Raw genomic sequence first — 288358 nt, forward strand, 5'->3', positions numbered from 1 at the left:
TGTGCTGGACATGGCCCACCTTGATTATCATACACATTGTAAGGAGAGTGATCACTTTAGATAAGTTATTACCAGCAGGAGAGTGGGGTGGCGGGAGAGAAAACCTTTTGTAGTGATAAACACCCATTTTTTCATGGTCTGTGTTTATAAAAACATCTGTATTTTCCACAGTATGCATCTGATGAAGTGAGCTGTAGCTCACGAAAGCTTATGCTCAAATAAATTGGTTAGTCTCTAAGTTGCCACAAGTACTTCTTTTCTTTTTCCTGATAATAATGGCTTCCTTTAATCACTGCTGCAAAGTTCTGATGTGCTGTTAAAAGCTGTTTCCTGACAATGTGGTTAGTAGCCAGTCAGTTTAACTGCTTCATTTGCCCAACAGGTTTTACCTGAATGACATAAGTATCTCTGCATCCAGGTTTGGCTAGAACGATGCATGTCTGATATTCTTAGGGCCCAATTCTTCACCCATTTCCTTGGATGTCATGCCCCTTCACTTCAATGGGTAACTGAAGGCACAACCAGAATTTAGGCTTTTTACGACACAATTTGCTCCTCAGCACTGTGGGCGTTCCCATTGGTCTAATTTGGTAAAATATTTTGTTTAAATTCAGCTTTCACGATTAAATTTTATACATACATGTGGTAATTATGCCATATTAGATGTACTTGACAGTGCAGATTTCATAACATGCCACAGACAGGGGGCCATTAAATCCCTTTATTGAAACCAGAAACACTGCATAATTACAGATCTGATGAGGAAACTGCAAACGATATAGACTGCTTCTATTGCCAGCAAAATACAGTTATAACAGGAAGTTTAGACATACAAATATAAAGTGTTTCTTTCATGCCAGATGGTTTGTGTATAACAATGCCATGAGGAGTGTTTAATTGTGCTTCTACGAAACCTTTAAAGAAGGATGAGGTAGAGTTTCCTTTACCCAATATTTTCCCCCCACACATCTGTTCCCTTAATACTTTTATATGCTTGGCTCTTGGTAAAATATCCTGTTAACTTGAACATTTATGAAAGCAGAGACTCTTCAGAGGGGTTTATTTCTCCCTGTTTAAGTTGACAATTTCTCCAACTTAAAACGCCAGAATTCCACCTATTTCTATCGTACATTAATAACCAATTCAGAAACTGATTTGACTGAGGCATTCATCGACCCAAACTTACCACGCTAATGAAAATGCTTTAACATAGCTTCATATAAAACCCCTATTACTGCTCATCATGATAAAGACCCTTCAATATCCAGTCAATTTATACGGCAGCAGCCCAGGCAATCCCACTAGGATGTGAAAGCTGGAGAGGAAAGAGATTAATTTCTTGGCACCATCTTAAATTAAGGGATGACCATAGTTAACAATTATCTAATTCTCCCCTTATCATGAGCCCTCGCCAGCTGCTGGCATGTTAGATAACAGAAAGGTTTTGTGGGCGTGGGATTTGAAAAAGATATGGAACCTTTCCTCTTCGAGGGTTGGCTTGACTCTAGCACCTGACTCTGTTTGGTGGCCTATATGAAGTGAGTTGCTGGTCTCAGTTAAGGTGTCAGGCTCTGATTCAGGAAAGCATGTGCATACCTTTGAGCACTTCAGCTTGTGATCAGCACTTTCCCAAATAGCGGGTCACATCGTAAATCATCACTCCAACATTTGGCACTAATTGACAGTCTTGTTCTCAGAGCCGAATGGGCCTAGAAATACTATGCGGACCCCAGAACAAGACTGACGTACTGCGGTGGAGCACTGCAGGAGAAGGTTATTCTGTCACTGCCCTTGCTGTACCTGTCCTGGGGACAGAAGGCTTTACCCTGGCACCTCCCGCTAGCACTTAGTATTGACTGAAAATCATTGGAAGCCAAACACAATAGGAGCTACATTCGTATTCTAAATAAACTCGAGGATGTGACGGCAACATGGGGTGACACCAAAGACTAGAACCACCGGGGGTTGTCTTGTCTCAGGAGGGCAAAGACCAACTTTGAGGTATAAGAGAAAGGAAAAAGGACCCCTATGTTATCCACGTCACTGAGGAACACCCTTGGTGGAGGGGAAGGCGGGGGTGTGTGATTCATGAATGTTTTGGATCCTGGCTTGACTGAAACCAGCAACTCTGCAGAAAAAGCTGAGGTGAGAGACTATTTTAGACTACAGTTAAGTTTTAATCTAGCAGACGTGTGTTATACTTTTATTTGTAACCTTTGGCTCTTATTACCGTTCCTCGCTATCTCTTAAATCTCTACCTTTATTAATAAATTTATATTTGTTTTGAGTATTAATAGATTACAGTGCTGTGCTCTTGGATTGGAGCTTGTACTCAGTTGAATCAAACAAGCTGGTACTTGTGTTCTATTCCCTTGGGAGTTGCAATCCTCGTAATTACAGAGTGTCCCGTGACAGGGGCTGGACACTATCAGGAGGATGCTTTTGGAGTGGCTCAGGGACTGGGATGTACCTATTGTTAACCTGCAAGGCAAAGTAAGGGCCAGCAGAGCCCAGAGGAGAGTGTTTGAATGGCTGAAGGGCTGGCAGTGACAGGGAGCTGAGAGCCAGCTACCATAAGAAAGACTTCCTCATGCTGGATGCAGCAGGGTAACAATGTGACTCAGAGTCCTGGGTACCCTAAGAAAGTGTCACAGCCATTGCTTGCTTTTCTTCTGGAAACTTCTTAAAGATTATGGGTGGGTTTGGGGTTGCTGGGGAATTTAAAAAAAAAATTAAACCAAATTATTTTAAAATCCATGTATATTTTAAAAAGAAAACCAAAAGTTTGTAAATATTCCTGTACAGAAAGTTATCAGAGGCTCCTCTTTTCTTATCTCAATCACTTTTACAGTTACGCCAGATGTACTAGATCTGACGACGCCTTCAGTGTGTCTGATCCTGCTGGATGGCAAGTATCTCCGATAGCTGCTGAGCACCATCAGCTCCCACTTAAGTCCACTGCTAAGCACCTGGCAGGATCAAGTTCTAAAACAGACTTAAATGTACCAAGAGGACTAACTATTGTATGGATGGAAAGAGAACATATTTTACTTAATATTTTTCCAAAGACATAGTTGGTCATTAACATAAGTGATTCCCCATGGGGGTTATTACAAAGAATTGTACAGGCATTTGTAAATCATGGTTACTTTCTTCTTCAAAGTCTTAGTCTCTTTTCTTACAATAACCTCACCCAGCCAGCAATTCTAAACATTTAGGCAACATAACTTCCAAAACCTAAAGTTAGACTCCTGAATCTTTATCTGGACTCCTGAAAAAATGGCCAAATTTTCATAAGTGCTTAGCACCCAGCAGCTCCCATTGACTGTTAGGGCCCAATTTTAATATCTTGGCCTTAATAATTCAGGTAAAAAATGACTGATAGTGTCTGGTTTTTAAAATCACAATTTTTTAAATGAGCAAACCCAGAATAAATATATCCCCCAAAACATTGATTCTTTCTATTCTTTCTTTTTTTGGTGGGGGGATTTATTTTGTGTATTTCAACACAGGTCTTCCTTCAGATTAAAGGAGAGTCACATGGGTCTATCCACACTGGCACCAGCAGAGTGTTTCAACATGATTGGTGCTAGTAAGGTACTAGCATGGTTCTCTAGCCCATGGGGGCAGAGGGTTTTCTGGGTTTTTTTGTGTCTGAGAAATGACTTTTGCAATTGTGCCACAGACCAAAAAGCATGACCTGTCTGATTTGGTAGCATTTTTCCACCTACTTTGCACTGGTGTAAATGACTGCACAAGGACAATGGACAATCAAGTCCCCATCTGTGCAATTGGGGACACCTATAGCATGGTTTGGCTAATACAGTTGTCAGATTTTTCCATCCTGGTCAGGGAAAATATATTGGAACCTAGGCTAATAAACACCATGTTTAATAAAGGAATAGGTAGGACGATTCTAATACTCATGTTCCTTTATGAATGCAGTTACGGGATAACCTTCCTATATGAGGAAATGTCTTCCTAGCTCCCAGCTTCTGTGCTCATAACAAGGCAGACTTTTTAAGATTTCTCCCATGCCCCCCAAGCCAAAAATATGAGATCACACCACCAATCAGTTAGGTTGCACTATTTCCATTTTGCAGGTGGGCAAGTGGAGTCAAAAAGAGGCTAGATGACTTGCCCATGATTGCAGACTTAATGTCAGAGCCAGAACTGAAACTCTGGAGTATGTGGCTCCTCAGCCTTTGCTCAGACTCCCATCCTTTCTAATATGTGGCCCATTTTGCAAATGGAATCAAAGAACTCAGGGTAAAAAGTTTTTGGCTAGGGTTTTGTGTTATGCTCCAGGTATTAATAGCCTACTCAGCTTTCAGTTATAATTTGGTTAAATACATGGAAAGAAATCAGAATTCAGAGGTATATTTTGCATTTCATGAAGGCCATGAGAGCCCAGACTTACACTTTAGACTAAAGATGTTTTTGTTCATTATATTTAATAGAATTTGAATTAATGGAATGCCCTGCATGTTCTTGTCTAGAGGCTGACCATTTGTAAGGAAATAGAGGTTTAAAAGTTTTCATAAAAGTATTTTGGAAGAAGAGGTTTCCAGACTGGGATGAGTAAAACACCTGCAATAAAATGTATTGTGCAGATAAAAGCCCATCACCTTTTTCCTCATTCTGCTGCTCTTTAATGACTTCCACACTCTTTGACCAGAAATCTGTTTCAGCGCGAAAGAAATTGCCTTTCCAGCACCATAGGGAATTAACTGCAAAGGCCCCATTAATATGAGTTACTGACTGTGCTAAAATTTAGCCCCACGGAGTACCCATGGAAAAATATTAGCAGATGCTTAACACTCACCAGCAGCCAGTTCTTCCCTCCCCCCAGTGCCTCCCACCCACTGGCAGCCCTGCCGATTAACTTCTCCTCCTCCCTTCAGAATCTCCCACCTGCAGGCAGCTCCGCCAATCTACTCCTCCCCCTCCCTCACAGCGCCTCCTGTGAGCAGCTGTTCTGCGGCATGCAGGAAGCGCAGGGGGGAGAGGAGCAGGGACTGGGCAGAGGTGTGGGGGAAGGGGTGGAGTGGGGGTAGGGCCTGTGCCCTAAGCAGGGGTTGAGCACCCCAGGGAAAGGAAAAAGCTGGCACCTACCTGTACCAACATTACTTGCAAAATAGGTGAGGGGGAGAAAGACCCAGGCGATGACTGAAAGCACAGACACTGACTGCCCAGGGGAGCTATAAATACAAACTTCTTACAAATAGATTTTTAAGGCCAAAAAGAACCGTTATGATCATCTAGTCTGACCTCCTACACAGCATAGGCTGTAGCTCATCCAGTAAACTCTGCATCAAGTCCATAACCTCTGGCAGAGCTACAGCATATTTTCTAGAAAGACACCTCCAATCTTGAGTTAAAGATTCCAAGTGATGGAGAACCCACCCCATCTCTGGGTAAGTCTTCAGTATTAGCCCTGCTTTAGGTATCTGGAATGCCGGTGTGCCTACACTGCAATAAAAGACCCACAGCAACAAGTCTCAGAGCCTGGGTCAGCTGACTTCGGCTCATGGGGCTTGCGTTTTCAGCTAAAAACAGCAGTATAGAAGTTTGGGTTTGGGCTAGAGCTTGGGCTCTGTAACCTGGTGACAGGGGAGGGTCCCAGGCTCCAGTCCAATCATCTGCACTGCTATTTTTAGCCCTGGAGCACATGCCCAAGTCAGTTGGCCCCAGCTCTGAGACTTGCTGTAGTTTTTTTATTGCAGCATAGACCTACACTGTGATACAAGTACACACACCTGCATGCTGCTTTTCTCTCATTATTGGGCCTGTCTCCTCTGTGCACTATATGCAGGGTCATGAAGAGGTGAAAGGAGTCTGAGCGAGGCCTGGAAGATCAATCACTGTGTCATGCTCTGACAGGGCATTGCAACATTTGCTCTAGGACGTTGCATTGTTACATACTGAAGCAAAGGAAAGGGGCTAAGTGATCTGAGGAGATTACATAGGTTGCTCTATAGATAACACTGGACAAGAGTCCCTCCTCTCCTTCCCCACTGGTGATGGGTCTGTGAAATAGCTCTCAACTGCCCCTTCTGCCTTGCCCACTACCAGTCGCTTGGACACGAGGGATGGTTCACATATCGGTATGTCTGCACATCAAGCTGAAGGTGCGACTCGCAGCTCAATGAGACATACCCACACTAATTCTGACTGAGCTAGCATGCTAAAAACAGAAGCGCAGCTGTAGTAGTTTAAGGAGCTAGCTTCCCTGTGTACAATCCCTTCTAAGACCCTGGGCCTCTGTTCGGATGGCTAGCCCCTCCTGCTGCTCCCACCATCGCGGCTTACACTCTGTTTTTAGCATGCTAGCTCTATCAGTGCTAGCATGGGTATGTCTCCTCAATCTGGGAATTGCACCTCTAACTTGAAGTGTGGACACACCCTATTGTGTGTCCATTCCCACCAGCACATGCTGAACCCTTACCTTTCAAATGCCCTATTTTTCAGATTGCCATTCTCCAGGTGTAATATAGAATAAGGACAAGAGAATCACCAGCACTTAGGCAGGGAAGGTTCAATTATATCTCCCTGCACTCCAGTGGTGATTCATCCAGAAAAAGGGCAGGTGGTATTGCCACTGCGGTCCCTCAGGGATTTCTGCTCGGGGATGTGGGCAGACTTAGCTTATGGCTGGGGTTTTCTGGGAATCCTTCTCATGGACGCTGTTGAAGATTATATTGAGTGAGAACATCCAATGGCCATGTCCCCCTGGCCAACATCTCCCATTTTTTGGTCCTTGCTGCCCTCCTAACTCCCCGGGCAAGGAAATTACTTTTGCTTTGTGCTGCCACAACCTCCTCTGGATGGACTTTCTACCCTGAGGATCCTTTGCCAGAGTTCTCACCAGAATAAATAATTGTTACCCCTGGGTGTATTTACCCTGAACTGCTATTACGAATATGGCAATGCAGTGACAGCTGCTAATTCCACAACTCCTGCATCATCAAGGTTTGTATAAAACACTAGTTTTTGTGGACCTCTGAAATGGGATCTCATTTTTAGGACTTTTTTCCCGACAGAAGAATAGCTGAAACTAAACTGAAAATTAGGAACATGCTCAAGGCTGAAAATAATAATCAAAGAATGAAGTGGGGGAAAGAAAGAACTTGCAAAAATTATAGTTCATCATTATCATTTTAAAGTACCACTGTTTGTAAAGCATACACATGTGAGAGGCTGAATCGCATTTGATCAACCCAATTAAACATTAAATAATTGCAGCCAATTATGCAAATATCACACAATTATTAATTTGTTGATCTTTTCTGAACAGCCTCAAATGTTCCTAATGTTAGACTATCTTATTTCTTAAATGATCAATTAGTGTAACCATAACTAAGTGATGAAGAATGGATAATTGCCTAGTTATGATGTACCATAGCCTTTCTATGTTAATCTGCTACAATTAAACAAATAGCGCTCATGGAAAAGAGATGTGCAGATGTTCTTTTACAATCTATCAGCTCAGGGAATAGCATGGTTCCTTCCTAAACTTTATGGGCTAAAATAAGGAGAACACAGTATCTCTCAAGTGCTCACTGTTATTTACAAATGTTATTTCTTGGAATTTTATGATAAAAGGATAAAATAATACAGATGCAGAACACAGGCTATGTATTTCCACACAGGATTGTCATGCAAGATCAAAATACTCTGCTGGTTTATTTAGTATATAATGTTTAAAACCTGGAACCTATTCACCCAGAGCCTGAATGAAAATAATCAAGGCTGTTTGAATTCATTAAGAGGGAGCAAAAGTATTCACAGAGGTGACACCAGCTGACTGGGAGCGCTCCACATGGTTTCACTTTTTCTCTAGGAAATAGCTCAGATTTTTGTGGACCTTCCAATTTTGTCCTCTGTTAGCCCTTGCACTTTTGAGGTCTCCAGCAGTATAAGAGGTGAAGAGGTAAGACAGGAGGTCTAACTCAGGTCTCCCCAAAAGTCAGTGTAGACCACCCCAAGTACAGGCCAATGTCGAGCCCCACTTAAAATTATTGTAGTCTGATTTAAGAACAGTTTCACTCACCTCTTTAAGGAGTCAACCACTCTAAATCAATCATTGTAACTGGTCTTCATTTCTTCACTCTGACTTGTGAGTAGATTACTGTCAGCACTGTCCATGGGGAATTTGATTTGCAACTTCTTTTAATACTATTGATATCTCAAGTATGGGAGTAGCACATCCAATTCCCCAGGCATCTCGTTAAACCGAACCACCTAGACTTTTGCTATCAAAGACAATTATCTAAGCTAAACGTGAGGGAACAGGTTACAGTCCAGCAATAGGAAGCCATTTAGTCTCACTCATGATGTAACCTTGTATGAGTTCTGTGACACACACTCTAGTCAAAGGCACTCCAGTTGTGGTACTTGCCTTGTTGGAAAAACGCTTTTACCCCACATCATATCTCAATGTGTCCCCCATGTTAATTTTTCCAGTAGATGAATAACAAACCAACAAAAACCAACAAACTAACAGTGGCCTATGATACATCGCAAGAAACTGAACAGAGAACAGAGAGCAGAGTACTACTGCTACCATAAATGAAATAGCATTTTGTGCTTGTAGGTATAGTCTAAATAGAACACTGTCCAACAACTCACTCTGAACAATTGTCACTGGTAACCTTCAACTGTTCTTCAATAAGGTATCAGAAGAGACTACAGAAAGATGTGTCTAACTCACCACTCATGGGACCAGCAGAAAATGATGGCCTAGTAGAGACTGAGGGTTAATGTTTGACCAAATATTGTACAAGAAACCCCTGTGGATAATTTTAAGTGGTGGCTTAAAACAGGGGGCTGCCCATTAGAGATGATGCTTAGTATATTTTACATTGTGTTAGCAATTGCTAGTTAGAGGTGGGGTCTGTTAGAAAGTGTGGGAGAGAAACTCTTCCCCCCTTATTAAAAAAATACTAGTTAGTTCCCAAAATACTGCTGTATGGCTAGTGTAAAATGTAGGATTTGATTTTATGCAGGTGTAACTCCATTGACAGCTATGAAGTTACATCAGTTATATGCCAGAGTAACAGAAGAAGCAGGCCCCTAGCATTTTGGAGTATTGCTACAGAATACTGTAGTTCCTTTTTGGCAAGAGACATCTTAAAACTAGTTGAGAAAAGTGTGCGCATAGATGAGAAAGCTTATATGGATGGTGGCATATTTAAGGATTAAAGAAAAGGTGCAGAAGTTATTAATTTTCCTAATTGCGAGCTAACAGCTCTGTATCTGCTTCCAAATAGCAACAAGAGAGTGTATCTTGAGTCAAGTGGTGTATGAAGAGGTAAGGGAACATGGTAGTGCAGAATGACAAAGGGTGAACGAAATCCCTCTGTTCTCCTGCACTGAGCACTTTCCACTGGCAAGCAGGGGAAGATGTAGGAGAACCCATACTGGAAAGCCATGGCCTCTTCAGAAAAATAGAAAGATCATATTAAGAAACGAGTGGGCCAGCCAGGCCAGGGAGCACTGTAAAGCCTTGGGTGGGGAAAGATCACTACTAGCTCTTGTAAGCTGATTTAGGAGTGCTGTTGCTGGGCTCTGAAGGGATTTCCCCCAATTCATCATCATTCTAAAGGAGCGGTTGCTCTGACTTGGGGCCTAAAAGGTGAGGGTATGATGTTGGCAGAATAAAAAACAGGGGCTCCTCAGGGCTCTGGGAATGCAGCGAGGAACCTCCCACACAAGTGGAGTAACAGAGAAAAACAATCCATTGCCTGAGGATGCAAATGAAATAGGACTAAAGGATAGTAACTGTTCTCCTAAGTAATGGGCAACTTTTTTTATATGGCAGTCTGCTCCGGTAGTGGTGGCAGTTGAAAAAACACCGTGGCTTACACTGAAGAGCAGTTGAAGAGTATTTGACAAGTTTTTGGACTGTACATAAGACACAAGGAGGCACAAAGAAAACAGTTGGGACAGTTCTATTGCTTACATCTAGCACCTCTAACAAGAAGATAGGCTTCTATTAGCAAGACTATGGTATCAATCATAATGATTGTGTTCACATTCCCTGGTATGTGGAAACAATCACCCTGGGGAGGAAAGGGAGAACACTGACTACCCTACGCACAGCTCTAAACAGGCAGCTACAGAAAATCGGCGATTGTTCTGGTGTAATGGTTTGGCCTGTCGGGTAGAGTACAGAAGGTCTGATCCCCGCCACTCTGCATTCATGACACCAGGAGTGTCCATTCGCTGTCTTCTCTTCCATACTGAAACAAAAACAAAGAACATATTTCAGGAAATAAAGGTAACTCTGCACCAACAAAATTTTCCCAGGACCTGATTCTTGTTCACTCTAAGGCCCTTTTCCACCACTCTGGCAGGGTAAAGGGACCTGTAGGGAGGAGTAATTATAACTTACACCCACTTCAAAGCTCCTTTCCACTGCCATAGCTGCCCCCCATAAAACAGATTATTTGTGGTTTTATTCCTTAGCTTCAGTCTGTGTTTTAAACAAAGCTGAAGGCAGTTTGACACTTTATCCATCTCTACGTGAGTAGGCTGTGAAGGGGTGAAGATACTCTCCTGTGAGATGATATAAAGCAGACCAGTCCTGCTTTGATGGAGGTGTCTATGCATTTAATACAACCTGTGTTAAAAGTTCCGCAACTATTCTCTGTGGCCATTTTACTAATCTGCTCACATGTGCAGCCCCTGCTCAGGCCCCAGTATGCAATTGCGTCTATTTTCCCTTTTTTTAAAAAGTAGCTTTTTATTACATCTTTTTTTATTAAACCTGAAATAAATCTAACCACAAATACCACAGAGTAAAATTAGAGAAGATGTTACACCAACATAGTAAACCAAATAAAACAGATCTACTGTGGATGAAGAATGAGTCTGCTCTCACTGTGTAATAAACAGGGTTACAGAAGGCAGGGATGAAAAAGCCCTACCATCTGTCTCTTCAAGACAGTCCCAGGGCAGAGGACAGTTAGCTATTACACTGACACTGCATTTGATCTTAAACTGAAGGTAAACAGTTCTAAGGCTCTCGGTCACAAACCCTGTAATCAGACACAGCTCATTCATTTAGGTAAATTATATGTGGACACAGGTTAGTAGTAGATGGAGCACTGGATCCTCCTGAGAGAGGGCATGGAAACTCTCTGCAACAATGGGACAAGGAATTGTTCAGAGTCCAGAGTGGGCTGGAAGGGCCATTTGTGACTGTCTGGCCACAGAGGGTGGAAGGAAGTTACCTTTCAACTTCTACATAAACACTGAGGGAGACCATGGCGGACCTGGGTGGAGAAAGGACTATTGCTATACAAATTAGCCCTGGGAAGGGCCAAGAAAAAGACTATTCGAGCCCAGGAGGGCTGAACATTGTTTTGGGTTTGGACTTTTGTTTATCTTTGGAAGGTGAGGACTTTGGCTTTTAACTAGCGAGTCACGTGTACCACGAAGGTGAAGGTAAAGCCCTGTTACAGTGAGAGAAACAGCGGTAAGAGTAGAGAGATGGCAAATCAGTAAATGATGTGGGATTGTGGTTAAGGGGCAGGTGGAGGTAAAGTCTAATCTCAAATATCGGTCATGTCTACTCAATTATTACTTATATTACAATAGCACCTAAAAGCCCTGACATCAAGTCCCACTGTGCTAGGTGCTGTACGTATACATAGTATGAGACAGTCCTTGCCGTGAGGAGTCTACAATCGAAACAGACAGACAAACGAGGGAATTAGTATCCTTGCTTTACAGATAAAAGAGGCAGCATAGTAATGAAATAATTTGCCCAAAGTCATACAGGGAACTGTGGCAGACCCAGGAATGGAACCCAGATCTCCTGACTCAAAAGCACTGGACTGGGATTCAGATTATCTCTAGACTTCACCTGTGGGTCAGACTAAGATGACAGAGAGCTGAGGGCAGCGGCATACGGAAAGCACTGTAGTCTATACATCTTTAGTAGCCCAGTATACTCACTGAAATGGAGTGTGGAAGCATGGAGACCATATGAGAAAAACCTTAGGGCAGAAGAGCAATCTAAAAGATGAATTCCCAAGAAGAGGAAAAGCTCTTGGCTTGTTACTGTGTTCACTTGAAGAAACAGCATTTGGGAGGGCTGCCTTTGAAGGCTAGTGGCTGAACAGCTGTCTGTACAACACAACACCACAATGTCTTCTAACAGTCCTTGGGGATATTTCCTCTCCTTGTTGCTAATTCTGCTATCACTGGACAGAGATTTGCAGTGCAGCTCACAGAATGTGTTACACCATGCTCGAAAAGCAGGGTTCCATTCATGACATTTACAGGCCAGTTCCTTTTCCCTACCATGGGTGCTTCATGCTTCCCTGGCATTGCAAAGCAACCAAATGCCAGTTTAACCAAACAGTGCAAGATTCCCCCAGCATGGGCTAATCCCTGAGTAGAAAAGAGACGCTGTAATGTAGAAACTGGAGAAAAGGGAGTTGGCTCTAACCCTAGTGATCCTTTACTATTGGAACAGCCCCTTGGGGGTCCTAGGCAGTTGGTATAAGTCACAGCAGCTGTGAGGCTCCTCTGATTCACACTAGAAATTGGCCTGGCTCAAGCACTGGGCAATGAGGCACCATAAAAGCTCCTGTCTCCCTTCACATCCACCCAAGCTGTACTGAGCAGAGGCTGCATCAGCAGTTTCCATTAAAAGAGGTGAGTTCTTTATGCTGACGTTTACTCTGCTAATTAGGATAACTACTGCTATTAATTCACCTGTCAAGTAACTGAGTGAAACTCAAAAAACTTGGGAATTTATCTGAACCTCCAGAAACTGCAAAAATGGGCAGGATATCTCATGAAAACAAGCTCTCTTGTGAGACTTCCAGTACCTCCTGCTTCTTTTTGTAAGATCAGACTTCAGTGTCTCACCCTGTTCAGAACCAAGAAATGCAGAGGTGCATAAAACTGAAATCACAATCCAGACTCCCATAAATTCCCTGAAAGGGTCAGTATGGATTCATTTTTTTTGCCAAAGGTTTGTGTTCATTCTCAGATTTTAGAAAGGAAGGATGGTTGTGCAGTTAAGACACTATATTGGGACTAAGTAGATGAGATTCTATTTCTGGATTGGCCACAGACTTCCTGTGTAACCTGGGCAAATCACTCAATCTCTGCTCCTCAGGTTCTGATCTGTAAAATGGGGATAACAATACTTACGTCTCTAGCCAACCCTCTCTACCACTATTTTCTCAGGCTTGCCTATTTAGAGTAGCAGGACTGTCTCTTATTATTATATATTTGTACAGTGCCTAGCAAAATGGGGCCCTGATATTGATCATGTCCTTTAAATTCTACCCTAATACAAATAATAATTTCACCTGAAACTGTTCACCTATCCCACCCAAATTGCTTTCCGATCTACACTTTAAAAATAAACAAGCTTTCACTGCATCCTCCTTAAAAATACAAATCATCATGAAGAAAGCCATAAATAATCTACAATATTTAGGACCACTGGCCATATTAGCCAAAACATTCAGGGCTTTTTATTTAGGGAAGGAGATTGCCAGCATTGATTGGCATTTCAGAGGCAGTGCAATTCCCAGAGAGAACCTCATCTTTAAATCCTCTAACTCAAGCTGTTAAAGAACACAGTATTCTGTGATTGATGCATTCATAACCACACCAGTACTATACACAGAGTAAATTATTTCATCTAAAATCTCTATGGATCTTTAGTGATCACAATTTCCGTTCAGTGACACAAGTGTAAACACATATTGCAGTGTTCCCGTCTCTTGCTACTGCCGTGAGAAATGTAATCAGTTCTGCCCACAGAGTTCTAATTAGTCATTCTAGTGCTACTTCTCACTGAACAGCTGTTCAAATCCAAGTAAATCCTGTTGCACATGGAGGATTGTGGATTACAAAAAACAGTAAATGGCAGGAAAACAGATCTGGGTGCAAAATAATCAAAGAAATCTGAAAATGTTGAACTAGCATGTATTGCACACAAGGGAACTGGATGCCAGCGGTGATTAGTAATTGGATACGGAGCGATTCACCTCTAGGTTACTGGTTCAAATGCAGCACTCACCGTTGGAACTGAAAGTGCCTATCATCTAATCACTGTCAGTTGGCATACACAAAATGAATTAGTAGTCTCAGTCCAGCTCCTCATATAGAGACCACTATGACAAATGGGCCTAATTCATACAGCATCTTTATGCAGAAGAACACACAAGCCCTTTACATGCTAAATACAAATATATGGGAATCATTTCCTCTAACACAGAAATGCTCCACACCTCCATGGTGGAATGTGGAAGCTGCTTAGCAGAGCACAGCAAACAGTACTGTATTCCACTGAAATTAAATGGGGAGATTTGAGGGGGAATCAGAATGTAAATGATCCCCGTGAAATGGGAGCTGCCTGTGATAGTTTATCAGCATTATGTGTTCCATCTGCCACTTTGATTATTATTGTGTTGTTTGCTATATGATTATTAAGGGTTATTTTTAGCATGGGTTAGTTTGCAGGTAAACAGGAAAATGGAGAAGCCCACCTGATAGCCACCAATACTTCAAGGGACAAAGCAGGTGTTACTGCCTCTGAAGTTTATCTCAGACCATGCTGGGTTCGACACCCTTGCCTTGGCAGAGGAGAGGGGAAACCCAGGCAAAAAATAAACAAAATTTTGTAGTGGATAAAAACCTGAGTCCCTGAAGCTCAGGTGACAGGGATGCAGAGACTGCAGGTGTGCAAACTGTCTCCCCACCCCAGTGGTGGGGTGTCCGGATAAGCGAGGCCTACCTAAGCTTTAGGTAAGACAGGCGTGCATATAGGCTGTTTGTTGTGTTGAAAACCCTTTTTGCCTTCTTATGCTCCTGTTGTGATCAAACAATACTTTGTTTCGAAAAGGTGTAGAGACTACCCTGGGTGGTGTCCATGAGGGAACTGGAGACAAGCCTAGGACCCACAATGGTGGATCTGTGCCATCTGAGATTTCTGTCACAGAGGGGGAATCCAGCAGGGCACAGATTCAACAACTTTCTAGCCGCTTTGTGTCAGCAGGGTGGTGAAAAGCAGCTGGGACAGAATCTATATGATAGTATGCATGTGTGAAACCTGCAATAAATAGAAGAACAAGAACCCAAAAGAACTACTGAAACTACCAAAGTTGCCCGACTGTCCCTAGTCCAAGGCTGGTGCACACTACCTGATTTAAAAAATGAAGGGTTAGTGGAATGCTAATCATTTTATTTTATTTTTAACTACTCTATTGTACAACACATTGAATATCACATTGTAAATCTCAGTATGTTAGCCAGGGGATTCCAGGTGAGTCAATAGCAGACAATGGGCCACAATTAATGAATGACTCAATCTGACAATTTTTTGATGGCTGTATCAGTTCATGCACACCAGGTGAAGCCCTTACTAAAGATTTGCAGAAGAGTAATTAAAAATTTAATATAAAAGCCCTGATAGATTCAAGGGATCCATATTTAGTATAGATATTGCAACACATCTCACAATGTTTTATTAGGATCACCAGTTCAGCAGCTCACCGGCGGGAGGATAAAAACCTTAGTGGCAACATCTAATGTGCTTCTTAAGCCACAGACCATTAACTCTGGGACAGTTATGAAATAACTATAGCAACCCAGATCAGAAGAAATACTATGAGAAGAATGCCAAAGAGTTACTGCCATAGTAAGCAGGAGAGAATGTTAGCTCTCAAACGAAGTGACTTGCAACCTGTCAAGGTAACAGCTATTCTATCCATGCAGAGGTCATATATCATTCACCACCCCCTACAGGAGAAAGAGAAGACATCTAAATAAATCAAGGAGGACACTGGTGCTCAGCTTCTTGAGGATGTCCAGAATGCTACTGACAGTCTTTGTGCACTGACAGATGTAAAACATGCCTCTCTAGATATTGAGAGCAAATAAAAGTGCCAAATGGTAGATCCCTCTTAACATACAACAAGCCACTAGAGGAGGAACTGCTTTGGGAACAAGTAGTGGCTTCATGATCAGAAAGACATTGAGCCTACAAGATAGCAGTTACTGGCCAATATCTAATACCATTTCCACCATCCAAGACATCATTTTGTGGGATTTTTAAAAATTGATTGGCTGTACTATTTTGTGGAAGTCAGTTTTAGTTGATATTAGATTTTATCTGACTGTGTATTTTTTTTTAAGGGAAGATGAAACAGCTGCCACTGGAGTTTCTGGATAATGATCGGGTATAACTTTTTATAATCCTAGCCCATGTCATGAGACAAGTACATAAACATCAGTCTTTTACAAGCACTCCTGTATTTCACACCTGTATTAAAATCACTGTTTCAAGATGAAAGAGGAAGGGCAAGTTTTGAGGAGGAAAATAGCATCCCTCAGTGATATGTAGGGTAAATATCTTCCTGTACCATCCCTTACCATTGATAATCTACCAAGGTTTCAGTGCCAGGGGAGGTGGGAGAAAGTCTATATTTTGGTTCCTGGAGCCTGTAACAGAAAAACTATTCAATCTATTTCACCCTTTCATTATGTTATCATACCAAAGAAGAGAACCCCTTACTTGGATATCAGTCAGCTGATTCAGGAAGCGGGTTGCTAACTGAGGTCCATTCTCCATAGTTGGAATGTGCAAATTCTAGGATGGAATTAAAATGAGAATAATTCCTAGGTCATCATGTACAGTCAGATAACAGCCGCAGCAAGTACATACATATAAAAATGCCTTTTAAATCTGAGGATCTCAAAGCATTTCACAAACATTAATTAAACCTCACACCACTCCCATCAGGCGAGTAAGGATCATTAATACTCATTTTATAGGAGACACAGGAAGCTCAAGGGTCAGCTGCCATTCACGTCAACTGCACTACTTCTATTGACTGTAACGAGAGTTGGTTTAGGCCCCCCTCAGTGACTTGGCCAAAGGAGTGGCAGTAGAGCCAGGAATAGAACCCAGCTGCTACTGGAGTCCAAGCAAGGACTAATCATGACACCACACTTACCTTCTTGCTCAATCAGTAAGACTTGAGGAGGAGGGCAGTCAACTCAAAGAAGCACCTTTCTGTTTACTACCTACACTGTATATGGTGTTAAAACAACTACATTTACAATAATTTTCAACATCTTAATGTTTCCCATTCATATCTCAAAAGCCTGATTGTATTAATAGATATAGTCCATCTGTCAGAAACATCATTTTCTACACTGTTATTTTATTTGTTCTTTTGGCTATCTTCCCAAAGAAACATATCAATATACCTTGGGCTGGATTCATTGGTCTGCTAGGTTCATTTTATGCAATGTAAGCAGTGCAAAGTGAACTTAAACAGGACAGAGAAATGCTCTACAGAATTCCCCCTGTTCAGGAGGAATTTCCCAGCTGGTGTATAGTAGACAGAAACAGTTATGCCATCTCCTGTACCAGCTCTGCCATCTGTGTCCTCTCCAACAGAGCTGTGCTGCCTGGTATAAGGGGAAGGATTAAGTCAGGCATGGGATGGGGTTAGGAAGGAGACTATTAGGGGATGGAAGGGGAGTGGTCATGGTGGAGCAAAGCCATGTTCTCTGTATGCTGATGGAAGAATTTAAAATCTCCTCCTCTGCCATTTTAATTTACACCAGGGATGGGCAGAACAGAATTGAGGAACTGTGACTGGCTGACAGCCTCCCCATTAAAGGAAGATTTGACTGCAAATCACATCACGTAGCTGGCTGAAATGCTTCTAATTGCAAAATTTGGATTAAATTTCAAATTTTGATTTTTTTTGTATGAATGAATTTTTTGACTTAAATTTAAAATAAATTTCTCCCCACCCCCACCCCCTTTTCAACCAACTATAGAGCTGGTAAAAAAAAATGAAATTCTGAAATTTCAAATTAAACACAAAAAAGAGGGAGGGGGAATTTTGAAAAAAAAAATCAGTTTTCCCCAACTTGAGAGGAAGTTGGGAAGAAGATAGGAGGCAATATACTGATAAGATACTTCCTGCATGAGCCTCAGACAATGCCAAGCTGTAATTATCTGGGGAAGAAAAAAATAAACACAAATACTTTCCTTACCTTGCCTTTGTATAATATTTTAGAAATAGGGCATACGACACAAGCTGTCCCAGCACCAAACATCTCCTTCACTCTGTTTTCCTCCAAGGCAGCTGTCAGATCACTCATGGTGATGTACCGCTCAGACACTTTAAATTCTCCCTGCGCCAGAGATCAGAAAGACAGAACCAGAGCATATGTTCTTAAAGGTCGTAATTCTTTCCTTACATTAGACACCCGTAATTGTATCACAGAGGTGATATTTTTAATGAACTCAGTTGCAGCCAGTCAATTTTCAGTTCTCATAAGGCTAAGCAAGGCCTGGTCAGTAGTTAGATGAATGACCTCCAAGAAAAACCCAAGATCTGTAAGATGTGATGATGGCAATTCACTAGGTGGCACTTTCCCCTCAAATTTGGAACTGAACCTCAACACGGTGTTCAGGAACACTGTGCAGCCGCAGCAGAACTTTTGGATGAGATATAAAACAGAGGACCTGTATGCCTTTGATCATTGCTGAGCTTACAGTACTTTGTGCATGAGAACTTGTATGCAAGTACAGATTTGGAATCTGAAAGAATACAGGTGCTAGTGCATTATATCTATGGCTGGACTTAAGGCTGCACCTTGGTTGCTCAGAATGAAGGTGGAGACACATGGGCTATAGGTGGTGGAACAAGGAGCTGATGAGTAGAATGTAGATGGGGTGATGAATGACAATTGCTTATTTCCTTACTTTAAGCCAATTGTATTAACGGGATATGGGGTCTGGCAACTCTCACACAAAGTTAATGAAGATTTTTGTGTGGGAATGCTAATTGGGAACTAGTTAAACAGACTGCATGTGGCTCTGTGGAACAAAGGCTAGTGTTTGGGTGGTTTGGCCAAGACTTTTTAATTTTAACATGCTTCCCCAGTTCATATTTGGTTTAAAGGATCAGGTGGAACTGTGAGCCATTACTTGAATGCAATAAATGAGTTATTTTCATAACAGTGTATCTCACGGTTGTTAAAATTGCTACTATTGAGGGACAAGGCAAACACCCACCCACTTGCGTGCCAGCTCCAAGATGCTCTGCCTCGTCACTCCAGGAAGAATGATGCCATCTAACGGTGGGGTTGCCAGTTCCTCTTCTGTTGAACCAAAAATACAAACAAAATAAAATATTTAAATGAGATCAGAAATATCAGATACCAACATGCAATATCCGATATCATAAGATACAAACATTGGTTAGAATTTCAGATGCAGTTTCTAAATTGCACAAACTCAGTTGGATGCCACCCGTTTTGAATCTATGCATATATCTGAGGGCAGGTCTACACTTCAGCCTACGCTGATACAACTTACATAGCTTAGGGGTGTGAAAAAGCCCCCTCGAGTAACGCAAGTTTCGCGCTACTTCACCAACTTTGGAATCATCAAATTTGATCATGTCTGAATGTACATACTCCTCTTATTAGTGAAAAGAAGAAATAATATGGGCCTCAATATGGAACCCTGTGACACACTTGATACTGTTCCGTCTTCAGAGGCTTTACCATGAATGGTGGAGCGGGATGTGTATAAGATCCAAAATATACTTTGGTTGCTGTGAATTATTTTGAAAGCTTGCCAGGCCAGCTGCCAAACAGCATGGAGTTGATAGAATATGAGAACCTGCAAAATGTTTTAAACTGCCAGCTTTACATAATTTTGTCAAGTCTGCATATTATGTCTACCAGCCTGGGGTCACCTAGAGGAGCATCTGCCTCCCTTGTTGCATGTCATCATCTCCGTCTGGTACCATGTGTGTACCAAATGTGGCTCCATACGCATTCAGCTTGCCCATCTCTGGGAACTCGGACTATGAGCTCACAAACCCCATTTGTCTTTTCATGGGAGAGACATTTTGATAAGCTGTAAACTCCTGGATTTATATTAGCACATAGGAAAAACAGCCCTGTGTGGGAAAACTTCCTCTTCGTCTGCTTTTATTGATTTTTATATATATTTATTTGTATTGCGGTAACTTTCCAGAGTCCCCCATGATTTATGGAGACAAATGCTTTAACTTAGTAGACGAACATCACATAAAGACCATGGTTTTGCTCCCAGCACTTTTCCTGACGCTGACAGGCTGTGAAGATCACATTTACAGTGCCCTGTCCAGATCCAGGCATGATGGTTCCCACAAGATAGGTGTTAAGTCAATTCCGTATGACCAGTGCAATAATTTCCCCAGCAACAGAGAGAAGGGAAATGCCCTAGTAATTATCAGAGTTTGCCCATTCACCCTTATGTTTATAGAGGTGGACAACGGGGGCGCCCTTGAAATTCTGTGGCACTGCCTCTTGCTCGATTTTTTGTTCATCTTTGGAAAGTTTCTTTCTGTTATTCCATCCTTCCATGAAGGGATGATGGCCAGAGTGGTGGGAAATGGGGAGATATCAGACCCCTTTCTGGTCACCAGTGGCACAAAACACTGTTGTCTGTGCTGGCTGCCACAGTCTTTTCCATCCTTCTATTGGCTATGCTTATGGATGCATTTCATGACACTGACAGAGGAGTATTTACCCAGCTCTGCAGTGTTATAAGGTGTTTAATTTTCAACGCTTCTGTTCTTGCATGAAAGTGGCAGATTTACACATTAAGGAGCTTTAATTTGCTGATTACTGTGCACCGGTTGCTCACTCGATTGATGATGTTCAATTAATAACTGATCACTTTACTTGTACAGTGAATCACTTTGGCTTCACAATCAATCTAAAGAAAACTGAAGTACTGTACTGTAACAGGATCCATGACCCACCCCTCTTCCTGGGACCTGCTTGCTGCCCCAATAAGGCTCAGAGAGGCTTCAGGATTGTGCAACACCCATGTCTTTATTTACTTACAGTTATCCCACCACCAGTGTCTATCTATTTACAAGCCTTGCAGGATTACTCAACCTCTTTTACAGACAGAGTCAGCCTTCAGTTAGGAGGCCTCTAGTTAGTTAGTTAGTTAGTTAGTTAGTTAGTTCCTTCCTTCCTTCCTTCCTTCCTTGACTGACTGCTCCCTGGCTGCCCCTCAGCCTTCTCTTCTGGCTCCCTCCCAGCCTTTATAGCCCTTGGCTTGTCAGGCCAGCAGGTGTTGCCAATCCTAAGGCCAGCATCAGGCCTTTTCCATTAGCCCCAATCTGCTTCCCTTGCTTGGAGCTGACTTGGCAGGGGCTAATTAGGTGCTTTTGCACCAGCACCTTGCTACATGTACCAACACATGTCAGGGGATGCAGTTGTCTACCCAATTATTAAGATAAAGGATGGTCTTCTCCAGTCCATGGAGAAGTTCTGCTACCTAAGGAGTATGTTGTCACAGAATGCCACAACTGATGAGAAGATTACCGATTGCATAGCCAAGGCCAGCTCTGCATTTGGAATGCTGTCACACCACTTATGGAATTACAGGGGTGTTAAGATAAGCACTAAGCTAAACGTCTATTAGGCAGTCATGCTGGACAACATATTGCTGCTATATTAGGAAACTCGATCAGTTCCATATGCACGACCTTCGGTCTGTTTGCAGGGTCAATTGGTGAGACAAGAAATACTCAATTATTGTCAGAGGGCTGACATTCAAAGCATGCTCAAAAAAAGCTCAGCTATGCATTGGTCTTGGCATCTCGTTTGTATGGCAGACTCAAGAATACCCAAGGCCATATTTTCTGGTCAGCTACAGGAAGGCACCGGCTCTCATGGTGGCCAGTACAAACAATATAGACACACTGAAGTCATGCATGAAAGCATATCAGCCAATCCCAGTCACTGGGAAACAACAGCCCACAACAGAGCAAGGTGGCAGCAGACTTGTCATGTTGCTGTTAACTGCTTTGAAGCAAGGTGCATCATCAACACCCGAGGTGAAAAACATGAACAGCGCAAAGCAAGGCCACAACAGCCTGCAATGGTCATGGACACTCTTGTCTGTCCTCCATGTAACCAGGCTTGCAATTCTCACGTTGGTCTGAACTCACATATACGTGTTCATTTATAGTGTTTGCTGAATGCTCATATGTTGACACTGATGTGAGACTCCATTGTCATTACTGCAGTAGCACTGAGAGGCCAGGGCCCCGTTGTGCGAGGCACTGAACAAACATGTACCAAAGAGACCATCCCAGATCTGGGGAGCTTAACATTGAAGTGATTTTAAAATTGCATTTTCATGAACAACATAAGCTTCAAGTCTTTCATGCAAGTTGTCAAGGCTGAATCCCCACTCTGGCACTTCGAGTGCAGAAGATGGGGGCCAGCAAGGATTTTAAAAATTAATACTGGCCAATTGTATTAAACTCCCAAGGTTACAGCTTTTCTCTGACCTTTGCTTGGTAAACGCTGCCACCACCCAAATGCAAAAAACCCTAGGAAGGAGCACTTGGGAATTCCTCCCTCAAGCCCATTCATCCCCCTCCCCCCAGGGAAGAACTGAGAAAGAAAACAAAGGAAATTAGCTGTTGCTACCAGCTAATCAAACAACATGCACAAACCTCTTAGGACACCAAAAATCCAATCCTGTTTTTTAAAAAAGGTAAATGTTATTAAAAACCAAAAGGAAGAATATACACCTGGAACTTAGGCTTTTCCTAGATTTTAAAAGAGCAATTCTAAAAATTAAGCACCCAAAATAGCTTTCTTGGAGGTTACAAGCATACAAAAACATCTGGGGTTAGTACAGAGGAGTCCACAAGCCAAAATAAAGAAATAAACCTGATCGTGTCTATCTAAACATTCCTAATTTACTTACATATTTGGGGGATTTCAAATAAGTAATTCTAGGTATGATCTGATGATTTCTCATACCTGGCTTAAAGCTTTACACAGCGTTCCTGCTGCCCTCTGTTCCCCTCTTTCCTGGAGAGACACAACAGACATAAAGGGAAAGCTTCTTTCCCAATTTTAAAAAGTTCTAGCTCTTTTGGTCAGGTGCCCACTCCTTTTCTTTTACCTGTGGGCTTGTTAACCCTTTACAGGTAAAGCAAGCAGAGAACAGACACCAAGAGGGATTTTATAGCTAACTGGCTGGCTGGGTGTCCATAAAAGGGAGCTACACCCCCTTCATTTATCACACAAGTATTTATGAACATGCACTGATTGATGCATATTGGATGAATTTAGGGCTAGGTAAATTACTATAACACTGAGAAAAACACCAAAATGTTTGCAGGGGTGGGGCCACCAAGAGAACTTCTGGGTCACATAGGCCTCAGGAAGCTCTGGGGTCCATACCCTATTATAATCCTCTTCTCCCCTTCCCTCTGTGTCGCTCTGTCACGGAGTCCCTGGGCGATGCTCTGGAACTGCTCCCCATGAAGCCAGTCAGAACTCTGGGGCAGTCGCCTCTCTGTGAGCAGCCTGTCTTCAGGACACGCAGCTCACTCAGCTTCCACCTTCCTGGGTCTGACCTCGGAGCATTCAGCATCCTCTGCCCCTCCGTGCACTTCCCACAGCGAGTCCGTTCAGGCGGGGCTCCTGGGGAAGCCAGAGGGTCCTGCACCCCAACTTCGCAGTCAGACGTGACTCTCAGCCAGCCAGTAAAACAGAAGGTTTATTAGACGACAGGAACATGGTCTAAACCAAAGCTTGCAGGTGCAGAGAACGGGACCCCTCAGCTGGGTCCATTTTGGGGGGCAGTGAGCCAGACAACCACGTCTGCACTTCACTCCATGTCCCAGCCAGCCCCAAACTGAAAACCCCCTCCAGCCCCTCCTCCTCTGGGCTTTGTTCCTTTCCCGGGCCAGGTGGTCACCTGGTTCCTTTGTTCTCCAACCCTTCAGCTCTCACCTTGCAGGGGGGGAAGGGCCCAGGCCATCAGTTGCCAGGAAACAGGGTGTCGGCCATTCTCTGTGTCCAGACTCCTGCACACACCTGCCCTCTAGGGCTCTGCAATGATCATACACCCTTACTCCACCCCCTAGATACTTAAGAACTGCCTAGGGGAAACTGAGGCACCCCCACACTATTCAGAGGAAACATTAAGAACAGTCCCACTTCGTCACACGCTCTCTCCTTCATTTTTTTCTCTTTTCCTCACACTTTCCTTTCTCACCCCAGGTCTCCATTCCATTTTTCCCTCCCTGTTCCAAATTGCTACTTGCTGCCAGGCCCTCTGCCCCTCTCTTTTTTCCCCTTTTTCTGTCTGTCATCCCATAAATTTGTCAATCTCTCTGTCACTCTCTACAAAAAGAATCCATCCCTTTAGGATCACTGTGCATCTAACAGCCCACACTGTGTCACCAGCAAACTTCAAGCTCCACCACCACATGGCACTTTCTGCAGCACAAACAATGACCATTTTAACAAGCATCAAACTCTATTTTTCACACATATAAGAGCATTACTTTGAACTTCTATGAGTCTTTTCATCTGAGGCAGGGCTGGATCGAGGGGCAGGCGACCACCTGGGGTGCCGGCCTGGAGGAGCACCGGGCTCGGGGTGCTATTTTTGTTGTTAGTGAGAAACGGGAAAATAGAATGTTTGAAGTAAAATGTTTCAGGTATTCTGTATGTGGATTCATTTTTCACTAACCATCTAGAATGTTCTGGACCTTCATAGAATCTCATGGAACCTTCCAGACTTTCTGAGAGGTACATTTTCCTCGAACCTCCTAGAATGTTGTCAGCTATGCCCTTGTAGGTATATAAGGGGCGGGGCATTGCCAGTCAGTCAATGAGATATAAGAACGAAGATTTACAGATCCTTGTGTGCAAATTTATATCTAATATAACAGGGATAAATCATGCATGCAAATCGTGCATCAAAGTGGTGAAATGGGCTATAAATGCAATAAAAAAGAAGATATTCAAAACTTTAATGGAGGGGGGAGCTGAAGATGCACCTCGCCTGAGGCGCCATGTGGTCTAGGGCCGGCCCTGATCTGAGGATTCCAAAGAACTTTTAAGGAATTAAGCATCCCATCACTCCTATGAAGTAGGTATTATTCTTCCCATTTTATTGATGGGATAACTGAGGCACAGAGCTAAATAATTTGCCCAAGATCACATAGTGGCTTAATGGTTCAGCCAGAAATAGAACCCAGGTGTCCTGACTCTTTGCACCAACCATTCTCAACACTGCCTCTGTATACTGGAAAATATAAACAGATTCCATGGTGTACAGCCCCCATTTGGTGTATTCCCTAGACTGTACACTTGTTTTGATTTTAAAGGTCTTCATCTCTGCCAAGCTAAGCCCCTTGATAGGAGAAACAGACATTTCATTTAACATGCTTTCCACTCCTGTCACCCTTTGTCTCTCAACGTTATGTGCCATCAAAAGGTAGGCCTGGAGGATCACATGGTGATCAAGCTTTACATTTGGTAAACATGGAAACCATCCTAGGTATATGTCACTCTCCAAATATGCCACTGATGAAAGCAGTATTTCATGAATGGAAACTACTGAGCTCAGTTATTCCTGGAATAACAGTGATCCAGATTTAGCTACATTCAGCCAGAGCAATGCTAAATGTACAGGATCAGCATAATGTGTGTCATGCAAATTTACCAGAGGCTATTGGGCAATTTCCCCCTCCCCCTACCACCATTATGAATGAGACATTTTCTAGGATCCGCCCAAGACTGGAATGTTAGACACCTCTTTTGTCCAATACCAGGGATAAATTGATCTAGAAACGGCTTGCAGTAAAAATGGACCCTCTTTTGAAGCACTGTTGAAATCAGTCCCCATCTAGTGCATTCATGAGGGAACACAAAAAACATAGCACATACGCACAGAGTTTACATTACTCCCTGCACACACAATGAGGTGTATGTTCCTGATGCTTAAACCGTACCCATGATTTCTAGTTCCAAATCTCACTATTTCTATGTTTAATCCCCCCCCCCCACTGCAATATATTCACAATGAAACAAACAAAACAAGGACCCCCTAAGTAGCATTTAGGGTGACCAGATGTCCCGATTTTACAGGGACAGACCCTATATTTGGGGCTTAGCCTTATATAGGTGCCTATTACCTCCTATCCCCTGTTCCGATTTTTCACCCTTGCTATCTGGTCACCCTAGTACCAGTAGCATTCCTTATGAAGAGACAGAGCCAACAGCAGTCACTTTTTGCCACGATGCATGCGGGTAGGCAGTTATGAACTGGCACGCATTTTCTTGGTGGCAACATTTTTATGGGGCCCTAAGTTGTAGGTGTTTTAGGTCTTACCCAGGCTTCTTAGTAATACATTGCTAAATAGCTAATTGCCCGTTCAGTGCAAGTGATCATAGCATGTGTAATGGCAGGTCTGTTTTGGAATAGGGTTGGCATATATTTAGGCTGGATGGCATGAACTACAGATTGTTTGTTCCACCCATGTCACAATGATACTATTCAGTAGTGGACTGGTAACACACTGGTATTGCAGCTGGATAATTTCTGCTTATTCCTGGTCGAAAAATAGAACACTGAATGCTAACCAACTTCTTGTTCACGCTGTCCAAATGGGCCAAATTCCTTGCTGGTGTAACTCCAGTGAAGGTGCACGTGAGGAGTGAATTTGGCCCAATGGCTACAATATCTAATCCACTGTGATGAAATATTAAATAATAAAATTCACGTACATAGCATCATTCACTTGATCTCAGCAAGTTTTTTAGAGCTAGGTAAATATTATCCCTATTTTACAGCTGTATAAACTGAGACACAGAGACATTTAAGGGATTTGCCCAAGAATCAGCAGTCAAACTGGAAATAGAACCCAGGTATCTTGACTCACAAACTCTTATGCAAAATAAAGCACAATGCTGTTTCCATTGTGAGACATTACTAACCACCACTATAGCACTGGCAGAAAAATGGCAATGAAATGGCATTTTACAAGAGTGTGCATTGCATTATCATAAAAAGGATCAGAGCTTGAATACCGATTTCTTGTTCTTTTGTTTCTGAGACTGGCAGATGGTGGAACAACACTTTGCCTTTATTTAGGATCTGAGCCAAAGCCCTGGGAAGTTAATGGGAGTCTATCAACTTTTATGGGCTTTGGATCAGGCCCATAGTCCTTCAAACCAGGTTACCTTTCTGTACTAGCAACCAGCTGGGGGAGGGATAGCTCAGTGGTTTGAGCATTGGCCTGCTAAACCTAGGGTTGTGAGTTCAATCCTTGAGGGAGCCACTTAGGGATCTGGGGCAAAGCTTGGGGATTGGTCCTGCTTTGAGCAGGGGGTTGGACTAGATGACCTCCTGAGGTCCCTTCCAACCTTGATATTCTATTCTATCAACTGCAGGCACAATTTTGTAGACACAAATAATTGCATGCACAAGTGAAGGTACGCAAGTGTCTAAATACCTGGTTGCACACAGTAATTAGACAGTCAGTTGTCTAAGTGGCATAATTTCCAAGCTCGAGCCCAGCTTTAAAAATCTGGTCCTACATCTTCAACGTAATTTACCAGGATTAAAGATGTAGAAGGATGATTGATGCGACACTTTATCTTCTAAGAGAGGGCCACTGGGAGAAAGGAGAAGCTGCTACAGTGACAATATGAACCTATCTTGCTGAGCAGGAAAGTCATGATTCAAAAGGAAGGTCAGATTGCTTTGTGGACACAGTTCATGGTTCAGGAATGGATGGGGATGCCCCTGCTAGAGGCAATGACAGAAGCCACACAAGGCGGAAGCAGAAGAGATAAAGGTGGCAGTTGCAGCCTGTCACAGAACTGCAAGGTCAGAGTCTCTGATCACCTGCCTTCTCTGCAGAGGGAAGGTCCCAAACCCCATTTCTTTGGAAGGGCCCTGCTGGAAGGAATTCTGAAGTAGTTGTGGGGGCTAGTGGGGATTGACTGAGGGGTGACTTCCCTCCTTCTACTAAAACAGAAAAGGAAGGCAATGCAGGCCACCATTCTTTGGGCCAGAACTACAAACCCCAAGAAGCATCATCCATACAACACTGACACCGGTCCTGAGATCACAACTGGCTCCCAGGCCTGAGGACTGCAACAAGCAGAGGTTTAGTGCCACATACTACTATACCTCCATCTTCATTTTCCCAGTACAGGAAAAGATTCATTGTTCCGACTTCGGTGATTTGATGATCCTCTCCATACAGCCACAGAACCTGCTGACACCCTAATTCCATAGCTTCACGCTGGGCATAGATGGAAGAACCATAATTCCTTTCAGGAACAAATGAAAAAGAGACAGATATCACTAGCTAGCTGGGTATCTTCCTGCTATAAAACTTCCTAATTCTTCTACTTCTAAAAACAGCTTACATTACTTTCAGTGCCAGATTGCAAAATCCGCCTCACGATTAATGCTCTGCAGAGTAATTTCCTGCCCCTGACATGATTCCATTGGCAGCATTTAAATGAATGAACTACAAGTCACTTTGCTGCTGCAAAATAAAACTTTGAAGGGCTCAGCCAGAGTCAAGGGTGTTCCCCCTACCTAGCAGCACCATACTGCTCCACAGGGTCTGTGGACTACCTGGATAAAGCTAAAGGGAGTTTTGGTGGGCCGCCAGGGAGCTCCACTGGATCCTGGGATATAAAGGTAACCCCTGCCCCAACTGACTCATGAAAGTGTCACGTTTGTACAAGCAAAGTGGCTAACAGATTATGCAGTGAAGGCCGCAGCACTTCAAGTTTATACACATGGAAGTGGCTTAAAGCTAGTTTATTTGTAGAAGCAGAAAACCTGAAGCAGTTCAATAGGAGTCAGTTCAATAGGAAGCAGGGGATTCCCTTAGCCATACAGGCTCCCTCCCTCCCCTTAGCTCTCACTGCCTGTTGCTGCCGTCTGATGTGTAACTCTTTACCCAGTAAAAAGAAAAGGAGGACTTGTGGCTAAGACTAAGGAGGACTAGAGACTAAGGTACCACAAGTCCTCCTTTTCTTTTTGCGAATACAGACTAACATGGCTGTTACTCTGAAACCTGTCTTTACCCAGTGGATTTGCTGACAGAAATCTAGTCAGAAGAGATTTAAACTTAGATTTTTAACTCTGGTTTTCTTTATAACTGCATATTTCAGACATGCTCACACAAATTTGCAAGATTTTAGGAAAAACAAGATGCATACTTTGATAAAAGGAGGCAGAAAATCATGAGGCACTGTGTGAACACTTTAAACTGGGATTAATTTTAACTTCAACATTTACCGACAATTACCACACTTGGGAAACTATCTGGTAACTCTAGGTAGTTGTTGACTTTCAACGGTGACTAAGGTAGATCAAACTTCCATATACTTTTTTCCCCCAAAAATAAGACCGGACAGAAGTTTCTCTTAGTCCCTTCCTCTTTGCAATTGCCCTTATTCCAAACTTTTGCCCTCATTCTCAAAACTTTTCATAATGTGACAACTTAACACAGAAATTGTCTTATGGACACCTTCTGTTCCATTTTCTGACAGAACAGCAGCAACTGCTTACATAGAGAAACAACATTAGGAAAGATTTCAGAGTAGCAGCCGTGTTAGTCTGTAGTCGCAAAAAGAAAAGGAGTACTAGTGGCACCTTAGAGACTAACCAATTTATTTGAGCATAAGCTTTCGTGAGCTACAGCTCACTTCATCGGCTCACGAAAGCTTATGCTCAAATAAATTGGTTAGTCTCTAAGGTGCCACTAGTACTCCTTTTCTTTTTGCGAACATTAGGAAAGCATTTGACTTGTCTTTATTTTAGCAGCTGGAATCATGAAGAGACAGCTCCACAGTCTCATGCAGCTCATTATGGACTACCAGGGGTCCACAAACTATAGTTTAACAACCTTAGCCTTAGTCTATCTATGCAGGGTGAACAGATCGGCAGTCTGCCATTTTGTAGCCCATTTTGACTGGAGGTGAGATACCTCTTTTCTGGAAATGCCTTTGTTACAATTTCTGATTTGCAACATTTAATAATACAGCATCATAGCCAGGATTTTACTGAAAGGAAAAATAATCCAACAGTTAAACTATGTAATTAATGCATAATCAGGCTCTCTTACCCTCCCAATTTGCAGTCCCCTGTTCCTCCTTTCCAGGCTCTTACATATTTGGGATCTGCCCATAAGGATATTGGATTAAAGCTTCCACTTGCAAAGTATGGGCCCACAGGACTCAGTATAACATACAGCAGGGCTTTAGTTGGCTTCTTGACTCCAAGAGAAGGCTGCACAGTAAAAGAAACACACATAGTTTTTGCTTTGTTTTCTTCATGTCACAGTTTAGATTTTCTGAGTTATCACTTTCAAAGCACCTGCCGCAGGTGGGTGCTCCATCACCAGTCAAAGGGCACAATGCATCTGCAAAGATGCTGCTTCAAAAAACCAACCTAAGCCAGTGGTTCTCAACCAGGGGTCTGGGGTCCCCTGGGGGGTCGTGAGCAGGTTTCAGGAGGTTCACCAAGCATGGCCAGCGTTAGGCCCAGGGCAGAAAGCCGAAGTCCCGCTACATAGGACTGCAGCCCAGGGCACCAGGCCCTACCACCCGGGCTGAAGCCAAAGCCTGAGCAATTTAGCTTCATGGTGCGGGCCGGGCCCCAGGCAATTCCTCTGCTTGCTACCCTCTAACGCAGGGCTTGGCTTTTATATGCAGAAAAATAATTGTGGCACAGTTGGGTGGGGACTCAGAAAGAAAAAGGCTGAGAACCGCTGGCCTAAGTAACCCTTATTTTACACATGGCTTTCGTTTGACATCATAAAAAAAATGGTTCCTAACCTTTCCGTAACTGTTGTTCTTCCAGATGAGTTGCTTATGTTCATTCCACTTTAGGTATGTGTGCACCAAGTGCACCGTTGCCAGAGATTTTTCCCTCAGTGGGGTATCTGTTGGGCTGGCTCTCGTGCCCTCTGGAGCCACATGCTCATCCGCTGGTATAAGGGGAGCCGCCGGCCTCGCACCCTCTCAGTTCCTTCTTACTGTTAACGTTGACAGAGGGGTAGGAGGGTGGGTTGTGGAATGGACAGGAGCAACACATCTCAAAGAACAACAGTTACAAAAGGTAGTAACCGTTTTTCTTCTCCGAGTGCTTGCTCATGTCCGTTCCATGTTAGGTGACTCACAAGCAGTATCCCTGGAGACAGGCTCGGAGTTCATGCACATGCTGACAGCAACACTGCTCTCCTGAAAGTGGCATCATCCCAGCCCTGTTGGGTGATGGCATAGTGATATGCAAGGGTATGTACTGATGACCAGGTTGCAGCCCTGCAAATGTCCTGTGTTGGGACCTATGAGAGGGACGCTGCTGACAAAAGCTTGGGCTATTGTGGAGTGAACAGTTAAGATGACTCATAGCAAGCCCGAATACAGGCAGCTATCCAGGATGAGATCCTCTGGGCTGACACAGGTAGGTCATCCTCTCATCTTTTCCACTATTGCTATAAGGAGTTTAATCCTCTCAATATAAGAGGCGAGGTCCCGCATAATGTCCAATGAGTGAAGCTGCTGTTCCTCAGAGGTCTTGGGAGGCTTTGGGAAGAAAACTGACAGGAAAATGGCCTGGCTGCTATGGAATTGTGACACCACCTTAGGCAGGGTGGAGAGTGCAGCTGGACCTTGTCCTTGAAGGACACAGTGTAAGGTGGTTCTGATGTAATGGTCTTGATTTCAGAGACCCTTTTGGCCAAGGCAAACGCCACCAAGGAGGCAACCTTCCAAGACAGAAGCAGCAGGGGGAATGATGCTGGCGGCTCAAAGGGGAGGACCCATGAGTCTCAATAGAACCACATTTAAGTCCCACTGCGGGATCAGCTTGTGAACCTGAGGACAGAGCCTCTCCAGCCCCTTGAGAAACTGTACCATAATCTCGTGGGAGAACACTGACCTGCCATTCACCAGTGGGCAGAAGGCTGCTAAGCACTTGACAGACATGAGGGCTAGGCCCTGCTGCTTTATGTGGAGCAAGTAGTCCAAGATAGATTGAAGGGAAGATCGGGATGTAGAGAGAGCTCGTTGAGACGTCTATGTCAAGAAGCATTTCCACTTATCCAGGTAGGTAGTCCTGGTGGACGGCTTTCTACTACCTTTCTACTACCTACCTACCTACCTGCCAGATCTGTTCTGAGAAAGCCTGTTCCTCTGGGATCAGCCATGCAACATCCATATAGTTAGGTGCAGGGACGTGAGGTTCAGTTCAGGTGAAGCAACCGGCCACGGTCTTGTGAGATTTGATCCAGACTGAGTGGCAGCAAGAGTGGAGCTGCTACTGGGAGATTCAGGAGCGTACCAAACCAGTGGCTATCAGAATAACTCTCACCTTGTCTTGTTTGACTTTTAGGAGGACCTTGCGAACCAAGGGGATTGGGGGAAAGGCATAGCATAGGAGATCTGTGAGGAAAGCATCGGAGAGGGAGCCCAGGACGTGATCATGCAATGAGCAAAACTGATGACATTTCCTGTTTTGTCTGGTAGCGAACAGGTCCATCTGGGGAGGCCCCCACCTTTGGAAGATGAACCTGGTGACCCCTGGGTGAAGGGACCACTCATGGTAAGAGGAAAAGGATCTGCTGAGGTGATCCACCGGTACTTTCCGGATTCCTGGGAGATGTGACATCTTGAGATGAATGAAGTGCTTCGTGAAGAAGTCCCATACACAGATGACTTCCTGACACAGGGCCGAAGATCAGGCCCCTCCCTGCTTGTTGATATAGCAGGTATGGCCGCACTATTGTCTGTCAGGACTTGCACCACCTTGCCTGAGATCTGGGGAAGAAACACTTGACAAGCTAAGTATACTGCTCTGAGCTCCCTGACATTTATGGGCAGGGAGAGTTCTTCTTGGGACCAGAGGCCTGAGGCTGGTGAGGTGGCCTCCCTGCCCTAGGTCTGACGTGTCCAAGATTAAAAGCTACCAGTGGGTTGAGACATAACAAAGGGCATACCCATCATTACTGATCTTGGGTCTTTCCACCATTCCAGGGAGGTGAAGGACTAGGGGAGGAACTGTTGGCACGGAGTCCAAGAGGTGTCTGCTCCAGGAATATACTGACACTAGCCACATCTGAAGGTCCCTAAGGTGCAGTCTTGCATGTTGAACCACTTAAGTACATGTCGCCATGTGCCCCTGTAGCTTCAGGCAAACCCAAGCTGTTGTAATTGGGTAGACCATGACACTGAATATCAGGTATGACATAGTCTGGACTCAGGCCTCTGGCAGGAAGGCACTGGCTTGGAATGAGTTGAGCACTGTCCCAATAAATTCTATACTCTGAGCCAGGACAAGAGTTGACTTCTGTTCGTTTATCAGCAAGCCCTGTGCTCAGAAGGTGGTTTGGACCATGCTGATGTTATTCTGAACTCGACCCTCTGACCAACTTTTGATTATTCAGTTGTCAAGATACTACCACCAGACAGGTTTCAGAGTAGCAGTCGTGTTAGTCTGTATCCGCAAAAAGAACAGAAATACTTGTGGCACCTTAGAGACTAACAAATTTATTTGAGCAAAAGCTTTCCTGGGCTATAGCCCACTTCATCTGATGCATAGAATGGAACATATAGTAAGAAGATATGTACATACATACATACACACACACATATTCTCTCTCTCTCTCTCTCTCTCTCTATATATATATATATATACACACACACACACACACAGTGGTTAACCCAGAACAAACAGCTACAAAAGGGGGGTAGTAATTAGTCCCAGGGGATTAAAAGGCCCCTCCCTATCCACTGAGGAGAGAGAACCACAGGGCAATAAGGTTCAGCTGGAAAAGGGGTTGCTAGGGACCCAATTAGGTTCAGCTGACTCCAACTACTTGGGACCGTTTTAAACCCTCCCCTGGGTGGTAGGAGAGGGAGGGTAAGGGAGTGAGAGGATCAGGGAAGTTGCCAGTAGGCTGTTTGCAGCAAGACACCAGGCCTTCCCAGTAGGAGGGCTGCACTCGCTCCCCAGAAGGGAAGGAAAACAAGCACAAGGGACTGATTGAGGAGAGGAGTAGCAGGACCCTGTGCCACCTATAAGGATTTGCCTTGCCCCAAACCTGAGTCTCCAAGGCTAAAAAGGACTGAGCCTACTGAGGCGAACAAGGTATTTTGCCACAATACAGAGAACATGAAAAGGTCTTAATTAATTAGCCTCTTACTCCACCTTTTCATATATATAGATAGAGATATCTATATCTATCTCTTCTTACTATATGTTCCATTCTATGCATCCGATGAAGTGGGCTTTAGCCCACGAAAGCTTATGCTCAAATAAATTTGTTAGTCTCTAAGGTGCCACAAATCCTCCTGTTCTTCTTACCACCAGACACTTAGTGAAACCCCCCAGGGGGCTGCCGATAGGCCAAAGGCAAGAGTGGTGAATTGGTACTGGTGCTGACCCACGACAAACCTGGGAAATCTTCTGTGGCCATGGAAGATAGAAATGTGAAAATATGTGTCCTTTGAGTTGAGGGCAGCGTTCCAGTCTCCTGGATCCAGGAAGGGAATGCAGAGGCAAGGGAGACCATGCAGAACCTCAATTTCTTGAGATAACTGTTGAGGCGACGCAGGTCCAGAATAGACCAGAGATTCCGTTTGGCCTTTGGAATTAGGAAAATAATCCCAAAGTGAAGTAAAACCCCTTTCCTCTTCCGTCTTGCGAAACCTTCTCCACAGCCCCCACTCATAGGATGGATTGCACCCCTTGAAGGAGGAGTTGCTTGTGAGATTTTGGGTCCCTGAAGAGAGATGCGGAAGGTGGGTGGGATTGACAGAGGGATAAAAACTGAAGAGTATAGCCGACTGTCACTGTATTTAGAACAGTCCAATGTTATGTATGACCACGCTGGGCTGAAGTGGGACAGACATTCAAAAAATAAAAGGGGAGATGACTCTGAAGCAGTGACAGGTATAATGCCCTTAGGCATACCTTCGAAAGGCCTGCTTGGGCCCTCCAGAGTACCTCTGAGATCCCAGCTGGGAGGCTGGGGTGGACAGGAGTGGCTGCTGGTGCCACTTATAACATCTCCCTTTTCTTTTGTTGGGTTCTTACCTTGGACATGCTGAGAAACAAGGAGGCTGCTGGGACCTGAAGTGCTTCCTGGAAGCTAACGGAGCATAAAGGCCTAAGGATCGTAGGGTGGCAATTGAGTCTTCAGGCCATGAAGTCTTGTGTCTGTCTGCTCTGAGACTAGAAAGGAGCCTTCGAAGGGGAGGTCCTGGATGAACTGTTGGAAGCCCCAAGGACTGGAGCCAAGAACTATGCCTCATGGTGACAGCGGAAGCCTTTGTCCTGGCTGTTGATTCGGCTGCATCCAGAGCTGCCTGGAGAGAAGTCCTGACCGCATTCTTTCCTTCTTCCAAGAGGATAGTGAACTCCTGCCTTGAATATTGGTGCTGGGAGTCTTTAAATTTAGCCAGGGAGTCCCAAAGACAATCAAAACTTGCTGGTTAGAGATAGTAGTTGAAGGCTACCCATTGAATAAACCTTTCTTCCAGTTTCTTGGTGTCTTTTTGTTTAGGGGTAGCGCTCAACTGGCCCTGCCTGCCTGTAATTTTGTAATGTTAGTAAGTTTAAAGTACTGATAGAAGCCACATCATAACCTACTTGCAAGAATTCAGAAGTTTATTCAAGGGACATATTAATGGCTGTCATATGTATATGAAGAACCAATCCTCTGTGAATTTATTAGAGTATCTATACAATCGCTTTACAGGCTCCTTCCTCCTTGAGAGCTTGCCTCTCGTGCATGGAGCCATCATCACCGGGGTGAAGAGTTTGCTCCCAGGCAAAGTCTAAAATCTGTTGAAAGTGCCATTGCTTGTCCACATGGTATTTGACAGACCACTAGTCTGGATTGAGTGAACCATGCTCAAACTAGCTGTGTGGAAGCACTAACTATGACATTAGTCCCATTTCTTTGGACCTCTGTATGTAACAGGAAGACAGATAGAAACTTGCCTAACAGTAAGAAAATACAGTACTTCCATTTAAATCTTGTTAGGAGTCTTGTCATGGTGAAGAGGTCATTGTTGGGAGCTGGTGAAATGAACTCTTCTGTTGTTTACCTTTTGCAAGTCAGAGCAATTTTTCTGCTTGATATGGGTAAAGGCCCAATCGGTGTGGAGTAACCTGAAACAATTAGAGCACTTTACTTGCCTAATGAAGCCCCACATTGAAGAATCACTTCATATTAATACTGTGCACTTACTTCAGGGAGATAATTTCATTGATGGTCTGCAAGTGCTTTACAAACATTAAGTTAACAAAGTCCCAACACCTTTGTAAGGCAGCTAAGTATTACAAAGACTATTTACAGATGGGGAAATTGAAATGAAATGACTTGCCCAAGGACAGACAGGAAATCAGTGGCAGAATTGGGAACAGGAATCACACCCTGATTCCTAGTCCTATAATCCAGTAAGCCTTAAAGTTTTCCCTCCTATGAAAACTTACAAGAAACTAAAGTGTTCATAAGAATCAACTCCCTGTATCCAAATTGTTTTACCGACATTGTAGACTTGCTTCAATCACAGGAGCAAACAATTTGTGAATATGCAAACAGAGGAGCTGCAATGCAGGTGAAGTTCATCCATGAATGAGGAAAAATTCATCTATGAGAGAGTAGCACTTGGGACTCCTCCAGAGGGGAACAACTTTAAATTACCTTTTGGTCTTTAAATTACCTTGCCAGTGGGAGACCATGACATTCAGTCATTGAATTACCATGCATATCTCCCATAGCCTTTTCTCTAAATTACTTTTCAAAATTTCAATGCATACATTGCTGTGTAACTAGCTGGTCTCCTTTTCCTACAAAACCTCAACTGAAATATTCTACATAGAAAAAAATTTACAATCATTCACACAGACCAAGTGAAAAATTGTCTTACACCTAATGATCTGAACAAATATGTCCACTAGATGGTGCTGTGCTCAATGTAAATGAGCTGTAGTAAAATGAGGCTCCACAGAGTGGAGCATTTTCTAGGTAAATCAATGTGCTAATGGCAAAGAGAATTTAACAGTCACAGGTAGGCAATCATTGGAAAAATGTTTTGGACAACACACTGTTAAAGATTTTTCCCATCACTGAAATTAGCTTATATGTTCTGCTAGCTGTATAATTCTCACTTGAATTTATAAAGATAACACTATTCTCACTGGTTTCAGAGGAACAGCCGTGTTAGTCTGTATTCGCAAAAAGAAAAGGAGTACTTGTGGCACCTTAGAGACTAACCAATTTATTTGAGCATGAGCTTTCGTGAGCTATATATACATCTGATGAAGTGAGCTGTAGCTCACGAAAGCTCATGCTCAAATAAATTGGTTAGTCTCTAAGGTGCCACAAGTACTCCTTTTCTTTTTACTATTCTCACTGGCAGCCAAACAGACAGTCTGCTTTACTGTTTCTGCTACAATTATAATACAGTTTATCACACTTTGGCCAGCCTATCACTTGGCAGCAACCCGTGGGGAACCCACAAAAGAGACTATGATTTGTTATCAAACTTCTGACTCCTCTTTGAATTGGTGAAACCTGGATGCATTTATGCTTTAGCAGCAGGAGTGAGTGCAAACCTACCAGCCAATCTGTAGTAGAAAAGCAGGACATGGAAGGAATACTGTGATTAGTGAGTATTCAGAGGTATGACGGGGAAGGGTGGTATATGAATGGAACTCTTGGAATGATGAGTATGTATACAAACACAAAAAAGGTACATGCAAATATGTCAGAGAGATTATACTGTGACATTGCTTTAAATGTGCCAGACTAAAAGCTGCCACAGGGTCCCACACTGAATGAACAAAAAAATCCAACCACACCAGTGCTTCCAAATTGGTGGCCAAAAGGTCTTTGGTTTAATATATATAATATAAAATACAAACATACAACAAACACGTGTATGAGACTATAGTACAGATATTGCCAAGGGCATAGCAACTTCTCAAATTGTTCTTAAAAAGCAAAAAAGGTTAGGTTTTTCCTTGATTATCCAGATAGTCAAGTTATATTATCTCTTCTGTTGGCAGACTAAGAAAAAGAGGCTGATGATTGAATGGGTGATGAAGACTGAACTGTCTCGTCCCCCTGAGAGATCTTCACTCCAAGATGTGGGTGAGGCATACAAGCTTGTGCTGATGCTGTCCATATTACATATGTTCGATGTATAAATAAAGGACATCTGTCCAGGCCAGGCCAGCATCTTTCATGACCACTAAATTAACTTTAAATGAATTTAGGAAGAAAAAAGAACAGATGCCATTTGATTTGTATTGGGGGGAGTTAAGCAATAAGATTCCATTGAAGCCAAATGTGGTTAATCTATTTTCTAACATGCTACTTTTGAAAGCAATCATTTACATACCAGAGACAGGGAGAAAAAGTAAAATATAGTTAACCAAGCAAGGCCTGCCATTCATAAAACTCGTGGCACTACATTCACTAGTGCATTATGGGTACTTTGCACTCTGCTGGCAATGCAAAGGTGCCATAAACCAACTTTGATTGGCCTGTTAAACCAAATGTATAGAAACTGTACATGGCCAGAGAGACACAAATCAGTCATAGAATACTGGTGAATATATCCCAATGCTTCAAAATAAAAAGATCTGTATAGAATGTTTATTATGAGTTGTATTACAGCAGGGTCTACAGGCCTCAACTGAGATCAGGGCCCCATTGTGATGGGCACTGTACAAACATAAGGGACAGTCTCTGCCCTGACAAGCTTACAATCACTGCTCTAGCCTAAGTGCCAAAATATGGTTGCCACTCCAGCTGTAGAAAGAGAATTAAATACTTTAGTCTCCTTGCCATGGTCAATTACACAGCATGGATTTCAAGAGGTTAAGATAAGACAAAGCAATGAAAATGTATATAAAACTCAGAAGAAAACATTTTTTTTCCACACCTCTGTTCCAATTAAAGTAGGGCGGATATACAGGCTTGCAGATGTAGAGTGCGGGACCCACTCTTTTTCCACTTCCACAAGCTTCCGGATGCACTCTAAGAGCTCCTCCTTGTCAAAACACTGAAAGAAAGAAAGAAAGAAAGAAAGAAAGAAAGAAAGAAAGAAAGAAAGAAAGAAAGAGTTATGCAAACATTCTAATAGGAACTTTTAATCATGATGAAGAAGTGTTTGCAGACTATAGAAGTCCACGTGATTCTAACATCACCCTTGGTGTGTAATAAGATACAAGGGAAAAGGCCACGTGATTTTAAGTGCCAAAAAATGAGTGGTCTTAAGATCCTTCATGATATTGTGAAATATATTTCACAAACACAAATAAAGAACCAGTGGGATTACTCAACTCCAATTCTGTTGTACAAAGCACACTGTAAAGAACTCAGTGTGTGCAAAGAACTCAGTGTGTGTATGGGCAATCCCCTAAATTTTCAGGGTCACACAGAGTTTAAAGCCAGAAGGGACCACCAGATCACCTAGTCCGACCTCCTGTATAATACAGGCCACTAAACCCACACAGTTCCCTCTGCACTGAGCCCAGTAATCTGGATTAGACTAAAATATTACAGCCCACAGGAGACAACACTATTGTGTGCCATAGGCAGAAAAAAGGAGGCATCAAGGTGTACCAATGCCCAACGCCCCTCAGTGGCAGGGTATTGATTAAGTGAGATATACCTGGATGATCCTAGCAGTTTGTTCCCAGAGCTTGGACCGGAATTTAAGGCCTGTGAATTTTCAGAGCATTGTGGATAATGATGAACATTTCACTATAGAATTCCTATATACAATATCACCATAACAAGCATGACAAGGAACACACAGGCCAGGGTGCAGCTATTAGGAGCACATAACTTGCCCTGCTAAAGCTCATCAGCATGGTGATAAACTTGGGGCACCAAGGGGCTACAGGACTTGACTAAGGTCACAAAGCAAGTCAGCAGCAGAGCCAAAAAATAAAACTCTTACCTTGAAGACAGCCACTGAAAACAATGGGTTAAATTCTACTTGTGCAAGCCTATGGACTTCCATAACTGTAAAAGAGGGTACCATTTGGCCCACTGTCTGTATATAAATGTTTAGAAGGATGTGTGTATTGCCTTCAGCTTCTAAAGGATTGATTAATCCCCCGAACTTTAATTTCCATCAGTGGGGAAGAAGGGCAGCAAGGAAAGATGGAGAAAATGAACCTCCATCTTTGTGCCAATGATCTAGCACAGGGGTTCTCAAACTATTTTTTGCCAGGCCCCCCTTTGAAAATATTTCAGGATGTGATGACACTTCCCCCTGCCCACATGCCACCCTTACTTCTGCGCTGCTGCTGGTCAGCCGCCCAGCTCCGAAGGCAGCGCAGAAGTAAGGGTGGCAATACTGTAACCACTCTACAATAGCCTTGTGACCCATTTTTGGGTCGGGACCCCCAGTTTGAGAAACACTGATCTAGCAGAAGAGTTCATTTCACTGGCTCCCTACAATGAGCTCTTCACCATGACAAGACTCCTAACAAGATTTAAATGGAAGTACTGTATTTTCTTTGTAGTCAGCAAAGGTTTATAGCTCCTGCGCACTTCAAAGCCTCACACCCTAAAAATAAAAATGTTTTTCTAACCCAAGGAAAGAATGAGCTTCAGTTACATACTGGCAGTGTTGCTCGCGCCGCTGACCGCAGCATCCTGTCCATGTTGAGCGTTGGGCGGAACAGGCGGATTTTACCATCCACTCCTCGATAAGCCTTCATCCCTTCAAACAGCTACCAACCCAAAAGGAGAAAGGACCCAAATGAAAATTGTGCTGGGTTATCTCATGACCACCAATACAAAAATAAAACATGCCCTTTGGAAGTAACAGAGCTTAGCACTTCCATAAACACTTTACATCTTCAAAGTTCTGTATGAATTCTAACTAATTAATCTTTGCGGCACCCCTGTGAGGTAGATAAGTATTATTACTCCCATGTTACTACCTGTTAGAGTAGTTGTCTACTCTAATCTGTCCCTGGGGACTTTGGTGATAATGTCATTATCCTGAGCTGGTTCCAACAGTTAAAATCTGTTGCATGGGTGAGACTTTATGATACCCTCATACCCTGACTAATGCCTAGGACCGATCCCAAATAGCATCTTCCCCTATGGAAAAGTCCTACAGAATTTAACAAAGTATGATAAATTTCCTTTAGGGCTCCACCTGATGTGTGCCTATGCTGAAGGAAAATTAAGGAAGCCCTTAAAATCCCTTTATCCTGTTTCAGCTGGCCCTTGCTCCATCTGTCTCCCAACATACCCCTATGTGGGGAGAGAGGGTGGAACGGGCGGAGGACACAGGTGGCACAGAAATCAGCTCCTTCAGCTTTATGCCGGAAGAAGAATTCAAGAATTCTTATGGTCAGAATCTAGCTACTTTGAACCATGAGAACAGACTGGGGAAATCTAGCCCATAGTTTTTTGGACCATCCTATAGAATGTAATAGAAAACTATATCCCTGTGACCGAATAGTTCTAAAAACATACTGAAACAATACAATTCTTTAAGTTCTATGAGTTGTTTTTTAGAGTAGTTTCTATAGAACCTAAATGGTTTCATCACTATTACATTCCACAGCACTTTTCCATAGGGTTAGTACAGTAGAGGACTATCAAAGGCTTTAATGCAGCTTCCAGGACACAGTGAGGTCTTGTCCACACCACAAATTTTAGTTGTGTCATAACTGGGTCACAGGACAACCCAGTGTAGTATAAACAGAGCCTCAGTAATTTTCCCGAGGCCGTACACCAATTAAGTGGCAGAGCCACCATTAGAACTTAGGGCATCTTGCTTCTCAACACCATTCTCAGTGCTGTGGACCACGCCAGCTTCCACTTCATTCAAACTTCTTGCACAAATTTAAAAGGCCACCATCCCACAACAAAATTTGACACTGTAGCCAGAGAACAAAATGTACCTTTAATAAACCACGGCATAGCTGATAGAGGAACTTTAACAGGATTTTTTACTGGACTAGCAATCAGCTAATACTGTAATTTTCTTATTGTGCCAAATTGTGGTTATTACAAAACAGCTGTTTTCCCCAATATGCATTTACAGAATGTTTTATGAGAGAAAGAGGAAGGAATGTTAGTCTAAGATATGATCAGTGGTTTCAGAGAAGCAAGAGTCACATCATTATTGCAACATAAAGATTGCTCAAGCTTTTAAATCTTTTTCTCCATGGATGGATGCTTGTCACTTTTCAGAGCACAGAAAACCTTTTCACTTGTTAAAGAAAGAGTACCTGCGGTGTGTTCTGGGAATGCCCAGCTTTAATAAAAGCAACTGCTGTAATTGCTTGCTGGTTTTTATACAATTTGCTGCTGCAAACTGTTGCAGGGCTGCAAATGCGTGCACACTATATCATCTGGCATCTGTAAGTCACAGGAGCTGGATCCAGAGGCTAGCAGATCCAGGATATCACAGTGTATCATGGAGGGCAAGGAGAAGGGAGGGAGGGAATGCCAAATTCATCATTTTTAATATACCCACTGTGTATTCATTGAGCCACACCATTGGGACCAGATTCTCCTCTGTCTCTCCTCTTGGCTAGAGGAAACGTGATGCAACAAAAGTAAAAAATAAAAAATGGAAAAAAATAAGAGCATATTCATATTAGCAATGATTTCAGACTGGGCCACAGGCCTAGCACTAAAGCAATATGCTACTATGAGTGAAACATAAATTTGGGACTCCAGCGTGGTTTCTTGCTCCCTGGGCCAATCAAGAGCCATATTTAGCCCTCCTCAGCCACAGGGACTTGTAACCATAACACAGATCCTCGAAGGTTAGTTGACTGAATGGAAAAAATGGGGTAGGCCAGAGCCTTGCGGCTCAGAGGAGTTTCCCAGGCAAAAAAAGAAAAAGCCATGAGCCTGTTTCTCTTCTCTTTTACACCAGCGTAACTCCACTGAGTTCAGTGGAGTCACTCCTGATTTATGCTGAAGTGGAAGGAGAATCAGGCCAATGTTCTCACTGTATTTCCTAGATAGCTCAATGTGCCCCTACTGATGCTCTGACACAGACAAGAGTTTAGCACAAGCCGCTCCAATGACACAGAAAAGGCAGCTTTAGACACTGACAGCTAAGCATTTTTGAAAACTATTAACCACGCTGGCTTCCGGTTGTTAACATTTCACTTCCTTATGGGCAGCTCCTTGTTGCTATTTGGTCTCTGCTCTAATACATTTATTTTTAATCTTATAAGATTGCCTGAGAACTAGTCAACAAGTGGGAATTAAAAACAAGAATCTGTCTAGTGTGTCCTGCAATCCAAGCTATGGATCTTTAATGCCTTCTATCAGTTTTTCAGTATGCATGCCCAGTCCCCAAATTAATACCATCAACTTTCCTAGAGTCTCATACAGACCATCTCAGTGTCACACTAGAGTACGAAGCAGGGTGAACTGGAAACCGTGAGCCAGATTTTGCCCTCAGTTAATCAAATGTAAACCAAAACTAACTCCACCAAAGCCAATGGAGTTACTCTGGAGTGACACTAGTGTTAACTCAGCACATTAGGTCAGTACTAACTAACGAAGACAGTAACGGTACTTAGAACATATTACGATATAATGTTTTCAAAAGCTAGTAAAAAAAGGTAATTGCCTAATCCATTTGGTACTCACTTCCACAGCATAGTGGAGAGATGATGAGGCTGGATGTAATGAAAGGTTCTCAAGAGGCCTAATATGAGGTTTCTCCCATCCTGAAGTCAAAGACCATTCGACTATCAGCATGTTGTCTGTGAAAACAGTTCCAAACACCAAACCACTGGGGTTTGGTTTTTCCTTGAAAGTGGTAGCTGGGTTAATAATTAAGTCTGCAGCCTGGAAGAAACATAAAACAAAGATGTATGAGTATTTAAAAATAAAATAATTCAAAAGTAGATTAAAAGTGCTTGTGCATCAGTCACCACAGAACTATAAATAGGCAAGGGAGAATGCAATGTTTTGTTTTACAATTTTGACAGATAACAAGGCTTAACTTTAACACTTTTTCTATTTTTATCTATTTGCGTTTTAACAGTTGTGGGAAATTATGGGGGCGGGGGAAGTCAGACAGTAATTATTTAATGACAGAAACTGAGATTCAAAAATCTTCCTGCAAGATCATGTTTCCAGGATACAAAGACTTCTTCATATAAAGGAAGATTGTGACTTGACATAGGGAAGTAAGGTGCATTTTTGTTCCCAGCATCATGGTGGAGGGAGGGGGAGAGTAGAGCAGGCTCTGAGGGGCCGCTAGTCCCCTTGCATACACAGATGGGCAAGAGTGGCTGGAGCAGAGCAGGACTAGGGCACAGCCTTCTCTCTATTCTCCCCCCGCCCGACCTTCTCATAACATGCTGACCAGCACAGCTCAGCTGGCTCAGAGGGGAAAGTAATCTGTCAGAAAAGGATTGTCGCTCTGAGTCATACTGCCTCCCTGGCACAGCTATGCACTGCCCTTTACTCATGGCTCCAAGTAAAGTGTCACTCTTTTATTTGATACTTAAAAATACAGTGCAATTAAATCACAGATGCATGAAGGTAGAAATGGTTCAGCACCAGCCATCGCAGATTCTGCAGAGGAGTGTTTCAGACTTAGAAACACACATTTTCCAAAGCAAGAGGAATTTGGTCTTAGTCTTTTGAAAAAGTCTCTCTTTAAACAATCTGATTTTCAGGAAGCCTTTACTAAACAATGGCCTGTTTTTATTCTTTTTACATAATGTATTAGATGTAAAATGAATGGTGAGCCAAAGCACATGAAGAGCCAGAAGTTTTTTCAATCCTGATAAGACTTATCTAGGTATTACAATGCATTAGTTTGACAACAACAATTACAGTTCTCTTTGTAGGAACTTTTAGCCTGCCAACTGTGAACTCTCTAAAGGGAATAGCTCTGCTTAATGATTTCATGAAACCAAGAAAGGATTCTACTGAAAACCTATTATCAACCAACCATGAAAAAGATATCACCAAAAGCTGTATGTCAAAATAAAAACCAATATTTTGAAACCTGGGTGCCTAAAACTAGCCATCTAATATAGTCCCCAAGAAAACACTTAAACACAACCTTAACTTTAGGAATTTGGCTAACCGTTGATGTCACTGGGACTTATCACGTACTCAAAGCCAAGCATGTATTTGAGTACTCTTTGCTTTTCTGAATCAGAGCCTTACGTATCCCAAATTAAATGATTTTCAAAGGTGCTGAGCACCTGCAGCTGCCACCGAAATCAACAGTAACTCAGTATCTCTAAAAGTGAGGCCTTTTTTATTTAGGTAGCTAAATTTAGATTTGTGCACTTCATTTTAAGCTCCTGAATTTCAAAAATTTTAGCCAGAGCGTTTAGAGAGGATAAATACTTTTTTTTTCATATGGGAGCTTATTGTACTTGAATAATATATCTTATTTTAAAAGATGTTATGCCAAAAGGTGCTAATAGCTACCATTGGGATGGGGAGGGGAACAAGGGACAGGGAGGGTTCTTGATCCAACACCATCACAGGTCTCGTTAAAGCCAACAGCTGTGCCAAGTGTTCTCTTTAAGGCTCTGTCATAAATATAAAGGGAAGGGTAAACCCCTTTGAAATCCCTCCTGGCCAGGGGAAAGCTCCTCTCACCTGTAAAGGGTTAAGAAGCTAAAGGTAACCTCGCTGGCACCTGACCAAAATGACCAATGAGGAGACAAGATACTTTCAAAAGCTGGGAGGAGGGAGAGAAACAAAGGGTCTGTGTCTGTCTGTATGCTGGGTCTTGGCCGGGGATAGACCAGGAATGGAGTCTTAGAACTTTTAGTAAGTAATCTAGCTAGGTATGTGTTAGATTATGATTTCTTTAAATGGCTGAGAAAAGCATTGTGCTGAATAGAATAACTATTTCTGTCTGTGTATCTTTTTTGTAACTTAAGGTTTTGCCTAGAGGGGTTCTCTATGTTTTTGAATCTAATCACCCTGTAAGATATCTACCATCCTGATTTTACAGGGGGGATTTCTTCATTTCTATTTACTTCTATTTTTATTAAAAGTCTTCTTGTAAGAAACTGAATGCTTTTTCATTGTTCTCAGATCCAAGGGTTTGGGTCTGTGGTCACCTATGCAAATTGGTGAGGCTTTTTATCCAACATTTCCCAGGAAAAGGGGGGTGCAAGTGTTGGGAGGATTGTTCATTGTTCTTAAGATCCAAGGGTCTGGGTCTGTAGTCACCTAGGCAAATTGGTGAGGCTTTTACCAAACCTTGTCCAGGAAGTGGGGTGCAAGGTTTTGGGAAGTATTTTGGGGGGAAAGACGCGTCCAAACAGCTCTTCCCCAGTAACCAGTATTAGTTTGGTGGTGGTAGCGGCCAGTCCAAGGACAACGGGGGGAATATTTTGTACCTTGGGGAAGTTTTGACCTAAGCTGGTAAAGATAAGCTTAGGAGGTTTTTTTCATGCAGGTCCCCACATCTGTACCCTAGAGTTCAGAGTGGGGGAGGAACCTTGACAGGCTCAAGAGAAGGAGCAAATCAAACCCCTTTTTGTAGTAAAGACAGCTGCAAAAAATTGGAGGATATCATCCAAAGCATTAGGGTGAGAACTAAACTGTGTGGGACTGAGGGGTTTCTCTGGTTGCAAATCCTGGGGCTACCAGACTGGGCTGCAGGCTGTGTGTATTGGAGGCAAAGAGTCTGTAGAAGGAATTGTGAAGGTGGTCCTGAAAGGAAGCAAAGACAGAGCTTCTTTGGGCACAGAGCATGCTGAAGTAGCAGATCTCTGAGCAGGGTAACTGCCTGCTGCTGTTTGTTTTTATTATGTTCAGGGAAAAAGGCCCTTGTGTAGAATTTTTGTAAATAAAACTATAAACTACACTAAGATACCCGACTCCTCACGGATTCCTCATCCTAACAGAAACAATCCTGCAAGGCCCCAAATATTGGCTAACTGCTCAGGCCAAAGTGTCAACAATAATTTAGAGGCCCTCAATCTCTGATGTGAAAACTTACATGGGATAAATTAAAATATATATAGTTTGACCTCTACTGTTGTATGTCCTTTTCTTAACAGGGCTGGCCTTACCATGAGGCAAACTGAGACGGCAGCTTCAGGTGCCAGACTGGGGCGGGCATTGAGGGTGTCACTAGGACCCAGAGTATAGAAAATTGTGTCTGTGGCTGATGCATATGTATTCTCTCTGCTCTAGATGCACAGAGATGGTGGAGTGCTGTGCTGGAGGAAGGAGGGCACGAGAGACATAACAGGCAGGCAGGAGAAAAGGTGAGAGGCAGTAACAGAAAGCAGCAGGAGCTGCAGGGAGAGAGAGGAGGAGGAGCCTCTTATGTACTTCTCTAGCACCCCCAGGAGCCTGGACTGATTAACACCAGCTTCTCAGGGAGCTTCCTGTTTCCTGCCACTTCTCTGAACCCACTTGAGGAGAACAGGCAGTCAACTGAAGTAGTAGGAGCCAGTTAGGCCCTTAAGACGCTGATATCTTCCCTCACTCAGGGCCTGCTACCAGTCTGGTTATTTGTCCCCTTCAATTGAGTGTTGAGAGCCACTATAGCTGGCACAGAACAGCAGTCACGAGTGAAAGAAGAAAATGCCTCTGAGGCAGCATTCAGAAAAAGAAAGAAAGGAAGCTTTTCTATTTAAGCGGGAAGGAGCTCTCCTGAGATACATAGACACAAATGTTCACGGTGAGCCTTCTGGCCCCAGTGAGGATGTGAGGAGATGCCTGATCTTCCAGTTAGTCAGAGTGCAGGTGACCTGGAAGCTACTGCAGCATGCATATCTGCATCTCAAATGGATGTAACCATGCACATTCCTGAAGAAAAGTGTAGATCAGAGAAGAGTGTGGTGGAGGCGCAAGAAACAGCTGCTGCCGAGTTTAGTTCCTTAAATCTAGATGATCCAGGACTGTGGACCCACTTGAGCAGTATCCCGAAGGACTTCCTTGTACTGCATGGGCCACAACAAGCAAAAAACTTCATATTCCCCAAAGACAATGAAAATAGAAGTTTCCATCCAACACATTACTGGAGTGAAAGCCCCAATGGTGACAAAGTGGAGAGGCCATGGCTTATGTGCTCAAAAACCCAGAATGCTGCATACTGTTTTTGTTGCAAACTCTTCAAGTCTAATGTTCCAGCCACATTGGGTTCTACCGGAACAAAGGACTGGAAAAATCTAGCTAAAAATCTGGCATGCCATGAAAAGGCAGCAAATCACCAGAGAGCATTCCATAGGTGGAAAGAGCTTGAGATGAGACTAAGGTTAAAGTCCACCATAGATAATCAGCATCAAGAGAAGATTACATCACAGTCTCTTTACTGGCAAAATGTTCTGAAAAGGCTCATTGCCATTGTGAAATGCTTGCTACCCAAAACCTCGCACTGCATGGCACTTCAGATCAGCTGTATGTGTCAAACAATGGAAACTTCCTTAAAATTGTGGAGCTGATGGCTGAGTTTGATGCTGGACTCCAGGAGCATCTAAGAAGAGTTACCACTCAACAAATGTACACACACCGCTACCTTGGAAAAACAATTCAAAATGAGATCATACAGTTACTGGCAACAAAAGTCAAACAGAAGATTGTGTCAGCAAGATATTACTCTTTTCAGAGTAGCAGCCATGTTAGTCTGCATTCGCAAAAAGAAAAGGAGGACTTGTGGCACCTTAGAGACTAACAAATTTATTTGAGCATAAGCTTTCGTGAGCTACAGCTCACTTCATCAGATGCATTCAGTGGAAAATACCGTGGGGAGATTTATATACATAGAGAACATGAAACAATGGGTGTTACCATACACACTGTAACGAGAGCGATCACTTAAGGTGAGCTATTACCAGCAGGAGAGCGGGAGGGGGAGCGGGGGAACCTTTTGTAGTGATGATCAAGGTGGGCCATTTCCAGCAGTTGACAAGAACGTCTGAGGAACAGTGCGGGGTGGGCAAGGGAATAAACATGGGGAAATAGTTTTACTTTGTGTAATGACCCATCCACTCCCAGTCTTTATTCAAGCCTAAATTCATTGTATCCAGTTTGCAAACTAATTCCAATTCAGCAGTCTCTCGTTGGAGTCTGTTCTTGAAGTTTTTTTGTTGAAGAAGAAACTGGGGCAACTTTTAGGTCTGTAATCGAGTGACCAAAGAGATTTAAGTGTTCTCCGACTGGTTTTTGAAGGTTATAATTCTTGATGTCTGATTTGTGTCCATTTATTCTTTTACGTAGAGACTGTCCAGTTTGACCAATGTACATGGCAGAGGGGCATTGCTGGCATATGTCACATTGGTAGATGTGCAGGTGAATGAGCCTCTGATAGTGTGGCTGATGTGATTAGGCCCTATGATGGTGTCCCCTGAATAAATATGTGGGCACAGTTGGCAACGGGTTTTGTTGCAAGGATAGGTTCCTGGGTTAGTGGTTCTGTTGTGTGGTGTGTGGTTGCTGGTGAGTATTTGCTTCAGGTTGGGGGGCTGTCTGTAAGCAAGGACTGGCCTGTCTCCCAAGATCTGTGAGAGTGATGGCAAATTTTGAAGCAACATCTGGGAACATCCTCTGTGACACTGAAACCACTGAGTGCCACACTGGGTAAGTTGAGTGGAGGCGATAAAGCCTATCAAACACCAAATTGGGAAGACAGATGATGCCATAGTTGCCATTATGGAGGATAATGCCATGACAGGAACTGTTCGTGGGAGAACAGTGGCAGAGGAAATGGAATCACCAGAAACATACATAACTTCAAATTTCTGTGTCGCTTGACATACTGTTTGAAATACATGTTGTAAGCAAGAGACTCCAAGGTGTTGACCTTGATATATCTGGAGCAATGGACCAACTGGACAAAGCAAAGTCATATCTACAGTCTTACCGGTCAGATGAGGCATTTCAAAACATTCTGAAGAGTGCACAGAAGTTGGCAGAGGAACTTCACACTGAAGCTATTTTCCTACCCATTCAAGAATACAATAGTCACCAGAGAATATGACATTTGGATTACGAGGCACGGGATAATCCCATAAGAGACTCCAAACAACAATTCAAAGTTGAATTCTTTAACCAACTTTGTGCAATACAGTCAGTTGAAGAATGTTTCATGCAGCTCAAGGAACACAGCAGTATATTTGGGATGTTGTATGATATTCCAAAACTCCTCACTATAACTGAAGAAGACCTACACCAGCAATGCAAGGCACTAGAGACAGTGTTGATACATGATGAAATGCGCAATATTGATGTGAGTGATTTAGGTGATGAACTGAAAGCCCTTTCAAGATACATTTCAGCAGGATCAACTCCAAAGGCTGTTCTGGAATATATGTGCACAAATAAGATGACCACCCTCTTTCCAAATGCTTTTGTTGCTCTGCGCATACTTCTAACACTTCCTATAACAGTTGCCAGTGGAGAAAGCAGCTTCTCCAAGCTGAAGTTAATAAAAACACATCTACGCTCCACAACGACACAGGAGAGGCAGGTCAGCCTTGCAACCATCTCAATAGAGCATGAGCTCGCCCAGACTGTGGACCTTCAGGAAGCAGTTCAAATCTTTGCAACCAAGAAGGTTCAGAAAGCACCATTTTGATTATTCAAACAGATAAAAATGCCAGTGTTTACTACTCAAACAAGAAAAGTTATATTTGCTGTTCAGGTGTTTGAAAGGTAAGAGTTGTTCAGACATTTTAAGTAAGGCATTTTAAGTTGTTAGTTCTCCTTTATTGGGGTATGTAGCAGAGCAGTACCATGAGAGGAGTAGAACAGGAAGAACTGAGAACTGACACCTTTCAAAGTTTTGGCCCAAGTGAGGGGGCATGAGGGCGTCATTTGAACTCCCTGCCTGAGGTGCTAAAATGTTGGGGGCTGGCCCTGTTCCTTAAGTATCTCTCTCGCCTCACCACCTTCTGTTAATTTCTCTTCCTTTTTCCTCTTTGTTTTTACTGTGCTGGACACCAAACTACTGTGGTGATACCTAGATACCACACTGATTGGATTGAACACACACAAGAAAAACTGTGAAAGATGCCACATTGACAACACTGCAAATTGCAGTCTCCTGTTTGCCCACAGAAGAGGCACAACACATGCAAGCGCAGAGCAAGTTTCCCCACACCCTTCAATGTGCCTCAGCCCTGAAATGGAGAGACCAGCATAAGGGGTGGGAAAAGCAAACTTTAGTGTCTATCCTTGGCCCCTCTATTCAGACTGCCAATATGTGTGGCAGTTACAATGGTAGTTTGTGTTAATTAATGCTCTCACACAATTCTCAACACTTCTGCCTGCCACATCCACCAAAGTAGGAGCATTGCTGGGAAAGTCACAGAAGAGGTAAATAAATTTATTTTTTATTACTTGTATTGTGGTAACACTCTAAAAATCTAGATCGGGGCCACACGATACAAACATTAGCATGAAACTAGATATGTTGGATTCCACCCTCATCTGATCCGAGTATCTCCCACTGACTTCAACAGAATTTATTTCCATCGAGCAGTGGAAGAATATTGCCTCAGGAGTCTTGACTCTCAGTTCCATCCTCTAACCCCCAGATTCAACCACGGCAGCATGATCTAGGGGACTGGAAGCCACGACACATGGGTTCTGTTCCTGGTTCTGCCATTGGCCTGCTGGGCAAGCGAGGTCACCTCTATGCTTCTGTTTCCCTTCCCATCCTATTGTGTATTTAGAAGAGATCACAAGCTCTCTGGCAGAGACTGTCATTAGGTGTTTGGAGAGTGCCTTGTACCATAGGGTTCTAATCTCAATGGGGGCCTCTAGAATAATGCAAATATTAAGCATAAACAAAGTGTGGAAAGTCAAAACAGATCTGTCAGTTGTGACTCAATAAATAGGTAGAAACTCATTGCCAGCCTGTGTTCAATGGATAACTAATGGTATATGCACCACTGATATCTTTTCAAATGTCATAAAGCCTCCCTTACGATCTCTTTACTTTCATTCCCATTTTGATTCAAAACAAAGCCTGAGGCTCGAGAATGGAGGGTGAGTCACGAGGCAATGAGGCTGAAGTAAGAAGAAAATGAGGTGCTCTTACTTGAAAAAGGAAAGCATCTCCTAAGTCGTGCCAGAAAAAAACCTACAAAAACCTCAGCTTAGCTTGCAGACAGGATTTCTGAACGTCCGCTAGCACACACACCTGGTGCTACAGCTTGCTCCATTTTGTCTGACAGGATAGGAATCTGAGCTGAATATACTCTGGGTAATAATAATAAATAAAATAACAAATGATAGAACAGAGGGGACTTAAACCTATGGATCCACTTGGAACCACAGGTGGAGAAGAGGGGAGTGGCAGCTCTGGGGCTTACTTGCCTCTTCTCCCAGATCCTGTGGAAGCTCCACTGCAATCAAGCTATGCTTGGAGATGGGGCTGGAGAGATGGGCAGGGCTAAAGGAGGGAGAAAGAACTTCTGTCTACAGGTTTTGCTTCCTCATTCACCCTCTAGGCAGCAGATAACAATAACTCAGGCTCCAAGCCTCTCAGTGGAAGGAGGCACCAGAGCAGCTGTGCAGAGAGGTGGGCCCACAACATGACTGGAGGCTCCCTTTCCTGTGGATCTTGGTAACGAGTGGTGTTGGGGAACCATACCCATGCCTGCCCAAACTTCTCCTGCTTGTGGACAAGATTCCAAGGAAACTTCCCAATTTTTCAGAGCATTTAAGCACAAGCCTAACTTTAAGCATGTAAGTAGTCTCACTAACTTCATTGGGACATTCTTAAAGTTAATCATGTGCATAAGTATTTTGATGGATCAGGGCCTGATTCAAAGCCCACAAAGTCAATGTGACTCATTCCCTTGACTTCAGTGAGCTTTGGATTCGGTCCTAAAGGAGGCAAAAGCGAGTGGAATTGACAGGCTCTTCAAAGCTCCACCCTGGAGTTCCTCTTCAGGAGGGTACAGGTTGGACCAATTACCCTTGCAATTTGGCCCTGAATCATTATCCTTTTGCTCTTCCACTAGTAGACTTGCAGTGAATTTTTCTTCAGATAAGAAAGAGGAAAAAATTATTTTTTCTGGCTCTTACAGAAAAATTTCTAGCTGAGGATTAATGGAGCAAGTCTTCCCTTCAACAGGTAGCAGCATCTGAGATTTAACAGAGCCAGACTCCCCTTCAACAGCTAGCAGCGTTTTCTTATATAGCACAAAATCACAGCAAGCTAATCTCTTATTTATCAATCAGGTGTTAGATGGGCTCTTTGAAGCATTACTTACATCTCAAAAATTTTAAAAAAACCCCAATCACAGCAAAAATGATGGGGGGAGAGGGGGTTTCAAAATAATACACCTTAATTAGCAGAACAAATTTCTGACCAGAAACTGTGAAGAACAATGCAGTGACACTTCTGGTCGTTTTAACTACTTGCAAGTGTATCTAGCCACTTCATGTATATTAAGAAGCACCCAACACCTTAGAATGCTAGGCAATCACGTAAACCACTCACATTCTGTAGCATCCCCAACCACTCGTAATGTAAGTCTGCTCAGTGACTACCCATATGCAAACAAGCATCAGAGGGGTAGCCGTGTTAGTCTGGATCTGTAAAAGCAGCAAAGAGTCCTGTGGCACCTTATAGACTAACAGACATATTGGAGCATAAGCTTTCGTGGGTGAATACCCACTTCGTCGGATGCAAACAAATGCTTGGGCAAAACTCTTATGCTCTGCAATATGCTCTGAAAAGAAATAAACTCTACTTCTAGCAGATCTGAAAAATAGAAAATTATCCTCAAGTATCATGACTTTTTAAAAAAGTATTATACGTTCTGCAAGTGCAATGGGTTAAATTCAGCCCTCTGTTACACCCTCGGTGGGACCAAGCTTGGCCCAATATCATGTGACTGTATTACATTTAAATCTCTTTAGATAGCCATATTTTAAAGGATTCTTTTCATAATGGAACATTTTATTAAACTAATTACACAATATGATTAACAATTAGTATCAAATGCCTGTTTTAAAAAACTTATCTGCCAGCTGGACTGATTGATTAACGTAATTTCTAATGCTGTGCTGTCCTTTGCCTTACAATTGCTGTGTTGCTGCACTGAAGCATAAATACCATGTTCCATTTTTAGAAAGTGCCTGGAAGAAGGTTTGATTCTAACACAAACTGAGGGCGCACGTTGGCCTGTGACACAGAACTGGAATACAAAGAAATCTGTAATACTTCAGTGCTGGGATCTCATTGTACAGTAATATAATATTTGGGATTTATATAGCATCATTCACCTGAGGACTTCCAACACTTTAAAATTGACTAATTTCTTGATAAAGTCTCTACGATTTGCAAGGCAACTTGTTACTATAGGTACTGTATTTCACACATATGAAAACTGAGGCACAAAGGATTTTGTGTAAAAAATTTCTAACATGTCTAAAGTTAGACATTTATAGCCATAAAGTTAGCCACTTAAAGCAGCAGTTGCCTGATTTTCAGAAGAGCTGATTTCATCAGGAGCTGGAAGTGCTTAACACCTATGAAAATAAGGTCACTTATTCAGGTGCCTACCTTCAGGCAAACGAGTTTGACATTTTTGGCCCAAGTGACTTGGCCAAAGTCACACATTACCAACATTGTAAAGCCAGGAATAGCATCCAGATCCCCTGTCTCCAAGTCCTGAGCATTAACCACTCGTTCATCCTGCCATCCTTCCAATGAACCATTGGATTTGGGCAAATAGTGTCTGACAAGAGTGCAACTCGAGTTCATTACTATCAACAGTATTTCATTGAAGTCTCCTGTGAATATATAATTATGAATTATGTATGGTAGAGTCCATTATTATTATAGGAACAGAAGTGTGGGGATTATAGTTTTAATCAGCTAGTTGATCAGCTCTTATTTTTTACAAAGTTAAAATATAACAAACAACTCAGTTGGCAAGTTATGTCCTATATCTAGTGTACATAAGCAAGGCATTACAAACTACCAAACGCCCTGTTGCCAGATTATGTACTAGTGCCTTCCCTGGGACACAGAGGGATAAGAATGCTTCCTTATGTGTGGGATTAGACAAAAGGTAAGTTCTCCAGATATCTATATTGCTAGAATATGAAGTTCAAGACATATGGGAAGTTTTACAGACAAGTAAAAAAGCTGGAGTAAAACAACAGGTCAGCCAAGTTTTATGAAAGATGGCTGAATCCCTTTCCAACATTGTATTTCCTATTGCCATGATGCTAAAATAAAAAGCCGTAACATTGTATTGGGGGACTCAATACCAGAACTACCAGAGGATAACATAAGACGGTTAGAGTAGCAATTGCTGGATGAATGAAATAACTACAAGGATGTAAGCTTCTTGGGGAAGGTATCCTTTTTCTTTGTGAAACAGTTAACAATGCATTGTTGGTGCTAAGCAAGTAACCTTAAAAACAATTATTCACATTGAAAAAAATCCACAAAGAGATGGAAAACAAAAGGGTTTTTCCAAAAAATCTCAGCCTCTTTGCTGCATGATGCTCACCCTTTCTTAAAGGTCAAGTTCCCAGGTAAAATAAACTAAAACAAAGGATCACTCTCCTTCTCCGATAGATTAACCCAAGAAAAACCTCTTTCCTGGTTGTTTTTCCAGCTTCTTCCACTTACCTTGGCTCAGATCTGTTATTTGTTGGAGACAATTAGTCTTTTGCCTTTTACCTTTTCACCTCCTCCACTTGAAAATCCACAGAATTTTAGATAATGGGCACATATACACTATCAATGGCTCCACTGCAGTTAGAGAAGTCCATTTGCTGAAAGCCTGCAATTATTTCAGGGACATCATCCAACTTCACCACCAGTGGATCAACCACAGCAAAAATTGCATTGTAGAACCAACAGTTGTCTTGTCAACACTGAACTGACCAGCCACAGATCTGTAACAATCTGGGGTAGCTGGCTTCCAGAGGGCAATAGCAACCCACTTCTGGACTGTTATGGCCCTTCTCATCCCTGTAGCCTGGTGCTGAAAGGCCGTAGTGAGCTTCTCACAGAGCTTCTGGAAACTGGCCTTTTTCATATGGAATTTGTGGGCTACTGTTGGTCATCCCATGTTTGCATGACGTAGTCCCACCTCTCTGTGCTTGTGGGTCTGATCCAGAATCACAGGGCAGCACAGAGGGCCTCATCAGCCATTAAAAACTGCATCAGCACTCCTCCACCCCTGCTTGTGCACTCCCCTTAAGAAAGCTCACTGCGCTTTCTCCTGGCACCAAGCTACTGACAAAATGTGCACCTCCATTTCTTCCCCCCTTGCCAAAATAAGAGTTGCATGAGTGCCAATCTGGTACAGGTCACTGCTCCAAGTTGGATCCATGCCTTGCCACCAGTTGGAATGAAGGCAGTGGTTACAGATCTGGAGAATGCCAAGCTGGATGTGGTTTACTTTAATGAAGTGCTGGGTTCATACTACTTCCATGCAGGATCCCCAGAAGGGATAGAGAAGTTCTCACACAATACATGTCAGGAGCTTAGCTGCAGAGAGGGGGTTGAGGCCAAAAGACACAGTCTCCGCTGGTGTCATGCTGAAGGGTCAGGGTCAGAGTCAGTGAGCCATCCTGACTCAGAAGCTCAATGGATTTGCTGAGACTGGGATAGTGGAGCAGGGGCAGCACAAGGGGCTAGGAGCACGACATAGGGACCTGGAATTCAAAGCCAGGAGTGAGGGGAGGGATCAGGAAATACAACAGGGTTACTCCTGGGGGAATTCTGTGCCAAAAAATTCTATGCATAATATTTTAAAATTGTGCATATTTTAATTGTCAAAACACCACAATATAATCACACCAGTTTCAATTATTTTGGTAATTTATTTAAAAATACCTGTCAGCACATATGTCTGTAACAATACACACAACAAAAAAGATTCAGGAAATGATTTCTGGCAAATAGATTCCTTACCAGGCATAATAATACAGAACTCTGAGTAATAATTCATTTAAACTACAATACAGAAATGTATTTTCTGCACCCGCGGAAGCAGTGCAATGGTTTGGGGGAGTCAGGCGTAATGGAGGAGCTGAGGGAGAGGGAAGTAATTGCTGAGAAGGCGCCTGGGAGTGAATCAGGTGGGTTGTTGGGTATGGGTGGGAGAAGTACAGAACAGGATTTTTGTCAGGGGAGGAACTGTTAGGGAGGTGGGAAGCCTTCCTCATGCAGACCCTGGCTGACCCCTGGCCTCTCCCGTTCAGTCAGGCACATCTGCCCCCGTGTCCCTGCACCCCCACTCAGTCACCCTGCCCCACTTACCCATGTGTACCTGCACCCTGTGACGGGTTGGGTCACAGAAATCCCCTTGGGAACTGCCCCTGATGTGCTGGGACTACCTCTGAGCCCATTTTCCCTAGCAGCTTGGGACTTCAGTACTTTGCCTTGTTTGATCCTGACACACTTGCCTGCTACAAACACAGATTCAGATCTGAACCACGTCCCCACAAGCCGCAGGCTTAACTGAAAACAGCTTAAGAAGTACGCCTGTCTCCAACTCTCAGATACCCAGCTCCCAATGGGGTCCAAACCCCAAATAAATCCATTCTACCCTGTATAAAGCTTATACAGGGTAAACTCATGAATTGTCCACCCTCTATAACACTGACAGAGAGATATGCACAGTCGTTTGCCCCCCCAGATATTCATACTTACTCTGGGTTAAATAATAAGTAAAAAAGTGCTCTTATTAAATACAAAAGGTAGGATTTAAGTGGTTCCAAGTAATGACAGACAAAGTAAATTACCAAACAAAATAAAACAAAACACGCAAGTCTAAGCCTAATACAGTAGGAAACTAAATGCAGGTAAATCTCACCCTCAGAGATGTTCCAATAAGCTTCTTTGACAGACTAGCCTCCTTCTAGTCTGAATCCAGCAATTACTCACACCCCTGTAGTTACTGGCCTTTGTTTCAGTTTCTTTCAGACATCCTTTGGGGTGAAGAGGCTATCTCTTGAGCCAGCTGAAGACAAAATGCAGGGGTTTCCTAGGGGCTTATATAGCCTTCCTCTTGTGGGTGGAAACCCCTCTCTCCCCCTGTGTAGAATTACAACTACAAGATGGAGTTTTGGAGTCACATGGGCAAGTCACATGTCCATGAATGACTCAGTTCTTTACAGGCCGACATCATGTTTGCCTGAACGTCCTCAGGAAAGCTCAGACGTGGATTGGCGTCAATAAAGGTCCATTGTTGGCCAAGTACTCCCAATTACTTGAATAACCCCTTCACATTATGTTGACCAAATCTGCCTTAGGTGCTTTCTACAGGAAACACTTTAAATACAAGTTTAGAGCCAATGCTCATAACTTCAGATATAAAAATGATATATGTATACGAATAGGATGAATACATTCAGTAGAACATAACCTTTGCAAAGATATGTTATATGGCATATGTAGCATAAAGCATATTCCAGTTATGTCATATTTACATTCATAAACATATTCTATAAAGTATTATGGGGTGCAATGTCACCCCCCACACTATCCCTCCTCATGTGTCCCTGTACCCCAATTCAGCCACCCCTCTTCCTACCCCCTGCCCCATGTGTTCCTGAATCCCCACTCCCATTCAGCCCCTGGCCCAATGCTGTCACCCCACTAGCTCCTGTGCCCCCACCAGCCCTTCTGAACCCCAGTCTGTGTGACACCCTACGAGTTCCATGTGCCCTGCTCTGTCCGTCCCACCACTTGGCCCCACAGGCAGGGTGCTGTGAGAAAAGCAGCCTCTCCTCCTCCCTATCCACGGCTGGCTGCCCTCTGTTCTGACACTATAGCAGCCCCTAGTGGCCGAAGGGTGTAATTGCAGGGCCTCTTTGGCAGAATTTATTGTCTGCAGAGAAAAAAGAAATTCTGCAGGGGACATGTATTCTGCGTGTGTGCAGTGGCACAGAATTCCCCCAGGAGTATAGCGTCCATTTGCAGCAGTCTGTGGTTCATAGAGCAGTGCAGTTTCCTGAAGTGCTACATAATCATGGGACGTGCCGCCAGAAGTCTTAGTGCCACATACAATTGAGTGCAGCATCAGAGTGGATGTAGAACATTACATCAACCCCACTCAGCACTTGACTGGTATTGTGTACTGTGGCCACCCTCCCTCATGATAGACTAATACGAGGGAAGCTACTTAAGGGTAGATCATACAAACTAATTCTGTAACACAGATGTGCTCTTAGTTTACGAGAAGGTAAAAGGATGTCTCTTTTAATATAGTCACTATATTAGAAGAAATGCACTGAAAAAAAGACAGTGCAAGTGTTAGGGAAAATCCCAAATCTAATGCTTTGAGTACAAGACGAGGAGTCAGGAAACATGGGTTCTGCTCTTGACTCACCAACAGATGCACTGTAAGACACAGGGCAAATTATTTAACATCTCTACAATGAAAAGTTAAATTGATAACTTCAGCTTCTCCATCTGTAAAGACATTGATTAGTACTGTAAAGGGCAGTACTAATCAACCTCTCTTACAGTGCTTGGAGATCCTCAGATGGAACATGCTACCTAAGGACAAAGTACTATTATTCCATCAACATCAGAACTGGCTTCTGACCTAGTATCTTGAGTCTAATAGTGGCCAATGCTAGATATTTCAGAAGGTAATGTAACCCCCTTCCCCCCCAAATGCTATCAGTGGGTAATATTATATACCTCTAACTGGTCAGCTTGTGTCCTGAAGCAAGAGAAAACAGTATGTAAAAGCACCTGTCTGGGATACATGAATTCTTGCAGTTAATGCTCATTTCACACAATCAAAAGATTAGGAAAACAGGATGAGAAAATGTGGATTCATTTCCTTTATGCAACTTTTCTCCTAAAGGAAAATTTATAGCTGAACACCCAAAATTTATCATGAGGACTAATATAAGCCATTAAAGTGGAATTATTAAATAAGGAACTAACACCAGTAGAGTGTGGCCTCTTTAAACCAGATAAGAGAAAACCAATCTCTCCAACACAACACATGGCCCTAGAGAGCAATAATACAGTACAAGAACAGGTATTTTATGATCAAGTGGGCAAATGAGCTACGGATGCCAATAAATGCTGATAAATTGAGAGCAAAGATACTAAAATCTTCAAATAGAGGATAATATCTGAAGACATGTTGTGACAGGGTGCTGGCTAGGAAACCCTGAGCCAGACATCTGTCATGCCAGTTCCAATCAGGAAAAGGGAATTGGAGCTGGCTAAGTAAGTCCAGGGCTAAATGGCAAATGGGGAACAGCTGCCAACCTCATTAGCCAGTGGCTACATAAAGGCTGGCAGGAAGGCAGGCAGGGGGGAGAGGAAAGGGAGGAGCCAGGGAGTTAAAGGCTACTCTCCCCTGCTGGCTGCAAGCCTGACACTGTCTGTAGCTACAAGGGTGTGGGAACATCCACTGTAAATAAAGAGCATGGGTGATAGCACTAGAGCAGAGATCTCTGGCTGGTTTGTGGGTGCAGAAGTGGCTTGAGACAGAGGGGCCCGCCTGTACTCTGTTACATGTGGGGGCTTGTCTGGGACCTGAGCCAATGGATGTGGTTGGCAGCCCGGAGACGGAGGAGACCCTGCAGTGGCTCGTCAAACAGCAGGAGCAGATGCAGAAGGCCTTGCAAGGCTTCCAGCAGTCCCACCAGGCCGAGAGACAGACCTTGCTAACCTGGCAGGCAGAATACCAGAAAAGCCTACAGAATTTTATAAGAGAGCAGACCAGTGTGCAGCAGCAACCCCTGCAATGAATGGTGAGCCCCACGGTAGGGGATGTCACCCAGCCGCCAGGCTTGGGACTCTGTAAAATGGGCCTGGCCGATGACCCGGATGCCTTCCTCAGTACATTTGAGCGGGTAGCCATGGGCACTGAATGGGATAGGGCAACCTAAGCCCTACAGCTGGCTCCCTACCTGCGGGGAGAAGCTCAAGCGGCCTACACAACCTAGAGCGAGGAACAGGCCCAGAACTATGAGACTGTGAGGGTGACCACCCTAGACCGGGTGGGCCTGTCGGCCGAGAAATACTACCAAAAGGTCTATGCAGCCTGATGGACAGGGGCTGTGTGGCCGTGGGCATTTACCCAGGGACTGATGGACTGGGCCGCCCGTTGCTGAGGCCTGAGACACACATGGTGGGGGAGATAATGGATGTCCTCATCCTAGAACAATTGCTACAGGGCCTCCCCAAGAATATCTGAGTCTGGGTCAGGCAACATCAGCCAAGTATGGTTGATGTGGCAGTCAAGCTGACTGATGAATACACGAAGGCAGACGTTCCCTGAAGGGAGAGCTGACCCTATAAAGACAGAGTTGGGAAGAAGCTGGAGGGAACCTCTTCCTGGGAAAGGTCCTGAGAGGAAGGAGGAACCCCAAGGAGCCAGCGTGATTGTTTGCTAGCAGTGTGGGTGGCCAGGACATATCTCGGCATTCCCCCTTTTATGGAATGTGGGTGGACTGAATTTTGTGGCTGGACTAATGCTGGAGGGCGGACAAGGGGGCAGAGGCTATTCACCATCCCGGTAAGGGTGGGGAGGAAACCCCATAGGGGCCTGGTTGATATAGCTTCAGCCTTCTTGCTCATCCAGAGGGGGCTGATAAAACCACCCTGGATAATTCCAGGTGCACAGATGGTCCTGGAGTGTATCCACGGAGACAGGAGATACTGCCCGGTGGCCCAGGTGCCCCTAGAAGTGCGCGGCAGCTTTAAATGGGAGCGGGTCAGTGTAGTAGAGGGGTTACCATACCCCGTTGCGTTGGGCACGGACTAGGGCCCTCTCCCCAAAGGGAAAAGGAAAGGTTCTCCCAAAGAAGGGGGCAGGAACCCCTAGACTGAGAAGCCCCAAGAAGGAAGAGGAGCAAGATCCTCAGGATAATGAACATGAGAACCCCAGACAACAAAGCCCGGATAGGGTAGACAAAGGGGAAGGACGTGCGGGGGACATGGCCAGCCCAAGCCCCTTCGAGGGAGAAAAGGGGCAACTGGGGCTCCTCAGACCGCAGCTCCCAGGAGAAGAAACGGGCCCCCGCTTGGTGGCTTGGGAGAACCTGAGACCCAGGGTGTCCAGCAGGAGGTCAGGATTGGCCTCGACCCCCTACTGGAAAAAAAGGGGATAAAGGAGAAGGGATGCCCGCAGGAGTGTGACGGGTGTGAGGATCTGTGGGTGATGGCAAAACTATAGGGACATCCACCCCCCCAACCCCAACCAGTGTGGGTTGGAGATGAAGGAACCTCCAGGAGATGATGCTGGTGATCACCCAAAAGAGGGGGAGAGGCTTTCCTGGGCTAACCCCACCAGACAGGGACGGAGAGGCCGAGGAAGGACTAACCTGGCAGTTCATAAGGGGGGAGGTGTGTGACAGGGTGCTGGCTAGGAAACCCTGAGCCAGACCTCTGTCATGCCAGCTCCAATCAGGAAAGGGGAATTGGAGCTGGCTGAATAAGCCCAGGCTTAAGTGGCAACCAGGGAATAGCTGCCGGCCCCGTTAGCCAGGGGCTACATAAAGGCAGGCAGTAAGAAAGCCGGGGGAGAGGACAGGGAGGAGCCAGGGTGTTAGAGGCCGCTCTCCTCTGCTGGCTGCAAGCCTGACGTTGTCTGTAGCTACAAGGTGGTGGGACTTTCAACTGTAAATAAAGCGCATGGGTGATTGCACCATAGCAGATGGTTTGTGGGTGCAGAAGTGGCAGAAGAAAGAGGGGCTTGCCTGCACCCTGTTACAATGTCTAATTGCTTTAAATCTGTTCAGCTCATATTCAGAGTGTCACCAAGCTATGTAAGAACCCCACCCCAAACACATAGCAATGTTACGTAACTTCCTCTGACTCATGTTCTGAGCATGTTTGAAAATTGACCTGAGTTAAGAGTTCAAAAAATAAATAAAAGGCAAAATGCTTTACACTCTTAAGACTTTTTATGGGTTTGATTCATTGCATCACTCCAGTTTTATGCCAGTGAATTTCTACTGGTTAGTTCATGATTTTAGTACACTGCTTGAAAAGATAAAGTACTACATATTTTAATTATTTTTAAACCTGGCTGGGGGAGGGGAAAAAGTGAATTTTTGTGAGAAATTTCCTCTCTGCCCCCCCTCCCCCGTTTTTTTTTTTTTTTTTGTAAAGGAAAAAAACTTATCACCTCTACAGACGATTCACTTTACAAGGAAAGAGTTGCAAACAGAAAAATGATTCTTTAAAGAAAAAGTAAACATTTTTAGAAAATGTTTACTATCTCAAATCAAATACTGGATGGGTCAGATCCTTGCCTCAGACAGACACAGACAGTTGTTACTGACTTCACTGAGAATTGCACCCACCTTAGAATTACACTGGTGTAAAAATGGAATAATGCACTAATGCATCAGGCTCTACATTTGGAGACTGTTTTGCAAATGGAGACACCATTTTCCAGAAGAAGCTAGGGCACTATTTAATGCTTTCTGGATGTATTCTTACTGTAGCAAATCCTGCTGCACAGAGTAACAACATCTAATTTGCCTTGCAACTCACTTGCATTTGTTTCCTCATGAGCCAAATCCCAATATGCGTTCTCTGGTCTGCTTATTTATGCTCACACACATTTAGAAACTAGCAGCCAGTTAAACCACACACCTCCACGGCTCTTCACCTCCAACCACAATGCATTCAGCTTTTAATCTCTGCTACCCTAGCTGCCAGAAAATGGAGAAATACAGACCACCACTCCAATGACGCGGAGAGACGAATGGCACCTGGACAAAAAGCACAAACCATGCAGCTCACCAAAATATGACTATCAAGAGTTACTTGATTTGGGGATCCATACGCTGAGCACATTAAAACACAGAGCTAAGACTCCTAGCATAAGGAACAGTGACAGCTGTCTAAGACCTGCAAAAACAAAAACCAAAATGTGCAGGAAATGTTACAGCAACCTCTCAACATGGACCATAAACACGTGCACTTCTTTTGTAGTGTATTTTTAGTTGCTTTACACTTCATCAGACTGTGGAACAAATTATTGTTTGGAGCTACTGTGACATAGTTGTTTCTCTTTAACAACTGTTTTTGAGGGGAACTATGGGTGTATACAGAGAATATTATATTACTCAACTATATAGATTCATGGGGGGCCTTCAAAGTTCAGAATCTGCACTCTCCCCTCCCTCCTTTCACCCAGTGTCTGTATCACTAACACCATTAAGTGCTCTCTAAACCACTAAGTCAATTGTAACCATAGTGCCCTCTAAATCACTAAGTCAACTGTAAATTAAGGGCAAGATTATGTAAACTGAGGAAGCCTTGAATTTCTTGTTTAGTGTTCATGTATGAACTTTTTTCTTTTTTTAAAAAAGTTAAGGAAATTCCATGACAAAAAACTATGTTAAGATATAGTTAAGGTTCAGAGTACGTAGCAGTAATTTAAGGGTAAAAAAAACATTATGCAGCTATTGTAATTATCCCAGGAGCAAACATTACAAACCCAGGAAATTCAGAGCTATGGTTATATTTAAATATGAAATTCAAATATGATAAAGTATAGAAATGAATAGTTTACACCCAAGCAACATTAATTTACCGTTGGCGTAAGCGTGAAGGTGACCAACCACCCTAATGTGATTTAAAAAGTAACTTTAATCTAATCTGGAACCACAAACACTCAAATGCCTTAATCATAATCACATTCACTGCATGTTAACTCACTACCTGGCAGAGTTAGAGACTATATCTGTTCTGCTGTGAAGATTTTGCACTTGTGTAAACTTTCCTGTATGTACATCAACCTCAGAAATATTTTCTGCAATGCATGGTATGAGCACAATTTCATTGATCAGTTTCTTGTGTTTTCATGTACTGCACTCTTTTGAATACAAACTAGAAGTTAGATGCAGAAGACATCTAAAAAGCTAAACACGCCTTGTTAATCACTGACAGTCATTTGAAAAGTACAGAAAAAGATTAGTTTTGAAAAGTGATATTAATGCTGGTGAAAGGTGCTGGGCCGACATCCCTGGAGACTGAAATCCTTTGTACATAAAATTGATACAATACAGGTAGCAGCAGTGTAATCATTGCTCCCATTCATGTGCCTCATCCCTAACTTAATTAATGGTGCTGTATCAGTTGTAAATGTGAGAGTGATTCTTCAGGAAGCCTAGACTTTGAATACAATAAGGGTTAGCTTTCTGACAGCTGGAGAAATTAAAAAAGTATTTTAGTGATAATTCATGTGCTGGAGATGCAGAATCTAGTCTACTGACTTCAGAGTAGTCAATGAGAGTTGAGAGCAATGAAAAGCTAGTAGCAGAGTTTGGTACTTACCACACCCATAAGAAATACTTCCTGCCAGTCTGCAATGAGATGAGCCTGCAGTCTTTTGTCAGATAAAAGTCCCACTGACTTTCACAGGAGTTTAACCTGTCTAAAGACTGCAAGCTAGGGTCTAAGAAAAAATGTGGTCTCAGGAGGAGGAATCTGGCATTCAAGAATGGGCATTACACAATTTACACAATACATTTTACTTAACACCATTGAATTATACCCTCTTTTCTGTACTTCCATTCCTAACATCTTGGATCATCAGGTTATTGGTGCATAAATAGCAACTTTCTCCAGCGTAATCAGCCTCCTATTGAGTTTGATGCCCTTAGCAATATCATTATCTGTTGTTTCTGAAGTCACAGCTTTGCAATTTGCTTCCATTGAAGTGGTTGTGAAGTGCACTGGATTGGTTTGGGGTTTTATTTTTCCCCGCTATTTCCCCGCCCCTCCTCCATTTATGCAGTGTTTTAAATTTGGTTGTAAAGTTCAAAGCAAGTATAAATTATTATTTCATACAGTGTGACCAGCAGGATCCCCAGGCGGCCCTCTCAAACACACAGAAAATATAGTATTTTCTAAAAACTCATCTCTGTCAGGGGTCTGCACTTAATCTTACCTCAAGTAACAGAGCCATAAGGCAAAAATGGACTTCCAAATTAGACCTTATCCTGAGCTGGCTGTTTTTTAGGGTTTCTCCATTCAGGACCCTCTGTCCCTCCTGCTAGCGCCTTCTTGCCTTAGAGAGACTCTCAGTCATGATGCTCCATTCTGGCTGAGATGTGGGAATGGAGGGGAGCAGAAGGAGGGAGAAAGGAAAGTGCCTCCCAGTATTCTCAACCTTCTGGGGACCTACCTGACTGAGTGTAATTTAGCACAGCTGCAGGGCTGCTCTAATCTATGCTCAGTCTGCCCATGGCCCCAAAACAGTCAGAGCACATTGGCACTCTGGTCCTGTCTTTCCTCCCTTTGGCATATACCGGAGGTTTCAAGTGGGGGAGGAGAAAGCACATAGGGCAGTTCTGTCAGCCCTTACAGCAGGATTCTTTTGGGTTTTGTTTGTGTTTTGTTTTTTTACACAGAGGAGTGCCACGGGCTTTAAGGCCTCTGTATATCCCATCAAGTATAAAGGGATCAAAGGATAACAGTGGAACTAATGAAAACTACCTAAGCCGTCTGCCAAGGGGAGTCAACAGAACAGCTCTAGACTTCCATACATACTGGGCCCCTACAGCTTGACAACTAGTTACATACAATATAAATATTTTTTAAAACTGACATTCTCCAAAACAGAACTTCTAGTGGAAGAGTCATCCTAAACCATTACCCACAGGCAGAACTGTGGTGCCCCACTACTAAATGGCTGATATTAGGTTTTGCCTTACTGGCATCCCTCTTTATGTGCAGAGGGAGGCAAGCACAACAAGAAAAGTGGCGGCCTGTTGCCATGAGACCAAATCTTGCTACCAATGAAGTCAGTGGCAAAACCTTCGTGAATGTCAAATGAAGGCCAAGATCAGAATGGCCTTATCAAGACTGATTATAACCTTTGGTAGCATTTATTTTTCATTTCTGATTTAAGCCAGGGAAGCTAAAAGGGAAATAACTACTTAAGCGTAAAACAGAATTGTGCACTGGGCTGGCACAGCAAGCAAAGAATCAGGAAGGGCAGGCTGATTACCAGGGTTATCACCACAATTTCATTACAAATACTACAGTAGTCAACAGTAACACACAAGGAAATGCTGAAAAAGCACATGACAGTTCACCTGGGTTTTTTTTTAAACCCATATTTTTTAAACAGTTGCAAAAGTCTGATGGGGCTTTTTAAAGGACATGAATGTAAAGTAAGAAGAGAGAGAGAGAAATACACAGATGAGAAAAAAGGAAGAAAGGCAAAACTTGTACAGACAAAACAAAGAGGATAAGTAGGAATAAGGAGGACAGAAGGAAGAAGCAAAGGCAAAAAAATAGCATAGAAGATTAAGTGGGAGAGGAGGGTTTCTGGGGTGCTCCTGCTAAGCTCCAATTTCCCAGCAGAAATGTGAAGTTGACATCTGTATGCACACACTGCTTAAAATCACCAATACATTTTGTGGAAGTGGGGAGAGGAGGAAAGAGAGAAGAGCAAGATTTTAATTGTTTAAGTTCTAAACAGAAGAGAAAAAGCAGGGCATTGCTTTGTAGCAGCTTCTGGCAGCTCATCAGCATTAATAAGTATTGTCTGGTTGTTAAGCACTGACGGTGTGCCTGAGCTGAGGTGCTAGGCTTTGGAGTGGCTGCTCAGACCCTTGACTCCGCAACTTTGAAGCGGGCTAGAAATGACTTATTTTTGAACATTGCCAAAGCTTAATAAATAGGAATAATAAATGTATACGATACAGTCTTTGTTGAGAGGAATTTTCAATCTCTGAATCAATACTGGATGATATTGTTTTACATATGGGACTGGCAGTACTGTATGTTGTAAGTGTTAAGGTACACAGATAAATGCCATTTTTATTTAATTTAAAGACCAATATCCAGCAACATTTTAGCAGGCAGCTGATGCATTAAGATTAGGTTAGTTCTCATGCAGTTTTGGACAGTACATAAGCCACCAAATGCATTATGCACCTCCATGATGTTCTGCCCTGGTTCAAATCGGGCATGTTATGTAGTAGGATGCCTATGAAGGTTAGGTGTCTGCTGACACCGACCAGCCATCATGTTTTAGATCTTCAGGGGGAGCGGAGTCTTTTTCTTCCTGCTTTCACTGGGTCAGAGTTTCAGATGATTCTTGCAGGGAAGTTGGTAGGCATTCGGAGAAGCTGACCATACCATCTTAAAAAGAACAGGAGTACTTGTGGCACCTTAGAGACTAACCAATTTATTTGAGCATAAGCTTTCGTGAGCTACAGCTCACTTCATCGGATGCATACTGTGGAAAGTATAGAAGATCTTTTTATACACACAAAGCATGAAAAAATGGGTGTTTACCACTTAGGCTTGAATAGAGACTGGGAGTGGCTAAGTCATTATGCAAGGTAACCTATTTCCCCTTGTTTTTTCCTACCCTCCCCACCCCCCCAGGCGTTCTTGTTAAACCCTGGATTTGTGCTGGAAATGGCCCACCTTGATTATCATACACATATGTAAGGAGAGTGATCACTTTAGATAAGCTATTACCAGCAAGAGAGTGGGGTGGGGGGAGAGAAAACCTTTTGTAGTGGTAAACACCCATTTTTTCATGCTTTGTGGGTATAAAAAGATCTTCTATACTTTCCACAGTATGCATCCGATGAAGTGAGCTGTAGCTCACGAAAGCTTATGCTCAAATAAATTGGTTAGTCTCTAAGGTGCCACAAGTACTCCTTTTCTTTTTGCGAATACAGACTAAGACGGCTGTTACTCTGAAACCTGTCATACCACCTTAGTGAGAGTTGGGCAACTGTTTGAAACTGTGGGACCTGTCTAGTTAGGAAGCAAATCACCTCATTTGACTTGAATTTGATGTTTTCAATCATTCAGAGATGCTTCATCTGAATGGTGTCCAACTTCTTTTCACACTTGACAGTAAGGTGCCATGTTTCAGTCCCATAGCATTATATATCCTCATCTTCATCTTTCTACTTATCAGGGTGCTCCATTTGTGAAAGACATTTTTGATGGGGCTATTATTGACTATGCTTTTTTCATTCTGGGCTTCAAGTTCTTTCTTGATGCCGCCCGTCAGGGCCGTCCCTACCCATATGCAAAGTACGCAGCTGCGTAGGGCACCAGGAAATTTGGGGTCCCTACCCATACGCAAAGTACGCAGCAGCATGCTGCTCCAGCCCCTGCTCCGCCCCTTCCCCAAAGCCCCCGCCCCTGCTCCGCCCCCACCCTGCTTCTTCCCACCCACAAGTCCTGCCCCCACTCCCCTGAGGACTGCAGCAGGGGGTGGGCCTGCACTCACCGGTGCAGCAGCGGGTAAGTGCAGTGACCCGGCCCCAGCCGCACCACCAGTGAGTGCCGGGGGCCGGTTCCCCCTGCCTCCCAAGGCTGGGAGTCAGGGGAGCACAGCAGAGTGGGCTGGGGCTGGGTTGCTCCACTTTCCGCTGCCTCGTAAGTGCAGGGTCAGGCCCGACCCCACACTCACGGGGTGGCGGGAAGTGGAGCGACCCGACCCTAACCCACTCCGCTCCACCGGCTTGTGCTGGGGGGCGGTTTCTCCCCAGCCCCCCAAGCCTGCTCCTTCCCCCTGCAGAGGCCTGGGCTCCCCCATGGCTAGGGATGGCCCTGCCGCCTGTGTTATTGATAACGGAGCCGAGGTAGGTAAAATCACAGATAATCTCAACTGGTTGATCACCCACTAAGATGCAAGAGCCTGCAGCTTATTTAAAATGGCCTAATGGTAAAAATTTGGTTTTACTGAAATTAATTTTCAGGCTGACTTTTCCCACTGAGCTTCCCAGGGTTTAGATTCAACAACTAACAATATGTCATCAGCAAAATTGATGTCAATGAGGTTTTTATCATCGTGTGGTATACCTAAAATGCATTTATTTAGTGTCCATTCAAGAACATAGTCTATGAAAGCATGGAAGCGTTCTGGGGCAGCAACGCATCCTTGTTGAAAGTCCAACCTAATTTGGAAGAAAACAATCCTTTCCCATTTACAAGAAAGCAGCTTGAGGAGTCATCTTACCTTAGAGACAGAAAATTCTGCAAAGCTTGTCAGGAATGGCTATGAGTTTTAGCTAAAGAGATTCCCTGTTAATGGAGTCAAATGCAGGCTTGATATCCATGAATACAATTTGAATTCTCTTGCCTTCTTGACAAGCTATAGACTGTGACGATTTGCTCCACAGCGGAATAGCCGGCTTGTTGTGGTCTTCTCTTGCTCCTTAAGATATCAGTGGCTTGGGCCAACAAGACAGAAGCAAAAAAACTTTCCCTGGTATGGTGTCACGGGGCGACGACTCACCGGTGCGGTGCTTCCTGCTGGTCGTCCAGGGAATTAGCTCTTCACCAGCACTGGAGCGCCCTCTGCAGGCTGGTATCTCATCTGCCACTGTTCCCCGTGTCCCTCCGCCTCTTTATCTCAGGGTTCTGCCCCAGCAGTACCCCCTCGCTCTAAACCCACCTTGTCTCAGTGGCTACTGCCAGTCATCAGCTAGCCCCCGTTTACTGAGGCAGACTGCAGTGTAATGGCCACTCATCAATGGCAAGGGGTTAGGACTAGCTGCCTCTGCCTATTCCTCAGGCTGCCCTTCTGCAGCCCCAGTGCCTCTATAGGCCTTCACCAAGGCCTGCAGCCTGGGGGTTTACCAGGCTGGAGCTCCCCAGCTCCCTTTGCCCTTCCCCAGCGCTGCTCTGCTCAGGCACCCTGTTCCCAGGCAGCTAGCCCTTCCCACTCCAGGGCTAGAGTGGGACTCCCTCAGCTTCTGGCCCACAGCCCTCTTCAGGGCCGGCTCTAGGTTTTTTGCTGCCCCAAGCAAAAAAATTTTGGGCTCCCCCCTTCTCCCCTATTGCCCCAGCCCTGGGCTCTTCCCCCCCGACCCCGCACCGCCTGCCGCCCCAGCCCTGGGTCACTGGTAACTCGCTCCCAGGGCAGGTCATCAGCATCCCGCTTATGACACTAGCAGGGGCGGAGGCTGCATCCACCCGATTCCTTCCTAGCACCCAGGGGGGCCCTGACTCCACCCGCTCCCCCTTCGCCTCCAGCTGGTCCGGCACTAGCAGGGTTGGGATAAGCAGTGGGGCTCCCGGGTTACGCCTCAGCCCAGGGTTCCACCAGCCGGGGTCAGGGGGGGAATCAGGAGGGCAGACCCAGGGGGACCGTGCCAGCAGGGCGCTGAGGAGCTGGGGCAGGGCAGCCACAGAGGGAGCGGCCAGTGGGGAGCGGAGCCCCAGAGAGTGGGACGTGGGCCCCGCACAGCAGCGCTCTGGTCACCGTTCCCCTCTATGGCCCTGCTGCTGCTCCTGGCTGCCCGCCACAGCCCCTGGGTGGCTCGGGGAGCAGGGAGCCCTGCGACACTTGCAGGCGGCTCCTCTGAGCACCCCACGGGCGGCCCCCAGCCCGAGTGTCCCGTGCTCCATGTGTCGGAGCCCACCGGTGGTGCGAACCAGAGAGGCCCCAGGGCACTGCTGCTGCTGGACCCCAGTCCCAGGGCCAGCTTGGCTACCCGCTGCGGCTCTTCCATCTGGACTTCGGCAGCAGCTTGGGGGCCAGGACAGGGTCTATCTAGGTGAGCGCCTGTAGGGCCCGCCCCGAAGCGGGGGGGAAAAAAGGATAGCCTGAATGCCGCCCCTACAAATGTGCCACCCCAAGCACCTGCTTGCTTTGCTGGTGCCTAAAGCTGGCCCTGGCCCTCTTATAAGGGACAGCTGGGCCCTAATTGAGCCGGCCACAGCTGTGGCTGCTTTCCCACAGCTTCCCCCAGCTGTTCTCACTCCATTTCCCAGCCACAGCCCTCTCCAGGGCTGCTTTTAACCCCCCTTCTGTGGGAGTGGGGCAGCTGCCCCACTACATATGAACAGAAGAGTAATGCCACAATAGTTACAGGAGACGCGTTTGCTGCCTTTACATTTCCGAAGTAATAAAACAATGCTTCTTTGCCAGTGGGACAGGACTGACTCTCCACATGATGCTGAACAGCATCGCATTCACGAAAACATAGTTGGTCCAGCACTTTTTAAGAGTTTTGCAGGAATTCCACAGATTCCAGGTGCCTTATTTCCCTTAGCTTTCTTTACATCTCTGTGGATGTCATCAGCAGTGAATTTGCCAGGATCATTTTGTGCAGAATGAGTCAACTCAGCAGTGGCCTTAATGTCAGGGTTCAAAGAAATTGGGGGTGCAATTCAGAGCTGGCTGAAACGTTCACTCCAGCATGCCATTTACTCTGCTTCTGTATCAATTAGCTGACCTGAAATGGAGTAGGTCATTCACTTGGTACAGGTTTCAGAGTAGCAGCTGTGTTAGTCTGTATTCGCAAAAAGAAAAGGAGTACTAGTGGCACCTTAGAGATGAACAAATTTATTTGAGCCCAAGCTTTCGTGAGCTACAGCTTACTTCATCGGATGCATTGGATGCTGTAGCTCACGAAAGCTTATGCTCAAATAAATTTGTTAGTCTCTAAGGTGCCACAAGTACTCCTTTTCTTTTTTCACGTGGTACAGTCTTTCTTGTCAGTGAGGTCACACAAGTGTTTATAAAAGGAGGCAAAATCATTCCTGGCAGAAGCTTTCTCAAGTGCGATGGCTGGAGTAACTGGTACAGTAACAATTTCCATACTCCACTAGAACTCTCAACAATAGCTTTAAAGTCACCAAGGAGAGTGACGATGTTGTGATTCAAGATAGGTGAAAGAAGAAAAGAGAGTTAAATATAGAACTCTGTCTTGCCTTCATCAGAAGCTTCACTAGTTGGAGTGTAGCTGAGAATAATTGTCCATCTCCCATACTTATGCTGGACCTTAGCTGTAAGCGGGCAACTGAAAATTGGTTCAAATAATCAGATTGATTTCACAGATTTCAAGGCCAGAAAGGACCATTGTGATCAGCTAGTCTGAAGTCCTGTATAATACAGGCCATAGAACTTCCACAAAATAATTCCTAGAATTATCCTTTAGAAAAGCACTCTCTCGAGTTAAAAATCGTCAGTGAAGACTCTACCATGACCATTGGTAAAGGTTAATTACACTCACTGTTAAAATTTACACCTAATTTCTCGTCTGAATTTGCCTAGCTTCAACTTCCAGCCATTCAAATGTGTTATACCATTCTCTGTTAGACCAGTGGTTTTCAAACTGCAGGTCATGACCCAGTACTGGGTCGCCGAATGTAAGGCACGGGGTTGCAGTGACTCTGGTCAGCACTGCCGACTGGCCGTTAAACGTCGCTACCTGTTCCGACACCGTGCTGCACCGTGGAAGCAGCCAGCAGCAGGTCCGGCTCCTAGGAGGGGCCACAGGGCTCCGTGCGCTGCCCCCAACCTGAGCACCGGCTCTGCACTCCCACTGACTAGTTCCTGGCCAAAGGGAGCTGGTGGGGGGGGGGGATGGTGCCATGCCTGCGGGTGAGAGCCGAACAGAAGCGCTTGCGCACCTCCACCTAGGAACCAGACCTGCTGCTGGCCACTTCCGGAGTGCAGTGCGGTCCACAGTGCCAGGAGAGACAGGAAGCCTGCCTTAGCATCACTGCTGACCAGGAGCCGCCCGAGGTAAGCCTGTGCCCCAATCTCCTGCCCCAGCCCTGCGCCCGCCCTCAAACCTCTCATCCCTGGCCCCGCCCCAGAGCCCTGACCCCCTCCCATACCCCAACCCTCTGCCCCAGCCCAGAGCCCCTTCTCACCCCCTGAACCCCTCATTCCTGGCCGCAGCCCTCACCCCTGCACCCCAACCCTCTGCCCCTCCCAACCCCAAACCCTTCATCCCCAGCTCCGTTATGTCGTGGGCATCAACAATTTTCTTCAACTGGATCACCAGGAAAAAAAAAGTTTGAAAACCATTGTGCTAGACTGAAGAGCCCATTATCAAATATTTATTTCTCATATAGACACCTACAGACTGCAATCAAGTCACCCCTTACACTTCTCTTTGTTAAGCTAAATAGATTGAGCTCTTTAAGTCTATCACTATAAAGCATATTTTCTAATCCTTTAATCATTCTTGTTGCTCTTCTATGAACCCTCTCCAGTTTGTCAACATCCTTCTTGAATTGTGAGCATCAGAACTGGATACAGTATTCCAGCAGTGGTTGCACCAGTGTCAAATATAGCGGAAAAATAACCTCTCTACTCCTGCTCAAGATCCTCCTGTTTATGCATGCCTGAATCGCATTAGCTCTTTTGGCCACAGTGTCACACTCGGAGTTCATGTTCAGCTGATTATCCATTCTGACCCCCAAATACTTTTCAAAGTCACTACTTCCCAGGACAAAGTTCCCCATCCTGTAAGTATGGCCTACATTCTTTGTTCCCAGATGTATAAATTTACACTTACCTGTATTAAAACTCATATTGTTTGTTTGCATCCAGTTTAGTGAGCAACCTAGATTGCTCTGAATCAGCGACCTGTCCTCTTCATTATTTACCAACTGCAAACTTTATTAGTGGTGATTTTATGTTTTTTTCCAGGTTACTGATAAACATGTTAAATAGTGTACGGCAAAGAACCGTGTGGGACCCCACTGGACACAGACCCATTCAATGAAAATTGCTGGTTACAGTTATATTTTAAGACCTAGTTAGCCAGTTTTTCACCCTATTAATGTGTGCCATGTTAACTTTACATTGTTCTAATTTTGTTATAAAAGTGTTGTGTGGTACCAAGTCAAACGCCTGACAGAAGTCTAAGTATATTATCAAAAAGAAAAGGAGTACTTGTGGCACCTTAGAGACTAAGCAATTTATTTGAGCATAAGCTTTCGTGAGCTACAGCTCACTTCATAGGATGCATGTAGCTGTAGCTCACGAAAGCTTATGCTCAAATAAATTGGTTAGTCTCTAAGGTGCCACAAGTACTCCTTTTCTTTTTGCGAATACAGACTAACACGGCTGCTACTCTGAAACCTAAGTATATTATGTCAACACTGTTACCTTTATCAATCAAATTTATAATCTCATAAAAAACCCCATCAAAGTTAGGATCTATTTTTCCATAGCCCCATGTTGATTTGTATTAATTACATTGCCCTCTTTTAGTTCTTTATTAATTGAGTGATGTATCAGCCACTCCTTTATCTTGCATGAGATCAAGGTCAGGCTGACAGACCTATAATTACCTGGGTCATCCCCGTTTACCCTTTTTGAAAATTGGCATGACATTAGCTTATTGAAAATCAACATTAATGGTCCAGTTAAATCCATTTGGCCAAATCCTCAGTTTTGTGAACATGATATTTAACAGGCATCCAACTTCTTCCTTCCTCATATCCCAAGCAGCTGATCACATAATATAGCAGTTGCTTATTCTTTCCTCACTGCAGTAAGAAACAAATGTAGGGTGGTTTTTTTTTGAATGCTCTAATTTCTACAGGGGTTAAATGCATTATCTCCAAATGATATCAGCATAAAACACTTATGTCCAGCATTATGATGATCAAACATGTCCATAAATCCAGCATTATGCACAATGATCATAAATAGCTCCAGAGCACTTTCTCTCACTGTGTCTGAAATGTTTCAGGCACCAACCTTTTTGCAAACAACTTACCTTGAAAGATTCAGTTGCTTGCTTTGTGGCTCCCCCTGTACATCCTCCAGCTGGGCACTCATTCTGACAGCCCTGCAAGAAATAAAAAGCAGGAGATACCAAATCAAATGCATGTTGCAAAGAGACAGATACCTAGTCAATTAATATTTTGCATGATAGAAATCAAAAAGTATCAATCAGCCTTCATCATCACTTGATCAGAATAAGAATATTAGTCACTGTATTTTCCACCATCCTCCTGTTTTGGTTTGTTTTTTGTTTTTGTTTCAATTGAGTTATTTAACACAACTGCATTTCTGGGCTTTAGCAAGACTGGTTAAATCCCACATTAGCCTTATATGTCTCAGGGTCACAGTCCGAGAACAAAAGTGCAATTGTTTCACTTAAAGCTGAATAAATACTCTGGGATTTTACACAATTATATCAGGTCACTGAATCCCCTTTAGAGGCAGACACCTCAGCCTTCTGGTTTCCTCTGTGCCTTTATTCAGTGAAAATGACTTGGCAGGGGAGGGGACGGTAGAGAGGGAGGAAACATCTTCTCCAAACCATACTTCCTTAATTGAATGAGATAAGCGGTAACGAACGTACATCCACAAAAACAAAATTAGTCATGAATATATACGCTATTTCTCTTATAGCCATTGTGTGTCTTTTAAGGACTCCACAAATGAGTGGGATATTAGCCAGCTATTGAAGGAAAGGGGAGCGATGGTGCAAATTGGAAGAGTAAGCCGACAGGTGCATGACCTGTGAAAGCAAATCATCGAGCAGAAGCATCCCATGTCCTCAAAGCAGCTTCCATGTTGCTTTCTTAGCATCCTCTCCCTGCCAGTTCTACAGCATTCTGGTCGCAGACATGAAACACACATTACAAACAGCGGCACCGAGGTAAAGAGGAGGGGGGGAATCTGACATGCCTTTCTGGCTTTGCTCATTTGAGCTAATCAGGACTTTCCAAGACAGTGCTGGAAAGATTAAAGGATGCAGGAAGGCTTTGTGGGCAGGGATCACAAGGGTGGAATATTTGGGGGATGGGCACTCGGAAGGCTCTGGTGCTGAATATACAGGAGGGCGGTTGAGGGAATATCAGTAAAATGCACAGGAAGATGAACAGGAGGGAACGGGCATTAAGAGGCTTGAGTGCTAGAATGAACGTGGTATGGGGAGGAGGGGGTTAAATGACAGAACAATTAGGTGAAAAGGGGTTTTGTGCTAGGATCATCTGGGGGAGGGGGATACCAATGCTGGAACGTTTAAGGGCCGGGAGGAGGGGAAGTTAACCTCTCTCTCTCGGATCAGACGCGTTCTCCCTGTTTCTCTCTTGCGCCCAAAAATAAACGAAGAAAGCCATGCAAAGTGGGAAATACCTGGCAAGAGAAGGCATCGGCTGCTCCCTGCTCAGCTGTCAGTGTGCTTGCCATGCTGCCGGGTGAGCGTGTACAGTGCACCACTGAGGCACTCTCTGCTACCCAGCTGAGGATCAGGAGCAGCAGTAGAGCTACACCACGGCTGAAGACCAAGCCCCTAATCATGCCAATGCGCTGCAAGTAACTACCTGACGTAAGATTTAAACTGCAACACTGTGTTGTCGGAGAGGCCAGCTCAGTGCCTGGAGGGCAAGGGGGTCACTCGTGTATGCTGGTAAAATATAAACTAGCCCCACAATGTTCTCTCATTAAAATATCCACATACTCCCACATAACGCTCTGCTCAGAAGACAACAATGATGTACCTGTAACTACTCATCCCAGTTATTAAACCAAGAGACAGGTACTGTTGTGTCAGGAGTTATGGCAATTTGCATAAATAAGACATTAAGGAGGGAGGGGATGATGTAGGAAAATTTAAGCCCCTGGTAGAAACCAGGTGCCAGCAAAATCCTTCATCATCAGATTGAAAGAGCCTTAAAATTAATCCCCACTTGTGAGAGAGTCTCCCCTACCCCAGATTTGTGAGATTTGGCAGAGCTGTTTATAACCTGTAGACCATGCTCTGTGACACAAGAGCCTCAGTTGTGATAGGACATTAATTTCCATCATAAGTCTGGTTCTGAGTGGTGTGTAATTCAGAACTGCATGTGTAGGGCCCGATCCTGCTCCCTTGTAGCTATGGGAATTTTGCCACTGCCATCAGTAGTAGCAGGATAAGGTATGGTCTAGCCTTTATAACTTATACAGACACAGGAGAGGGGACCAGGTGAAGGACTATGTTAATCATTTCAATGTAGCTTAATATGTAGCTTAAACTCCTTCAACCAAAGAGTACTGAACTCGAAGAACAGCACACTGTGTGTCTCTGAAGCACAGAAGTTGAAGGAGAGTTTAGTAGTGGAGAGACTAATACAGTGTTCTTTCACTTTTGCAGGCCTGTGGTTTGTTTATGGGTTAGAATAGATCACAAATGAATAGGAATGTGGTGGTCTCCAGTAAACCCTTAGTGGATGACAGTCTGCAACAAAGCCATCCCCACGGGGTTCAGGAAGCTTGCACCTCCATCTGCCCCAGTAACCGTATACAATACTTTGCCCCTTATGCTCATCCTCTTGCTTGTCCTCATCCTTAACCTCAATTCTCTCCTCTGCTTCCTTCCCCTCTGTCACACCACAGCTCTGCCATGGAATTACATGGGTCACACAGTCATTTAAGATCAGTAAGAGGAGGATTGCAGATACTTTCCAAGGAAGAACCCACAATGGGAGAAAAATGGCACATCACCAACACCAGTACTAGCTCTTCCTCTGCCTGCACCTGCGCTGGCCCTGGCCAGACTGACAATCTGACCCTGGAGGCTTCTACTGAGGTCCAGGTCTTGACTTCCTGGGAATGCAGCCTGCATGTCCCTGAAGAAGAAAGTGAGGCAGGGAGAACCACCTCATGTGAGAGGTGTCTGTTGCTGGCATCCCTCAGGAAGCAGGTAAGAGAGCTGCAGGAGGATGTGGCTCATCTGCATAGCATCCAGGACCATGAGGACTTCATCGACAGGATGTACATGGAGTCATCCGGGACAGACGATACAGGCTGACTACAGAAGCACCAGAGAAGAAAGGAGAACCGACTGCTGTGCAAGAAGGAGATTGGCTGCATTGCCACCTTGTGCAACAGACAGTGCTTCACCCTCCACCCCACCCCAGGTCCCCTGTTCATTGCAGTCAAGAACCACTATGCTGTACTGGCAACAGGAGGAGAGGAGCAGACCCCAATGATTGAGGAGGAGCCACCTGCCCCCATGTCTGGGAGGCTCATGGCCACTGCATCCAACAGGAGGAGCCATAGGGTTCTGGTGGTTGGGGACTCCATTCTGAGGGGGCACGGAGGCATCCATCTGCTGACCTGAAATCCTGGGAGGTGTACTGCCTGCCTGCAGTCTACATCCAAGACATCACAGAAAGGTTACTGTGGCTCATCCACCCCTCTGACCACTACCTCATGCTGCTCATCCACATAGGCACTAATGATAGTACCAAGTATGACATCTGCCCCTGAGCAGATCAGACCATCAAATCAAGAGGCGATGGTGGAGGAAGCATTTCTACAACAGACAACAGAAATATCCAAAACACAAGACCTGGTATCAATGGGGAAATTTAACTACCCAGACACAGCAAAACACAAAACGTTCAATAAATTCTTGGAATATATTAGGGACAACTTTCTGTTTCAGAAGATGGAGGGAGTAACCAGGCGGACAGACATGTGAGTCTTGATTCTAACTAATAGGGTGGAATTGGTTGCGAGTCTGAAAGTTGAAGGCAACTTGGGTGAAAGTGATCATGAAATGATAAAAACAAAACAAAAACAAAACAAAAAACAGGAGGAGTCCTGGTTGTTTTTGCTGATACAGACTAACATGGCTACCACTCTGAAACCTGTCGTGAAATGATAGAAATTATTCTAAGGAAAGGAAGGAGCGAGAGCAGCAAGATAAGGACAATGAACTTCAAGAAAGCATACTTTAACAAACTCAGAGAACTGATGGGTAAAGTTTCCTGAGAAGAAAATATAAGGGGAAAAAGTAGTTTAGGAGCGCTGGCAACTTCTCAAAGGGACAATATTAGAGGCAAATAGCAAACTATTCTAATATGAAGAAAAGATAGTAAGAGTATATGCCTCTACCAGGAGCTTTTCATAGACCTTAAATCAAAAAGGAAATTTACAAAAAAATTTGAAAACCATGGACAAATTGCTAAGCAGGAGTACAACAGAACAGCACAATCACATTGGGGCAAAAATCAGAAAGAAGAAAAGTGAAGATTTACTTAGTGGGGAAGGAGAGCTAATTGATTACGTCAAGAAGGCTGAGGTGTTTAATGCCTATCTTGCTTCAGTCTTCACTAAAAAGGTTAATTGTGACCAGCGGCTTGATTAATATTAACAACAAGCCGGAAGGAATGGAAACTAAAATAGTGAAAGAACAGATTAAAGAATATTTAGGTAAGTTAGACGTACTCAAGTCAGCAGGGCCTGATGAAATCCATCCTAAGGTACTTAAGGAATTAGCTATAGCAATTTTGGAACCATTAGCGATTATTTTCGAGAACTCCTGGAGGACAGGGCAAATACAGTACCTGTCTCTAAGAAAGTGAATGAAGAGGACCCAAGGAATTATAGACCAGTCAACCTAACTTCAATTCTTGGAAAGATACTGGAACAAATTATTAAACAATCAATTTGTAAGCGCCTAGTCAATGACAGGGTTATAAGGAATAGCCAACATGGATTTGTCAAGAACAAATCATGCCAAACCAACTTATTTCCTTCTTTAACAGGAGTACTGGCTTAGTGAATGGTGGGAGCAGTAGATGCGCTATATCTTGATTTCAGTAAGGCTTTTTAAACAGTTCCACATGACATGCTCATAAGCAAACTAGGGAAATGTGGTCTAGAGGAAATTACCGTAAGTAGGTGCAAAAATAATTGAAAGATCATACTCAAAGAGTTGTCATCAATGGTTCACTGTCAAACTCCACACAAACTTCCTCATCGCTGGACTTTACGAAAACTAGACAAGCCATTTACAACACACACTTTGCTTCTCTACAAAAGAAAAAGGACACTAAACTTTCTAAACTACTACATGCCACAAGGGGCCACAGCAATGGTTCCCTGAACCCACCCAGCAATATTGTTAACCTATCCAACTATACTCTTAGCCCAGCAGAAGCAGCTGTCTTACCTCGGGGCCTCTCCTTCTGCCCCTCCACCCCCACGAACATGATACAGTTCTGTGGTGACCTAGAATCCTATTTTCGACATCTCCGACTCAAGGAATATTTCCAACACACCTCTGAACAACATACTAATCCACAGAGACCTCCCTACCAACACTACAAAAAGAAGGATTCTAGGTGGACTCCTCCTGAAGGTCGAGACAGCAGACTGGACTTCTACATAGAGTGCTTCCGCTGACGTGCACGGGCTGAAATTGTGGAAAAGCAGCATCATTTGCCCACAACCTCAGCCGTGCAGAACACAATGCCATCCACAGCCTCAGAAACAACACTGACATCATAATCAAAAAGGCTGACAAAGGAGGTTCTGTTCTCATCATGAATAGGTCGGAATATGAACAAGAGGCTGCTCGGCAGCTCTCCAAAACCACTTTCTACAAGCCATTACCCTCTGATCCCACTGAGAGTTACCAAAAGAAACTACAGCATTTGCTCAAGAAATTCCCTGAAAAAGCACAAGATCAAATCCGCACAGACACACCCCTGGAACCCCGACCTGGGATATTCTATCTACTACCCAAGATTCATAAACCTGGAAATCCTGGGCGCCCCATCATCTCAGGCATTGGCACCCTGACAGCAGGATTGTCTGGCTATGTAGACTCCCTCCTCAGGCCCTATGCTACCAGCACTCCCAGCTACCTTCGAGACACCACTGACTTCCTGAGGAAACTACAATCCATCGGTGATCTTCCTGATAACACCATCCTGGCCACTATGGATGTAGAAGCCCTCTACACCAACATTCCACACAAAGATGGGACTACAAGCCGTCAAGAACACTATCCCCGATAATGTAACGGCTAACCTGGTGGCTGAACTTTGTGACTTTGTCCTTACCCATAACTATTTTACATTTGGGGACAATGTATACCTTCAAATCAGCGGCACTGCTATGGGTACCCGCATGGCCCCACAGTATGCCAACATTTTTATGGCTGACTTAGAACAAGGCTTCTTCAGCTCTCGTCCCCTAACGCCCCTACTCTACTTGTGCTATATTGATGACATCTTCATCATCATCGGGACACATGGAAAAGAAGCCCTCGAGGAATTCCACCATGATTTCAACAATTTCCATCCCACCATCAACCTCAGCCTGGTCCAGTCCACACAAGAGATCCACTTTGTGGACACTACAGTGCTAATAAACGATGGTCACATAAACACCACCCTATACCGGAAACCTACTGTCAGTTATTCCTACCTACATGCCTCCAGCTTTCACCCTGACCACACCACACGATCCATTGTCTGCAGCCAAGCTCTGCGATACAACCGCATTTGCTCCAACCCCTCAGACAGAGACAAACACCTACAAGATCACTATCAAGCATTCTTACAACTACAATACCCACCTGCAGAAGTGAAGAAACAGATTGATAGAGCCAGAAGAGTTCCCAGAAGTCACCTACTACAGGACAGGCCTAACAAAGAAAATAACAGAACGCCACTAGCCGTCACCTTCAGCCCCCAGCTAAAACCCCTCCAACGCATTATCAAGGATCTACAACCTATCCTGAAGGATGACCCTACGCTCTTACAAATCTTGGGAGACAGGCCAGTCCTTGCCTACAGACAGCCCCCCAACCTGAAGCAAATACTCACCAGCAACCACATACCACACAACAGAACCACTAACCCAGGAACCTATCCTTGCAACAAAGCCCGTTGCCAACTGTGCCCACATATCTATTCAGGGGACACCATCACAGGGCCTAATAACATCAGCCACCCTATCAGAGGCTCGTTCACCTGCACATCCACCAATGTGATATATGCCATCATGTGCCAGCAATGCCATGTACATTGGTCAAACTGGACAGTCTCTACGTAAAAGAATAAACGGACACAAATCAGATGTCAAGAATTATAACATCCATAAACCAGTCGGAGAACACTTCAATCTCTCTGGTCATGCGATTACAGACATGAAAGTTGCGATATTACAACAAAAAAACTTCAAAACCAGACTCCAGCAAGAGACTGTTGAATTGGAATTCATTTGCAAATTGGATACAATTAACTTAGGCTTGAATAGAGACTGGGAGTGGCTAAGTCATTATGCAAGATAACCTATTTCCCCTTGTTTTTTCCTACCCCACCACCCTCCTCAGACGTTATTGTTAAACCCTGGATTTATGCTGGAAATGGCCCACCTTGATTATCATACACAGTGTAAGGAGAGTGATCACTTTAGATAAGCTATTACCAGCAGGAGAGTGGGTGGGGGGAGAGAGAACCTTTTGTAGTGATAAACACCCATTTTTTCATGGTCTGTGTGTATAAAAACATCTTCTGTATTTTCCACAGTATGCACCCGATGAAGTGAGCCGTAGCTCACGAAAGCTTATGCTCAAATAGATTGGTTAGTCTCTAAGGTGCCACAAGTATTCCTTTTCTTTATGTCTAGTCTAGTCACCTATCTGTGTGAGGGAGCTGTGCAAGTTATTCCCTTTGACACTAATGGAGGAAATACTGGACAATATTTTGTGTTTATATAGAACCTTTCATGCCAAAGAATGAGAAAATGATTCACAAATTATATACCAAGAGAACCACAGAAATAAAGCTGCACATGGAGTGGAGAGTGACAGACAAATGGCATAGAGCACAACAGTAGAGGGAAGAAATTTTGACTAAGAATTTTGAGGCAAATTCCTAACTAACTAAGAATATAAATGCATAGTAAATAGGAGCAAGGACACAATCACCTTGACATTTAGTCAAATTAAAACATTAGTTTAAACTAGTTTCAGGTATTATACCTCCTTCGCTATCCACCCTCCAAGTTTTGTTTGTTTTACAATCACATTTTCCTATTTTAAATTCCCTCACCTGATCCTGTATGAAGGATACACACAGACAAAAGGGGAAATAGTGACCGTAATGGCTGTCAAATGTGAAAGCTTAAAAAAAAATCAATTTAAGAAAGTCCACAACAAAAATATTTTTCTAATCTCTGTTAATTACTATAATCCTAGATGTTATTTGCAACAAAAATATGTGAAACATTTCCAGACAGAGTGAGATTTTAAAGTTCACAGTGTCCCTTTATGGCCTCAGTCGAGAGACCTCACACTGTAATCTGTACCGTTCTTGGTCTACTGACCCGACAGCTTGAAAACTCCACTTACTTGCTCATCACTGAGGACCAGAAGTGGAGAATTTGGGGAAGGGGGAGGAAGGAGATACGAATGCATTGCAAGCAACTTATGCAGAAGCCAAGCTTTCATTTAAGAAACATTAATGGCCAGCTTTTGAAAATAGCTGTACTTCTAGTAGCTCCTGGGAACAGCAGCAGAAATATTTGAGTGGGGAACATGTATGTGTGCACGCACTAATCTACATATTCTCCAGCCTCCTTTCTGGGGCCTCCTCTCTATTGAATAGCTGCAGTGCCTACCCCTGCCACCACTCATAGCTTTCCGAAGCACCATCCTGGGAGTTGCTAGGTGCTGAGCACTTATGAAACCAAGTGGTCAGATTTTAGGTGCCCAAACAAGAGCAGAGCTCTCTTGAAAATCTGTCCCTAAGTGTCTAGTCTTTATGGCTGTGAAAATAGCCTTTCAAACATTAACTGAGTGTAAACTGATGCAGTGAGGTCTTACATGAGTCTGAACAGAGACCGTTCCGGTGTCTCTACTGCTACTCACAGTGTCCATGAAAACAGAGTGAAAACTGATCAGAGTTTTGCTGGTTTTCACTTCAGCTATTTAAAAATAGGTGGGCAGCATTGAGCAAGTCAATTTCACTCTGCGACCACTTGGGAAAGCTAGGATTAGTCGCAGAGGCAGGCAACGCAGAGCTATTCACTGGGAAGGAGGACCCAAAGAAGCAGCTAGTAGGGTTGCCAACTTTCTAATCACACAAAACTGAACATCCTTGCCCATCCCCTTCCCATCCCCTTCCCCAAGGCCCTGCCCCGCCCCTTCTCCATAGCCCCATCCCCCACTCACTCCACCCCCAGCCCCAATCGCTCGCTCTCCCCCACCCTCACTCACCTGCTCATTTTCACCAGGCTGGGGCAAGGGATTGGGGGGCAGAAGAGGGGGAGGGCTCCAGGGTGGGGCCAGAAATGAGGGGTTCAGGGTGCAGGAGGGGGCTCCAGACTGGGGTAGAGGGTTGGGAGGGGGTAAGGGCTTCGGGCTCTGGGGTGGGGCCGGGGATGAGGGATTTGGAGTACAGGAGGGAGCGCCGGGCTGGGGGATGGGGCCAAGGGTTTTGGAGTGTGGAGGGACTGGGGTGTGGGAGAGAGTACAGGATCTAGCTGGGAGTGCGGGCTCCAGGGTGAGGCCAGATATGAGGGGTTAAGGGTGTATGAGATGGCTCCAGGCTGGGGGCGAGTGGTTCGGAGTGCAGGAGGGGGCTCAGGGCTGGGGCAGGGGTGCGGGCTTTGGGGAGAGTTTGGATGTGGTAGGGGGCTCAGGGCTGGGGCTGGGGGGTTGGGGTGCAGAAGGGGGTGAGGGCTCTGGGTGATGTTTACTTCAGGGGGCTCCCAGAAGCAGCCAGCATGTCTCTCCAGCTCCTAGGCAGAGGCACAGCCAGACGGCGCTGCACACTACCCCTCGCCCACAGGCATCGCCCCCGCAGCTCCCATTGGCTGCAGTTCCTGACCAGTAGGAGCTGCGGAGCCGGCACTCAGGGCAGGGGCAGCGCACAGAGCCCCCACGGCTGCCCCTACACCTAGGAGCCAGAGGGACATGCCAGCCACTTCCCGGGAGCCACAAGGAGCCGGGTAAGGGGCCTGCAAGTCCCATGCCAACTGGACTTTTAACAGCCTGGTCAGCAGTGCTGACCAGAGCCGGCAGGGTTCTTTTCAACTGGGTGTTCGAGTCGAAAACGGGACACCTGGCAACCCTAACCTACAGTGGAGGAGGTGCAGTGGAAACATCTTCTTACAGCACTTCTATTACCTACAGCTGCCACCAGGTTGCAGATGGGGTAGAGTAGCTCAAACTCACCCCCGTTGAAGCAGCCCTCAGGCTCCAGCAGAGAGAATAAATGAATGTTCCTCCTCCCTTCAGGACCAGAGGAGGTTCTTCAGATTTATCAGACACCTAATAGCCAGAGGCTATATGAAAAATGGCGCCTCCAATGAGGCTCCAGGGAGAGCACCCTTCCTGGCAAATTTACGAAGGCCTTGTCCATGGAGAGTGAGCTACTCTCCTCTTCCATATTTGTCAGACACTTACTAGCCAGAGGCAAATATTTCAAGATCTAATCTCCCTTATCAAGATAGGAATTCCAGCTTCTGTTATATGTGATTCCAGGTAATCTAGTGGCTCAGGCTCAGATCCTTCAATACCTTTGGGGAGCTGGGCCTCAATGACTTCATTATTATTGTTAAACATTTATACTGTAGTATTGCCTACAGGCCAACCAGGTCAGGGCCCTATTGTGCTAGGTGCTATACAGTCATATAGCCCTGGTCTACACTAGGACTTTAGGTCGAATTTAGCAGCGTTAAATCGATGTAAACCTGCACCCGTCCACACAATGAAGCCCTTTATTTCGACTTAAAGGGCTCTTAAAATCGATTTCCTTACTCCACCCCTGACAAGTGGATTAGCGCTTAAATCGACGTTGCCGGCTCGAATTTGGGGTACTGTGGACACAATTCGATGGTATTGGCCTCCGGGAGCTATCCCAGAGTGCTCCATTATGACCGCTCTGGACAGCACTCTCAACTCAGATGCACTGGCCAGGTAGATAGGAAAAGAACCGCGAACTTTTGAATCTCATTTCCTCTTTGGCCAGCGTGGCAAGCTGCAGGTGACCATGCAGAGCTCATCAGCACAGGTGACCATGATGGAGTCCCAGAATCGCAAAAGAGCTCCAGCATGGACCGAACGGGAGGTACGGGATCTGATCGCTGTTTGGGGAGAGGAATCCGTGCTATCAGAACTCCGTTCCAGTTTTCGAAATGCCAAAACCTTTGTCAAAATCTCCCAGGGCATGAAGGACAGAGGCCATAACAGGGACCCGAAGCAGTGCCGCGTGAAACTGAAGGAGCTGAGGCAAGCCTACCAGAAAACCAGAGAGGCGAATGGCCGCTCTGGGTCAGAGCCCCAAACATGCCGCTTCTATGATGAGCTGCATGCCATTTTAGGGGGTTCAGCCACCACTACCCCAGCCGTGTTGTTTGACTCCTTCAATGGAGATGGAGGCAATACGGAAGCAGGTTTTGGGGACAAAGAAGATGATGATGAGGAGGAGGTTGTAGATAGCTCACAGCAAGCAAGCGGAGAAACCGGTTTTCCCGACAGCCAGGAACTGTTTCTCACCCTAGACCTGGAGCCAGTACCCCCCGAACCCACCCAAGGCTGCCTCCTGGACCCAGCAGGCGGAGAAGGGACCTCCGGTGAGTGTACCTTTTAAAATACTATACATGGTTTAAAAGCAAGCATGTGAAAGGATTACTTTGCCCTGGCATTTGCGGTTCTCCTAGATGTAGTCCTAAAGCCTTTGCAAAAGGTTTCTGGGGAGGGCAGCCTTATTGCGTCCTTCATGGTAGGACACTTTACCACTCCAGGCCAGTAACACGTACTCGGGAATCATTGTACAACAAAGCATTGCAGTGTATGTTTGCTGGCATTCAAACAACATCCGTTCTTTATCTCTCTGTGTTATCCTCAGGAGAGTGAGATATAATTCATGGTCACCTGGTTGAAATAGAGTGCTTTTCTTCAGGGGACACTCAGAGGAGCCCATTCCTGCTGGGCTGTTTGTCTGTGGCTAAACAGAAATGTTCCCAGCTGTTAGCCACAGGGAGGGGGGAAGGTTGAGGGGGTAGTCACGCGGTGGGAGGAGGCAAAATGCGACCTTGTAACGAAAGCACATGTGCTATGTATGTAATGTTAACAGCAAGGTTTACCCTGAAAGAGTGTAGCCACTGTTTTATAAAATGTGTCTTTTTAAATACCGCTGTCCCTTTTTTTTTCTCCACCAGCTGCATGTGTTTCAATGATCACAGGATCTTCTCCTTCCCAGAGGCTAGTGAAGCTTAGAAAGAAAAAAAAACGCACTTGTGATGAAATGTTCTCCGAGCTCATGCTGTCCTCCCACACTGACAGAGCACAGACGAATGCGTGGAGGCAAATAATGTCAGAGTGCAGGAAAGCACAAAATGACTGGGAGGAGAGGTGGCGGGCTGAAGAGAGTAAGTGGCGGGCTGAAGAGAGTAAGTGGCGGGCTGAAGACAGGGCTCAAGCTCAAATGTGGCGGCAGCGTGATGAGAGGAGGCAGGATTCAATGCTGAGGCTGCTGCAGGACCAAACCAGTATGCTCCAGTGTATGGTTGAGCTGCAGCAAAGGCAGCTCGAGCACAGACTGCCACTGCTGCCCCTCTGTAACCAACCGCCCTCCTCCCCAAGTTCCATAGCCTCCACACCCAGACGCCCAAGAACGCGGTGGGGGGGCCTCCGGCCAACCAGCCACTCCACCACAGAGGATTGCCCCCAAAAAAGAAGGCTGTCATTCAATAAATTTTAAAGTTGTAAACTTTTAAAGTGCTGTGCTTAAAGTGCTGTGTGGCATTTTCCTTCCCTCCTCCACCACCCCTCCTGGGCTACCTTGGTAGTCATCCCCCTATTTGTGTGATGAATGAATAAAGAATGCATGAATGTGAAGCAACAATGACTTTATTGCCTCTGCAAGCGGTGATTGAAGGGAGGAGGGGCGGGTGGTTAGCTTAAAGGGAAGTAGAGTGAACCAAGGGGCGGGGGGTTTCATCAAGGAGAAACAAACAGAACTTTCACACCGTAGCCTGGCCAGTCATGAAACTGGTTTTCAAAGCTTCTCTGATGCGTACCGCGCCCTCCTGTGCTCTTCTAACCGCCCTGGTGTCTGGCTGCGCGTAACCAGCAGCCAGGCGATTTGCCTCAACCTCCCACCCCTCCATAAACGTCTCCCCCTTACTATCACAGATATTGTGGAGCACGCAACAAGCAGTAATAACAGTGGGAATATTGGTTTCGCTGAGGTCTAAGCGAGTCAGTAAACTGCGCCAGCGCGCCTTTAAATGTCCAAATGCACATTCTACCACCATTCTGCACTTGCTCAGCCTGTAGTTGAACAGCTCCTGACTACTGTCCAGGCTGCCTGTGTACGGCTTCATGAGCCATGGCATTAAGGGGTAGGCTGGGTCCCCAAAGATACATATAGGCATTTCAACATCCCCAACAGTTATTTTCTGGTCTGGGAATAAAGTCCCTTCCTGCAGCTTTTGAAACAGACCAGAGTTCCTGAAGATGCGAGCATCATGCACCTTTCCCGGCCATCCCACGTTGATGTTGGTGAAACGTCCCTTGTGATCCACCAGAGCTTGCAGCACTATCGAAAAGTACCCCTTGCGGTTTATGTACTCGGCGGCTTGGTGCTCCGGTGCCAATATAGGAATATGGGTTCCGTATATAGCCCCACCACAGTTAGGGAATCCCATTGCAGCAAAGCCATCCACTATGACCTGCACATTTCCCAGGGTCACTACCCTTGATATCAGCAGATCTTTGATTGCGTGGGCTACTTGCATCACAGCAGCCCCCACAGTAGGTTTGCCCACTCCAAATTGATTCCCAACTGACCGGTAGCTGTCTGGCGTTGCAAGCTTCCACAGGGCTATCGCCACTCGCTTCTCAACTGAGAGGGCTGCTCTCATCTTGGTATTCATGCACCTCAGGGCAGGGGAAAGCAAGTCACAAAGTTCCATGAAAGTGCCCTTACGCATGCGAAAGTTTCGCAGCCACTGGGAATCGTCCCAGACCTGCAACACTATGCGGTCCCACCAGTCTGTGCTTGTTTCCCGAGCCCAGAATCGGCATTCCACAGCATGAACCTGCCCCATTAGCACCATGATGCATGCATTGGCAGGGCCCATGCTTTCAGAGAAATCTGTGTCCATGTCCTGATCACTCACGTGACCGCGCTGACGTCACCTCCTCGCCCGGTATCGCTTTGCCAGGTTCTGGTGCTGCATATACTGCTGGATAATGCGTGTGGTGTTTAATGTGCTCCTAATTGCCAAAGTGAGCTGAGCGGCCTCCATGCTTGCCTTGGTATGGCGTCCGCGCAGAAAAAAGGCGCGGAACGATTGTCTGCCGTTGCTCTGATGGAGGGAGGGGCGACTGACGACACGGCTTACAGGGTTGGCTTCAGGGAGCTAAAATCAACAAAGGGGGTGCCTGTACATCAAGGAGTATTTCAGGCAGGACTGCACGGAGGGTTCCAATAAGAAATGGTGCACCTAAGTTATCGTTCTTATTGGAACAAGGAGGTTAGCCTGGCCTCTGATTGATACATGGCTAGATTTACCTCGCTGCACCTTCTCTGTGAGTGACTGCAGTGTGATCTAGAGGAATGAGTCCCCTAGACAGGGGAGGAGGCAAATGAGTACAAAACAAATCTGGTCTATTTCTTGTTCTGAGCCACTCCATCTATCTTTTACATCTTTGGCTGGCAGCAGACAGTGCAGAAGGACTGCATGCCATCCACATCTCATGGCTGCTCGGCAGAAGATGGTACAGTACGACTGCTAGCCATCTTCATCTCTTGCCTGCCTGGCAGAAGATGGTACAATACGACTGCTAGCAATCCTCATCTCTTGCCTGCCTGGCAGAAGATGGTACAGTACGACTGCTAGCAGTCCGTATCGCCTGCCCGCTCACCATAAGACGGTTCAATAGGACTGACTGCAGGACTAAAGAGAATGACCTGGTCAAGTCACTCCAAATTTAGTCCCTGCACCCATGTCTGCCCAGGCGCTCCCAGCCGACGTGGCCAGGAGCACCTCGGACACGACGAGGACGACTACCAGTCATATTGCACCGTCTGCTGCCAGAAGGCAATGGGTTGCTGCTACTGTGCAGCAAAGCCGTACCGTGTCTGCCAGCACCCAGGAGACATAGGGTGACGGTTACCTGAGCGGGCTCCATGCTTGCCGTGGTATGGCGTCTGCACAGGTAACTCAGGAAAAAAGGCGCGAAATGATTGTCTGCCCTTGCTTTCACGGAGGGAGGGAGGGAACGGGGGCCTGACGATATGTACCCAGAACCACCCGCGACAATGTTTTAGCCCCATCAGGCATTGGGATCTCAACCCAGAATTCCAATGGGCAGCGGAGACTGCGGGAACTGTGGGATAGCTACCCACAGTGCAACGCTCCGGAAGTCGACTCTAGCCTCGGTACTGTGGAAGCGCTCCGCCGAGTTAATGCACTTAGAGCATTTTCTGTGGGGACACACACACTCGAATATATAAAACCGATTTCTAAAAAACCGACTTCTATAAATTCGACCTTATTCCGTAGTGTAGACATACCCTAAGTAAATAGAGTTGCACCCATGGGCCTGAGGTGTTGCAAATGATGTTTGCTCTACTGAGCCACTTATAATTTTGCCTTTGTCTAAGCACCAGGAGAAAACGCTTAAGACAAAAAGTTACCCTTCTGATACTGTGTGACTAGAGTGTCAGACAAAACATCCCTGTGGTTTTTAAAAAAGCTAACAGTAATTAAAGACCAAATTAGAACAATGCAGAAAGATGATTCTCTTTTGTGGCTTTCCAGGGAATTCTAGTACTACTTGGCAGCCACACAACATTAAAAAAATCTACAGAAAAAGTTGCACTTAAAATTGTAATGGTGCTTGTGTTTAAAAAAGGTCCACAAAGTCTGTCAGATGGAGTGAGAGATTGTGCATGTTGCTGTGGGGCTGAATCATAGAATACTATTTATAACATCAACTGAAAAAACCATTAGCTCATAATGACCTCTACAAGGGGCCTCTAGACCTTGGACACTCATTCATGGTATCACAGAGCCAGACACAGAAGCTTTCAGTTTAAAACTCTGCTGAATTAACCTATACTATGTTAAGCAAGTGGTTGCCCAGTACAAAAAGTAATGAAAAGAAAATATCTGCTGAGCGAGCTCATTTATATGCGAGTAAAGACTGGACACCTTTTACTGTAACAGAATGGGTATATCTCACCCATATTTTACACAAATACTTCTCTTCACGCCTTCTTCCTCAGGTGAGATTGAACCAAGAGGAATGATTGGTTGGCTGCTACTCAAATTGTGGTTCCAACCACTAATCAAGCCCCATGCAGGCAGCCCTTGAAATGTTTTGAGTTTTTTGGGCTCTGGTAGGTACCAGCTTGACAGACTTTTAAGATACAGAAGTCCTCCATTTATTCACAGGAGATATACAGCACAAGCAGCAATAGTGCATGTCCCCAAACAGACCCACGGGAGTGCCTCAATCCCCATCTGCGGAGACCACCTCAAAGAGGACAATTCAGCCTTAGGCTCTTTCAGTGCTTAGCCTCTCTTCCACCAAGGAGAATTACAGTTATGGTTGTTTCTGATCTCTGAGATGTTTGCCTCAGAGAAGGTTTTCAAACTTTGGTTTGGGATACAGAGTGGAAAACAAGATTGATGGGATTCAATAAAGAAAAGGAAAATTTAGGCGATCAGGAAAAACTTCACAATGATGTAATTAGTTTTCTGATTAATCTCTCAAGGAAACAAGAAGCTCCAAAGCTTGGCACGTGCAACAGTTTGTTTACATGAGAAAGTTCACTGGCATAAGTGATGGCTGAATTTAAAACCAATATAGTTAAAACAGTGCAAAAGGCTGCGTAGTCACTCTTATTTTGGTTTAAGAATGGCTTGTTTTGGTTTACCTTAAATCCATTAAGTGAAACTGAAATATTCTGCTCTTAAATCACAATAAGTGTCCATCCAGGGGTCTTCAATGGTTTAACTAAATTGATGTAAAAGCCCACTCAAGTTATACTGGTACAACTTTCTTGGTTATACAAGTCCTAACACTACACTGAACAAAGTAGAAGAACATTTACTACAGATGGGACACATCAATTAATTTTATGTTTATATAGACAAGGGTTAATGTCAAGACAGTTCCGTATTGTTATATCTATGCTGTATCTTTAAAAGCAGACTGAGCTAGTTTCAATGGGCAACTGCAGCCAAGATGAATAAGTTGCCAAAGTAGGGTCATCAAAGCCAGCAGTAAAGTTAGACAGTCTTGGAGGAGGGGATATTTACTTGGGGTGGAAAGATAAAAAGGAGGAACAAAAATATAGGAGATGAAACTTTTTAGCCACAACACTTGAATAACATTTTGAATTTGGCTTTCTAGTGTGATAAGACGCTAGGATCAGCAAAGACGCCTGATATCTCCTTTATCTCCTGCTATATGTAATATATATAAAGAGGTATAGGATAAAGCACACCTGAAACCCAAAAAGAGTGTGTGTCTGACAGGCTGGGTTACTGAGACAGCTGGAGGAGAGAAAACACTCTTTAGAAATGTAAAGTATTTTTATTCACTGTAGCAAGCCCTAAGGGGAACCTGTCTAAAGAGCTATGCAATCTGACAGGATAAGTCTTCACTAGCAACATTGAAGAGCTGCCAGGGCACCAGTGTAGTGGCAGCACCAGGGCTGGGAGAGAGCCACCCCCACAAGGGGAGTAGCTCCCAGCGCTGGGAGCCAGGCTGGTGCACTGTCTACGCTGCCACTTTACAGCGCTGAAACTTGCAGTGCTCAGAAGGGTGGTTTTTTTACACCCCTGAGCGGGAAAGTTGCAGCGCTGTAAAATGGCAGTATAGACAAGGCCTCAACCTAGGCACTTCAGCTGCCTTACACCATGTACAGTCATTGATTTACATCTATGCAGTGTGGGTCTAAAATGTTACCATTCTGACTGGCTAGTGTTCTAAACCCAGCGAGTGCCAGCGTTCATTATGACATCAGGTGCGAGACAGCTTGAATCGCCCCCACTTATGTATTTTTGCTGCTTTTCTCTCACCCGTTACTACCGCCTTGAAGAGATTAAAACAGACAAACAATTCTACTTTCTATTTTTTGTCATTAGTCCAGTGCTTAGAGATATAATGACCTTATAGAAGTTTCCTTCCCAAGTGACCTCCTAATGTTCTGTCTCCTTCCTTTTGTTTTCTAAGCCTATTTCCCCTAATGTTCTTCCTTTTGTTTTCTTCTCTATGCAACTTTTGTTATCTCATTCAATACTATTTCCTCTCTTCACCCGTTTGCTTAGTTCAACAGCTTCTTCCTTTGTCACTGTAGGAAACAATCTTGCACTGGTAGACAGAAAGACTAGATTTCCTAATGATTTTCTTCCATCTCTAACCCCTACGAACACTGCCTCAAAGTGTCTTTTTGTTGGCTTGTCAGCTCTCGCATTAATTAGTTTGTTTAAAAAGGGCATTGTTTGCTGGAATGACACAAAGAAAAACACATTAAAGCAGTCAGTTGTGTTCAGTTGACTTATTAATGCATAAGCATCTTTCTTAAACAGACACAATTCATGGCTGTGTGTCATGGTTATTGCTAAAAACAAAAAAATAATTTTTCAAAGTGTATATAAAACCACATGAGGGCCTTGTTCTGTTTGGCCTGATTTTCTTTAGACTAAGGTTTCAGAGGGGTAGCTGTGTTAGTCTGTATGAGCAAAAACAATGAGGAATCCTTGTGGCACCTTAGAGACTAATAATTTTATTTGGGCATGCAGATGGAGTGGGTTTTAGTCCATGAAAGCTTATGCCCAAATAAAACTTTATACTAAGTCCCCTTTACATCACTCCTACAGTGTGACGGGGACATAAACATAATTTATATCCCCTTTAAAGGCACCTTTATATTCCCAGATGTGATAGACCCAGGCCAGTTGGGTACAGCAGAGTAGCCTTATTGGGATCCAGGAAGTGGGCGGGCTCCTCAAAGGCGTCAAGGGAGTCAGTGGACGCCGCCCAGAGGAACTCTGCCCGGAGGCGTGAACGGACAGAGGATCGAAAATAGGCCCCACAGCAGAGTATCCCTTATTGGGATCCAGGAAGTGGGCGGGCGAAGCTCGCCCTCTGCTAAAGGATCCCCCCTCAGCCTAAGGGGGAGATCCACAGGACCTGGGAAACCAAATTACGGGGGACAACTAATGAACAACAGGGACGGGAGTGCGGTCAAAGGGTCAAACGAAGGGAACCGGACAGGGACACCAAGCAGAGAACTCCGGACAGCACCCACCGCTCCTCAAAGGCGTCAAGGGAGTCAGTGGACGCCGCCCAGAGGAACTTTGCCCGGAGGCGTGAACGGACAGAGGGGTACTTTTGCTGGGCTAGTTTATTTTGCTCACTGAATGGGTATAAGCTATATTGGCAAAAGCACTTTTTTGCTTGTACACATACAGCTATACCAGCTAACCTTGTCTACTGTAAAAACCAGACTTAAAAATGCAATAACATTTAAGTGTTTTATTTGTGACATTCCTAGTTGGTGGAAATCATACACAGATCTTTAAGTTTCTGAACAAATCTTTAGCACAAGATAATGTGAATAATACTCAAATGTATACATACCAGAGACAAATAAAATAATTGTCTGAGGAATTATTGAACTTTTAGAACCAGGTAACAATTTCATGGGGGATTATACTCTGCCTGGCTTGCAAATGAGCCATTAAAATTTAGGGTTGCCAACCTTCCAGGATTGCCCTGGAATCTACAGGAATTAAAGATTAATCTTTAATTAAAGACTGTTATGTGATGAAACCTCCAGGAATACATCCAACCAAAATTGGCAACCCTATTAAAACTTCTAGGAAAAAAAACTAAACTAACTGACTCATAGACTTTACGGCCAGAAGTGATCATCATGATGCTCATCTACTCTGATCTCTTGCACACTGCAGGCCACAGAACCTCACCCTTCCCTTCCTGTAATAGACCCATAACCTCTGGCTGAGTTGCTGAAGTCCTCAAAGCAGGTTTAAAGACTCCAAGTTACAGAGAATCCACCATTTAGTCCAGTTTAAACCTGCAAGTGACCCAGGCACCATGCTGCAGAGGATGGTGGAAACTCTGCCAGTCTGACTCAGGGAAAACTCCTTCCTGACCCCAAATAGGGCAATCAGTTAGATCCTGACCATGTGGACAAGATCCAGCAGCCAGACATCGGGGAAAGAATTCTCTGTAGTAACTCAGCACCTCCTCATCTTAGTGTCCCATCACCAGCTGTTGGAGATATTTGCTGCTAACTGTTGCAGATCGGCTACATGCCATTGCAGGCAGTCTCACCCATATCATATCACCCAGTCTCATCATATCACCCCTTCCATAAACTTATCAAGCTCCGTTTTTAAGCCAGTTGGGTTTTTTGCCCCCACTGTTTCCCTGGGAGGCTGTTCCAAAACTTCATTCCTCTGATGGTTAAAAACCTTCACCTGATTTCAAGCCTAAAACTTTTTGATGACTAGTTTATATCCATTTGTTCTTGTGTCCACATTGGCACTTAACTTAAATAACTCCTCTCCCTCCCTAGTATTTATCTCTCTGATCTAGTTATAGAGAGCAATCCTATCTCCCTTCAGCCTTTTTTTGGTTAGGCTAAACAACCCAAGCTTCTTAAGTCTCCTCTCATAAGGTAGGTTTTCCATTCCTCGGATCATCCTAGAAGCCCTTCTTTGCACCTCTTTGTTTGAGTTTATCTTTCTTAAACATGGGAGACCAGAACTGCACCCAGTATTCCAGATATGGTCTCACCAGGGCCTTGTATAATGGTACTAACACTTCCATCTCTCCTGGAAATGCCTCACCTGATGCATCCTCAGACTCCATTAGCCTTTTTCATGGCCTCATCACATTGGATGACTATGAGGTGCCAGTGATCAACGAATACACCTAGATCTTTTCACTTCCAACTGGCATGTCCCCAGCATATAGCAAACATTCTTGTTGTTGGTCCCTAAATGCAGGACTTTGAACTGTTTGTTTTCATCCCATTTCTATTACTTCAATTTTCAATGTCATCCAGATCTTCTTGTATGATAGTCTGGTCCTCTTTTGTACTGGCAATCCCGACTTTGTGTGATCAGCAAATTTTATTAGCACACTCAGACTTCTTTTGCCAAGTTCAAATAAGATTGGTCCCAAGCAGTGTTCCCTCTAATTTTTCCCCACCCATGTGTGGAATGAATTTTGTTATGTGCACCAATATGGAGGTGATATGTGACACATCACCTTCATATTTGTGCAAAAAACACAATTCATGTGGCAGGGGTGGGGCTGAGGGATTTGGAGTGTGGGAGGGGGCTCAGGGCTGGGGCAGAGAGTTGGGGTGCAGGGGGGTATGGCCTCTGGGGTGGGGCCGGGGATGAGGGGCTCAGGCTGGGGCAGAGAGTTGGGGTGTGAGGGCTTTGGCTTGGGGTTCGGGCTCTGGGGTGGGGATGAGGGGTTTGGGGTGCAGTTGGGCTCCCTAGGGCTATGGATAGGAAAGAGGACTCTCCCCACAGCAGCACCTGGGATGGGTGGGGGGTGAGAGGCGCCTTTCCCTGCTGTGGCAGGTCCAGGCTGTCCTGGGTGGGGGCTGGAAGAGGGGCGCCTGTCCTCTGGCCACAGCAGGTCCAGGACTGGGCTGGGTTCATGGCGCCTGTCCTGCAGCTGCGGCAGGTCAGGGGCCAGGCTAGGTTCAGGCTAGGGGAGGGGTGCCTGTCCCCCAGCTGCAGTAGCTCCAGGTTGGGCTGGGTATGGGGTGCCTGTCCCCCAGCTGCGACTGGTTCAGTGCTGGGCTGGGTGGGGGCCGGGGCACTTCTCCCCCGGCCACAGCAGCTTCCACACTGGCCTGGGCTGGGGGAGAGGCACCATGGCAGGTCCAGAACTTGGGGAGAGGTATCTCTCCCCGCCACATCCCTGAGTGCCTGCGCGGTGCTTAATGGGCAGCTGCATGGCCATACGCCTGCGCAGCTTAGAGGGAATTTAGGTCCCAAGACTGATCCCTAAGAAAATCCACTAGTAACCTCCCTCCAGCCTGAGGGTTCATCTTTCAATATGACCCATTGTAGTCTCCCCTTTAACCAGTTCCTTATGCACCTTTCAATTCTCATATTAATCCCCATTTTCTCCAATTTACCTAATAATTTCCCATGTGGAATTGTATCAATGCCTTACTGAAATCCAGGCAGAACACATCTACTGCATTTCCCTTGTCTAAAAAAATCAGTTATCTTCTCAAAGAAGGAGATCAGGTTGGTCTGGCCCGATCTACCTTTCGTAAAACAGCGTTGTATTTTATCCCAGTTCCTGTTAACCTCTCTATGTCTTTAACTACTTTCTCTTTCAAAATTTGTTCCAAAACCTTGCATACAACATAGGTGAAACCAAAAGGCCTGTAGTTTTCTGGAACACTTTTTGTTCCCTTTCTTAAACAGGACCTATATTAGCAATTCTCCAGTCACAGGGTACAACCCCTGAGTTTACTGACTCATTAAACATCCTTGCAATTGGACTTGCAATTTCATGTGCCAGTTCCTTTAATATTCTTGGATGGAGATTAGCCGGGACCCCCAGTTTAGGTCCATTATGATGTCTGACTTTGACTTACATCTTGGATGTGATAATTTCTACCTCCATATCCTCATTGCCATTAGTCACCCTGCCACTACCCCTAAGCTCTTCATTAGTCTCATTAAAAACAGAGGCAAAGTATTTATTTAGGTGTTGGGCCATGCCTAGATTATCTTTAATCTCCACCCTATCCTCAGTGCTTACTGGTCCCACTTCTTTCCTTGTTTTCTTCTTATTTACATGGTTCTAGTACCTTTTGCTATTGGTTTTAATTCCCTTTGCAAGGTCCAACTGTGCTTGGCTTTTGGCAGTTCTCACTTTGTCTCTACACTTTCTGACCTCCAAGATGTAGCTTTCCTTGCTGATCCATCCCATCTTCCATTCCTTGTATACTTAATCACCTGTTTGAGATGTTTGCTCAGCCAGCTTGGTCTGCAACCCTTCCCTATGAATTTTTTTCTCCCTTGGTTGGGATGGAGGCTTCAGATAATTTCAGAAACTTTGACTTAAAGTAATTCCTCCACATTCAGATCCTTGAGTTCTTTAGTCCAGTCCCCTTCCCTAACTAATTCCCTTAATTTTTTTTAAGTTGGCCCTTTTGAAATCAAGGTCCCTAGCTGCAGACTTATTTTTGTTTATTCTTCTATTTAAACTGAATTAGCTCATTATCACTTAAACCCAGCTTGTCCTCTACAACCAGTTCTTCTACAAGGTCCTCACTACTCACCAATACCAAATCTAAAATGGCAATTTGGTGAAGAAATCTGTCAGCTATCACATTCAGGAAAATCAGGGCCGTACTATTATTAGCAACACTTTTCCTCCAAACTATATCTGAGAAATTAGTCTCCCATAATCATACAATTCCCAGTAGTATTTATTTCATTAAAAATACTTTCCAAAATGAGAACTGCTTAAAGAGAGCAAATATGAGGAAAAAATTACATTTAAGGACCTGATCTTTTATTTCTTGCAGAGTGGATACAATTGGATTATTTTATTTTAAATAAAAAATTGGATTTTTTAAATTTAAATTAAATACATGGTGGTTTTTATATAACCCTATTTAAAATTAAATTGGAAACTGAAACTTATGTTAAGGCCTAAACTTATTAAAATCATTTAAATGAAATACAGAAGATAATATGAAGTACATATTTGCTGCCAAGTTTTAAAGAAAGTCAAACCACTGAACTGGTAGAAGTCACTGGCTAGGCACCTGGAACCAGAGACTGCTGAAGTGCTGAGCCAGCTTTCGACAGCAGTAGTCTCTTCTGTAAGTGAAGAGACACTTTTCTTCTTTTCAGTTTATTCAACTAGTTCAGTTCAATGACCAGTTCATTCAAAGTTTAGAAACCAGTTGGGAGTTAGGAAAACTTGTTTTCCTCTTCCAATATAGGAAATAAAAATGAGGTGTGAGAGCATGAGATCTACTACTTCTAAAATCCAGAAGGAAGTGGTGACCAGAGGAAAAATCAGTCAAATTCATTCTCTACAGATAATACTTCCTTTGTTTAATAAATCTGTTCATTTTCAGTGCAAAACATATTGTGGTAAACTGACTTTTTTTTTCTTCCCCCTTTTGTATTCATTAGCACACTTAAGGTACTTTTATTTAACAAATAAAACTTTGAAAATGCTTGTTTTTGTGCATTTGTAATTGAATTCCAATTTCTATCCAAATGCAATGTGATACAAATCATGAGTAAAAAAATAACGATTATCTAGTAATTAAGAAGTGTTATTCGCTATCTTTTAACATAATAAAGAATGTAAAAATTAAGAATCTGAATAAATGTAAGTTAAGCTATATAATTGCACAAATGAATATGTATAGCTATTGTGTATCCTCCAGGTTAGCAAAACCAGCACCTAATTTAGTGTAAAGGCTATATTTAGTTGCCAGTCAACATGTTTTAATGGTTAGCAACCAATGAGAATCAACCTTTTTTGGGAAAATATCTGAAAAGTACAAATGCAAAACACAATTAAAATGAGTTAAATCAAAGTTTCCTGCTTGCTGATTTAAATCATGATTTAAAAAAACCCAGCAATTTAAATTGCTTTGATTTAAAACAATCCACCCTGATTTCTTGAACATCCAATTCCTACAAATTTCAGTGGGAGTTCTGGACATGGAAGGAACATACAATCAAACCCTAATGACCTGATTTACTGTTGCCCTGCACCTTGTGTAGCCAGTTATAACCATGCAAAGTGAATGCAATACTTCCAAATCAGAATAGTAACTTTTAGGCCCACTTTGGCCTGTGGTACAGGGCAATAGTGAATCAGACCCTACATGTGCACAAAAAACAAATGCTCTGGAATTCTTCTGGGAGACAAGGAGGACTCCTTTTTGTCCCGCAAGCCAAGCTTACACGCCCACTGGAGCTAGTCAAATAATAACTTGCTGGCTCTGCCAGACACCAACAACAATGCTAAGAATCAAAATGTTCTGTGACTGTGCATGTGACTGCAGGCTGGTAAGAGGCAGACATACACTGGTCTGAAGCTGGATTCAGCCTTAGCAACTTGTACAGACAACTTAATTTATTATTGAGCTGTAAATGCCACTGATGCATGGAGACACAAGGAGCCTGAGTTTCTGGATTGAGTAGATCTGCCAGTGCAGTTGCCTATACCCTAATTCCAAGAAGTTTATTACACTGTTAGGAAGAGATGGTCATAAAATGAAGCGGATAAGTTATACCAACAATACTCTGTCATAGGATCTGAATGGGTTAGTTACTGCAGCTGGACCCAGCCAACCATCAGAAGGATATTTACAGAGTTAGGCTGTTACATTTTGTGTGTGTTAAAGGCAGTGGTTATTTTCAAAGGTAGTGGGTTGGTATGGATGCTTGTCTGGATGCAGAATCCTTGACAGCTACATGTGGCTTTTGGATGAACATCTGGCCACCTGTCTGAAGAGTGAGTGTGAATGGCACCGCTAGAGCAAAAGATGGATCAAGAGACCCAGAGGTTGACCTGAGCTGTGAAAGGGTGGTTACAAAGCAGAACAAACCAAGACAGACAGCAGCTTCTGGCTAAGTGGTGGCTAGAATTGCGTGCTTTATCTTGACTCTGGAGGGCACAATGGTCTCTGTGATGCTTGTAGTTATTTTGCCACCTTTGTTCAAGGTGAAGAGGAACTGTGTCCATATTTTTATAGGCTTTTCAAAGGCACTTATCACTGTAGTAGCTAAAGGTCTCTGGTGTGATTACAGGTTTATCCTTACAACACCTGTGAGGTAGGGAAAATATTATTAGGCCCATTCACAGATGGGGAATGGAAGCTTAGAGTTGGTGGCGGGGGGGGGGGTTGCCTAAGAGTCTTCACACTAGAGACAGGAATAGACACCATACCCCCCGAGTTCTAACTGAACATCTTAATCACAAGACCATCTTCTCTCACACTAGAGCACATCTAGCCTTCTCTTCTGCGGCTGTGGAGGCTTCCCAGGCAGAAGAACTAGTGTGGTTTCACCGCAAATGGGAAGTTGAGGGCTGTGCAGTGGTCGTATCTCATCTGCACAAAGCCATGCTCTATGCATGTTCTCTTCCTGCACAACAGCGTACAGGTGCTTGCTGCTCAAAACTTGTCTACACTGCTGCCCCAGGATGTTTTAAAACTGGTGTAGTTGGTTTGAATTTAGAGAGAGAATTTCCTCAGTTTTGATGAAGCCTGAGTTTGATGAAACCTGATGCATCCTCTTGGTGCATCTCATGGTGTATACAAGGGTAGCTTTAAATTGTGTCCAGTTAGCTCCTACCTTGAAGGATAAGAGGAGTTGAAGCCCCTATTCTGAGGCAAAGGGTATTGAGGACAGAGACATACTACAGGGAAAACGCCAAGGACTCAAGCCATGCTTGTGGACAGTGCTTATGCTGTTTGTTTCCTTGTTTAAGTTAATAAAGGCAAGCTCCAGGAAGAGGGCAAGTTTGGACTGTATACAGTGTGTGTGTGTGTTACTTAGCACAGAGTAGGCTATTCACTTGCTTATGCCTTCTCATTGCACCCAAAAGAGACAAACAGCCCAGCAGACTCCCCTATTACTTACAGAAAGAGCCCCCCCCAGCATCAGAAACCTTCTTTCTTCTGTCTCCTGAATTCCCGTTTTGGTTACCAAGCACGGTTAAACATGTTGAAGCCAGTGTCAAAGTAAAGATTCTCTCCACAACTGTAACTCTAGACCCCGTGCACCTACAAATATGCAATTGGTTTATCTACCCACAGCAATCTAAGCCCTGGTCTACACTAGGACTTTAGGTTGAATTTAGCAGCATTAAATCAATGTAAACCTGCACCCGTCCACACGATGAAGCCCTTTATTTCGACTTAAAGGGCTCTTAAAATCGATTTCCTTACTCCACCCCTGACAAGTGGATTAGCGCTTAAATCGACGTTGCCGGCTCGAATTTGGGGTACTGTGGACACAATTTGACGGTATTGGCCTCTGGGAGCTATCCCAGAGTGCTCCATTATGACCGCTCTGGACAGCACTCTCAACTCAGATGCACTGGCCAGGTAGACAGGAAAAGAACCACGAACTTTTGAATCTCATTTCCTGTTTGGCCAGCGTCGCAAGCTGCAGGTGACCATGATGGAGTCCCAGAATCGCAAAAGAGCTCCAGCATGGACCGAACGGGAGGTACGGGATCTGATCGCTGTTTGGGGAGAGGAATCCATGCTATCAGAACTCCGTTCCAGTTTTCGAAATGCCAAAACCTTTGTCAAAATCTCCCAGGGCATGAAGGACAGAGGCCATAACAGTGCCGCGTGAAACTGAAGGAGCTGAGGCAAGCCTACCAGAAAACCAGAGAGGCGAATGGCCGCTCCAGGTCAGAGCCCCAAACATGCCGCTTCTATGATGAGCTGCATGCCATTTTAGGGGGTTCAGCCACCACTACCCCAGCCGTGTTGTTTGACTCCTTCAATGGAGATGGAGGCAATACGGAAGCAGGTTTTGGGGACGAAGAAGATGATGATGATGATGAGGTTGTAGATAGCTCACAGCAAGCAAGCGGAGAAACCGGTTTTCCCGACAGCCAGGAACTGTTTCTCACCCTGGACCTGGAGCCAGTACCCCCCGAACCCACCCAAGGCTGCCTCCTGGACCCAGCAGGCGGAGAAGGGACCTCCGGTGAGTGTACCTTTTAAATTACTATACATGGTTTAAAAGCAAGCATGTGAAAGGATTACTTTGCCCTGGCATTCGCGGCTCTCCTGGATGTACTCCCAAAGCCTTTGCAAAAGGTTTCTGGGGAGGGCAGCCTTATTGCGTCCTTCATGGTAGGACACTTTACCACTCCAGGCCAGTAACATGTACTCGGGAATCATTGTAGAACAAAGCATTGCAGTGTATGTTTGCTGGCATTCAAACAACATCCGTTCTTTATCCCTCTGTGTTATCCTCAGGAGAGTGAGATATAATTCATGGTCACCTGGTTGAAATAGAGTGCTTTTCTTCAGGGGACACTCAGAGGAGCCCATTCCTGCTGGGCTGTTTGTCTGTGGCTAAACAGAAATGTTCCCCGCTGTTAGCCACAGGGAGGGGGAAGGGTTGAGGGGGTAGCAACGCGGTGGGGGGAGGCAAAATGTGACCTTGTAACGAAAGCACATGTGCTATGTATGTAATGTTAACAACAAGGTTTACCCTGAAAGAGTGTAGCCACTGTTTTATAAAATGTGTCTTTTTAAATACCGCTGTCCCTTTTTTTTTCTCCACCAGCTGCATGTGTTTCAATGATCACAGGATCTTCTCCTTCCCAGAGGCTAGTGAAGCTTAGAAAGAAAAAAAAACGCACTCGTGATGAAATGTTCTCCGAGCTCATGCTGTCCTCCCACACTGACAGAGCACAGACGAATGCGTGGAGGCAAATAATGTCAGGGTGCAGGAAAGCACAAAATGACTGGGAGGAGAGGTGGCGGGCTGAAGAGAGTAAGTGGCGGGCTGAAGAGAGTAAGTGGCGGGCTGAAGACAGGGCTCAAGCTCAAATGTGGCGGCAGTGTGATGAGAGGAGGCAGGATTCAATGCTGAGGCTGCTGCAGGACCAATCCAGTGTATGGTTGAGCTGCAGCAAAGGCAGCTGGAGCACAGACTGCCACTGCAGCCCCTCTGTAACCAACCACCCTCCTCCCCAAGTTCCATAGCCTCCACACCCAGACGCCCAAGAACGCAGTGGGGGGGGGGCCACCGGCCAACCAGCCACTCTGCCACAGAGGACTGTGCAAAAAAAAGAAGGCTGTCATTCAATAAATTTTAAAGTTGTAAACTTTTAAAGTGCTGTGTGGCATTTTCCTTCCCTCCTCCACCACCCCTCCTGGGCTACCTTGGTAGTCATCCCCCTATTTGTGTGATGAATGAACAAAGAATGCATGAATGTGAAGCAACAATGACTTTATTGCCTCTGCAAGGGGTGATTGAAGGGAGGAGGGGCGGGTGGTTAGCTTACAGGGAAGTAGAGTGAACCAAGGGGCGGGGGGTTTCATCAAGGAGAAACAAACAGAACTTTCACACCGTAGCCTGGCCAGTCATGAAACTGGTTTTCAAAGCTTCTCTGATGCGTACCGCGCCCTCCTGTGCTCTTCTAACCGCCCTGGTGTCTGGCTGCGCGTAACCAGCAGCCAGGCGATTTGCCTCAACCTCCCACCCCGCCATAAACGTCTCCCCCTTACTATCACAGATATTTTGGAGCACGGAACAAGCAGTAATAACAGTGGGAATATTGGTTTCGCTGAGGTCTAAGCGAGTCAGTAAACTGCGCCAGCGCGCCTTTAAACATCCAAATGCACATTCTACCACCATTCTGCACTTGCTCAGCCTGTAGTTGAACAGCTCCTGACTACTGTCCAGGCTGCCTGTGTACGGCTTCATGAGCCATGGCATTAAGGGGTAGGCTGGGTCCCCAAGGATACATATAGGCATTTCAACATCCCCAACAGTTATTTTCTGATCTGGGAATAAAGTCCCTTCCTGCAGCTTTTGAAACGGACCAGAGTTCCTGAAGATGCGAGCGTCATGTACCTTTCCCGGCCATCCCACGTTGATGTTGGTGAAACGTCCCTTGTGATCCACCAGAGCTTGCAGCACTATCGAAAAGTACCCCTTGCGGTTTATGTACTCGCTGCCTTTGTGCTCCGGTGCCAAGATAGGGATATGGGTTCCGTCTATAGCCCCACCACAGTTAGGGAATCCCATTGCAGCAAAGCCATCCACTATGACCTGCACATTTCCCAGGGTCACTACCCTTGATATCAGCAGATCTTTGATTGCGTGGGCTACTTGCATCACAGCAGCCCCAACAGTAGATTTGCCCACTCCAAATTGATTCCCAACTGACCGGTAGCTGTCTGGCGTTGCAAGCTTCCACAGGGCTATCGCCACTCGCTTCTCAACTGTGAGGGCTGCTCTCATCTTGGTATTCATGCGCCTCAGGGCAGGGGAAAGCAAGTCACAAAGTTCCATGAAAGTGCCTTTACGCATGCGAAAGTTTCGCAGCCACTGGGAATCGTCCCAGACCTGCAACACTATGCGGTCCCACCAGTCTGTGCTTGTTTCCCGAGCCCAGAATCGGCATTCCACAGCATGAACCTGCCCCATTAGCACCATGATGCATGCATTGGAAGGGCCCATGCTTTCAAAGAAATCTGTGTCCATGTCCTGATCACTCATGTGACCGCGCTGATGTCGCCTCCTCGCCCGGTATCGCTTTTCCAGGTTCTGGTGCTGCATATACTGCTGGATAATGCATGTGGTGTTTAATGTGCTCCTAATTGCCAAAGTGAGCTGAGCGGCCTCCATGCTTGCCTTGGTATGGCGTCCGCACAGAAAAAAGGCACAGAACGATTGTCTGCCGTTGCTCTGACGGTGGGAGGGGCGACTGACGACACGGCTTACAGGGTTGGCTTCAGGGAGCTAAAATCAACAAAGGGGGTGTCTTTACATCAAGGAGTATTTCAGGCAGGACTTCACAGAGGGTTCCAATAAGAAATGGTGCACCTAAGTTATTGTTCTTATTGGAACAAGAAGGTTAGCCAGGCCTCTGATTGATACATGGCTAGATTTACCTCGCCGCACCTTCTCTGTGAGTGACTGCAGTGTGACCTAGAGGAATGAGTCCCCTAGACAGGGGAGGGGGGGAAGCAAATGAGTACAAAACAAATCTGGTCTATTTCTTGTTTTGATCCACTCCATCTATCTTTTACATCTTTGGCTGGCAGCAGACGGTGCAGAAGGACTGCATGCCATCCACATCTCATGGCTGCTCGGCAGAAGATGGTACAGCCATCCTCATCTCTTGCCTGCCCGGCAGAAGATGGTACAGTACGACTGCTAGCAATCCGTATCGCCTGCCTGCTCACCATAAGACGGTTCAATAGGACTGACTGCAGGACTAAAGAGAATGACCTGGTCAAGTCACTCCAAATTTAGTCCCTGCGCCCATGTCTGCCCAGGCGCTCCCAGCCGACGTGGCCAGGAGCACCTCGGATACGACGAGGACGACTACCAGTCGTATTGCACCGTCTGCTGCCAGAAGACAATGGGTTGCTGCTACTGTGCAGCAAAGCCGTACCGTGTCTGCCAGCACCCAGGAGACATAGGGTGACGGTTACCTGAGCAGGCTCCATGCTTGCCGTGGTATGGCGTCTGCACAGGTAACTCAGGAAAAAAGGCGCAAAATGATTGTCTGCCCTTGCTTTCACGGAGGAAGGGAGGGAACGGGGGCCTGACGATATGTACCCAGAACTACCCGCGACAATGTTTTAGCCCCATCAGGCATTGGGATCTCAACCCAGAATTCCAATGGGCAGCGGAGACTGCGGAAACTGTGGGATAGCTACCCACAGTGCAACGCTCCGGAAGTCGACTCTAGCCTCGGTACTGTGGAAGCACTCCGCCGAGTTAATGCACTTAATGCACTTAGAGCATTTTCTGTGGGGACACACACACTTGAATATATAAAACCGATTTCTAAAAAACCGACTTCTATAAATTCAACCTTATTCCGTAGTGTAGACATACCCATATTCATCATGATACATGTGGGATTTCCCATTCAAAGTACAAGGCATACCACAAATACCACACTAAGGATAAATGCTTTTTATATATATTTGTAGGAGTTACAAAGGAACAAGACTGGGAGCCAGGACTTAGGAGCTGATGACTTCTAGTCCTGGCTCTAAGATTGACTCCCTCTGTGATCTTGGACAAGCCATCTAGGGTAAAGTTTTCAAAAAACACCTAAGTGATTTAGGAACCAAACTCCCATTTTCAAAAGTGATTAGGCACTTGGGGCCACATTTACCAAGGTATTATAGAAAGAGATTCCCAGTAGAATTTACAAAAGTGCCTGCATATTTGGACACCTAAAGATCTTCATAAATCTGGCTGTTAAGAGCTTAAGGCTACGACTACACTACACATGTAACAGGGGTTCTCAGGACAAAATTTCTGGTGGCCTCAGGAGTGCAGCCACCAACTCTTGCTGGTGGCCACTCTCACACTTTTTCCTAAAAAACTTTATTTGGTTTTCCAAAGCTAATTAATATGCACATATACATGTCCAAATCATTGTAATTTATTTATTGCTAGCTAGTAAGTCTGTTGTGAAAAGTGATATTAACAAACATACAAATATCACTTTTTACAGCAGACTTACTCTGCCCTGGCAAGCCTGGGGATAAATTAAGCCCTGGATGGAGGGTCGGGGGAGGCAGTGAGGGCCAGGGGCGATGAGCGTGAAAGGGGCCGAAGGAGGCAGTGGAGTGCTGGAGCCTGAAGCCCCGTGGTCAGAACCCAAAGCCAGAGAGGACAGGGCCCAGTGACGGAGCGCGAAGTCCCATGGCCAGAGCCTGCTGTCCTGCCACCCCTGGGCTAAACCCCAAAGCCTGAGTCCCACCGCCCCTGGGAAGGTGGGGAACAAACCAGCTGCCAGCTCCTCTTGCATTGTGCCCCAGGTGTCTCCAGAGGTGGGCAGGGCTCAACCCCTGCTGGCGGCCCCAGCAACCAACACCAAGGCAGTGCATCCAACTGCACCAGGGAAGGGGAGGGGCCGCTACTTTGGTTCCTCCCTCTCCCCTCCCAGAAGTCACAGCCCAGGTGGCTGTGGGCGCAAGAAAAGCCCCTGGTGGCTGCATTTGGCCACAGTGGTAGCATTTGAAAAATGCTGTACTATGCTATACACTATGTCTAGACGCTTGCTACAGCAGCGGAAGAATTTCAGCAGCATCCCTTTGACTTTCAAGGAACTTTATCACTGTTACAAATGGGATTTAGGAGCCTACATCACTTAGGCCTGGCCTACACCTAAAACAGATCAACATAGCTACATCACTCAGGGATATGAAAAATTCACACTCCTAAGAGATGTAGTTAAGCTGACGTAAGGCCCAGTGTAGACACTGCTAAGTTGATGGAAGAATTCTTCTGCTGAAATTGCTACAGTCTCTTGAGGGGGTGGATTTCCTACTGAGACAGAAAAAAGAAAAATCCCTTCGGTCACTATAGGTAGTGTCTATACTACAGCACTCCAGTGGCATAGCTACAACTGTGCTGCTTCCGTGATGTAGTGTAGCCATAGCTTTAGGTGCCTTTGAAAATTTTCCCTATTCCTGGATCCTACACTCATTAAAGTCAATAACAAAACTCCCACTGACTGGACTGGTGCAGGATCCTCTCTGCCCATTTTCCTACTGGGAAAATGGGGATACTACCACCTACCTCACACAGACGGCAGGAGATAAATTAAAGAATTAGTTTACAAAGCACTTTACAAATGAAGAGTATTGCCATTTCTTATTTTGTGCCTTATAATTATAAAGTTTTCTTGACTGGCAAATCATTCAGAGAAGCAAAAGCACAGATTACTGGGGATGTCACTATTGATTTTACATGGAAGGTGCTCAGACACTATGGTGATGGGCAGCCGCAAAAGGGATGGGGAGGGAAATTAACTCACATAGCAGTGGAGCCGGTAAAACCACACTTTGAAAGCTTAAATCCGACTTGATTTCCTATTCTTCACACATCTAGAATGAGACAGAGCCATCTTTACCAAGGATCACACCTTGACAAGCCACACTATCTCTGTGCACAAGGAAACATGTGCTAAGGCCATGACCCTGCAGATGCTGCCATCACAGGAAGGAGATTTTCAAAGACACAAAGGTACCCAGCTCCTATAGACTTTAAAAGCACCCAGCCATCTTTTGTGCCTCTGAAAACTTCTCCCGGTCAATGGGATTAACCCACAGAAATAAGCAGCATGTCCAAGAACGAGTGTTTCCTAGCTCAGACGCTAACGTTGCTTACAGCACAGGCTTAAACCCTGAAGATTGAGGATCTGGAGCCCTTCCAATTTTTTTAATTTTATTTTTTTAGAATTTCCTATAACATCTCTGGACAATCTTGTTAGACACATCCCTCTTTGAACCTTGTTAAATTCTTCTGTATGCCTTGGTCAGGTCCCCTCTCTTTCCCCTCTTCTGTGAGGCAAACAATCACCATCCTTTCAATCTCTCTTCACATGAAAGTATTTGCATGCCTCTAATCACTCTCATTGCCAATCTCAGAATCCCCTTAATTTCTACTAGACCCTTTTTCAGATAGGGTGGCCATCACAGAACACACAGTATCCCCAGAGAAGCTGAACCACTGTTTTATATAATGGTATTATCACATTTTCAGTATTACCCTCAAGCCCATTCTTTAAATTGTTTGCTTTTTTTGATCCCATAGACCTTCATCTCCCCCATGACATTCTGGCCCTCACATCCTCTGTGAGTTTTTTGTTTCCCTCCTCCTTTTCCAAATACCTCGGAGAATTCTCCAGTGGGGTGGATGGGTGTGTGATGTTCCTTGGTGCCAGTGGTGGTCAGAATGGGATGAGGAGAAGATAGCCAGCTGGGAGAGAGTAGACTCTACGGCTGCCAGATCAGAGGAGGAGGCAGTAGCTCGGCTGCCCCATGCCAGGGGGAGGCAGGAAATGCAGCGTTTAAATCCCTTCTCATTGCTGCTTGTCTGGCAGAGGCTCTGGGAATGAGTGGAGAAGGCACTGTCCCCTGGCATAGCTTCGGAATACTGATGAGTCTCGCTATGGGATTTAAGGAGTTAATTATATGATTCAGCTCATAAAAAGCAATTGGGTGTCAACAAAATGACTAGAATTCTCTTTAGAATTCTCACGAAGACTTCATGTCTCAGAAGATGTCATATCTATTCAGTACCTTTAGGTAGCTTTCTCAAGAAACCACCTACCTACATTACAGGGTTGATTTAACTACTAACGTTTGCAAAGCTCTTCAAGTTCCTCAGGATGGAAGTATTACTTATGGCTTTGTACAGCAGTTCTCCAACTTGTGCAGTCCATCAGCACCTTCCACACAGAAGTCACTGTCTTGTGTGCTCATCTTAAGGACAACAATGAGCAAGACCATCAGCAGTTTGAACACAAGAGAACCTCTGCCCAAGCAAACACCAATCTGTATTATTGTGTGCAAGACACAGGCTCAGAAAAAGAAACCTTGGACCTCTAGCTCGTCATCTGGGAGTCTTGTTTTCAGGCTCCAGGATGAATAGCACACCATGTTCTATTGCACTCCGCTAGCTGATTGTGGAGCAGGGCTGCACTCTGGAAGGCTGCCCACCTTCCCAGCTGCAGAAGGAGTATAGTAATCATGGCTGCTACAAGGAACTTAAATGAAATAGTATTAAGAGCAACTCACCAAAATTAGATAATGTGAAACCATTAAGATTCTGGCTCGCAGAAAGGGTAAATGCACTGTTTGGGGAGGTAAGAGACACCCTGAAGACTGGGTTTTCTGGGTCTAAGCAGGAGAAAACAAAGGGACTGGTCCCGCACTGCTAAACTCTCATGGACTTAGTGACCTTGAGGAGGCATAGTAGAGTCTGCTGCTGATCCTGCAAGCTTCTCTATGTCTGTCCCGGCTCGTTGCCGCCTCCTCCTCTTTCCCTTCTGACCACTTCTGGCACCAAGAAGCATCAACAAAATCAATATTCTAGTCTTACAATCAGCATGATCATTGTTGTTAAATTCATGAAACATTCAGGTCGGTAAATTGTACTAGTATTAGCTATGCACATAGTTAAGTATTCATATATATAGTTCTTTTACTCCATTTTATATATATGTCCTAAAAATGTAACTTGGGCATGAATGGTGAACTTCAAAAGGGAAGGTAAGTAAATGAATAACTCTGGTCCGTAAAACAATAACAACCCATGTACCAAGATGGGCGTGTCATGGAAGACAGATGGGTTAAAGCTTTTGATTACTTTTAACAACAGTTGTAATTGGAACTTCATGTTATTTTATTTGGCTCTTATGGTTTGCACAAGAGAAGGAATCGCTGGACCTTTAGAAAAGCAAACAACTGGATTTTCATAGTCAGTAACATATGGTAATATTTGCTAGACTCCTAGTGGACCAGAGTTAATCTCACCTCTTGTATAATAAAGGTTTATGATGACAGGTGCTCTGTTTTATGAGGTAATAATCTGGTTCCTTAAAGTATAAACTATGAGGCAACGGAACCATTTCCAAGGCAAGTGGGGCCACGCATCCCTGTAGTTGTAAGGTAAAGTAATCAAGTTACCAGAATGGGTGACTGTATGACAAGTTATGGACATATACTCCCTCAACATGTGCTCAAGCTGTCATGGAAGTTTATGCTTTCAGTGCTGAGGCCAGGTGTTCAATCTCCACATTACAGACACCAAAGCTCTCAGTCACTAGCTACACTTTGTTACAGACTAGTACCCTGGACAGGACTTGAACTTCTCTGGGTCTCAAAGCCTTTGACTAGCTTTTCTAACAAGGTGGAAGACATAACTCATTTGGTATAGTGAATATGATCATATCATCCCTGCTGGTTGGGGCTAGCAAGAATAAAGTCCCCTGTTTTCTCACAGCAAAGAGACCTCATAATTTTTTTGCTAAAAATCCTGGTTTTGATGCCTACTAATGACAATGGTGTTTTTATTTATGTAGCCACAGTTATTTACAGATACTAACATTGTCATTTTATTTGTATGGGAGCAACTATGCTAATGCATATGCTGAATCTTTAGCCCGCCTAGCGTGGATGCATTATTTCAAAAGGCCTGAATAGGGGGTCTAGCTTGAGTGCTCATGTCATTAATAAAATGTGATGTGTCTCCTCTCCTGACAATCCTGACCCCTGAATATTTACTGATCACTGTATTTCTAAGGAGAAATTCATCCTTGGTGCAACTCCAGGGGAATAATTCCATGGAGTTATACCAGGGATGAATATGGCCCATGGCTGGTTTTGAAAAATGTAAGCTGTGTGCAAGCTAACCTCTTTTTTGTTCCTTCTGTTTCTCCTATGACTCTATAACACTGATCTGGGCAGTCGGCCTCAGTGCCAGGGAAATCAGACCGCCCACATCCTCACAAGATGATGTAAGCGCTAGGCCTGTCAGCTGAAATCAGTTGCCACAGGGGGACAAGGCAGAACTAGAGAAACCAGAGGTAAATTCAGTTCTGACACATAATATTTCTGTAAAGAGGGCTCAGAGACAGGAAGGGAATTAGAAGAGGACTGAGGGAGAATGTGTCTTTATTGGAGTAGCAGGGATTTAAAGCAGGAAATAGTGAAGAGGGGAAACTTCAAGGGACAGGGAAGTGTAATGACCTCATTACTGATAGATACCTTCATAGTTTTATTTTTACTACAGTTATGCCTAGAGGCCCAAACTGTGATTGGGATCCCATTGTGATGAGCACTATGACTGTACAAACACACAGTGACAGTCCCTGTCCTCAAGAGTTTACAGTCTAAACAGATAAAACAAATGAAGGGCAAAAGGGAAAACAAAGGCACAGAGAAGTGAAGTGACTTCTCCAAAGTTACACAGTAGGCCAGTGGCAGAATGTACAACCCAGATCTCCTGTCTCCTAGATCAGAGTACCATTATATCATTCCCGTTTGTTCTGTCCAGCAGAGTGATCCTTTTGCTTAGAAATAGTGTAATTTCATTGTCAAGCTCACTGTTGTCATGATCAGTGCTATGGATCAAATTTTACTTCCTTCTTTTTTGTTTGTGCATGGTTAGTATTGCTGTAAGGTGATGGATAACAGTCCTGCAGATTGAAGTCCACTGCTCTGGTCAGTCATGCAGCTGGTACAGCCAGAATAGTGGCAATGCAAGATTGTAACCTGCTCCCCAGTGTGCCTACATCCCTAGCCCACAGCATGCGGAACCGGAGAAGCCACTAAGTGGGCTACTAGGAGCATTTTCAGAACTTCTCCCATCACTGGTCTAGCCCTGTCTCAGCTGCATTGATGCTAGCAGTTGTGGGAATGCTCATATAGATGGAGCACAGGTGTGGTGGGGTGGTGATAAAACACTGATTTACTAGTGTTCCCATTATTGACAGCATCTGTGCAGCTGCACCATTGCTAAGGCAACAGCGAGGGAATTTCAGAAAATGTTCAATGTAGACAAGATCCAAGGGTGAGAAAAGGGCAACACAACAATCGGCAGGGGAGAGCAGCATGAGTGCAGCCCACTGATGTTTCCCCTTCCACCCCTGGGTGGAATAAGCTCTCATCTCATCTAGCAGAATCATTTAAGTGGAGCAACTATGCACAAGCCCAAGTGCAAATTCAGGACAAACAATATGTCAGTTCAAAGCCAGCTTTGTACAGAACCTTCTTCAAGACCCCAGACCTTCGCATGGTGCAGCTGTTTCGTGCAGTGTAAAGTTACCAGCTGAGAAGAAAAAGCAGCAACAGCACGAAGCCCTTTTGGAAGAACAAGACGTCTCTCCCCACATCTCAGGGGGCAGCATAAAAAAAGACTGTATAACTTAAAGGATGTAGAGACCCAACTGCGACTATAAAAGGCTGGTTTCCAAAAGCCCAACATCTCACATTAACTTTAACACGTGAAAAGGTTACATTTTCCATTTACACCAAACCACGCTACACTCTGCTGCCTGTTACCCTGATTCAGGTCTAGCATGACTGCACAGCTAAGAGCTATAATAAACTCCCGGGCACTTCAAATCCATGTTGCCTGTCAGCAGACTATACCCTTCGCTGATTTTTTTTTCCCTTCTGTTTTTTTAACCCTTTAAGAGACCCATTGTTAGAAATAAAGCCGCGCCGGTAACAAACAATTCTCCCATGCAAGATTAGATGGAAAGGCTTTCTCTCTCTTTCTCTCTCTCCTCCCTCCCCCCCCCATATGCCATTCAACAATTTAAAAAGGAGACGAGAGAGTCACGCACATCCTGCCTCTGAATCAGAAACAATCAACTCGCGAGGACAGAGCCTCCCTTGCGAAGCACCAAAGCCAAATCCGAGCAACAACAAACTAGAGAAATGCTGTTTTCTTGCCACTGTGCATCCCTCGGTGGACGGGCACCCAGAGAGAAATTCTGCAGCACACTGACTCCAATTACCTTCATCATGCTGGGGCAAGAGCATTAATTGCCAGATGAAGGCAGGAAGAGCTTTCTCCACGGCCCCGCTCCCTTCGGTCACCGATGAGGATGAAGCGCCTACAGGCTGTCAGTCTCTCCCTCATGCAGCGCCTGCCTGCTTTGGGACACGTTGCAGCGGAGGCTGGAAGGAACTGATACTCTCCCGGCCGCGGCTGCTCGCGGCTGCTGCTGCTTGCGGGTTCCGATTGCATCAGCGCCCGGCCCCGCCGCGTTCCCCCGGTCGCCGCTAGGGGGAGCAGTCGCCAGAGCCGCGGGACATCCCCTCCCCAAAGAAGCAGCGTCCCCATAACGCCAAGGTATTTCACCCTCCTCCCCCAGCCGCCACTGGTGCCCAATTTCCCAGCCCAGTGGGCGCTGGGAGAGGTCAGGGCCTGGGTGTCATCATCTGCCTGTCCTCACGGGCTACCCAGACAAGGTAGCTACCAGGGCCCAGTTTGGGTCCATCGCTGGTCTCCAGAATGTCCCAGACGTGTCAGTCTACCGCCTGCCAAACGGAGAGGATTCATACCACCAGGAATTCTTTGCACTGAAAATATTTCACCCTGGCCTAGGGGCCTTACTCTTTTTCCTGCCCCTCCTTCATAAACAAGGCTAAATGCTGCTTTGCTCTCTGAGTCATTTCCTCATACCTGCTTTCAAACTGTCTGGACACTCAACACCTCTCAGTTTACCCACCCCTTTCCCCCAGTCAGCACTGCATCCTTCAGTTCTCATTGCAGGTGGATTTTATGCACACTTAACATTTTTTTGCAAAATTTGCACCACTGCAGGTGCAGCTCTTCCAGTGGTAGCAATGGGAGCTTTAATGTGGACAGGACCCAATCTCTGAGCAGAGATAGATGGCACAGGGCATAAACATCAGAGTCCCAACTATATGCACAATCCCACCATTGCTACTGCCAGTTGAGCTGCACCAATAGGAAGTACTGTACAATGGTGAGAATTCTGAAGAAAATATCCTACTGTAGACCCAGCCTAATCTCCCCAAATAAGGGTGCCTATTCCCATCTTCACTGATTTTATCTTTTTTCCTTTGTTATCATTTTCATAACTGGTTTACCTCTTCCTGCCTGCTGGTGAGCAGCTGCGTCCAGCTCCAGAAAAGACTTTTCTTTACTGATTTTACTGCCAAGTGAATACTTCAGTAAACTGTTTTGCTCTGCATTTGTATGAATGATTCTCCCTTGAATATATATATATATGTGTGTGTGTGTGTGTGTAGTTTCAAAAATAACTGGCAGAGCATTGTCATGGGAAAACTCAAATGATAAATAGTAAAAGAACGATGATTTTATAGGTGAGAGTGGAATTACAGGAAAAAAGTTGGCATGCTAATTTTACAAATCCAACAAACAGCTAGTGTCCCGCTAGTGAGGGTTGCAAAGCCTTGTGCTCCAGGAGCTTCCCACCATGCTAGCTGAAAGTAATATGCCTACAGAGTAGGAGCTACTAGTACAAGGACACAGCTGAGAAAAAGCCAGATTCCTACTGCTGCTGCAACAGCTGCTCATCATGACTCCACTGAATGATTGCAAGCAACAGCAATGCCAGAGATTTGCTTTCTTTATTTAATTTACCATTTTAATGACCTTTTAAACTGTAAAAATAACCAGTGTTTACTGTTGTTGGTTTATGTGTGTGCACGCACACATGCTGAAGAGTTTAGGCTTTTGATATTTTCAATTATCTGACATTCTTAAGAGGCCATATACACCTCTATTTATGGGCTCTATTCAGCAGCAGGGGAAAAGTTCCCTTATATGGCACAAAGGTCTGCAAAATATCTTGAACATCTGGGCAGGGTTAATTCCTACATTGATGATAAATGAATTTTACATGAATTTGTAACTCTGCTGTAAGAATATACTTATGGGCTTGAACCATGACAATCAAAGGTCTTGTCTACACTGGATTTTTTCCCTTAAAGCTTCCCATCGTTGCAGCACTATCAGTGATGGAAACTGTAGTGCAGACAAGGTGCCCCAGTAGCTGCCAGCATTTGTACTACAGTGTCACCTAGATCTGTTCTGAGGAGGGTTAGAAAACATTGTGGGTTAGAAAACCAGCACCTTGTTTAGCCTCCCACTCCCCTGTTGCTACCACTAGAGCTGCATGATGGGAAATTTTAGGGAAAAAAATCTAGTGTAGACAAGGCCAAAGGTTTCAAGTGAGAATATTTTTGCAATTTTTTAAAATAGGCTATTTTTATGTTCTGAGAGTTAAAAAGTTGGTTTGGGAAATTTCTTGCCATTAATTGAATTTTTAAAACAATGATCTTCTAAAACAGAGAGCGAAGGATGTTTCAGATCTGTAAAATCTGTTAATAATGTACACAGGCCTCTTACATTTTTTAAAATAATACAAACTGCACAGATAGCATTGCCAGACCCTGGGAATGGGTGACAGGGGATGGATCACTTGATGATTACCAGTTCTGTTCATTCCCTCCGGGGCACCTGGCATTCGCCACTGTCAGAAGACAGGATACTGGGCTAGATGGACCTTTAGTCTGAGCCAGTATGGCCGTTCTTATGTTCTTGTAATAATGTTTACAAACCGGAGACAATATTGACACTTCAGAATCCACATGCAAATTCAGCCTTCTTCCTTCTCTAAGAGGCTGCCAGCAGCAATGCAGACTCTATTTGTATTGAACATATATTGTACAATATAATGAAGCGCTTATAGCCCATACTGTGTGTTCTATGGACAAAAATATAGTACTATTTATTGTTTGTATTGCAATAGCACTTAGGGGCCTCCATCATAGATCAGGAATGCATTGTGCTAGGTATGTGTATGTATGTAACAAATCTGTAACAAAAAAACCCAGTCCCCTGTCCTGAACAATGGTGTGTTTTATTGTAACTCCTTAAACCAGAGATTTTCAAAAGCAGCTATAGGTTTTAGGAGCACCAGTCCCACTGAAAGCCAATGGCACTTTTGAAAGTCTTCCCTTAAAATCATATTAAAATAATAAAACATTCACTTACAATGGCTCCCTCGTTCGTTCTTTCTTTCTTTCTTTCTTTCTTTCTCTTCAGTCTCTCCACTTTCTTTCCTTCATTCCACTTTATCCCCCCGGTCCCCAGTTCCAGAACTGATTTCCCTCCTGCAGCAGCCTGCCTCTCACCATCCGTCTCAGACCGCCCTCCCACGCCCCAACAGTGCTCTCTCTTGCTTACTATCCCTCCCGTTTTTTCTCCATCTCCATTGGCTATCAAGGAAAAACTAACTGGCATTTATTGAATCCAGCATGTATATTCATCACTACTGGAATGTAATACTTCTGCCAAGTTTTCTTTTAAACCATTCATTCCTCACACCTCTTTTGAATTGATTATTAGGGGGGTTTTCTCCCTACTTTCTTTCCCTCTTCAGTTCCCTCTGATTTTGGCCCCTGCAGTATTTTCTTCCTCTTCCTTCTATGTTGCTCTTTCCGTCCTCCTCCTCCTCCGCCCTCCTGGCCTTTCTCCTGCTAAGCCTCTCAAATGTACTAATAATAAAGCTCCCTCATGACTTGATTTTTCAAGATGCTGAGCACTCTGATCCTGATACAACAAAGCACTTAAACATGTATTTAAGTCAACTGATGTCAATGGGACTACTCACAGGCTTCAGTGTTTAGCTGGATTGGAACTGGTATTCTCAGCATCTAGCAAGATCAGGTGTCCGTAGTGCTTCTCAATTGTAGATCTCAAAATGTTTTTCAAAAGAGATTAGATGTCATCCTCATTTTACAAATGGAGAAACTGAGAGACAGAAACTTGCCCAAGGTCCAGGACCAAAACTCAGGTCTGCTGACTCTTCCTCCAGTGCCCTAATCACTGGATCACACCAAAACTGGATTTCTCTCAAAACTTCTCATTCATCCCCCATAGCTAACCTTCCGCCTTGCTAACAGAGTGTTAGGCTATGTTTCTTCTCCAGCTCCTTTTCTCCTCCCTAAGGAGTCCAGAAGTGATTCTTCCCCCTTCCCTTGCAGCTGTAAGGGGAAAAGGGAGAGAATATTTTACAGTTACCAACCCCAAATGTTCAAAACTCATGAGTCAGGCTCACCAAAAATCATGAGACTGGCTTTCAAATCATGCGATTATGTAAAAACAATAGATTTGGGCATCTTTTTATTTACCTTCCACTTTTTAAGCCTAGGGCAGAGGTGAGCAAACTACAGCCCGCGGGCCACATCCGGCCCGTGGGACCATCCTAGCACCCAGCCCCCACAGGAGGGGAGGCTAGTCCCTGGCTCCCGCAGCCTCAGCTTGCTGTGCCGCCAGTCCTCTGGGCGGCTGGGCTGCGAGCTCCTGCCGGGCAGCGCGGCTGCGAGAGCTGCCAGGTGTAGTGTGTTAAATTGCTCCCTGTAGGAATGTGCTGCTTATGGTGTACTACTTACAGCTGCCAGTCCTGGTGCTCTGTTCAGAACCCCGATGTGGCCATCAGGCCAAAAAGTTTGCCCGCCCCTGCTTTAGGGTCACATTTTGAAAGTTTCTTCATAGCCACAGGGGCTAGAAACTTACTTTTTCTTTAAGAATGAAGGCTGAAATCATCACCTAGCCACTTGACTCCTGGAGCTGGGCTTTAAGGAAAACAATAATTATCATGAGACTCATGACGAAGTCACAAGAGTTAGCAACACTGCACTGTGCATAACAGCCAACGTTTTGAGAAAGAATTTTCAATGGACAATTCTGAAGATGAGCATGAGGATCTGTGGGTGATACCTGACAACCCCAAGTACTGGAAGGATTCAGCATTCTTCTGAATTGAAGGTTGATTTCATTGTATGAAAACTAAAATGATATTTTAATTAAAAGGCTAACTGGTGAGAAAAATAACATTTATTTCTCCAAATATTTCTACCCCAGAATATCTATTTTTATTCTAATCTTGGCTTCTCTGATTTTTGCTGGAAGACCTTCTGTAGGACTGGAGAAAAGCATGGATAACAAGACTGCAACAGACTGAAATCTGAGCTGCAGCTTTCCTAGCCTCAGATGACAAGGGAGGGGATGTTTAGACAGACTGTTTAAAATTCTTTTGGGTTTGAGTGTGTGTCACAATCTGTTTAACTGATATTCCAGACAGAACCTCTCTCTGAGAAAGGTTCAATATCCCTTTCCTATTTTAATACCACTTTGACGCTTGAGTTCCTCAGTCCTCCAAACACTAAAATCGGAAAGTGAAGTCTTGATATTCAAATGTTACAAAAGTACAAAGCAAACTTACAAGAACAAAACATTTTGAGGCTATATTTCTCAAGTCTCATTTACACATAATAAGGCCCCAACCTGAGCATGAGCTAAAAGGATAATGTTGAGTGAAAAGCACTTTCCACATCAATTACTAAGCTTAACTAATTTAAAGCTTTAATAAGAAAATGTTAGGACAATATGTTACTACCTTAATCAAACAAAGCATAACTAAAGCAGGTAGAGCAGGGTAATGTAATGATCAATTACCAGTCCTGGAGTGCAGGTAGGATACACGTTGGTCCAATTTGGTACAAGTCCTGTGTTGCTCTAGTCCCCTTTGTTAAACAAACAACCTTTATACCTTCTCTCATAACATCATGCAAGCACATATTATTAAAACGACTGCATCTAGAAACATTCTATTCTAAATATATTTTCATACACACTAACCCAAAATCCTCTTAACTGATACATTTTACTTATCCTGCTAAAATTGTCATTGATACCTCCTTATCTATGTTTTCTAGCTATTAACTGTTTTCCTCCCTCAATCCAGCTGTCTTTTTATTGATGCCATTATTTCTTACAACAGTTGTCTTACTCTTACTTATTTGTTCCTTGTGGCCTTAAAATTACTGGTTGGCTAACTCTGTTCAGTCAGTGTTCATCCTCCTTACTCTGTTTTAGCCACATCTGCCTAGTAAATCACAGATTTGTCTGGTTTGCTTTGTCTTGTTATCTACACAGACCAAGAATCTGCTGTAGATAAGATACAAACCAACTTTCTGATTTCATACAGACTTTGAAAGCTGGGTCAACAAGATACATAGAGAAAGCTGAAAAAAATTCCTTTAACATTTTCTCATAATGCTATTAAATATATAATACCTATTTACCTAAAATTATTTAATATACATCTATCTAACAGTTCATTATACATTTCTTTTCAACACAAACAAAAAAATCTCTTTTGCAGTTCACCATGGCAAATTTTCTCCCCCTTCTGTACCAAGGCTCCTATTCTATAATCAAATCCACTAGCACAGATCCTGCACACAGTGATATCCTGCATATGCATAGGGGTCTGTGCTAGTAGATCCAACTGCAAGAGCAAAGCCTGGCCAAAAAAAAAAAAAAAAAAAGACAAAAAAATCCACTAAATCCTACATTCCCTACTCCCACATATTGATTTTGACATGACTATAACATGTTATGATGGTTCATCACAATGAGATAATAGGGGACTGGAACAAAGAAACGCCTTAACATTGGGAGAAAAAAACATAAAAGTACACAAAAACTAGCAGCAATAGTACAAAAATTACATTTAAGAGTGTCTACAGAACTGGCTTCAATGTTGCAAAACTGTACACTGCATTAAAGCTTTCACAATAGAAAGCAATATATACACACACACACTAATTACTGGAGCTTCAGATATTTGGATCAGTTCAGATGCTTTTTGAAACCTGTGAAATCTTCCAGTGATTCTCACTACTCTTCCAGTCACAACCGTCATCTCCCTGCATCCTCTACCTATTTATTTAGAGGGAGCCCAGACGGTTGGCTATACCCATCTAGTGTTTTCAGGAGCACCCAGTAACTCCATTTTTTCCTTTGGTATCTTACATTTTATATGATTTCTCTATATATTTTTCTATGTCACTCCTCATGTCTAAGCCCCTGAAAAAACATTAATGAATTTAGCCTGGAGGGAGGTGCTAGCCCTATTTGACAGATGGGCAAAGCACTGCATAGAATCATTAAATAGTTTCTCCAGAATTACACAAACGTAGTGGCAGAGTTAGGAATGGAATCCAAAAAGCCCAACTTGCACTCTGGTGCCTTAATTGCAAGGCTATCCTGCTGATGAAGATGGGAGACTTTTTTGCTGTGTTCGAAGTGTGTGTGGGCATCTCATCCAGCTTCAATCCCACCCTGCCAGATTGTCTTCTCTCTCCTGCTCTAAGATTACCTCTTTCATGCCCATTGGGTCTCTGGTTGCCTCCCTCTTTCCCTGACCTCTGCATTCTGCTGTTCTGGCCCTAAATCAGTGATCCTAGAGGATCCGTGTACCCTCAATACCCATCATTCACACAAGAAGCACTGTGTGGCCCCCTTTTTCTGCCCTTCTCCCTGCTACATGCACACACACTCAGACTGTGCACTCACTTCTTACCCCTCTCCTGGGGCTGCCTCTCTGTGCCCCATTCTCTCCCCCACATGCTAGGGTTGCCACCTGTCCAGATTTCCCCAGGATTGTCCCTTTTTTGAGGTAGCTGTCCTGAAAAATCTGTAAAGGGGCTTAGTCTAGCTTCATGGGCTCAGGATCATCCCACAGGTCCCAGTTTTTGTTTTTACTTCAGAGGTGGCACACCAGGGGTTCTCTGTCTGTCCTTCCCTCTGTCCCATACGCCTGGGGCCCTTTATACCACACCTTTTCCCCAGCACAACAGGGTTTCTGTCACCTCCTTCCCACCCCAAACCCCAAGCTATTGAGTCTCTATGCCCCTCTTTGTCTGCCCAATGGGGCTGCTGTCCCTCACCCCTGGATTGGGAGGGTGGCTGGCAAGTGGCTAGTTTTTCCTTGCAGGGAGGCAGCCGGAGACTTTTCTCTTCCCTTTGGCTCCCCCTGCTGGGTAAGTGTGGCACGGCCTCCATCTATGCACTCCAAGCCATTCTCAGTGGAGAGCAACTTGTCTGGCTCTGAGTCAGTGTCTAGTACCTCCCCTATGCTAGAAATTCGGATACCTCTTGTTAGGGTCTGGTCTAAAGCCAGAAATGAGGGGATAGAGTCCTTCCCCAATCTTCAGGACAGGGGATGAACAATAACACCTTCCCTCCCTTCCCCTCACCCCTTTGATGGGATGATCCGAGGGGCAATCCACTGAAGGGAGTTGCTTGTGCTGTATGTAGGAAAAACCTGCACCAGGGACAATGAGCCTGGGTAAAGATTCAAGATTGAGTGCTAAGAGACAAATTGCAAAGCACCCACATTTTTGCCCACATGCCTGCTGCACTGATAACTCACAATGAGCTCTGTGTGTGTGTGTGTGTGTGTCAGACCTAGTTTATAACAACAAGTAGGATCTTAAAGAGATTTATGTATATTAAATAAGTCTCACACCACCCCTGGGACATATTTCAGAGGAACAGCCGTGTTAGTCTGTATTCGCAAAAAGAAAAGGAGTACTTGTGGCACCTTAGAGACTAACCAATTTATTTGAGCATGAGCTTTCGTGAGCTACAGCTCACTTCATCAGATGTATACCGTGGAAACTGCAGCAGACTTTATATACACACAGAGAATATGAAACAATACCTCCTCCCACCCCACTGTCCTGCTGGTAATAGCTTATCTAAAGTGATCAACAGGTGGGCCATTTCCAGCACAAATCCATTTTGTGCTGGAAATGGCCCACCTGTTGATCACTTTAGATAAGCTATTACCAGCAGGACAGTGGGGTGGGAGGAGGTATTGTTTCATATTCTCTGTGTGTATATAAAGTCTGCTGCAGTTTCCACGGTATACATCTGATGAAGTGAGCTGTAGCTCACGAAAGCTCATGCTCAAATAAATTGGTTAGTCTCTAAGGTGCCACAAGTACTCCTTTTCTTTTTTCCCTGGGACATAGCGTCCTATTATTTCCCTTGTTTTATAGGTGGGAAAAACGTAGGCACCCAGCAAACCAGTCAGAATTTTCAGGGGGGCAGTTAAACTGGTTTTCTGGCCTTTTTGCACTGCAGCCGATAAGAGAATCATTTATTCATACAAGAGGAGTGATTTCACCCTCTACTAAAATGCAGCCATATTCGCAGTGGAACATGGCATCCGTTGAATAGCACACAGCACCACTAAACAAAATTTTAGCACTGAAGCATAGATACCCCCAAACACACATGGATTATATGAAAGTATAAATCAGGCGAATACACTTGTATCAGCACAGAAAAATGCACACATCTTTGAAAAACAGGTCCCAAATATGGTCAGTGTCAAAGTCAGATTCAAGACTCACAAAATTTGTCAGACCACTCTGTTTATTAGCAAAGTGCTTTGCCAATGCACCCAGATGTGTGAGTCTCCTGCAAAAGCTCACGCTAACTTATTTATACAGATAAGCCAAAGCCAATTTAACATAGGAGACAAAAGGAAGCAGAAACTGACAAATATACATTCATATCTTATTTGCATACTAACATTTACCAATCTCCTAGCTCAGTAGGAGCTCTACGTTAATTAGTTTGAGGACCCATTGTCTCACACTCCCTAATGTTTCTGTTCCTGACAACTATATTTCAACAAATCCTTCAAGCAGCATTTCTTTAATGAATTATAATTTCAATATAATTCATTCTACTTTCACATAAGTTATTAATATAGATCCAAACATTAAAAAAGGATAGAAGTGTCCATACAAAATAAAAAGGCAATTCAGGTTGAAGAGCGCCACAACAACTGCTTTACATCAATCCTGTCATTTCTCTGCAAATTCAAATGAATATGAAAGCTGCTTTGGCAGATAATCAATACTCTTAAATTAGCATGGTGGAAAGAAGATCACTGTGGATTAAGATTCTTTGTCAGAGAGCATAAGGTATGTTTATCCTGAAATACAATCTGCAGGGCAGTACCCTGCCTAACAATATAAATAACAAAACCCAAGACATTGCGACTGAGTTTGAGTGCTGAGACACGTAGAAGAGCTTTTCTTTAAGGGGTCATTATCCACAGGGTTATGATAAGCTTTGCAAAATTCACAGCATAAATCACCGTCTCTTTTCATCATTGGGGGGGGGGGGGGGTTAAGCAAAAGCTGTGCCAAATAGTCCCTAATAGGTATTTCATTCAAGTTTTAAATAGTATATTTGAATCATTTCAGCCTGGAAAGTGAGTCAGATTGGGTCCTCCTATTTTTTTTAAAAAAGTGTTCTAAGTTTCCAAGTGGTTTGAGTATTTGTTTTTCCTGTTTAAAATCAATTGATGTTGTCCCTGTTCAATACATAGAATTCTGTAGTTTTATTAGGCTATTCTCCACCTCCGATTCTAATAAAGGGATGGAGGTACCTAGAGCAAAATTAAGATTTTTTTTTTTTTTTTGGTATCAGCAATGGTTGGTTTTAATTAACATTTAATTTGTATTTTGAGCCATACATTCACATTGTCCTTATTATAGGGAGAGTTTTAACCGAACTAGGCATTTATCCCACTTTGGAGAACAGTTAAGTTAGCTGGTCTGACACTGTTGTCTCTCTTTTCCTCAGCCCTGTCTGTTAGGGATTTCAGTCAGGAAAAAATGATGTATATTTTGCAGCTATGGGGCCACATGGAACTTGTCAAGAAATGATTATTTGTTATTCTACGATGGCCCTGCCTTTATTTAGATCTTTACTGTAGATGCAAGACAAGTTTCTTGGAATCATTGCAGCTAGAAACATAGCTGTGGGCATGCCTTGGTCATAGTTGGGACACGCTACCCATCTCAAATTAAACCAAGGCATCAGGCACAGCTGCTTAGCACAGTTAAATGCCAATAAGCAAAAAAGTAGGTTTAGCATTGATATCATGTATCTCAAATTTTAAAAATTAAAACATTCCATCATGCTGCTTAAATGTAACATTTACTGTATTTATATTAGAGTAGCACCTAGAGACCTCAATTGAGAGCAAGGCCACATTGTGCTAGGCACTGTACAAGCTCAGAAATTGTCAGTTCTTGGGCAAGAACTAACGGTATGTTTACACAGCAACAAAAAACTTATGTCTGGCTCTTGCCAGCCAACTCAGGCCTACGGAACAAAGGCCTTGCAGGGTGGGAGGGTCCCAGAGTTGGGCTCCAGCCCAAGCCTTAAAGTCTACTCAGCAATGACATAGGCCCCTGCAGCCCAAGCCGGCTGGCATGGGCCACCCAGGGGTTTTTCTTTGCTGTGTAAACATACCCTAAACAGACAAGGCTGGAAGAGAAAACAGAAAGATGGGAAGTGAGATGTCTAGGGCTACCCAGTAGGTCAGTGACAGAGCAAGGAATGGAATATAGGCCTCGAGTCTCAGTTGAGTACCTTAACCCCTGGACCACACTGCTTCTTTGATTGCTGCTTATAAAAATTGTGTAAATAATTTATAATTTTATAAAAATTATAAAAATTTGGTTAAATACTAAGATGATATTTACAGTAGCAATGGGGATGCCTACCTAATAAAAGCTTGTCTGACAGATTTAATACAAAAAAAAAGAGACAAGGTGGGTGAAGTAATATCTTTCCAGTCACACAGAGCTTTGTGTAGCTCAAAAGCTTGTCTCTTTCACCAACAGACGTTGGTCCAATAAAAGATATTGCCTCGCCCATATTGTCTCTCCAATATCCTGGGACCAACGTGGGCTACAACAATGTTCCAAAGATCCAATACAAGCCACTCATACCAGACTCCATATGCTCCACTATGCAATCCAGCATCACAGATAATAACTGCAGTGTCCCTCTTCCTGCAAGCAAAATGGTATAGAATATTTTCTTCCAAGATGTGGCGGTTAAAAAATAAGACTACATGAACAATTAATAGAAAAAAGTACTCATTTATTCAAGGTATGACAAGTGTATTTACAGTATTCATCTGCTCAGGACAGATCTGTTAGTGAGCCTTAACACAGGAATTATAAATTACATTTAAAAGAGGAAATGCTCCAAATATGTTTCTGTTACAGAAGATACATTTTTGCAATGACAGAAACACTTAAGGCTAAGGAGTAGTTTTGACTTCTTCCCCACCACTTACAGGTACTTGGCAAAACTGATGTTTGTCTTTGAGACTATGTTACCTTGAGGGATACAGACTGCAAAATGCTACACACAATGTTCTCCCCTCTCAGTTGAGTAGTACATTTGTCAATCTCATTCCTGACAAAAAATGAGCACCACTTATGCTGACACTTGATGTAAAACAGTGAATTCAAGTAGAAGTGAGGTGAATTGCAGACCTCTGTATTTCACCGAAGGGCTGAGAGATCATGGAACAGCAAGACATTGTCACATCTTAAAGATTCTGTCCCAAAGTTCTTGTGGAAGAAGGTACTTGGCATAAATTTATCAAGCAATTTGCTTCCAAAAAGGGCTACAAAACACAGTCATGTGGTACAATCCAGCATTTGCACTTTAGATTACCTATTAGAAAACAAGAGTAAAGACCGCAGCATTTTCCCACATCTATTGTAAATGAAGTACATTGTCTGATTTTAAAAAAAAATGTTTTTGATACCCATGATGCAGACTAGTATTTCAAGCCCATTTGGTTGTTCAGAAAGTAAATTATTTAACTAGTGTTAGAAAGCTGTTGCTTGAAACAGAACAGATAACAGGGGCAATTAAAATTGATTCTTCTCTTGAGGTAGGAGCCACAAGTCATATTTAGTCCTGTTTGTAAATTAACACACATGCCATCAGGAATATAACAAACCAAAAAACCCAACCCACAACCAGGTTCTTTCATTATTAAAATTAAAAAGCCATAATACGCACTGACTAAACTTAAAAGATGTACTGGGCTACCAGGTTATCGCCCTATTCATTTTGTTCCCAAAGTGTTTTGCATTTTACCTTCCACCATCTTGTTCCCCAGAAGAAAACAAAGTAAATGGGGAAATTTAGAAAATAATCCATGGTGATTTATACGTCTGCAACTGGAAAACCCACCACATATACAAAGATGTTTTTAAACTACTTCCAAAAATGTATATTTTGTACGTGATGGCTTGTCCCACCTTAAAAACATTATAAAAAATTAGTTTGGTATTTTCTAACTTTGCAAAAGAATCACTTATTAGATTGATGAGACTATAGCTACTTGAGTCAAAAAATTCTGAGAAACTGCTAAAGTCAATGTTTGGACAGATACAAGTTACTTGCTGATGACTTTCAGTGAAAAATATTATGAATCTAGATTTATTGGAATGCATGTTAGACATCCCAACAAAATTAGAAAAATCACTACTCGCACTTTAAATGCAATCTTCATTTACCTCAATTCAAGCCAAAGAAAATTATAGTCCAGATCAGATACATGCTCTATAGTTGCCTAATTGCTTTCCTGATTGATGGGATAAATAATTTAAAAATGATGGAAATCAAGCAGCAACTAAGTCATATAGACAGACACTCGGACTGGCATTTGTTTTTCAGTTAATTTGTTAAATTCAATTTTCCAGAAACTCTCTCACACAGAGTTTAAAGTTTTCATTTTATTACTGTAAAAATATGATTTGTAACTTGTAGTCCTATGGCAAAAAGAAGCCTGGGCTTCCAACTATTTGAAAACATGTTTCATATTTAAATAGGGTATATTTCACAGGGTTTGTGTGAAACCAAATGCATTATTTCATGAACTAAACAGGATATGCAAAAGTTTATTCAATAATAAAGAGCTACATCCTCATCTTGATGTGCACACATAACGTGAGTCAAGGAGGAAAAAAAATCCAAAGGCATGTAAGTCAGTTTCAAGAGTTCCCAGCTAAACTGTACAACTTCTGAACCAATTGCAATTTTAGACCGAAGTTAGTAAAGATTGACCTTTTGCATATTCCAAAACTGAAGGCAAATCCAATCAACTTACATTTGGCTATGAAACACGAAGAGGACAATGAAGTTTTATTTTAGCCACATATTTACAAAAATGTTTACAGTAGAAGTGTAGAGGGGTTTCCTTTGTTGTTACAGATACTTAAAAATGACTGTCCATCTTAACTTTTATGCAAGAAAGACATCTTTTGTTAAACAGGTAATATTTTTTGCCTGCTCCCCCACCCCCTTTTTTTTTTGGGATGTGGCAGGTGGTGGGTTGGGTAGGTAGAAGAGGAACACCTTAAAAATAAAGACCTGTTTACTTTACCAAACCTTCAAAATAAGGAGGTAAAGTACAGGCACCGTTAGTTCCATGAGGGTTCATTATGTTTAGAATATTTTCCAAAAGCATCAAAAACAATCTTGAACAGTTGTGGCATGGATTATCCCATGACTTTCACCTCTTCGGTTTACTTCCCAAATTCTTGGAGTAGCTTGTCTCAGAAGCATGCTTGCTGAGCTTCTTGTCTAATGATGTATTTTGTAGACTATACATTTTAAATTAAACTTTTATGTAAAGAACATTACAAGCTTTTCCTTTGTACACAATTTAATCTTTGTGCTGAATATTCTTCAAAAGCTTTATAAATAATACAATAAATTTAGAACCAGCCTTCTGCCCACTTGTCATTATACCATGTTGTTGCTTTCTCCAGCTTTATCTACAAGCTGTGGGAGAGAAGAGACAAAAAAATCATTCTTTAAGTTACCTGCACATGTTTATGCATGTACATTCAAAATGCTCTCTCAGAACTATAAATTAGTACTTGTGCGCATTTAGTAGGTGACTGAAAATGATTATAGTCAAATAGTACTCACCAAGGTCTCATGAGAGATTTATAAATTTGTAGACATTAAAAATATCTTACAGTGCAATTTGTGTTTCTGCATGATATGTTTTTCATGGATATTAATGGTGCAACATGAAGATGCAACAGAATGAAAACATAAATTAGAAAAATGCAGGTAACACTGCTAGCTTAATGGCCAAAATAAAATAACAATTAATTAACTAAAAGAAAGAAATATCAGCCACTCATGCATTAACAGACCAAATAAGATATTTCAACTGACCATTACTGTGGATTCTCTTCTGAGCCTACGTAGGCTTTGAATAAAACATTAACAATTATCTTTTTAAACAGGATTTAATCCAATTAAGATCAATTTATATATATAGGTAAGATCAATTGCTGAGTGGAACATTCAATTGATCATGAATTACAAGCCAGACCTTGGCCTGGAACTGTTAGACTACAACATTCAAACAGATGAATTTGAACTTTAAAATGAATCAATCTTTGCAAACTGGACTTTGTATGTCTTAGTTGTACAGCTTCTGAATTTTACAATGTATGTATTAAACAGTAGCTTTCAAGACTAAGGTTAAAACACTTACAATTACAAATTTCCAAATATAAAGAGACGTATGCACAGTACAAATCCTAGGTTACCCTCTCTCGAGTGCTATTTGCCTCTCTTCTATTCCCTGGCTATTTCGTTAAAAGAATGACAAATGACATTTGAAAAAAAACAATCTTAGTAAATGGCAAAACTTATCCCAAGCATAGTGGACCTGAATAAGTATTAATTAAATGATTATGTATCACATGATAGTTTATGGATCCAACAACGTTTTCACTTTACCATATAGTAAAAAATAATATATCTAGTCTATTTCCTTATTATACATGCATTAGCATAGACAAGGCTCTACTTCCAGCCATCAACATGCTACATCACGATTGTTCTTCTGGCATTATGAATTAACCCAATGAATTATACCCACAGATCTCATTCAAAAAATCCATTTACTAATATGGTACCAAAGGACGTACACAAAGGATGCTGGTGCCTAGAGACAGCAACTAGGCATATTTGTGACCCATCTTGAAGGTCTATGCTAGACTGAAAGAGAGCAATTTGAAATTACTCTGAGGCTTTTTTATGTTTAACTTACGCAAAATAAAGTAAATCAAACAAAAACCTAAGTCAGAATTAACACCGCCCCAACGTTATTTTTGACCCACTGGTGTACCCGAATAACGGAGTCTCAGATCATTGGCATTTGTAACATGCATATGTAATTCAAAACTTGAGTATAATGATGCAGGGATAATCAGCTATAAGTCTCTTTACTTTTGAGGCTTCAGTGGAAATTCATTTTATTTTAATCTCTTCTTTAGGATTGAATATGACTTGTATGGTGCAAGAACTGTACAAAAAGCATACACAGTAACCATTTATTGGTCTATGACTACATGCATAGTATTTCTGCATTATTATTTGCTAAATGTTCAACCACCATGGATTGAACAAAAAGATTCAAACTTAATGTTAAGTAGATGAATACTTACCGAGCTTATACCAGGTAAATTCAAGAGATATCCAAGGACTGGCACTCTTCTAATAAAACCAACCACCACAGGAAAGAAACCCCTTTAAACAAAAAGATTCTGAAGTTACATAGGTTCAACATGATGTGATATATTATTCTCACATATTAGATTGGACGAAAAAATGAGTTATTTGAAATGAGATTGCATTAAAAAAATTACTTGTAGCTTGTTAGTAGAAAATATGGGATCTCCTAATTCAGGAGGGGAGGGAGAGAAAGTAGTGGCAGGAAAAAATACAATATTCAAAAGCCCCCCCCCCTTTAAACGTTTTGAAAATCTCACCCAATAGAGGTAGGATTTTATAAAGTACCTAAGTGAGTTAGGAGCATGTTGAGGTCATTAGGGCCTGCGATCCTAACAATTGGAGTACTTTTGAAAATCCCACCAATATTTAGTACATTTCACCAGTTACTTTTATGCCCAAATATAGGATTAAATTATTTCAGAAGCTGACACTATGGTACATTATGACAGATGCATGGGCTGATTCGATGTTTTAATGGAAAAGAAATTCTCTCACAATGTTTAAAGTTTTGAGAAACTTACTGACTAACCTGGGACTCATTGCAGATTACCAAATTTAACAAGCAAATAATTACCAAAACAAAGGCTGTACCATTAAAATACCATCTGTTCACTTATTTTGACAAACGTGTTTACCCTGTTTGATAGTTTATAGTATATCATTAATGTAGTGCAAATGCATTTTATAAAGTAATGAAGGCCTCAGTACAGCAGCTATTTATTAGACATTTTCTGAGAAGTAGGAGTACAGCTGTTTGAATAAATTATGCGATATACAGATTAGCTATGTGAGAACTTGTGAGATTCTACTGTAATTCCAAGGGGGACTACTAAAGCAAATTTGAAAGTTTACGTAAAAATCTATGCATTTGACCAGTTATTTCCTGTGTTTCTTTTGCCATTTCAGACTGATGTGTGGGAGAGAGCTTATTCTTCCTATTTGATTCTGCAGCAGACACACCTATTTTTTGATACGGTACCCTGTTACGGAAGTCAGAGTGATATAACAAATGCAGCACCATAGTGGAGATGGGGTAAGAAATAGCACCATTTGTTTTAGAACAAATTTTAGATTTACCAAGTGTCAAGAAAAGAGTTAAATTAAAGTTTAGTGCCTTTACGCTCCAAAGTCTTTTAGGTTTGAAAGTAAGACTATGAGAGCTATTTAATGTCCCCTAGTTAATAAATAATCTAATTGTTCTCCTTTAAAAGATTGTGGTAGGACTCTGTGTAGCATTAATTTTAGCCACTTCATTATTTTGGAGATTGTTCTTTCATATATATTAAACTACTGTCGCACAGCAAGCACTGTTGAGACATGATGTACCACCACAGACATTTCAGATTTTTTTTACAATGTCCTTTGCTGCTTTTAAAGCTTTCAAATGTTACCAAAGCAATTTTTCTAGCTTCAAAGTGGCTGATCAGAGATGCAAATAGCACATTAAAATAAACCATTTTAATACACTCAGTGAAATAATTCATATTATGATTAAGGCTACGATTTAGTCATGGTATTTTTAGTAAAACTCAAGGACAGGTCATGGGCAATAAACTGCCGAGGGCTGCGGCTGCTCCAGCCGGGGACTGCTGCCACTCCGGCCGGCTGGTTGGGAAGCGCTGCTGGGGCCAGCCAGGGACCACTGCCAGGGCCACAGAATCTGTGACAGACACGGTACCCTAATTATGATTCCCTAAAGATGAGATGAGGTACATATGCTTTTACAACTTTAAAACAAAATTTAAGAGTCAATTTACAAGTGACTAAAGCAAAACTGCCTCTTTGTTAACATACCAATTACTGAAGGAAGTCTTAGACCAATGCATAACCATTTGCAAAACATGTAATACTTCGCAAGTTAAGGATGAAATAACTTGGGCCAACAAAAACGGGGAAGATCTAAGGATGGGACTTTTTAAAAGCATTCTGCTTTTGGCATAGCTCTCCTCCCACTGAAGTCAACAATAAAAATTCTATTGATTTTAGGAGGAGCAAAGGCAGGTCAATGTTGAGCGCTTTTGAAATTCCCAACCTAAGTGTTTAAATATAGGACTATATATCCAACTTTAGTGAGTTAAAGATATTATGAGCCAAGTCACATTTCCTTTGACTTCCACAGCAACTGCATTAATTTTCACCTGCCACTGCAGCAGCATAGTAAAAGCTTTAGTGACTACTATACTGCAATCATGAGACATGACAATTTCAGTTAAATAGTTTTGATTTAATCAGAAGTTCAGGGTTAAATTCAAAAGGTCTATAGTGTCATCTATATGACATTTTCCTCTTTCCCTCCAAAGGATGGGGATTTCAGCAAGTCAGAAGTGATATGAAGAAAAATGATGAATGGCTTCTTATGGGAACGCTAGGCACAAGTACGAAACTTACTATAATTACATAATGATTTTTCAGATTTATATAACTCACTTTTGTTAACCATATAACAAAATGCTGCTCCATTTTAGTGATTATGCTAGGCATAAGCAGTATGAGACATAAGGTGACTGGATAATGAAAACAAGTCTGTTTTAGTTTCTATTTCTCATACACTAGCACAATACCAAGGTTGCAAACACTAGAAGGAAACGTTTAAATAAAATAAGTGGTCCCCCCCCAAAAAAAGAATATTGTGGTTTCTTCGGATTTAAACTCGGTTTTTACTGGGGGTGATGTTTAAATTAGACAAAGTCCACATTGTAGGCCCAAAGGATACTCCTTTAAAAAAAAAAATCCTTGCTTGGTGGAGGGGGCAGGGGGAAGAAGAGAGGGAGAGAGAAGAGAGTGAAATTGCCATGCGCAATTTTTCACACAAAAGAAACAGTGTAACAAATATCAAACAGATTTAGGCAATGTTGATTTTAAAAGTATCAAATTAGTACACATCCAGTTCCAGGTTGTTACAAATACAAATTAAGAATTTGTACAAATTATAAAAAGTGTGCTTAAAGATGAAATTGCAGTTTAGCAACTGTTGTGGAATCAGCGAATGCTGCCAAATTAGGAAAAACATTTCCTCCTAATAACAAAAAGATACCAATGAAGAACCCCATTTTAAAAAAGTCTTACCTGAATAAAAGGAAAAATCCATAAATTTCAAGGATCATTCCTATCAAGGGCCAACCAATGAGAACTATAAGCACGCCACCCAGGAAAAAGCCTGTTGCTTTCATTTTATGTTTTTGGAAGAAGAATCTAAATGTTCTTTCTAAACCAATAACAAAAGCCAAGCCAGCCACAAATAAAACCTAAAAGAGACAAGAGACAAATCCAACAATGAATGAGAGAATATATTCCAAATGGATTTAGGGTTTTACAAATATTTCAGAACCATTCTACAAAGCAGGAAATGTTATGATGTGGAAGTATTTACTTCAATCCCATTTCCTTCACCGTTTGTAAATTTGATACACAAAGCATCTACATTACAAATACAACCATGTCAGGAGTCTCTATGATAACAGTTATCTCCAAAAATTAAGGCATGTATTTTGTAATGTAGACGTGACCCTAATCACGTCCCTGACCAATGCTGAAGCCTTGGACTGTCTAGCACTTTTAGTGTACACAAGCCTTAGTAAGTGGCAGATCATATTTTGCTCTACTAACCTTGGCAGTGTTTCTTTAAGTCACTGACTCACCTTCCATAACTTGTATTTAGCTGTTGTGGGTCAACATAATGCATATGCATGATGTTTATAGATATTTAAGCACATTCATTATAACATAATGGGAAGAACTGAAGATAAAGTATCAGCCTTGATGCTCCTTGTTTTTCACTACAATCTCAGCTTTGATATTAGTTTATCAATCTATCACTATTATAGAATAAATGCTACTCACCTTGTTTGACCAAGCAGTTCCATTGACAATAGTTGACACTCAGCTATCAGTGTCTAATTATCTTTCTCTAATCACAACTGCCACCTGCCAGTCTGAGAACTAACCCTACTAGCTAGAGTGAAACCTACTTGTGCTGCAAAACCCTCAAAGCCACACCAGCTACATTTTAAAGGAATAACACACATGTACTATGGCACTTTTACTCTTCTCATATTGCTCTCTTGTTGCATCTTTTTCTCTTCCCGGTATCACTCATAATATCCTTACAGGAAAGGAAAAAATTGATCTTTTCTTGTGTTGTCTTCAGTACTGTTTGCTCTTTACTTTCTCTCTCTCTCTCCCACTTTATATCACTTTCCCTACACTGAGTTATTTACCTCCTACCCTATATTTTTGGTTTTTCCTTTTGTATTCCAAATATTTATTTTATGTATGTTTTGCAATATACAAATTCTCGTTCTTGATACCGTAGGGGTAGGGGCTTCTGCGATTATACCCACCTCCAAGTATATATTTTGGGACTTTCATTCAGTGAACAGCTTCCACATTTGCCCTGCTGTTGCTAGCTTCCACAAGCAGTAGCAACAGAGTGAAGAATTGTTCTGAATAGCAACAATTGAAAAACGACAATTCTCTAGTTAGTTTTCATCTCCTGCAGATGGACAAAGCTGTGAACAGCAGAAGCACTGAAAGTGTCATATTTAGAAAGGCAACATCACATCAGTTTATATTCAGTTAATGTGGGAAAGTTATCTACTGCAGAAGCAAGACATTTAATTTTTTAAGTGAAAAATAAAAACTGCAGAATATGAAGGCACTGACTAGTAAAAGTTCCTACTCACCACAGACAAGAGGTGAGTTTTTCAATTTATTATTAGCAATTTTCACTTAATTATACTTCTCTATCTCCAAAAAGTGTTAAGAGGCTAAATTTGTTAGTGTTTACAGAATATTAGGGTTCTTAGATGGAAATAAATATGCAAATTCTGTTAAGTTATCTTACATACAGGACCGTAAAAAAGGTGTCAGAGGGTACATCTACACAGCATAGAAAATCCTGTGGCTGACCTGTGTCAGCAGACTCAGGCTCACAGGGCTCAGGATGCAGGGCTGTTTCATTGCTGTGTAGACTTCCTGGCTCGGGCTGCAGCCTGAGCTCCGGGACCCTCCCACCTCACAAGGTCCTATATATGCTCCAGTCCCAGTCTGGAAACCTACACAGCAATGAAACAGCCCCACAGGCCAGCCACGGGTTTTCTTTGCTGTGTAGACCTACACATGACAGTCAATCCGAGTAATCTAATCTATAGAATCTGTGAAACAAGCGGCTGCAGCATGAGTCAGTCACAGTGAAGAAACTTAAGTCTGACTCAGTGGTACCATCTTTAGAGTGATGGGGGGATTGGTTTAACTTTCAGTGTCAGTGGAAGTTGAGCACTTAAGGCATTGAACATAATCTCTCTCTTACACCAGATTCTGCTTTAGTATAGCAGATTTAGATTATATCTCAGGGAAAAAAATTTTAACTGTAAGAACAGTAGGACAATAGAACAGACTCCCTTGGGAGGTCATGGAAGCTCCTTCACTGGAGGTTTTCAAAAGGAGGCTGGATAGCCATTTGTCTTGGATGATTTAGACAACAAATTTTGCATCTTGGCAGGGATTAGACGAGATGACCCTTGCCCCTTCTAAACCTAGGGTTCTATGAGTCTATTTTCCAAGGCTCAGTTTCCATTTGATTAAAAAAAAATCTCAAAGGGGAACATTTAATACAAATGCATCATGTACTTAAAATACTCTATCCTTCCATGTCGAAACTATGTGTATAAACTAAAATGTGAACAGCAAACACTTACATTTCCAATAGCCAAAAGTGCTTTGTCAAAAAAGAGAATCATTCCAAAGAAAAGGAAAAACACACCAAAGCCCGTTAATCCCATTCCAATCTCTGCAATACAAAAAAAATATTTAAAAAAGGTTAGTAAAAGAATAGCACCGATGCATACAAATAAGAAAATTTATTTAACAAATTAAGAGTTGACATGAATAGGTTGCAAAAATTAATGTAAAATGTGGAAATATTTAGTTCCTCTTGATGTGGGGGGAAGTTAGGTAGAATTCGTTATGGCCATATTTAAATTGTTACAAGCATGGAAAATAAAGTAGGTCCTGCTTCAAGAAGTTTTCAGATAACAATTCATTTTAAAGCTTCCAATTTGTCATAAATGTTGTGATTTTAACTAAGAGACTTCTTTGATGATGTGATTTATAAGAAGTGTATGAAGTGTACTGTATATTGTGCAATACGTCACTAAATTTGAAGTTACATATTGAAATAAAGTTCAGCATATACACACAATTGCGCATGTGTATATCGGAATTCTGTAGATGAAAACAAACACAGCTTTATCATTGATTTTGAGTGACCTGTTAGTAAATCAAAGTTTGAGTTTTTAAAATTATAGTTCTTTAGACATATGTTAGATTACACTGCAGGGTAAGTTTCAGTAGGGATGCCTGAAGATCAAACCTACAAGATTCTTCTCTGCAACAGTGATCAAGATCAAAACACAAATGGCTGCAAGTTTAGGCCTTTGGCCTCATTTAGATTGAGGTTTCTGTGAAGTTCTCCTACAGCTGCTTGAATAGCAGCAAAGCTTCAACAGTCTGAGCACTAGTGTAAACTGGGTGACAATGTTTTAATCACAATTAGACACCTGCAGCTGGCCTGTGCCAGCTGACTCATTTGGGCTAAGGGGCTGTTTAATTGCAGCATGGAGGTTCCTGCTCAGACTGAAGCCTGAGCTCTGGGGCCCTCCCACCTAGCAAGGTCCTAGGGCCCAGGCTCCAGCCCAAGCATCTACACTGCAACTGCAACAGCCTCTTAGCTCAAGCCCCATCAGCCTGAGTCAGCTGGCACTGCCAGCAGCAAGTTTTTAAATGCAGCATAGACATACCCAGTGTTGTCTTATCTTGGGTCAGACAGCACAGGTGTAAAACCATTGGCAGCTTATATATTCTAGCACTTCCACTTACTAGCAATAGTAGAAGATTTCACAATGCCTCTGTGTAGCTATATCTACTCTGATAGCTTTTAACTTCCTTTCTTTTGTGAGCTCATCTCTCAATATTGTTTAACACCATTTGATATCCAAATTATATTCTGTGGACTGACTTGTAACAGCACATATTTTTAAAATTTGCTTCAATTTTCATTTTGATTACAAACAGATTTCAGATCTACCAGTAATTAAATTTGCACTACTATTACAAGGACAAAATTATTACTTTAGATGTTCTGTTAAAAGGTACTGTAAAAATCCACACCCTAATCTGATGTTCAAAATATATACACCCATATTTCACTATAAACTTAAACATATCAAAATCAATTAATGACTGAGGACTGTAATTGGAATCTGCCCTCTTCCCCAACTCCAGTCACACTAGCAAAGAGAAACATCATGGATGTCCTTATCAATTTGAATTCTGTAAAAGAGATGAAGCATGAACCGCTACCAGGAAGCAGGTCTTGAAAGATGTACCAGACACCTGCTAGCCATAGGTCTAAATATACTAGTCACAGGCCGATGAGAGATGAATTCCTGAACATACTGCACAAGATGCAGTGACAATACCTTGGTGAGAGGACCAGACCAACCCGCAACAGCCATTGCAATTACTATCATTTTTTGTTTTTTAAGTAGATCAGAAGCAGGAAGTCTTCCAAACAATCAGTGGGACTACTGGACGATCTCGGTGCTAAAGGAGCAGTCAAGGAAGACAAGGCCCTTGTGGTGAAGTTAAATGAATTCTTTGCATCCGTTTTCACTGCAAAGGATGTGAGGAAGTATTCTCACACCTGAGCTATTCTTTTTAGGTGACAAATCTGAGGAACTGTCCCAAATTGAGGTCATCAACAAAGTTGGTTTTTGAACAAATTGATAAATTAAACAGTAATAATTTGCCAGGATGAGATGATATTCACCCAAGAGTTGTGCAATTTCATATCTGAGCGCCTTCAGAACTACTAACTGTGGTATGTAACCTATGGCTTAAATCAACCTCTGTGCCAAATGACTAGAGGACAGCCAGTGGAAGGCCAATTTAAAAAAAGTCTCCAGAGGCAATCCAGGCAATTACAGGCCAGTAAGACTGTTATTTTAATATCGGGCAAATTGTTTGAAACTACAGCAAAGAACAGAATTATCAGATACATAGGTGAACGTGATATGTTCGGGAAGAGTCAACACAGTTTTTGTAAAGGAAAATGAGGCCTCACCAATTTTTGAAGATGTCAAAAATCATGTGAACAAGGGTGATCGAGAAGATATAGTGTCAAAGGCTTTCTGAAAGTCCAAGTCCAAGGTCCCTCACCAAAGGCTCTTAACCAAAGTAGACAGTCATGGGATAAGAGGGGAAGCCTTGTCATGGATCAATAACTGGTTAAAAGATAGGAAATAAAGGGTAGGAATAAATGGTAAATTTTCACAGTGGAGATCGGTAAATGGCAGGTTCCCCAAGGATCTGTACTGGGACCAGTGCTATTCAACATATTCATAAATGATCTGGAAAAAGGAATAAGCATTGAGGTGGCAAAGTTTACAGATGAGACAAAATTAGTTATGATAGTTAAGTCCAAAGCAAAGAGTTACAAAGGGATCTCACAAAACTGGGTGACTGGGTAACAAAATGGCAGAAGAAATTCAGTGTTGATAAGTGAAAAGTAATGCACATTGGAAAAGGTAATCCCAACGATACATACAAAATGATGGGGTCTGCATTAGCTTCCTTGAGTCATAATAGATCTTGGAATCATTGTGAATAGTTCTGTGAAAACATCTGCTCAGTGTGTAGCAGCAGTCAAAAAAGATAATGCTAGGAACCATTAGGAAAGGGATAGATAATAAAATTGAAAATATCATAATGTGCCTATATAAATCCATAGTACGCCCACAACTTGAATACTGAGTGCAGTTCTGGTTGCCCCATCTCTAAAAAGATATATTAGAACTGGAAAAAGTACAGAGGAGGGCAACAGAAATGATTAGGGGTATGAAAGAGCTTCCATATGAGAAGAGATTGAAAAGATTGGGACTGTTCAGCTTTGAAAAAAAATGACTATGGTGGATATGTCAGAGGTCTATAAAATCATGAATGATGTAGAGAGTGTGAATAAAGAAGTGTTATTTACCCCTTCGCATAACACAAGAACCAGGGGTCACTCAATGAAATTAATAGGCAGCAGATTTAAACAAACGTAAGGATGTACTTCTTCACACAATGCTTAGTCAACATGTGGAACTCGTTGCGAGAGGATATCGTGAAGGAAAAAACTAACTGGGCTAAAAAAAGAATAAGAAATGCATGGAAAATTTTTATTAGCAGTAATTTAGTAATCAGCAGTTATTAGCAGCAATGGTCAGGGATGCAATCTCATGCTCTGGGTACCCCAAGCCTCTGAGTGCCAGATGTTGGGACTGGACAGAGGATGGATCACTTGATGACTGCCTTGTTCTGTTCATTCCCGTTGAAGCATCTGTCATCGGCCACAGTTGGAAGGCAGGATACTGGGCTAGATGGGCCATTGATCTGACCCACTATGGCCGTTTTTATGTTCTTATGCAAACGTATGTTGTGCTTTACACTCACTTTAAAGGCTTTTTACATTGCCAAAGCAGTGTAAAGAGCCTTAATGTAAAGAAAATCTGGCCCTCTGACTTCTGGTCTTAATAGATTCTGGTTTTGTTACCAAGATTGCTTCATGACATGCAGTTTGTTGGCTGATCAGATGTGTGCTACTTGTATAATTTTACTTGGGATGTTTGCACCTCACTTCAGAAGTCGGAACCCCGTGCAATTTTTACTTCATTGCTTATAAACCTACCAGTTTTATTAAAGGATGTACCAGCAATTAGATACACTGCCTCAAAATTCAGTCCTCCAAATTAACTGGGAATGGCTCCCACGTTTCATCACATGCAGGGTGGGGGAGTATGGCTGAGGCAACTTTTCCTTTTCGAACGAGAGGGGAACTAAGGCAGGGCTGGCTCGTCGAAAGGAGACGTTTGAAAACACACTGTAAATAGTGACACACAGAGCTCCCTGGACCCCTCGCTCCCAGGGCTGCTCGGACTTCAGTCCGTGTTTGGCGCATGAAGCTCGCCCAAGGGATCCCGGGTTTTGGAGAGGCCTCCCGGCGCACGTGTCCAGCGGGAGGGGAGGGTGACCAGACGAAGACAAACGGAAACGACCCTGGAGCCGGTAAGGCCCTTCCCCCGCCCCGCAGGGGTGAAGGGGACCCCCCCCCCATCTCTTCAACTGCGCGCAGGAAGCGGCACGGGAGCGCGGCACAGACCCCGGCCCCAGGAACAAAGGAGCAGCGGCCAAGCGCGCTCGGTCTCGCCCCCGAACTCGACGCCACCGCCCGGGCAAGCGGCGTCCAGATCGTGCCGCTCAACAGCCGCCCCCCCCCCCCCGGAGCGCCCTGCCAGAGTCCCCCCCCCCCCCCGACGCCAGCACCCCCCAGCAACCAACCGCCCCTCAGGAGCCCCCGCGCGGAGCCCCGCAGCCGCCGGGCCGGGCGGACGCTTACTCTGGGTGTCGGTGAGGGAGATCATGGTGGCGGCGAGGCCGGCGGCGGCGGCGGCAGCAGGGAACGGAGCGGGGGGAGGTGGCTGGAAGCAGCGGCAGAAGCGGCCGCCACGTCTTCCGGAAACACGCAGCCCCCCGCACCGCTCTTACCCGGCACCGCCCATTGGCGGAAGGCGGGCCAATCCACGCCCGCTTTATTCGCTTCCCGCCCACCACCCGTCGCAGTACGGCGGCTCAGCCGGACCAATCCTAGCGGAGCGCGCTCTGTGATTGGTCGGGAGGGGCCGGAGCCGGCTGCGGAAGTTGCGGCGGGCTGAGAAAAGGAAGGGAAAGAGCGCGCGCGGGAAACGGAGGCGCCGCTGGTGAGAGCGAGAGGCGAGTGCGGCGGCGGCGGCAGGAGCGGGGTGGGGGCTTAGGACGGGCGGGCTGAGCCTGGCGCGTGGGAAGAGGTGAGTTCACGTCGGGCTGGGCTGGGCTGGGCTGGGATGGGAGGGGAGGGGCATCACCATCACCCTTCTCCCCCTTCCTGTCCCTTCCCACGTGCACCCCGCCGGGAGGGAGCAGGGTAAAGGGAGGGGTAGAGATGGAGGGGTATCCCGAGGGGAGGGGACAGGGGGAGCCCACGTGGAGAGGGGTCGCGGTGTAGGGGGAGAGAAGGGGCAGGGCGAGGTATCCAGTGTGGGGCAAGAGCTCTTCAGTGACTGGCTAAAACAGAAGCTGAGGAAATTCCCTCTCCGCGCCCCCTCCCCAAGCGCAGAGGTGTAGGGCTAGGAGGAATCATTGTGCTCCTCTAGTCTGACCTGAGTAACACAGGCCCTGACTTTCAGCTTTCCCCAGGGGTTTTCCAACCCTGCTCCGCCCAGAGGCCCTGCCCCCACTTCCCCGAGGCTCCACCCCACCCTGCTTCTTCCTGCCTCCACCCCACCCCCTGAGGCCCCCCCGCTCCCTCCCCGTCAGTGCCTCCTGACCATTGGCAGACAGCTGATCGTGGGAGGTGCTGGCGGGGCGAGGGGGGGGGGGAGAGTGGAGAAGAGGAGCTGATCCGTGGGGCCTGCGAAACAGCTAATTGGTGGGTGGGTGCTACTATTTTTTTTCACTGTGGGTGCTCCAGCCTCTGAGCACCCACTGAGTCGGTGCCTCAACTGTGTAACACAGGACTATAGGACTTCCCTGGATTAATACCTGTTTTCTGTGGTGTTCTTTAAAGTGGTGTGAATGTCCCATATGCAAAAACACCCCCACCACTTCATTGCTAAATAACAATTCACTACCTCCAGCTTCAGTAAATTCTCTGCTGGGTTGGATAGGCATTGTCCACCTCGTCCTCACCTTCCCCTTTTTGTGGCTTGGCATATGCTCTGTCTGCTGTTGGCTTTAGCCATCCCTCTCCTAAGGAAATTCACCAATGAATCACTACATGATCATTCTGGTACAGTTTGCCAGATGCACTTTTTTCCATATAAACATCCTGCACTCAGCTGAATCATCTTCTGCCTGTACTTAGCCTATTTGAGATGTTCAGCTGCCTCTCTCTATGGGATGGAGCATGTACTTGAGCACTTTCCTTCTCTTTTAAAAAAAAAATCTTTATGCTTGGACATGGTAATTAAATCTCTTGACATGATGATATTCCTGCACTTGCCATATTCCTCTTATTTGCTGTTGACTGATACTTATATTGGGTTACTTGTAAGTACAGTAGAACCTCAGAGTTATGAATACCTCAGGAATGGAGAAAGAAAAGGAGTACTTGTGGCACCTTAGAGACTAACCAATTTATTTGAGCGTAAGCTCAATAAATTGGTTAGGCTTCTACACTTTCCACAGTATGCATCCGATGAAGTGATCTGTAGCTCACGAAAGTTTATGCTCAAATAAATTGGTTAGCCTCTAAGGTGCCACAAGTACTCCTTTTCTTTTTGCGAATACAGACTAACACGGCTGTTACTCTGAAACCTGTCAGGAATGGAGGTTGTTCGTAACTCTGAAATGTTCACAGCTCTAAGCAAAATGTCATAGCTGTTCTTTTAAAAGTTTACAACTGAACAGTGACTTAACACAGCTTTGAAACTTTATTAGAAAAAAAATGCTACTTTCCTTTTATTTTTTTTAGTAGTTTACTTTTAACACTGTACTGTATTGGCTTCTCTTTTTGTCTCTGCTGCTGCCTGATTATGTACTTCCAGTTCCAAATGAGGTGTATGGTTGACTGGTCAGTTCATAACTCTGGTGTTTGTAACTCTGATGTTCTTCTGTATGCTTTTTAACTTTGGCAAGCTTGAGATTTTTTTGTTGTGTGTTTTAATGAGATCCTGAACATCTCATCTCCCTTTTTTGTTGTTGAATTATCTAACACAGTTTGATAAGCCAGAGCTTGCTTGTGAAGCTAACGTTGCTTTAGTTTATCTAATTTTAAGCTTTTTGCAGTGTTTTACTAACATCATGGTTCTTTTTAAAGTTTGACTCTTCTGAGGTTTTATTTTGGAAACTGGTTGACAAGTGAGATGCAGAGCTTGTCACCTGTAGGCTGCTAGCTTGAATCCATGCATGGTTGGTAAGTGAAACAGGCCACCGACCAATCTTCAGAAAGTGACTGATGTGAAATGAGTCAGTAGCCTTTGTTCAGTTCCTTAGTGTCTGCATTAGAGAAAAAGCAATTACTAATCGGTACACATTTTGGCAGTGTCAGCAGAGAGAGGCCAAGGACTGAATCATTATAAGCACTGAACTTTCTCTCATAGAGAGGATTCTCAGTTTAACATTGGCAGAGCATTTGTAGGGATGCTTGCATTGCCACTGCTCATTCTATTCCTGTACTTTGGATAAATTGGGTACTACAGTCTACATTGCTGCCAATCTGGCTAAATTCACTTGCATAAAAAATTAAGGGAGGTTATCCCATTGATGATGTCAATTTCAGATTCAGGATCAGATATAGTGGATTCTGAACAGTGCCACTGTCCTATGTAGTAGATAGCTGAATCTTGCCAAATACTTTCTGAAATGAGTAATCTATGCAATAATCTGATTCTGTCCAAGGCAGAGCTCCTTTCAGTTATTCTGACTCCATCTTCTGACAAAACAAAGTATTTTAGCTGAATCTATTATTCGTTCCATGCATTGGTCATGTTTTTATCTTATGATCAGTTTTTAGGAAGCGACAATAGAAGTTGGCTGGGGGATTTTTCCTTTTTCTCTCCCCAAATAAGTGTTCCTGCTGAGGTAACAGGGGATGTCTTATTTTTATTTTTTTTAATTTTGTATTACTTTCTTACTGTAATACAGTGAAGATCATACTGTAATAGAAAGAATATCATTTGCAAATATTTATTAACTTAATATATTGAAGAGTTTTTTTGCTGCTGTTCTAACTCTTATGGGATTTTGTTTGTTATTCTATAAGTCCCATTATGGTGGTTCAGTGCTGTTTAGCAGGTCACTGTAATTAATTCTGATATTCTTATAGTTGCATTTATGAAAAGTCATCTCTCTGTTTTGTTGCACTAAAGCATGTGGACTGTTTTTATAGCATGCTCCAATTCCTATTAATGGGGATAAAAGACTTCCACTGACTTCTGTAGGACTTGTTTCAGGACCCAGATTGGCAGAATACTTACCTTGAAAGTCTGGCAGTGTGCTAGCGATCATTGTCATTGACTTCTCCCTGTGAATTAATTTATTCAGTTAACATCAGTGTGTTTTTGTTGAAGGAAATGTGTGAGGCCCTCTAGCGGGGATTGTGAATATTGACAAGATCTGAGGAATTACTACAAAACTGAATTGATATTTAGCAAACAGAGTGGAATTACAGGCAAATAATTTGATGTAATATATTCAGTGTGATTTTACAAGAAAGTACTAAATGATGTCCAGTTAATGAGCTTGACTGTTTGTTCATAATACCATGGAGATTATGGACGGTCTCTTGGTCGTTTCCCTGCCAGAGGAGGATTGCTCTATATGATGTATTTGTATAATGCTTTGTCCTGTGTAGCTTGAAGATATATCAGCTGATGGAATTTCCCCCATTTCTTTACTACTGTCTAATGGATTTATAGAGATTTTTTAATAAAATATTTTAATTTTTTTCTAGAGAGAAGTGCTTGCTTAAGCAACATTTATTAATAAAGGACGGGTCCTTTCAACTTTGAAGATGACAACTGTTTCAGGTAAACCAAAATTAGGATGGTAACTATTCATTCCACCACTGTTTAACTAGTTTCATCAGAGTTGTTAGAAAACTCTGTTTTCATTGCTTGTTACTTCAACTGTATGTGTTTTCTTCAGGTTGAAAATTATTGTAATTGCTATAATTTTTTAAATCACGTTTTCCTTCATATTTCATTTTGGACATTTTTTCATTTTTGTAGCTATACACACAAGTTTGTAAAAACTTTCCTGGTTTCTAACAATTTCAAAGTGGTTTTAATTTTTTTTTTTTTAAAGGCATCTTTCACAGGCCACTAGTCTGTAACATGGACTCGTTCCTTTGGGTATTTTGAAAGGAAAACTTCCATGTTTTGTTCTGTTTCCAGAAAATCTGCAACAAGGATTTTTGGCACACAGACTTGCTGTAGCTGCAGTGCATGAGAACTATTGTGGTTGCTGTTTTTGGATCAAAGCATAACGTTTTTGGAAAAATATGTTTGTCTAGTTTTATCTGATGGGACTGTAAACTGTCTCAGAAACATTGCTACATTCATCTAAATAATGCATGATCTAATTTACTCCATTAAATGGCAAATGCAATGAAGCCACATACTGAAACACTTGACTTCAATTCACTCTAGTGTGCTTAGACACAGAGAAGCAAATTTATATATTAGGCTGTACTCCTGAAAAGCTATAACTTCTGTGCTGTGCTCGCAAACCTACATAGAATTCATGCTCTGCAGATCTTCTGCTTCTAGACCTAAGGAGGGACATATCAGGACACAGGGTAGGGTTGGGAGCGCGGTTTATACCTTTTAGCATGTCCCCTATCTTCCCCTGCTTCCATCCTCAGTTCACCCTCCTCTGTTGGAATTAATGTTGTTCCTGATATGAAGACTTTTCACTGTGCAGCTGGACAGAGCTTGTGCACCCAATTTAGAGCCAGCTGGAATATTTGTGGTACCATTCATCCCTGTGTACTAAAAGTGGTCAAGGCCAAATTTGACTATAGGATCACAAGATGAAAAAGATCTTATTATATCACACTGGTCCCGTCAGTCCTTGGAATATATGAATCAGAGTCCATTCCTGTGCCAGGGTGAATATAATCTCTCAGAAGTTACACTATGACATGATTTTTCTGCAACAAACAAGGTAATCATCCATCATGACAGTGTGGCAGACTTCTCCTAAGCTGCAGAAAAGAAGAGTACAGTTGTGGTTTATTAATATATTTATATGGCATTTTACATCTTCAGAGTGCCTTATGAATATTAAATATTTTAAGCTCAGCAACAGGCCTGTCAGGTAGCTAAGAGAGTACTCTGTCCATTTTTCCAGACACTCTTGATTGTAGATTGGATTGCTGTCAACCACTGGATGCAAAATATCTAATGTGATTTGAAGTTGTAATTAGCAAAATATACAAGTTAGAATGTTATATTTTTCTACCTCTCTCACTTCAGTGCTAAAGGAGGAGCTGGTTTCCACTGATAGTGAGCTGCAGGCAGTAGAGATCCAGATTCAGGAACTTCTGGAAAGACAACAGGAGCTTATTCATAAGAAGACGGTGTTAAAGAATAAAATAAAACAATTTTCAGAAGATTCAGAGGCTGGCGAAAGTGAAGAAACCGAAACCTCAGCTGAGGCATGGAACAAACAAGGTTTACAAAATCAAATTCAATTATTATCGTCTTTACCATTTAATGTGAAGAAAGTACCAAGACTTATCAATGTCGATGAGATAATGAAAGTTAGAATTTGGTATTTTGGCCCATCTGTGTTTCACGGAGTTGCTTTTTGATTTCCATGTGGATAATTTTATTCCTTTTGCCAAGAAGTTTTTGTTGTTGTCTTGGTTGGTTGGTTTGCCTTACATTTTAATTAAATAGAGTGAAGCTTATATTTGCTTGCTCAGATATTCCTGAATACTGAAGTGGGCTCTGCTGGGCAGATTCTTCTAATAACTGATTATCATCAGTTTTCTCTTTTGCTTATTATGAATCATAATTTGGGAACTTGAAGTTACTAAATAGAATCAAAAGTTAGAAATTTTTTTGTGGGGCGGGGGTATCTGTTAAGTATACTGGGACAAATTCTGCCCCTAGGTTTACCACATAATCCACTGTAATGTTTGAGTTTGTATGGTATAATCGGGGCAATTTTGGTCAGGTAAATAGACTCTGGCTCTGTTGGCCGTAAAAGAAAAAAAATATTCCTCATTGTATATTTTCCCTGGATTTGCTTGTTTCTCTGCCTTCTACTTTGAGGAACACTGGTTTAAGAGCACCCTGAAAAATAACTAAAGGATCAGGTACAGTTGTAGGGTCTAATCCTGTAAACATTGAGTACCAGGCATAATGCTTTTTTCCATTTATGTTCATTGGACTAATATTATGAATTAAGGATTAGCATTTTAGAGTACTTTGTGGTGTACCTGCTTTCTTTGAGCATTAATACACATTACAGGGTGACTAAATCCCTACGCTTGGTGACATATTGTGTTTATATTTTCAAAGGATCTGCAACATGTTTTCATGCAAGTCATAGACTTATGCACGCTATTCTTCAGTTTATATGTGCAGATCTTATGGGTACTGTTTTTCGTCTTGTGAAAATTTGGCCTGATGTGACACCACATTACTTTCAGTAAAAATTGCTTCTATATTTTAATTGGCTCTCCTTTTTATGTTTTAGATGTTCTAGCTTATAAAACATATTTTTACTGCTTGCTCCCTTTTACAGACTTCCCGTGGTATGAGAAGATCAAAACTACATTTCGTAATAGCTTTAAACTGCAGAAGTTTAGGTCTCTGCAGCTTGAAACAATAAATGCTACAATGGCAGGAAAGGATATATTTCTTGTCATGCCTACTGGAGGTGGAAAGAGTTTGTGCTATCAGTTACCTGCAGTATGTTCTGAAGGTATATGAGAATAAATGTCATGTACCAGTAAATGGATTTATCTTTTTTGTATGGTTGGTTGTAGAGATGTAATGCTATATTTACTGTAAATAAAATTGTCTAATGCTAAGTATCCTTTGGAATAAGGAACATAACTCCCAATAATGGGAAGAAAGAGCAACAAAGAGCAACAATTTTGAGACAAAATCTTATCTTAAAAATACATTTCTGCTTGTTTTCTGTATTTCACTTTAAAGGGACGCTGTTGGCTTAAAAACATAGGCACAGATCTTGCAAACACTTGTTCTAAACAAATTTCTTTGTCTAGGTTCCTAACAACATCTTTAGCTAATTAAAAGTGAGATTTTAAAAATTCAATTTTTTTCTCATTAAAATTGATCTTTTACTTCTTGAATTTCAGTTTGTACAATGTAAATCATTGAAGCCAGTTTAGCTTTTGTTTTTAAGTCAGTTTCACTTTCTTAGTGCTAAAGTGCTTTGATTTCAGATGTTGCAGAGGATTGTGTTTTAACAACTGCTTTATTGGGATATTTATTTATTTTTTTAATTGTGAAATCATTTTTATTGGCCTTGGATTTTAAAAAAAGCTAATTTTTACAAAAGGAGCCAACTTGTTGCTTAGCATTGTTTAGTCCCCTTTAGGTGGCTACTGTATACCCAACCTGCTTTGGTTAGATATATTAGTTCTTATGTGGTGCTTTTGTTTGTTGCAATTGAGTTATTTGTTTCAATTCAGTCCCCAATGAGAAATCATATGAGATAAGTAAGATGAATGATGATTTGTTTCAGGTTTCACACTTGTGATCTGTCCTTTGATCTCACTTATGGAAGATCAGCTAATGGTTTTAGAACAGCTGAGAATTTCTGCAACTTTATTAAATGCTTCAAGCAGTAAGGTATGTTTAACTGTCATGTGACATAGTTACCTTTATTCACATTATTTATGAACATATATGGATATTCTTATTGACTAGCTCAGCTTTGCATGATTGTAATGAAAATTTATAAGCCAAGGGACATCTTCCTGCCAATCCTTACCATGATATTATTAATCTAAATCGAATATATTGCATTCCTGTTTAAAACCAATAAAACAAGCAAAAACCTTGCGTGAAGCGAATAGAATTTTGTGGGACTGCATTAGTGACACAAAAATATTTTGCAGTTATGCACATTTTTTATGCTAAAGTGATTTTCTTTGGCCATACCTCTCAAATTTCTCGATTTTTAAAAGAAGATGGCCATTACTATGTTACTTAGTAATATGTTTAGTAATGCAGACTCATATACATGGAATCAAATCTCTTGTTTCTGGGTATGAGCTGACTGCCACAAAGGGCAGAAAGGATTCCTCCTCCTCCTTCCCCCCCCCCCCCCCCGTGATATGGCATTATCCAAATGACGAGCTGCATTTTGTGTGTGGGTGTGTAGTTTTTGCTAACTACCATTAGATAGTAGCCACTTTCAGAGGCAGGGCACTGGACCTAATGGATTAATACCTTGATGTGGCCTAACACATTTCAAAAATGGATGTCTCCAAAAATCCAGTAATAAAGTTTACAGTCTGGGATATTTGTTTTTCTTAAGGAATTTTTTCTCAAAACATAGCAGCAGAGATGTGGTTGACACCTGATATTTTACAAAGAAAATAAAACCCCTAAATAATACAGTACAAATATTCAGAGTATATTTGCTTCCTTTTTCTAAAATAATGCTAATATTTATTTGTTTTTAAAATATAATCACTTTGTATGTAACTACATAGATATAGATAGATCACCTGCAAGGTCTTTTATGCGAGGTGTAGCAGTGTGTTTTGTGCATTGAATCACCGTTTATTCTAGAACTAAGGAACAGGAGCATGATGATCTGGTTTGTCCATTTCCAACTTCCTTCTTTGTTTTTTAACAGGAACATGTAAAGTGGGTTCACACCGAAATGCTGGATAAGAATTCGCAGCTAAAACTCATTTATGTTACTCCAGAGAAGATTGCAAAAAGCAAAATGTTTATGTCAAAACTGGAGAAAGCTTATCAAGCAGGGAGACTCGCTCATATTGCTGTGGACGAGGTTCATTGTTGTAGTCAATGGGGACATGACTTCAGGCCTGGTATGCCCATCCAGAAATATATATTCAAAATTATTCAAGCATAAATAAATGATGAGTTAGGCCTGAAATGAGGGGAAATGTTTTCCTTTTGATAGTGAAGTGTATGCACAATGCACAACACAGAAAATACTTGTACGTTGGCTCAAAGATTTTTAACCTCATTCGTTCGGTACCATTCATAAATAATTTATGGCCTTGTCTAAAGGCCCAAGTTCATTTAAGTCAGGGAAATCTAACTGTGGGTTACATTGGCAATTTTCCAGGGGACTGAGAGTTGCACCTCATTTGCATAAAGTGGAACGGATTGTGTCTGTCATCTCTAATATGGATGTGCTGCCTGTGGAAAATACAAGTCTGTGCAACTCTCTTCATGGTGCTTAATACCTCCGTATTGAAGGTGAAAATATCATGGCTACATGGTGGAATTCCATGGAAGGCACTTTAGTCACCTCTAGTGTAATTTACAAGAAGAAAAATTGGGCAGCATTTTGGTCTCCTGTCTGGTCAGCTGCATAAAACTAGTATTTATCAGGTGCTGTTTCTCCGCGTATGAAAGAACTTGTGATTCAGGGTACAGATGACTACAGTATCATCTACTAAACTTCTTCCTGATTTTTCTTTTAAATTTCTTACTAAAGAAAGTATTGCTTACAAATGACACATAATGGCCTTTATCTCTTTTTGCTAATGACCGCAATTGTTTGTTAGAATTGACACAAATCAAAATATAAATTATGTATGTTTTAGGGTTTTTTAATGTTAGTTTTGTTTTCTAATTCTCTTAACTTAGATACATTTTAATTAACAGTACATTCTGAATTTAGGTAAAAATCTGTTACAAGGCGAGTCACTCCACTAGGTCAATATGGCATTGCCTGCTGATCACTTCATTTGGATTTGTAAATTAGTTCTGTCATTACTTGTTAACTTGCTGCAGATTTGATGTATTAATATATCATGGGTGGTATAAGAAACAAAATCTTTTTTCCATTATTCTTATTTAGACTACAAGTCACTTGGTATCTTAAAACGACAATTTCCCAATGCTCCATTGATTGGGTTGACTGCAACTGCAACAAGTCATGTTCTGAAGGATGCTCAGAAAATTTTGTGTGTTCAGAAATGCATTACCTTTACTGCATCTTTCAACCGGCCCAATCTTTACTATGAGGTATTTATTGATTTGATTTGTAGTAGTGCCTATGAGCCCCTGTTATGGACCACGACACCGTTGTGCTAGGTGCTGGACAAACACAGAACAATCAGTATGTTACGCCTTCTGGAAGACCGAATTTCATTCTATAGTTCTAGGGCAGAATGAGGGCATCAGAGACAGTTATATGACTTTCAGTCAGAGTCTGGCCCCTAACTGCCCTGGGTGCCTTTGAGAATATTTTGCTCTCTGAGGTGGTGGTTTATTTGCCGGAAGATAGTGTTCTAATAGTTAGTTTATCTTGAGGAAAAATAATAGCTAATTTTGTCCTGGGTCTTTTGGAAATGTTTAATTCCCACAGGATTCTTCCAAACTAAATCTTTGGCCGATTCATTTCTCTTGAATATTTTTCTGTCTGAGGAAATGAGGACAAAGAAATGAAAGGCAAAGAAGTGGAGGTGGAGGTGGGGCGGGTGAAAACCCAACAAAACAGGAGAGAACTCAGGAGTATGACAAAAATAACCCTAAATACTAAGTTTCAGAGTAGCAGCCGTGTTAGTCTGTATTCGCAAAAAGAAAAGGAGTACTTGTGGCACCTTAGAGACTAACAAATTTGTTAGTCTCTAAGGTGCCACAAGTACTCCTTTACTTTTTCCTAAATAATACTAAGAGATTATTTAAACAATGAGATTGGATTGTTTTTTGTTTGTTTGTTTTCCCCCTGTTATCCAAGTATTTGTGTTCTTGGTCTGTTTTGCTTATGACTTAGATGGTCCTTTTTTTTTTTTTTTTTAAAGTTTACTTCAAACTAATTTTTGCCAACTTGGTTCTAAACAGTAGCTGGGAACCAGGAGCTGTGTACTGGTACTGAACTCAAGGCTTTTGTGATTAATAATATTGGAGGCTATCCTTTCCTATTTTAATGAGCTAGCTTCTGAGCTGGCCTTGGTGCTTCACCATGACATTTTGTTAAAATTTGTATCTTCCTGCCTTTAGTAGAATTTGGGCTGCTCCATACATTGTGAGAGTGGGGTTTGGCAGACCAAAATGTTCATAGTTGAATGGCAGGTGGCAAGCACTGGCTGCTACAGCCAGTATCTTAGTTTAGAAAACTGGTGCAATTGTCTGGAAAAGTTGGGAACTTCTGTGGTTCCTTTCACATTCTTCACTGGGAAGTTTCTGAGTGAGCTTTTTGGTTGTAATGGATCTTTAAACTGTAGAATAAATTTAAATTAGTCAAAGGGAAGAATAGATGAGTATTAGGAGGAGTACAATAATAGGAGTATAACAAATTGGCTGAGTGGCCATTTAAGAGTTCTTTGGTAATATATGCAATGTGGTGGGGGTGTGTTATGTTTTTTTTTTTTTTTTTCCAGGTTCGTCAAAAACCTTCAAACAGTGAGGACTTCATTGAGGACATTGTTAAGATCATCAATGGAAGATACAAAGGGCTCTCAGGTAAACAATATAAAAACTAATGCTTTTAAACTTTTTATTTAAGGCAAAGTTACAATAAAACTAACCTAATAAATGGTATATCACTTGTTCAGGATCAGGTTAATATTCAAAGAACCTGGCTAAAGGTTGCTGCCTGGGAACCCTCCTCCTCTGAATAGGCTAAAAACGGTGACCAAATTTCTAAATAGCTGTCCTCCTCTTGGTGCATTTCTTGTGTACGTATTTGGTGAGAAAGCTTTCCCAGTACAAAGACAAGGCATATTTCACTAAGCCACAATTCTTGGGGGCGGGTGGGAGAATCCTACACATTTTCAATAATGTGCAATACATAGTCTAGCTGCTAACAGTCAAAAATGAATTAATCTGTCATTCTGTGTAAAACGTAGATCCTTTACTGGAGCATTAAATAAGTTAGGTCGGGATCTCTTGGAAGCTGGCATTTTTTCATAAGATGATTCTCTTTAAGAATTTCCTGTGAAAACAATCTAATTCCGGGACACATCCACCATGTGTGCAAGTATGTTCCGATTTTCCCTTCAACCTCTCCAACAGAGCACCTCAAAAAATATGATGGATGTTAATTGGAGTGAAATGCCATCTATACAGTAATTTTTATAAATTGAAGATGTGTATCCCCTTCCCCATATAGAAACCCACTCCTACAGATCAATTTCTTTGTCCAAATCCCTCTCCCATCTTTTCATTGGCTGTATTTTTTTTAATCAACATCTTTTGAATCAAAAATGTATATATTTTAGAAATTAAACATTTCATTCCTCGGTCAACTTCTCAAATTTGGTTAAAGGTCTCGATAAAGCCACCTTGTATCCAGATTTCACAATAAAATGTTTGACTTGTAAATTTTGAAAATATGGGATTTTTATATTTAATGTATTAAATACCTCTCTCGGTATAATTTCAAATCAGGACCCAGGAGCAGCTGTCTAAATTGAGTAATTTCAGCTCTTACCCACAACTAATAATCACTCTGATATTTCCTAGGGATAAATTCCTGATTATATTAAAAAAAAAAAAGTAGCTAGGAGAGACGGCCCCGGCAATAGGAATTTAGAAAATTTGTCCAAAGCTGCTAAAATGGTCTGGATAAATGGATGACTTTCCATTTATGGTGAGCTGAATTTCTCTTTAGTCCAACAATTAGTATACAGTCCAATGAAACCTGTACAAGAGATCTTTTTAGGCAACCTCCTATTTTATGGAACTGCTCCAAAGTATCCCTGAAATGTATTGAGAACTCATCACAATCAGAAGACCCCGTTCCATTAAGCATCCAATTTTAAAAGCAAAACAACAGTAACAAGATATGTACTTCCAACATTGTATTGTCCCTTACTATTTGTCTTGTCTATTTAGATTGTAATCTCTTTGGAATAGGGCCTGTGCCTTCCTGTGTGTGTTCAGTGCCTAACACAGTGGGGCCTTGATCCTGATTAGGTCTTTGGGCACTGCTCCAATACATATAATAATAAAACTTTTGAAGTTCCCTTGAGTGGTAGCTTAAAATACATTGAGCTGTATTATGAAAGCAATTTAAAGGTGCTGCGAAATACCCTGTTAGAACTAAAACGCTTTGGAAAATGGAGAGACAAGGTGGGTGCAGTAATATTTCTTATTGGATCAGCTTCTTATGGTTGGTGAGAGAGGCAAGCTTTTGAGTTTACACAGAGCTCTTCTTCAGGTCTGGGAAAGGTACTAAGAATGTCACAGCTAAATACAAGATTGAATAAATAGTTTAGCATAAGCACATATTCCAAGGGACCATTCAAGGTGAAATGGCCCGTTAACACATCCGTAGTCATAGGACAAAAAAAGGGTTTGGGGATTACATATTATTGTAATAAATCCAGTGTCTTTAGATAGAGCATGAAGGCCAGAGGAGGGGCTTCAGGAAAGATTTCTTTCAGGATGGGGATCCTGAACCCCTTCTTTGCCTTCATATGACACACCAACCTCTCCAAGCTACTCAGAGGCAAGCTCCCCACAGACCAGGATACACAGTCTCAAAGCGGCACCAGACTCTGTCAGAACAACAGATGCAAACCTGTAGACCTATCTTCACTGCTACAATGATCAACACACCTTTCAAGATCCAAGGGCCGTACAACATGTGGTGTAGCTCATGCAGGGCACTAAATGCCCCAATAACAACTATGTGGGCGAAACCAGACAATTGTTACACATTTGAATGAACTCACACAGTAAAATGATAGGATGTTTTTATCACCTGTGGGTGGATATTTTTCACAAAGTGATCACTCTACATCTGGCCATCAGTCCTCAGCCTCAAAAGAAACCTGCACAAGGCTTTCAAAAGATGAGCTGGGGAGCTTAAATTCATAACTTCGCTAGCCACTAAAAACCATAAAGACAGACACTGGATTTATGGCTTATTACAACAATCTGTAACCCACTAACCCCCCTTTTTGTCCTGTGACTACAGAGGAGTTAACAGTCACTTCACCTTGAATGGCCCCTTAGAATATGTGCTAAATACTTTTGCTAGACAATCTGTTTGATCTTGTATTTAGCTGTGATGCTCTTCCCTGGATTGCTAAGTAACACTGGGCAGTTAATTCCCCTCTCTGTGCCTTAGTTTCTCTATTTGTAAAATGGGCTAATGACACTGTCCTTGTTTGTAAAACACCTTGCGGTCTACTGATAAAGTGCTATATAAGACCATGGTGGTATTGTAATGTTGTTTATTATTATAAATACCATTACTATTTAAGCAGAGAGTCCAAAATTGGAATTGATGTGGAGACTGAACTGCTTTTTCTGCTTTTGCATGACCAAGCATATTAGTGAGTCAGTGGTTGGGAAATTTTGCACTCTTTCCCCATGTCTTATCAGTCATTTGGACAGACAGGGGATGTTATCTTCAAGCCTATTAATCCTGCACCTTGCACGAACATGAAGCACATATTCCACTTACATTTTTTTTAAACAGTTCATTGCCATAAAAAAGTGGGGTTTTTGTTTTTTCTTTGGTACAGGAATTATCTACTGTTTTTCACAGAAGGACTCAGAGCAAGTTACCATTAGTTTGCGGAAACTGGGAATTAAGGCAGATGCTTACCATGCAAATCTGGAGCCCAAAGATAAGACCAAAGTTCACAAGGGATGGGCAGCCAATGAAATCCAGGTTAGGTATACAATTACTTCTATAGAACTATCAGACTTAAATAACTATATAAATCTGTATCCTGATGGTTTAATGGTTGTACTCCTGTTTCAGGTGGTAGTGGCAACAGTTGCATTTGGCATGGGAATTGATAAGCCAGATGTGAGGTTTGTAATTCATCATTCAATGAGCAAATCCATGGAGAACTACTATCAAGAGAGTGGACGTGCAGGTATTGTGAACAAGTTGGCTCCTACTGATAAAGGGAATAGACTTCCATAAACCAGTAATATTGTGTTCGTTGTTTTCCTATTGTAATAGAGTTCACAGAGGGCCAGGTGGCCCAGTGGTTAATGCACCCGGTTTCTAGTCCCGTGGTTCCCAGTGGGAAAGGCATTCAATCCGGTTCCTAACCCTTGTATGTAGCTTATCTTAACATCCTTACCCTCTCCTTTCTAGAGTGTGTAGGGAATAGACCCTCCTTGTACACTGGAAAGGGCTGGGGTGGAAATGAAGCTTATGCCCCTCCTGCAACAAGGGCAGTTGTTAGGGGAGGCCAGGTCCTCCCCCAGCATCTCCAAGTCCAATATAAGTAAAAGAAAAGACAACAAAACCTTCAGCCCCAACGGGTCTCAGCAGGCAGTCTTCTTCCTCACATGGAGGCTTCTTCGGCATCCTTATTCAGGAGCCTGCAGAGTAAGTCTGTCTTCCTCCCCATTCTGAGCTGAGTTGCTCCCTTTTAAGCTTCCTTTCCAGTTAAAGTGTGCTTTGTAGGTCTGGAGAGGTAGGGCTACCTGAGCGCAGTATTGTCCCTTCACCCCTTCAGGCTCAGCATGGGGTTTGTACATCCCATCACAGATTTGTCATTGCAGTATGTTGACACAGAGCATTAAACAGTAATAAGTCACCAGGACCAGATGGTATTTACCCAAGAGTTCTGAAGGAACTCAAATATAAAATTGCAGAACTAACAGCTGTGGTATGTAACCTATTACTTAAATTAGCTGATGTACTAGATGACTGGGGGATAGCTAATGTGACAACAATTTAAAAAAAAAAAAGGCTCCAGAGGCCGTCCCAGTAAGCCTAATTTCAGTACCAGGTAAATTGGTTGAAACTGTAGTGGAGCACAGAATTATCAGACATAAATGAACGTGATTATTGGGAACGAGTCAACATGGCCCTTTTGTAAAAGAAAATCATGCTTCACCAATCTACTAGAATTCTTTGGGGGGGGGTCAACAAAAGGGTGATCCAGTGGATATAGTATACTTGGACTTTCAGAAAGCCTTTGACAAGTCTCTCACCAAAAGCTATTAAGCAGAGTAAACAGCCCTGGGGCAAGAGAGGAGGTCCCCTCGTGGTTCAGTAACTGGTTAAAAGACAGGAAACAAGGAATAAATGTTCAGTTTTCAGAATGGAGAGAGCTAAATATGGGGTCCTACCAGGACCTGTACTGCAACCAGTGCTGTTCAGCATATTCATAAATTATCTGGGAAAGGGGATAAACAGTAGGGTGGCAAAGTTTGCAGAAGATGCAAAATTACACAAGGTAGTTAAGTCCAAAGCTGACTGCAAAGAGTTACAAAGGGATCTCACAAAACTGCGTGAATGAGCAACAAAATGGCCGATGAAATTAATTGTTGATAAATGCTCATTGGAGAAAACAATCCCAACTAAATGTACAAAATGATCGGGTCCAAATTAGTTGTTACCACTCAAGAAAGAGATCTTAAAGTTATCATGGCTAGTTTTCTGAAGACACCTGGTCAGTGTGCAGCAGCAGTCAAAAAAGGTAACAATGTTAGGAACCATTAGGAAAAGAATAAATAATAAAAGAGAAAATATCATAATGCCACTATTTAAATCCATGGGATGCCCACAGTTCTGGTCACCCTATCTGGAAAAAAAAAGATATATAATAGAAATGGAAAAAGTACAGAGAAGGGCAACAAAAATGATGAGGGGTATGGAACAGCTTCCCTATGAGGAGAGATTAAAAAGACTGGAACTATTCATCTTGGAAAGAGGTGACTAAGGGGTGGGGGTATGATAGAGGTCTATAAAATCATGAATGGTGGGGAGAAAGTGAATAGGGCAGTGTTATTTACCCCTTTATATAATACAAGAACCAGGAGTCACCCAATGAAATTAATATGCAGCAGGTTTAAAACAAACAAAAGGAAGTACTTCTTCACACACTGTGTGGAACTCATTTCCAGGAGATGTCATGAAGGCAAAAATTATAACTGAGTTAAAAAAAGAATTAGATAAATTCATGGAGGGTGGGTCTATCCGTGACTATTAGTCAAGATGGTCAGGGATGCAACCCCATGCTCCAGGTGTCCCTAAGCCGCTGAGCGCCAGTTGCTGGGACTGGTGGACAGTGGATGAATCACTTGATTGCCTTGTTCTGTTCATTCCATTTGAAGCGCTTGGCCTTGGAAGACAGGATATTGGCTAGGTGGAGCATTGGCCTCACCCATTATGACCATTCGTATGCTAATATATGTTGTGCTTTTGGCCTGGCTCTCATTTACACTTAAGGTCCCTTTACACCATTCTGGCAATTAAAGAGGTCTTAAAGTGGGCATAAATTACATTTACACTCACTGTAAGGGCTATTTACACTGCCAGAGTGGTGTAAAAGAGCCTTAATATAAATGAAAATCTGGCCCTCTGCCTTTTGTTTTTTAGCATATTCTTGTTTTGTGACACCCATTGTTACCAAAATTACTTCATGACATGCAAATTGTTGGCTGATCAGATGTGTGCTATTTGTATAACTACTTGGGATGTTTGACCCATGACTGTATTGTGCTTTTCATCCCAAACTCTCTCTCAAGTGATCTCTGAGCTCTATACGAGATTCATTTCTTTCACCATGAAAATGCAGCCACCTATTGGGTATAGAGCATCAGCTATTGACTAGTGCACACCAACACTACACATCTGAGGGCTAAAAGGGAGTAATACCATCCTAGCAAATTGAAATTAGAGGGAGAATTTTGATTGGTTCAAATTTGGTCAGTACACTAGAGTTAAAAGAATGTTTACACGACCATAAATAATGAAGACCTCTGTTTTGTTTCATCTGAAAAATGACATCTTCCACAGAAATACCCCTTAGCACCTGCTGTAGTGTTGGTTAGATATTGATTCAGAGGGAATAGTGACATAGAAGAGGGAGAATGCAACAGCATAAACTGAGGAAAAACTCAGTGATACTCAATAATTGGAAGGCTGGACAGTTGCTGATTTTCCTTTGGCTCGGTAGTAACGCACAAACTCGGACAGGATTTGAAGTTACGTGGAAGGCTTCTGAAGACCTCATGAAGCAATTGACTGAGATTTGAACACTGCCTTTTCTTCATATGTATGTTAGGCATCAGCTTCAGTACTGGCATAAAAAAGGCACAACTTCTACTGAAATCAATGGGAGTTTGCATCTGCTTATACTAGTACTGAACTGTTCGCAGGTCATGTCAGGGATGATGGCATGAATGAATTAAAGCTGATGAGGTAGGGACCACCAGTTAATGGCTCTAACTGCTGCCCCTGGATGTTTAGTGTAAACTCCCATTACACTGGTGCTGCTTACACCTACTTAAACTTTGTTTTATGAAAGTTTATGCCATTGCTTATGTAACTACTGTCAAAGTTTGACTCAGACTCACACTTTATCAGACCACTCTGTTTTATTAGCAAAGCTGCTCTGCTAATACATTTAGAAGTGAGCCCCCCGAGTGGGGCTTGTGTCTCTTAATTTTTATAAGGTTTTTGGAGAACAAGTTACAGAGAAGTTACAGACAAAAGAAGAAAAAAGATTTTAGTCACCACCCTTCGAGATCCCTGAGACCAGTCACATATCTTCAATTACCTGCCACCCTTAACAATCTCCTTTAACAGCTTCCAGTTAACTTGACTAATTGCCCTTCACACCTTCCATTCTGATGCCTGCTTCTTAGACCTGCTGGCTCTATCTTAATTGCTTTTCCAGTCAAAAGCTAACTGTCCCTACATGAAGAAAAGGAGTACTTGTGGCACCTTAGAGACTAACCAATTTATTTGAGCATGAGCTTTCGTGAGCTACAGCTCACTTCATCGGATGCATACCGTGGAAACTGCAGCAGACTTTATATACACACAGAGAATATGAAACAATACCTCCTCCCACCCCACTGTCCTGCTGGTAATAGCTTATCTAAAGTGATCATCAAGTTGGGCCATTTCCAGCACAAATCCAGGTTTTCTCACCCTCCATCCCCCCCACAAATTCACTCTCCTGCTGGTGATAGCCCATCCAAAGTGACAACTCTCTACACAGTGTGCATGATAATCAAGTTGGGCCATTTCCTGCACAAATCCAGGTTCTCTCACCCCCTCACCCCCCTCCCAAAAACCACACACACAAACTCACTATCCTGCTGGTAATAGCTCATCCAAAGTGACCACTCTCCCTACAATGAAAAGGAGTACCATTTCCCAGCTATTACCAGCAGGAGAGTGAGTTTGTGTGTGTATGGGGGTGGGGGGGATGTGAGAAAACCTGGATTTATGCAGGAAATAGCCCGACTTGATTATGTAAAGAGTTGTCACTTTGGATGGGCTAGCACCAGCAGGAGAGTGAATTTGTGTGGGGGGGTGGAGGGTGAGAAAACCTGGATTTGTGCTGGAAATGGCCCACCTGATGATCACTTTAGATAAGCTATTACCAGCAGGACAGTGGGATGGGAGGAGGTATTGTTTCATATTCTCTGTGTATATATAAAGTCTGCTGCAGTTTCCACGGTATACATCTGATGAAGTGAGCTGTAGCTCACGAAAGCTCATGCTCAAATAAATTGGTTAGTCTCTAAGGTGCTACAAGAAAAGTACTCCTTTTCTTTTTGCGAATACAGACTAACACGGCTGTTACTCTGAAATCTCCCTACAATGTGCATGATAATCAAGGTGGGCCATTTCCTGCACAAATCCAGGTTTTCTCACCCCCCCACCCCCATACACACACAAACTCACTCTCCTGCTGGTAATAGCTCATCCAAACTGACCACTCTCCAAGTTTAAATCCAAGTTAAACCAGAACATCGGGGGGGGGGGTAGGAAAAAACAAGGGGAAATAGGCTACCTTGCATAATGACTTAGCCACTCCCAGTCTCTATTTAAGCCTAAATTAATAGTATCCAATTTGCAAATGAATTCCAATTCAGCAGTTTCTCGCTGGAGTCTGGATTTGAAGTTTTTTTGTTTTAAGATAGCGACCTTCATGTCTGTGATTGCGTGACCAGAGAGATTGAAGTGTTCTCCGACTGGTTTATGAATGTTATAATTCTTGACATCTGATTTGTGTCCATTTATTCTTTTACGTAGAGACTGTCCAGTTTGACCAATGTAAATGGCAGAGGGGCATTGCTGGCACATGATGGCATATATCACATTGGTAGATGTGCAGGTGAACGAGCCTCTGATAGTGTGGCTGATGTCATTAGGCCCTACATGTGCTCCCTCAGATACTTTGTAACATGTTTTGGCATGCCCTCTCATATACAATGTATCCAGCATGTCCCCTTATACAACGCTATACTTATACAATGTTATACTTCCACACTACTGATTTGACTCGCTCTTCCATGTGGGGTGTATTTACTCCATCTGCATATGGCTGAATTTTTGGCCTATAGTCTTTGAACATGAAACCTTCCTCTTTTTCCCTGCATCCAAATGAAATGATTCTTTATGCCTAACTGTGATAAAATTTCATAAGTGTTCAGGCTTTGCCAAGGTTATGGGAATGGGAGACCAGTGCATGCGAACACCCAACAGTACGTAGTCCTACCAAAATCAAAAGGAAAAATTGTCACTCATCCTAGCGAGATAAAGCAGTATTGTTGTTAAATAGAATGCTTCGTTAGAGTATTTCCACAATGTGATAGCAGCACTTGAGGGTTTGATCCTCGATAGATCAGGAGGTGTAGTGGCAGTTAAAAAGCTGCCTTTGTACTAAATTATTTTTTGTTGGCCCTCTTGGAGGCCTATTAAAATGGCTGAAATTGTGTAGCCAACAAATATTTGATATAAAAATTCATTTGAATTGGATTAATGTCAATGCATGTTTTTCAGGAGGGATTTTTCATAAGCACCAGTGCTTGCCTATCTCTGCTTCCATTGACTTCTGATGTATACATTAAGACTGTACTGGAGACTAATTCCTTGTTACAGACTTTGAGAGCATACTTTTCAGGGTGTGTATATATACATAACTCCTTACATAGTATCTGCGTACATTTCACAATGATGATGATGACCAGTGTGACACTGCCTTTCATTTTGAGATCTCACTGTACATCCTTTGAACCAGAATATACATACAGAATCCAGAGATTCCTGTAAATCCTCTGCACTCCCTTGCCAGTTGGCATGAAGTGGTTCTTGGGTCACATTTTGCATATTCATAAAACATTTCTTCTTTGTTCCTAAACTTGTGAAAAGTCTAAATGCAAAGTCTAAATGGTGTTGTTTCAAATGCATTGTAGGTCGAGATGACCAGAAAGCTGACTGCATTTTATATTATGGTTTTGGAGATATATTCAGAATCAGCAGCATGGTAGTGATGGAGACTGTGGGGCAACAGAAACTATATGATATGGTATCCTATTGCCACAACATGAACAAGTAAGTTATTCTGGCTTTCTGATGGTTTTTTTTATTTTTTAAATAACTTTTCTTCCATGTTTATAGATATTAATAGGGAACAGTCACATATGCCAGGATTTGTGTATCTGAAGATCATCACATTTGATATAGCATATGAAATAAGAGTGTTTAACTTACCACTCACTCTCTCTCGCTGTTTTAAAAATGTGCATGGTAGAAGTAGTTTGTATTACAGCTGTAAAAGAAATCAGCCAAAAGCATGTAGGTTTCAAGCCCCTTTCAGTGTATGTGCTGGAATATTTTGCTTTGAGATATCAGTACATAATAGTCGGACTGGATCAGAGTCCTGTTTAATCTGATATACTTCAGAAGAAGGTGGAACTCCTGCCCTTGACAATGTTCTTGCCAGTTTAGTGAATACTGTACAACAGGGGTAGGGGAAAATCTTGGCCTAATCTCACAATCCAATTGATATTCTGAAGCATTAGTATCAATAGTCCTTGTCATTTTCATCCTACTTACTGGAATTGCAGATGCTGTTGATTATCATGTAACTAATCTTTTCTATTTAAATAAGCTGTTCACTCAACAATAGTCGTAGCAGTGAATGCCACAGTAAAACAGTATTTCCTTCTTGAGTGACCGCTTTTTCTTTTTTTGAGACAAGATAGGATCACTTAAGTGGCTTTCTCTGCACCATTCATTTGATGTAATATATATGTGCACCTGTATTTTACAATCTTACTGTTGCCTCATCTCTAAAATAAATATCTATATCTATATCTCTATACTCTCAGGTGTCGCCGCGTATTGATTGCTCAGCATTTTGATGAAGTGTGGGATTCTGCAAACTGCAACAAAATGTGTGATAACTGCTGTAGAGAGAAGCTTTGTAAGTAAACTGATGTTTAATTTGAAAGCAGACAGTAGGGTTACTATATGCTTCAAAGAAATGTCCAGTCTAGACAAGATGTTTAAAGCCTTCTAAAAGGGAATTCAACTAATCGGTCAATCATGTAGGCAGGGTAGTAGCCGTGCCTATTTTTTAAGGTTGCTCAACACTTCCCGTTGCAAGACCCTGTTTTCATTTGCTTATAAATTTGCATAACTTTAACCATTTGGGCTGAAATTTTCTATGCTGCTGGGTATCTTCCTTGGGCTGAATTCTTAAATTTCAGCCAAAACAGTCCAGCTGTTTTCAAGAACTAGACTAAGGGAAAACATGTTGTTTTGCCCAGGTTGAAAATATATTCTGATGTCCTTTTCTTTGAGAAGCTCTAGTGCCCTAATGCTTTGCAACAGGCACTTGAAATTTGGCCAGGGTGGCTTTTGTGTCAGATGTGCCTTTTTGCTGTCCCTGTGCAAATCTGCCCAAATTTGCCTATCTCTTTGGAAAAAAAATTATGTTCACACATGCTCAGTAGAGACTATTTAGAATTCAGCAGCTAAAATCTCTAAAGAAGATTCCATTCACACTGGGCATGCTCCAGCCCCATGTGTGATCAAACTACACATGTGCCATCACCAGAGAGCAGCTAGCATGCTCTGGACTGGGGTTAAGCCTGGGTTGTGGATGATCAAAAGAACTTTCCCTGTAATTGCTGCTCTGGACTGGGGTTAGGGCAGGCTCTGGAACAGAGAGCAGGGAGGCTGTGAGCCGTGCTCTGAATGATTCTCTGCTGGTGCACCCTCTGGGGGTGAGGGAGAGGAGTTGATTGGGACATGGAGCCTGGTGGGGGTGGGGGAAGAGAGAAACTGGGAGTTGAGATGTTTGGGACTGACTGGGAAAGGAGACAGAGCTGGGATGGTGGGGAGGCAAGTCTAAGGAGTGCAGCCTGGGACTGTGGTGGGCAAGGAGAATGGGATTGGAATGAAGAGCCAGGGATGGGAAAGAAACAGGACTGGGATAGGGATGGTTTGGAGTGGACAGGACAAGAAAGAGGAATAGGCAGAAGGGCCTGTGCCCACTAGAGCACGCTATTTTTCAGAGCCTGAAATGGAACCAAACATTCCAGTATCTCACCATTCCTCTGCTGTCAACAATTAAACACTGACAAAGTGTGTGTGTTATTTCCCCCCTCTAGTGCTGGTCCACACAGAGGATGACAGCCTACAATTGCTCTGTTACTTTTGCACTGAATCAGGCAGGGGTCCTGTGGGAAAAGTAGTGTGTGATCATCTTTTTAAAGACTGATCACATAAGGGCTACAGGCTTGTCATGGTGATGTAAAAACTCATGGGTACTGTAGTTTCTCTGACTAACCTGTGGAAAGGTTCTTGGTGGGTCATCTCACTGGCCTGGTCTTGGGAGAGGAGAGGGGTTGGAGAGCAAGCCCACCTTGCACTCACCCTGCAGTGGCAGTTCTTATCCTATGGGGCTGGGCGTTGTTTCCTGGCACACAGGATTGCAGCGCCACTCATGTTTGGTTCCGTCGCCCCTCTGTCATGAGTGGGGGTGGGATGGCCGAGCCAAATCTGAGTGAGTGGTGTTACAACCAGGTGCACAGGGTTGCAGCACCATTCACTCAAATTTGACCCAGTCACGACAGAGGGCCGGCCAAACCTGAGCAGTGCTGTGATCTCAAGTGCCAGGTCACGACACCCGGGGTAGTGAGCTGAACCGAGACCTGCAAGACACAGGAGCTGCTGCTACCTGTGCTGGAGGTGAGTGTGGGGCAGGCTCAAGACCACTTCCTAGGATCCCCCTCTGACGAGCCCAGGATTAGCATTGCAGTGCCAGAATAGAGGGTGCTGCTGCAAGCAGTTGGTGCCCCTTTGGTGGGGTGAGGGGGCAATGGAGGAGGAGGACACTGGGATGCTATAATTTTGAAGCGGGATAGTTGAGTTTAATTTGTCAGGGCATTTTTTTAATCAAAAATCACGGAGCAGTCACTAAATCTGTGACTTTTATGAAAGTAACTGTGACAACTCTGATCTGTGATTTTTAAAAAAGTGCCAGGACAAATCTGCAGCCCTAATCCATCATACATGTACACAAGGGGGCAGAACGAAGGTTACAGGCAACCTTAATTCTGGCATTTTGTAACTTTTGAGTGCTTTTTCTTTGCACTCAAAGAAATATTATATTAAGAATAGAAAGAGTACTCAAGAAGGAGGGAATGTAAACACAGCAGTCCTACCATTTACATAGCACCTGTCGTCCAAAGATTTCAGAGCGATCCAAACATCTCAATAGCCCTGTGTAGTGTCAGCTTGGAGTAAATCCTGATTCTCCAGTCCCCAGCTCTGATCACTAGATTACATTCCTTCCCTGTGCACTCGTGTGCGCGCTCTCTCTCTTTTATTTTTCTTCAAATGATAGGCTGGGAGAGACACGTATGAAGATGTTTGAATGACTTTTTTGGCATAAAATTTTTGGAATTTGCTTGTATACAATACTTTTTATTTTTGTAAGGAAGTATTTGATAATAATTAGAGATGAGGCTTGAACAGTGAAGTTCAGATCTGGAACTGAACGTAAGCCTAGTTTGGATATTCAGATCCTGGGTTTTTGTTTGGACCTGTATCGAATAAGAACTGGCCAGTGAAAAATATTTGAAGGATGACCTGTCTGATTGCTATTTTATTCTCAATCTCCTGTCATAGTCATGTCTGTGGGGAACCTTACCTTAGTAGCATTAGGTCGGGGTCTGGGCAACTTTCTGTGAAAGACACTCCTTTCAGTGACCCACACTGGATGCTGTTACAGTCTGTCTCATAGCCATTTCTATCCTTTTTTCCATTGGAATAAATTTGTTTGAGGCTTTTCTGTTTTTTAAAAAAAATGTGTATTCTGTCTCTAGTCTGTAAACTCCTAAGACATTTCTTGCCTCAATTTATATGCAGTAAAGCTCTGTGTAACTTTACTTTGCTCTGCTCTGTAAATGTTTCAGAATAAATACCACCGGGGGGAGAGAGAACCCAGTTGCAAATAATATATTACCTAGTTTGTGAGTCAGCAAAACGCCACAATTAACAAAAACACTGAAGTCACATCACATGTCCAAATGAGATTTAAATTGCTTCCTACCTAAATTAGGAGACTTATTCATGACAAGCTACTATGAAATCCATTTTAAAAAAACTAGCTGGATGCATCAGCTTTATTATTTGAAATGTCAGCGTTGTTCCTATTCCCATTAGAAGGTAGCTGGGAAAGGTCTAGAATTCTAGGTAGAATTTGAATACTAAAAGCTGCAGTAGTAGATCAGCATTTCAGATGACTGACAAAATAACCAGCCTGAGCCTGCAAAGACTTGAGCACATGCGTAACTTTATGCTGGGAGTAGTGCCACTGAAATGGACTATTCAGTGTGTAAAGTTCAGCATGTATGAAAGTCTTTGCAGGATTGGAGATTAAATTATTAAGTACAAGCATAAATGTGACTTGAACAATACCTGATAATCACAAACATCCGAGTTCACAATATTCCAGCCGTATAGAATTGATTTATATTTTATTGAAAAGAAACATCTCTGGCACAGTAGGCTTTGTTCTGAAGTAATAAACCTCTTCTTTCCCTTGTAGCATTTGAGAGAATGGATGTAACGGGATACTGCAGGGATCTAATCAAAATACTAGAGCAAGCGGATAACATGAGTGAAAAACTCACTCCACTGAAATTAATTGATGCCTGGCTGGGCAAAGGTGTGTCAAAGTTAAGAGTGGCTGATGTTGTTCCTCCAACGCTCCCTCGTGATGAACTGGAGAGGATTATTGCCCATTTCATTCTGCAGCAGTATCTGAAGTATGTGTGACCATTCATTCTTTCCTTTGAAATCTTCTAATTACAGTAAAAGTTGTGTTATCTGGCACTTTACCAACCAGAAAGCTCTAGAAACCAGCATTTTTGATATCTCCCAATACAAATCCTCAATAGGGTTGCCAAGTGTCCAGTTGTCCCGCTGCTTCATGCGCTGCCCCCTCCCCAAGTGCTGACTCTGCAGCTCCCATTGGCTGGGAACCGCGGCCAATGGGAGCTCTGGGGGAGGTGCCTGTGGGCAGAGGCAGTGTGCAGAGCTGCCTCGCTGCACCCCCACCTAAGATCTGAGGGACATGTTGCTACTTGTGGGGAGCTACCCAAGGTGAGCACTGCCCAGATCTGGCACCCTGAAATCCCTCCTGCACCCTAACCCCCTGCCTGACCACCCCGTCCCACACCCAAACTCTCTCCCTCCATTGGTAAGTATAACTCTTGGTTAACTTGAATTTTTGACTGACCAGCTCCCCCATGCCTCCAGCATGCTGGATACCAAAGCTTTTACTGACCTGTTTTCTCTGCAACAGTGCTGTTTTGGTATAATATCACAAAAGTGGGGGGTAAATGCTAAATTTGTTAATGATTTGTTAATGATAGTCCCCAATCCTGGAACAAGTGCCACTGAGGCAAACTAACTGTTGCACTTGTGCAGCACCACATTGACTGCATTGAGATGAGATGGGCAAAGAAGATTGCTTGTGCAGAACCTATTGCACCATTAGGGGTTTACTGTGGCATGTGAGACTTAAGAAAACACAACGAAAATGACACCGATTTCATTTTGTAACCTGTGATTCCATGGATGTGTGCTGCTTTCTTTTCAACATCAGGACCTCTGAATATATGGGACTCTGACATCCCGTGAACTTTCCATCATGAACAAAAAATGACAAAGGATTTACACACTTGACCTTTATGAGCCTGATAGGACAGGAAGGTTGACTGAGTCAAAATGTTTTTTGTTTTTTTTCCCTCGCTTAGTGTCCAGATGTCATATTATTTGTACTCCACTAGACCAATGAGAAGTGCCAAAAAGTCAGCAAAATAAAGTTGGCACTTTATACCTTAATTCAAGAGACAATCCTGCCAACTGCCATTTTAATTCAGTGATTATTTGCTTGCATAGGTGCAACAGGATCAAGGAATTAGTGGGGCATCTATTCATAACAGTTCCTAAATGTCTCCACATTTCCCCCTCATATCTATTCTGCTCACACTACTCCTGTTCCCAGTTTTTTCCTCTGACTGTGGCTTAACTTTTGCAGGGAAGACTTCAGTTTCACAGCATTTGCTACAATATCCTACTTGAAAATTGGACCCAAAGCTGATCTGCTAAAAAATGAGGCATATGTTATCACCATGCCCGGGAGATCAAACAAAAAAAGTGTTGACAAGGTATTTGTGTGTGTGTGTGCGTGTAATATATATACTGACTACTTTATATGATTATTTTTCCATTAGTATTTACCACAGCTGGTTAGTGCCTGTTTACTATGTGTAAAATTAAGAATGTTTTTTCCTCAGTGTATTTCCCCCCTACCTCATTAAATATGTTTCTTTTGATCCTTTTTGCAATAGTGTCTTTCCAATTACACATTTTAAGATGCAAAATGTAGGAGGGTGAGGAGGAGGGGGGAAAAGTTCAGTACTGATTTTAAAAAAAAAGTTCAGAAGTGTTGTGTTCTCTTTACATTTCACCTGAACGGATTTGCTCATTCTCGCTGTGTGTAATACAATGGAATTAACATGAGTGATGAATGCATTTAGAATCATATTTCAGCAAGAATAGAATTCCAGGTAATATAAATATTAAACCACAAGACTTACAATTGTCATTGTGAACCGTCTTACAGCTCTCATACAGATTCCACATTTAGGCATTATAGCGATGTTGATTTATATTTGAAACCCTTTTGACAATAAGTCGAAAGCTATGTAGCTATAGCAACATATTCTTTCCAGTTATACCTATGCAAATCATTAGCAATGCTATCAATTTTAGTTGAGGTAATAGGAATTAACATCTTGTTATGTAACAAGAATGTGGACCAGTGTTTAGACTTATTTAAAATAATTGTTGCTGTAGTCACTATTAAATATGACTGAATCAGTCTGTAAATGTTGTTTCAACTTGCCTCTCTATCCCCAATTAAAATATAGATTAACAAGAATGGCACTTACATAGAATTAGGGACCACTTACATTCTATAGCTATTTGGACATAAAGTTAAAATAGGTACAGATCCTGCCACATTTTGCTCATGTAAGAACTGTGCCACGTGAGCAAGAGTTTACAGAATCAGACCCTTGATCAGCTCTAATGAGGGTGCAATTGGTTGCTCAACAGCCATGTTGGCTTTATCGTTAGCAGGAACTGATCATTTGAATGGATGAAATAACTCTGTTGACTAGACTGAAAATCTCAAGTATCTTACATACAGCAGCTTAATATGATGTAGCAACAACATATTCTATGTATTTGTCACAGATGTTACTGCCTTTAAAGGGGTATTTCAGGTTCAGCTGAATCATTCTTCTGAATGTAGCAGGTACTGTGGGCATAATACACTGTTAATGCTGCCCTGTGCACGTTATCTTTTGAAGAAATTTGGACATGCCACAGGAACATCTCACAGATGCTGTTGTAAAAGAGTAGAACAATGGCCACAAAAAGAACTCCTCTCTGCATCACCCTTAATAAAGCTTGATCATTATAGTACGTCCTCAGTATGTACTGAGGAAGGAGAAAGAGAGTCTGTCTTAATTGAGCTGTGTTTATGATCCACAGGTCAAATCTCCTCAGTCTTCTAATTCTGGAGGGCCTGGTGGAAACGTACGAGAAGACATTTCTGAGACTATCCAGAACTCTGCTGCAAAGAAGACAAAAGCACAGAAACGGCGCCATTGTGAGAACAACCCTAAAACAAAGAAGCTTAAGCTTGAGGATGATGATGACTAGCTGGTAGTCCTGGACTGAATTTTACAATGAAAAGTATATCTAGGATCCTACCATTTCCGCTTCTCTGTGAGAACTCTGTGCAGAAGTATAATTTGTATTTTATTAATTGCTTCTTTTAAATGCAAAGGATTTGTGTGTTCCTCAGAAAGGTTGGGCAAAAAACAAATATATGCAATTTCTGAACATACAAGCAGGCAAAAATCTGGCGTTAAGTAGACCATGGATAAACAAAGGGTTATCAAAATAATCAGCCCATATCTGATTATATGGGTCTGATGTCTCATGCAGATCATTTCAATATATATTGCTTTTTTCAAACCCTCTTTATTTTACAAAGCACACAATGTCATAGTAAAATATACTGTAGTAATGCACTTAAACTCATATAAACGTAAAGCATCCTCATTATACCCTCTAGCTACACTGCTCCTAATGATAGGAAAAGCAAACTAAACCGTATATATTCACATATGCAAAACAACAAATATATTTATCACATTATCTCTTAAATTTCTCCTGCTTGTTGTTCAGATGGAAAAATTACCCTTTCAAGATCTGTTTAAATGTTAGAAAAGGGTATGTTGGCTTAACAGTTGTATTTTCTAAAGCATGTGAAAAAATTAGGTGCCCAACTCCTACTGAAAGTCAATGGGAGTTGGGCACCTAATTCCCTTGTGGGCTTTTCAAAAGCACCTTATTTAAAACAAAATTAAAACCCCACTTCCTTGCCCTTGAGCAGGTTTTTTTCGTTTAGTTCATGTTGTATTATTCGGTGAATGTACAAACAACAATTTCACTAATGAATTTGACCAAGAAAATAACAAGTCATTACCTTTAAACACAAATTATAGAACTAGTTCAACATACCTCAGCTTGGACCTCATCCTGCTCCCATTGAAGTCAATGGGAAACTTGCCATTCACTGATGAATAATTAGGCCTAAAGTCTCACAGGAACACACATACTTCTGCTCCAATCTGTGCGGTGTTAGGATGTGGGCAGTATTCTCTGATGATCTGTTGACGCATCAGTACTTCATGGAGTAGATATGGAAATGTGTTTTCCGGTACTCACACTGTTAAAGTGTTTTCGGCCTAGAATATGGCCTACCTTAAATTTATCTACTGCAGCCTCTCAACCCTAATTTTTTAACCACTTTGTCTCTGAGAAACATACATATATATTCATTTATGCACACCTGTTATTTTTGTAGATGGCAAAGAGAGCACAAGCCACGGAACAATCCCTATTGTAAAATGCTGCTGCTACTTACTTACAACAGCTTAGATAATGATAGCAAACAAGGCAGCTTTTGTTGGCTCATCTGTCAGAAACTAGGAAGTAAATCAATGTTTTTAGCAGACAGAAAAGAACAACAAAATTTACTAACAAAGACCTTGGATAAGATCCTCAGGTGGGGCAAGTTGGCATAGTCCCACATGTCAAGGGAATAATCAGTGCGGATTTACACTAGCTGAGGATCTGGTCCCTCAAATTCAAGTTTCTACAGGAGAACATAAAATCACTTTTGAACTGATTGGAAACATTATTTTAGGAGAAGTTTGAGATGGCACACTGTAGCTGAACGTTATCATTTTTGTTTGCAGTGACACCCTGGGAGCTTGAAACTGACATGTTCCTTTGACTAACTTTATTTTATCTTTAAATATGCATCCAAAGGGTTGATGATGTAAGGTTACCAACAACCCTACAATAACAATCGGGATTATCAGGCAAGCTGTGTGCATTAGTCAATCTGAGAAAGGATTGTTACACATTAAGACCATTCTATCTGTCATTCCTAAATCCTGAATATACAGTGGCCTTGTTTATACTCAGTAGCACTGTGCAAGTAAAAGCATGTTGTTTGATGGCAGGATGCTATGTGGCCACTGCAGGTTTTGTAAAGTGGCTTGTTGGGGTTCATCCTTGCCCATACTCCCTAAGGCAAAATGCATGCATGTGCTTTAAAGTGTATATATCTTTTACATATGTATATTAGAGGTAGACCCAAGCCCCTAGAACTTCGGTGAAGTTCTGATCTGGATCTGAAATTTGACACAAGCCCATGCCTAAAATTTTTCTTATCCCATGTAAACAAATTTACATTTTACTAGCTGAATTTTGTCCTGGTGAGCAATCTGCATATCAGCTACTTAAAATGATGCTGTTGACATGAAAAAATGCAGATCACTGAAATTTAGTAGACAAAACTTGCACAAATAGATTAATCCCTTTAATGGGGTGGTGTAAGGAAACCTCAGGACTGCATTGTTGTGCTTGCTTACGTTTCTGGGATTGGTTGTCCATAGCAGGTTCATCTTAATGTGCTAAGTGTTCTTTGTGGCGCCGAACTAGTTAATCAAAACTGTAATAATTACTGAGACAAAGAAATGATGCTGAAAAATGATCTATTAGATCATAGGAAATGTTGGTGGTAGGACAACTGGTCTTGATAAATATTCTGAAAGCGCAGGGAATTTAGCACATACAGCTAAAGTTTGTAGCTTTGGTATTAGCTTTTGACTATGATGCCATGTACACTGGCCCTGGAATAGAATTTGGAATGTGAGTTTAAATATTGTTCCAAACAAAACTAATTTTGAATAGTCTTTGGCCTGTTTTGCTGGAAATGCATTCAAAAACAGTTTCCAAATTCTGTTCCCAGTTAAGCATTGACAGGGCCTGAGGCTGAAGGGGTGGGAGATTTCATCGTAGAAGGGAATATGAGTAGAAAACTGAGAGTTTGAGAGAGACCCACCAAACCATTACTCTTGCTTTTTGCTATAAATCCATCCTGGTGTTTTTTTCCCACATATAAGCTTGCAGAAAGTCTAGTGTTGAATTTTTTTAGTATTGTACATTAACAAATCACAGTGGATCAGAATTCAAGTAACTATGGAGTAGGTGCCCAATTCTACATCGCATATGGCTTAAGACCTAATAGCAGTACTGGTCCACCTTTCTTCTGTTATAACTGCAGGATGACAACTGCCAGGCTTTTATGCTGGCAAGCTCAAATGTCAAACAATTTTTAATTTCAAAGATATGAATACAAATGTTATGGTTTTTATTAAATGTAGACAAATGTATGTAAGTGGCCTGTAGGCACCTGGTTGCACACTGACATTCTTACCTGCACATGTGCACTTACACCGGAAATATTTTCATAGAAGTGATTGTACTGACTTTTTGCACTGTGTTACAGAACTGGGCATTATATTTCTATGGAAGCTCACTATTTTGCTTCAAAATGTTGTATCTTGAAACAATTGCCGTACTTTGTTTTATTTTGTGTTTCTGGATAGTGTATTTTAACTATATATGTGCTTGATATAGAAAAAGCACGGCTATGATAGTGGAAAACGAGAGTAAATCTGAGTTCTGGCCACAGAAAGCTCTAGACCTTCTTCAATTTTAGATGAGTCTTGTTCCCTTCCCCTCTCCCCGGCATCTGCCTCATTCTGTTTAACATGTAGGAGTCTCACAAAATGCTTTCTTTAAATTGGCTAAGCAGGAAACTACCATTCCCATCAGTTCCCTTCCCCCTGACCATCTATGATGGATGTCATCCCATTCCCCTGGTCCATAGTGGGAGGAAGCAGCAACTCTATGGAAGAACCTGACCCAGCAAATCTTGCTTTGGAGGAGTGGTGGCTGCATGGTAAATTTGGAGTAGCAGGCAAGTTGAATGCAGGGGAGTCATAGGTAGAGCTCATACTGTGCATGAACAGGTTGGGAGTAGTAGATGTTGCAACCAGATCAGGTAGTGCAGAACCTGTGGGCAAGCACCAGAGACTGGGCAGGAAGCAACTGCAGAGGAGCCTCAATAATACTAACCTATCCTGGCCTTAAAACCTGAAAGCTCCTATTTGCCTCTAGCTGAGATTAGATTGGAGAGGCACCCAGATACCAGACTTGAGGAACCCTAGCACCCACAGCCCTCCCCTCACCAAGCCCAACTAGGAACCACTATTGTTCCACCTTAAATTGCAACTGTCTAAGCCACTGTTGCTAGAGTATTTCCCCTTTTGGCCAGCCCTAGTAAAATGTCCCTTCGTTTAGCCATGTGTATGAAGAGTAGCTGGGACCCATTTGGTCTAAGTGCCTAGAATTTGAAGTGCCTTCAGTGCTTGCCACAGGTGTGGCACACATGGTGTGCTACTAGGTTCCTTAGAAGTTTGGTGTACCACAGCACGAGCAGCTGTCATAGTTATGCTATTTCAGATGCTATGTCAGATATCCTGGCGTGCAGCTACTTTTTAAACACACCAACTGTTAGTTTGGCCTGGATGGCTTTAAAAATGGATATTGAGCTGTAGAGAAATTTTGGTACATTTTGTAAAATTTATAAAATTAGTATTTAGCAAAGTCTTTTGGCCAACTTCATGAAAATTAATTATGAAGGCTAGCAGTGTGTACAAGCCCATCAGCAAAATCTCAAAGAAATCGTTTAGCCATCTTTTATCCTAGGGAAAAAAAACAGCTAATATTGTTAGTGTTTGGCTAAATTCTGCAAGTTTTACTAGGGGAAAATTCTGGACGTTAATGCATTTTGCCAGGTGACGTTGGCAGGATTGGGCCTGTGCTGGAATATCAGACCTTCTTTCATGCTACAGCATTGTTCTCCACACGCTTCCATTTGTAAGATTCTGTGGTACGGTTAGTGAGAAGTACATTTTGGTCACTTTTTCAAAGCTAGCTGTTGCAGTGATGTCTGTTCGTAGAACCTGAAATGATAGCTCAGAGGTGTGACCTGCCTCATTTTAATGGATGCTAATCACAATACTTTAAATGTTTACATTTAACTGTGAAGATCTTTATAATATAGTTTTTCCTCTTACCACTGAATGATCAATCGATTGGGAACAGCAGCTTTAGCCATACTAAATGAGTGGGTGGGAGAGAGTACCACCACTTTCTTCCCCAAAGGTGAAGAGCTCTAGCAGGTCTGAACTCCCAAAGAACCTAGCAGGTCACACAAACCTCAACCAGGGGAAGCGAACCCTGCGAAGCCCAAGAGAACTGATGGACTTGGTATATTCAACCCCCACAAAAGGACTTAACTATATTCTGAACTGCTGTTAATGGTACTTGTGTAGGCAGAGCTTAGAATATCACTACCTTCTCCTGCCATACATACTTTTAGCCCTGGGCCTCATCCTTCAAACACTGAAGTCACTGCTTTTTGGTCATGGACTTCTTTGAAGTGGGGCGTTCACATTTTTTAAAATAATTGCTGCACTGAAACAGCAGGCACGTAACACATCATACCAGAATGCTGGAGCAGGGTTTGGGGCATTACATGATGACTATGAAAAAAGGCTGCTTTCCACAGTGTGGCTTTGATCACCTTAACTCTCCTTTGCTCCCTTACCAAACCTTCCTATAGATCTATATTAACAGTCCATACCAACAAAGAAAATCTTAGAATCATAGAATAGAATCATAGAATATCAGGGTTGGAAGGGACCTCAGAAGGTCATCTAGTCCAACCCCCTGCTCAAAGCAGGACCAATTCCCAGTTAAATCATCCCAGCCAGGGCTTTGTCAAGCCTGACCTTAAAAACCTCTAAGGAAGGAGATTCTACCACCTCCCTAGGTAACGCATTCCAGTGTTTCACCACCCTCTTAGTGAAAAAGTTTTTCCTAATATCCAATCTAAACCTCCCCCACTGCAACTTGAGACCATTACTCCTCGTTCTGTCATCTGCTACCATTGAGAACAGTCTAGAGTCATCCTCTTTGGAACCCCCTTTCAGGTAGTTGAAAGCAGCTATCAAATCCCCCCTCATTCTTCTCTTCTGCAGGCTAAACAATCCCAGCTCCCTCAGCCTCTCCTCATAACTCATGTGTTCCAGTCCCCTAATCATTTTTGTTGCCCTTCGCTGGACTCTCTCCAATTTATCCACATCCTTCTTGAAGTGTTCTTTTCTTCTGCAGTACAACCTCCCCTCCCCTTCACCAAAGACATTTTTTTTATAGCTGAATTTAATAAGCAAGTGACTTCACATCCTTAAATGTAGATGTAATAGGTGCAGACATGATGCTCTGGTAAATCACCTACATAAATATGCATTTGTCAAGATTTTCAAAAAACCCAGGTACCTACAATAAAGCTATATTTAGGCACCTGTTAAGTTAGTTCTCAAGTTTTCAAAATTCTTACATGCTGTGTTTAACAGCTTTTCCAGGTGGTTAAAACATTTATCTGCTGCTGATTTGGCTGGGGCCAGGACAGGTGGTCACACCTGATATGTTTGTAGGCTAGTGCTTCATGATAAATAAACCAAGTTCCTCACAGAAAAGGTAAAGTTTCATCCTTATCTCTTACAGTCATACTTCCCTGCCTCCCTACCCCCCTTCTCTGAACAGCAGGTGTCAGTGATGGAGCATCTGTAAAAATGCTGAACTTCCTTGTTTCAATATTTTTGGCTCTGCGCCCTTGTATAGTTTTGACAATAAATGGAAAATTAGACCGTTACATTTAAGACACTTTTTTTCAGCAATATCCACAGCTACCAAAATAGTTTTGTAGTGCATAAAAACTACTTGTTTTGATTCATCTTTGTTTCTTGTAGTAATTTCAATGTGTGTTAAGACTAAAGCTTAAAATTTCATACAGGATTAAACACCATTTACTGAAAGCTTCCCTTTAAGTGGAATTAATTCACTCCTGCTTATTTATGAACAGCAATGAATACTACATAATTAGGCTAAAAGGATTTTCTGGAAGACGTTTCAATGAAAATGGCCATCCTGATTCAGTGGAGTGCACTGTACTGTTAGTGTAATTTTAAAAAGAAAAAATATTGCTTTGGAAATTAATACTGGGCTCTTTTATATTAAAATATCCCATTGCTGTAGCTTGCACTGTAGAATACAGAGAAGATATTTAGGAATGGCTTTAAAGTTCTTGGCTCCTTTGAGCACTTATTTTCAAGGGTTAACAGATCCTGAAAGCTAGCTGCAGGAAATGCTTGAGATTTGAATTGGTTTGTACTGTCACCATTTATAACATGCCACTTGTATAACTTCCACTATACTAGGTGCTTAGATTATTATTGTAAATTTATTTTAGTGGCAGAAATAAAAGCGTAATTATTTTGCAGCTCAAAATTAAATATTCAATTGGCACTTGCCACAATACAAGTTTTAGGCTTTAATACCTCCACAAACTCCTCCCTGGAAACAGAGTTCAAATAAGTCTGAGGGAGCAAAAAAGTCTTAGCAAAAACAAGCCCGTTTTAAAAGTGTCTTTTTTAAATGACCATGTCAGTTACCTGGGATGAACCTGCACATACATTTGGACACAAGGGGCCACAAAGAACTTAGTGCGTGCCCTGGACTTCCCCTTTGGGAATGGGCTGATGAAAATCTGTATAATGCCCAAACTGACATGATGTGGCAGTTTCCAAGAGTAAGGCTCTTCCAGGGGATCCTGTTAATGCAAGTCTTCCTGCAGGTGATACTGAAAATGCAGTGTGACTGCTACCCCTTTCTTTAAGTGCCTTTGTGCTCTACCAGCCCCAAATTGCTAGGCAGCACTTCTAGGACAAGCCAGTGCAGTACTCCCAACATGCTCGGTTAAGAGTGACAAGGAAAGACAAGCCAGTTGTCAAACAATATAGAATTCCAATCTGGTTGCCACAGTTCAAGGTTTTCAAGTACTATATTACTAAAATGTGAAAAATTCCTGTTTTAAAAACAATCTGATTTATCGTAGACTTATGTACACTTCGTCCTGATGTGCTGCTCCATTTCAGCATGTATCTCCCATCACCCAACTGCCTGGCAGCACCAGCCCTATATCTTCACTCCAGAATTGTAATTACAGCTGGTTACTTGATTTCTGTAAACTCTGAGTAAACTGTTATATAAACCACAGCACTGAAAGTTCAAACTCTAAATAAAATCATGGAAAGCAATGTTTTTGTTTCAGTCAAAATAATCCTCTATGTCAACATTTGGATTTAGGAGATCTTCCCCATATGCTGAAAGATCCATCTGATTTAAAATCAAGTTTTCAAAGGTTTCTTCTAAATCAGTTTCACCAATCAATACAGCTCCCATCATTCGTCCATTCTGCATCACCACTTTGATGTATTCTTGCCCTTTGGTACACCTCAACATTAGTTCACAGTCTAAATCCAAACCCTGAGCATTGTACTTTCCCAAAAGCACCACCTAGAGATGGGGAGAAAAATTAAGATATTACAAGAGGAACACAATGATTCAGAATCTTCTCTTTGCTGCAAACTTCAAAAGGGTTTATGTTAATGGGAAACTCTACTCTCAGATGTGTGCAAACAACTCTCACTGGCTTACAGACAGCATGATCTGGAACAGAGAACTGGGTGTCAAGAGACCTGGGTTCTATTCCTCACTCTGACACCACATCACTATATCACCTTGGGGCAGTCTGCTATCGCCCTGTGATTTAATTTCCTTCTCCGTAAGAGCAATAAATTACTTAACTTTAAAAAGCACTTTAAGATTTGACCACAGTGGGAACTGCAGTGTGTATATTTTATAGTAGAATGATTTCACAGAAGTTACAAAATGGGTGATTATGAACCAGATGACAAAATAAGATATATTTAATCATCTTTGGAAAACTGAATTTGCATCTCTTTTCGATCTCAGATTAAACAAGTTTGATGAGCTAAATCTCATCTCCATGGATATTTTTCCACAACACACAGACTATCGTTTTGACACATAGCGACAATCTACTTTAAAAAGTTGCCATTGGAACACAACTGATTTCAAGAGTTGGGGTTAGGCGTAATCATCCATTGAGATGCAAAGCATTTAATGAACCAACCACCATGTTGAGTGGGCAGTGAATATAACCACAGAATGCACCATAAGGATATAGCTAGAAATGTGTGTCAAAGATGGAGGATAAGTTCACTGACATAAGCTGAGTTGTGTTTGTAGGCCCTCTATTCAGTTCTAGTGTTTAGCCTTCAAGGTTAGCATCAATACAAAAACAATGAATGAAACATTAACAGAATGTTTTATGCAGTATACAATCAGTGTCTGTCAATATTAGCCAACTAAGAAATCGTTTGAGTGGCAAGATGGTTTGATCAAGTCAACAGATGCCAATACCAACTAATCAGTGCTTTTAAACTAACTGTGTCAGAATTAGTTTACTTACCTTATAATTGAAAAATTTTGTAACATGAGCAAAGAGTTCAAAACTGAAGTCCATGTCAATAGATTCCCCCAAAGAATCTGCTACCATGCACTTTGCTGCATACCATCCCATCTGCCTAGCTTGGGTCCAAAGCCTCATCTAAAAAAAACCACAAGGTTAATAGACATGCTATGTGTAATGAACATATCAGTTCACATATTGTATATACTCAGTAGCCCCACCCATCTAGAGATGAGGAGTGACTTGGTGTTCAGAAACAAACTATAGGTGCGTTGATACCAGGTAGAATCATCACACTCTATTGAGATTTACTACTTGAATTAGCCTCATATGTACATACATTAGATGTACAAAAATTACTGTGCTATTTAGCCTTTGGATTAGAGCGCATATAAATTTATTCACCTGCTGCCACACTGGACTAGGTTCCCACGATGCAGTGCAGATATCCCCTGCTGCATAGATATCTGCTACTGAAGAGTGCATATGTTTATCCACTTTCAGACCGCCATCTTCACCTAGAGCAAACTAAGTATTTGTATGGATCAGTACTGAAGAAAAACTACCTATCAAAAGCCATTTAATTGGAATGCCCCAGGAGATTTAAATTCATCCTGGTTAAGTGCCCATCTTATTTACATAGTATTTGTCTTAAAGCTGTCCATCATTTCACATGTCTCTGCCACATTAAGCAACTCCATTCAACCAAAACATGCAATTTTAAAACCACATTGGCATCTCTTATCCAACAGGGCAGTTCCCTGGCTACTATTGGGCAATACAGGCTAATGTTATTAGTAGGGCTGTCAAGCGATTAAAAAAAAATTAATCACGATTAATCGTACAATTAATAGCGCTGTTAAACAATAGAATACCATTTGAAATATTTTTGGATGTTTACATTTTCAAATATATTAATTTCAATTACAACACAGAATACAAAGTGTACAGTGCTCACGTTATATTTATTTTTGATTACAAATATTTGCATTGTAAAAAACAAAAAAATGTATTTTTCAATTCACCTCATACAAGTACTGTAAGGCAATCTCTATCATGAAAGTTGAACTTACAAATGTAGAATTATGTAAAAAAACTGCACTCAAAAATAAAACAAATGTAAAACTTTAGCACCTACAAGTCCACTCAGTCCTACTTCTTGATCAGCCAATTACTCACACAAACAAGATTGGTTACAATTTGCAGGAGATAATGCTGCCAGCTTCTTGCTTACAATGTCACCTGAAAATGAGAACAGGCGTTCGCATTGCACAGTTGTAGCTGGCGTTGCAAGATATTTACGTGCCAGATGTGCTAAAGATTCATACGTCCCTTCATGCACCATTCCAGAGGACATGCTTCCATGCTGATGACGGGTTCTGCTTGATAACGATCCAAAGCAGTGTGGACTGACGCATGTTCATTTTCATCATCTGAGTCAGATGTCACCAGCAGAACGCTGATTTTCTTTTTTGGTGGTTTGGGTTCTGTAGTTTCCGCATCCGAGTGTTGCTCTTTTAAGACTTCTAAAAGCATGCTCCACACCTCGTCCCTCTCAAATTTTGGATAGCACTTCATAGTCTTAAATTTTGGGTGGAGTGCTGTAGCTATTTTTAGAAATCTCACATTTGACAAAATGCAAAGAAGGTACCAATCTGCTGTGAAAGTGTTCTTAAAATGAACTTGTGCTGGGTCATCATCTGAGACTGCTATAACATGAAATATATGCAGAATGCGGGTAAAACAGAGCAGGAGACATACAATTCTCTCCCCCCCACACCCCCACGGAGTACAGTCACAAATTTAATTGATGTATTATTTTTTTAACGAGCATCATCAGCATGGAAGCATGTCTTCTGGAATGGTGGTCGAAGCATGAAGAGCCATATGAATGTTTAGCATATATGGCAGGTAAATACCTTGCAACGCCGGCTACAAAAGTGCCATGCAAATGCCTGTTCTCACTTTCAGGTGACATTGGAAATAAGAACCAGGCAGCAATATCTCCCATCAATGAAAACAAACTGGTTTGTCCGCGATTGGCAGAATAAGAAGTAGGACTGAATGGTCTTCTAGGCTCTAAAGTTTTACACTGTTTTGTTTTTGAGTGCAGTTGTGTAACCAAAAAAATCTGCATTTGTAAGTTAAACTTTCATGATAAAGAGATTGCACTTCAGTACCTGTATGAGGTCATTTAAAAATACTATTTCTTTTATCATTTTTACAGTGCAAATACTTGTAACCAAAAATAATAATATAAAGTGAGCACTGTGCACTTTGTATTCTGTGTTGTAATTGAAATCAATATTGAAAATATAGAAAAACACCCACAAATATTTAATATATTTCAATTGGTATTCTGTTGTAAGTGCGATTAATTGTGATTAAATTTTTTAATCGTGATTAATTTTTCCGAGTTAATCACGTGTTAATGCGATTAATTGACAGCCAACTAGTCAGATTTGTGACCTTTAGCCCTGCTTCTAATAGGACTCCTTATAATTGTCAGGAGAAGAAACCATCATCACAAAGCAGCTTGTAAATTGAAACTGTCTTGTTAAAACAGAAAACACATTCATTTTAGTTGAATAAAATAGGTTCCCGGAGGCAGGCCACATTAAAGCAGCTTTTCCAACAATGTATGTCCTGGTTAAACATCTTTGGCTGAGCTAATAAAACACTTCTCCATATTATATTCAAGAGCTAAATGTAATTTCTCAATACCACTCAATTTTATCATTCAAACATAAAGAGACACTCAAAATGGCAAAAATAAATTAGTTAAAACATGTGGTGTGACTTCTTTTAGAGGCTGCTTATTCTTTCCCTACCCTGTACTGTAAGTCAGCCTTCATTCCTGAGTAAGTCCACACTATTCTGCTGCAGTCTCATTTATTTTATTTAGTTTATGTACAGCAGCATCCCATTTGGATATAATGGACTAAATTAATCCCTTCTGTAAATTTACCAACTAAATTAATTTAATCTGGCCCAATATCAAAACCTGATGCTATTGGCTATGGCAGCTCCCTTTTCTGTGGCTTCACCAAGATCAAACATGTTCAGCATGCTGCTTCCCACTTTTCTACACATACAAAGAAGGGCTATCACACCACCCCCATCCTCAAACTACTTCTGTGGCTCTGCATTCATTTCAGAATCCAGTTCAAATTGTTGACTATGCTTTTTAAAAGCCTTATGTAGTCTTGTTCCAGCCTTCCTCATGCTCTTCTCTTTCCACTTCCCTGCTACCTCCTTTTGCTTGATCAGCAGCAGACATCTTGTCCCTTTTCCCAAAATCACCCAATGGCAGTTTCTCACAGAGAAAGGCTCCATATTATTTAGGGATTTATACCTATAGGTCAAAATCCAACACCTCAAATTCAATCCAAAACAGGCAATCAGTATAGACTACAGATGTAATGTGCTCTGTTGGAATATCTGTTTAATAAGCAGCTGGGCATATTCAATATAAACTGAATTTTCACAGTAGTTTTAAATTGTAGTCCACAGAGAGCACATTAATATGTGCTGTTCATATTCACATAAAAACTATTAGAACACAGTTTAAAATGGAGATCAGTGCTGTGATTTACAAGTGATCTGCACATATTTTTCTTTTAAAATGAGCTAACTCCAAAATCCATATGTAGCATTGATAAGACGGTCACTGGTACTTCTGTGATTCTAAACTTATTTTAACTTAAGATTGCCTGAAGTGGAAGTCAGCCAGATTACACTCCATTGTAACACATCAGCATATATTAATTCCTTGGTGTTACAGATAGCATAGAACTCTAAGGGAGCATGAAGTGTTGTTTTTAGTACATGGCGTATCTTTGCAAGGGTTTTTTTTTGTTTTTTTTTTAAATTTATTGATATCCCATAGGGATGTAACAAAGGAGTATGAGTGACTTCACACATGTAGCAATAATTCACAATTTACATTTCATACCTCAATACCGAACACTAGGTAAGAAACAAAGATGTTTTTGTAATATCAGCTGTATGTTTTCCTCAGGGACTGGTGTTTTACCAATACCGTAAAGTACGAAAAAACAAAAAACACTCTTAACATAGATATAAGTATGGGAAGCAGCATGATGATCTCATGGTCTCAACATGCGACTGTGACCTAGAAATTCTCAAATTTTAATACCAGCTTTGATATTGATTTGGTCTAATTATAAGAGCCCATAACTCTACAGAAATTCATCTTTTACTATATTAGGAATTTCTAGTGTAGTCAATTTCATAGCATTTACCTCATTTTAAATTTGTTTGCAACATGCAAAATCCTTACCTTTCAACATTTTATCTTAGGAAATGTAACATAAAATAGCTACCAAAGTATATTTTCTTTTGTTTTAAAGTTAAAACCAACTTTAATTTAAAAAGAAGAAAGTCAGTAGTTATATTTAATAATGACCCTTACATTATTACCATCAAGAAATGGCTTAACATTTGGCACAACTCCAGTTGCACTGACAATGAAATCACAGCCATATATCTTCCCATTGGTTAATTCCATATATACAGGCCACAGCTCTGAAAAAGTGAAAATTCTAACCTGAGAACACAACCAATGCATGTTATTATTTTAATAAGACATGAAATACACACGGAATAAGAATTAGTTGCAAACAACCTGCCTTATTATTATTCGAGGCAAAAATAATTCTCACAATTTGCCCACCACTTTTCTTATTTTAATCATAGGCCTAGGAGCCTAGACACCAAAGATCAAATCCTCGTTCTGACATTAACTCCTTTTTGGATTTACCCTGCCTCAGTTTCCCCATTTGTAAAATAGAAATACTACTACTTGCCACTGCTCCCACCTCACTGGGGTATTCTGTGGATTATATTATGTTTGTAATGTACTATGAAGATATAAAGTCTTATATAAATGCTAAGTATTATTAAATCTATACATGTAATACCCAGAAAATGCTTTACTGAATTAATGCACTAACATTTTAAGATTACTACATTTTAAGAGACCAGCAGGTATAGAGGAGTACAAGATTCGGACAGAGATATCCCTTAGGGAGAATTTATTAAAGGGAATACTCTATATCCTAGTAAAAAGGAGAGGATAGAAGATGATAAAGTACAGGTAGGAACTGAAGAGAAACAGTCAAATGGAAAAGAATCCCATTTAATTACATCATATGAAGGCAGACAACTAAATATTGAAAAATTTTATAAGTGCTTGTATACAAATGCTAGAGGTCTAAATACTAAGATGGGTGAACTTAAGTGCCTCATATTAAATGAGGATATTGATATAAAAGGCATCACAAAAACTTGGAGGAACAATGGTAATCAACGGGACATGGTAATATCAGGATACAAAATATATAAGAACGAGAGTAGATTGTGCTGGTGCAGGAAGGGCACTAAATGCGAAAGAAAGCATAGAGTCAAATATAGTAAAAATCTTAAATGAATCAAACTGTACCATAGAATCTCTATGGACAGAAATTCCATGCTTGAATAGTAAGAGTTTTGCACTAGGAATATACGACTGACCACCTGACCAGTATGGTGACAGTCACTGTGAAATGCTCAGGGAGATTAGAGGGGCTACAAGAACAGAAAACCCAATGATGGAGGATTTCAACTCTCCCCAGATTGACTGGGAACATGTCACCTCAGGACAGGGTACAGAGATAACATTTTTAGACACCATTAATGATTGTTTCTTGGAGCAGCTAGAACCCACAAGGGAAGAGGCAATACTTGACTCGGTCCTAAGAGGAGCACTGGTCCAAAAGGTGAATATAGCTGAACCACTTGTTGTTAACAACCATAATGTAATTAAATTTAACATCCTTCTAAAGGGGAAAATACCAAAGAAATCCACCACAATAGCATTTAACTTCACAGAGGGGAACTACCCAAAAATGAGGAAGTTAGCTGAATGGAAATTAGAAGGAACAGTCACAAGAGCGAAAGACCTGCAAGCTGAACTGAAACGATTTAAAAATAACGTAATAGAGGCTCAAAATAAATGTCAAATTTAAAAAAAAAAAAAAAAGAGGGAAAAAAAATGCTACCATGGCTAAACAACAGAGTAAAAGAGATGGTTAGAGGCAAAAAGGCATCCTTTATAAACTGAAGTCAAATCCTACTGAGGAAAACAGAAAGGAGCATAAACTCTGGCAAGTAAAGTGTACAATTATAATTAGGCGCCCTAAAATAATTTGAAGAGCAACTTGCAAAGGACACAAAAATTAACAGCAATTTTTTAAAAGTATATCAAAACAATCAGTGGGCTCACTAGACGATCAAGGAAGACAAGGCAATTGCAGAGAAGCTAAATTAATTCTTTGCATTGGTCTTCACTGCAGAGGATGTGAGGGAGAGTCTCACATCTGAGCCATTCTTTTTAGGTGACAAATCTGAGGAACTGTCCCAGACTGAGAGGTTTCAACAGAGGAGATTTTGGAACAAATTAATAAATTAAACAGTAACAAGTCAGGAGTAGATGGTATTCACCCAAGAGTTCTGAAGGAACTCAAACGTGAAATTCCAGAACTACTAACTGTCACCTACAGCTTAAATCAGCCTCTGTACCAGATAAGTGGAGGATAGTTAATGGAATGCCAGACAAATTGTTTGAAACTTTAGCAAAGAACAGAATTATCAGACACATAGATTAACATATGTTGGGGAAGAGTCAATATGGCTAAAGGAAAATCATGCCTCATCAATCTATTAGAATTCTTTGAGGGTGTCAAGAAATGTGGACAAGGGTAATCCAACTGATATGGTGTTCTTGGACCTTCAGAAAGCTTTTGACCAAATCTGACACCAAAGCCTGTTAAGCAAACTAAGCATTCATGGGATAAAAAGAGAAGGTGCTCTCGTGGATCAGTAACTGGTTGAAAGATAGGAAACAAAGGGTAGGAACAACTGATCATTTTTCATATTGGGCCCCTGCTATTTACCACTTTCCAAAGGGATCTGTATTGAAACCTGTGCTGTTCTACATATTCATAAATGATATAGAAAGCGGGGTACACAGTGTGGTAGCAAGGTTTGCTGATGATACAAAATTACTCAAGATAATTAAGTCCAAAGCTGACTGTGAAGAGTTACGAAACAATGTCACAAAACTGGGTGACTGGGAAACAAAATGGCAGATGTAATTCAAAGTCGATAAGTGCAAAGTAATGCACATTGGAAAACACAATCCCAATTATATATACAAAATGGTGGGTTTTAACTTAGCTATTACTCTCAAGAAAGAGCTCTTGCAGTCATCATGGATATCTCTCTGAAAACATCCACTTAATGTGCCACAACAGTCAAAAAAGGTTAACAGAATGTTAAGAACCATTAGGAAAGGGGCAGATAGTAAGGCAGCAAATATCATAATGCCACTATATAAATCTATGGTATGCCCACATACCGAATACTGCGTACACTTCTGGTCACTCCATCTCAAAAAAGATATAGAACAATTAGAAAAGGTACAGAGAAGGGCAACAAAAATGACTGAAAATGTATGAAACAGCTTCCACATAAGGATATATTAAAAAGACTGGGACTGTTCAGCTCAGAAAAGAGAAGGCTAGGGGGGGATATGATAGAGGTCTATGAAATCATGACTGGTGTGGAGAAAGTGAAAAAGGAAGTGTTATTTACTCCTTTGCATAACACAAGAACCAGGGGTCTCCCAATGAAATTAATAGGCAGCAGTTTTAAAAGAAACGTAAGCAAGTACTTCTTCACACATCAGAGCCCCTCAATCTGTGGTACCCATTGCCAGGGGATGTTGTGAAGGCCAAAAGTATAATTGGATTAAAAAATAATTAGGTAAATTCACGGAGGATAGGTCCATCAATAGCTATTAGCCAAAATGGTCAGGGATGCAACCCTATGCTCTGGGTGTCCCTAAACCACTGATTACCAGAAGCTGGGACTGGATGTCAGGATGGATCACTCCCTAATTGCCCTGTTCTGTTCACTCCCTCTGAAGCATCTAACCACTATCAGAAGATAGGATGCTGGGCTAGATGGACCATTGATTTAATTTAGTATGACTATTCTTACATTCTTATGAAATTCTAATAGGAATCGTCTGTATAGGATCAAAAGTTGAAGCTGGAAACAAGGTGGTCTTAGTCAATTCCCCTACCATCTCAGGATTATCCCTTTCATATTCTCACAGGCGTTCAAATAAAGAACTTTTTCCCCCCTATTTTTACTGTGGTAAGAGGTATGTGCCTTTATCGGACTATCCCCATTATTAGCACAGTGTCCTGGTGATTCCAGCGGGCTTAAGTCTGGGCAACTTTATTTGTTGGTTTGGAGCCCATAGGTTAGATCCTCAGCTGGTATAAGTTTTCATAGCTTCACTGACTTAACAGAGCTATGCTAACTTACGGAAACAGATGATCTGCCCCCACCTATTTTATTTGCTTTGAAACAAATAATACAAATATATTGTACTTCTGCTATGCTTGCACCCTCAAGGAGGGTTTCAAATCAGTATCTGTATATTGTTTCTTCTATGATACTGACCTTCCTCCAGGTGTGCATTCTGGTTATCTGAATTATCTTTAGGAAAAGACAAAGAGGTCTTCTGCAGCTGCTTGAATTCTTGCTGAAGGTATATTTTCTTTATTTCACACAGGGTTTCAATGTGAACTTTGTGAGAAAACTAAGTAAGAAAACTGACAGTTACAAGATATACAACAATTAGCAATAACAATACTATTATACAGGATAGAAAACTTTCCCCTGAATTAAATATTAGTAAGATGAAAACGAATGTCCCAAATGTTGAAATCTGACACATTAGTTGAGTCCCTTTTGTTACTGCCCTTCATTATCAGTACTTACCTGCTTTCTCATCACCTCCTCTGTCACAGAGTTTTAACTAAAACAATCTTAATGTGCTAAAGACATTCTCAACTGACACTGAGTTGTCTAGAGAAGAGTGCAGATTTTTAAAAAATTGATAAATCTGAATTCAACTATCCTCTCTTTCAGGATTTCAATTCCATGATTTTTCACCATTTTGATTAAATGAACTGTGACTACCTCTTATGACAACATACATAGATTTGGATTTGTTGAGTTCCTTCCTTCTCTCTTATGTTTCATCCGCCACATTTCAACTTATTCCAGTTCTGAGCTCAATCTATGACTAATATTTGGGATCAGTCATGTTAGTCATGCAGATGTGCCATAGTTTTTCTGAATCATTTTATGATTCAATCCTTGCGCAATTCTCATTTTTTGATATTGATTACAGCAAACCAAACGTCCACAGACTGCACAGTACTATCACCACTCTCCAATCTGTCAAGTCTCTGAAACTTCCTTCAATTGCTTTTGTAAGTTTAGTGCCTCCCTGCATGTTATGTTTTGATCATACTCTTCCTCATGCTCAGTACAAATTTCAACAAATCACAGCTACATTTTGTTGACAACAGTGGTATCAAAGTGGAGGAAGTGTTGCCTTATATATCAAAAGTGTATACATTTGGACTGAGATTGAGATGGAAATAGGAGACAGACTTGTTAAAAGTATCTAGATAAGGATAAAAGGGCTAAAAAACCAAGGGTGATGTCATGGTAGGGGTCTACTACAGACCACCTAACCAGGAAGAAGAGGTGGATGAGGCTTTTTATAAACAACTAACAAAATCATCCAAGGCACAGGACTTGGTGGTCATGGGGGCCTTCAAACTACCGAGACATCTGCTGGGAAAATAAGACAGCAGAGTATGGATTAGCCAACAGGTTATTCGAATGTATTGGAGACAATTTTTTAATTCAGAAGATGGAGAAAGTTACTAGGGAAGAGGCTGCTCTAGATTTGCTTTTGACAAATAGGGAGGAACTGGTTGAGAATTTGAAAGTGGAAGGGAGCTTGGATGAAAGTGATCATGAAATGATAGAATTCATGATTCTAAGAGGGAAAACAGCACATTATAGATAATGGATTTCAAGAAGGCAGACGTTAGCAAACTCAGGGCGTTGGTAGGTAAGATCCCATGGGAAGCAAGTCTAAGGGGAAAAACAGTTCAAGTTAGTTGGCAGTTTTTCAAAAAGACGTTATTAGGGCACAAGAGCAAACTATCCCACTGCGCAGGAAAGACAGGAAGTATGACAAGAGACCACCCTGGCTTAACTAGGAGATCTTCAATAATCTGAAACTCAAAAAAAGAATCCTACAAAAAGTGGAAACTAGGTAAATTACAAAGGATGAATATAAACAAACATTAGCATGTAGGACAATATTAAGAAAGACCAAGGCACAAAACGAGATTAAACTACCTAGAGACATAAATGATAACAAGAAAACATTTTACAAATATATTAGAACAGCAGTTCTCAACCAGGGCTCCGCGGGCCCCTAGGGGGCCATGAGCAGGTTTGACGGGGTCCGCCAAAATAAACCAGAGAGCAGGGCCAGCGTTAGACTCCCTGGGGCCCAGGGCAGAAAGCCGAATCCTGAGCCCCGCTGCTCTGGACTGAAGCCAAAGCCTGAGCAACTTAGCTTCGAGGGGTACCCTGTGGCATGAGGTCCTGGGAACGGATCTGCTTGTTACCCCTAACACTAGCCCTGGCTATTAATCTACTGAAAAACCGTTTCAGTGGCACAACATAGCATATTGGGTGGGAGCACTCAGAAGGAAAAAGGTTGAGAATCCCTGCATTACAAGCAAGAGGAAGACCAAGGACAGGAAAGACCACTTACTCAATGAGGGGGGAAAAACAATAACAAAAATTGTGGAAATGGCAGAAGTACTAAATGATTTTTTGTTTCAGTTTTCACCAAAAAGTTTAGTAGCAACTGGACATCTAACATTGAACGCCAGTGAAAATGAGATAGGATCAGAGACTAAATAGGGAAAGAACAAGTTAAAAATTACTTAGACACATTAGATGTCTTCAAGTCACCAGGGTCTGATGAAATACATCCTAGAATACTCAAGGAGCTGACTGAGGAGATATCTGAGCCAGTAGCGATTATCTTTGAAAAGTCATGGAAGGCGAATGAGATTCCAGAGGACTGGAAAAAGGCAAATATAGTGCCAATTTATAAAAAAAGGGAATAAGAACAACCTGGGGAATTCTAGACCAGACAGCTAAACTTCAGTACCCGAAAAGACAGCGGTGCAAATATTAAGCAATCAATTTGCAAATATCTAGATGATAATAAGGTGGTAATTTACAGTCAGCATGAATTTGTCAAGAACAAATCATGTCAAACCAAGCTAATAGCTTTCTTTGACAAGGTACAAGCCTTGTGGATGAGGAGAAGCAGTAGATGTGGCATTCTTGACTTTAGTAAGGCTTTTGATACTGTCTTGCATGACCCTCTCATAAACAAACTAGGGAAATACAACCTACATGGAGCTACTATAAGGTGGGTGCATAACTGGTTGGAAAACTGTTCCCAGAGAGAGAGTAATTATCAGTGGATCATCATCAAGCTGGACAGGCATATCAAATGGAGTCCCACAGGGATCTGTTCTGAGTCCTGTTCTGTTCAATAGCTTCATCAGTGATTTAGATAATGGCAGAGAGAGTAAATTTATGACGTTTGCGGCCGATACCAAGCTGGGAGGGGTTTCAACTGTTTTGGAGGGTAGGATTAAAATTCAAAATGATCTGGACAAACTAGAAGTCTGAAGTAAACAGGATGAAATTCAATAAAGACAAATGCAAAGTATTCCACTTAGGAAGGAACAATCAGTTGCACGCATACAAAATGGAAAATGACTGTCTAAGAAGGAGTACTGTGGGAAGGGATCTGGGGATCATAGTGGATCACAAGCTAAATATGAGTCAACAGTGAAACACTTATTGAGAAAATAGCAAACATAATTCTGGGATGTATTAGCAGGAGTGTTGTAAGCAAGACACAAGAAGTAATTCTTCCGCTCTTCTCCATACTGATTAGGCCTCAACTGGACTATCATGTCCAGTTCTGGGCACCACATTTCAGGAAACATGTGCACAAACTGGAAAAAGTCCAGAGAAAAGCAACAAAAAATGACTAAAGGTCTAGAAAACATGACTTATGAAGGAAGATTGAAAAAACTAGGTCTGTTTAGTCTGGAGAAAAGATGACTGAGGGGGGACATGGTAACAGTTGTCAAGTACATAAAAACTTGTTATAAGGAAATGTGTTCTCATTAACCTCTGAGGACAGGACAAGAACTAATGGCCTTAAATTGCAGCAACGGCAGTTCAGGTTGGACATTAGGAAAAACTTCCTAACTGTCAGGGTGGTTAAACACTGGAATAAATTGCCTAGGGAGGTTGTGGAATCTCCATCATTGGAGATTTTTAAGAGCAGGTTAGACAAACACCTGTCAGGGATAGTCTAGATAATACTTAGTCCTGCCTTGGGTGCAGGGGAGTGGACTAGAAGACCTCTTGAGGTCCCTTCCAGTCCTACGATTCTATGATTATTTTGAGAGGCACCACAACAACTTTGATATGCCCATTCCTTTCTTTCTAATGTTTTAGAATAGTTAAAAATGTAACTCAAAATTGAAATTTGAGGCTAATATTTCTCATATAAAAATCTTGCAAATATATGTTATATTCAAATAAATACTTCAGAGTGACCAAAAAGTTCAAAAAATGAAAATCTGATAAAAACATAGAAATGTCCACTCAGTTGATTTTTGTTTGAAAAAAACAAATAAAAAAGGTCCTCACAACCCTGCTTCCAGGGGTTTTAAAAATTTATTCATATTATTTCATTAGAAAAAGAAATATCAATACCTGTAGTGATAAGTGACTGTTGTGCACTGTACCTTTGGGTGAGTTTCATTATCCTCTCTCTCTGAGATTAAAAACTTTATTTGAAGCAGCTGAAGTTAGAGAGTATGCAAATAGCTTTTGTTGCCCTTTATTAAAACTACAATCAGGCCCAATCCCACAGAAATGTGGAAACAAACATTTGAGCTTATATCTGAAGATGAAGGAGCAAAAGCACAGCAGTAGATCCAATTCTCCTCACATCAGTGAAAGTCAGAAGGAACTCTACTGAAGTTACTGGATTTACAAATGTAAATTTGGTGTAGGAGGAGAATCAGTTCATGTGCATTCTGGTTTTATTCCTAGAAACACTGTGTGGCACTGTACTGCCAGTGCATTCCCACATACTTAAACTAGCATCTAAACAAATATAGTTAGGATGATGTCAGCCTTACCTCTTTAGTTCCTTTAAGATGTAGGCCCTCATGCCAATCAGGGCCTAAGGCACTGCCAAGTTTGTCAGCTGCTGCCACACTTCCCTCTTCCTTCTCGCTTCCTGAAGTCAAGGATGTGGAGAATATCAGACTCAACATGTACACAATGTAAAGACCTTATACACTATTATACAATCCTCACAACTCCAAAGGATTCTGAACTAAGAGAGTAGTGCGACCTTGTGGTGGGAAAGGAGGATAACAATGTGCTGGAGTCAAAACACTTCACTACTTCTAGAACACATCATACTTCAGGATTGTAATCTTATTATTTGATATTCTTAAGAACACCTTTCACCCCTTAGCCACCACTCACATGCAACCAGATATAGAGTAAAAAGTAACTGTGGTGTGAAAGCACACAGCTACAGTACAACAGATTAAAGGAGCTGTTCCAGCAGACCCTTACTCACATGAATCAATGGGGCTACTCATGTGAACAGAGAACTGCAGCCCCTCACTGTAACACAGAAAAAATATTAATATCTAAATTAAAACAGATGGGGGAATTTTAAAAAGCATCAAGCGTAATGAGATCTTTAATGACCACAATAAGCTAGAAATCTTAGTTTTGTGCCTTATCCAAAAGAAATTGTATCGAGCAGTAGCATCTCCTAGCACTCTGCAGGGGCATTAGTTCAGTACTGACTAAGAGGGTAGAGTGCTTCCAATTACCAGTATTACTTCCTGCAGCACTTGGCCAATTATATAATATGCAACATCATCAGATAGAGACAGAGATACATGCCTACATACCAGTATATAAATTAAATAATCTTTACAGAACAATATTACACAAACATTTTAGCAGTATAATAATTAAAATCCTTTTTATGTTTGTTTTTGTAAAGAGGGAATGCTATTTTGAACAGTGAAGCTTTTCTGAACATTGCTAATTCAGCTGATCTCAGGTTTACGTATGATTTTGGATGTTGCTTTAAATTCAAGTGCCAACTAATATGCTAGTACACTAAAGCAAGGAGTGTATTTTACTGTTTGCACAGTACCGTCTGTCGTATATTTGGTTCTTTTACATGCAATTGCAGTCTCTAATTTCTCAGCAGTTAGCTTTGGAATAAGGAATTCAGCTGCTCCCGCATCAAAGAAAGTATTCCCAATGGCTTTGTCTTTGATGGCCCAAATTACTTCACATCCTTCAATTTCATACCTGGAAAGCACATTTCAACAATGGATAAAATTATGGGTTGCCACAGAGGAAATCTTTGTTTATGAGTGATCTAGATCAGCGGTTCTCAAACTTTAGCAACCGGAGGCCCCCCATTTCGATTTAAAAATGTTTGGGGACCCCCTTTGCCCTGCCCCTTCACCGAGGCCCCACCTCTTCTCCAAGCCCCTGCCCTCCACTCGCTCCATCCCCCCTTCCTCTGTTGCTTGCTCTCCCCCACCCTCACTCGCTTTCACCAGGCCATGACAGGGAGTTGGGATGTGGAAAGGGGGTGAGAGCTCTGGCTGGGGGTGGGACTGGGGATAAGGGGTTTGGAGTGCGGGAGGAAACTCCGGGCTGAGGGCTCCGAGAGGGAGTTTGGGTCCAGGAGGGGACTCTGGGCTGGGGCAGAGGTGGCGGGGGGGGGGTGGGGAGGAGTGCGGGGTCCCGGTAGCGTTTACTGTGGCTCCCAGGAAGCAGCCACCAGGTTCCTATGGCCCCTAGGCAGATGCATGGCCAGTAAGGCTCTGTGCGTTGCCCTCGGACCTGCAGACGCCACCCCCACAGCTGCCATTGGTCACGGTTCCTGGCCAATGGAAGCTGTGGAGCCAGCACTCAGACGGGGGCAGTGCACAGAGCCTCTCTGGCTGCCCCTGTGCCTCGGGTCAACAGGGAACTGGCGGCCACTTCCAGGAGCTGCACAGAACAAGGGCAGGTAGGGAGCCTGACTATGAGGGAGGGAGGGAGAGAGGGAGGGAAGGGGAGGAGTTGAGCAACGGGACCCACGGATCCCCTGGGTTGGAGTCTGCAGACCCCAGTTTGAGAAACGCTGATCTAGATTAAAGAAGGGCAGGGGCTTTCATTCCTAAACCTGGAAACAAAGTTAATGCCTCCCTGGTGAAAGAAGAAGTTCTGTGCATCCTATTTTCATGTCCTTTAGTACTGGTTATGGAGATTACATGTTATCCCCCTTTTTATGAGGCAAATCTACATATACGTATACAGTACTAAACGTCACTAATGGATCCAAGAACCTAGAGCATCATGACAAGACCCCCCTTCTCCCACAACCCGGTCACATCCACTACAGTACCTAAAGAAAGTCTTTGCCTGATGAGAGAAAAACCATAAGCAAGACTATCCTGGATCCTCCAATTTGGTGATCCCTGCAGCCTCCCCCACCACTTCAGCCTCAATTCAGAGTAGGGGGCAAGAATCCCTCCAGCACATTATCCTCATTCCAACACCAATCCTGGTATTAAAAGGACTTCAGAGGAAGGTGTAAGAACCACACAGTAGGCAGATCTGCTCCATACTCCCACATTAGGTCTCATTCTAATCTCTAGTAGTTAGAGAATAGCTTAAACCCTAAAGCACAAGCTTTAACATCCCTTTCAATTATTTTTACATTAGTTTAACTCCGGATGTTATCCATATAAATGTCTAATCCCTTTTTGAATCTTGCTGAATTTTTGGCCTCAATGATTTTCTGTGATAATGAGTTCCACAGTCCAATTATATGTTGTGTGAAAGTATTTCCTTTTATCAATACCCTTACTAAATATAAACAAACACTAATTATAATTTTATTATAAAGCTTTTTTAAAAAAAATCTTAAGATAACACACACTTGGATAGCCCAGTTGTTCTAGTCTTTATTTGCACACATTTCTCAATAACTTAAGAAAATAATTTACTTACACTAATTCGAGTGCAATGCCACCATTTCCCACAACTGCTATTCTTTTAGCTTTAGCCAAATGATTCTGAAAGACCTATATTGAGAAAAAAGGACAGCTTACAGTCTTTTAGTCACTCAAACTTGATCAATTTACATAATTTAATATTTCTCAAATTCTCAAATGTATAATTTTAATAATTATTATATTAATGATTATGAATGATATACATCTAATTATGTTAAGGCATTTTATTGAAGTTAATTAAGACACTATAGCTCTGTTAGGATGTCACAGTGTGCCTTTACTATATTGCTTTTATAGATAAATAAACTGAGGAGGGGAAAGGTAAATGATTTAGTTAAGACTAAATGGCAGAGCTTGTAATGGAATCCAGGAGTCTCTCCCTTGTCCTAACCACTAAAGCACATTTCTTCCCATATTTTATAATGTATTTAAAAGCCAACATTGAAATCATGTTCTGTTTGAGACCAATTTTATTTCTCTCAATATCTTGTAAAAAGTCAAAATGGACCAGGATAAGGAGACTGTTTTGCATTTATAACATTGATTTAACAGTAAGGTTCTTAGATTTGCCACAGACAGTTTTGTTTGCCTGGAAAAGATTTTGAAAAAGAAAATTTAATTAAGTCCTTGAATTACATAACTTATAATGAACAAGAGATGCTGCTATTCAGAAAACAAAAAATACAAAACAGTATTTTGTAACATATCATCCCCACTTGGGACACTATATTTTAAACAAAAATCTGCATCCACTGGGACTGAATAGCTCATTGCACAGAAAGCCATTACATTTTAAACTGTTTATTTGAATCTGGTCCAGATCAGCGGTGACCAAGAGTCATGACAATCTGGCTAAAAAATGTACGGTGTAGCCATATCTATACTGTAGTAAGCAAGAAAATATGGGGAAGCTTGCTCCCTATTTTCAATCTGGCACCTGTCACCAGCACAAAATAAACTACTATTTTGCTTATTCTGAAGGTTCTCATGATGGGAACCCTCTCTATCCATTCATGAGCTGTTTTTGAAAATAAAGATCTTATTTTTTAAATAAGATAAATAAATTTTTAAATGGCATTTTAGAGCTGCTACTTTGCTTCTAAAAATGTATAACAATGGTTTCTATTATTTATTTCTGATATTAGAATAACATCTTGTTTATCCATTTCATTCCACAATAATTTTTACGCTATACTGTGACTAACCACATGTGCGTGGTTAGGATGCAAAATGTTAACATGTTTATGAACCATGAAAATATGTTACCTGAGCACTGTCAGTATCCCGGATTCCTAATACATATGGGTTTTCTTCAAAAATTAACTTAGGTTTTGCTCCTGCACATAGGCAAAGTTTTTCATATATACACTGTTTGCCATCTTCTGTGAAAATTTTCTGTTAAAAGATTAAAAAGGAAAACCATCTATATAGGTCAACTAAGAAAACCCAGGGTACACCTTAAAATCGGAGTATTTTGCTGGTATCAAAATCTGTAACCGGCTATGGGAAAAAGTAAAAAAAAACTAAGCAAGTCCTCTCTCTCTCTAACTGATTAAATATCTAGCAGTTTATACTACGCTCACGACAGTGCTATGTGAGTTCTTAAATCAGTAAAATGGAAACTACATATAGTAAACTCAATAAGATTACAAGACAAAATATAAAGCTTGCCTCTTGGTGGCATGCTGTATTTTCTTATGCTGTTGAGGGAAGAGTTTGTTTTGCACAGTGGACTGTTTTTTACTAGCTTGTATATCATGGCAAAACCTACACTGCTTTCCTTGTCCAAGTGCTATTTTTTATATTGGAGATTACTTCTGTATTTTATAGAATGGAAGTCTGTGACTAATTTACTTGCATGTACACAGAATTCTGTTGGGGGAGCCTGAGGTATAAATAGTTGCTTTTGCGGGTCTGTGTTCAAAATAATGTTTTTTTCCCCAGGTCTTTCAAAGAATATAAGTGCCATGGATGCAACTCTACATATTGCCACATCTGGTCAACCAAATGTCTGACCCAAAGTTCATTAAAGTCAATGGAAAGGGTACCACTGACTTCAACAGACACTGGATCAAATTCTAAAAGAGCAACATTGTTAGGTTCTGGAAGAAGCCACAACAAGCTGCAGCATAGAACATTTAAAATGCAACATTTTCTGAGCTTATTTGCTGTTCTCCACCTCAGAGACTGCTATATTACAATGGTTCTGTACATCTTGTAGAAAGCGTTGGGGTCCTTTGAGATGAAAGATGATGTACACATGCAATATGGCTGAGACTTTTGGGGGATTACCCAGACCTTAAAAGGATCCGTCACCACCTGCCTTGTAATCTTGAGTGCCTAAATGCTAAAATATATGGGCTCAGAGCCCTGACACTAATAGCCAGCCCACAAGCATAAAAGTCTCACCCTGGCTTCCATCTGCCTTATTACTCCTTGCAGGGTGACTATCAGCCCTTCCAATTCTCAGTTTCCACAAATCCGCCCACCCCAAGTTCTTAACTACCAGACACTCAGATATTTTCCCTCTAGTTCATCACCCCTGAAGGTGCGAAAACAGCCCCCATCCCCCCATTATCAGTTCATTTTAGCATATACACTCCAAACAATTTGCACACCAGAGAACTGGTTCTTGTAAAAATAAACAAAAAGTTTATATAATAGAAAAATCATAGATTCAAAGATGAAATAGTAAGGAAAAGCAAACACATACAAGTTACACAGAAAATAAACAAAAATACAACTTCTGGCTTTGCACTTCCATATTAGACAAACTCCTTTTTCTAATAAAAATTACCTATTGCTTTTAAACAGTTTCTCACAGTGCTCCCTAACCCAAGCAGGGGGATCCAGCATTCACAGATAGATCCCTGTCTTTGACACTGTGCAAAGTCAAACGATCTGATAGTTAAGAACTCAGGAAGGATGGATTTGGGGAGACTCAGGACCAGAAGGGCTGTTGGGGTCACCCTATAAGGAGTAACTAGGCTGGTGAAAGCGACGGTGAGACCTTTATGCCTGTGGTCTGGCTACTGGTGTCAGGGCTCTGAGCTATAGCAGCATATCACAAAGGCCAACCAAGGTTACAGGGCAGGGGTTACCGAACCCATTACTGGCCTGAATGGTCCCCAAAATGTCACAATGGCCATCCCAGGGGACATCCCTAAAACAAAACCCACAACATCTTAATAAACCGCACACACAACAGTCTTAATAATGTATTATACCTGAGAACATACATCAGCCTAACAGATATAGAATACGAGTATACTACCTTACCCTAAGTACAGTGAATTAATTACTGGTATACCAGTTACATATAATAGAAGCAAAAACACAGACTTGACGCCAGTGTGGGTAAACAAATAATACTGAGGTGAAAAACAAAGCCTTCCAACTTTACTCTGTAAATAAGACACTGAACAAGAATTAGAGAGACTGTGTGTACTATATTTTTGCTGTAGAACGGAGAAAAAAGTGTAGGGGTTTATTTATTTTGTTCTCCTGAGAATTAAAAGTAGGTATTTATTATAAATTTATAAAGTCAATACTATTTTTGGTTTCTCTTTGGCAACAAACCAAAGTTACAGTTCACAGAGAGTGCCGATTAATGATTTAAGAATTTTTCAGGAATCTTAGTTCTACTATATCTGGCTTCATGATCAATCTCTTTGTTACGCTGCTCTAAAGATCCATGCAATATATTAGAGGAATCAGGAGTCTTGATCTAACCATCCTAACAACTGAATTTTTCTAATGAATTATGACCTGTGATTGCTTTTTACCCCATTGCCTACATTTCTTCTAAAAGGGCACTATAAGTGAACTGTGACATTTCTTTTCTGTTCTAAATCTTGGTAAATTAATTTAAATCATTAGAAATTCCATTTTAATAACATATTTCATGTGAAAAATGGATCCCCTCTTAAACCCATTCAATTTCAGGATCCCTAGAAAATTAGGCAAAACAAAAATTCTCTTACATGCTCCTGACTTTTCAACTCTTTCACTCCAGACTCTATAACTTTAATGTTGGGATACCGTTTTTCTAACATAGTGCTTGGTTGTTCTTCAACATCAAACTCCTCTAGTGTTTTGGAGACCTATAGTTTAAAGAGTGAGAGAGAGAGAGAGAAATCATTTATGTTTTAATTGTTTTTCTTCTTTTATTAAGTTTTCAATTTAGATTGGAAAATAGATGATGTTCATTCCCAGTTTGTAAACTTAAAGCATCAAACCCACAGCAAATTCTTTCAACCAAGTTAGAAAGTTGCTGTTAAAATTAAGCAATTAGGTACATAATCTGTTCATAAATATTCCTGAGAAAGGCTCTCAGTAGTACGTTACTACTCAAAATGGAACTTGGACTTCTAAATCCCTATCTTGAGAAATTTAAATTTACACTAGATGAAGCACCTGAGACTATATTTGCCCCTTGGAGGATTAACTAGACCAGTGGTTCCCAGCACAGTACCTGTGGGAACCATGGCGCCCGCCGGGGCCTTTTTGTGTGCCTGCAGGACACCCTGTTGCCGAAATGCTGCTGCCAAGCGCGCCCACCGGAGAACCGCCCACCAAAATGCCACCGAGAAGCATTGCTGTTTCTCGGTGGCATTTCGGCAGCAACGCTTCTTGCCGCTGCTGCTTCTCGGCAGCATTTCGGCAGCAGAGTGTGCGGCGCCCGCCACAGTCTTCTGGGAATAGCAATACGCTATTCCCACAAGAAAGGCTGGGGAACCATTGGACTAGACAATCAAACAGGTCTTTCCCATATCTAAGTTCTATTATTATAAGTGGGGCTGGTAGAACCGTCTATTATTAAGGTAGCCTTACGCTTTCCATTTAAGAGGTTTCCCCCTCCCCCGCTCTCCTGCTGGTAATAGTTCATCTTAAGTGATCACTCTCGTAATAGTGTGTACGGTAACACCCATTGTTTCATGTTCTCTGTGTATATAAATCTCCCCACTGTATTTTCCACTGAATGCATCCGATGAAGTGAGCTCACGAAAGCTTATGCTCAAATAAATCTGTTAGTCTCTAAGGTGCCACAAGTACTCCTTTTCTTTTTGCTAATACAGACTAACACGGCCGCTACTCTGAAACCTGTCATTTTAAGACTGTTTCCAGTTACTTATAACTTTGCAAAACTAAATTCATTTGGGCTGCAACAATCCATGCAGGGCCTTAGCCTAAATTTATTTGGAAAATTTTTAGCCAGTTCAGTTGTTTTTAAGAACAAGGCTAGAAAAAAAATATGCTGTTCTGCCCACATTAAAAAATTCTGGTGACCTTCTTTTTGAACAGATCTATGACCCCTATGCTGTGAGCAGGGACTTGAAATTCGGCAGGGGGTGGCCTTTGTGTCAGGGATATGCATTTTGCTGTGAAAACATGCCCAAATTTGGCCAAGTGATAAAAGTGAATGAAAAATCCCAGTTCATACATGTATTCAGGAGAGACTTCTTAGAGATCCACAGCTAAAATCTCTAAAGATTCCATCTTCACTAAGCATGCTTGAGTCTTTCACAGCTCCTAGCGCAGACTGGTCTAACATTCATGCCATCTCCACACAGCAACTGAGCATAATCCATTCTCTCATAGCTCCTACCTGTGACCAAACTCTGCATAATCTATTCCCACAAAGCAACTGAGTATGCTCCAGCCCAGGGCTAGGGGGTGAAGTCAGACTTTCCCTGTAATGACTGCTCCGAGCTGGGGTGCGCGGTCTCCTCTGTTAGCTTCTTCCTCCACGCTGCCCTGGTGCCATCTGATTCAAATGCAGAGGAGGCAAAAGCCAGACCAGGGGGTGGGAAAGTAGTAGATTGGGAAAGGAGTCTGGTGAGACTGTGCCTAGAAGAGCACAGGGGAGAGAAACTGAGACTGGCTGGGCACAGAGATGGTGACACGGAGCCAGGATGGGGGAATGGAGTCTGAGATTGGGAGCTCGAGAGCTTGAGAAGGAAGCTGGAATAGGTCGGACAAGCAGACTGGGACTGGGAGCCAGGGGGAAAGGGGGAAAAAGGGCAAGAGACTGAAACCATATGCATAAGCATTTGCAGAGTCAGGCCCTAAATTATCTCCACTGAGTAAATGCTTTAGTAACTTTTATAGACGCCTACACACAACAAAAATTACGACTCTCTTACCTGTCTGAAATTTGTTACTGCTTTTATAACTGGAGAAGCAGTTACTAAGACAATATCTTCTGATGGAAATTCTGTAGCCAGCTTGGAAAGAAAGAGAGAGCATGATGAGTGAACACAGCTGTCAGTGGAATCTGACTTTAAATAAGACAATAACAGTACAAAAAAACCCAAAAGTTATCATATTAAGGATTTTAGTCTTGTAAAACCCAGAGACGTAGGCAAATATTACCTCCATTTTACAGAAGGGTAAACTTAGCTTGGGTGATATAATGGAAGTGAACCTGACTCCCAGGTCCAGGGTTTTATTTATTTACAGACATTTCCATAAGACTCACATCATGGCATGAATGCCTAACCACAAGGCGATCCTTCATACCATCACACTAGCCAAATTGGGAGGTGTAAAGTCACACAAACTGAGATCTGAAGAGCCCGTATGCATGGAGTCCAATTATTAGTGGGCAGTGGTAACTCAGTTAAACACTTTTGACAGTAGAAAGAACGGTGAATACCTGGAATCTGAGTGAGTTTTATGAAAAATGGATTAATCTTTGGCTAATTATGGATTTTTTGATGTACTGGTTATATAATTAAGCTGTTTAAAAATTCATGTTTTGGTTATTTTTGCCAGGGAGAGCCTCACTGCCTTCTGTAGTCCCTCTAGCAGAAAGATACAATCACAGATCTGGTTTAAATTTCCATACATCATTGTTTCCGTAACACAGGGTCCAAGAATATGATCTTTGGGTAAGTGAAATGGCAAGTTTTTAAATTAAAGTACTTTAAAGTGGTAACAGCAAGTTTGTGCGTTCATCTGAAACACAGATTTTTAATTTGATGACAAAGCCTGTGCCGCAGCAAGAATGTGGCCTGTTACAAAGAGAGGGAGAGGCACATGGGCTTGCTTACGTTGGGGACAGTTCCCTTAGCAAGGAACCCTGATGTTCAGATCTCACCTCTTCTAAGTGCAGTATAAATTCTCATGCAATTCACTCCATTTATTATTGACTAAGGGCAGGTAGGGTTGAAAGGGATAATTTTAAATTGTTGGATGCTAAGTAATTTTATTTTAAAGATTACTACAATTATTTAGTTTCAAGAAATAAAAAATGGTGGGCCAACTCTTATTATTTGTTTCTCTTACTGTCAACTTAGCGGTGTGGCTCCCACTATTTAGTCACAGGTACGTTAAGGGCTCCATGAGCAAGACTAAGCAAAATAATCATGGTTATTAACCAGCGATATTTTAATATTAAAAAAAAGGAAATATTAAACACCACAAATGACCAAACACAAATGATAAACCGGTTACTTCCATTACAACTTCTTCTGTATGTCTCTTTGTAGAGAGCTTTTGACAGGAATCACACTTTTAAGAGTAAACAGCCTCTGGTGGATACTTTTGTCTTGGTAAGATAAGACTCAAGTATTTGGTTTCCCAAAATTATTGTGCATCCACTGTTTAGATACCTACGAACGTTTTATAATTTAGTCTCATGGAAGGTGGACTTGCTGGGTATTAATAAACAAACAACCAGTTTATAGTTCGCAAAGCAGGCAATCCTAACCACATCCTATGAAATAAGAAAAATTAAATCAATCAGAAAAAGCCAGTTAAGGAGCTGTCTTGAGACAGGCCAATTAACCAACATTAAGAATATTAAATCACACTATTTCTTGGGCCTTGTCTACACTACACAGTTTTGTTGACAAAAGTCAGATTTCATAGACAAAACACTGGCGGTATACATACTGAAATGCTCCTCCGGTGGATGCAACTCCCCTGCTATGCTGACCTAATAAAACCATCTCAACAAGCAACATAGAGCTTTTCTGCGATGTAGTTAGAGCAACACAGTGGCAGTGTAGACAACTTACTTGGTTATGTCACCCTAATCAGCCTCCAGAAAGTGTCCCACAATACCCATCATGACTGCTCTGGTCAGCAGTTTGAACTCTGCTGCCCTGAAGATACATAGATATGCACCCCTTCCCCATTTAAAGGCCCAGGAAATTTTGAAATTCCTCTTCCTGTTTGCTCGGCATGCACAGTTCAAACAGCTGACCATGCCAGCTTTACGCAACAGATGCGCACCCATGTGGAACACACTGGAGCTGTTCGATCTGCTGAATATATGGGGAGAGGAAGCTGTGCAGTCACAGCTTTGCACCAACTGTAGGAATTTCAATACCTACAGGCTGATTGCTATTGGCATGCAGGAGAAGGGGCACACAAGGGACACGCAGCAGCGTCATGCTAAAATCAAGGAGCTGAGACAGTCGTACTAGAAGGCAAGGGAGGCCAACCGTCGCTCTGGTGGAGGGCCAAAGATATGCTGCTTCTGTAAGGAGCTGCATGCCATCCTCAGCGGCGACCCCATCTCCACCGCCAAGAGCCCCATGGATACTTCGGGGGCACAGAGGCAGCGGCCAGCAGACTCAACTTCAGGGAGGAAGTGGTGGACGACGATGTGGAGCACAAGGCAGGGTCATCAAGTGGCCCAGTGAGTCAGCACCTCTTTTCCACTCTGGAAGGGTTTAGCTAATCCGAGCACTCTGGCTTTGGCGAGGATGCAGGAGAGGGGAGCTCTGGTAAGTACTCATTTTGCTTTCATACTGCATGGTGACAGGAGATTGATCTCTCATGTAGTTTGTTATATGGTAGAGGTGGGATAAGGAACAGAAATTAACAACAGAGCCTGTCCATCTACATAGTGGGGCCACAGCAGAAAAGTTTTTTCATGTACATGGGGATGTCTCTGGAATCCTCCATAGCGATCTCTAGAAAACTTTCCTGTAAGTACTCTGCAAGGTTCCTTGCCAGTGCTCCTTCGTTTCTACCCCCACTCTAGGAAACTTTGCAGCGCCACCCGACAACTATTTCTGCAGGAACCAGAGTGGCACACAGGCAAGCAGCATACAGAGCCGGTCTGAAACCACATGCATGCAGGAGATGCTCCCTTACATCCTGAATTACCACGAGGAGTTAGATATCGGGTTCAATTACCCTTGCCTGTGCAAAAGGGTACCAGTATTCGGAATAGGCTAACTAGCCGCTAATAGTAACCCCTTCGAAAAGCATCCTTTGTATTTTCTTGTCCTTTCCTCCCCTCCCACCGCGAACTCACCATAATTGGGACTCGCGGCCACCTGCGTGCTATCCAAAGGACAGTGAGAAAGAGGTGTGTGTAACTTTTGTGATTCACGTCTGTGAGCGCACTCACAATGCCATCTCTGTTCATTGTTTCTTTGCCTTCTGCACATGTGCCCTTAAGAACACACTCCTCCACACTGGCAGAGCACCTCCATCAGATAAGGCAACCCAGGAGGAATAAGGAGGATATGTTTCAAGAAGTGCTGCAATCAACAGATGTAGCACATAGTGAAACAATTAATGAAAGACTGAGGCTGGATAGCCAGGAAGGGACACAGGCAGGAGCAGATGATAAACCTCCTGGAGGACCAGACAGAGATGTTGAAGTCCCTCAGAGCAATCAGAGCAAAATCTGAGCAAATCCATGCCTGACTCCCCATCCAGCCTCTACAGAACTCTGGTCCTTGCCCTCCCGCAACTCCCCTACCACAGTTATTGCGTGTTTCCGGTCTCTCACAGTAACCTGTGCAAGCCATGCTTGGGGAATGGTTTTCCAATGAAAACTGGAATTACACCCAGCTATGAGAGCCCTAACCGCAAGACTGTTTTGATTTTTATGTTCCCTGTTTGTCCAAAAGTTTGTGTTTTATCCCGTTATTAAACTTGAGTCTTAATAAGATGAGTCTTTGTGACATATATACATCACTCAGTGCTAACACTGAAACCACAGAGGCTGTAGGTAGGAATATTTGCTCCTTGCAGTAAATGCTCCAGAAGCAAGCAATACCGGGGAAAGTAAACATTGCCTGGCTGCATGCATCACAGACAGACACATTACTAACAATCATTGTCAAAAGCTCCTTTAATACCTCCCTGATTTGAATAGCCTCCCGTTGCACCCTTCTGATTGCCCTTCTATCTGGCTGTTCAAAATCAGCAGCCAGTTGATCAGCCTCAGTGGCCCACCCCGGGGAAACTTTTTTCCCTTCAATTCACAATTATGGAGAGTACAGCAGGCCGCAATGACCATCAGAATATTTTCCTCATTGAGGTGTAACTGGAAAAAAGACAGCACCAGTGACCTTTTAATTGGCCAAAGGCACATGCAATGTTCATTCAGCACCTGCTAAGCCTATTGTTGAATTGCTCCTTGCTGCTGTCTAGGTTTTTGGTGTAAGGCTTCATGAGCCACGGGAGCAAGGGGTATGCAGGATGTCCAAGGATCACTATGGGCATTTGCATATTCCCCACTGGAACCTTCTGGTCTGGAAAGAAAGTCCCAGCATGCAGCTTTCTATATAGTCCAGTGTTCTGAAAGATGCATACATCATGCACTTTCCCTGACCACCCCGCACTGATGTCAGTGAAATGGCTCCGGTGATCCACCAGCACCACCAAGACCATGGAGAAGTAGCCCTTTTGGTGGATGTACTCTGTTGCAAGATGATCGGGGATATGTGTTCTATCTCCTCGCCGCAGTTAGGGAATCCCATTACCTCAAAACCACCAATTATTTCCTGGACATTATCAAAAGTCCCAGTCCTTCGTAGCAGGAGGCGATTAATGGCCCTGCACACTTGCATCAGTGCAGCCCCCACGGTGGACTTTCCAACTCCAAACTGATTCGCAGCTGATTGGTAGCAGTCTGGAGTTGCCAACTTCCAAACAGCAATCGCACTTGCTTTTCCGCAGTCAGAGCAACTCTCATTCTGGTGTTCTTGAGCTGTAGTGCTGGGGCGAGCTCCGCACACAGTTCCAGAAAGGTGACTTTGCGCATCCGAAAGTTGTGCGGCCACTGCTCGTCATCCCATACGTGCATCACAATGCGATCCTGCCACTCGGTACTTGTTTCCCAATCTGAATATCGATGGTCCACTGTGGCAAGCTGGTCTGTGAATGCCAGCAGCAATCTTGAATTATTTATTTCCATGGCAGACAGCAGGGCAAGCATCACCAGCTCACTCTGTTTCGCAGCTCATGAAATACTGCAGGACTAGCCGCATTGTGTTCATAACGCTCATCACTAGAATGATCAGCAGCTCAGGATCCATGCTGTCAGGCACAGATGGCAAGCACACAGTTTACAGGGCTGTTGAAAAATGGCACAAAATGAAGTAGGAAGTCCATGGAATGATGGGATGGAAAGAAATGCATCACAGGACGGCGAGCACATCACCATGATGCACAGTGATCCGTTCCCAGAGCTCCCAGCAGCAGAGGGTGACAAAGGATGGTGAGTTGCACAGTGCGATGGCTACCCACAATGCAAAGCTCTTTCTGTTGATGCAAGAGCAATGACTGAGGATGTGCTCAGCCATCACAAGGAGCGTTGTGTGGACATGCTCCACCGATGTTATTAAAGCATCTTACGATTGTAGACAAAACTTAAGTCAACTTAACTCTGCAGTGTAGATATGGCCTTGGTTTACCAATGTTTAGCCCCATCTTTTCTCCATTAATACATGGTCCAACCATTTTGTATTTATCAGGAGAAACTGTTAGTATTTTAAATAATAACAGCATTTCAATCTTCCAACAAAATCATTACAAGAATTGTGAATCTAATCCTTTGGCAAAGTCGTAGTTAACTTTGTCTCGTGAATTCATGCTGAAGTTTTGGGAAGGTTTTCCTTGGGTTGGTAGGTTTCTTCTTGAGTCTTCTCTATTTTTCTTGTTTGCATGTGGCACCTTGCTTGTGGAGATGGACAGGATGAGCTGTGGAATGATTGCTGTCTAACCAGACTAGCGGATGGAAGCATCTGAGGTGCTCACTTCAGAGTCTTTTATACCATTCACCTTCCTATTTTCAAGAAATTATAGGAAAACACATCTATTTCAGGCTCATTTAGACTCAACTTGCTTGCCATCACTCTTATTAGCTTTGTGAATTCAGAGCTGGCTTAAGTGGCATTTTCAGCTCCTGAATATGCACTGCTTAATAAATACATAACCTTTATTTAATTACAGGTTTCAGAGTAACAGCCGTGTTAGTCTGTATTCGCAAAAAGAAAAGGAGTACTTGTGGCACCTTAGAGACTAAGGTTAGTCTCTAAGGTGCCACAAGTACTCCTTTTCTTTTTATTTAATTGCCTTTGTTTTTCTTGTGGCAGGAAAGATCCAGATAACTTTTAAAGTTAAAACTAACTCCTGCTTTTTATTCAGCCCATTTTCTGAGATATTCTTTCAATTTTATTAGAGTTTCACAGGAAATGAAATTCTGTTTTCAAAAAGTCCAAACACTCCTGTTCTTTATACAAAAGTTTTTAGTTCTTAAAACAGTCTTTTACAATTAAATAACTCTTACAAATTCTTTTGCTTCAATAATTAAAAGATGTTGACTCTACATGACAATTTTTGGAGCAATGATTTTCTTGTCTTCTTGAGCGGGATGAGATTTTGCATGTACATTGCCAGGAATTAATTAATTCCCCATTAATATAAATATTTTATATGTAAATGGTCTCTTACATTAAAAGAGAAAGAATAAGTTAAGAATTACTTAGACAAGTTAGATGATTTCAAATCAGCAGATGATTTCAAATCTGACGAAATACATCTTAGAATACTTAAGAAACTATCTGAAGAGATCTCTGAGCCGTTAATGATTATGTCTGAGAACAGGACAGGAGAGATCCTAGAGGACTGGAAAAGGGCAAATATAGTACCTACCTATAAAAAGGGGAATAAGGACAACCCAGAGAATTACAGACCAGTCAGTTTAACTTTGGTACTCAGAAAGTTAATGAAGCAAATAATCAAAACAATCAGTTTGAAAGCAACTAGAAGATAATAAAAACATAAAAATGGTCATTCTGGATCAGACCAATGGACTATCTAGACCAGTATCCTGTCTTCTGACAGTGGTCACTGCCAGGTGCTTCAGAGGGAATGAAGCGAACAAGGCAATTGGCAAGTCTCATCCTGTCCCAGCTTCTGGAAGTCAGAGACTTAGGGTCACCCAGAGAATGGGGCTGCATCCCTGATCATCTTCCTAACAGCCATGGATGGACCTATCCTCCATGAACTCATCTATTTCTTTTTTGAACCCACCTACACTTTTGGCCTTCACATCTCCTGGCAACGAGTTCCACATACTGACTGTGTGTTGTATGCAAAAGTACTTCCTTGTGTTAGTTTTAAACCTGCTGCCTATTAATTTCATTGGGTGATGCCTTGTTCTTGTGTTATATGAAGCGTTAAATAACACTTCCTTTTTCATTTTCTCCACACCATTTGTGATTTTACATATCTATCTTATCTCCCTTAGTCATCTCTTTTCTAAGCTGAACAGTGCCAACCTTTCTACTCTCTCCCTATATGGAAGCTGTTCCATACCCCTAATCATTTTTATTGTCTTTCTCTGAACTTTTTCCAATTCTAATATCTTTCTGAGATGGGGAGATCAGAACTGCACACAGTATTCAAGGTGTGGCTGTACCATGGATTTATATAGTGGCATTATGATATTTTCTGTCTTATTTTCTAACCCTTTCCTCAGGGTAACTTTTTTTTTTTTTTTTAAACTGCTGCTGCACAATGAGCAGATGTTTTCAGAGAGGTGATAAGTAACAGTCAACCTGGATTTGTCAATAACAAATCATATCAAACCAACCTACTATCCTTTTTTGAGAAGGTAACAAGCCTTGCATATGGGAGAAAGCTGTAGATGTTTATATCTGAACTTTAGTAAGGCTTTTGATACTGTCTCACGTGATGTTCTGATAAACAAAGTAGGGAAATATAGCCTAGATAAACTTATAATAAGGTGGGTGCAGAACTGGTTGGAAAACCATACTCAGAAAGTAATAGTCAATGGTTCAGAGTCAAGCTGGAGGGGCATATAGAGTGGGGTCCTGTAGGGCCCTGTCGGGCCCTGTCCTAGATCCCACACTATTCAATATATTCATAAAATGATTTGGATAACGGCATAGAGGGTACACTTATAAAGTTTGTGTACGATACCAAGCTGGGAGGAGCTGCAAGTGCTTTTGAGGACAGGATTAGAATTTAAAATCATTTTGACAAACTGGAAAAAATTATCTGAAATAAACAGGATGAAATTTAGGAAGGTCAAATTCAAAGTACTACACTTAGACAGGAATAATCAACTGCACAAGTACAAAATAGGAAATGACTGGTAAGAGTACTGCAGAAAAGGATCTGGGGGCTACAGTAGATCATAAAATTAATATGAGTCAAAAATAAAAAACACTGTAGCAAAAAAAGCAAAATCATTTTGGGACACAAGTGTGGGGGCAGTATGAACAGCTGTGGGGGTGCACAGGCGAGGGAGACTGTGTGCACAGCTGTGTCGAGGGTGCACAGATGGGCTGTGCACAGATGGGTGGGAGGGTATGGATAACAGTGGGGGTTGCACAGATGCAGGAGGGCTGTATGCACATCTGTGGGTTTGCTCAGATGGGGTCTGCACACTGGTGACGGAGGATGTGTGCACGGCCGAGGCGGGTGCCCAGAGGAGAGAGGGGCTGCGTGCACGGCCGAGGCGGGTGCCCAGAGGAGAGAGGGGCTGCGTGCAGGTGAGAGGGGCCGTGTGTGCGGCTTAGGGGGTGCCCGGAGGAAGGGGGGTGTAGAGGTGAGAGGGGCCGTGTGCACGGCCGAAGGGGGTGCCCAGGGGAAGGGGCGCGTACAGGTGAGAGGGGCCGTGTGTGCGGCTGAGGGGGTGCCCGGAGGAAGAGGGATGTAGAGGTGAGAGGGGCCGCGTGCACGGTCGAGGGGGGTGCCCAGAGGAAGGGGCCTGTACAGGTGAGAGGGACTGTGTGCGCAGCCGAGGCGGGTGCCCAGGGGAAGGGGGGTGTAGAGCTGAGAGGGACTGTGTGCGCAGCCGAGGCGGGTGCCCAGGGGAAGGGGGGTGTAGAGCTGAGAGGGGCCGCGTGCACAGCCAAGGAGGGTGCCCAGGGGAAGGGGGGTGTAGAGGTGAGAGGGGCCGTGTGCACGGCTGAGGGGGGTGCCCAGGGGAAGGGGGGGTGTAGAGATGAGAGGGGTTGTGTGCACGGCCGAGAGGGGTGCCCAGAGGAAGGGGCGTGTACAAGTGAGAGGGGCTGTGTGTGCGGCTGAGGGGGTGCCCAGAGGAAGGGGGTGTAGAGGTGAGAGGGGCCGTGTGCACGGCTGAGGCGGGTGCCAGGGGGAGGGGGGTGTAGAATTGAGAGGGGCCGCGTGCACGGCCGAGGGGGGTGCCCAGGGGAAGGGGGGTGTAAAGGTGAGAGGGGTTGTGTGCACGGCCGAGAGGGGTGCCCAGAGGAAGGGGCGTGTACAAGTGAGAGGGGCTGTGTGTGCGGCTGAGGGGGTGCCCAGAGGAAGGGGGTGTAGAGGTGAGAGGGGCCGTGTGCACGGCTGAGGCGGGTGCCAGGGGGAGGGGGGTGTAGAATTGAGAGGGGCCGCGTGCACGGCCGAGGGGGGTGCCCAGGGGAAGGGGGGTGTAAAGGTGAGAGGGGTTGTGTGCACGGCCGAGAGGGGTGCCCAGAGGAAGGGGCGTGTACAAGTGAGAGGGGCTGTGTGTGCGGCTGAGGGGGTGCCCAGAGGAAGGGGGTGTAGAGGTGAGAGGGGCCGTGTGCACGGCTGAGGCGGGTGCCAGGGGGAGGGGGGTGTAGAATTGAGAGGGGCCGCGTGCACAGCCGAGGGGGGTGCCCAGGGGAAGGGGGGGTGTACAGGTGAGAGGGGCTGCGTGCACAGCCGAGGGGGTTTCACAAAGGAAGGAGGGTGCAGTGGAGAGAGGGGTTGCGTGCACAGCTGAGGGGGGTGCCCAGGGGAAGGGGGGTGTAGAGGTGAGAGGGGCCGTGTGCACGGCCGAGGGGGGTGCCCAGGGGAAGGGGGGTGTAGAGGTGAGAGGGGCCGTGTGCACGGCCGAGGGGGGTGCCCAGGGGAAGGGGGGTGTAGAGGTGAGAGGGGCCGTGTGCACGGCCGAGGGGGGTGCCCAGGGGAAGGGGGGTGTAGAGGTGAGAGGGGCCGTGTGCACGGCCGAGGGGGGTGCCCAGAGGAAGGGGCGTGTACAAGTGAGAGGGGCCGTGTGCACGGCCGAGGGGGGTGCCCAGGGGAAGGGGGGTGTAAAGGTGAGAGGGGTTGTGTGCACAGCCGAGAGGGGTGCCCAGAGGAAGGGGCGTGTACAAGTGAGAGGGGCTGTGTGTGCGGCTGAGGGGGTGCCCAGAGGAAGGGGGTGTAGAGGTGAGAGGGGCCGTGTGCACGGCTGAGGCGGGTGCCAGGCGGAGGGGGGTGTACAGGTGAGAGGGGCTGCGTGCACAGCCGAGGGGGTTGCACAAAGGAAGGAGGGTGCAGTGGGGAGAGGGGTTGCGTGCACGGCTGAGGGGGGTGCCAGGGGGAGGGGGGCGTGTACAAGTGAGAGGGGCTGCGTGCACGGCCGAGGGGGGTGCCCAGGGGAAGGGGGGTGTAGAGGTGAGAGGGGCCGTGTGCACGGCCGAGAGGGGTGCCCAGAGGAAGGGGCGTGTACAAGTGAGAGGGGCCGTGTGCACGGCCGAGGGGGGTGCCCAGGGAAAGGGGGGGTGTACAGGTGAGAGGGGCTGCGTGCACAGCCGAGGGGGTTGCACAAAGGAAGGAGGGTGCAGTGGGGAGAGGGGTTGCGTGCACGCCCGAGGGGGGTGCCCAGGTGAAGGGGGGTGTACAAGTGAGAGGGGCCGTGTGCACGGCCGAGGGGGGTGCCCAGGTGAAGGGGGGTGTACAAGTGAGAGGGGCCGTGTGCACGGCCGAGGGGGGTGCCAGGCGGAGGGGGGTGTAGAATTGAGAGGGGCCGCGTGCACGGCCGAGGGGGGTGCCCAGGTGAAGGGGGGTGTACAGGTGAGAGGGGCTGCGTGCACAGCCGAGGGGGTTGCACAAAGGAAGGAGGGTGCAGTGGGGAGAGGGGTTGCGTGCACGGCTGAGGGGGGTGCCAGGGGGAGGGGGGCGTAGAATTGAGAGGGGCCGCGTGCACGGCCGAGGGGGGTGGAAGGGTGTCGCGCGCGCCGCACTGACTGGCCGGTTGGGGGCCCGGGGAAAGGGTTGGGTGTCGCTCGCGGAGCGGTACCTACCCGCTCGGCGCAGGTGACTCCTGCAATCCCCCCTCCCACCACCACAAACCGGCCCCGCACGGGGACGTGAGCCGCCATCTCGACGCCTGGATCTAACAATAACAGTAGGAGGGGGAAGCTCTAGGTACAGTACGCGGCGGAGCTCAAACTTTGTCCCTTCGCGTTTACGGTGCCGCCCGCCCACGTGACGTTGACGGCAGTTTGGAGGCGGAGCCCGCTGCGGGGGGCAGGGTCAGGCGTGAGCGAGGGCCCGGGTTCGAGGCTGGAGTCTGCTGAATCCTGCCCCGGAACGGCGTCAGGGGCAACGCTCCCCCGTTGTTTGCAGCGCGGGCAGGGTCACAGTAGTTTCAACCCCGGGAGTTAAAAAATGCCCATGAGTCACCCCACTCCCAAAATAATCCTGAGAGGTAAAAAACCCCCAGTCACCCCATGTATCTAATGTGGGGCTTTTGCCTTCTGGTTTTCAACCCATTGAAGCTCCGGTGTCCACCTCCACAGCCTTGAGCACCAGAAAGAAAGAAAAGCGGAGGGAGAGACGTATGCACCCACAGGACCCCAGGGGTATTCAAGAAAGAAAAGTGGGGCTGCTCAGGAAAATATCAACTGTCATAAGACTAGTGATCAAACCACAAGAAACAGCAACCCCGCACCACTCCGGCTGGGTTGCCTGTAACACGCCTGACAAAGTAGCAGGCCCCTCTTGTATCTCCAGATTGAGTGAAAATGTTGATGTGATACAAAAGCACTGCTTAAAAAGCGTCACTGCTGCCCCATACTGGGGAAAACCAGGCCTCTGTTATTGACATTTTTGGTCTCTACAGGAAACTAACTGATACCCTCCTAATTGTGTTTATCAACTTGATACTACTGGATAGGCTTGACAAAGCCCTGGCTGGGATGATTTAGTTGGGGATTAGTCCTGATTTGAGCAGGGGGTTGGACTAGATGACCTCCTGAGGTCCCTTCCAACCCTGATATTCTATGACTCAGCTTCCTAGTCAGTCAGCAAAATCCAGCCAAGCTATATATATACCAATTGTGCTATGTGTAGAAGAGATACTGAATTAATCATGTTTGCCCCATTTTTTCAAGAGAGCCTTAAAAGGCCCTGTAATAAATAAGGCTGAAGTTGATTACATCTTAATAGCTCATCAAAAAATTAATCATCTGATCTGGGCCCAGCCCAGGAATAAGGCTGCTGCAGTATGCCTGAGGGCTGAGGCCAGTATGTCTATAGGCTCTGCTGGAGGGATAAATCAGAGCACCTGAGTGAGCAACCTTGGTCTGACTGTGGGTTTGCCTCACCTAGTGCTACTAAATATACAATTTAGTTCTTTATGTACTTCTAAGAAGAAATGGCCATAAATAGCCAGAGAGTGATCTTGTGTTTTCAAGAGAACATATTTTGTCTTTATCTACATTAGGCAAGCACCTTCCAAATGGTAATAGACGAGGTCTTTGTTCTAAGGAAACTCTTGTTTGATTATTTAAAACTGGAGGAAGACATTCTGTTTACATCCCTCTCAGGCCTGGATTCCACTGCATACATCCGATGAAGTGAGTTTTAGCCCACAAAAGCTTATGCCCAAATAAATTTGTTAGTCTCTAAAGGTACCACAAATACTCCTCGGTTTTTTTACTTAAAAATTAGATACAGTGCTCAGGGCTGTGAAAAATTTTGTGCTCTGAGCATGATTCATAGGTCAACTTAACCCCCACTTTCGATGCAGATAGGTTGATAGAAGAATAATTTCATCAATCTAGCTACTGCTTCTCAGAAGGGGGGATTAACTACATTGACAAAAAAAACCTCTTCCATCGATATAGGAAGTGTCTGCCCTACAGTGGCGAATATGCAGCACATTAGCTGGGCTGCTGTAGTGCTTGTAGTGTAGATATGCAGTGGGGTTTGTCTTCACTAGAAAATTAGCTTGTGTTGGACCATGACTTTGAAATGTCATGTTAATGAACATGACATTAAATATGACTTTGTATTCAATGTAGATGGGGCAAGACATGACACTATGCCAGCTGCTCATGACTTGTCCTACTGGAACCAGAGGTTTAATTACAAACAGCTGATAGGATACAGTTTGTCCCTGTCTACACTGACAGCAAGTTTTGTTTAACATCACGTTAGTTGCTGTGACTCTTTAAGATTTGTCATGTTCTAACACCAGCCCTTCCTTAGGATCTGTCTAGACTAGGAAAAATGGTGTTGGTTTGTTTTTTTAAAAATCAAGTTAGCTAATACAAGTTAACTAATATTATTTGACACTCCACTTAGCACCTACTGTAAATACAGTTTAACACCTTTAAAATCATGTTAGCTGTTGTACCCATCTGAAATTACATGTCATGCAAGTGGTTCCACATAGGTATAAGTGTCTGTTCACTGCATCACACTGCAGGATTGGAATTTACATTTGTAAAGTGCTTTGGGATCTTAGCAGATACAATGTACTATATAAATGTTTGATATAAAATACTTATTACTACTCTTTAGTGATTAGACCAGCTGGCTCTGACAGTTACTGGGTCTTTCCTAGACTAGAATAAAAAGTATATTATTAGAACGTGAATGTGTTTTAACGTGTTTGAAAAGTCTAGTATAGACAAGGCACATTAACTTTAACATGTGATTAAATGGTTGAATTAAAGCCTGGAGGGAAGCCTTATTTTTAATTCGACCAGCTCAACATGTATTGAAATATGCACGGCCTTGTCTACACTAGACTTTTCAAATGTTAGTTCATGCATAGGCAACGACTCGGTGGGTGCTCCAGGGCTGAAGCACCCCTGGGGAAAAAATGGTGTGTGCTGAGCACCCACTGGCAGCCATCTCCCCTCTCCCAGCACCTCCCAGCCACCGGCACCCCTCCAAACAGCGCCTCCCCCTCCCTCCCAGCGCCTCCCACCTGCCAAGGATCAGCTGTTCCACGGCATGCAGGAGGCACTGGGGAGTCAGGGGGAGCAGCAAGGACCGGTCACGCTCGGGGGAGGGGGCAGAACGAGGACGGGAAGAGGGGGGGCGGGGTGGGGGCATAGGGGAAGGGTTGGAATGGGGGCGGGGCCTTGAGCAGATCTGGCGGAGTTGAGCACCCCCCGGCACATTAGAAAGTCAGCACCTCTGAGTTCATTTAATAACTAACATGTTCTAGCATCTACCTTTAAATGCTAGTCTATACTAGGCTCCTTCCCAAACAGATTTCCTGTGAGTAGGGTGACCAGACAGCAAGTGTGAAAAATCGGGACGGGGGTAGAGGGTAATAGGAGCCGATATAAGAAAAAGACCCAAAAATTGGGACTGTCCCTATAAAATCGGGACATCTGGTCACCCTACCTGTGAGAGATACCAGTGACATGCATTTCATCACCCAGATACTGAAACTATCTAGCGACTGATGCATTTTCAGACGTCAGGAAATTAGTCTTGGTCTTGGAAGCAGTGACTACCTGCTGATTGTTAGTAATAAATATTTTTTTGTTTTGACTTTGTCGTTTTTAAGAAGTAACATTTTTTTCCAGTGCTGTAGGTAATTTCGCAATCCAGACAATTGCTGGCCATTTTGGTCATAAACTAAATGCTGTCTTCCATACACAGTCTGTCCTACAGTAATTACCTGAATAAATGACCTAACCTAAATAATGCAATAAATTGGATAGGCTTGTGTCATCAGATATAAATACACTTCCCACATTTTTATCACTGGCATATGACAGCAAGATGAAAAGAAATTTTCTTTTCTCTTTTAACTTGGTGTATTTGCTCATGCATGTTAACTGTTTCATTACTGTCACCATTTACAAAATTGGTTGAATAAAGACTTTACTAAACTATCTGGACCAAAATCAGACCTGGTGAAAATGGGTTCAACACCATGGGCATCAATGGAATTGCACACACTCACACTATAACTGAATCTGGCCCCTAATCGACAGCAACCATGAAAGATTAATGTAGCTCGATGAGCATATTTCCATATTAATAATGTTTTTATAAAAGTATTTAAAAACAATTCTTTAAACAATTTCATGAGTTTAGCGTCAGTCTCAGCATTGATTGTAAACAAACAGAAATTCACTGTACCACCCCACCCAGGCACATGGGATGGAGAGGGTGTGGTGCCAGAAGAGTAAACAGCATCCAGTAAAGAGGTGCAGCAGCAGATGAATTCTCCACATGCCCTGGGGAGCTCTGGAAGGCACTCTGCCTTACAGTACTCCCTGGGGTAGTGTGTCAGTGCACCATCTTCAGTGAAGGGCTTTGCCTAATAGTCATGATCTAACCATAAGAGTGAAATGTAATAGCCCTATTCAGAGAGGGCCAAATCCTGGCTCTAGTGAACAGGTTAATTGGGAGGTGAACTGGGAAGATCTACAAGGGAAATGGGAAGAAATCCACCTCAACACACCACAGAGTGGCTGCAAAGCCCCTACAGGTTTTGTGCCCTTAGTTTGCGGGAAGGAATGACTAGCAGATACATATAGACACAGATGATCCACTAGCCCTGCTCCAATTCTGTACCATCTACTAAAACGCCTCTACAGTGAACCTCTGGAGAACACAGCTACATGATACAAGGTAGTCCACATCCCTTGCATGGGGTTCTGCAATCTTGGATCCCTTCCCCATACTTGCTGTAGTGGTAGCAAGGCACTTCATCTGAGTCAGGGCCCTCCATGGCTGAAGAGGAGACAGCAACATTCATCCAGGAATATGAGTAATGCACCACTCATGAATCTATAAAGTAAGGTTCCAGGATTGTCACTCTGTCTGTGGGTCACTCTGAAGCCTAGAATGTCTGTTGAGTCAGTGTGAAGTGATGGACACACCTACAAGCATGGTTGAGAGCTCTTTTTGTCTAGAATATCACCAGGTTCAATCATCATTGTGATTTATGGTCTGTTACGATCCAATTTTTAAGTTCTCAGCCATTTTCAGCTTTTTTACACTTTGCAAATTAGCCCTGTGTAACATCACATGCTTTCAGCTAATAATGAATTAATCTCCAGCTCATGACAATAAAACTGCTATAGCACCATACATTATCATAAATTTCTCTCTCTTCCCTTCCTCAGGCAGGTAGAAAGATTGTTCAGAGAGAAAAAGCAGTGGTAAAAAAGGATCTTCCACCCATTGCGGCGTGATGAAGAGGAACTGAAAATTATTTTGTATTTGAGGACCCTTTGGAAGAGGGCCAGAGAAGTGATAATGGCATTAAAACAGCATAAAATGTTACATATGCTGAGATTCCAAGAAGAAATTCCTTGTCAGTTAACACTTGGATCACTTAAAGGACAGAGGATGTAATATTTTCAAGCTGGCTAACATGAATGACTTTTAAAAATATGATCTTGCTTCTGGCTATTTATTAGTCTGCCTGGAATTTAAAATAGACTAGTTTGCTGCACTGTAATTTCAATGCTCTGTTAAACACTTTAAATGTTTTAGCTTGTTTTGATATGTCCTGAAACATAATAACCAGTGATTGTTTGATTCTTTGTTTTCAAGAAGATTACCCCTCTGAGTTTTTTTGCTAGGCAATATCTGTCTGATGGATATTATAATTTTGCTTGACACATTAGACTTGCAAAGAAATTAACAGATAGATCATTAAACACCAGCCAAACAAATGTTTCATCTTGTCATAATAATTTCATTAGTTACAAGTAAAGCAGTTAGCAAACAAGATTCCATGATTGATGGGTGAAAACAACTTGCCCACATTCTGATCTCATTTACATAGGTGTAAATATAGATTTCTTTCAGAGAAGACAATGGAGTTACCCTTGGTTTGCCCTAGTGACGCTGTAATTCGTCCTTTAACCTCAATTTTATTTTATTTTAAGTAAGAAGACTGAAAAATGTAAGCCTCGATTCTGTCATCCTTACCGATGTTAAACAGTATCTTTCTCCATGAGTACATTCATTGAAAGAGGCAAAATGTATTCATCAGTTAGTAAGGGATTGTTTGTGCTCTTTAGGCACAACTCTGCTTTGGGGGTGGTACAGAGCTTCACTGCCTTAGAGGAAGCACCCAGGAGACTTTTTGCCATAGGGAGCTATCATTCCTCCTGCAGCTTCCCCGTTGAGCAGGAGAAGCCTGTGTGACAGCAATCATCTTGGAGATACACTGGGGATTGAAACAGGGACATCCCAGGGCTAAAACTGTGAGCCACTTTAGCTTGAATTAAAAAGCCAAGGCTCTCTAAGTGGAGCTGTAACAGAGCCATATCTTCTGCAGCTTGGGCACAGAGGGGGACCTATAAGTAACACACACTCACTAGTAGTTTAGACATGCACATTGCTACTACCCCTTTGTGAGGTGCAACATGCTCCCCTCATCTGGGTGGCTGGTAGCTCTGTTGGCTTGCATCTGAGGGTGGAGTCATGACTTTGCCTACTCAATATCCCATTGTCATACACCTCTGGAGCAGTTGTGAGAACAGGAGAAACTCCTTACACCCTATAATGTTCACCTGTGTGAAGGTCAGGCAGAATCTGGCCATTAGTATTTTTAATCATGCCTCACAAGCCAATCCTTCTGGATCCTTAGGTATTTTTGCTGCTCATCAAGTTGTCAACATCTACCCAGAACCAAATGCAGAGTTCTTGTATCAACAGGTGGGGGAACTTGATGGGGCTGGTGGTGAAAGGGGGACAGTCCCAGCATCAAGGGAGGGAGACACTTGCAAAGGGACAATAGGTAGCTTTTCCCCCTCGGAGTCTCGGGCACCCATTGGCCAGGTGGTGTAGAGAGGTACTGATTGGCCAGCATTCCCCAGCTCCCCAGATTTAACCTGGGGGCTAAAAGGCTCCTCTTTTGGCTCCATTCCCCACCCTGCAGCACTCTCTGTCCCTCTCATAGGGGGAAGAGTGGTAGGAGTCAAAGAGAACTGAGTCCTGGGGGGGCAGGCTAAGGAGAGTTTACCCCATGGTATGGGTTATCTGGAAAGGAGCCTTGTAACTCTGGTGCTAGTTATGGGTTATATGGCAACTCCCGCACTGGAACCAATTAAATGCCTGGCATAGGAGAGTGTGGGTGATGGGTGAGTAGCACCCCTCCTCTGTGTTAAAGTTTAATGAAAGTTGTGGCCTGTGGCTTAATTCCATGCATGTGTCTGTCCTCATTTTGCCGCTGTGTCTACATCAAGTTGAATCGGGCAATCTAAGCTATTTTTCCATTCTTGGAGTTGGATGTAATACTCTCCTGTCATTCTCACTCCATGATTTGTGTGGTTAAGCTTTCCTTTCATCTGAAACGTTCTGAAGTGGAGATGACATCATTTATCATTGCACAGAGAAGCACCCTGACAGTTCTATTTTGTTACCTCATCATCAGACCACAGTGGTGTCACTTCATGTTAATTGTGCCTGTCCATGACAGTCCAAATTAGTCCTGCTGGTAAAATTTACAGTATCGGGGGTTCTGACATTGTTCTGTTTGCCAGCCATTGTCTTCTATTTGACACTCTTTCTATACGTGGATGGAGTGTGATTGCTGTGCAGCAGCAAGGCCTGAACCACGTCAAGGAAGGGGCCATCTAAGCAAATTGACTGGCTTGTAATTCAGCCAGGGAAAGTGATTTGCTTTCAGGAAACAACATTTTTATTTCTTTTCATTTTATATAGCTTTGGTTTCTATGTGAATTTCCCCCGCTCATCATCATCTAGATTGTAAGTGGCATCCCTCCTGATGCCTTCCTATTGAACTGGGCACTTAGAAGTCATGCTTTCAGAACAAATAGTCTGTCTGAACTAGTTTCCTAAAATTCTGTTCTCTTTAAAGCATGTAGAAATACTTTAGTTTGAAGATGGATAAATTATAAACAATTGAACAAGCCCTTCTTGTGGGCCCAATCCTGCTCATTGGAAGTGGAGAGCATGCCGCATTTCACCTTTGGAGATGAAGTTGATTTTTTAAGAAAATGTTTTGTTTAATTGTATTGCTCCTGAGAGGTGCTAAATTGAATTTCATGGAAACTAAAAATGTCTATTCACAGAACAGGTAAGGCATGGGTAGCAGCAGCATATGCTTCATCACAATAACCTGCCAATGTGCCTTACCTCCGACCTAGAATAACCGCCTCTTTAGTCTTCATAATCATTTAGTAGAGCTATGCAAAAATCAGAATTTCCATCCCACAGGAAATTCCAATAGTTCAACATTTGTTTTTGCCCCAAATTGTGAAGAAAAGTTGAAATATCAAAAAATGTTCATGTAGCAAAAAGTTCTGAAAATTTTCAATTTGGAGGTGTCAAAATGATTTGTTTCAACATTTTCCATTGAAATGAAACATTCCAACATTCCCTAAATTAAAACATTTCATTTGGGTGTGTTGAACCAAATAAAATTTTTTAATTTCCAGGCAGTTAGATATTAAGCTGTATGTTCCTCAGTGCCACATGGGAGTTGTTGTTCAAGTGCTTCATTCCCTCATTCTTCCCTATAAGCCAGGCTTCCTGGCAGAATTACATTTTGAATGTTGCACTGCAGAGTGTTTTACTTCCAGGATGCACCATGTGGCTTGGTCAGAGGGGAGGCTGTAATGCATCATGGGAGATGTAGGCAGGCCAAAGAGCCTGGTTCATAGGAAGGAATACAGGCATGAAGGCACCTGAACTACAACTTCCCATGAGGCACTGCATCACTTTAGGCAGATACAGCTTAACGTCAGACTGACTGGAAATTAAAAAAAAAATTATTTGGTTCAACACACCAAAGTGAAATGTTTTGATTAGATTTTCCTAATGGAAAATCTAAGTAAATAAATATTTTTTTTCAAAAATCAGTAAAATCAAAACTGTGATGCAGAAAATGTCAGTTTTTCAGAAACTGCATTTTCCATAAAGAAGTCATATTGACAGAAAATTCCCAACTAGCTCTACCATTCAGTTCTTGGCTTCTCTGTTGAGATCATGAACAAAGATACCAGTTGTCCACCTACCTTTGGATTGAGACTCTTAATTCATTTTATAATGACAGACTCACTAATGATCTGGAGGAGGAAATAAATGCCATATTGTTTAATTTTGCAGATGATGCTAAATTGGGAGGAGCTGCAAACATCAGATTTCTATAATTCAGTCACAGCTAACTTTCCTAATGACACTCTATGACCTCATGTGGGTATGGTCAGCCAGCTTTGGGGCATGACCACATCCATAAAATGGACAGGCTGTAAACTGTTCATCAGAGATTTGAACCTACAAGTATAATTCTCCCTCCCCCCCATTATATATAAAATCAAGATTTACCTTTGCATTTGTTGGTTTGGTTTTCTTCTAGAAGTATCTCATCAAGGCAGATATGGTAAGAAAAAGTTTTCTCAGACTTTTATGTCTGTTAACTGCATTTTTTACAAGTTATAGTTTAAAAAGCAACCAGCCTTTTGATTCTCTCTCTCCAAGCCTGTCATGTTGCCAGTGGCTCTGACAATAATAAGTTTTGATTTTTTAAACAAATAACGTTTGGTCACATCTATTGCTTAATAGTTCCCTTAATGTTGTCTTGTCATGGAGCTAAATTCATCTGTTGACAAATGAAACCATCAGAGTAGAGACAGAAACTTCCTTTGTAACCTCCTCCATTTTACTATCATTTTCCCAAAGCCTCATGATGAACAACTGTAATGTCCAACACAGATATTGATGTTTGTCAGTATGGATTTGTTTCCTTTTCTGGTTTTCACAGATGACTTGCTATGTACAGGCTATCTATTTTTAAATATTGTATGTTCTTAAATCTGTTATATTAAATTACATGACTCAATATACATATAACTCAATGCTATTTGACATATGCTGTAGCTAGCTAGCTAGATATTCAACTGTACTTTTTATGTGAATTAAGTACATTTTTAATTAATGCAGTGAAAATAAAAATAATATTTCACACTTGTATATTGTAGCAGCTTCCATATGAGGAATTCAAAATGCTTTATAAACATTAGTTGATTTTCCCCACAGCACCCCAGTAAAATACGGAAATATTTTATTCCCATTTTACAGATGGGTAAACTGTGGCACAGAATGGTTCCATGATTTGCTGTTGTAGACATGGGACTAGAACCAGCTCCTCCTTGGTTAGGCTTTAGGCCAGGGCCTGGTAAAGAGACAACACTTAGGGTATGTCTGCACGGCAATGTAAGACCAGGGTTAGTAGAACTTGAGTTTGAGATCCCAGAGAGTGAGTATCTACACTGGTTGTCAACTCTTGGTTAAGAATTTTTTAACTCAGGCGTGAGCCCTGTGATTCTGGTGGCCACACTGTAGTACACAGACCTGAGTCCAACACCCATATCCCAGACTTCCTGGCACCCTCCCAAAATGTGGCCACTCTAGCCCTTTATTCATGGTGTGGAAAACCTTGACTGTCTACCCTGCATATTACGGGACGTTTGAACAGCCTGCCAACACATCCTGCCGCGCTGTCATTTTGGTCTGCGTGTTCCCAGCAGCTGGAGCCAGCGATGTTCGGAAGTCACCATTTCAAGACCTTCTTTTGTTTGGGTTTCACTCCTGCTTCAGGACATGGGCAGAGCTTCCATGAGATGCTGATGAACAGTTCAGCAGCATTGTCTGACCCACCAAAGGCACCTGACAGAGCTAATGACAGCGTAGTAGTAGTAGGAGGACACAGATATAGCAGAATGAAACTGGCTGATGCTGTTCGTGACACTCCATATAGCTGCTGATGCCCTATATAGACAGGCACTGCTGGAGGAGGGCAACAAGCATGGACTGGTGGGACCACATCATCATGCAGACATGGGATGACCCACAGAGGATCCAGACCTTTCACACCAAGAAAGCTAGGTCTCTGGAGCTTTGTGAGCAATTCGCCCCTACCCTCCAGCATAAAGACATATGCAAGAGGGTGGTAATGCCAGTCCAGAAGCAGGTTGCCATAACCATCTGGAAGCTGATTATCCCAAACTGTTACAGGTTCACTGCCAGCCAGTTTCGTGTTGGAAAGTCAACTGTGGATAAAGTGGTGGCTGACCTTTCTGAGGCAATCAGGTGTGTGGTTTACCCCAAGATGGCCGGCATAAAATATATTCTTGAAGACTGCACTGGGGCCATTGATGGGACTTGTGCCCATAGTTTGCCCTCCTGAAGGAGCACATGGGTACATAAACCACAAAGGGTAATATTCCATAATTTTGGAGGCCCTCTTGGACCACAAAGGCTGATTTATGAATGTCAGAGTTGGCAGCATTGGAAAAGTTCATGATGCCGGATTTTGCAACAATTGGGGGGTCTACATTCATGGACAGGCTGGGACTCTATTCACACTACATGACATTGTCATACAGAGTTACTGTACCCAATGTTATTCTGGGCAACACCATGTAGCCCCTTGTGCCTTTGCTTATGAAAATACACCCTGATCTCAGAGGTCCTGACAAAGGAAGGTTTAACTGTACTCTCCGCAGGTGTAGCATGGTGACTGAATGTACATTTGGCAGATTTAAATCCCATTGGAGGTGTCTACAGACCAGTTTGCGTCCTCAGTGCTGTGTTCATTACTGTGTCTTGCTGTCCTCTTCACAATCTTTGTGAAGCCAAAGGGAGGGCATTGATTGCTTGGAGGAGGTTGATTACCTGCATAATAATTTGAATGACGTGACCACTTATGAAATGGGGAGAGGGGACAACAGTATGGATTGATGTAAATAACTGATGTATGGATTGATGTATATAGCTGTACTGAGACAATGAGTTTTGTGTACAACCTCTCAGTTGTCCCTGATCATGAGTTTACCTTTATTATTTGAAATACACATTATATGATCTATAGCAGGGATGGCAATAAAATTTCTTCATAAAATAAAAACCTTTATTTTTACACATGTATTGGAAAAGTACAATATTACACCATTGCTTGGCAGGCCAGCTGACATTAGAACAGCAAAACAAAAAGCTTTAGAAGTAATCAAGAACAAATTGCATAAACAATCTGGTTTAAGTAACTGTTGGACGCCAATCTCTGAGGTTTGGAACATCAGAATGTGCTCCAGTGGAGACTGATCATTAGGCAAGGTGCAGGCGAAGGAGACAAAGGTGATTGTAAAATGCAATTTATCACATGGTTCCGTAACAATCATCATAGTGTACTACATTTTAGTTTGTGAGAATATGATGTAGTTGTTTCCTCTGCATCCACATCAGTGAAAAGCCAGCAAGGGGTACTCAAAGAAAGCTGCTGTGATCCCTGGGACCCAACCACTAACTGCACTACCACCCACCTTCACCCACTTTTTAATTTCTGCTCTAAGATTAGAGTTATGAATCATTTGTAGAGAGATTGACTGAGCTGCAATGGTTTGTCATTAGTCCCTTTGCAAGGTTCATCTGAATATAGGCTCCATCAGTTGTATTCAATAGTGGTGCATGGTCTCAACTTGATCTCAAGCTTTTGGGACATTTGTTAAAACTTTTTCAATAGCATCAAGCTATCAGAAGTGGTTTCTCCTCCATAGTATAATTCTTCTGAAAAGGTCAGCATGACTCTACCTTCTGGGCAGAATATGTAAAATTCTACAAATATATTAATCGAAGTATAAAATCAAAATTTGCTTTGGCAGGATGACAGTGTCCTTAGCAATACCTTTTTACTGCGATCTGAAAAATGCAGCCTTATGAAAGATAAAAAGGACATTATCTTCCAAGTTCTTGATTTAAATCACCATGCTTCAAGTAATGCCTATCTTAGTGTGTTTGTTTTTAACATTTTTTGAAGAATATTTTCAGTACATATCACATCCCGGTGACTTTAACAATTTGGGGGTGGAGTGGGGAGGCGGGAGGGAGGATTGGGCCAGACCCTTAGCTTGTGTAAATCAGCATTGATCCATTGACTTCAATGGCAATACATCAGCTTAAATCATCTGAAGATCTGGTCCATTAATATTCTGTAAATTTTCTTTATTGTCCTTCTGGATTCTATTTAAGAACTAAATCAGTCCTCATCTGGGGACAGATTCTGAAAGCATTACTCACCCTGAGTAAGAGTTTACTTTTCAAGTAGTTCCATTTAACCATGAGGTTATTCAGAATGAGTAAGGCTATCAGAATCTGGCCCTTGACCTTTTTCTTGCTCATACACAATGATGAATAATCCTTTCCCGCCAAGGAATTTTTTGGTAAATAAGTTTAACATTTGAGATAAAAGGCAAGACTTTACTATCTGACATTAACGCTCCACTGATACATTCAACAAACAACACATTCTCCCAATGTGCATCTCTATGTCCATGGGAGTGTGGAGAAGGAAAGGTGAATCTACAGCCTTGTGCAAAGCCCACTAAGTCAACAGGAAGACTAAAGTTGACTGCACTAAGGCATATATTACAGAGACAAATCCTTTTGAGGAGGAAATAATCAAACTTTGGATAGTGATATCCCAGGTTATCCAAACATTTTCATGCTGGGAGAACAAGAATAACTGACTTACAAATATCACTGGCTAAGATAAGTGTGTTTGTGTTTGTTAAAAAAGGAAAAGGAGTACTTGTGGCACCTTAGAGACTAACCAATTTATTTGAGCATAAGCTTTCGTGAGCTACAGCTCACTTCATCAGATGCATACTGTGGAAAGTATAGAAGATCTTTTTATACACACAAAGCATGAAAAAATGGGTGTTTACCACTTCAAAAGGTTTTCTCTCCCCCCACCCCACTCTCCTGCTGGTAATAGCTTATCTAAAGTGATCACTCTCCTTACAATGTGTATGATAATCAAGGTGGGTCATTTCCAGCATAAATCCAGGGTTTAACAAGTTTCAGAGTAACAGCCGTGTTAGTCTGTATTCGCAAAAAGAAAAGGAGTACTTGTGGCACTTGGTTAGAGTCTTGGTTAGAGACTAATCAATTTATTTGAGCATAAGCTTTCGTGAGCTATAGCTCACTTCATCGGATGCATACTGTGGAAAGTATAGAAGATCTTTTTATACATACAAAGCATGAAAAAATGGGTGTTTACCATTACAAAAGGTTTTCTCTCCCCCCACCCCACTCTCCTGCTGGTAATAGCTTATCTAAAGTGATCACTCTCCTTACACTGTGTATGATAATCAAGGTGGGCCATTTCCAGCACAAATCCAGGGTTTAACAAGAATGTCTGGGGGGCGGGGAGAGGAAGAACTAAACAAGGGGAAATAGGTTACCTTGCATAATGACTTAGCTACTCCAGTCTCTATTCAAGCCTAAATTAATTGTATCCAATTTGCAAATGAATTCCAATTCAACAGTGTCAAGGTTCCTCCCCCACTCTGAACTCTAGGGTACAGATGTGGGGACCTGCATGAAAAACCTCCTAAGCTTATCTTTACCAGCTTAGGTCAAAACTTCCCCAAGGTACAAAATATTACACCCGTTATCCTTGGAATGTCCGCTACCACCACCAAACTAATACTGGTTACTGGGGAAGAGCTGTTTGGACGCGTCTTTCCCCCCAAAATACTTCCCAAAACCTTGCACCCCACTTCCTGGACAAGGTTTGGTAAAAAGCCTCACCAATTTGCCTAGGTGACTACAGACCCAGACCCTTGGATCTCAAGAACAATGAACAATCCTCCCAACACTTGCACCCCCCCCTTTCCTGGGAAATGTTGGATAAAAAGCCTCACCAATTTGCATAGGTGACCACAGACCCAAACTCTTGGATCTGAGAACAATGAAAAAGCATTCAGTTTTTACAAGAAGACTTTTAATAAAAAATAGAAGTAAATAGAAATAAAGAAATCCCCCCTGTAAAATCAGGATGGTAGATATCTTACAGGGTAATTAGATTCAAAAACATAGAGAACCCCTCTAGGCAAAACCTTAAGTTACAAAAAAGATGCACAGACAGAAATAGTTATTCTATTCAGCACAATGCTTTTCTCAGCCATTTAAAGGAATCATAATCTAACACATACCTAGCTAGATTACTTACTAAAAGTTCTAAGACTCCATTCCTGTTCTGTCTCTGGCAAGAGCAGCACACAGACAGACCCAAACCCTTTGTTTGTCTCCCTCCTCCCAGCTTTTGAAAGTATCTTGTCTCCTCATTGGTCATTTTGGTCAGGTGCCAGCGAGGTTACCTTTAGCTTCTTAACCCTTTACGGGTGAGAGGAGCTTTCCCCTGGCCAGGAGGGATTTCAAAGGGGTTTACCCTTCCCTTTATATTTATGACACGCCCCCCAAATCTCAGCTAGGGTGAAACACTGGCTGGGATTTCTTCCTGGAGCTCTAGGAAAAACAGAGTTAATAAGACACATGCATCTCTAAACATACTACCAAGTACATAAAGACTAACAATATTTTCCACATCTCAAGGACGATTTTAACCAGTTGATTCTGGGAAACTTTCACGGGAGAGTGCATCAGCCACTTTGTTAGAAGCTCCTGAGATGTGTTGGACGTCGAAATCAAAATCTTGGAGAGCTAAACTCCACCGAAGAAGTTTTTTGTTAGTTTCCTTGACGGTGTGAAGCCACTTCAGTGCAGCATGGTCGGTTTGCAGGTGGAAACGCCGTCCCCAAACATATGGGCGTAGCTTTTCCAGAGCGTAGACAATGGCATAACATTCTTTTTCAGTGACTGACCAGTTGCTTTCCCTCTCAGACAGTTTTTTGCTGAGAAACACTACAGGGTGGAATTCTTGATCAGGTCCTTTCTGCATTAAAACTGCTCCCACACCACGCTCGGATGCATCTGTGGTTACTAGGAACGGTTTGTCAAAGTCTGGGGCCCTTAGTACAGGGTCAGACATGAGTGTCGCTTTAAGCTTGTTAAAGGCCTTCTGACACTTTCCGGTCCACTGAACAGCATTTGGCTGTTTCTTTTTGGTTAGGTCTGTCAGTGGGGCAGCGATTTGGCTGTAGTGCGGTACAAATCGTCTGTAATAACCGGCCAAGCCTAAGAAGGATTGAACCTGTTTCTTTGACTTTGGGACAGGCCACTTTTGGATAGCATCCACTTTGGCCTGTAGGGGGCTGATAGTTCCTTGACCCACCTGGTGTCCAAGGTAAGTCACTCTGTTTAGGCCTATTTGACACTTCTTAGCCTTAACAGTTAGTCCTGCCTCCCTTATGCGCTCAAGGACTTTTTGTAGATGTTCCAGGTGGTCTGCCCAGGAATCCGAAAATATGGCCACGTCGTCAAGGTAGGCGACTGCATATTCTCCTAATCCCGCTAGGAGACCATCTACAAGTCTTTGGAAAGTGGCGGGTGCATTTCGCAGCCCGAAAGGGAGTACATTAAATTCATACAGCCCGAGATGTGTGATGAAGGCTGACCTTTCCTTGGCAGATTCATCTAGCGGTACCTGCCAGTACCCCTTGGTTAAGTCCAAGGTAGAGATGAACTGGGCCCGTCCCAGTTTCTCTAATAGTTCATCTGTGCGTGGCATTGGATAGTTGTCTGGGCGAGTTACAGCATTTAGCTTACGGTAGTCCACGCAAAAATGTATTTCCCCATCTGGTTTGGGAACTAGAACCACTGGAGATGCCCATGCACTTTCAGAGGGGCGGATTACCCCCATCTGTAACATATCCTGGATCTCCCGTTCTATAGCAGTTTTAGCTTGAGGAGACACCCGGTAAGGTTGGACCCTAATTGGGTGAGCATTACCTGTGTCAATGGAGTGGTATGCCCGTTCAGTCAGTCCTGGGGTGGCTGAGAACGTTGGCGCGTAGCTAGTGCACAGCTCCTGGATCTGCTGTCGCTGCATACGCCCAAGGGTCATGGAGAGGTTCACCTCTTCCACACCACCACCACATTTCCCTTCGTAGTAGACACCTTCAGGCCACTCAGCGTCGTCTCCTCCCTGGGCTGTAAACTGACAAACCTTTAATTCTCTGGAATAAAAGGGCTTTAGAGAATTAATATGGTACACCTTAGGCTTTCGGTTGGAGGTGGGGAATGCTATGAGATAATTAACAGCTCCCAGGCGCTCCTGGACCGTGAATGGCCCTTCCCACGATGCTTCCATTTTATGGGCCTGGAGCGCCTTTAAGACCATGACCTGGTCTCCTACTTTGAAGGAACGCTCTCTGGCATGTTTATCATACCAGGCTTTTTGCTCTTTTTGAGCATCCTGTAAGTTTTCTCTAGCAAGGGCTAAAGAGGTTCGGAGGGTGTTCTGTAGGTTGGTTACAAAGTCCAGAATGTTAGTTCCTGGAGAAGGTGTAAATCCCTCCCATAGCTGCTTCACCAACTGCAATGGCCCCTTAACCTCACGGCCATATACAAGTTCAAATGGGGAAAACCCTAAACTGGGATGTGGTACAGCTCTGTAGGCAAAGAGCAACTGCTGCAACACTAGGTCCCAATCATTGGAGTGCTCATTTACAAATTTACGTATCATGGCCCCCAAAGTTCCATTAAACTTCTCCACCATGCCATTTGTTTGATGGTGGTAAGGAGTGGCAACCAAGTGATTTACCCCATGAGCTTCCCAAAGGTTTTTCATAGTTCCTGCCAGGAAATTAGTCCCTGCATCTGTGAGGATGTCGGAGGGCCAACCTACCCTGGCAAAAATGTCTGCTAGTGCCTGGCATACACTTTTAGCCCTGGTGTTGCTTAGAGCTACTGCTTCTGGCCATCGGGTGGCAAAATCCATGAAAGTCAGTATGTACTGCTTTCCTCTGGGTGTCTTTTTCAGAAAAGGACCCAGAATATCCACAGCTACTCGCTGAAATGGAACTTCAATGATGGGGAGGGGTTGTAGAGGGGCTTTGACCTGGTCTTGGGGTTTTCCCACTCTTTGGCACACCTCACAAGACTGGACATAGATAGAAACATCCTTGCCCATTCCCTCCCAGTGGAATGACCCCCCCAAACGGTCTTTGGTCCTGTTCACCCCAGCATGGCCACTAGGGTGATCATGGGCTAAGCTCAAGAGCTTGGCCCGGTATTTAGTTGGAACTACCAACTGTCTCTGAGGATGCCAGTCTTCCTGGTGTCCACCAGAAAGAGTTTCCTTGTATAAAAGTCCTCTTTCTATAACAAACCTGGATCGATTAGAAGAGCTGAGAGGCGGTGGGTTGCTCCGTGCCGCCGTCCAAGCTCTCTGGAGGCTTTCATCTGCTTCCTGTTCGGTCTGGAACTGTTCCCTTGATGCTGGAGACATCAGTTCCTCATGGGATTGTGGACCTAGGCTTGGTCCCTCTGGAAGCGATATAGGGGATGGAGCTGTTTCTGTTGACTGTGAACCGCTCTCCGCTGGTGCACTATGTTGGGATTCAGGCTCCGGCTGAGCCTCTTGGGTCGGGTTATCGGCTGCTGCCAGTTCAGGTTCGGTGGGGCCCTCTGTTGTTGAGGTTGCAAGTACTGGATTCAGTGCTGACACGGGGTCTGGTGTTGGTTGTTCGGCTGGTTCCGGTTCTGGGACTGGTTCCGTCTGGGTCTCTGGGACTGGATCCACTACTGCTGTTGCAGACATTGGCCTGGGGTCCGGGTCCATCACCTCTGACTGGGTCCTGATAGAAGTTTCCGGAACAGAGCTAGGCCTCACGGCTTGTTTAGCCTGGCTGCGGGTGACCATTCCCACCCTCTTGGCCTGTTTCACATGATTGGCCAAGTCTTCTCCCAACAGCATGGGGATGGGATAATCATCATAGACTGCAAAAGTCCACATTCCTGACCAGCCCTTGTACTGGACAGGCAACTTGGCTGTAGGCAAATTGAAAGAGTTGGACTTGAAGGGTTGAATCGTCACTTGGATCTCTGGGTTGATTAAATTGGGGTCCACTAAGGAAGCATGGTTAGCTGACACTTGTGCTCCGGTGTCCCTCCACGCGGTGACCTTCTTCCCACCCACACTCACAGTTTCCCTCCGCTCCAAGGGTATCTGGGAGGTATCTGGGCCTGTGGACCTCTGGTGTGATTCCGGTGCAATGAACTGTAATCTGTTGGGGTTCTTGGGGCAGTTGGCCTTTACATGCCCCAGCTCGTTACACTTAAAACATCGTCCAGCTGACGGGTCACTGGGGCGAGGAGGGTTGCTGGAGAACGGGGTGGTGGGACGATAAGGGGTCTGGAGGGCTCTTTGGGAGGTAGGTGGGGCTTTGGGCGGCCCCCGGTAATAGGGTGTGGTCTGGGGTGGTCCCTTCTGGTCTCCGCTCCAACTGCGACCAGTTTTCTTCTTCTCTGCCACCTCCACCCATCTGGCTCCAATCTCTCCTGCCTCAATTACAGTTTTGGGTTTCCCATCTAGGATGTATCTTTCTATTTCCTCAGGAACACCCTCTAAGAATTGTTCCATTTGCATTAGGAAGGGCAAATTTACTGGAGATTCAACACTTGCTCCTGATATCCAGCCATCCCAATGTTTCACAATGTGGTAGGCATGTCGGGTAAATGACATGTCTGGTTTCCACCTTAGGGCTCTGAACCTCCGACGAGACTGCTCGGGTGTTATCCCCATTCTGACTCTCGCCTTGGATTTAAACAGTTCATACTTGTTCATGTGTTCTTTAGGCATTTCAGCTGCCACCTCAGCTAAGGGTCCACTGAGCTGCGGCCTCAGCTCTACCATGTATTGGTCAGTAGAGATGTTGTACCCAAGGCAGGCCCTTTCAAAGTTTTCTAAGAAGGCCTCAGTATCATCACCTGCCTTGTAGGTGGGGAACTTTCTGGGATGGGAAGTGGTACCTGGAGAAGGATTGCTAGGGTTTGTTGGTATATTCTGCTGGGCCTTTATCCTCTCCACCTCCTCCACATGCTTCCTCTCTTTTTCCTTCTCCTCCTCCACATGCTTCCTCTCTTTTTCCTTCTCCTCCTCCACATGCTTCCTCTCTTTTTCCTTCTCCTCCTCCACATGCTTCCTTGCCTCCATTTCCCTCTTGTGGGCAGCCTCCTGTACCTCCTTCTCCAGCCGCATGAGTTCTATCTGTCTTTCATGTTCCCTTTGTCTTTCCTCAGCCTGAAATTTGGCTAATTCCAGCTGTAGTCGAGCTGAGGATTTGGTCATTCTAACCTCTCTGTTTTTAACTAACTTTACACCCGAGGTTTAGAAATAAACAAACAAAACTTGGCTGTAAAATTTTGCTGTGCTGCAATAGAATACCTATTCTCTGATAGTGATTGTCAGCCTACAGAAAAAGACAATTCCCTTGTCTCTGCTCTGGGCCCAAATTAAAGCAAAAAACCTCCAACTGCTTGGAAACCTGCTTACCCAGCCCAAAGAAAAAGCAAATGGGTAGAACACACACCCCCTATTTACTTTTAGGAAGAAAAGAAAAAAAAAACACCTCTGGGTTGGAAGACTGTGAAGTTCCCTGCAGGAGTTAAGTACCCTGCCTCCAGGCAAAAAAAAACCTGCAATTCACAAGATAATCCCCTTTTGTCTCTGCTTGGCCACAAAGCAGAGAGAAACCAAGCTGCTTTCAGTTTCAAAGCTGCTTTCTGGACTTTCTTTCCAAAGAAAAAAAAATTTTCCTTTTTAAAATCTGTATTTCTAGTTCAAAAAATCTCAACTGGATCTCAAATGATTTCAGGTTAATCCCACCACTGTGCCACCATGTCAAGGTTCCTCCCCCACTCTGAACTCTAGGGTACAGATGTGGGGACCTGCATGAAAAACCTCCTAAGCTTATCTTTACCAGCTTAGGTCAAAACTTCCCCAAGGTACAAAATATTACACCCGTTATCCTTGGAATGTCCGCTACCACCACCAAACTAATACTGGTTACTGGGGAAGAGCTGTTTGGACGCGTCTTTCCCCCCAAAATACTTCCCAAAACCTTGCACCCCACTTCCTGGACAAGGTTTGGTAAAAAGCCTCACCAATTTGCCTAGGTGACTACAGACCCAGACCCTTGGATCTCAAGAACAATGAACAATCCTCCCAACACTTGCACCCCCCCTTTCCTGGGAAATGTTGGATAAAAAGCCTCACCAATTTGCATAGGTGACCACAGACCCAAACTCTTGGATCTGAGAACAATGAAAAAGCATTCAGTTTTTACAAGAAGACTTTTAATAAAAAATAGAAGTAAATAGAAATAAAGAAATCCCCCCTGTAAAATCAGGATGGTAGATATCTTACAGGGTAATTAGATTCAAAAACATAGAGAACCCCTCTAGGCAAAACCTTAAGTTACAAAAAAGATGCACAGACAGAAATAGTTATTCTATTCAGCACAATGCTTTTCTCAGCCATTTAAAGGAATCATAATCTAACACATACCTAGCTAGATTACTTACTAAAAGTTCTAAGACTCCATTCCTGTTCTGTCTCTGGCAAGAGCAGCACACAGACAGACCCAAACCCTTTGTTTGTCTCCCTCCTCCCAGCTTTTGAAAGTATCTTGTCTCCTCATTGGTCATTTTGGTCAGGTGCCAGCGAGGTTACCTTTAGCTTCTTAACCCTTTACGGGTGAGAGGAGCTTTCCCCTGGCCAGGAGGGATTTCAAAGGGGTTTACCCTTCCCTTTATATTTATGACAAACAGTCTCTCCCTGGAGTCTGGTTTTTAAGTTTTTTTGTTGTAATATCGCAACTTTCATGTCTGTAATCACGTGACCAGAGAGATTGAAGTGTTCTCCGACTGGTTTATGAATGTTATAATTCTTGACATCTGATTTGTGTCTATTTATTCTTTTACGTAGAGACTGTCCAGTCTGACCAATGTACATGGCAGAGGGGCATTGCTGGCACATGATGGCATATATCACATTGGTAGATGTGCAGGTGAACGAGCCTCTGATAGTGTGGCTGATGTGATTAGGCCCTGTGATGGTGTCCCCTGAATAGATATGTGGGCACAGTTGGCAACAGGCTTTGTTGCAAGGATAGGTTCCTGGGTTAGTGGTTCTGTTGTGTGGTATGTAGTTGCTGGTGAGTATTTGCTTCAGGTTGGAGGGCTGTCTGTAGGCAAGGGTAAAACACAGGCTGTGACCTGAGGGAGACATGCAGTGGGAGACTGGAGGTCCGACCATCAGGAATTACAGGAGTGCAGCCTTATCTTCACAGTCCCCCATACTGGGGTGTGCTTGGGTCAAGTGAGAGCTTAAAACGGCAAGGAAAGGCTAAGGCCTTGTCTACACTACAAAGTTTTGTCGGCAAAGGCTGCCTTTTGCCAGCAAAATAGGGGAGGTGTCCACACTGCAAAGCTACTTTTGGTAGCAAAACTCTGCTGTTTTGCTGACAAAATAAAACCACCTCAATGAGAGGCATCAAGCCTCTTGCCAGAAAGTTAAAGAGACACAGTGTCAGTGTAGACACTGGTGTTTGTTTTGTCGACAGAACTGGCTTCTGCCAGTATCCCACAATGCCTGTCGTGACCGCTCTGCTCATTGTTTTGATCTCTGCTGCCCTGCAGGCATGCGTCCCTCCCCTTTCAAAGCTCCGGGAAGCATCTGATAGCTGAGCATGCTGCTCCCTTTTTTTCAACAGTTATACCTTAAGTTTTATCTTTCCTTCTGCCCATTCCATTTGTTTTCATCAGTCTAGCTGTCTGTTCCATTTTTTTAAAATTGTTTTTATATATTTATACTGTATAATATCCCACAGACATATGCTGGGTACTATAGAAATCAAATTCATAAAATAAATATATAAATCATTTTATAAATGGAAGTCTCAGGGTGGGTAGCAGGAGGGTGGGTGATGTGGTTAAATATTGCAGAAGGGGCTGGGCATGAGGGATTTGGGGTGTAGGAGGGGGCTCAGGGCTGGGGTAGGGGGTTGGAGTGTGGGAAGAGGTGTGGATTCCAGGAGTGGGCTGTGGACTGGGGCAGGGGGTTGGGGTGCAGTAGGGGTTGCAGTGTGTGGGCTCTGGGAGGGAGTTTGGATACGGGAGGGGGTTCTGACCTGGGGCAGGAGTTTGGGGTGCAGGTTGGAGTGTGGGGTCGGGAGGGAGTTAGGGTGCGGGAACGGGTTCTGACCTGGAATGGGAGGTTTGGGTGCAGGAGGAGGTTCGGGATGCGTGCTCCGGCTGCGCGGCGCTTACCTCAGGCGGCTCCCGGTCGGCAGTACAGCGGGGCGAAGGTAGGCTTCCTGCCTGCCCTGGCTCCATGCTGCTCCTGGAAGCAGCCTAGGCAGAGGCACAGCCAGGTGGCTCTGAGCGGTGTGTGCTGTCCGTGCCCGCGGGCATCGCCCCTTCAGCTCCCATTGGCCATGGTTCCCGGCCAATGGGAGCTGTGGAGCCAGTGCTGGGGGCGGGAAAGCATGTGGAGCTTCCCTTATCGCCCCTGCGCCTATGGGCCTCAGGGACATGCCGGCCTCTTCTGGGGAGCTGTGCAGAGCCAGGGTAGGCAGGGAGCCTGCCTTAGCCCCACTGCCCTGCTGACTGGACTTTTAACAGCCCTGTCAGCAGTGCTGACTGGAGCCACCAGGGTCCCTTTCTGACCAGGTGTTCCAGGTAGATGGAAAAAAAACCAACAAGCAATGCAGGAGCAGATGGGAGTGGGAATTGCGGGGCAGGATGGGACTGGGATTAAAAAAATAGTCCCATTCAGGGCTCTAGCAGAGGGCGCAAATATGATTGCTCACCCCAGGCACTAAAATGTTTAGTTACAGCACTGGGGACCAGCTGGGAGAGAAGTTGACAGAATATTTTCAGTACATATCAAATCACCGTGACTTTATCAATTTGGGGGTGGAGTGGGGAGGCGGGAGGACGGATTGTAATGTAATCCTGAAATGTACACCAGCTCCAGAAAGAGAGTTTTGGACTCCTCATCTGGTAAGCATGAGATAACTCAGCTCCAGGAGGAGCGCTGAGAACTCCTGATTTAAAAACACCCTGACAGGAAATTCCTTCAGCCCTAAGAAGGAGGGCTAGGAAGTCCCCTGAACCTAAAGGTGGAGCTCTGAACTGATTGGACTAAGTAAATTGGATTCCAAGAGAGGGGGAATACTATTTTTAAAGACTGGAGGGAGCTGAGGGCTGTGTACCTGCAGAGCCACAAGGAGGTGTGCTCAAGGGTCATGCCCCATTTCCATCAGATTCAGGGTTGCCCAGTATCATCTGTTTCACACATGGCAGTCACTCATGTGGGAGCCATGTCTGCATTCCTGCACCTCAGCCACAATCTCCTGGTTTTCCTGAGCTGTGGGAAGGCCACAGGCTTTTGTCTGCAGTTCTACCGTTTGGTCACCAGAGCTGCTGTGGCACTGTTGAGCAGGCAGGAAGGTGCCTCTTCTTTTGCTGCTGCAGCTGCTGGATCCCTCCATTCCCAGCTCGGAAGGAGCACTCAGGTGTTGGTGGTAGCAGCAACAGCACAAGGTGAGATTCTAACGGTAGCCTCAGGTTCCCCTCCCTCAAGAACACTAGGCTCCCCCCCAGACACTACACCTCCAGCCGCCCCAGCACTTACCAACATCCAGCTGTAGATGTTCAGTGACCCCATGCCCCACCCTAGCACCCTTTATCCCAAAACACCTTCATATTAGTAGACTTGGTACCCCAGATGTCCCAGGAGCCTCTTACCCCCTGCATCCTATGAGCTCCAGCAACCTCACCCTTCCCAGGAGCTTCCTGTTCCAGCACCCAGGAGCCCTGTACCCTGCAGCAGCCACTTACCCACCTGCCCCCAGATTACCCCCACAAGCTCCCATCTACCCAGTCACCGTTCTGTTTAGCTCTGTCCTACCTCCACCTGTGCTTGGGGCAGGGTGTGTTTGACCATAAGAGTAAGTTTATGGTTCTATGCAAATCATATTTAAATATACCAGCTAGCTCACTGAATAACTTGCATGAAACGCCACGCAGAGTGGTGCCCAACTTGGCCTCTGTACCGGTCTGTTCCTTACGGTACTTTGCAATTGTTAGCAACTCTGTTATTGTGAAATTTTATCAGGAGTCTCATGATATTTGGTGTTTTTCTTAAAGCCCTACCTGCTGCAACAAAGAGACTTTATGAATCTTAGCTTTACTTAAAGAATAAATAAATCTAAGCTCCTAGACCCTGTGGTTGTAGAGAAAAGCTCGGTTATGTAAAGTGAGTTTTCTCCTAAACGCTCAAACCAGAAAGCAAAGCAAAGAACCCCCTCTGACCCATTTTTTAAAAAAAATCTCCTGTTTTGGGAACCATAGGTCATGATTTTGAATGCTTGAAGTTGGCAATACTGTAATAATGACAGTTAGGGTCAAACATTTAGGGTGTGTGTAATGCAGGGTGGCCACAGGGAGGCTTCCTGCTGTGAGGCTTGCATTTTGAAGGTAGAGGAATGGTAAAAATGAAACTTAGAAGAGCCCAAGTGCCTAATATATTCCTAGTAACGGATTGGCTAGCAGACTCTGAGTTGCAATTCCTTGGGTGGAGCTGCTCTGATGTCTCAACAGGCCTTTGTCTAGCATTTTTTTAATCCAAAAATCCCTGTGCACTCAACCAACTCTACAAAGTGATTGTAGGTGTGGGTGAGCTCTCTCTTTCTCTCTGTGTCCAGGAATCACTTCCTCCATCACCTAAAAGTAGCCACTTCTGGGAGAAAAGTAACCTTTAGATAGCTTGCAGCAATGCTACTTAACAGAAGGAAGCATGGGAGTTGAGAAGCGTGTGGTCACTGCAAAAAATTGGACTTTGACATTGATCATTGGGAATGGTCGACGGGGGATGGATCACTTAATGATTACCTGTTCTGTTCATTCCCTCTGCGGCACCTGGCATTGGCCACCGTTGGAAGACAGGATACTGGGCTATACCTTTGGTCTGACCCAGTATGGCCATTCTTATGTTCTTATCTGTATGCAAACCACAGCTTCAACATGAATCTTTTTATTTATTTTCTGATAATAGTCATGTTAAGTGACTCTTTGTTTGCAAATATGTTCGTGGAAAGTCAAATGCTTGGCAATAGTCGCATAAGTACGCATTCATTCTGTCCTCTCGAAGTCTGTTTTTCCTCCTCCTGCTTTTAAAAGTTTGTCTCCTGAATAGGGAGCGGAAGCAATGCCATGAGATATAGATGACCGTTATTCAAATGGTGAATAGCTGAGGATCTATTCCAAGTTAATCACTTGTAAATATCTGATAGGCAGAAATATATTTGTACAAAATGTTCATGAAAAAATTAAAACAACAAATTGAATTTGGTTCTGTGAAAATAATTCACAAAGGATAAAAAGGCTAAATTTGTTGACTAAATCACTTGTTATTAATAGTTTACCCATATTTACACAAGATATCAAGGCTCTTTACCCAGCTTTGCCAAAGACTTGCTATGTAATCTAGGGCAAGTCACTGGCTAATGCTTTCAAGTGCCTGAAGTTACGTATCGAAATCCATATTTAGATTTATTCAGCAAAGCATTTAAGCACGTTTAATTTAAGCATATGCGTTAGTCATTCTTAGTCAGCAAAGCACTTTAGTATGACTTTGACTTCAATGATATTTAAGAACATGGTTAAAGATAAATTAGTCAAGTCCTTTGCTGAATAGGGTGGGATTACTCATGTGCTTAAATGCTTTGCTTATTTAGGTGCCTAAGGCCAGTGGCACCCACAGCACCTGCTCCAAATGCTTGCAGCAACCTACATCTTCAGAGGTATCCAAACTTTTAGAGATCAGTTTGTCCTTGCAGCAGGAAGTAACATCAGTTAGACTTCTTCATTGCTTGCTCATTCTTATTGTTTACCCTAGTAAAAAATGCTGTGAACACTCACGTTCTAAGGTCATATAGTTAACACTTGTGTCAGGTAATTAAACTACAGTGTCCCAGTATCTATAGGAGGAGGAAAAGGGGGAGTGTCACCTGAGATTATTGGTCACAGTGACCATAGTCCCATTATTATCAGTGACAAGACCTAGTATGTTGTCCATTTAAAAGGAATCAGCCTCAGTAGCTGAATGGAATAAAAGACCAACATGTACTAGGGATGTGTGAAGTATATACGCAGATGAAGAACCTAAAATGCATTAAGTCTTGAAATAAACAGTCTCAAAAAGATTCATTAGTTAGTACATAAGAACGGCCATACTGGGTCAGACCAAAGGTCCATCTAGCCCAGTAGGCTGTCTTTTGACAGTGGCCAATGCCAGGTGGCCCAGAGGGAATGAACAGAACAGGTAATCAACAAGTGATCCATCGCCTGTCATCCATTCCCAGCTTCTGGCAAACCAGAGGCTAGGGACACCATCCCTGTCCATCCTGGCTAATGGCCATGGACCTATTCTCCAGGAACTTATCTAGTTCTTTTTTGAACCCTGTTATAGTCTTGGCCTTCACAACATCCTCTGGCAAGGAGTTCCACAGGTGGACTGTGTGTTGTGTGAAAAAATACTTCCTTTTGTTTATTTTAAATCTGCTGCCTATTAATTTCATTTGGTGACCCCTAGTTCATGTGTTATGAGGAATAAATAACACTTCCTTATTTACTTTCTCCACACTGGTCATGATTTTATAGACCTCTATCACATCCCACCTTAGTTGTCTCTTCTCCAAGCTGAAAAGTCCCAGTCTTATTAATCTTTCCTCATATGGCAGCCGTTCCATACCCCTAATAATTTTTGTTGCCCTTTTCTGAACCTTTTCCAATTCCAATATACCTTTTTTGAGATGGGGTGACCGCATCTCCCCGCTGTAGTCAAGATGTGGGCAGGGCCTCCTTAGGCATACGGGCAGCCCCAGCCCCAGCAACCAGCCCTATCCCTCAGCTGGCCCTCCCGCGAGCTGCGCCCACTGCAAGGGGTAGGGCTGTCCCTAGGGGAGTATGGGGCCCTAGACAATTCCCTCCACCCCACCTCTTACCCTTCCCCCCTGCTCTGCCCCCAGCCTGTCCCCATTCCACCTCTTCTCCCAGTGACCCCATACTCACCAGCTGCGTCAGGAAGTGGAGCAGCCCGGCCCCAGCCCGCTCTACTCTGCCGCTGGTGAGTGCGGGGAAAGGATCGCTTCCCTCTGCTACCTACTCCAATAAAGGAGAACTAACTTTTCTTGTCTGCATAGTAAACACTGGCATTTTTATCTGTTTGAATAATCAAAGTGGTGCTTTCCGTGCCTTCTTGATTGCAAAGATTTGAACTGCTTCCTGAAAGTCCACAGTCTGGGCCCACTCATGCTCTATTGAGATGCTTGCAAGGCCAACCAGCCTCTCCTGTGTCATTGCGGAGCGTAAATGTGTTTTTATTAACTTCAGCTTGGAGAAGCTGCGTTCTCCACTGGCAACTGTTACAGGAAGTGTTAGACGTATGCGCAGAGCAACAAAAGCATTTGGAAAGAGGGTGGTCATCTTATTTGTGCACATATATTCCAGAACAGCCTTTGGAGTTGATCCTGCTGAAATGTATCTTGAAAGGGCTTTCAGTTCATCACCTAACTCACTCGCATCAATATTGCGCATGTCATCATGTGTCGACACTGTCTTTAGTGCCTTGCATTGCTGGTGTAGGTCTTCTTCAGTTATAGTGAGGAGTTTTGGAATATCATACAACATCCCAAATATACTGCTATGTTCCTTGACCTGCATGAAATGTTTTTCAGCTGACTGTGTTGCACAATCTAGCACCTGGTTAAAGAATTCAACTTTGAATTGTTGTTTTGGGTCTTTTATGGGATTATCCCGGGCCTCATAATCAAAATGTCTTCTTCTTCGGTGACTCTTGTATTCTTGAATGGGTGGGAAAATAGCTTCAGTGTGAAGTTCCTCTGCCAACTTCTGTGCACTCTTCAGAACTTTTTGAAATCCGTCATCTGACCGGTAAGACTGTAGGCATGACTTTGCTTTATCCAGTTGTTCCATTGCTCCAGATATATCAAGGTCAACACCTTGGAGTCTCTTGCTTACAACATTTATTTGAAACAGTAGGTCATGCCACAACACTAAGCCACACAGAAATTTGAAGTTATGTATGTTTCTGGTGATTCCATTTCCCTCTGCCACTGTCCTCCCACGAACAGTTCCGATCATAGCATTATCCTCCATAATAGCAACTCTGGCATCGTCTGTCTTCCCAATTTGGTGTTTGATAGGCTTTATCGCCTCCACTCAACTTTCCAAGTGTGGCACTCAGTGGTTTCAGTGTCACAGAGGATGTTCCCAGATGTTGCTTCAAAATTTGCCATTGATGAGTTGATTCAGAGAAAAATACATAGCTGCTTTGAATTACATTAAAAAATTCAGCAGTCTCACTAGAAGCTGATACTGCATCATTGACCACCAAGTTCAATGAATGAGAACTGCATGGGACAAAAAAAGCTCAAGAGTTTAACTCTCGGATCCGTGTCTGCACTCCTCTGTTCTTTCCTCTCATGTTGGCACCATTATCGTAGCCCTAACCTCTCATGTCAGCTATCGCAATTCCCGTATCTTCCAGCTTTTTAAGAAACACATTTGTCATACCATGTCCTGTAGTATCATCAGCGTCAATTAATTCTAGAAAATGCTCTTTGACAGTCACCATTGCAGGGACATTTTCACTAGGTTCTGTTATTGTTACAAAATGCACCATTAAAGTCATTTGTTCCATATGGCCGATGTCAGATGTGCAGTCCAGAATAACAGAGTAATATCTTGCTGACTTCAGATCTGCCACAACTTCTATTTGACTTTTTTCAGAGTAACAGCCGTGTTAGTCTGTATTCGCAAAAAGAAAAGGAGTACTTGTGGCACCTTAGAGACTAACCTTTTACCAAGGTAGCCTATTTCCCCTTGTTTTTTCCTACCCCCCCCCCCAGACGTTCTGGTTAAACTTGGATTTAAACTTGGAGAGTGGTCAGTTTGGATGAGCTATTGCCAGCAGGAGAGTGAGTTTGTGTGTGTGTGTGTGTCCCCGGAAAAGTGGGGTGGGGGGGTGAGAAAGCCTGGATTTGTGCTGGAAATGGCCCACCTTGATTACCATGCACATTGTAGGGAGAGTGGTCACTTTGGATGAGCTATTACCAGCAGGAGAGTGAGTTTGTGTGTGTATGGGGGTGGGGAGGTGAGAAAACCTGGATTTGTGCTGGAAATGGCCCACCTTGATTATCATGCACATTGTAGGGAGAGTGGTCACTTTGGATAAGTTATTACCAGCAGGAGAGTGAGTTTGTGTGTGTGGTTTTTGGAGGGGGGTGAGGGGGTGAGAGAACCTGGATTTGTGCAGGAAATGGCCCACCTTGATTATCATACACATTATGAAGAGAGTTGTCACTTTGGATGGGCTATTACCAGCAGGAGAGTGAGTTTGTGTGTGGGGGGGCGGAGGGTGAGAAAACCTGGATTTGTGCTGGAAATGGCCCAACTTGATGATCACTTTAGATAAGCTATTACCAGCAGGACAGTGGGGTGGGAGGAGGTATTGTTTCATGATCTCTGTGTGTATATAATGTCTGCTGCAGTTTCCACGGTATGCATCCGATGAAGTGAGCTGTAGCTCACGAAAGCTCATGCTCAAATAAATTGGTTAGTCTCTAAGGTGCCACAAGTACTCCTTTTCTTTTTATTTGACTTTTGTTGCCAGTAACTGTATGATCTCACTTGGAATTGTTTTTTCCAAGGTAGTGGTGTGTGTACATTTCTTGGGTGGTGACTCTTCTTAGATGCTCCTGCAGTACAGCATCAAACTCAGCCATCAGCTCCACATTTTTAAGGACATTTCCATTGTTTGGCACATACAACTGATCTGAAGTGCCACGCAGTGCTAGGTTTTGGGTAGCAAGCATTCTCACAATGGCAATGAGCCTTTTCAGAACATTTTGCCAGTAAAGAGACTCTGATGCTTTTCTTTCTTTTTCTGAATGCTGCCCCAGAGGGGCATTTTCTTCTTTCACTCATGACTGCTGTTCTGTGCCAGCTATAGTGACTCTCAACACTCAATTGAAGGGGACAAATAAGCAGACTGGTAGCAGGGTCTGAGTGAGGGAAGATATCAGCGTCTTAAAGGCCTAACTAGTTCCTACTACTTCAGTTGACTGCCTGTTCTCCTCAAGTGGGTTCAGGAAAGCAGCAGGAAACAGGAAGCTCCCTGGGAAGCTGGTGTTAATCAATCCAGGCTCCTGGGGTGCTAGAGAGGTACGTAAGAGGCTCCTTCTCCTCTCTCTCCCTGCAGCTCCTGCTGCTTTCTGTTATTGCCTCTCACCTTTTCTCCTGCCTGCCTGTTTACATCTCTCATGCCCTCCTTCCTCCAGCACAGCACTCCACCATCTCTGTGCATCTAAGAGCAGAGAGAATCCATATGCACCAGCAGCAGACACAATTTTCTACACTCTGGGTCCTAGTGGCTCCCCTCCCCCCCACAGTCTGGCACCTGAGGCGGCCGCCTCAGTTCGCCTCATGGTGAGGCCAGCCCTACTAGTCAGTATGGGGATAGTTGAAATCCCCCATTATTATTGAGTTTTTTATTTTAATAACCTCTCTAATCTCCCTAGTGACAGGTTTCAGAGTGGTAGTCGTGTTAGTCTGTATCAACGAAAACAACGAGGAGTCCTTGTGGCACCTTAGAGACTAACAAATTTATTTGGGCACAAACTTTCGTGGGCTAAAACCGACTTCATCAGATGCATGGAGTGGAAAATACAGTAGCAGGTATATATACACAGTACATGAAAAGATGGGAGTTGCCTTGCCAAGTGAGGGGGTCAGTGCTAACGAGACAATTCAATTAAAGTGGAAATAGGCTATTCTCAACAGTAGAATACCAAGGGAGGAAAAATCACTTTTGTAGTGGTAATGAGTGTGGCCCATTTCAAACAGTTGACAAGAAGGTGTGAGTAACAGTAAGGGGAAATTAGTATGGGGAAATTAAGTTTTGTAATGATCCATCCACTCCCAGTCTTTATTCAGGCCTAATTTGATGGTGAGAGAGCAAGGAGTGCACCATGACATGAAGGCTGCCGACTACAGGCTGATTTGGATGGAGGGAGGTGGCCTGCACTGGCATCATGGTTTTCCACTCTTCAGTGTCTAACCTGTGACTGAAGAAGTTGCAGTCTACCAGATATTATGGTAATTCATTTGGGTGGCAATGATCTGGCCCTTAGTCCTGGTGTATGAAAGCAGATTTGGACTGCCTCAGATTTGTGTCAGTGGTAGCTTTCTCTGATTTGGCTGACTGTCCGAATAATTGGTTTAGTGACAGTAATCAAGCTATTAAGTGTTGGAGGGTTCCTGGCTGACCAGAAAATGTGTACTGTGAAGCATAGAAACATTACATGCTCTAACACCTCATTGTTTCTTGGAGATGAGGTACCTTTGTTGGACAGGGCCAGAAGGTCTTTCTCAACATAAAGTTGTCAGTATTTTGGAACAGAAACCCTGTCTGATTTCTCTCACCTGCCCTGACACATACTGCACACTCGAACCATTCCGAAACATGACCGGGAACACCATTCCATTGTAACATCGCTGTCATTCACTCAAGGCATTGCACGTGAGTTGGGTTGTGGGGTGGGACCGTAGTAATGCAAAAGAAACTTTTGTACTCCAGGGGGTGAGGACTTAGTGGAGAAGTGTTCTCTGCTTGTGTCTGGGGGGCCTAGGTACAGTAGTGAGGAGGGGCCCAGGCTGAAAGGGGGAACACAGTGAATGGCTCAGAGGCGTGGTTGGGGAGATGTGCTGAAGCAGGGCTGGAGGGTCCTATCTGGTGTGGAGTGGGTGGGACAGGACTGCCTGGCTTGGTATGCAAAATGAGGACATAATATGTACAACTACCTAAATAACAACTAACTCCTACAACAAACGTATCTTTCTTCTTCTGTTCAAAAAAACTAGGAAATTCAATGGTAAAAAATGACAACACAGTTAAGGTTGCTTGGTGGTATGTCGGCCCAACTTCTTCTTCTCCCATTTATTGTAGGTACACCTAAAACACTGGCTGCACTGGGAGTGTATCCAAATAATTCCTATTGGCTACTGCCAACTCCAGGGGAACAGAGGGAAGGTGGCGTGGGCAACTTTTTAATTTTTCTCTTTAGTGTTGCATGGAATCCAATGGGTGAGAATAAATGGATTGTGAAAGGATTTGAAGAGATTGTGCATTTTAGTATTTAGGAAGTATTAAGTGGGGCTGGCAGAGTACACGTTTGTGTGTTAAGAGGGCATATTGGGACATTGCTGAAAGAGGGCAGTGTTAAGGTTACATTGGCAAACTTAACTGCATTTCCTGGTTTTCAGAAATTTGAGTTTTGCCAGTTCATTGTTCTGCCAGGGGACAACACACCACCAAGCAACCTTAACTCTATGTTAACATACTTCTTATGCCATTTAGTTTAAATAAATTCATTCCTAAATAAATTGTCATCTTAGACTTTAATCAGACTTTATAGAAATAGTTGAAATTAGTGGATGTAATTTATCCTGAATGCTCACTAAGTTAACTGAAGACAATAGACTTTGGCCCACAGGACATATTCATCTACTTACATTTTGATATCATAAGAAGGATTTAACTGAAGAAGTTATTACTTTTATTCAAATTGAAGTGCATGTCTGCATTGGGGTGGGGGGAGTTTAGCCACTTTTCAAACTTCAGTTCACTGTGGGAGAAGGTTTTTTTTAATGTCAGGATTAAACAGTTGGAAGAAGTAATGTGTAGTAACATTGTGCTTTCTTTTAAAGGTAGATGTGGCCCTATCGATTCATTCTACTGAACTGCATATTTGTGACCCTCAGTCTCTGAACAAAGTAAGTTCAGACAGTAATGGGAACTTGTTCTGTCAAATGGAACCATATATATGTTCAGAAAGATTGAGCTTTATATAATATTTATATGAAGAAAAAAGTCATTTGAATTCAAGACATTCCTGGCAGAGGCTATTTGCAAGCGATATTAATATAAAGGACAGGCTGCTTGGTACTCAGAAATAGGGAATGTCAGCAAAAGAGTGGCCTATGAACAATAGTTTTGTATTCCAGGAAGACTCTCATACTCTTATTTGTTTATTGATAATCATCCCATTGTGAATTTTTTCTGAACTATGATTTATTTATTCATTTAGGTCCCAATTCAGTAAAGCTTTTGGTAATCATAGAATCATAGAAGATTAGGGTTGGAAGAGACCTCAGGAGGTCATCTAGTCCACCCCCCTGCTCAAAGCAGGACCAACACAAACTAAATCATCCCAGTGATGAAGCACTTTACAAAGGAGGTCTGTATCATTCTCATGCTTAATTTAAACACATACTTAAACCTCATGCTTAACCATGTCCTTAAATTCCATTGATGTCAGTGATATTTAAGGGTATGTTAGAGCATGTGCATATGTGTGAATTTTTTAAATAAAAACAGTCTTAAGTATGTGCTGAAGTAGTTTCCTCAGTTGAGGCCTAATTTATTTATTTTGCATAGGACAGTTTGCTTCTTAAAAAACAAGATAAGAGAGAAACCAAATTTATCATTGTTCTACATGGACCAACTTTTAATACACAGAAAACTGAACTTTAACTTTTAATCTCCTCACCTTTTTCTGGCCATGAATCAGCAAAGCACTTAAGTGCATGCTGAACTTTAAGCATGTGCTTAAATCTCCTTGACTTCATTTGGATTTAAGCCTATGCTTAAAATTCAGCTTCTATCCCTCCCCCTGACCCCCCCCCCGACCTGGGACCCTAAAGTGCAATTCTGCTCTGAAAAGTGACTCTGGACGAATGTCATAATGGGGTTCCATGTTTATTGGCTCTCAGTGACTTAACATGCTCTATTTACAAAGTTAGGGAGTTTTCTCCTTCTGCCTGCCAGCATTACAAATTCCCCTCGATAACTGAAAAGTCAGACTGTTCTTTGTGGCACTCACATCCTTGCCAGTAACCCTAACCAAGTGAGGTGTCTTATTTTTTTTCTAACATAACTGCTGCCTGGGAAAAAGTAATACTTTTTCAAGCTCTACCAACAATCTGAGCTTCTTCTGTTTGTGACACCAAACTGCAGATTGTGCAGATCATAATATGATTTTCCCTTGTTCTTGCGTGCTTGTATAAGCAGTGAAATAGTTAACAATGTTCACATTTGAGCTACAATCATTAGGGGTCAGGGTTAACAGCCTTAGCGATAAATGAGGGCCATTCACACTTCTCTCAGGACTGTGGTTTCAGTCAATTTCCAGACTCAGGCAGATTTTACTTCTTCAGTGGGGTCTTTTCACAATCATAAAGATTAGAGATTTACTATTATAGTTATAAAATGAAAGCTGAGATTCTGGAGCTCAAGCTGGCACTAAGCATACAAAAGTAACAGGACAAAACCCTATGCAGCCCACCTGTGCAACTTTTGATGTCAAGTGAAGTGTAGACAAGATGCAACTGTGGAAACCTTATAGGTTATTTATTTTTTTTTTGTATGATGCATGAGCCAAAAGGGAGTCCAGGTTGCTCACTCTGATCTGTGTTGGCTCTGCAGAGTTAACAAAGGGGTGTGTGTATGCGTGTGTGTGTGTGTGTGTTTAAAAATACTACAAGGTTATTCTTGTCAATAAATAGATACAGGGAGCAGATATGTGGACTGAGACGGGTGTAGGTTTTTGATTAGAACTGCACTTGAAATTATTAGAAAGTGATGGATGCATTTGGATGAGGAGGGGGAGGTTCACAGTTAGTTTTTGATTTCTTCTGTGTGAAGTTTACAACCTTAGCATTAGTCAGATGTACCCAATCTTCCTGTTCCTTTGATGCCATATAAATAACTATAATGAAAGTGCTACATATATATATGGAATGTAGCATGCGAGCATCAAAACTGATGGGCATTGTTTGACCTAGCTGGAGTCTCCTGCTTATGTTTATGAATATGTTACAGAAAATGATTCCATCCAAAATATAAAATTCTCATTCTTCCCTGTGAATATGAAGTATAGTATCAGTGGGCCAAATCCTGCACTCCTTACTCAGCCAAAATTCCCACTGGGAGTAAGGATTTAGTAAGGACTGCAAAATTTGGTTCTGAAGGATGTAATTCACCCTTGTGCAGGGGACCCATGAAAGGCTTATATTCAATTTAAACCCTATGTTGAGGACTGAAGTGGTAAATAGGTCTTGTGCTCGGTGAGTTCGGAGGGATGAATTTCACCATTAGTCAATGTAAAAAGGTGCAAATATCTCTGTTATTGATGCTACCCGCAATACCCCTTCTGTTTTTCTTCTACTCATGCCTTCCTCCCTGCTGCCCTTAAGTGTGGAACACCATGTCTGTCCCATCATACCATCCTCTTTCTCATTTAAATCTCATTTTGCCCAGAAGGCCAACAAATAGAAGTATTAGTAATTTCATTAGTATTATTTATTAACTGCTTCCTCTAAGGCTACATCTACACTGCCCTACAGTTCAGACTATGGGGTGGGAGTGGGTGGTGAAAAGCAGTGCACACCAAAGTGCTGTACTGTAAGTTCCCTGTGTAGAAGCTGTGGGCATGGTAAGGTAAGTCTGTTTGAAGAGGATTGCTTTAATGTGAACTCAGAACCTTTCAGTCCATGCCTGCTGTGTCCACAGGGGAGTAATGGAGCAGCAGTTTAGTGTGCACTGCTAGTCACACCTCCGTAGTCTGAACTGTGGGCCAGTGTAGAGAAGCCCTTAATCTGCCAGTGCATTCAGGGTATATCTACATTGCAAGTGGCAGCTCATGGTATAGGGTTGCCAGGTGTCCGGTTTTCAACCCAAACGCCTGGTCAAAAAGCATTGCTGACAGGGCCATTAAAAGTCCAGTCGGCGGCGCAGCAGGGCTAAGGCAGGCTCCCTTCCTGCCCTGGCTCCACGCAGCTCCCGGAAGCAATTGGCATGTTTCTGCAGCCCCTAGGCGCAGGTGTGATCAGGGAAGCTCCGCGCACTGCCCCACCCTGAGTGCCACCTGGCCAATGGGAGCCGCGGGGGTGGCCCATGTAAGCACGGGCAGCATGCACCGCACAGAGATGCCTGGCTGTGCCTCTGCCTAGGGGCTGCAGGGACATGCCGGACACTTCAGGGAGCAGTGCAGAGCCAGGGCAAACAGGGAGCCTGCCGTAGCCCTGCTGAGCCGCGAACTGGGAGCTGCCTGAGGTAAGCGTCGCTCAGCCAGAGCCCACACCCCAATCCCCCTGCCCCAGGTCGGAAACCCCTCCTTGCACCCTAACTCCCTCCCAGAGCCTGCACACCACACCCCCCCCCACACCCCAACCCTCTGCCCCATGTCGGAACCTCCTCTTGCACCCAAACACCCTCCTGGAGCCTGCATCCTGCACCCCCTCCGGCACCCCAACCCCCTGCCTGAGCCCTGAGCCCGCTCCTGGAGCACGCACCTCACACCTCCTCCCACACCCCAACCCTCTGTCCCAGCCCGGAGCCTCGTCCTGCCCCTGAACCCCTCATTTCTGGCCCCATCCTGGAGCCCACACCCTCAGCTGGAGCCCTCACCCCCTCCTGTATCCCAATCCCATACCCCAGCCCAGTGAAAATGAGTGAGGGTGGGGAGAGTGAGCAATGGAGGGAGGGGGGCTGGAATGAGTGGGGGCTGTGGCCTCAGAGAAGGGGAAGGACAGGGGCGGGGAAGGGGGTGGGGAAAGGGTGTTTGGTTTTGTGCAACTAGAATGTTGGCAACCCTAACATGGCAGCAAGTCTCAGAGCTCGGGTCTACAGACTTGAGCTTGCAGGGCTCATGCTAAAGTGCTGAAATAGCTATGTAGATTCAGGCTTGGGCTCTGAAGCTTAGGGAGTGGGGTGGGCTTCAGGGCCCGATCTCCAGACTGAGCAGCAATGTCTACACTGCTGTTTTCATTGTGAACCTGAGTCAGTAGACCCGGGATCTGAAACTCACTGTTGTGGGCTGCTGCTTTGGAGTGTAGACATACCCTCATCCTTAATTGGCTTGTTGATTACAAATTCTCTAGGGTGTGGGCTGTCTCGGTATATGTGTCTCTTTGCCACTTAATATATCAATCAATTTACTACTACTACTACTAATAAATAATACATGATGAATGGATTAATCCACTGAAATGAAATGGAATCCTGGAAACTTAAAGCAAAACATAAAGGGTGTTAACCCACATCACTCAAAACTATTAACCAAAGCTGCTGAATTTTTCCCAGAAATTATTCAGGCCGCAAGGTTCACCTCTGATTTGCTTCAGATTTTACATGATGATTCAGGTCTGTTCCTATGAGAGAGGTACCTGATTCAAACACCATTTAAACTTTGTGGAAGTTCAAAAGTTGAGTCTAAACTTTTTGATTTAGAGTCATCTCTAGTTCTTATTCTAGCCAATTTTTTTTCACCCCAAAGTTACAGGAACTCTCATCTGAGTGATTATTGACCTGAAAAGAAAATTCACACCAGAAGTGAGTTATGTGCTCTTAGGTCCCTAACTATACAACAGAAATAATGAACACTGGACAAAGACAGTTTACAAACAACCCATAGTCTGAAAATTATTTAGCCCAACTGGTCAGGGCCAGATTTGTGATCCCCCCTCACTGAATACTTTAAACACTGGGTAGACTCTGATACTCTTGCTCATGCTGAATAGCATCTAGGGTTGCCAACTCTGACTGACGCTCTTCTGGGAGATTTTTTCTCCAACATGACATAATGTCATTTTCTTAAAATATCCAATTAAAAGCTGTTGGATTGCTTTCAACAGTCACCGGGAGATGCATGCCAATTCCGGGAGACTCCAGGCCAATCCTGGAGGGTTGGCAACCTAGTAGCACCCTTGTTCCACAAGTGGTCTCAGTGACTTCAATATACTCATGCAATAAGGTACTATTCTATGTGAGTAAGGGTATAAGAATCTGCCCCCAATGAAATTATTTGGAAACAAAACAAACAGTAACCAGAAATGATTCGCTAAGCAAAATATGGGGCTAAATTCATATGCCCAAATTCTGATACCTTTACTCTGACAAATTAGTACTTTGCAATAAATTCATTGAAGATAATGGGATTACTTGCACAGTAAGATACTTTTTAATGTAAGGATCTTAGGATCTGAACTATACCTAAGAAATACTTCTAGCGCTGAACCTAAAAGAGTCTCATTAACACAGAAGCAAAAATATTACCAGAATATAGAAGAATGATCTCTAATTTGAATAATTAAACAATCTGGAGTTGTATGGCATTCTCTGAAGAAATAAGTAGTGACTTTATGGCAAAATCGTTACACGAATCAGTCTCATTGTTAGGATCAAAATGCATTTAAATGTATTCTTTTTGTTAGGAATTTTTAGTATTAAGAAGAATAACTGTTGTACAATGAACAGAATTTAAACTATTATCTTAGTGTTACCATTGTCTCAGCCTTCATTGGTTTTTCAGGCTAACATCATGTGATAACTATCAGAAGATCACTACTTTCAGGTTTTGATGGCATGTTAAGTATAATGTGAATTTCCAGGTTTATCAGAATAGAATTATCATTCTGGTAAGGAAATACCAGAAATACCATTTAAAGAAACATCGCCTTCTTAGAGGAATATAATTCAGGATATATTTTTTTCTTCATGGCAGTTCTGAAACAGGCGAGCAGTCTGCATAGGATTTTCAAATTAGTTTTACAGTCATAATGTTCTGAAAATCATCCAAACTTTAGGGTGCTTATAGAAACTGCCCTGACTCTCTAAGGTAGTGGTTGCCTAAGCTTTTGAGTCTGGGTATTGAGCTATATCCTGCTCCAAAAATATAATTAATCTATGTTTTAACTTTTCAGTATACTTACCTGGATTTTTTTTAAGTGTGTGTGTGTGTGTGTGGGCAGAGTGAATTAAGAGCTAATAATGAGATGACTGAAGCAGAAGTTGTCTTTCAGTTAGAAAGATTCTATTTTATGGTTCTTCAACCTTTATTTTTAGCTTTGGTACACAGCAATGAGATGTCATTCTAACCAGAGCATTTTGCTAGTGGCGTACAACAGAAGCAATGCAAAATAGTCTCCTTCTGACATGATAACTAAGTTAGACAACAAAATTACTTAACTGTATTGCTGTCAACAGAAGCAGTCTACCATAAATGTCAAGCTCTATTCATATATGAACTAATAGACTCAAACAGCACACCTTCAAAAAGTGAAGACTGCAGCAACCCAAGACATGAACTAAAGCGTTTCTGGAAACTGATTTTATTTGTAGGGTCACTTGCAAATGGTTTTAGAAAACCACTCAACAAAATCCAAACTTGTTGTTAACCATTGTCTTCTGGACGTCAATGGGAGTATTGCCAGCCTAAATTGGGTGCTAATTCAGAATCTTTCTGGGCAGCAGAAATATTTGTATCTCCTTGTGGAAAATGAAAACATTCATTCAAAATATTTTTCAATAAAATGTATTAATGTCATATGAATATTATGTGTGCTTTTCAAAATTTTAGTCCAACCCTTTTAAAATGAAACCAATTTCTTAGCTAAGCCATATTCATCCAAGAAGATGTGAATTCTGCCTTTTATGAAAATGTCGCAGTCCTTAGGAAACATTAAGCCCTAGGGCCTGCTACTGTTTTAATGCATTCTTCATACTCTTACTCTCCTGTTTATCTTCCTCTTTGCTCCTTTGATGACATTTTAGATTTATATTTTTCTCCATTCTTTTTACACTATTTAATCTTCTCTATATTTTCCTCCTTTATTACATGATTTAATGTCAGTTAATAAAAAATGCAGAGCTTTCTTATCAGTATATTGTTTATTGCATTTTTATGTCCTTGTTTTTATACTGTTCCCCCTCTTTTTCTTCCTCTTAATTTTCTCCCTTGGCCCCCAATGCTGCAAGCTTCTAAGCACCACTTCATAGGTACACAGCAACTTTAACTCCAGTTGAATCCAAAGGGCATTGAGGGTCCTGATTTTTGAAGGTATTTATGGGTCTAAAGGTGCAGATAGGCACCTAGTGGGAGTTTCAAAAGCACCTAAGCAAGTTAGGTGCCTAATGCCCACTGATTTCAATGGGACTTCTCACGACCGTGCCCCTATTCTGCAATGTTTAATATTATGCCATTTGCGGTTTTGAAGAACCAATATTTTATTGTTTTCTATTTTTATTTAAAAAATAGAGACCACAGTCATATGATCCTGCCCTCCCTATATAAGGGCCATACGGAAAATAAGTAGTACCTAACTCTGCAAGTAGCCTCAATACAATCAATAGGACTACTTGCAGAGTAAGAAACTACTCTAAATGAGTAAGGGTATCAGAATTGGGCCGCAAATAGTGAATTCAAACAACTCTCACTTTAGGCCATTTCTCAAGTCAAAGACACCTGAGCTGACAGCTTTATTCATTTATCTTTTTTGCCCTTCAGACACCTAATTCTTTATGGCTTTTTTGCATGTTTCCAACAATGTGGACCAATCATTCTGATTGTTTAATAGCCTGGCTTGTTTTTCGTGGCACCAAATGGACTGTTCTCATGATGAGGAAATCACACCAGTAACTAAGTCCAGATAGAACCAGAACCACAGCTTCTGTTCTGAACTCTTTATTCAGGCAAAACTCCTATTGACCAAGTGATCAAAGGAGCACTGACTAGGGCTGCTAGAAATGTCCAATCTTGGGGTATAGTGTTCTATGTATGTTATGACAGGCTCCAATCTTATAAGGGATTGGCTACCTCCAGGCAGTTGAAGTTAATGGGAATGGGGGGTACTTGCACCTCGTAAGACTGAATCTAAAGTGACATAGCTTTGGTAGGTGGCATCAAGGCCTTGATTTAGCAAAGCATATGCTTATGTCCCAGTGAATTCAGTGACACTTAAGCACATGCTTAAGTGTTTTTGCTGAAATGGGACCTAAGTTTATTAAGGTGTGACCCGCTATTAGTTGATCTGTTGACTTTGAGGAAAAGTCCCCTTTCTGGGTATCCTCCCAACTAAAGAAATGGTACTACTGATAACATCACTATCACTGGTGCATTGGACAGTCCAGAAAAAAAATTTACTTGGTACCACTGAAATTAAGGAGGTGTTGCCAGTCTGTGCAGAGTTTTAGTGTGATCAAATGACAATCTAGAGACTCCTGATGCATTGATAGTTAATATGTATAAAGCTTTTAATTCTGGGATTACCAACATTCTTTGTAAACACAGTACAATAAACCTTGAAACAACCACCTGCAAGGTGCTATGCAATTACTGTAATGCACTATTACATTCTATCTGTGACAGCTCACAACTACTCTAACAATATCTGGTTGTTTGCTTTCTGGAGAGTGATTGTCATACTTGAATTGGAAAAAAAAATTAAACTAAGCTGGAAACATAAAGCAGATGTAGAACAGGGGTGGCCAACCTGTGGCTCCGGAGCCACATGTGGCTCTCCAGAAGTTAATATGCGGCTCCTGGTATAGGCACCAACTCCGGGACTGAAGCTACAGGTGCCAACTTTCTAATGTACCAGGGGATGCTCACTGCTCAACCCCTGGCTCTGCCACAAGCCCTGCCCCCACTCCACCCCTTCCCGTCCCCTCCCCTGAGTCTGCCATGCCTTCGCTCCTGTCTCCCCCACCCCAGAGCCTCCTGCATGCCACAAAACAGCTGATTGGCAGGTGTGGGGAGGGAGGGGGAGGCGCTGATTGGCAGGGCTGCTGGTGGGCGGGAGGTGCTGGGAGCAGGGAGCAGGAGCTGATGGGAGGCTGCTGACGTGTTACTGTGGCTCTTTGGCAATGTACATTGGTAAATTCTGGCTCCTCCTCAGGCTCAGGTTGGCCACCCCTGCTGTAGAACTTGAGCAAGAATGAAGTAAAAGTACATCTGTTTTTAAGCTGCCAGAAGTATTAAGCAAGCAGAATACCATTTGGACATCTTTTTCAAAGACTTTATGAATAACTATCCTTTGCAATATCATTAAGTTTACCCTCTTCTAAACAAACTATTATGATTAGCAATAGCTTGCACATTGCTTTAGTTTTTATTTCAGTGTACTTCAGATGAGTTCATAAAATGAAGGCAAAACATAAATTAAAATAAAGTTAAAACTTAGAGTTTGTAATCTAAGGCACACTTTATCAAGCAAACACAACAAAGTGAATCAACCCATGCAGAGTATTCAGGTTTAATTTACTTTTCCACTAATGGTGCTTTTCAATGAGAAGGCATAAGTGGCCTACAGAACTTCTGCTAAAAGGTTTTCATAATTTGACAGAATTAAGAAGCCACCATCCTGTATGTGGTTTCCTGATGTCATTAAACTTTTAATTAAGAATATGATGAAGAGAAACAAAAATTCCTATTGTAACATACTGGATGAGACAGTTTTTCTGAAAGCCCGCGACACAGATTAAAATGTACATTTCATAAACGTATACTGATGTTGTACTGGGATAAGACCAAGGAAAAGCTTATTGTGTCAAACTGCTCTTCGATTTTAATGAATTGCTTAGTACTAGTAAATATCAGTTTGAAAAAATCCTTGTCGTGAAAAGATTTTTTTTCAAAAAAATATAAAGCTATCATAGGTAGCTTAATGCTTTTGCTCACTTTCTTTTTAATCAGTTTATTAATTCAGTTCAGAGAAGGGAACGCACAAAGAAAGATGCCAGTTCTTTTGTAGGACATGCTTTTAAGAAGAATACAAAGTTCTTGTCACCCGATTAGCTGGGTTTCCTTGTGCTCAGCTTTATAATTTACTGGTTCTCATAGTGGTTAGAGTTAAGTGAGCTAAAATTTTGATATAAACCCTTAAATACCAAACCCTTAAAATACCATATTGCAATATGCTATGAAACCTGTACAAGAGATCACCCTTATTAGACTAAAATATTTGTCAGTGAGAAGGGACCATTATGATCATCTAGTCTGAGTTGTATAACATAGGCCATAGAGTTTCACCCAATAGTTCTTGCTTAGAGTGCAGTAAGGGACTATAACCCCTCTAAAGTAACTCCAAAAGTACTGAGTACAATTCTGCTTCACTTACATTAGGACACAACCTCCATTAACCAACTGATTTTTGTTAGCTCCCTGAGTGGTTGTTTAGGACAGGTTTCATTGTTTTCCCCTCACCCAGCTGGGACTATAAAGACATACACATCATGGTTGTCTTTTTAATCTTTTTAATTAAAAAAAACCCTATAGCAATTACATTTCAGTTTATTTTTGTGATTTATTTTCTTTTCACAAAGGAATGTAATGAGCAGATTTCTGAAGCATTTAGTGAATTCAAAACCATACCCTATGCATGTCATCATACATGCATAGTGAAATGAGAACCATGAAAGTCACATACACAGACACACACACAAAGAAAACAAGGCACTGTTAAGAATGTATAGGTAGTAAATGACTAAAAGGTTATTTATACATAAAATTGGAGAGGAACTCCTAATGAGGAGTGCAGCAGTAATCATTTCAACACGCTAAAGCTGTAGCTAATTTAGGGGTTCTCTGTTTAAAAGCTCAACTCGGTCCCTCTTGCCATATGTATTGGATCCCACATTGGTAGGTGAATAAATTGCTCCGATGTTGTTGCCGGATCGAACTAAAAAGTCAGCCAAACGTTGCGTCACACATGTAGCAGTGTTGCATTTCCGTTTCTCCAAGCGGTGACTGGTAACATAAAACAAACAGAGCCATGGTGAAGTCCTCATGATGAGCAATCAAATATGCCACCTCTAAAAGGCATTTTAACTGATAATGTAGGAGTTCTTTTAATGTGAGCACAAATATGTGAACAGTACAATATTGCTGCCACCTACTTTGTGCCTGAAAAAAAATCACATTGTATGCTATTATCTATTTTAATGATAGGTGTAGGTTAAATTCAAAAACCTCAAGATTCATATGTCATTTTTATTGATATTCAGCACAGTAGCTTCTGGCACCTAGAATAACTATAATAATAGTATAGTTAAGTCAGTAAGTGACAACAATGATTTAGCTCCAAGATTAACTTTTATGGCTATTTAGAGAATTTTCTGATATCATGAGACTGATTAGCATGATAATAATCACTTACATTTATTCAGTTCCCTTAATCTCAGAGGGCCCCATACTGGTCCCATTAAAGTCAATGGCAAACCTTCAGTTAATTTAAAAAGGCAGCAGGATTGAGACTAGGGCTATGGGCCAGATCCTGAGAGGTGCTCAGCATCTGCATCTTCCATTGGCTTCTGTACCACTCAAGCTTTGGCTCTGTACAAACAGTAATTTTTTTCACTACTAAAAATCAGCCACTTCTGTTGGAGCACAGCAGCATGGCAATACTGCTGTGGTGGGGGAGAGCCATTTTTGGACAGGACCCTATCTTTCTTACAAAGTTCCACTGAAACATCCGTGTGCAAAGAAAACCTCAGTTTTAAGGTTGTATCCAACTGACCCCCACACAGTGAGCTGCTGGGGACTCACTTCAGAAAGAGGAAGAGTTCAGTTCAAATCTTTGGTTCTGGGGAGCTCAGGGATTTCAAAACTTCCTTCTTAGACCATTAAGCCATGCCCTTAAACAGACACTCTCTGGTGTTGACAATAGTTCCTGAAATAAGGACCATCTGTGCCAAAGGATTTCCCTATACTTCTTCAAAGTAATCTCTGTGCTTATGTGACATGAAGTAAATTACATTTTTAGATGAATACATCAAATAATTCATTGCCAAAACTCATTATTTGCAATGTTACTCTGACTAATTCCTGATTAATATATTTTCCCATTAATTGACTAGGTCTAGTATTTAAAATGTCACATTATGTTTCAGCAGTGTGATTTTGAATCTAAGAGCCCAGGTGAAATAGAAACTCTGTGCTAAATGTCTGAGCTGTAACAGCTGTTGGTTAGCAAATGGGTAATAGTTTATAAGTGATTCATGTTTTAAACATGTCATATTTCAGTTAAATGGTAATTTAGGGTCCAGTCCAACTTTCCTTGAAGTCAGTGGGAGTCTTCAGGCTCTTAAAGCCTAATAGAAAAGACATAACATACTATCACACAGCCAGCAAACAATATACCATGGATGGGAAATTTGCTAAGTACCTTCACCTGGAAGGACAAATCAATCACTCATTCTCATGAAATTGCTAATCTGTTCATGAAGGCAAAGCTTCCATTCACTTAAATGGTACAGGCCCAGGCCCTAAAACTCTGGGCCACTATTTTTACAATAGTTAACTTTATGAAACTGATGCAGCAAGTTATTATATATTTTATCAATACCTAACATTATTACACAGTTGAACAAAATGACACAAAAACTCATCATGGCTGTTAACTCGCAAGGGACCTTATCCTGCAGCCTTTATTCAAGTGAGAAGTACTATTGGTTTCAGTGGGGGCTGCTTACTGTGAAGAGGACTGTCGGACGGGGCCATTGACGAGCAGGGTATCAGACCCCAGACTTGAAGAAAATATCTTGTAGAGAAATGTTTGATTTTAACTGTTTAAAATAAAGAGGACTAGCTATAAGAATTCTGGGATTGTGTATTCATTACCCATATTATATTAGAGGATAATCATTTTGGTTTGTAATAATCATTCTTTAGGTTGGAAGAGATACTGTGATCAGAGGTAACTATAAAAAGAGGTTGTTTAATGTCTGGTGAAGGAAAATCACGTAAAGACACAGTAAGCAGACAGACCAGATAATGTAGCTAATTTTCCTAGTGTTATTCAATACTGTTTATCACCTAGTATAAACTCCAAATTCTTTTAAAACTGCTATTTGTATACATCAAGAGTCTATTGAAAATTACACTTATGCATCTGTAAATGTACTACAAACTAGTGAAAGTCTAGCATGACAAACTCTTTCTGTTGATTCTTGCTATGCTGAAATTGCTGTTTATGTCAAAAATGAGCATTCACCTACTGAAGACAGTAATATTTTAAAATAATTAAATTTACTCCAAAAGGAATTCTGTTTTACATGGAAAGAAATGTCATATGTCCCCTCCCCTCACTCAGGCATGAAAAATTAACATTTAAATTGCAGATCCCTTTCAGAGTAAACCTCCTTTCGCAACATAACCTAAAAATTGTGTGCTGAAAATTCAGAGAACACATTTTGAAAGCTTTTCAGATTTCCATAACAGATCTGGTAAAACCGATTGGCTTTCCAACTATATTTCACTTTTTAACTCGAAATACTTTGCTTTACAGAATGGCTACATTTCTACCAAAAAGGATATTTTAAGCTCTCTTTGAGAGAATTTGAATAGAATTGAAGGGATCTAGAAGAAAAGAAAATTGTTGGCATAAATTATGCTTCTTAATTTAATTCTGTCTGGTTTGAATAGAAGAACGCAAAAGAGATTTGATACCTTTTTGGCTTTGCTGCAGCCAGTTGTGGCAATGCCCGGTTAAGTCCCCAGGGTGTATTCCTTGACAGAACTGGTAATAGCCATCCTTGTCTGTTGGAAGTCCCATCAGATAGGTCGTCAGCCACAGAGAATAGTCTTTAAACAATAACAAAATACATAGTGAAATTGAATAGCCCTATTTTGCTCATATTGTTTTATGGCAAAAGTGAATAATGCAATAGTCTGAAACATCTGATTTCTCATTAAAAATAAATATTTTTCATTACTTACCTTTCCATAGGTGTAGCGTCCAAGTAGCTTAAAGTAACAGAGAGCACAATGAAGACAACTGTCAGCTTTAGGTTGCACATCTTTCCTTCCTAAGTTTCTGAAAAGAATAACAATTCAAAACTAAAAGAGAACCTAAGTACTATTCAACATACAATAGATCTGACCCTAGTGCTGTTCTAAACAGGCAATAGTTAATCTCTGCCATTAAATTAGAGCAAAAGCACAATCAAACTTTAGTGACACAACAAAGATAAATTCAGGTGGCTCTCTAGTAAATTTTGGCATCTAGTGGATTAAATCCTGTTCCCATCTTCCTTGCTTTTTCCCCCCAACATTTTCTAAATTTCAGATTGTGGTTTCAGCTACAGATTGTATCGAGATCTTTCTTTTAGTCTTTCTCTGAATAATTCTGTTCCTTAATAATGAGGCAGATTGTGCCCCCTTTAAAGTGTGTGTAGCTTTATATCTTAAATTACAGAAAGGACAAATCATTTACCTTGTAGTGGTCAAGGAACTAACTGAAGAAGTTCAACACACGTCTGTATTAGCAGGAAGGGTACATGCAACAATTCCACGCTTGCATCTGACTCTGCAGTATCCCTTTTTTCTCCCCTCCTTGCTGGCAAGTAATACAGCTCTTATATACCCTTCACACCTTTCTCAGCTCTGACATCAGGCAGCACAGAGAGACTCTGTCATTCATTTCCATCCCTATAGATAGAAAGGGCCCCAGAGATGAGAAGAGGTAGATGGGTCATTATTATATTAACACATCAGTAAATATTAACCTAGCCTATGCAGGATGCCCTCATGAAGCTACTGTGATATTATATTGCACAGAGAACTGAAGCCACAATTTTACAGTTCTAATAAGATGCTGAGGTCATATTTCCTGGGGGCGTTTTCAAGGGCTAAATAAGGTAAGAAAAAATTATACAGGAAGCAAAATGAAACACCAGATCAAAAGTAACTGAAACACAAAATAGACAAAAGTACTGGAAATCATGGAAAGGAGAAAAAATGATAGAGATTTGTAATAGATACACAAATATAGAAACCAAAAACAGAGCAAATGACAGGAAAGGGTGAAACCTAGATGAGGAATGAGAAGCAAGAGAATGCGATTAAAACTGATCAATAGGAATAGCTTGAACATCCACAGAGAATAAGTTGGATAACACTTTCAGTTGAGTATAAGTTTTCCTGTTGCTAGTACATTCTCTCTCTAGATATAGAATATTTCATTAATTTATTTTAGTTTTCATGTATGTTGTTAAGGATGTAAAGTCAGGCATATAAAAGTTAAGAAATTACAGAATAGAGGTTGCCCGTGCAATCTTCTTTCTGCCTCCTTGTGAGTATGCATTATGCTACAGAGTAAAATTTTCAGAAGCACCTAAGTGGGTGGGAGACAAAGTCCTGTTTTCAAAAGTAACACGTGACCAGATTTACAACGGTATTTAGGTGTAAAAAATGCACATAATGACAGGTTTCAGAGGAACAGCCGTGTTAGTCTGTATTCGCAAAAAGAAAAGGAGTACTTGTGGCACCTTAGAGACTAACCAATTTATTTGAGCATGAGCTTTCGTGAGCTACAGCTCACTTCATCAGATGCATACGGTGGAAACTGCAGCAGACTTTATATACACACATTTGTGCTGGAAATGGCCCACCTGTTGATCACTTTAGATAAGCTATTACCAGCAGGACAGTGGGGTGTTTCATATTCTCTGTGTGTATATAAAGTCTGCTGCAGTTTCCACGGTATGCATCTGATGAAGTGAGCTGTAGCTCACGAAAGCTCATGCTCAAATAAATTGGTTAGTCTCTACGGTGCCACAAGTACTCCTTTTCAAAATGCACATAGGCACCTACTGGGATTTTCAAAAGTGGCTAAACAGGTAAAGCACCTAACTCCCAATTTAAATCAATGGGATTTAGTAGCCTAATCTGTTTACTTAAAAAAATCCTTCTAAGTGCCTATGTGCATCTTTAGGCACCCCCTCCCCCAAAGAAGACACTGTAAATCTGCATCCTTAAGCTTATGAACTTCTGTTTTGAAAGGGGAACTTAAGCTCCTAAATCACTGTGGAAAGAAAAGGAGTACTAGTGGCACCTTAGAGACTAACCAATTTCAAATAAATTGGTTAGTCTTTAAGGTGCCACTAGTACTCCTTTTCTTTTTGCGAATACAGACTAACATGGCTGCTACTCTGAAATAAATCACTGTGGATACATCTATACTGCAATTAAAAATGCACAGCTGGCCCATGCTAGCTGACTAGGGCTTGTGGGGTGTGGGCTAGGGGACTTTTAACTGTGGTGTAGATATTTGAGCTCAGGCTGCAGCCCGGGCTCTGGGACCCTGCAAGGGGGGAGGGTCTAACTGCAGTGTAGACATACCCTTAAACACTTGTGAAAACTTTACCCACAGCCTTTAATCACATTTTTCCTACAGGTTCTCTGCCCATTCAGGGTACTGGGTAGTTCTCAGTGAATGAAGCAACAATTTAATATTTCTTTTTATCCTTATCATTCATTATGCGGCTATGTACCTGATATAATGCAAGTGTTCCAAATTATTTTATTTCCTCTTGGAATTTTCTATTGTGATCATCACTCTTGCATGTAAATGCCTTACAAATGTTAATGGATTATTAGCCCCACTTTACAGATGGGGAACTGTAGTACAGAGATGTTAAGGCCAAAATTTATGTAAGTGTCCAAACTGAAGTGCCTCAATAATTGGCATCCAACTTGAGATGCCTAGGGGCTGATCCTTCAGAGGTGGCAGGTACCTACAACTCCCACTGGCATTCAATAGACTTGTGAGTGCTCAGCAGTTGTGAAAAATCAGGTAGCTCAAGTTTTGCACACAGAAAATGAGAATCACACTGTTATTGGCCACATCTGAAAATTCTGGGTTAAGTGTTTTGTCTAACATTACACAGGAAGTCTGTGGTGGAATCAAAGATATTGCCCATTTCCCTCTGTATCCAAGCCCAGTGCCTTACTCACAAGTCAATGCTCTCTTGTTACAGCCCCCTGCCTCATTATTACACGCTTTCCAGTTTCTCTAGTGGATAAGGCAAGGTAGCTAGAGGCAACAGCAGCATCAGTTATATAACCTTGGCTTATATTCCATCTATGGTGAGCACTGAGCCAGATATCCTGTGGAAAAAGTAGCATGTGATCATGTGATTGAAGACTATGATAATGCATATGAACAAGGGGCAGAGTTAAGGTTGCCTAGGCACACTTATTTCTAATTGGCAGCCTTTCCTAACTTCTGAGTGCTTGACTTTGCAACCATAACATTCTTTTCATGTAGTAAATTTTATACAAAGACAAAAAACTAAGTTTTTAAAAACTAAAACTGGAAACCTAGAAATGTATAACCAAAAAGCCCTTTCACATCAGTTGTCAGCATAGGTTTGAACTGATATTGTCAGATCTATAGCACAGAGCACCACTACATGAGCTAAAGGAGTAACAATTAGCATCAGTAGACTGTTATCCTGTACGAAGAATAGTCATTAGAGTGGGACACACACTTTGCCAGTGGGTTACACAACTACATTATTTGCGAGACAGCAGTAGAATATTGGGAATTAGGCAGGCCAGGGCAGCTCAATGAGATTTACAGAGCATTTGCAGTACAGACACAATGTTCAGAAAATTAAGGAATGGGTGCTTACAGAAATTCTTCTGAGCATGTATGTGCCAATTTTCACATCTTATAACTTGACCAAACCAAGATAGATTTTCACAGTGACAGCAAAAGGCACCTCTCTGAATCCAGGACTAATCTTGAACCAAGTTTCAAGAATCTACCACAAACCAGAGTGGTGCTAGCAAAGAACAGTTGGAAAATATTGTTATCATTGACAACACTGCCATTTTCCTCAGCTTTGGTCCCAGAAATAATTGCACTGTTCATACTGAAATTCCTTCCTCCCTCCAACTTCCCCCTAAATTAGCCTAAAGCAGAGATCAAGCATGGAAAATTTCATACTGAATAGTAAATGTTATTGGGGTTCCTCTGAGACCTCTTCCTCTTGGATTCCCAGGAACTCAGTTTGACCTTAGTCTTGTTTCTCGGGTTTCTTTGGTTGGCGTATAGCAAATCTAGGCTCAGTTGATTAGACCCAAGTTTAGGGGGAGGGCACAGGGGCATACCTCATGTCCAAAGTTACACAGCAAACCTTTTCCTTTATGTACAATGTAGAGAGATTAGCTGGGACTTGGCTCTCTCCGGGGCAGCAGGGACCCCACCCCACCGCATCACTGAGTTTGGGAATAGGTCTAACAGTGTATTAGTCTGGCCACAGGAGTCTTCCTCCGCGCCCTTTGTGAGGGCAGAAACAACACAGTTAGTCATCAGCCTAGGCCCTAGGTCAGGGTGGGGCAATGGTGAGTCAGGTGCTCAGGCCCTCAGGCAGGGGCTGAGCAGTAACAGTATATAATAGTAAGCCCAGGCCCTTGGCTCCAAAGGGCCTGGGAGAGGGAGGAGACTGCCACCCACACATTGGGTGGCAAGGGGGACGCAGGCCCTCCCACTCCGCTGCGTCCCAGCCTGGGGTCCTAGCAGCAGCAGAGGACCCACTGCTGCTATGTCTGGGGGATCCTGGCCGCAACACACTGACATGGGCTCTGGCAGTGCTGCAGCCAGACTAGGGTCGGCTGCCCCCGGGCTACTTCCATACTCCCCCTCTTGAGGTACTTGGGTCTAGGTGGTGTCCTCAGGGGGGGTCCAGCACCATGGGCTCCTCGGGATAGCTGGCGCAGGGCAGGCTTGCCAACTCCTCTGGGTAGCGGGCGCGGGGTAGATCGGGCCAGTCCTTTGGTGTACCACTGGCTGCTGGGGTTTCCCAATCGCGAGCTAGGCCAGAGGCGTCTGGCCTCCATGGCGGCTGCTCTTCCAGTGAGCTCTGGGGTCGGGCCTTTATACTTCCTGTGTCATGCCTGATGTTCTGGGGGGGTGGGCTCAGAGCTCCCTGGCTCCGCCCACTCTGGTGTCCTGAGGGACTCGTCTCTCTCCGGCTCGGCGGGGAACCACACCGCCTCACTACATACATTTACACATTATATAGCATTTACTATACATTGCATCACATGTTTTGGAATAGGCTTAGTTACTTTGTAGGAACCAGTCCCTATTCAGCATGCACTGTCCATGTATGGTCTACTTTTCACCTCATCTTACTTTCCAGGCTTTTGTCCATTAGTATCTTGTCCATTGTCAATGGTTTGCTGGGTGTTCCCCTTTATCTTAGCTGGTATAGACATTCTGTTTCCAGCCTGCAGCTTCATTTACCTCCCTATTCCTGTCTCCCAAGAAATGAGGCCTCACCTATGTCAAATTACTCATGTGAAGCCAGGCCTACAAGTATATGGCAAATTCACAAGCAGCTGAATACATTATAAGAGGATCTTATATTAGCACTTAAGCCAATATTTTCAAACTTGTGAGCTTATAATTGTGCACCTAAATTCAAATCTAGACACCTTGGCTGAGGTTTTGAAAGAATCCTAAAAGTATTAGGTGCCAATCCCAGTGTTAAGTAAGTGCCATGAGTTGCAGAGATGCTGAGCAAGCATCATACCCAAGTTTGTTGGCAACAGGATTAAAGGTGTTCAGTCCTTTCTCAAACATGCTGTTGTCCTTAGACTGTGGCTGCCTCCATCTCTCCATCCCTGTCACCTAGTTCTATAGCCTCAGTTTCTCTCCAGTTTGAGATTGGTTCCCTACTTTTGTCCAACCAGCGCTTTCCTTATGCAAGTCTCAGCATGTGACTGGTGGTAGTTTCCCTCTCTCCTGACTGTATTTTAACAGCTGCTAAGTGACACATTTGCCTAAACAATGCTAATGGCTCCCACAGATGTCTGTGATTCTGCTAGCCTTTGGAAATTGACATCTGTGTCCAATTGTGGGGGAAATTATAACTTAGATGTACCACCTGTTGCACATACCCTGCCAGGTACTGTTATGATTCATAATCTCGCTCCTTCCAGCAAATTACACTTTTGCTCAGTTACTCGTGGACCATCACTGCCTTGGGGAAAGTTCCTCTGTGTTCCTAAGACCAACTGGTTCCTAAGACCAACTGCTGTTGCACCTACCAAACATTCTGTACTATACACTGATGCTCTCATCTTATGCATTTGCTCTATTAAAAGGGCACCAAAATTTGTGCCCCCATTATTTGTGGGGGTGTATGTATGTCTGACTGTTTTTTTTTTCTGTGCCTCTAACACAAACAATGTATGTGCTGGGCCACCTGTTATGTTCTGTTAATAGTAACTGTGGTGGGTTACACAGCTAAGGTCAAGTTATAGAGGTGCTAATTTGCAAAGGCCACCAACTGCATTCGCATCATAAATGATTTTATGGGTATCTTCTCTCAAACATGCTTTTGCTATCAGCACTTTGGTATGTTGTCCTCACTTCGCATGGATCACTTCAGTGGTAATACAAATTGAGCAGCGCCTCCTGTTGACCCCTCAATGAGGCCAAATCAGTTTAAAAAGTGGCAGTTGGTGATAGTAGCAGCAGGAGCGACACTGGGATTGGGAGAAAAGACAATAATTTTTCCCCTGTGAAAAAGCCTGTAACTTGATTGAAGAGGGGGAAAGAAAAAACTCCAAGGAACCCACTGGCAAATGAAAAGAAAAAGGTAGTTTGAATAGTTAGGAAAACTGGGTACAAGATGGTATGATACACTAAGCTTCTTCATTCATGTTATAGAAGGAAGAATGGTTGTTGCTGCCACAGAAGGAAATTCTAGAAATGAGAAACATAATAATGTTCAAGAAGGTACTCATGCTGATTATTCTTATGAGGATGAGATCAGCAGCATTGGTGCTGTATCGGTTTCTTAATCTGGAAAAGCCCAAACAAGGGAAATCAAATCTGCAGTTGCACCTGTTAAAGTCAAAATTAACAGTACAATGACTGATAAATTCTAGGTCTGAATGCCACTGCTACCTGTAGTTCATAAAATAACGATTCCTTGGCTTATTCTCCAAAAGGCTAGCATCCAGTGTGGTATTTGGGAATGGCTGCTTAGAGGCATGGCTCCTTTAAGAAACCAGGAAGTGGGGCTAGGAGGAGGAAGAGGAGGGGCCCCAGTGGGGGTCAAGAGGAAGAGAAACCTAGAGGGGGTGCCAATAAGACCCCTGGAATAAAGTTTGTTCTTGTTTGCATTTAAACCTGAGTGGTCTTCAAGTTTATTGGGATACCAAATTCAACACTACTCTCTTTTGGATCTGGATTTTTTTGTAATAGTTAAGTGTAGGAACTGACATAAGTCCTGCCCACATCATTATACTGCCAATGATACTTGTTACAGTATGTGCCTACTCATTATGAATACATACCAGAAGGAAAAGCACATCTAGGTGTTGCATTTTCTTGATCAGGAAAAAATGATCTTTCCAGTCTCTTTTGTAACCAATCTCACAAGAATGTCTTTTAGCCCTCTCTGGTCTACACTAGGACTTTAGGTCGAATTTAGCAGCGTTAAATCGATTTAAACCTGCACCCGTCCACACAATGAAGCCCTTTATTTCGACTTAAAGGGCTCTTAAAATCGATTTCCTTACTCCACCCCTGACAAGTGGATTAGCGCTTAAATCGACGTTGCCGGCTCGAATTTGGGGTACTGTGGACACAATTCGATGGTATTGGCCTCCGGGAGCTATCCCAGAGTGCTCCATTCTGACCGCTCTGGACAGCACTCTCAACTCAGATGCACTGGCCAGGTAGACAGGAAAAGAACCGCGAACTTTTGAATCTCATTTCCTGTTTGGCCAGCGTGGCAAGCTGCAGGTGACCATGCAGAGCTCATCAGCACAGGTGACCATGATGGAGTCCCAGAATCGCAAAAGAGCTCCAGCATGGACCGAACGGGAGGTACGGGATCTGATCGCTGTTTGGGGAGAGGAATCCGTGCTATCAGAACTCCGTTCCAGTTTTCGAAATGCCAAAACCTTTGTCAAAATCTCCCAGGGCATGAAGGACAGAGGCCATAACAGGGACCCGAAGCAGTGCCGCGTGAAACTGAAGGAGCTGAGGCAAGCCTACCAGAAAACCAGAGAGGCGAACAGCCGCTCTGGGTCAGAGCCCCAAACATGCCGCTTCTATGATGAGCTGCATGCCATTTTAGGGGGTTCAGCCACCACTACCCCAGCCGTGTTGTTTGACTCCTTCAATGGAGATGGAGGCAATACGGAAGTAGGTTTTGGGGACGAAGAAGATGATGAGGAGGAGGAGGCTGTAGATAGCTCACAGCAAGCAAGCGGAGAAACCGGTTTTCCCGACAGCCAGGAACTGTTTCTCACCCTAGACCTGGAGCCAGTACCCCCCGAACCCACCCAAGGCTGCCTCCTGGACCCAGCAGGCGGAGAAGGGACCTCTGGTGAGTGTACCTTTTAAAATGCTATACATGGTTTAAAAGCAAGCATGTGAAAGGATTACTTTGCCCTGGCATTTGCGGTTCTCCTAGATGTAGTCCTAAAGCCTTTGCAAAAGGTTTCTGGGGAGGGCAGCCTTATTGCGTCCTTCATGGTAGGACACTTTACCACTCCAGGCTAGTAACACGTACTTGGGAATCACTGTAGAACAAAGCATTGCAGTGTATGTTTGCTGGCATTCAACCAAAATCCGTTCTTTATCTCTCTGTGTTATCCTCAGGAGAGTGAGATATAATTCATGGTCACCTGGTTGAAATAGAGTGCTTTTCTTCAGGGGACACTCAGAGGAGCCCATTCCTGCTGGGCTGTTTGCCTGTGGCTAAACAGAAATGTTCCCCGCTGTTAGCCACAGGGAGGGGAGAAGGTTGAGGGGGTAGTCACGCGGTGGGAGGAGGCAAAATGCGACCTTGTAACGAAAGCACATGTGCTATGTATGTAATGTTAACAGCAAGGTTTACCCTGAAAGAGTGTAGCGACTGTTTTATAAAATGTGTCTTTTTAAATACCGCTGTCCCTTTTTTTTTCTCCACCAGCTGCATGTGTTTCAATGATCACAGGATCTTCTCCTTCCCAGAGGCTAGTGAAGCTTAGAAAGAAAAAAAAATGCACTCGCGATGAAATGTTCTCCGAGCTCATGCTGTCCTCCCACACTGACAGAGCACAGACGAATGCGTGGAGGCAAATAATGTCAGAGTGCAGGAAAGCACAAAATGACCGGGAGGAGAGGTGGAGGGCTGAAGAGAGTAAGTGGCGGGCTGAAGACAGGGCTGAAGCTCAAATGTGGCGGCAGCGTGATGAGAGGAGGCAGGATTCAATGCTGAGGCTGCTGCAGGACCAAACCAGTATGCTCCAGTGTATGGTTGAGCTGCAGCAAAGGCAGCTGGAGCACAGACTGCCACTGCTGCCCCTCTGTAACCAACCGCCCTCCTCCCCAAGTTCCATAGTCTCCACACCCAGACGCCCAAGAACGCGGTGGGGGGGCCTCCGGCCAACCAGCCACTCCACCACAGAGGATTGCGCAAAAAAAAGAAGGCTGTCATTCAATAAATTTTAAAGTTGTAAACTTTTAAAGTGCTGTGCTTAAAGTGCTGTGTGGCATTTTCCTTCCCTCCTCCACCACCCCTCCTGGGATACCTTGGTAGTCATCTCCCTATTTGTGTGATGAATGAATAACGAATGCATGACTGTGAAGCAGCAATGACTTTATTGCCTCTGCAAGCAATGATTAAAGGGAGGAGGGGAGGGTGGTTAGCTTACAGGGAAGTAGAGTGAACCAAGGGGCGGGGGGTTTCATCAAGGAGAAACAAACAGAACTTTCACACCGTAGCCTGGCCAGTCATGAAACTGGTTTTCAAAGCTTCTCTGATGCGTACCGCGCCCTCCTGTGCTCTTCTAACCGCCCTGGTGTCTGGCTGCGCGTAACCAGCAGCTAGGCGATTTGCCTCAACCTCCCACCCCGCCATAAACGTCTCCCCCTTACTCTCACAGATATTGTGGAGCACACAGCAAGCAGTAATAACAGTGGGAATATTGGTTTCGCTGAGGTCTAAGCGAGTCAGTAAACTGCGCCAGCGCGCCTTTAAACGTCCAAATGCACATTCTACCACCATTCTGCACTTGCTCAGCCTGTAGTTGAACAGCTCCTGACTACTGTCCAGGCTGCCTGTGTACGGCTTCATGAGCCATGGCATTAAGGGGTAGGCTGGGTCCCCAAGGATACATATAGGCATTTCAACATCCCCAACAGTTATTTTCTGGTCTGGGAATAAAGTCCCTTCCTGCAGCTTTTGAAACAGACCAGAGTTCCTGAAGATGCGAGCATCATGCACCTTTCCCGGCCATCCCACGTTGATGTTGGTGAAACGTCCCTTGTGATCCACCAGAGCTTGCAGCACTATCGAAAAGTACCCCTTGCGGTTTATGTACTCGGCGGCTTGGTGCTCCGGTGCCAAGATAGGGATATGGGTTCCGTCTATAGCCCCACCACAGTTAGGGAATCCCATTGCAGCAAAGCCATCCACTATGACCTGCACATTTCCCAGGGTCACTACCCTTGATATCAGCAGATCTTTGATTGCGTGGGCTACTTGCATCACAGCAGCCCCCACAGTAGATTTGCCGACTCCAAATTGATTCCCAACTGACCGGTAGCTGTCTGGCGTTGCAAGCTTCCACAGGGCTATCGCCACTCGCTTCTCAACTGTGAGGGCTGCTCTCATCTTGGTATTCATGCGCTTCAGGGCAGGAGAAAGCAAGTCACAAAGTTCCATGAAAGTGCCCCTACGCATGCGAAAGTTTCGCAGCCACTGGGAATCGTCCCAGACCTGCAACACTATGCGGTCCCACCAGTCTGTGCTTGTTTCCCGAGCCCAGAATCGGCATTCCACAGCATGAACCTGCCCCATTAGCACCATGATGCATGCATTGTCAGGGCCCATGCTTTCAGAGAAATCTGTGTCCATGTCCTGATCACTCACGGGACCGCGCTGACGTCGCCTCCTCGCCCGGTATCGCGTTGCCATGTTCTGGTGCTGCATATACTGCTGGATAATGCGTGTGGTGGTTAATGTGCTCCTAATTGCCAAAGTGAGCTGAGCGGCCTCCATGCTTGCCTTGGTATGGCGTCCGCACAGAAAAAAGGCGCGGAACGATTGTCTGCCGTTGCTCTGACGGAGGGAGGGGGGACTGACGACATGGCTTACAGGGTTGGCTTCAGGGAGCTAAAATCAACAAAGGGTGTGCCTGTACATCAAGGAGTATTTCAGGCAGGACTGCACGGAGGGTTCCAATAAGAAATGGTGCACCTAAGTTATCGTTGTTATTGGAACAAGGAGGTTAGCCTGGCCTCTGATTGATACATGGCTAGATTTACCTCGCTGCACCTTCTCTGTGAGTGACTGCAGTGTGATCTAGACAGGGGAGGAGGCAAATGAGTACAAAACAAATCTGGTCTATTTCTTGTTCTGACCCACTCCATCTATCTTTTACATCTTTGGCTGGCAGCAGACGGTGCAGAAGGACTGCATGCCATCCACATCTCATGGCTGCTCGGCAGAAGATGGTACAGTACGACTGCTAGCCATCCTCATCTCTTGCCTGCCTGGCATAAGATGGTACAATACGACTGCTAGCAATCCTCATCTCTTGCCTGCCTGGCAGAAGATGGTACAGTACAACTGCTAGCAGTCCGTATCGCCTGCCCGCTCACCATAAGACGGTTCAATAGGACTGACTGCAGGACTAAAGAGAATGACCTGGTCAAGTCACTCCAAATTTAGTCCCTGCGCCCATGTCTGCCCAGGCGCTCCCAGCCGACGTGGCCAGGAGCACCTCGGACACGACGAGGACGACTACCAGTCGTATTGCACCGTCTGCTGCCAGAAGGCAATGGGTTGCTGCTACTGTGCAGCAAAGCCGTACCGCGTCTGCCAGCACCCAGGAGACATAGGGTGACGGTTACCTGAGCTGGCTCCATGCTTGCCGTGGTATGGCGTCTGCACAGGTAACTCAGGAAAAAAGGCGCGAAATGATTGTCTGCCCTTGCTTTCACGGAGGGAGGGAGGGAACGGGGGCCTGACGACACGTACCCAGAACCACCCGCGACAATGTTTTAGCCCCATCAGGCATTGGGATCTCAACCCAGAATTCCAATGGGCAGCGGAGACTGCGGGAACTGTGGGATAGCTACCCACAGTGCAACGCTCCGGAAGTCGACGCTTGCCTCGGTACTGTGGAAGCGCTCCGCCGAGTTAATGCACTTAATGCACTTAGAGCATTTTCTGTGGGGACACACACACTCGAATATATAAAACCGATTTCTAAAAAAACAACTTCTATAAATTCGACCTAATTTCGTAGTGTAGACATACCCTAAGACTGTTATCCCTTCAATGTCACTTAGAAGTGTTCATTAACGATAAACCTCTGGCAGTGAGAAAAGTTCTAGTGAAGATGGGGACAATAATACTGACATACAATAAATCAGCAATACCATGCTAATTACCACCTTTGCTACCACACATTACCCTATTGCTTTCTACTATGTTTGCTACCTATAACATTGCCTATAAGAATTAATCAATAACAAGATATTCAGCTTTCAACAATGTTGCCATAAGTGTCTCTATGCAAGAAGTTTAAAACTTTGCCAATCATTTAAGAGAAAAAAAACTTAGAACTCAGGGACAGAACTATTGCTTTTACTCAAAAAATATCTGATGCAAGTTATAGGCTTCAGGTAAAATTTCGAAAAGCGCCTAAATGCTTAGCAACCTATGACCCATTTTCAAAAATGATTTAGGCACTTAGGGCCAGATTTTTAAAGGTATTTAGGTGGCTAAAGATGCAGATAGGTACTACGTGGAATTTACAAAAGTACCTATGCAAATTAGGTGTCTAACCTGGTTGTGTGCTTTTGAAAATCCCACTAGAAGTCTACTTGCATCTTTCAGCACGTAAATACCTTTGAAAATCTGAGCCTTAGTAGCCCAAGTCCCATTTTCTTTCGATGAGATTTAAGTTCTTAAGTCACTTTTGAAAACAGGATCCTAAATCACTTAGAAACTTTTCAAAATTTTAGCCCAAACTGTGAGTCTAGCATCCAGCCAAAATAACTGGTCAGGCACTAGGGCAGATGTGCAGGATAGCAGAGAGAAGGCTCTTTAATAGGCACTTCTTACCCCAAACTAGATCCTCACTTGCCCACAACATGCTGGTGTGCAGTGAGCTGTTGTAGGGCTGAGCTCCATGCACAATTGAGCTGTTCAGATACATTGTGACAAAACGCTTTCTCATAAAAATTTGCTGATTTGTCAAAATCAAACGTTTCTCTGAGATGGTTCGTGTGACAGGTTTCAGTCAGTCCTCTGAGCCCCTAGGGGGCAATGGAGAGCTACGGTCCCACTGGCAGGCCTTAGTCACACCTTTCGGGCACTGGGGAATTAGCGGGGAAGGTGTGCCGGCCCGAGTCTGCAGCGCGCCCCTCAGGCAGGGGGAACGCCGGCCCGAGTCTCTAGCACACAGTTCTGCTACCCAAGGCGGGCTGGCCGGGGTAGGGGAACTCGGGCCCACCCAACTCCACTGCGTTCCAGCCCAGGGCCCTGACAGTGGTGGGAGGCGAAGGTCCTGCCGCTCGGTCAGCGGGGGCCATCCGCACCCACTGACCAAACACACCCACCCCACGGTGCAGTTCTGCCCCGGGCTACTTCCTACCCGGTCTCTCAAGCGGGCCTCTCCGGTCCCTCCAGCTCGTCCGGGTATGCAGCTGCTGGCAGCTCCAGCTCCCCCTCTGTGTCGGACTCACGCTGGCCCGGGCTACAGCCGGGCCCCTCCAGGCCCTCTGGGTACTCGGCGGTTGGCAGTCCTGGTCGCCTCAGGCCTTCCTCCCGGTCAGGTTCCTCCTGGCCCAGGGCCTCCCCTGGGTCAGCAGCATGATCACGAGGGAGCAGCCTGTGTCTGTCTCCCTCCCTGGTGCTGCCCTCACTGGGCAAAGGGCCCCGCCCTTTGTACTTCCTGTCCCACCGCTCCCCTTCCGGGGATTGGCGTAAGCTTGGTCTGGCCCCGCCCACTCAGGCTGAGAGGGTGGCTCTTTACCCTCTGATTCGGAGGGGAGCCACCATGGCTCCCTACAGTTCAATTTAGACAGACGTTTCTGTCGGAAACCTACGTGGTTCCTGCCAGGTTGGCAACCTGGGTCCTCAACAGCGCAACTGGCAGGCTGGTAGGGAGTTAGGAGCCTAGAAGACCTGGCTCCCAGCTCCTTAGCAGTCTGGGTCTCCCAGGCTGTGGGGTAGTCTACCCTGCAGACTGCCCTGGTGCTGGAGCTTCAGTGGAGCTGGGCAGAGAACTGTAATTCTGTTACATGGAACATTTTGAAATGTTTGGGGTTTGTTCTAAATTGTAATGGACCAAATTTTGAAATCCTCTGTGAAATGAGCTTAGTGTTCCCTGCCCAGCTTGAGTGCACCCCTTCTACATCCCTCCAAATCCTGCTCAGCCTTGGGCAGTGGAATCATATCAGTTCCACTACCAGCAGCCCTCAGTATCCACTCAGGAGGTGACAGGATGGGCTTCTAAGTGTGCTATATATTAGTATCAAGAGGCTTAGAGTCTTGTTGTAGCTTTTTGTGATGCGCGTGTAGGGGGAGGAAAGGTAGTGAGAGAGGAGTGACTACTGCTGTGACAGGTGTAGCAATACCATTGAAACTGGAGGAAAAATATCAGTTTGGGTGAAACCAATTATTTAGTTTGACCTGAAACAAAATATTTCATTTTTGAGTTTTTAACCTTTTAAAAAATAAAATTGAAGTAAATTTTGAAACAAAAAATCGTTTTGAATTGAAAAAACTCAAAACGTTTGTAATTTTAAAAAATGTCAAAACAAAATGTTAAAATTCTGAAAGAATTGTTAGTTTTTTGTTTTTTTATTCCTACCAAAACGATTTGGCAAGTTTGACCTGAATTCATGAAATATTTCAGTTAACCCAAATGTGCATTTTTCAGCAAGAAAAAATTTTTTGTCTAAAAAATTTCACCCAGCTTTATGCAGAGATACCTCTGTTTTGAGGATACTACAGTGAAACCAGAAAACCTCCCAAGTTCTATCTATGTCTGTTTCAAGGCAGGTGAAACACAAATAAAAAGGGAGCAAACAGGGAGCACTCCAACATTCAGAACATAACAGAACAGGCTTGGTTTTTTAAAATAAGTCTCCACTGACCCATATTAACTCCTACTTTATACAACTAAGTTTTAGCTAAGTTTCCTTTTAAACTGTTTCACTTTCAACTATCAGGTTCCCTCCACTCTACCAGTTACAGAGAGAGTGACAATCTAGCTTTGTCTTAAAACACTCTTAGTCTTACAGATGATGCTGTCTTGACAGCTCTGCTATTAATAGTGGCATTTTCCCTTCGGTTTAAAAAGGAGAGTTGTGCTGAAGTTAGAATCAGTCATGTTGGTAATAGTTTTCCACTTGGAGCAAGTGCAGTGCACTAGCTTACGTAGGTGGATTTACGTTGCCAAATGGCGTGAAACATAAATGAATTTATCTATGGTATGTTGGCATGTGCAGAGTAGGTTACCTTATTGTGTTTTAAAGAGAAGTGAAGCGGTGCTGCCTTAAAAGTTCTTTAAGTTATTGCATGTGAGAGGAGAGAACCTGACCTTTTTGTTCTACCTGATGACGAGAAAGGAGTTCAAAAAGCACTAGTTACATGAATCAGTACAGGAAATTATCCTTCTAATTTAACAAGTCATTAAAAATTCATTAGAAGATTGGCATAATTTACTGGAAAATTTCAGCAGATCTCTGCTAACAGCTATGGCAGTGCAATTTACAACAAATGCTGTTATTTTGCATATGATTAGCAGCCATACCACCTCAGGCTGCAATCTTGTCAGATCTCACAGTCCCATACTAATGTGGAATAGTCATAAGAACATAAGAATGGCCATACTGGGTCAGACCAATGGTCCACCTAGTGCAGCATCATATCTTCCAATAGTGGCCAGTGCCAGATGCTTCAGAAGGAATGAACAGAATAAGTCACTTTTGAGTGATCATCCCTTGTCATCCAGGCTCAGCTTCTGGCAGCTGCAGTTTAGGGATGCCCGGATCATGAGGTTGCATTCCTGACCATCTTGGCTAATAGCCATTGATGCACCTATCCTCCATGAATTCATCTATTTCTTTTTTTAACACATTTATACTCTTGGCCTTCACAACATCCCTTGGCAATAAGTTCCACAGGTTGACTGTGCATTGTGTGAAGAAGTACTTCCTTTTGTTTGTTTTTAAAATTGCTGCTTATTAATTTCATTGGGTGACACTGTGACAGATTTCTGTTACCAATCTGCCTGAGGCATCAGGTGATCAGGCTAAGGCCGCAGGGTCATTGGGGGAGGAGATGACAGAGCACACCAAGTAACTGAGTTTTAAAGCTTTATTGATAAAATAATAAAATAACAGCAGAGAGTGCTGGGGGGGGGAGGAGTTTCCCCACATCACTCAAAGGAAGGAAGAAAGCGTTAGTGCCCCAAGCCCAAGCCCTAACCCACTTTCATACTCACACCCGCACTACCTGAGGCTGGCCAAGCCTGGGTGTAATGTAAGAAGAAGAGGGGGAAGGGTGGATGGGAGTTCTGCCCTGTGCACAGGTCGTCCAGGGTCCGCTATTGATCTCTGATTTGCCTCAGCTCCCGGGAGGATTTTTAAGTTCTGGGGTCTCTTGGGGGCATTGTCTTCAGGGCCCTTTGTTCCCCGTGCTGATTGTACCAGTCCAAACTGGCCTTACTGGCTTTTTCAGCTTTCCTAAAACACATCGGCTTCAGGGACGCTACAGTAGTTGTTTACCCCCTCGCCAGCCTTCACTGTCATGCTGGCTTTTGCAGCCCCTGCAGGTTTGTGCAGCTGAATCTTCCTTTCTCATGGTTGGTCGGGGCGGTGGAAATCCAGGTCCCCCCGTCTTTCTGGGCAGGCAGCCCAGTGTCAGTTGTGTGCTGTGGCCTTGGGCGGGAACCAGCGTCTTATCTTCGGACCTGGACCGTCAAGTTTGCCCAGTCCTTTCTCCTCCCGCCGCCCCCCTTTAGGCCTCTTGCAACCTGCAAAAGAATCTTCCACTCCACACACACACCTTTAACCCTTCCCCAACATGCCTTGTAATGCTTGCAACAGTGTTAGCAACATACAATGCTGATTTGCCTCCCCAGGGGACCCCCTAAGGGAGGGAGTCCTTGGATTGTGACAACACCTAATCCTTGTGTTACGTGAAGAGGTAAATAACACATCCTTATTCACTTTCTCCATATTGTTCGTGATTTTATAAACTATCATATCCCCCCTTAGCTGTCTCTTATTTAAGATGAAGAGTCCCAGTCTGTTTATTCTCTTCTCATATGTATGTGGTTCCATACCCCAATCATTTTTGTTGCACTTCTCTGCACCTTTTCCAATTCTAATAGCTTTTTTTTGAGATGGGGTGACCAGAGCTTATGCAGTATTCAGGGTCTGGGCTTCCATGGATTTATTTAGTGACATGATAATAAGACAGAAACTATCTATCCCTTTCCTAATGGTTCCTCTTTTTTTGACTGTTGCTACACATTAAGTGGATGTTTTCAGAGAGTTATCCATGATGACTGCAAGAGCTCTTTCTTGAGTGGTAATAGCTAATTTAAAACCCATCATTTTGTATGCATAGATGGGATTAGTTTTCTGAATGTGCATTACTTTGCACTTACTAACATTGAATTTCATCTGCCATTTTGTTGTCCAGTCATCCAGTTTTGTGAGATTGTACTGCAACTCTTCACAGTCAGCTTTGGACTTAACTTTCTTGACTAATTTTATATTGTCTGCAAACTTTGCCATCTCACTGTTCACTGCCTTTTCCAGATCATTTATGAATATGTTGAATTGCACAGGTCTCAGTACAGATTCCTGAGGGAACCCCGCTATTTACTTCTCTCCATTGTGAAAACTGACCATTTATTCCTACCCTTTGTTTCTTATCTATTAGTCAGTTGCTGATCCAGGAGAAGACCCTTCCCTCTTATCCCAGGACTGCTTAGTTTGCTTAACAGTCTTTGGTGTGGGACCTTGTCAAATGCATTCTGAAAGTCCAACTACACTATATCTACTGCATCAACCTTGTCCACATGCTTGTTGACTCTCTCTAAGAATTCTAATAGGCTGGTGAGGCATGATTTCCCTTTACAAAAGCCATGTTGACTCTTCCCCAACATATTGTGCTTATCGATGTGTCTGATAATTCTGTTCTTTACTATAGTTTCAAACAATTTGCCTGGTTCTGAAGTTAGGCTTACTGGTCTGAAATTGTCAGGCTCACCTCTGGAGCCTTTTAAAAAAATTGGCATTACATTAGCTACCCTCCAGTCATCTTGTGTGGAGGCTGATTTAAGCATAGGTTACATACCACGGTTAGTAGTTCTGCAATTTCAAATCTGAATTTCTTCAGAACTCTTGGGTGAATGCCATCTAGTCCTCGTGACTTATTACTGTTTAATATATCAATTTGTTCCAAAAGCTTCCTCTATTGACACTTCAATCTGGGACAGTTCCTCAGATCTGTCACCTAAAATAATGGCTTAGGTGTGGGGATCTCCCCATATGCTCTGTAGTGAAGAATGGTGGAAAGAATTCATTTAGCTTCTCCACAATGGCATCTTCTTTCTTGAGTGCACCTTTAATACCTAGATCATCCAGTGGCCCCACTGACTATTTGGCAGGCTTCCTGCTTCTGATGTGCATAACTTTTTTTTTTTGCTATTAGTTTTTATGTCATTAGCTAGTTGTTCTTCAGATTCTTTCTTGGCCTGACTTACTACAGTTTGACACTTGACATGCCAGAGGTTATGTTCCTTTCTATTTTCCTCAGTAGGATTTGACTTCCAATTTTTAAAAGATGCCTTTTTGCCTCTAACCACCTCCTGTACTCTGCTGGATAGCCATAGTGGCATTTTTGATGCTCTGTTTTTTTTTTTTATTTGGGATATACATTTAGTTTGAGTCTCTATTATGGTGTTTTTAAATAGTCTCTGTGCAGCATTACTCATTTCAGTATTTCTATGTGAATCTTCAGGGAAATCTCAGGGGTTGCAGAAAATCCCCTAACATTTTTCACAAGAACAATGTCCTGTACAAATTTCAGTTTGCCTATCTACATTCCACTTACAATTTCAACCGGATACAGTTCAGCATTCTTTCTATCATACGCCCTAATTCAGGAAAGCACTGGAGAAAGTACTTAATTTTTAGAACATGCTTATGCACCGTTAAGGTCAACAGGTTTTAAGCACCTGCTTTAGTCCTGTCCTCAGTAGGGATAGAATAAACATATACTTAAGTACTTTTCTGAATCAGGGTCTTAAATTATTGTCTTGAGTTGCTGAGAACAGTTAAACAGCTACCATATTCAAATTCCTTGGTTCAAGCATTTCAGTGGTTTTGACTGGGAATGCCAAGAACTTTGGGATGTTTTGAGGTGAAAGGTAATGCACAAGTGGATTACACTTTATATTAAGATTCCGTTTGTAAATGGTTTACACAGGCTTAATAAAAGATTAATAGATTTTATAAGGCTGTGTTAAAGATGGTTATAAGCATCTCAGTAGGTGTGGCAGAAGACTATAAGCAATTTATTGGCCTGTTGGGTTCTATAATAATCAAAAACAATTGATTCACCAGTTATGAAAACACCTATATGAATTATTTATAAATGGACATTGATATAAAGTGTGATCCACAAAGGCCAGATATTTTTATTATGATAGATTTAAGATACACAATGCTAGCGGAATTCAATCTTTTCATTTCCAGTGTTAAAAGAGAAAATGTGTAACTTTAACATTAATCAGCAAAAATGGCTGTTTTTGGAGATCCTATGAACATTGCCCAATATTTTAAAAACTGGAACCTAAAGTTAGGAAACTAAGTCCATATTTAGGCTCTTAAATAGGTGGCATGACTTTCAAAAGCACTAAATCCACAGTAGCTCCCACTGGGAGATGAGGGTGTTTCACACCTGGCAGGACTCATCAATACAAGAAGAAATCCCTATTTAAAAATGTACTTAGAAATTTTGAGGGTATTACCTTTAAACATTCTGTATGAACCAGGAGACTAACGAGCTGTATGATGATATCAGCGCGCACAAAGCATGTTATCACAAGCCAAAAAACTGGGGCCTGATGGATAACGAAAGTGAAATGTTTTCAGGTTATATAAACCATTGACTGATGAATCATACTTAATGGCATTTTTCAGAGAGAAAGACTCAGGAGAGACTTTGAAGCTTTTGAACTGCCAGTCAACCTTCAGCACATTTGCTACTTTATGAAAAGTTAAAGGATGTTCACCTTATAATATGCCTCATTAGCAGAAAACTGACCAACCGGAACACACAACAAATTTCTTTGAATCTTCAGCAGAATATCTTCCTGCCCAAAACTGCATCTTTGGGTATTCACCATTTTTTTTCTACAAGTCAATTAATTTGGAAAGCTGCTTTGACAGCTGCAACATTTTATATTTCCTAACATTTAAAAATAGACGTCTGTGTAACAGAATGTCTTAGTAAATTTACCACATGGCTGGAAGACATCAACCTGTTTTATTTTGAAAACAATGATAATACAATACATAATGGAAATTATTACGCTAAATAGTGTTCTGATAGACTTTGGCTTCAATCTAAATAAACAGGGATAATAATTAAAATAAAATAATAGTTAATAGTAGTTTGTACTTATGTCAGTAGTTTTCATCTGAAGAACTGAATGTGCTGAATTAGTATTATTCCCATTTTACAGAGGGAGAAACTGAGGCAGGGGGCGTTTAAGTGTCTTGCCTACAGTCAGACAGCCAGTCAGTGGCCGCCTGGGGAACAGAGCCGCACTAACGCCTACATCCATGATCTAACCACTAGGCAATGCAGTCTTTCAGATAAGAATAGACTGTCCCCTAAGCCACCTCACACTCAAAATCTGAACTCAGGGGTTAAAGTAAGAGTGTGTGCATGTGTTTAGGGGAGAGCACAGTTCCTCATCCTCTGCTAAATGCAGACGGAAGCTTTGCCTCCTCTGCCTGGCTTGGGAAAGCAGTGCTCTTGCAAGTTCCCTGGTGCAGTGAGATCTCCCCGTCTTGTTTCAACCTATTGTGACAACTTCCTGAACCAACACTACTTTAGATGAAAAATCTTCAATTAACTTGCCTGCTATCTCATTATTTTTCATCCTCACTCTGTATTTCCTAGCTCTAACTGGGCTTGAAAGACCCAGAAAGACCCCCTATACCACAAGAACAACTGTTTTCACTATACCTATTTCCAGGCCAACTAGGGGCCGTATGTATAGGAAACTACATGACAGAGATTGTCTGTGTGAGATTCCCAGCCCGGTTTTGCAGATCATCCCAAAAGGCACAGACATGCATCCACACTTTTTGTACTTATCCAAACGAAAGCAGAGCTCTGAGTGGCGGATTCTGTGCTGTGCCTCACAGGACGTGCAGCACAGAGGGAAGGGTGGCTTTAAGCCACTTGGGTGTCGCTCGGATTCTAGGTCAGCAGGCAGCCGACATGGAGGCTACTGTAATTTACAGCTGCCTTACTCAGCGTGCGTATGGACTTCACTACACATAAGGGCAGCCCACAACATGGGTGGCGTGTGACTCTTCCATTTGGGGAGGCTGTGTGCACCCAGACCCTGGCCCCGCCCCGAGGCTCATCCCTACTCAGCCTCCTCCCCTTGAAACTCCCCCCACATTCTACCCCTGGTCTCAGACAGCCCCCTCCTCGAGGCCCACCCTGCTGTCACTTATGCCTCTTTACCCCTTCCACCAGCCCCCTCACCTCCGGCTGCTCAACACTTGTGTGCCTATTTGCCCCCTCCACCATTCCTCCCTCACCACTCGAGCCTCTTTGCTCCCTTCCCAGCCCCCCGCCACCGGCTGGCTGGCCAATCACCACTCATGTGCACCTCTTCGCCCCCTCACACAAGACCCCCATGTGAGTGGAGTGGAAATGGGAAGAGGCAAAGACTCGGGGGAAGAAGATGCATGGGAGCAGGGCCTCAGGGCAGAGCTTAGGCTGGGCCACAGCTGGCTGCGGTGCCCACCCTTTTGGTGGCTGCACGCTCCAAAGGCAGCGGGCTGGCTGTTTGAGGAGGCTTACCTTCGTCTGGCCTCTTATACCCGCATATGGCCCACAATCTCAGTAATGCTCAGCTCTACTATGGATGCTTCCCTTTTCCCTCCTAGTTCCACTCCAGCACTTCCCTGTGTGTATAGTGCCTCTGCACTGCTCATGTGCTCTACACTGCTCTTGTGCTGGAGGAAAGGCCAGTATGGTCTTTATATGCTACCAGAAAGGTATTTAATATCCTGAGTGGCAGCCAGGATTGGCCCCTGAATCTTCTGAAGTTCATCCGTGGCTACCTAAAATATTGCTCTGCTTTTAGATTAGTACCAATAGGCTTCCTTGGCTGAAATATAAGATTGAGACTTGGGGTCAAATTCTGCATTTCCTACTCATCACTGGAGATTTTTAAGAGCAGGTTAGACAAACACCTGTCAGGGATCATCTAGATAATACTTAGTCCTGCCAGGAGTGCAGGGGACTGGACTAGATGACCTCTCGAGGGTCCTTCCAGTCCTATGATTCTATGATTTTACTCAAACAAACTCCCACTGACTTCAACAGGAGAGTTATTTGAACAAGGAGTGCATGGTTTCTCCTCAAAAATTATTATTTTAATACATCCTGCAAACTGTAGATTGCAAACTCTTCACAACAGGGGCTGTCTTTATTCTGTATATTGCAGAATGTTAAATGTGTGTTCAGTGCCTTGTCATAACCATACAGCTAGAATTCCTCCTTACCTGTAAGGGGTTAAGAAGCTCAGATAACCTGGTTGCCACCTGACCAAAAGGACCAATAGGGAAAGAAGATACTTTCACATCTTGGGGGTGGGGGCGAGGCTTTGTTGGTGTGTTCTCTGGGGAAAGCAGAGAAGCATCAGGTCAAAAACTCCTTCTCCTATAAACCATCCTGTACAAGTCTCTGATATTACAAAAAGAGTAAGTAAATAAGGCAATGCATGTTAGATTACCTTTTGTTTTCAACTTGTGAATTTTCCCTTTGCTAGAGGGAGGTTTATCCCGTTTTTTTGTGACTTTAAGGTTTTGCCTAGAGGGGAATCCTGTGTGTTTTGAATCTGATTACCCTGTAAAGTATTTACCATCCTGATTTTACAGAGGTAATTCTTTTAAATAAATTTCTTTTCTTTAAATAAAATTCTTCTTTTAAGAATCTGATTGATTTTTCATTGTTCTTAAGATCCAAGGGTTTGGGTCTGTGTTCACCTGTACCAATTGGTGAGGATATTATTCTCAAGCCTTCCCCAGGAAAGGGGGTGTAGAGTTTGGGGGGGATATTTTGGGGGAGTAGGACTCCAAGTGGTCCTTTCCCTGGTTCTTTGTCTAAATCACTTGGTGGTGGCAGCATACTGTTCAAGGACAAGGCGGAATTTGTGCTTTGGGAAAGTTCTTAACCTAAGCTGGTAAAAATAAGCTTAGGGGGTCTTGCATGCGGGTCTCCACATCTGTACCCCAGAGTTCAGAGTGGGGAAGGAACCCTGACAGTGCCAAACAAATAATAATTATTAATAAAAGCATATTTTTGGAGTACACTGTAATTTCTTTGAATCAATCTAGCCTAATCTGTATATTTTAAGTATTTCTTCGGCACTCATCCCCTGGGGCTCAAAGGGCTTCTAATGCCCTTTTTAAAATACATTTCTTTATGTATTTGTGATCTGTGAACCTCAAAAGGTTTGGAGGTTCAAGTTTAGATAAACACCCAAAAGTTCAGATGCTTGTTCAATAGCACTTTGATCTAAAAATTGATGAGGAAATCTCACAACCTAGTTGTCTCTCAAGATTTTTGGCAGTTTCTGGTTTGCGCAAGTCAATGATAATCAAAAAAGGCTTGTGGTATGTCTAGAATCCTGCTCAGGCCAAAACGAAGAAGTGCAGAGGCTTATGAAAATTTAGTGCTTCTCCATCCAAAGGTCAGAAAGTCTGGAATTCCCTATCTCCAGAATCATGGAGAAAAGTTAAGGACAGCAGCCCTTCTTCACATGCAAGCAAAAGCCACAAGTTGCCTTATCTTGTTACAGTTCTGTGTAGTTTTTCAATCTTCATGATGCCATAAGAAAAATAGAACAAAAGAATCTAAATGAATCTTCCATGAAGCCAGAACCCCCTTGGGTACATTGAAAATACAGTTGTGCAAGATGACCAAATTAGGGCAAATTAAAAATGAGTTTGGGAGTATTAAATTTAAGCATAAGTGTACCAGAAGCAAATCTTGTATAATGAGTAATCTGAATCTCTGGAAACGTAGGCATTTGAATGTCAAATCTCAGCTGAGATAAACTAGAATATACAGTAATTTGACATCTTTCTGAAGATGTATTAGTCTTTAAAATAGAAAATGTGGGTATTTTTGTAAACAGAAAAGAGGGCAATTATTTGTTTTAAGATTCTAAAATGCAGATTGTTTGAGACACGCTCAGTGTAAAAGCAGAGCTCTCTAAACTGTGGCCATGGAACCATAACTACTGTAGGCACATGCCATAAATGACTTAAATTGCTGCCTAGATTGTTTTTCTGTGATAAGGAAATAAGTACTTTAAGGGAAATTGTAAAGTATCTGCTATATAGTTTTTATAGATTTATTTATTTTGCTCACTACTGCTTGTAATTCCCTTAAAATTTAGGGCCGGAGTCTGCTGTCCTTACTCACACTAAGCAGAATTTTTCATGAAAATAACCTTGTGGAAGTCTATGGGATTACTTGTGTGAGAAAGGACTCCTCACTTGAGTAAGGGTTGCCCTTAAAAATTACATAATAAGATGCTCTCCTTCAGATTTCATCCAGGTCTATTTAGCAAAGATCAGGACTTTTCTGCTATGGTTTTGTTTGCTTGTTTTCCAAAGCCTAACATGTGTGGGGCATAATTTCAGAAGTTCATGTGCATTAAAATGGACACCTGCATTTATGCATAAGTATGACTGGAATACAAACTTTTGAAAATATGATCCTTTCTGACTCATTGTACAAAAACTGACTATTGCTTAGAATAAATAGACAAGAATTAAATAATAAAATATCCTCTAATTAGTTAATGGTTAGAATAGCACAGTAGTTGTGTGTGTGGAGAGAGAGGCATACAGAGGAAGGGATTAGCACCAAGAAACAATGAAAATAGTGTCTGCTAAACATGAAGTGAAGAATAAATAAAAACTGGTTTGAAGGCATGGGCTCTAATTAATTAAAACACCTATCATTGGATTATTTCACCCAGTCCCCATTGTCTACAAATTAACTTTGTTAGGCTAATTAGGCCTTGCTTCTTCAATCTGATTTGCATGGATGGACTGTTACAGTCACATGATTGACATCTCTGGAGGGAACGCTCCAAATGCATTGGGGGTAGGGGGAAGGGCAATGCTGCATGGACAGCTGAGTCTCTCTTCTACATGGAAGTGGGTAGATCCGCACACTATGGGTTACTATACACAGCACCCCTAGTACCAGAGAAGTGACTTGAAGCCTTAGGCTGCGTTCAAGTGTTGCTGACTTTTCCAGTGGAAGAGCTGCAGTTTTGGCAGAAAGCATACTCTTCATCCACCACCCTGGCCTGCCCACCTTTCAGGAAAAGGAGAGATGGCTACATGGAGACAGAAGCATTTTGCCCTACCATTTTTTCCCTTAACATATCTCCCCCATGGCTTTTTAATTGTGCTGTCTTCACTCCACATCATGCAATATGTGGGCAGGGAACATATGGGCCATTATCTTTATGTTTTTCTATTATTCTGTCATTGCTAATATTTTATTCTCCAAAGCATGAGGACTTTGCACAAGAAAACTAAGGGTTAATAGTGTTTCTATTTTTAATTAAATCTAAAAGAAAACCCACCAAATTTTCTTAGCACAACCAGCAAATAGGAGGCCATCATGAATGTAAATTTGAAAGCAGAACTGTAGCTTTCATTAAATTACAACTTTTGTGTGAAATTTTCACATATTGGAAAATTTTCTACAGATTTTCATGCAAACTGTTTCCCTCTATCTGTGAAACTGAAATAAAGTACATATTTATGAGTTTTTGACCTGAAGGCAGGTGGAAGAAAACAGACAACCTCACCATGTGCTCTAGTGGATTGACCACACAGCTTGGGGCCAGGAATTCACAAGTTCCTTCCTCACTGACCTTAATAACACTTAGCACTTATGTTGCTCTTTACATGTATTAGTAGCACACACTGTGAGGAAGGTAAATATCTGTGTCCTCTTCTTACATAAGGGTAAAGAAACTCAGTTGTCTTGCCCAAGGTTATATAGGAAGACTGTGTCAGAACTAGAATTAGAATGCATCTCTCCTGATGCTCAATCTAATCCTTAATCTACTAGACCACAGTGCCCCCTGGACAAATCATATACCCTCTCCCTGTTACAGCCACTAAAGCTTCCCAAAACTGGCCAAACTACACTCGACTTTCAGTATGTGCTAGCATGGATGAGTATGTCATGCTGTATGGTAGCTGTCATAACGCAATATGTAGGATTAGCTCTGCTACATTTCTGCTATGTGACCTTGGGCAAGTGTCTTCATCTCTCCCTGTTTCTGTTTTTCATCCGCTCCACTATCCATTTTGTCTGCTTACGTTAGATTACATGCTTACATGTCTGCTTTGGGGCAGGGATTGTCTCTCACTATAGGTTTGTACAATGCCTCACTCAGTGGGGCTCTGACCTCTGTTGTGGCCTCTAGACGTTATGGTAATAAAAAAATAAGATGTCTGAACCCACAGAACTATAATTTATCATATAAATGACTTAAATTGTGGCCCCTTCAAATATATTGATTAATCCATTATTTTCAACATGGGCATATCTGAGCTCAGTATAGAGGCCCAGAGTATGAACATAAGCAGAAAATTGCTCCTATCAAATCAAGCTGAATTAAAATCTGAAACTGCAAATGTCTGACTAAAACAGAACTTTGGTTACTGCACAGGGGTTAATTTTCAACAAATTCGGATTCAGAACAAAGTCTCTTTTTTGAAGGGACATTATTAACCACTTGTTCAGACACCTCAGCAAGTTCAGTGAGTCGATGACTTGGCAAGTTCAGGAAGTAGACGACAAATTTTCTGTTATAATGCTCATAAAAAATTGCTCATAAAATTTGTTTTCCCCTATATAATTTACTTGGTCAGCAGAGTTTGAATTGGTTTTATTAAAACAGGATTGGCCATTTTAAGTGGTTTTAAAGAATTTTTTAGTTATGTCTATTTTGCAGGAAATCTCCTTTGTACACAAAAGATTAAGTTAAAGTCATCGCATTGTCCATGCAAAATGGTTGTGCCAACTGGTTAAGGTATTGGCATTGACAAGCTCAGTACCTCAGATAGTTGACTGCAAAGAGATATCTCTAAAAAGCTGAGAGTTCTTAAAGGTATCCTGCAAAGAAATAAAACAAAACAAAATTGGGTTTATAAAGATGACCTGAAAGACTTTGTGTTCTGCTTGGGGTTTTAGTTGTTGTTTGGTTTTACATTAGAAATTCAAGTCCTGTCTTCCCAGAAGACTGTAATGGCTGGAAAACTAGTTAAATGATGTCATTTCAACAGTCAGGAAAGTGAAATTTGAGCATTCAAGACAAGAGGAGATCTTTAGTCAGATTAACAAAAACTTTTATTTATTTATTTGTTTTGTCACCACCTATTTAACTTCAATGGCCAATTAACATTTTGGATAAAGGACATCTCTGTTAAAATTCAGCACCCTAAGGCCTTCAATTTAGGTGTAATATCACTCCATAAACATGAGAGAGATACACATCCTCCTCTAAACACAGGAAAAATCATAGTTGGTATTCCTGATACTTTAAGGTAACAATCAAGCAAATGCCCCCTCCCTCCCCCTACCTTCTTTATACATCATAAAGAAGGTAAAAAGAGTACAAGCCTGATTTTTAAAAAAGGCTTAACTATTTGTTCAAACTAAATGTTTAACATCACCTTTAC

General features: G+C 42.9%; 5 protein-coding genes across 13 annotated transcripts; 1 reads left to right on the forward strand and 4 right to left on the reverse strand.

Moving 5' to 3' along the window:
• Positions 1-707: 707 nt before the first annotated feature.
• Positions 708-114619, reverse strand: BCAT1 (branched chain amino acid transaminase 1). Of its 5 annotated transcripts, none has more exons than XM_048827037.2 (12): positions 114375-114619; positions 75303-75374; positions 43527-43727; positions 42391-42447; positions 40514-40624; positions 38821-38940; positions 29985-30148; positions 28028-28170; positions 19076-19161; positions 18049-18189; positions 16550-16624; positions 708-10244 (listed from the first exon to the last, which is right to left on the reverse strand). In XM_048827037.2, exons 1-12 carry the CDS (start codon positions 114381-114383, stop codon positions 10203-10205), a joined length of 1221 nt encoding a protein of 406 aa, XP_048682994.1. In that variant the 5' UTR covers positions 114384-114619; the 3' UTR covers positions 708-10202. The 5 variants fall into 5 exon arrangements, with proteins under 5 accessions (XP_048682994.1, XP_048682967.2, XP_048682985.1 ...); XM_048827010.2 differs by lacking the exon at positions 114375-114619 and adding an exon at positions 76673-76812; XM_048827028.2 differs by lacking the exon at positions 114375-114619 and adding an exon at positions 76053-76190.
• Positions 114620-126163: 11544 nt separating this feature from the next.
• Positions 126164-141253, reverse strand: GOLT1B (golgi transport 1B). Of its 2 annotated transcripts, XM_048827072.2 has the most exons (6): positions 141084-141253; positions 136345-136436; positions 133715-133893; positions 130582-130663; positions 129299-129332; positions 126164-128893 (listed from the first exon to the last, which is right to left on the reverse strand). In XM_048827072.2, exons 1-5 carry the CDS (start codon positions 141106-141108, stop codon positions 129324-129326), a joined length of 387 nt encoding a protein of 128 aa, XP_048683029.1. In that variant the 5' UTR covers positions 141109-141253; the 3' UTR covers positions 126164-128893; positions 129299-129323. The 2 variants fall into 2 exon arrangements, with proteins under 2 accessions (XP_048683029.1, XP_048683025.1); XM_048827068.2 differs by lacking the exon at positions 129299-129332 and having other exon boundaries at positions 141084-141250.
• A 101-nt stretch (positions 141254-141354) lies between these two features.
• On the forward strand, positions 141355-173685 carry RECQL (RecQ like helicase). Of its 3 annotated transcripts, none has more exons than XM_048827092.2 (15): positions 141355-141444; positions 145176-145251; positions 146701-146898; positions 147980-148159; positions 148949-149055; positions 150071-150269; positions 151274-151440; positions 152799-152880; positions 155895-156043; positions 156137-156254; positions 162556-162694; positions 163474-163568; positions 167205-167424; positions 168702-168831; positions 170225-173685. In XM_048827092.2, exons 2-15 carry the CDS (start codon positions 145236-145238, stop codon positions 170393-170395), a joined length of 1971 nt encoding a protein of 656 aa, XP_048683049.1. In that variant the 5' UTR covers positions 141355-141444; positions 145176-145235; the 3' UTR covers positions 170396-173685. The 3 variants fall into 3 exon arrangements, with proteins under 3 accessions (XP_048683049.1, XP_074978010.1, XP_048683041.1); XM_075121909.1 differs by having other exon boundaries at positions 141368-141457; XM_048827084.2 differs by having other exon boundaries at positions 141442-141531.
• Positions 173686-176876: 3191 nt separating this feature from the next.
• On the reverse strand, positions 176877-213077 carry PYROXD1 (pyridine nucleotide-disulphide oxidoreductase domain 1). 2 transcript variants are annotated; one of them, XM_048827117.2, is made up of 13 exons: positions 212944-213068; positions 204100-207707; positions 201814-201894; positions 199651-199770; positions 196934-197062; positions 195663-195736; positions 193804-193964; positions 192758-192858; positions 188097-188235; positions 183997-184109; positions 179967-180089; positions 179562-179699; positions 176877-178582 (listed from the first exon to the last, which is right to left on the reverse strand). In XM_048827117.2, the coding sequence occupies exons 2-13, from the start codon at positions 204169-204171 to the stop codon at positions 178334-178336; spliced, it is 1500 nt and encodes a 499-aa protein (XP_048683074.1). In that variant the 5' UTR covers positions 204172-207707; positions 212944-213068; the 3' UTR covers positions 176877-178333. The 2 variants fall into 2 exon arrangements, with proteins under 2 accessions (XP_048683074.1, XP_048683064.2); XM_048827107.2 differs by lacking the exon at positions 204100-207707 and having other exon boundaries at positions 212944-213077.
• Positions 213078-255242: 42165 nt separating this feature from the next.
• Positions 255243-261083, reverse strand: IAPP (islet amyloid polypeptide). The gene is made up of 4 exons (XM_048836327.2): positions 260762-261083; positions 260266-260362; positions 259996-260130; positions 255243-257295 (listed from the first exon to the last, which is right to left on the reverse strand). Exons 2-4 carry the CDS (start codon positions 260343-260345, stop codon positions 257118-257120), a joined length of 393 nt encoding a protein of 130 aa, XP_048692284.1. The 5' UTR covers positions 260346-260362; positions 260762-261083; the 3' UTR covers positions 255243-257117.
• Between the last annotated feature and the right edge of the window lie 27275 nt (positions 261084-288358).

Source organism: Caretta caretta, chromosome 1 (assembly GCF_965140235.1).
Source record: "Caretta caretta isolate rCarCar2 chromosome 1, rCarCar1.hap1, whole genome shotgun sequence".
Classification (NCBI taxonomy): Eukaryota; Metazoa; Chordata; order Testudines; family Cheloniidae; genus Caretta; species Caretta caretta.

What these genes read in the sequence shown, in the direction of transcription:
- BCAT1 (XM_048827010.2), bottom strand. Translation starts at nt 76,726, where the DNA reads ATGGCAAGCACACTGACAGCTGAGCAGGGAGCAGCCGATGCCTTCTCT. An exon ending in AAGCAACTGAATCTTTCAAG is followed by an intron (nt 43,728 to 75,302) that starts GTAAGTTGTTTG and finishes TGTTTCTTCCAG; the next exon opens with GCTGCAGACTTAATTATTAA. An exon ending in CTACTTTAATTGGAACAGAG is followed by an intron (nt 30,149 to 38,820) that starts GTGTGGAAAAAA and finishes TTTACTGTGCAG; the next exon opens with CCTTCTCTTGGAGTCAAGAA.
- GOLT1B (XM_048827068.2), bottom strand. Translation starts at nt 141,108, where the DNA reads ATGATCTCCCTCACCGACACCCAGA. An exon ending in CACTTTTGGCTATTGGAAAT is followed by an intron (nt 133,894 to 136,344) that starts GTAAGTGTTTGC and finishes TGTCTCTTTTAG; the next exon opens with GTTTTATTTGTGGCTGGCTT. An exon ending in GGATTTTTCCTTTTATTCAG is followed by an intron (nt 130,664 to 133,714) that starts GTAAGACTTTTT and finishes TTTTGTTTAAAG; the next exon opens with GGGTTTCTTTCCTGTGGTGG.
- RECQL (XM_048827092.2), top strand. An exon ending in GGGCAGCCAATGAAATCCAG is followed by an intron (nt 156,044 to 156,136) that starts GTTAGGTATACA and finishes CTCCTGTTTCAG; the next exon opens with GTGGTAGTGGCAACAGTTGC. An exon ending in CTGCTGTAGAGAGAAGCTTT is followed by an intron (nt 163,569 to 167,204) that starts GTAAGTAAACTG and finishes TTTCCCTTGTAG; the next exon opens with CATTTGAGAGAATGGATGTA.
- PYROXD1 (XM_048827107.2), bottom strand. Translation starts at nt 213,021, where the DNA reads ATGGCGGCTCACGTCCCCGTGCGGGGCCGGTTTGTGGTGGTGGGAGGG. An exon ending in AGTTGAAAAGTCAGGAGCAT is followed by an intron (nt 197,063 to 199,650) that starts GTAAGAGAATTT and finishes ATCTTTTAACAG; the next exon opens with AAAATTTTCACAGAAGATGG. An exon ending in CAAAATTTTTCAATTATAAG is followed by an intron (nt 178,583 to 179,561) that starts GTAAGTAAACTA and finishes CCCCATCTCTAG; the next exon opens with GTGGTGCTTTTGGGAAAGTA.
- IAPP (XM_048836327.2), bottom strand. Translation starts at nt 260,345, where the DNA reads ATGTGCAACCTAAAGCTGACAGTTGTCTTCATTGTGCTCTCTGTTACT. An exon ending in GACGCTACACCTATGGAAAG is followed by an intron (nt 260,131 to 260,265) that starts GTAAGTAATGAA and finishes TATTGTTTAAAG; the next exon opens with ACTATTCTCTGTGGCTGACG. An exon ending in GCTGCAGCAAAGCCAAAAAG is followed by an intron (nt 257,296 to 259,995) that starts GTATCAAATCTC and finishes TTATGTTACCAG; the next exon opens with TCACCGCTTGGAGAAACGGA.